The sequence below is a fragment of the Phascolarctos cinereus genome, unplaced genomic scaffold, assembly GCF_003287225.1.
Source record: "Phascolarctos cinereus isolate Bilbo 61053 unplaced genomic scaffold, phaCin_HiC Scaffold_2;HRSCAF=192, whole genome shotgun sequence".
NCBI lineage: Eukaryota > Metazoa > Chordata > Mammalia > Diprotodontia > Phascolarctidae > Phascolarctos > Phascolarctos cinereus.
This window is the reverse complement of record NW_027555625.1, coordinates 76882840-77171197: the sequence shown is the minus strand read 5'-3', so window position 1 is coordinate 77171197 and position 288358 is coordinate 76882840. Positions and strand designations below refer to the sequence as shown.

General features: G+C 40.1%; 1 protein-coding gene across 1 annotated transcript; it reads right to left on the bottom strand.

Annotated features, from left to right (window-relative positions):
* Nucleotides 1-69821: 69821 nt before the first annotated feature.
* Nucleotides 69822-264200, bottom strand: ADAMTS18 (ADAM metallopeptidase with thrombospondin type 1 motif 18). The gene is made up of 21 exons (XM_020964912.2): nucleotides 263814-264200; nucleotides 205511-205793; nucleotides 202572-202762; nucleotides 199924-200007; nucleotides 187244-187403; nucleotides 182539-182644; nucleotides 172667-172804; nucleotides 170397-170550; nucleotides 157110-157205; nucleotides 150389-150537; nucleotides 140460-140632; nucleotides 130773-130903; nucleotides 130438-130561; nucleotides 127741-127985; nucleotides 95112-95253; nucleotides 93385-93511; nucleotides 88504-88708; nucleotides 85278-85463; nucleotides 84373-84585; nucleotides 81449-81596; nucleotides 69822-73818 (listed from the first exon to the last, which is right to left on the bottom strand). The coding sequence occupies exons 1-21, from the start codon at nucleotides 264198-264200 to the stop codon at nucleotides 73700-73702; spliced, it is 3561 nt and encodes a 1186-aa protein (XP_020820571.2). The 3' UTR covers nucleotides 69822-73699.
* Between the last annotated feature and the right edge of the window lie 24158 nt (nucleotides 264201-288358).

Here is a 288358-nt window from a genome sequence, read left to right as displayed (position 1 = left end):
AATAATTTTGGAACAAGACTTCTAAAAAGAGTTTTCATAAATTGGATGTGATGTGGAAGAATGAGATTGGGGGCCTCAGTTTGAGTCCTGACTCTGCCACCAACTTTCGTGACCTTGGGCAAATCCCTTCCTCATTCTGGTCTTCACGTGGTCCTTCATGCCAAGGCTCTGTTCCCTACCTCCAGCTCAGTCTGATGAAATCCTCATTCTTCAAGACCCAGGGTAGGTGTCACTTCTTCCAAAAAGCCTTCTCTGACCACTCCATCTGAAAGCAATCACTCCTTCCTCAAATTTCCTATAGCAATTTGCTTGGACCTGAACTCTCCTGGAGATTTTTGCCACATCTAGACTGGAACCAGGCTGCTGTGTCACTTCCTGCAGTCTTCCCGCCATGCCTCTGGGAAGGTACTCTCTTCTCCTTTCACCCTGTCCAGCGCACTTTCATGTGTTATCTTCTTCTATTAGAATGTAAGCTCTTTGAGGGCCAGAATTGTCTTGTTTGTTTTAGTAGAGTGCCTGACACATGGTTAGGACCCAATAAATACTTTTTATCTATCTATCTATCTTCTATCTATGCCTCTCCCTTACACTTAAGATCATAGTTTCATAGACTTACAGATGGAAGAGATGTAAAGCCATCTAGTGTCACTCCCTCCTTTTACAGATGAAGAAATCTCACTCTCCTTTGTGTTATAATTATTTATGTACAGTTCTCTTCCCATTAATAAATGTTTATTTACTGACTGACTGTCAATGATGATGCTCATCACCAACTGGTTGGCACTCACATGATAGATTCTTTGGCCATGGCAACCCAAAATAGAAAATTCTTTCCATACTTTATTGGGAGAGGGGAAAGACAGAGAAAGGGAGGGAAGAGAACAAACACTTATGTAGCACATACCATGTGCCAGGCACTGTGCTAAGTGCTTTATACATATCTCATTTGAGATCACAACAATTCTGTGAGCTAAGTGCTGTTTTCATCCACATTTTACAGTTGGGGAAACTGAGGCAAACAGAGGCTAAGTGACTTACCCACAATCATATAGCCAAGAATTATCTGAGGCAGGATTTGAACTCAAATCTTCTTGATTCCAAGTCTGGCACTGTATTCACTATGCCACCTAGATGCCAATGATCATCCATTAGCCAACAAGTTTATTTACCAGAACTGAACCATACAAATGCTGACAGTCTCATGATAAATTAAACCAAAATAAGCAAGAACAAAATAAGAGAATTGCTTGCAAGTTCCTTGGGGAGTTTGTGGAGTTGATGTTGCCATGCTCACAAAAGCCATAAGAAGCATCATCTCATGGGAAACTTAGTTATTCAGGTTCATAATGAGCACAAACAAACAAAAAAAACTAACAGAAAGATAATTGTGGCTTATTTATTTATATAGGGTGAAGGCCCAAGTAGTTTTGGGCTATATGCACACACCTGTCTCTTAGATGGGCACTGGACATAGAAAGACAGGTGGGTAGGCACCAATATCCAGTGTAAAAAAAAAAAAAGCTAACCATCATGCAATCCCTGCATCAGCCAGCAGGTGGAACTCCAAGCTTGAGCTATCTGCTCAAACCTCTTTTCTCCCTTGTGCAAATTGTAGGTTCTCCAAATGGCTGTCTGTGCTTGTACAGGGAAGTGCTTCCAGTCCCTCGGCTCCTGCCTGGTTTCTTCTGCTTAGTCTATAGCTTAAAATGTCAAGATTATCGCACAACATTTCATAAGTTTATCAAAATTGTCTGGGTTATCCGCATCCCATTAAAATGCTTGTGTCCTTTGCAATTTGGGATCAGCGAAAGGAATACACACTCATATTATTGACTAGAACACATTTACTGAAGAGAATCAGAATTAAAAGGTTATAGCATTAAAAACTAGTCACATTCCAACGTGCCAGTAGAAGTCTGAACTCCTAGCAATAGCAGTCCTCCCATTTGGATCCGCGTTCTCAATTTTGCTTTTGACAAGGCAGCAGACATTTTCCAGAGGCTATTTATAGGGTAGAGTTATTGAGCATCCTTCCCTCTACACCTCAAATTGCAAAAGGGACAATTTCACTTACGGTGAGGGGTAACCCCGCTGTGACTCCGGGAGAGATGTCAGTCACTTTTTGGGTAATTGCTGGACAAATTCTGGAATGTAATCATCACTGGAAGGTCTCTGATAAGTCGGTCAGTCAATAAGCATTTATTAAGCACCTTTTGTGCGCCAGGCATTGTGTTAAGCAGTGGGGATACAAAAGAAAGTCAAAGGGCAGTCCCTGCTTTCAAGGGGTTCACAATCTAATGGAGAAGAGACAACGAACAGGCAAACATTAACAAACTATATACAGGATAAATAAATAATTAACAGAGAGAAAGCAGAAAATTAAGAGGGATTAGGAGAGGCTTCTGGTAGAATGGGATTTTAGTTGGGACTTGAAGGAAGGAAGATAGGAGGCAGGGATGAGGAGGGGCAGCACTCCAGGCACTTCAGGGACAGTGAAAATGTCGACAGATGAAGTGTCTTTTTCATGGATCAGCCAGGAGGGCAAAGTCACTGGAGCAGAGTATGTGGGTAGAAAAGGGTATAAGGTATAAGAAGACTGGAAAGGTGGAGTGGGGGGCTAGATTATGAAGGACTTTGAATGCCAAACAGATTTTTTTTTCAAGGCAGTCAGGGTTAAGTGACTTGCCCAGGGTCACACAGCTAGTAAGTGTCAAGCGTCTGAGGCTGGATTTGAACTCAGGTCCTCCTGACTCCAGGGCTGGTGCTCTATCCACTGCATCACCCAGCTGCTCCCAAATACAAGATTTTATATTTGATCCTGAAGGAGAAAGGAGACCACTTGAGTTTGTTCAGTATGGGGGTGTTGGTGTTGGTGACATGGTTGGACTTGCACTTTAGGACAATCACTTTGACATCTGAATGGAGGATAAACTGGAGTGGGGAGTGACTTGAGGCAGGCAGACCCACCAGCACGCTCAATAATCTGAGCACGAGGTGACAAAGAACTGCATTATAATGGTGGAAGTATTGGAGGAGAGAAGGGGGGTGTATTTGAGAGACGCAAAGGTGAAAACTGATAGGTCTTGGCAACAGATTGGAGATGGGGGGTGAGAGATAGTGAGGAGTAGAGGATGACACCTAGGTTGCAAGCCTGGAAGACTAGGAAGATGGTGGTGGGAGGGGGGAGGGTTTACAAACTCATTGTTCATGCTGCATCTCAAGCGGGTGTGTAGTGTGTCCTTACCTCACCCTCTCCTGGCATGGTTGCCATAAAGCAGCCTAATCGCTTTTCAGAATGTGCCACTGCAGTGCAATAATTAAGCAATATCTTTGGCAGCCCTATATAAGATAATGTCTCAAGGCTTCACAAGCCACAGATGCTTTCCTCCACTGCTCCAACATGTCAGTGGGTGGCAGGAAGAGAGACTAGCAACACCTGCTCCTCTTGAAGGGCGCAATATCCTTACCCCATTCTCAGTCAACTCCTGCTGACCCAATTCTCCACTCCCACCAGGTGCGAGATACCCACTGTCAGCCGGATGCTAACACCTGTTCCCTCACCCCCAGATTTTTACCTCTGTGTAGATATTAGAAAGCCAGCTTTTTTTTTCAAAATTTATTTTATTAATTTATTTTGATTTATTAACAATCACTTCCATATGCTTTTGAGTTTAAAATTTTTCTCCCCCTTCCTCCCCACCCCCCTCCCCAAGACAGCGCACAATCTCATATAGGCTATACATTTACATTCCTATTAAACATATTTTCACATTAGTAATATTGTAAGTAAAAATTAAAACCAATAGGAGGAACCATCAGAAAGAGGAAACAAAACTCAACGAAAAAGCAAAAAATAGCAATTCAACTTCCACAGTTCTTTCTTTGGATGCGGATAGCATTTTCCATCACGAGGCCTCTGGAGATGTCTTATAAGGATTCTTGTAGTGCTGGGAAGGGTTAAGTTTATCAATATTAGTCATTGCACAACGTGGCTGTTATTGTGTACAATGTTCTCTTGGTTCTGCTCACTTCACTCAGAATCAGACCATACAAGTCTTTCCAGATTTTTCTGAAGTCAGACTGTTCATCATTTCTTATAGCACAATAGTATTCCATTACATCCATATACCACAATTTGCTCAGCCATTCCCCAATTGATTGGCATCCTCTCAATTTCCAATTCTTTGCCATTGCAAAAAGAGCTGCTGTGAATATTTTTGTACATGTGGGTCCTTTTCCCAATTGCATGATCTCTTTGGGATATGGCCCCAGAAGTGTTATTGCTAGGTCAAAGGCTATGCACATTTTTATAGCCCTTTGGGCATAGTTCCAAATTGTTCTCCAGAATGGTTGGATCATTTCATGACCCCATCAACAATGTATTGGTGTTCCAATTTTCCCACATCTTCTCCAATATTTATCATTTTCCTGTTTTGTCATGTTGACCAATCTGATAAGTGTGATGTAGTACCTCAGAGTTGTTTTGATTTGCATTTCTCTAATCAATAATGATTTAGAGTATTTTTTCGTATGGCTATAGATGGCTTTAATTTCTTCATCTGAGAACTGTGTGTTACCATTTATCAATTGGGGAATGGCTTGTATTCTTACAAATTTGTCTTAATTCTCTATATATTTTAGAAATGAGGCCCTTATCAGAGAGACTGGTTGTAAAAAGTCTTTCCCAATTTTCTACCTTCCTTCTAATCTTAGTTGCATTGGCTTCGTTTGTGCAAAAACAAACGCACAGTGGATAGAGTTCCAGGCCTGGAGTCAGGAAGACCTGAGTTAAAATCTGGCATCAGGCACTTACTAACAGTGTGACCCTGGGCAAGTCATTTAATCCCATTTGCCTCATTTTCCTTATCTGTAAAATGACCTGGAGAAGAAAATGGAAAACCACTCTAGTGATCTTTTAATGGGGTTATGAAGAGTTGGACATGACTGGAAAATGACCAAAAATACTTTGATATTCAGAGACTTCAGTGCAAAGGTGGACAAGGACAGGCTAATGGAAAAAAAATGTGTTGGAATGTATGGTTCAGGATTAAGAATGAGAGAGGTCAAAGGCTTACAGTATATGTAGAAGCTTTGTGCCTGTATGTCAAAGATATTTTCTTTAAAAAGATAATCCAAAGGCAGTGAATGTGGAGAACAAGCACTATGACAAAAATGAAATTGAACACATCTTATTTCATTGAGGCAACATGTACAATAGAAAGTGTGCTGGATTTGAAGTCAAAGGCCCTCAGTTAGAATTTCAGATTTGCCACAGACAGATCTGCCCGTGATGTCAGGAAAATCATTAAATCATTAGATCTGCCTGTCAGTTTCCTCACCTGTATAAAGAGAGAGCTGGACCAGATGACCCCTAAGGTCACCTTCAGCTCTAAATCCCTGATCCTATAAAGAAGTGAGAAGGTATGGCTGAATTCATTGTCTATGAGTAATTAGACCATAGACTAGTTACAGCAGAAGTCAAAATCAACATAAATGAGAAGGAAGGAAGGAAGCGTTTATTAAGTACCTACAATGTGCTGCTATTGTGCTAAGTACTCTACCAAGATCACATTATTATCCCCATTTTACAGTCAGAGAAACTGAAACAGAGAGAAGGTCAGTTACTTGCCCAGGGTCACACATATGTCTCAGGCTGAATTTGGACTGAGGTCTTTCTGATTCCAGGTCTGGCACTCTGTTACAGCACCCAGCTGCCTAGAAAAAAAAAGATGAAGATGAGAAGATAATACTGGTGCAGTTATAATAGCTCCAATCTGAACTATTAAAATGTGACTCTTGTATCAGTGACTCTTACGGGGCATGAAAGGCTTAGTTATGCTTTGGGAGATTTCTCTCTTGTCTGGATCCTTGTTTCCTACCAGGCAATCCAGTAACTTCACTCTCTGGTGCCACCTGGTGTGTCATCACCATCTTCCCTTGCAAGTAAATCATTAACAAGGTTCAAAGAATGATCAGGTTTAAATACAGGTTAAAAACAAACAGACAAATAGGGCTCACAGAGCTCAAAAGAAATGATGACATACACCTATAAGGCACACTTTTTTGGAGGTTTGTCTAGCCTCAGGCATCTATGGCCATGCCCTGAGTTACTTCCCAGAAGCTGGTGTATATTCTCAGTGTATATTCAGTGAACAGATATGTTCATGGACACTCTTTGTTGGTATTCTACTCCAGGGGCTTTACTAGTTATCTGTGCATTGTCACTTGTCCATTAATTTAGAGTTCTCTGAAGATCTCAGAAGTATTAAAAACAAAGAACATAGTACTGATTAACAGAATTCATAGAATCCTGACTGAGAGAAACTCAAAGTTTCAATCACCAAAAAACATAGTAGTTAAACTTCACAATTTCAAAGTGAAATCAGTATTGCAAACAGCCAAGAGAAAGACCTTTAGCTATTAATGAATCAATTCTTATAGCCCCAGATTACTTGTCTGTGAGGGAGCAAAAGGGAAAGATTTAAATACACAGTAATACATACTCCAAACCAAGCATATTACATCCATGAAAACAGAAAGAACTTCAACAATAGAGAGGTATTCACAGCATTTCTCCAGAAGAATCCAGAGGCAGCTGAGCTATTCAACATGGAAACACTTCAAATGGGAGAAGCAGAAGTAGAAAAGTCTTAACAATGAAATCAGTTCTCAGGTGATTCTAGCCCTAAAAAAAGCTATTATATCCAAACGATAGTATTCAATACCCAAGAAGACAACAAAAAGCAGATCATTGAGGGGATCATAATCAGAAAGATCAGAAAGGTAGCTTGGTGCTGCGGATGATATACTAGTCCTGGAGTCAGAAAGACCTGAGTTTGAATTCTACCTCAGATGCTACTAGCTTTGTGACCCTGGGCAAGTCACAACCTCTTTGCGCCTGAGTTTTCTTACCTGTAAAATGAGGGGGATGGTCTTGACCTCTAAGATCCTTTCCTTTCTTTTTTAAAGTTAATGATTTAGAGGGATAAAGGGTCAGGAGAAGGGAAGAAGAAAGAGCTGAAGTAAAATTTTGGATGCTAAAACCCATATTATCTTATAATACTAGCTGTGTGACTCTGGGCAAGTCATTTAACCCCAATTGCTTTGCAAAAAATAAAAAATAAAAAAATCAGTCAAGTATTATTTAATTTGATAAATAGTCTTTTATAATTAAGAATTTATGAATATTCATTTTTAAAAAGTAAATGAAATTCTGAGTGCACATCCTAACAAAAGGTACTATACCTGCGTATGATGTCTGCTATTATTCCACCTTGCTTCCTTCATGAATTGAGATCTTGATGAGTACGGCTTATAGTAAAAAGGGCCCTCAAACAACAATATCATCAACAACAACAATGAACAAAAAAAATAAGAGAGGAATGGATATGATCTACTAATGAATAGAAGAATAGGAATGAAGAGATAGCAAAGTTTTCCTCATTCAAACTCTCTAGTTTGAATAAGCTACAGAGAGAAAATAAAGATTTAAGAGTATAACCTATGAAGGGGAAATTAGACCTCAAGTAGAGGTGAAATGAATAATAAGCAAAAAGAAACAAATTAATACTTAGAAAAGGGAAACACAATTCATTGAGAATGACTAAACAAAGTGTGACATAGAATGCAACGGAATATTACTATACTGTAAGAACTGGTTAACAGGAAGAATTCAGACTAGCATGGGAAGACTGATTTAACCAAAGCAAGAAGGACCAGGACAACAATAAACAACATGGCTGTGGCAATGTCTATTGGGCTAACAGATGAATAGGAAGGAGGAGATAGCAAAGCTTTTCTCACTCAAACATTCTACTTCAAATGAGCTACACAGAGAAAATAAAGAAGATTCAAGCATACAGAGAAAGATTTAAAAAAAAAAAAGAATGCTGGTAATTGTAATGACCAAGCTTTGTTTCAGAGAAAAGATAAAAAAAAAATATACCTCCCTCCCTTCTTTGCAGAGGTTCTAGGCTATGGGAACAGAACACTGTGTATTCTCTCAGTCTCGGATGATATATTGGATAGCTTTGTTGAACTGTTTATTTCTCTTTCTTTGTAGACAATTTTCTACAGCAAGACCACATCTTCATAATTGCCTGAAAGGTATAGAGAATAGAAAATCTCAGTGTAATAATTTTTTGCCAATCACAAAAAGTATTTGACTCAATAAAGCAAAATGTATCCATAAAGGGTCTTTTCCAAGAAAGGATTTCCTATGCATCTATTAAGATTTTTGCCATCCTTCCTTTTGCCCACCTTTGCATTGAAGCTGCTGTGTATCGGGTTATATGCCAACTTGGTTTGGTGGGTTTTGCCAAGTTCTTTGTAGAGTTTGAATGAGGAAAACTTTGCTATCTCTTCATTCCTATTCTTCTATTCATTAGTAGATCATATCCATTCCTCTCTTATTTTTTTTGTTCATTGTTGTTGTTGATGATATTGTTGTTTGAGGGCCCTTTTTACTATGAGCCGTACTCATCAAGATCTCAATTCATGAAGGAAGCAAGGTGGAATAATAGCAGACATCATAAGCACGTATACTACCTTTCATTAGGATGTGTACTCAGAATTTTATTTACTTTTTAAAGATGAATATTCATAAACTCTTTTTTCCTTTTAATATACATTTATTTATTTTTAGTTTCGTTACTTCTCTATGTGCAATAAAGGTTTGTGCACAGGCCACAATTGATCAGTCATCTGCCAACAACTATGGAGTCTTTGTCTAAGAGCTGATGAGTTGATGTATCACTAGAAGAACTAAACCATGTAAATATCAACGTTCTTAAAATAAATGAAACCAGAAAACAAGAAAGTTTTATCTAAATGGCTCATGGCTTCTTTCTGCAGAGATAAATATAGAGGATGGCAGAATATGTTTTACCATATGCACAAAATAACAAGAAGCATTGTTTCATGCCGATCCTGGTTAACTCTGCTCCTTTTCTTGATCTTCTCCAGTCCTATGATACCCCTCCAATTCTCCACAATTTTCCCTTACTGCCAATGGCTCCATCATCTTCTTTGCCAGTTCTTTCAGTATTCTTGAATTTAGAGCATTCAGGTCTGGTGAACTGAACTTCCCAAGTATATCAAGATGTCTCTCACTTGTCTTGGTCTTCAATTCCCTGCAAACCATTTTTGTTCTGTGTTTCCCAGTCTAGTAAGTGTTCTCCTTGATGGTGTGTAGTTTGCTTCCCCCCCCCCCCATCTAACCATGACTACATATCCTCCAAAGAGTAGACCAATCCCTACTTTGATCCTTCTTATTGCTCCCAACCTGGTACCTCTTTTGGTTGTCCTTAGCACCCACAGTCAGGCTCATTTAGGACTTTGGCAGTCCTGACAATGTTCTTATAGAACTTTGTTAACTCTTCCATAGAAGTTCCACATAACTCTTCAGCTACCTGATCTTGCTTCAGTTTTGTATACATGTTATTTAAAAATCTCAGTTGACTTATGAGTTCTTTGTTCATACAAGTGACTCTCTTTAGATGGCTCTCCTTTTCTTCTTCATTGGAAGTTCTTTTTGTATTTTCAGAATTTTGTTTTTGAAAGCAAGACATCTCTCTTAGGCGAACCTCTCCTATAAAAATTTTGGCTATGTCATTCTCCTTACCTTTTACACATCCCTTCCAGCACTAACACTATATTCACTATCCTAAGGGCACTTACAGCCCTGATTTTCAAAGATCCATGCTAAAAGGGTCTTTGAAATTCTAATACTTATGTTATGTTATGTCTTATGTTCTAAGGTCCCTTCCAGCTTTGGAACTATATGTTCTAATATGTGCTCCAACTCTGACATTCTATGGTCGGTGTTCTAAGATCACTCTCTTTTGAGACATTTTATGATGCAATAACTCATTTCTTATAGGACAGGACTATCCACTGGGAATCTGCCTCAAAGCAAAACATATATTTTGGTTTCATTGTAGGAATATTTCCAAGAGCACAGCACTTCCCACAGAGCTAAGTATGATACCAGCTCTGATGGGGAGCCAAAGTTGTAGGCTGGGTCTTTGCCCTCCAATGTCTAATTCAAGGGTACCCTGTTGACCACACTGGTGGGGAAGCATGTGGTTGAAAGTTGGCTAACATTTTGGTTGTCACAGTCAGTCACTTCACTATGCAACTGTTTTCATAGGCTACAGTAGACTAGACTCTGCTGTAGGTCCCAGAATGATGGTAGCATTATTGTCCTTTGCTTCAAAGGAATCCCTGTGGTTTTCTAGCTTCTGGGCAAGGAGGAGACTGGCAAGAAGAAGTTAGCTGGTGAGAGGAGGAAAAGGGGGCCATTTCACTGGGGATTCACTTGGCTCAGAGATAAAAAGCCAAGGGAATATGAATCTCTGCTCCCTGGGGGCAGGGAAATGCCAATGGTTAGGGGCAGGTTATAATACCTGAGAGCATCAACTTCCTGGTAAAAGAACTTGTGGTCCAACTTGGGATCCCAAGTTAGGAAGACTTGGGTTTGAATCCAGCCTCTATTATTAGTTCTTTGATCATGGGCAAATCACTTAACTTTTCTGATGAAACAGTTTTCTAATCTATAAAATGAGGATGGTAATCCCTGTGGCAAGTAACTCAAAGAATTGTTATGAGGATTAAATCCCATAATGTATATAAATTGCTTTGCAAACTTTCAAGGTCTCTATAATGCCAATTACAATTATTATAAAAATAACCAGAAATATGACTGATTATAGGTTTCACTTAGGTTTTATACAAGTTAGACAGTGGAAAAATGCAGAGTAAAATTTCCAAATATGAAAATTCTTATTCTAAAATCATAGAATCTTGGTATTAGAATATATTTGAGACATAATATTGTTCCACTCATACATGATAAGAAATCCTCTCTCTAAACTCCCTGAGAGGTATTCATCATTGTCTCTGCTTGTACACAACCAGAGACGGAGAGCTCATTACTTTTCAGTGCACCCTCATTCTACCTTTGTACTGCTCTAATTATAAGCAAAGTTCTGCTTACCTGAGGGCTAAATTTGCCCGTCTGTTCCATTTGCCCACAGTTCCCAGTTCACCCCTCTGGGAATGAATGGAATAAGTCTGATCTTTCTTCCCCTGACATCCTTTCCAATACTTGAAGACAGCTTTCATGTCCCCAATAAATCTTTTCTCCAGGGTGAATGATTCCAGTCTTTCAAATGATTCTCATATGGTGTGGCTGCCAGTCCTCTCATCGTCCTGGTTGCTTTCACTCTTGTCAATGTCTTCCTTGAAATATGGATCTCAGAATGGAACGCAAGTCTCCAGATGTGGCTGAGTAGGACTATCACCTCCCTCATTCTGGGTGCTGTTCCTCTTTTAATACAGCCCAAGAGGGGTACCATGGCCTAAAAGCAGAGACATTCAGGACCTGGATCTGCCTTTAACCCATGTTGATTGTGTGACCATAGGCAAGTCACTTCACCTCTTCCTGTCCCAGACAATGCTCTCAGATTATAAATTAGTGATGAGTTGCTGTTCTGCATGTGTAGAATTTCCACATGGGGAATTCCCCATGCTGATTAAAACCACAGGTTTAGATCCTTCCATTCCCTTCTCCCCAAAGGACCCACATTAGCCTTTTTGGCTGTCATATTACATTGTTAATTCATTTTGAGTTTGCAGTCCATTAACCAACATCATACCACTCCAACTCCCCAATCTTTTTCATAGAAATTGTTGTGTAGTTTTGTTACATCTTTTCATCCTTTACTTGTGATTTTGAATGTTTTTTAACTCAAGTGAAGGACTTTACATTTAAACCAATTGGGGTAGAGCAAAAAAAAAACAAACCCAAACCTTTCTGTCTCTATCTCTGCCCCTGTCTTTCTGTTTCTGTCTCTCTCTGTTTCTCTCTGTCTCTGTCTATCTCTCCCCTGATCTCCCAACCTTTGAAGTCCATGAGGGTCCTGAATGATAGGCTTCATCTCTAGACAGGTTCTTTCCTTCTCTTTAGCACCTTATCCTGCTCCTTTGCTAAAAATGTCCATGCTAGACACCTAGTGCTATGATGTATTCAACTGTGTTTCATTAACTCAAATACCTCCCAACCTATAACAACAGGGATGAGAACCAATCTGATTTACTAGGATGTGACTCTGGGTGAAGTCGGGGGGAAAGGAAGGGGGAAGGGAATAAGCATTTATATAGCATATATACGATGTGCCAAGGATATTTTTTAGAAATATAATTTCTTTTGATAATGATACCCCTTCCTATATAAACCCTGGCCCTTTCTAGGGTTTCTGAACAGGCCTGGTGTGGAAGACAGAACATACTAATCTCTATATTAAACCAGGAGGAGTAATGAGATCTTGGTACAACCTGGTTTTGCCAGGTCCAGAGGCAGCATCTTATAGGATCATTGATCTCCTTACTCTTCTCCTGTGAGTTGAAGATCATGTATGTGAGACCAAAAGACGTTTTGATGACAGACTTGTATATATTCTATGCTCTGAACCTCTCCCTGCTCCCTCATCCCACTGACTTAAGCTTTTCTTTGTGTGAGTTAAGATACACTCACAACAATGGCCTATTGTTTTTAGCATGTTGGCCAGTCTCTTCTGTGAAAGTCTCTAAGTCCCAAAGCAGCTACAAGAACATGAGGCACCTATTAAATGTAATCTTATTAGATTCCCTTTATTAATCTACTCTGCTGAGCTCTTTGGATCCTGATTCTGTTGTCCAAAGCAATAGTTATCCCCCCTAGTGTTGTTTCATTTGCCAATTTGATGCCATTCAGTAGAAGGCAAGTGTTGTTCAGATGTTTCAGTCCTGTCTGACTCTTTCTGACCCTATTTGGGGTTTTCTTGGCAAAGATACTGGAGTGGTTTACCATTTGCTTTTCCAGCTCATTTTACAAATGAAGAACTGAAGCTCACAAATGAAAGCTTTTACAAATGAAGAACTCATCCAAGGATAAGTCCTTGGATCTGATTCTGATCCCATGTATCTACTCATCAACATATCTCTACCTATTTCACAGGATATCATGAGATATTTGGTCAAGTGTTTTGCTGATAACTATGAATATTGTGACCATGGCGTTCTGCTGACCTACCAGTTTCAGAACTTTGTCAATAAAAGAAGTGAAGTTAAACCGGGCATAACTTGCTCATGAAGAACCCATGGTGGTTTCTAGTGCTCACCACTTCCCTTTCTTAGACAAATCTTGAAGAATTAAAGTTGCAAGAGAGGCAAAAGACAAATCTCTAGGGAAACTCAAATCTTCTAAATTCCAAAGATTCTATTTCAGAGGCAGCTAGGTGGTGCAGTGGATAGAGCACCGGCCCTGGAGTCAGGAGGACCTAAGTTCAAATCTGGCCTCAGACACATAACACTTACTAGCTATGTGACTCTGGGCAAGTCACAACCCCAACTGTCTCACAAAACAGAAAGAAAAAAAAGATTCTATTTCTACTCTCATTGGAGAAATATCTCTTAGTCATATTAGTATACTTTGACTTCCCCCAGAACTCCTGGCCCTCTAGAGATGAATCTTCTGGCTGCACAGGAGCATTGTGGACTGGTATATCATGGATTATGCCATTCGCCATGTCCATACTGACACTAAAATGACATCCTGGAGAATATCTGTTATTAATCGTACTTGGGTGGATCTTCTGTAGAGGATTAGTGGAAGGACATGAACAAAAATCATACAGGATGAGAGGGTTGTGATTATCACCAGTGGGAGCATGACCCACACCAGTGAGATCCCCGCTTCATCAAAGTATCAGAATGTCATTGTTAAGGAAAAGGAGACTTTGTAGAACTCTGGAAGAGTCATGAAATGCCACATTGATTTTGGAACATTTTAGTACTGGAGATAGCGTATACATTTTTGCTTCGGGCTTTTTTTTTTGTCTGAAGCAAAAATAGGCAAGAGCTGCTCCACAGCCTTCACTTTCTAGCACAGAGAATAGTTTGCACTAGATGAGGGTGGTGGCAACTCAGAGGACAAGGTGGGGATCTCAGAGGGTCTCAAGGTGCTGACTGTCACCCCCAAAGGCAGGGGCTAAGTTGCTTTCTGACAAAGGGTATTCCCTGAGGAGATTTTAGACATCCATACCCCTTCCCTCCACTGAACTTGAAGGATGAGGGATTCATTGGTGCAGGTTGAGAGGAAGGCTTCAACTAACCGGGCACTTTCTGGGAGGAATGAAGTTCTCGGAATGCCACATCTCCACCCACTACCTGCTTCTTGGATGAAGATATACTGGAAGAGGGCACAATCTGTCCTTCCCCTTCTTTCCTCTATCAGCCAACAGCTCTGATCATTTGACATCTCCTGAGGTCCACCTTCTCTCCAAACTCTACCCAGGCAAGGTCCAAGCTGAGACTGCATGATGACTGGGCAGTGATCTCTCTATTGCCAAGAAGAAGGGCCCTCCCTATCCTAAGAAGCATGCCCTACTTCCCAATATCTCCTGGTGCACTGATGCCCAGATCTCTATATCAGGGTCTGCTTATCTATTTATCTGTCCTTGCAACCCCAGTCTTGAAATAAGGTGCTGCTAAAACTCCCCAGAGACAGACCCCTGTGTAGTCCAGCTTGCTAGTCAACAATGTAGTAATGAAAATGGCAGGAGGAAGTGGAGTATTAGCAAATGGAGAGAGATGTGCCTTAGCTCAGAAGAAAATTTCCCTCCCTAGCCCCAAGGATTGGAAGATGGGGTCACCATACTCACCCCATTAAGACTAGAGCCTCCGAAAAACCTGAAGCAAGGTTCTTCTATCCTGACCTACAATCCAGAACAGAGCTTGACCAAGACCCTGAACACAGTCATTGCTTAATAATTATTCCTTGAATGGAAGCTTCTTCAAGATTCTTCCTTAAGATTTTCCTTCATTCTTCAATATAAGGTTGGTGAAGAGCTATAAACAGGTCTTAGATGATAACAAAGTGGTTTTTGTTTCATTTATGTCTATATAGATTTTTAAAACCATATATTTTTCTATTAGCATTCAAGGAGGAGACTAGGCTGGATTGCATTGGGGAAAAATTCCTGTCTGAACATGGAATGGCTTACCTTTAGAGGCAGTAGTTCCCCCCTCCTTGAAGTTTTCAAATAGAGACTGGACAACCGCTTTTCTTGTATGTTATAGTGGGTATTCCTTCATGTATAAGTTGGACCAGATCCAACTGAGGTCCTTTCCGGCTTTCAAATGCTTTGATTCTATATAGTGCTTTCAATTATTCCAAACTGTTCACTGCTACAAAAGCCCATCTCTTTTTAAAAATTTTAAATAAAGCTTTGTCATATCTATGTATTTTGTTTCTACATCAGATACATTTACAAAGTATACCTGTGCTCCAACCCTACCTCCACTTCCTGAGTGGTCCCTTATAAGAGAGTGAAAGCAAAATTAACAATACAGAGATCTTACCTGAAGTTCATGCAACATTCTACAGTTGTACATCCTCTCCCTCCAAATCTCACCACCTCTCTTTAATATCAATGTTATCCTAGTGATTCCATTTTGCTGCAAATCATGGAGCATTGTGGTCTTGGAAGAATCACAATTAGAAGTGATCTAAAGGACAATGGAAAGAAGGGTGGTTAGTTTGAGCAAACTGCAGCATGTTACTAACAATGACTGAGTGCACACAAGAATTCCATTCTATTCCACAAAGATTTACCAAATGATCACCATGGCAAGGGACTATATTCTAGGTATTAGGTATGCAAAGATGAAAAAAATGACATCTTCCTAGATGGGTATAATACAAGGTAGATTGTTGTGGAGCAAACAAGAGTTTTAGACAAACTTCTCTAGGAAAATGTGAAGAAAGGAAGATCACATCCTACTGGGCAGAAGATGAGGGAAGACCTCATGGAAGGTGAGTCATCCTAGCTGGGCTATGAAGGAAGAGAAACACCTGAATAAGAAGAGAGTGCATTCCAGGAATGCAGGTCAGCCTGCACGGTGACATAGAGACAGCAGAGGGCAGAAGGAGATCGGGGAAGAATGAATGATTCTGATTAGCTAGAACATAGACTGCATTAAGAAGAGTCATGTGAAATAAGGCTAGAAAAGTGAGTGGAAGTAGAGATATAATGACTGAATAAGGAGTTTGCATTTTAGCCTAGAGGCTTTTAAGCAAGGGATTGACACGGCCACACCTGGGTTTTAGGAAGATTGTTTCTGGCATCTGTGTGAAGGAAGGATGTCACAGAGGAGAGTTGGAGGCAGGGATCCCCTCTAGGAAGTGGTTACATAATATGGGTGAGAGGTTGATGAAGGGCTAGACTAGAATGGTGGCGATGTGAGAAGAGTGAAGGAAAGACATGCCAGAGTTTCTATGAAGGTGGAATGGATAGGACTGGGCAACTAGATGTGCAGGATAACTGGGAGAATGGTAATGCTGTCAATGGGAATAGCAAAACTGGGAGGAATGGTAGATTTAAGGATGGAGGTGATAAGTTCAGTGAGTAAGAGGCTTATGAAACTTGGACCTATCCAGCAGGCAGTTAGAGAGGGAGACCTGGGGGTCAGAGGAAATATTGAGACTTACATGTAGATTGGGGAGTCATGTGTATAGAGATAATAATTTAACCCTTGGAAGTAGATAAGATAACCAAAAGAGGCTTTGTAGAAAAAGAAGAGGGCATAATACAAAGTACTGATGGGGTGAGGGAGGTGGGGCACTCTGCTTTAAAGGGTAAAAAGAGGATAGTGAACAGGCAAGGAAACTGAGAAGGAACAATGAAACAGGTAAGCAGAGACCTAGGGTTGATCAGTGTTCCTTGGAAACCGAGAGAGAAAATAGTGTTTAAGAAAAGTGAATGGTTAAAAGCAGAAAGAAAGGAGAAAGCAGAAGGAGGAAGATAATTGAGAAAAAGACAGTGAACTTCTCTTTAAGAGTAGTTTCAATCTAATGGTGTAGACTACTTTCTAGGAGTTTAGCAGGATGATGACTTCAGGGGATAGTATGGTCAAGGGAAGGTAGTTCTAGGTCAAAGGAGAGCTAAGCATGTTTGCTGGCAGAGAAGAAGGATCCCATATATAGTGAGAGTTTGAAAAGAAGTGGGAGAGGGAAGAGGAGGGGAATGGAGAGAAGGAGGAGGTAATGGGATCAAGGACACATAAGAGGATTAGCCTGTACTACCTTATACTCTGAAACCAGAACAAGGGAGGAGGGAAGAGATGTAAAGAGATATTGAAATATAGAGAAAGGGAAATGGGGAGTTGATAACTTGAACTGAATCATTTCAGTCAAAGTCAGAGGTGAGGTTATGTGTTAGGGGATGGGATGGGGTATTAGTCTCTTCCAGTTCTGCGATTTTCAATATTCTGGATTCTTAGATTGCTTCCACTTCCAAAATTCTCTGTTCTAAGGTATTTTCCAGATTTAACATTCTATATGTAGAAAATTTACACAGGTGCTTTGTGTCATTTTAGGAAATTCTTTTTTACCTAACTTGCTTTCTCTTCCAAGGTGGAACTTGGGAACTTTAGCATCTGTCACTCCTCCAGTGGTTCCCAACAACTCCTCTCAAGGCCATCCAGTACAGGTCCCTCATTTGATCTACTTCATATTAATCTTGTATACACCTGTTTATGTATCTATTGTCTCCTCCATTAGAATGTGAATTCCTTGAGGGCAGGGACCTGTGTTTTTGTATGCACAGTGCATGGCCCAGAGCAAGGGTCATTTAATAAATGCTTGTGGACTTGTTGACTTGACAGATGAGGAAAATGAGCCCTATATAGGTTAAGTAACTTAGGTAATTATAGCCAGGGGTGTGCTGGAACCTGCTCGTACCAGCCTGCAAGAGGTGATTATTAAATTTTCAGTGCGAGCATTTATCTTTTTGGACAGGCGGTCGCTGTTTACCAGCACCTAACCAATGACAGCTAATATTCATGTAGCACCTTAACATCTGCAACATGCTTCCCAAACGTTAACACTTTGATCCTCTAGAAGTCTTCATCAGGAGTTTGAGGTGACCCTGGGTTATTGAAGGCCATGCTAGCAGAACACAAGCTCTGGCAGGTTCTACTATGTTGAAAAGGATTCAGGAATGGTTCTGGTAACAGATAAGAGTGTCTTCCAAGGACCAATCCAGCTAAACATGGAGAGGCACGTCCTCAATAGTCTGGCTACCTGGTGATGAAATATTTTTGGCCCTGGCAATGCATGAAATGAGGCAAATTTTAAAACAGCCCCCAGTTCAGTTTTGGTTACCACCACTTATACAGTGGTGGTAAAAGAGGAAAAGGGAAAGAAGGGAATAAACATTTAAATAGCATCTACTATGTGTCAGGCACTGCGCTAAGCACCTTTTCTTTTTTTAAACAAGAAATCGCATTTGATCCTCAACCATCCTGTAAAATAGGTGCTATTATTATTATTCCCATTTTATAATTGAGGAAACTGAAGCAAACAGAGATTAAATGACCCTATCCTGTAACCTGAAGAAGTTGGATTAGAACAGTTTTATGGTCCCTTTCATCTTTAATGTTCTCAACATTCCTTGACATATTTCAAGGAAATTCTACCTGACTGATACCCTTCACTAAAGTGCTGTGGAGCTGACCCTGATTTTTTGAAATTTATGCCTATAGAGCAGTCAGGCAATGAGGTTTTATTTCAGCACCTCCTGTAGGGCAAGCACTGTGCTAAGTACTGTGGATACAACACAAAACAACCTAAAATACAGAAAGTAGATGGGAATTCATCTCAGAGGGAAAGTGTTGGAGTAGGGTGGAGGTAGTGAAGAAAGGCCCCTTGCAGAGGACAAGAGCACAAGATTGATTGCTGGGATCTATCAAGATGGAAAATCTTTGACTTCAGGCCTGATGATGGATTATATGTCTGTTGTGCAAGGATCAGCCTAGCAAAGCTGGGGAAGGCTCATCATCGGAGGGCTGTTGAATGGGAGATTGGATCTTTTTGGCCACAGCAACTTTTGAAATCATTCCCTAAGGTGAGGAGGGGTCGCAATGGCAATCATTGGATGGACCTTTCACACCTCAGGATATTTTAAATGATTAAAGCACAAAATTCTATCACGACAGAGTTAAATTAGTTTTATGAATGACTTACCCCTCCCCCAATTTTAACTTATGCTAATGTAGGAGTGAGGAGAATAACAGGTTAAGGGAGCATTATGCAGAGATGTTCCTAAAGACATTGGCTGAAGAATCTGACCCATAAGACAAATTTCACTGATTCCTAGAAATTTTTTTTTATTTCTAAATTACTAGTCTAAGTTTCAAGTTTTAAAATTTATGAGATTATGAAATCCTTTTTCCTTCTAGCCAGGTTTCTATGAAGATGGAAATGTTTTCATAATTTTTCTCACATTTAGTCCAATGTGAAAGAGGGATAAAAGCTAGAAGGGGCCTTAGAGGTTTTCTAAATTAAATTTCTTTATTTTACAGATGGGTAAGTTGAGGTTCAGAGAGGGAAAGTGAATGTGGTGCCCAAGGGCATATAACTATGACTGGCAGAGTAGGAATTTTAATTCATTATCTGACTTCAAATTCAGCCCTCCCTTTAGACTTTTTCTGCTTAATCTTGGCCATCATAAGTAGGAGCCAGATAGGAAAGATGGCTGAAGTAAGGATGGATGAATAGGACGAAACAACAAAGAGGCAGATTTCAGTCCAGCTTAAGGAAAAGTTTCCTATGAAGTTCTTAGTGTGGATGTTATAGTACAGCATCAGTTTAAGGATAAATTGGATTAGATGCCTTTAGAGGTCCCTTCTGTCTATGAGATTCTATAATTCTGTATGGGGAAAATAGTTCTGCATGAATAACCATTATATTCCAAATCAAAATTTGCTATGATTTTTAAAAACCTTATTCATGACTTAAAATTGAAAGGCAGCATGGTTTAGTGCAACCAAGAAGATCTGGGTTCAGATCCCACCTCTTATATTCACTATGTGACCATGATCAAGTCAGTTAACCTGAGTCTCAGTTTCCTCATCTGTAAAATAGGGATTGCAATAGATATGGATTCCACCTCAGAGAATGTTGTGAGGTTTAAATGAGATAATACTTGTAAAGTGTGTTCAATGCATGTCAGTTATTATTTTTATTATTCCCATCATAGGAAATATTCCAACACTTCAAAGGAGCTGCAGATTCCTGTGTATTCCCTCCATGCTTTTATAGTCTTTGTTAGTTCTTTGGTCTAAAAAAAATTCATCTTTTGGTGGTCAACCATCTGGGAATTTTAAAGCTATTTTTTGCTAGATGCCTTGACTACCAAGCCAAGATGGCAGCCAATGGAAAATTCCTGCTGTGGGAGTAGCTGGGAGATAGAGTCTGGGTGTGCATGATGGTAAATAAGTGTAGACTACCTCATACAAATATCTGGCAAGTGTAATCCAGGGAAAATGAATGCTACTCTGCCCAGGAGAATGGAGAAGATGGATTCCTTCTGCTGTTTCTATGAGATACTATGTGGTCTGGATAAGCCATTTATCCTTCTCAAGCCTCAGTTTCTACATATGTAAAATGAGAATAATAATTTATTTGCATTATAGAAATGGGGATAATACAATTTGCACTATAGAGATAATATAAATTGCATTATAGAAATAGGAGCTATTTTTGTTTTTGTTGCTACTGCTACTCCTTTTCCTCCTTCTACTATTATTATCACTACTACTACTACTACTACTACTAGTATTACTATCACTATGACTACTGCTGTTGCTGCTATCACTCCTCCTCCTTCTCCTTTTGGATATTTCTCAGTTTAGGAGTTACTTTGTTCATGAAACCTTCCCTGATCCTTCCCCCCCCCCATGGAATCTCTCTCTCTCTCTCTCTCTCTCTCTCTCTCTCTCTCTCTCTCTCTCTCTCTCTCTCTCTCTCAGTATTCACTATCACTTTGACTCTGTAACATTTTTTTCTCACATAATGCTGATTTTGTTGTCCAGTCAGTTGAGTATTGTTGTTGTTTCCAGTGGATTAAGTCAAACGGGGGCTAAATGACTTGTCCAGGGCCACACAGCTAGTAAATGACTAAGGCTGGATTTGAATTCTGGTCTTCCTGACTCCAGGCCCAGCGCTCTACCCATTGAACCATCTAGCTGCTCCTGTATGTCTAGCACATAATAGTTGCTTATTAGTATTAATGAAGTTAGAGTGGGAAGAGCACAGGACTCTTTGGACCTGGGTTCAAATCTTGCCTCTGCTTACTCCTTGTGTGACCGTGGGCAAGTTACTTAACATTCTTGGGCCTCATTTTCCTCATCTGTAAAATAAGAGTTGGATTAGATGGTCTCCAAAGTCCCTTCCAGATCTAGATCTTGATAGAAAGAAGTGACTTGTCTGTGTTCATTACAGCTCAGTGTTAGAGGTGGACGTTGAAGCCAGGTCCTCTAGTGTCAAGTCCTGGATTCTTTCCCTGAAATATATTTCCTCTGATATAAGTTGAATTAGGTCCTTGATGCAGATTGGGATATGGAATAAAGATGCAGATAACTGGACTGAACTCTCCAGGCTTCAAATAGGCCAAGGGAAGGTTGGAAGGAAAGGTCTGCCTAGTGAGGAGAGGGTAGGATAAACAGCCCAGACTGGAGCAGGCTGAGACTGACAGTCTGTGGTGCCCATCTGAGTGAGGATAAGCTCAGCAATTACGGAGCCCCCTGCCTTGACCCTTTGTAATGTGGGCACACAGCTATGGGCACTCCTGCCCTAGAAAAGCATGTTGCCCCTTCTTCATTCCCTAACTTCCCAAGTACACTCTATATTTAAGCTATGAAATATCTCTTCACAACATGATTACAGATTTCAATGGGTGCTGTCCAAAGGGACATAAATTCTAAAACCAACATCTAAAAGTTTCCCTAATGTTGAAATTGTTATAATAAAAGATGCTTTTTAAAAAAATAGATGATAGAAAACACATGTCTTATTGAGCAAAATTGCTTGCACGTGTTCTTTAATTGGTCTACAGGATCATTTAAAACCAATCAGAGCCATCCAACACTCCTTCCTATTTCTTTCATGCATTGACCTTTTTTTTTTTTCTTAAAATATGTACTTCATGGAGACTATAGGATCTGGATCAGTTGAGGAAACTGAGGCACCAAGAAGGGAAGGGACTTGCCCAAGGTCACATAGCTAATAAGTGTCTGAGGCAGGATTCAAACTCAGGTCTTCCTGACTCCAAGCCCAGAAGCCAATCTCTCTCTCTCTTTCTCTCTTTCTAACCATCTAATTGCCTTTAACATATCCTCTCTAAGGCATAATCTTGATAATTATCATAACACAGCACTTCCCGCATGACTACTTCAAAATGTAGGAAATGCAAGCATTGTTATCCCTATCACACAGACAGTAAATGACAGAGCCAGCATTCAAACCCAGATCTCTTGACTCCAATTTCAGTGTTATTTCGACTGCACCATCCCGTCTCTTACATATACAAATACAAATAAATCATTTTATATATACACACATGTCTATATAAACATACACATTTAAATATGTATATATAATCACATAGACATAAGTATAAAATATACACATATAAATTATATACATACACACAACTCATGACAAGTTTCCATTTTTCTTTTAGATGGTCTTTTTGAAACAGATTGCAGTTTATCAGCCACCCAGAGTTCTTCCCAGAGCCTGTGCAGGGAAGCCTGAAATAACAGAAGCCAGAGTAAGCCCCTTCATTTTGCAGAAGGGATAGGACTGAACAGAGTTCCCAGATGCTGTAGCATAGTGTTAGGCCTTAAATTCACTTTCACAAAATTGTACAGAGATAATCAGATACTTACCAGGATAAAGGTGCTTCAAACTGAAAATTTTTGTGGTTAATTGAAGAAGAGTTGACGTCCTTCCCACATGTGAATCCTGGCTTTCTTTCAGTTATGGGGTGGCCTCACTCTGGCCCTTTTCCCTAATCCACATGTGGCAGCTGACCTGACAGGGATGGAGGTAACAGATCTCGCACCCTGGGCTCCCTGATGCAATCTCCTATTGGTCACTCCTAGCTCCGTGATACTCAAGGTTTATCTCAAGCCACAGATCAAAAGCTCCCCTTCCCATTGAATCTCCCAGACCAAGGCAGAATGTTGCACACAACATCACAGTAAGGCCAAATGCATTTACTTAAAGCACTAAGCAAGGTAAATATTGAAGGGTTAAATCAAGCAGGAGACATTCTCCCTACTCATTTCTCAACACTACCATCTCCTAAACCACTTGGGACTGGATGCTACAAGTTCACTCATCTCCTTTCTCTACTTCTCAACACAGTACAATCTTAGGAAACAGGAAGAAGTGTTCATCAGATCAATACTGAAGTCTCAATGTCTACGAGAGATGCCACTCCTTAGGACATGAAAACAAGCCTCTGTGCTCCCCAAAGTGCTGATTCTTGCCGAAAGAACACTGAATGCTAAAGCATTGCAGAGATCTTGCCTCTAGAAGCAGTTCTCCAGAGGTGTGTGTCAATGTGTGTTCCTTTGCAAATGTCTCCTTTTGATGCTTCTACCAATAACACCAGAAATGGTAAGAGCTAGACGCAAACACAAGAAAGTAGCTCATGTTGCTAGCACCAGCAGGACCCAGACTCAGATCCCACTCCACCCCCCTCCCCCTGCTATTTTCTCTGCAGCCTGGCTCTTGTCCACTAGCTTTTTCCATCTGAGTCCCTCCCCAGTGCTTTTAAAATTCCTGCTCTGGGACTGCTCATCACCTCACATGTTGGTGAGCTTTTCCATGTTTTGGAATCTCACACAGACTTCTAGGGAATGAAGGTCCTAAAGAGAACGCGGAATTCCTGATTCTCCCCAGAAGCACTCTGTTAAGTCCCCCTCGATGAAAAATGCGAAGTAGATGAAAATTAGATGGGGCACATTGGTACATCTTTACACCTACATCCTGCATCCATCAGTTTGCATATAGTCACAGGCAATCATTCTGATTACACAGTACTCATGCGTGCCACTAAGACATGTAATTCACATTAGAACTGCATGGATCAGACGCAGGTCACAGGGAAGAACATAACACACTATATGTAAACATACGGCACGTAAGAACATATAGCAAAATTGCATACCAGGGACCAAATACATGAGGGATATGTATTCATAATACGCAGCATCACACACAAGGAACAAATACAGAAGGCATACGGTATATGTAATATCACAAGGAAAGGTTACATTCCAAATACACATTACCGACTTCCTTAATGGAGCCTCTCTGGCTACATGTGTAACCCATAACTCTCCAAGCATCGGAAGTCAGCATAGTGACTGACTAAATAGTCTTGGGGGCAGCTAGGTGGCACTGATAGATGACTCTATTCACTGATAGAGCACCAGGTCTGGAGTTAGGAAGATCTGAGTTCAAATCCAGCCTCAGACTGTTACTAGATGTGTGATCCTGGGCAAATCACTTAACCCTGTTTGCCTCAGTTTCCTCATCTCTATGATGAGCTAGAGAAGGAAATGGCAAACCATTCCAGTCTCTCTGCCAAGAAAACTCCAAATGGGGTCACAAAGAGTCAGACACAACCGAAAGGACTGAACAACAATAACTACAACAATAGTCTTGGCACTTCTGAAATGACAGGTTCTCAGTTCTGCCATCTTGGTGCCCTCACCCCCTTTGGCCTTCAGCCTCAATCTTGAGCTCGTGTATGAGGAAAGGGATAAACATTTATAAATTCCTACTATGTGCCAGGCACTGCGCTAAGTGCATTACAAATGTTTTCTCATTTGAGCCTTACAACAACCCTGTGGGTAGGTGCTATTATTATCCTCATTTTATAGATGAAGAAATTGGGGCAAATAGAAGTTAAGTGGCTTATCCAGGGTCACTCAGCTAATATGCATCTGAGGCTGGATTAGAACTCAGGTCTTTCTGACTCCAGGCCAAGTGCTCTATCCACTGCACCACCTTGATACCCGTGACTATCACTGTATCACTATATCTCCCAATAAGTCAGACTCTACAGGGGGACTGTTCCCTTGAGGGGAGGAGTCCCTATAGCTCGATTATTAGGTAGGAAAGGGGTGTTCCTTTAGCAAGAGTTACCAACATATCCTTTCATCAAATAGCAATGTTTTGGTCTCTTGGGTCAGTCTTTGGTATTCCAACAATTTTGAAGTCATTAGCCTTTTGGTTAACACTCTTTGGAAAAGCCTTTCAGATCTGACACCAAGTTAGAAGCTTTATATCCCTTGTATTGAAAGATATTGAGGAAAGAAACATAGACTTCCTATGTATTCCTTGGGCCACAAAATTGTCCATCAAGGCTCTGCAAGCACTCAAACTCTGTGATCTTGGGATGCTTCATTTTCAAGGTGTTTATGTGGTCAAAAGTGGTCCCTTGAGGCTCTCCATTAACCCACATTTCTCCGCATCAGTTCCCTGACATTCTGGCTTGCCTTCAGTGACCAGGAGCCAAAGGATCCTGATTTGGTAGGTGGGTGCCCCGCAAAGGACCACAGCTTTTTATGTTAATTTCCATGCAGTCAGGAGGCTGACAGCTTGCTTGCCCTTTATGAGCACAATGGAAGCAGGATTCACTGCTGAGGGTGGGGCAAGAAGCACATCGCTGTTTCAGAGCTTACCGCAGTGCCCGGCAGATATTAGGCACTTAAGGAGTGTTTACTTATGGCCTGAATGGCGATGTTCCTCTGAATCACAAACTTACCGATGGTGATGTCGCTCTTAAATCACGAGCTACTGAAGACAGGGTGTTCCTTTTACCAGGAGGCCCCTGGGATGAGAGTTTGCATTTATGTTATATTTTAGGGTTTGAAAAGCACTTCATAAGTATTATCACATTTGACCCTATAAAGTAGATGCTATTATTATCCCCATTTTACAAATGAGGAAACTGATGCTGAGAGGGGTCGAGTAACTTGGCCAGGGTCACATAGTCTTTAGAGTCTGAGGTAGGATTTGAATTCATGTCTTTCTGATTCCCAAGTCCAAAACTCTATTCAAGGTACCTTTAGATGATTGACAGTACAAATGTTATTTTTTTTCTCATCAGGACAGTTTTAAACTTCCTCATTGTCTCCTAGTCCACAGCAAAGGGTTTAATAACTAGTTACCAGTCAACTCTACCTACAGTTATCATCTCAGAGATGTTGGAATGTACCTGCATTTCAGGCTCTTTACACAATTTCTCTTTCTCTTTATGCCTATATACTTTAGATAGTACTTAACATTTCCCCAAAGTAATAGCCCTGTGTAAAGTACTTTTTAAATTTTTTTTATGAATTTGAAAAACATCGACAAGCATCTCTCTCTTTATACACACACATGAAGAATAGAAGATGATAACTGTATATCAATCAATATTATATATAGCTCATTTTAAAAAGTACATGTTAAATGTAATATGGTTATAACAACACAAGAAATGGGAAATGTTTAACGCTATTAGCACCAATATAAGCTAGACTTAGCTCCCATTTTCTTCTCTCTTCTACTTTCTCTATAGCCTGGTTCTTGTCTACTAGCTTTTAGAGGCCATCCTCAGTGCCTTTGAAATTCCTACTCTGGAAGCATTTGTTGCTCAATATGTTTGTGATTACTCCATGTTGTGGAACCCCACAAAGCCTGTTGGAGAATGAAGTTCCTAATGAGAACATAGAATTCCTGACTCTGTCCAAATGTGTGCATGTCTCTCCTTCTGTCCTTCCTTCTGCTCCCTTCTGGGAATTTCTAAAGGTTTCATTGATTTTTTTTCTTTCTTTTTTTTGGGGGGCCTCACTATCACAGCCTTTCTTATTTCAGCTTCCCTTCTCCCATACACACACCCCAAATTTATTTTTTAAAAACCTCTTTTGTAACAAATAAGTACAGTAAAACCAGGACATTTCTGGGTATTATCATTCTGGGGTTTCTTTTAGGAGGCAGTGTATTCTTTTTCTTTTTCCTTATGATTGTAATCGTTATGGGCATTTTTCTTCTATGATTTCTTGAAATATGGTCTCCAGGCTTTTTCCTAGGTCACGATTTTTAGGGATTCTGATATTTTAAAAATAATCTCTTCTGGATCTGTTTTCCAGGCCAGTTGTTTAGGAGAGTTTAAAGGAGAGATCATTAGGATAGCTTTGCATGTTCTATTTTTTTTTTCAGATTTTTGACTTTGTTTTACTATTTTTTTTATTGTCTTATAGGAATCCTATTTGCTCAATTTTCAGGGCATTCACTATTTAGCTAAAGTTTTCCACCTTCTGTTCTAAGCTATTTATTCTTCCATTTTTTACCCCCTCAAGAGCTCTAATTTCACTAAAACAAAAATCTCTTGCTTCTTTTCTTCTAGCCACTCTTGGAATCTTTGTGACCAAGTCATTCTTTTTCTGAGGTTCTACTTATACTTATAGAATTACTCTATTCTTCCGGCTTAACATCTTGGACTTCTCTTAATCCAACTATTTCCTTACGATGTTTTATGTTTTCTTCTGTTTACTCATGTCTCCAAACTCAGAATATATATTGAGACTTTATGCTAAGGACAGGATCCTCCTCCTCCTGGGATGGGCAGGACTTATTTGTTTATATCACTGGATGTGGTTCCAGTAGCATTTTGGATGAGGTTGCTAATACCAGGCTCCATCCTCTGCTGCAATCCCAGATTTCAGCTTCATCTTCTGGTGGTTCAACGCAGGTGTTTGCCTTAGCCTTTACCTTTAGCCTTTAGTCTTTCTCTTTGCACAGTCCTTAACAAGGAATTGGTTCCATCCCCTGTTGTGGCCCTGGTAGGTCCTGATCATGTGTTGGAGATTGAGCTACTTTCTCACCCTCTGTAAAGATCCTCTTGTAAGTATATCTGGTTATTGGGCTGGTTCTGTCTCCTGGTATTCAGAGGCATGCACAATCCTAAGGACTGGCTCTATCCCCTGCTCTTGCTCTGTCAGTCCAGGGCCAAGATGCCCTCTGGCTTCAGGCCCCTAGTATTGGAGCTTATTCTTGCTTTTATCTCACTCGGCACCTCCTCACTCTTCAGGCCCTGTAGGATCAGGTGAGGTTCAGGTCCCACTAGAAAATCCGCACTTGGAGAGCCTGCAGGCTTCAGGCTGCTGACTAGAGCTTGGGCTGGCCTCAGTTTCATCTGTTGCAAATCCTCTTCAAGTGCCTGCAGGCTTTGGTGTCCTGGGCAATCTGAGATTGGATAGAGGAACTGGCTGTTGTTTCTCTTTGATTTTCTTGGTTTTTGATCTTTCTATTATCCTTTTAGATATTTTCTGGAGTGTATTTGGGAGATGTCACCTCTCCCATGACCTTTTCACATTGACAATTTAACCTGCACTAGAAAAGTCCTTACAATAACCTCTTCATCACTATCAAGAGAGTACTCCCATGAGTGGTAATGTTGCTTATGGTAATTCAAAAAATGTGGTATACTCTGATAGTTTCATAATGCCACCCTTAACTATCATCTATGACACTTTAACACAAATCAGGATAATATTCATTTTTAAATCAACTGCTGTGTCCCACAAAAGTCAAATCTGAAAACTTTGATATCTTTGCTTTTGATAGGGCAAAAAATAAGAAAAAATCTTAAATGAATCCCTGATAAAGGAAATCCCAAATAAGCACCAACACATATAAGCTAGGCCCTCTGAAAGCTGTACCTATAGTCCATAAGGGGACAATGGTGAATGAATGAAGAATGATTGAAAAAGCATTTAATAAGTATTTATTAAGTACTGTGCTAAGTGCTGGAGATAAAATTAATAAAAGCAAGCCAGTCTTTTTTTCTCAAACTCATCACACTCTAATTGGGGAAGCCAACACATGAAACATTGAAAAGGCCTGGAAATCCTAAAGGTTCAGGAGTAGGGATGAGGACAAAGCCTAGGTCTTAACGTTATATAAGTAGGTAAGATGTCAGGGCCAAGGGACTGTAAGGAATAAAGGTAACGCAGGTGTTAGAGTTTGGTGGCCCTACATTTAAATGGAATGATTGGAATTGTTGATTCCCATCTCATTCAAGCCTTATGAGCGGTCAAGCAGCCCAGGTGAAAGTGAAAGGATGCTCCTAATGTTGAAGGTTCCTCCTACTGACTGGTCATCTTGGATGGGTTCTAGGATGGTCTGGAGCCAGGAAAGAGGGTAAAGAGGGACATAGGGTATTTTAATCTGCTGCTCACAAACCTCCATTTCCATCAAATCTTCCCCAATTAAGCCAGAGTGAGACAAATGATATGGATGAATAAATGAGAAAACGTTTATTGAGCACTTACTATGTGCCAAAAGCAAAGACAGTTCCTGCCTTCAAGGAGTTTATATCCTAATGGGGGAACCAATACACACAGGGGATTGGCAGCCAAGATGGGTCTTTGGTAGGAAAAATAACAGGGAAGTATTGTGAGTGGGACCATAAGGGTGCAGCTTGACATCCCATTCAGGATAAGTGGCAGAGCTGATAGAATGTACATGGTTCCAGAACTGGAAAGCCAGGAGGATGGAGAGGGAGGAGAAAAACAGTTGGCAAGGCTGTGAAGAAGATGGTCGTAGAGAAGGGAAGGAAGTAAAGCACGGATGGGACGTTTCAGACAGAAAATGGTCCAGGAGAGGCAATCACCAGTCAGGACAGTGGAAGCCAAGGTGGCAGCTCTAGAAATGAAAGGGTTAAAATTCCAAGGTCTGTTCTCTGGTATAGCAGTAAGACTGGGAAGTAGAGAAGGGAGTGGACAAAGGCAAAGAACATTTGCAAAATGCAAAATAAATAACAAGGTTAAATCAAACACCAAGCTTGACATCACCCGTTTCCCAACCCTGCCACCTCCTGAACCCGCTGAGAAGTGGAGACTGCTACAGGTTCACTCTTTTCTTCTCTTTATGCTGTTTCTCCTCAGATCACACTGCAACCTAAAGGATGAGAAAGGCATTAGAAACTTCACCCTTAGATCAATGCTGGAGTCGCCATGCCTTGAAGGAACAATAAAACCTCACCTGCTTCTTACTTTCAAGATGTGGAGTGAGACGTGGGAGAAGAAATGCCTTCTTCCACTCCCTCTACAGGGAATTTTAGCAAAAACATGAGCTAGAAATAACTGAGGGGAAATGTCTTGTGCTACTAGCACTGCCATGATCTAGACAGAAATCCCATTGTCTTCTCCTTTCTGCTGTTTCTCTTTCCAGTCTGCCTATCATTCACTACCCTTACAATAACAACAACAAAAAAAAACCCATTTATATAACACTTACTTTGTGCCAGGGACTGAGCTGAGTACAATTATTATCTCAATTAACCCTTATAACTACTCTTGGAGGTAGGTGCTATTATTATACCCATTTTCAGATGAGGAAACAGAGGCAAACTGAGGTTAAGTGACTTGCCCAGGGTCATACAGCTAGTAAGCATCTGAGGTTGGATTTGAATGTGGGTTTTCCTGACTCCAGGCCTGACAGCTCTAACCACTGTGCAACCTAGCTGCTCCACAAGGTCCTTGCTCCAGATCTTTTAAATTTTCTGTGCTAGGAATATTTTATTACCTGGAGTCAGGATAATATTTCCAAGCCCAGAGCTCTCTTTACTTTACCATTTACCTGCCTCAAGTCATAGAGCTGATTAGAAGGGAGTTTGGAAAAACTGTCAGGAATGAATAGCACAAGCAATTAGCAACATGGTTTGATACTAGGGTGAGGAAAGCATTTTATTATCCTAAAAAATCCCTATAAAAACGAGCTGTTGTAAGTTTGGAAAAGCAAGGGAATGATATTTATTGAGTAAATTGTCAGATATGTGTTTTAGGAAGATTCATCCGATGCTTCTTGCAGATTGGATTTATTGGGGGGCAGGGACGGAGAATGAGGTTTGATGTGGCATCTTATAAATGTGGTACCTTAGCAATTTCTGTCCTATGAGACAACCAGGCAACCAACAGGAGTATGTGCCTAATGGCTTGAATCCTGCTAGATTAATTTATAAACTTTAAATTCTTTTTTTTGAGGCAATTGGGGTTAAGTGACTTGCCCAGGGGTCACACAGCTAGTAAGCATCAAGTGTTTGGTCTGAGATCAGATTTGAACTTGGATCCTCTTGCCTCCAGGCCCAGTGCTTTATCCACTGCACCACCAAGCTGTCCCTTAAACCTTAAATTCTTTAAGCCAAATTTCAAATAAGAACTGGATCTGGATATCTGGGTAACTGAACAGTCACAGTCCATAATCAGATTTTTTTCAATCTGTCTAGTTCTAAACAGACCATTGTATGAACTGAACTGCAATCAAATACGATATGTTATCATTTCAATGGCTATGGTTGAACTCTTGAATATAGTGATGAAAACCAAGGACAAATTGTCTATGGTCAAGGACTATATTGAGAACATGGTTAGAAATAGATTACACTAATTGAATCCAGGGTAATGTGGCACATGAAATATGTCAGTCAAGCTGCTAGTTGTATTTACAACACTCATTCAGAATGTAGTTTTTGTGCAACATGTAATAGAATGAGAATGAGATAAATTTTCTGAAGTAATGAGACAATTGACAGAAGAAAAGATCCAGAGACATTTCTGTCAATGGTGATGACAGCAGCAGATATATTCATAGGTTAATAGGATTTAGAGCTGAAAGGAACCTTAGAACATATATGTTCTAACATTGAATAGCAACCAATCAATTAGTGTCCTCTTCAGACCATCTATTACACAGCTGGCTAAGTGACATCCCCAAAGTGTAGGCCTGACTGCGTCACTCCTCTACTCAGGAAACTACATTGGTGTCTTATTTCCTCTGTGACAAGCAAGCTCCTTTGATTAGTCTTCAAATTGTGGTCTATTTACTCTTCACAACCTCGCTCCAATTTGCCTTTCTAGACTTTTTTGTTTATTACTCCTGTTACTTCTCACAAGGCCAGACAGACTTGCCTTCTTGTCTCCCTGATGGAATGTAAGTTCTTTGAGGACAAGAACTGTTTATATCTGTATCCCTAGTATCTAGGACTGTATTTGACACATAGTAGGTGCTCAATAAATTCTTCTTGATTGATTAGATTAGGATCAATGAGCAAAAGTTGTAGAGAAGCAGGGTTTTTTTTTTCTTGATACAAGGGGAGGAAAACTTCCTAATGATTAGAGCTATTCAAAACTGGAATGGACTGATTCAGTAGGTAATGAGTTTCCCATTACTGGAGGTCTTCAAGAAAGTCAGCAAGTCAAGTTAACAAACATGTGCCAGGTTCTGTGCTAAGACCTAAGCTAAGCAAGGGCTAGATGTCTAATTTATGGAAATGTTAAGGGGGACCATTCTTATTCTGGATAAGAGTAGCACTAGATTCAAATCCAAATCCAAATTCAACGAATATTTATTAAGTATGTACTGTGCATAGAGCATTATTCTAGCTAATGCATGTACTCTGGAGTTTCTTCCAAATCAGAGATTCTAAGACTGCATGATTCTGTTGCTATAAGTAACTGTGATTACAATGTTTTGTAATTAGGTTGATACTATGGAACAAAGAAGAAACTCTCGAGGGAATAGAAACACAATGGATAGGAAGAAAGATTTTCAATTTTTACCAACAAATCATGATTTTTTTGTAGACAAAGATTATTAACATCAAGCAGGACATAAAACAAGGATACATGCTTACCAGTGGTGTTGGCCATTATCTTTTAGAATGTCCCATACAAAACCCAAATGCAATGATTCCTTATGGATGACAAGGTCCTCCAGATGCTCTTGTTTTCCAATTACACTAGGCTGATCAAGATTAAGAATAAGAAAAGAGAAAAACCAAAGGCTTGTAGACTATGAAGAAGTCTCATGCTTAGGAATCACAAATAATTTCTTTAAGAAAAGAATAGGAAGGCAACGGCTAGGGCAAACACCAAAAAAATCACACACATACACAAATGAAATTGATTATATTTTAACAAACAAGAAATGATATGCTTTGGATTACATTCCTGAGGCAGCTGTTTGTTATGCCACAACCTTGGTAGCACGTAGATCAAAATCAACACAGTGGGTGAAAAAAATGACAAAAATGGGGAAAATGTGTACAATTAAAACAGTTCCATCCTCATCTATGTAAACGTGTTATTAATGGAAAAAATGGGATAAGGAAAGGAGAAAGGACAAAGACACAGACTACAGTAATTTCAGTTTTTCAAATTCAAGCTAACTTTAGGATATAAACTTGTCTGTAAAATCTTGTGGATAATTATAATGGAAAAACTATAAGCCATATAGTAAACAGAAAGATGATAGAAGACTATACAATAGACGTATTGTATATATGTATAGTAAAACACAAAGAAAGAGTGGAGTATAAAGCCAGTTTAAAGAAAAATTGGAGCAACACTCAACTAAGCAAAGTCACCCTTAAGCATTTAAAGATGAAAATGAAAGGAGCATAACAATTAGGGGGGAAGAACACAAAAGATCCGTGAAGATTTTCATAACAAAATTCTTTCACCAACATGGATGTGGAAACCTCCAATGCATGAACGATCACATTCCAGTATTGAACAGAAGATAGAGGAGACAGAATAGGCATTAAAAAGAACAAAGGTTAGGAAAACACTGGTTTCTTCTAATGAAAATTGTTCTGGGAAGTGATATAATTGTGAAGAGGTTGAAGGAGCAATTCACAAGATTATCTAAAGTCATGGGGAAAAAAAGCTCAGAAACCATATCAGTTTCAAAAAATGGTGACTGAGATAACAACGACTAACTTGTCTACTTCCCATCTACATACATTTTTAATGAGGATGGTCTTCACATGCATCGAGGGTGAAGATATTAGCAGGAAATGGGCAGGCTTTCAAACTGACATTCCACAGTTGACTTTGTCTTCACTAAAAGATTGAGAATATGAGATTCCAGTATGCTCATTTTTTGGTTGACTATAAGAAAACATTTAATTCCTTAGAGCAAACCGCTGCCTTAAAGGCTTTCTTCCTACAAAACGTCTCCCATGTATATCTTGAACATTGTTCAATGACCTTTTAAAGATCATTAATATCAGGTGAGGCATAAAACAAGAGAGATGTATGCTCACCAAAGGTGTTCACCAGTGTCATGGAGGAGAGCCAGCCAAGAGATTAGTTTGAAGAGGAATTCCATATGGATGATTAAATCCTACAGGTGTTCCTGTTTGTGAATAACACCATGCTGGCTGCATCAAATCTCATAATACTGAAGAACTTCCTGGACGAAATCCACAGTTATTCAAAAGAATTTGACCTAATCATTTGCACAAGACAAAGAAGTAAAGAATGTCTATTGTCCAGATTATGGCATGCAGTTAGACAGACAATTTATAGAGCTCATCTATAAGTATTTTGGACAGATGCTACAAATGTACAACTATTTGGGCCCAGAGTTAAGGAAAATAAGCAGAGTGGGTGGGATTGTTTTTGGGACATTATAAAGGTCCTTTAATGACTCCAAACTTCTCCCAGAAGAAAAGATCCATCTTTTTTCGTATCAATATTCTTTCTGAACTGTTGTACATCTATGAATCATGGATCACTACAATCTCAGAGGGATTTAAAAATGAGCCACTTATAGGAAGATGGAGAGGCTCATATTTAGGTGTGAGCAGGTAACAATGCATAACAAAAGAGAAGCAATGTAGAAGAATGGGAAAAAGATATCATCAAAGGAATCCATCATTAGAAATGGAGAGGAACTGCTCACAAGGTGAGAACAAAGAATAACCTGTGCTCTGCCGGTATCCTTTCAATATGATGAAGAATTAAGGAAGGCCTTTGGTTTCTTAGGCATCCTCCCCCGCCCCCCATCCCAACAGATGTATGGGAGAACATAGAAAAAACCACACAGGATGGGCAGGTATACAGAGATTGTGATCTGCATTGTTGGAGGAAATATCCACATCAATGAAATCGCAGATCTTTAAATATTGTGCTGATTAATACCAAATCCTAGAATGTTTCAGGGCTTCCTCAATGAGTCCATAAGCACTCAAAATAGTTCAGCCTAACAAACCATGCAGAAAAAATAAAATATATGAAAAACGCCCCATCTCCAGATTACAACATATAATTGCACGGTCAGTTCACTAAGTTAGAGTATCATTGCATATATCATGGACAGGAGTTGTGGTTAGACATGATCTGGTTCCAGAACTGAATATAAAGAAGAGAGCATCAGGTTAGATTGAATCTGAAAAATTGTTCAGGGCTTTAATGACCCTCAAATGCTCCTCAACTCAACTTTTTTTTTTATTGTTTTCCCCCCACTTAATATTTTATTTTTTCCAAATACATATAAAGATAGTTTTCAACATTCACTTTTATAAGATTGAGTTCCAAATTTTTCTCTCTTCTTTTCCCCTCCCCATTCCCCAAGACAACAAGCAATCTGACATAGGTTACATGCATAATTGGGTTAAACATATTTCCACATTAGTCATGTTGTGAAAGAAAAATAAGAACAAAAGAGAAAACCATGATAAAACAAAACCAAAAAGAGTGAAGATAGTCTGCTTCGACCTGCATGCAGACTCCATACTTCTTTCTCTGGACGTGGATAGCATTTTCCATCATGAGTCTTTTGGAATTGTCTTGGGTCATTGCGTTGTTAAGATGAGTTGTCTATTATAGTTGATTACAATGTTGCTGCTACTGTGTACAATGTTCTTTACTCAGAATCAGCTCATATAAGTATTTCCAGGTTTTTCTGAAATCTGTCTGTTCAATCATTTCCTTTTTTTTTCTTTTTTTAGTTAGGCAATGGGGTTAAGTGACTTGCCCAGTGTCACACAGCTAGTAAGTGTTATGTGTCTGAGGCTGGATTTGAACTCAGGTCCTCCTGAATCCAGGGCCAGTGCTTTATCCACTGCACCACTTAGCTGCCCTTCATCATTTTTTTTTAAAAAAACAGTTGGGGTTAAGTGACTTGCCCAAGGTCACACAGCTAGTAAGTGTCAAGTGTTTGGTCTGAGGCCAGATTTGAACTCAGGTCCTCCTTGACTTCAGGGCTGGTGCTCTATCCACTGCGCCACCTAGCTGCTCCCAAAATGGTGGTGGTTTTTTTTTTTTATGTTTTATTTTGTTTTTTGGTTAGGCAATGGGGTTAAGTGACTTGCCCAGGGTCACACAGCTAGTAAGTATTATGTGTCTGAGGCTGGATTTGAACTCAGGTCCTCCTGAATCCAGGGCCGGTGCTCTATCCACTGCACCACCTAGCTGCCCTCAAATTTTTGTTGATGTCTTCTATATTTTTTTTTGTTTTGTTTTTTTGGTTAGGCAATGGGGTTAAGTGACCTGCCCAGGGTCACACAGCTAGTAAGTGTCAAGTGTTTGGTCTGAGGCCAGATTTGAACTCAGGTCCTCCTGACTTCAGGTGCCCCTCATCATTTCTTATCGTACTTTCATATACCACAATTTGATCATCCATTCCTCAGTTGATGGGCTTTCCCTCAATGTCCAATTCTTTGCCACCATAAAAAGAGCTGTGAGAAATATTTTTTGACAAAATGGGTCCTTTTCCCTTTTTAATGATCTCTTTGGGATATAGACCTAGTAGTGGTATTGCTAGATTGAAGGGCATGCACAGTTTTATAGCCCTTTGGGTATGGTTCCAAATTGTTTTCCAGAATGGTTGGATCAGTTCACAACTCCACCAACAATGCATTAGTGTTTCAATTTTCCCCCATCTTCTCCAACACTTAACATTTTCCTTTTCTGTCATATTAACCAATCTGATAAGTGTGAGGTGGTACCTCAGAGTTGTTCTAATTTGCGTTTCTCTAAACAATAGTGATTTAGAGCACTTTTTCATATCACTATAGATAGCTTTAATTTCTTCATCTGAAAACTGCCTGTCCATATCCCTTGACCATTTATCAATTGGAGAATGACTTGTATTCTTATAAATTTGACTCATTTCTCTATGTATTTGAGAAATGAGGCCTTCATCATAAATACTGGCTGTAAAAATTGTTTCTCAGCTTTCTCCTTTCCTTCTAATTTTGGTTGCATTGGGTTTGCTTTCGTAAAACCTCTTTTTAATTTAATGTAATAAAAATTATCCATTTTGTAATATCTTGTTTGGTTATAAATTCTTCCCTTCTCCATAGCTCTGACAGGTGAACTATTCTTTGCTCTCCTAATTTGCTTATGGTATCTCCCTTTATGTCTAAATCATGTACCCATTTTGACCTGATCTTGGTATATGGTGTGAAATGTTGATCTATGCCTAGTTTCTGCCATACTATTTTCCACTTTTCCCAGCAGTTTTTGTCAAACAACGAGTTCTTATTTCAGAAGCTGGAGTCTTTGGTTTGTCAAACAGTAGATTACTATAGTTATTTATTACCGTGTCTTATGCACCTAACTTATTCCACTGATCCGCCACTCTATTTCTTAGCCAGTACCAAATAGTTTTGATGATTGCCACTTTATAAAATAGTTTCGATCTGGTATGGGTAGGCCACCTTCCTTTGCACTTTTTTTTTTATCAATTTCCTCTATATTCTTGACTCTTTGTTCTTCCAGATCAATTTTGTTATTTTTTTCTGACTCTATAAAAGTAATTTTTTCTGACTCTATAAAAGTAATTTTTGGTAGTTTGATTGATATTGCACTGAGTAAGTAATTAATTTAGGTAGTATTGCCATTTTTATTACATTAGCTTGGCCTACCCCTGAGCAGTTGATATTTTTTCCAATTGTTTAGGTCTGACTTTGTGTGATAAGTGTTTTCTAATTGTGTTCATATAGTTTCTGGGTTTGTCTTGGCAGGTAGACTCCTAAATATTTTACATTGTCTACAGTTATTTTAAATGGAATTTCTCTTTCTATCTCTTGCTACTGGGTTTTGTTGGTAATACATAGAAATGCTGCTGATTTATGTGGGTTTATTTTATATCCTGAAACTTTGCTAAAGTTGTTAAACTCAACTTTTTAAGGTCATTGAGGGAATAATAATGGGGGTAATCTGAGGGAGAAGATGAGATTGAATGAGGTCATTTGTGCAGGTAAAGTAGATTGTCTTGGCAAGGTGAAAGGTTCCATCTTAAAAAAGATCCATCCAAGGGGCCAGAGGCCAAATAAAGAGATTTTCAGTTATCAAAGCTAGGAGACCCTATTCAAAGAGGCAGGCATGAAGGTAAAATAAGATCGAAGGGTCATGGAAGATTTGAATGTGAAGAGACCTCAGTTTTTTTAGTATAACCCACTCATTTAGCAGATGTGGAAACTGACATCCAGGGAATTTACCTCACCTGCCCAAGGCCATGCAACTACTTAGTTGCCTTACACAAAATTACATTGGTTTAAGTATGAGTTTTGTTTGCTACCCTATAGAACCACTGGTTAGTGTGGAAGATAACAAAGGTAGCCATGACCAAGAGTTACCCAGCTGATGGGAGTTCAGGTAAAGCTGGAGGGCAGGTTCTGGGTAGGTTGAACAACTAGAAAACTCTTATACAACGACAAATATGACAAACTGGAAATCTCCTTGTCTGACTCTAATACTATACTAAGCATCCTATAGTGAATCCTTGATATCTGAACCTCCAAATCCACTGCTTGCTTGTGTCTTGCCCTCCACTAAAGGCATTGTTCCTACCTTTCTTACCCTTTCCTTCCTTATTTTGCTTTTCTGTCCTTTCCAATCTAAAGATTGGATTTCTCTTGGCAGAGAAACAGAAACTAATTAAAAGTTGAGTAATTCTGCCTTCTGTATGTCATCCATAGTCATAGATTGATTTATTAAAAATATCTCTTCTATGATCTTCCTCTTTATAATATAGATAAAAAAAATCATTCAGCCCTTTTTGTTGACTTTTATTTGGTCCAGATGGTCAAAATCCCTTCCACCTCTGACATTCTGTGATTCGATGCACCTTAGAACATGCACCATTGTTGGGACCTGACCTCAGCTGGGTGATGAAAAATAGTGCATTTTACATAGTAAATGTAATTAGAAGGAGGAGGAGGAGACCATGTATTTTGATGGTTGTCTTATAAAATATCTTTCTCACAAAATCCATGTGAGATAGATAGTACATGACTAATTTCCATTTTTACACAGAGTAAGTCTCCTTCTACATAAGGAAAGGGAGGTTCAGAGAAATTAAGGGGTCCACTTGTGGTCACATGGCTAGGAATTGTTTGAGCCTGGACGTGAGCCGAGGTCACCAGAGTCCACTTCCAGACAGACCTCTTTACTACATCAGACTGAAACTGGTAGAGCTGGAAAATGGGTCCCAATTTCAATCAGGCTTAGCTATGAAGAGGAAACTGAGCATTGTAGCAGCAAAATGATCCTGTTGCCAAGGTCAGATATTTCTCTGCCTTCGAGGCATGCAAATTGTGGAATGGAGTTTTTGAAATTGAACACATTCATAAATATTGATAGGCTCACAAAGAATTTTAATTTTTAGATGTCTGCCTCTGATTATCCTGGATTGTAAACACCTTTTAGTTCTCCCCTCAGGCCAAAGATCAAACTTCTCCTGTCATCTAGCAGATAAGGCATCTGGCTTTAGGATGTACCCTTGATTTAAAGGCATCTGTGCTCACAGAAAATAACCATTCCTCTGGCAAAGGAAGGAAAAGTCTGAGCTTTGCATAGAGGAATGTCCCTGTTTCTTTCCTTGTTTGTGTTTCATAGCTCTGGTATCTAGAGAACACTGTATTTTTCAAAGTGCATTCACATCTTTAATCTCACTCAGTCTTTATAGAGGTAGGCAAGGAAAAAATTATTAGCCTCGTTTTATATTTCTGTAGTAGAAAGAACACCAGAGTTAGAGTCAGAAGATCTCTGTTCAAGGTCTAGACTACAGCTATTATTTACTTGCTGTATAACTCTGAGAAAGGCATTTCTTCTCTCTGGGTCTAAAAGGACCACAGAAGTATGTGATGATTGATTTTTCTTTTCACTAACAATAATAGTGATAATAGCTCACATCTAAACAGCACTTTATGGTTATAAAACCCTTTGCCTCCCTTTGCTCCTTACAAGAACCTTGTGAGTAGATAATATAAATATATATTAACTCCACTTGAGAGGTAAAAATACAGGCACAAAGAAGTTGCCTGATGTCAATTACGCCTAAATCTTCTTGGCCATCAATACTCAAACCCTGTGTCATCTCTAGTTACTTCCTTTCTCGCATGTAATCAGTCAATTCATGTTGATACTGTCTCTACAATGATTCTTGCAATGGCCCCCTCCTTGTCATCCTTTGACTCTGGACTCCTATCACCTCTTGCCTGGATTGTCATGGTAGTTGACTAATAGCTTTCCCTCCCTCCATTTTCCCTAGTACACACAATGCCAGATTAATCAGAAGATCCTGAATTAAAATCTGGCCTCACTTGACACTTACTAGCTATATGACCCTGGGCAAGTCACTTAACCCCAATTGCCTCACCAAAAAAAAAAAAATCTCTTTGGAATACAGACCTAGCAGTGGTATTGCTGGGTCAAAGGATAAACACGTTTTTATAGCCCTTTGGGCATAGTTCCAAATTATTTTCCAGAATGATTAGATCAATTCACAACTCTACCAACAATGCGTTACTGTTTCAATTTTCCCACATCCCCTCCAACATTTATTATTTTCCTTTTCTGTCATATTAGCCAATCTGATGGGTATAAGTGGTACCTCAGAGTTGTTTGTATTTCTCTAATCAATAGTGATTTTGAGAATTTTTTTCATTTGACTATAGTAGTTTTCATTTCTTTGTCTGAAAACTTCCTATTCACATCCTTTGACCATTTATCAATTGGGGAATGACTGGTATTCTTATAGATTTGACTCAGTTCTCTGTATATTTGAGAAATGAGGCCTTTATCAGAGAAACTTGTAAAAATGTTTTCCCAGCTTTCCTGCATGGACATTCTTGCACTCATCTACCATGTGGTTGGGTGTAACCTCTGTCTATTAGATGTATGTGTAGCATCTTTAAAACTACCTAATGCAAACTCTCTGTTGCTGTCTCTGTCTCTCTTCCTGCAGTATCCAGGGATGAAGGGCTCAGAAACTCACAACAGATGACATCATTTGGTAAGGGGAGGGAGGAATAATAGGGCCTGATGGACACCATCCTCTCAGGTTACATTTGCCCTTAGGTACAGAGAGTACAGTCCCTGACACAGTAGCTTGCACCACAGGGATCTTGGAATCCAGGATTCTAGACCCACTAGATGTTCCCTAGCCCAGCAGGGAAGCCCTAAGAAATCAGAGTCCCAAACAGGGTTGGGGGATGCGGTGTGGTTGAATTTGAATTTGGTGAAAATAATGCTATGTAAGATCTAAATTATGACTCTAATCTCCCTCCTTTCCCAGAGACTGAGGTAAGGTAAGGAGAATTATACACCACCCCCAGTGGTGTCGGGGCAAAATTTTTGTATGTTTAATCTTGTTATATTTTTGAAGTCAATAAGATTTTTTAAAAAACCTAATCTGTTAAGTAGTTAAAGGGAATTGGGTGTTTGTACCCCTAAAAGTGAAGGAACAAAATCAGTGGGGACTCTAGCCAATGGCAAAGAAGAGAGACCCCTCCTAACTCTACTTTGGGTGTTGGAGAACCCTGGGGAAGGGATGAAATGTAACATACTTGGATGTAGTGGGAAAGGGGCAGAGAATCCATCTTACACTTAGATCACTGAGGGGTTAAGTGACTTGCCCAATGTCACATAGATAATGAGTCAGAGGTAAGACTTGAACACAGAACTTCTCTACTGAGAAGTCAGCTCTCTATCTATTACACCATTCTGCTTTGTTCATGAATAATAAGCAACATTCATGTAGCGTTATATAGTTTGCAAAGTGCTTTATAATTAATTACATTGCCTCACTTGAGCTTCACACCCATCCAGGGTGACAAATACTGCAAGTGTTATTATCCCCATTTTACAAATGAGGAAAGGAAGACTGGGAACATTTAAGTGACTCACTGTCTGAGCCAGAACCTCTACGTAGTTCCTCTGACTTCCTCTGAGCCTGCTAGTCACTCTACTACCACACCTGTGTCAGTTTACACTTAAGCATTTAGTGCCTCTGCTCGGAAATTTGCAGAACTCGGAGCCAAAGGAAGAAGTTGCAAGAAGCTATACTTCAGCTTGGTATGAGGAAAGACTTCCTACTGGTTAGAATGGTCCCCAAGTGGAATGGCCTGCCTCAGGGAGCCAATGTGTCTTCCCCTCACTTCAGGGGAAACTGGAGGGCCACTTGCCAGCAAAGTTGTAGCGAGAGCTCCTGCTGAGCCGAGAGTTAGACTGGATGACCTCTGAGCTGCCCCTTAACTCCAAGAGAATTTGATTCTGCTTTTGGAGGTGATATGGAACACTGGAAAAAAGCACTTAGGACATGGGCTCAGACCCTGGCTCTGTTCCTTATTGCTCAGGTGAGCTGGGGACGTCACACAGGCAATACTTAACCTTTCTGGGTCTCAGCTTCAACATTTGTAAATGAAAGGGTGGAATTAGATGGATTTTAAGGTCCCTTCTAGCTTTAAAGGTAAGATTGTGTGTGTATGTGTATGTGTGTAATATATATGTACACACACACACATATATGAGATATATATATATTATGCATAGGGGTCTACGGGATATTTAGGGAGGAGTAGCACCTCTGGTATGCAGCCTTTTTGAGTCCTTTCCAGAGCTACTCATCCACCTTTAGTGTCTACCTGTCACCCAACTCTCACCTGTGGCTCCAAGAAGCTGTATGTAGCATGCACCGTGGCCACACCCTGATAAAATCATCTCAGCAGATGGGCTAAACCAGGTTGAGGTGAACCATGGAACCTCAAACCTGTCAGTGAGTCAAGGGGATGTCTACCCCAAGTGTGTGAAGGCTTCCCCTGGCCAAGTGGGCAGATGAGAACAATTTGCTCCAATAGCCATGAAAGCAGATGAGGCAGGCACTGTGGAGCACTTAGAGATTGGTCAGACACCAAAGACACCCACTGCAACTTGGACCATTGCCAGTCATCCTGGCATGCTTTTGTCTTACTACTGGATTTCAGTGATTCTGGAGGAGAGAGTGAAGCTGATTACTTTGTGCAACTCTGCCTTACTTACATCTAATTCATGCGTACCCATGATGTCATTAATCCTCTTAGAAACAAAGGCTGAATTCTCTCTCTCTCTCTCTCTCTAATATATATATACACACACATATATACACGTGCACACACATATATACATATATGTATATTTATATACTATAAGATATCAGAATGAAGAGTGTTCTATTTGTGTTCTCTCTGCCCCCTCCCTCCATTAGAATATGAGTTCTTCAAGAGCAGGGACTGTCTTACTTTTCTATTTGTATCTCTAGTGCTTAGCATGCTTCTTTGCACCTAGTAAACACTTAATCAATGCTTTATTCATTCATTTATTTTATTTCTCATAGGGGACTACCCCCACCAGAATACAGAGCCAAAAAGGATTTGCTCACCCTTTGGTTTTGGGAAATTCTGCTGAGTGGGAATATCACACTGGGTGAAAGTTCCTTTCTGTTGCCACATGTAATTTAAGGCTAATTTTTTCCTTAAACAATGGGCTTTTGGAGAGTCACTAACAACAGCTCCCATTTCTATGGCCCTGTCAAGTATACAAAGCGCTTTCATCACATCTTGGTGGCGGAGGGAATGGAAGAATTATCATCCCCATTTTGCAGATGAGGAGACTCTTGCTTAGAAAGGTCAGTCCCTTTTCCCAGCTGGTCTTCATTCCACTGATTTCCCACTTCTCAAGATGCTTTCCCCCACCCTCTTAAGCTGGCCTGTGTGAGGAGAAAAACAATCAAGCCATCACCAAGAGAGTGAGTAATTAGAGGTCAGAGCTAGCAGGTTACAGCTCAGTGTGGTCTGGTTTATTATTACATTCAAGCCCCAGACTTGTTTTACTCAGGAATAAGTAGTAAGCAATGAAGTCAGATCCCATCCATTATCCTGCGAACATGGCTGGTCTTGGCCCTGAGGTCTTCTCCTTATTATTTTTACTTGAACTAGGCTAATGAGACCTCTGAAAAAAGGTCGGATAAGCATGTTTGTGGAAGGGAGAAAAATTAAGCAAACTCACTCTCTGTCTCTGTCTCTCTCTCTGTCTCTGTCTCTCTCTGTCTCTGTCTCTGTCTCTCTCTGTCTCTCTCTGTCTCTCTCTCTCTCTCTCTCTCTCTCTCTCATTTCCCTATCAAGTCAGATGCCTTCCTCATCCAAGCCTGGTTATGTGTTCTTAAAGAGAAGCTGCCAACACAGAGGGAATTTTTTTCCTTAACCTCCTGTTCTGTTGTCTTCCTTCTATGCTTGGATTTAGTCAGGGCCTCAACTGCACAGAACAGATGGGCCAAAAAGACTTTGAGTTTGGGCTGGCTGAGATTCCATTGTGTTACCACCACCCCCCGGAACAAGGCTTTCTCGTCCCTGAGGAAAGGTAGTCATGGGCTTTTCGGAGAGTAGCTGCCCGTGGCTGGCCTTATTCCATTTAGGATTTTAAAGGAAGTTGGCAACCAGGTAATGAATTTGTTTCAGCTGAACCATGAGGAAGGCAACACTAATGTAGGAAAAGGGCTGCATCTGGCATGAGAAGACCTCAATTAGAATCCACTTTCTACCATGTGTTAGCTGGGTGACACTGCCAAGAACCTGTCTTTCTTGGGGCCTTGGTTTCCTCATTGGCTAGATTAGATCACCTCTAGCTCTAATATTGTGCAATCAATTATTTGGTATTGGTTGATTATAAACTCAGAAAGACTGTCTACAGGGGTCTAGGATGTGAATTTAGGGCTTGAAGAGTCCACTTGGGCCAACTCTCTGATTTTGCAAATGAGAAATCGGAGGCCCAAGGAGGCTGTGACTTTCTTAAGGCTGCACAGGTAGGGGGTCTTGAGAGGTAGGATTTGAACTAAAAATTACTTTCATCTCTAGATGTACACCTTACAAAGCATAACTCTCCCTCCCCAATCCGAAACAGAAAGTATAAAGTAGTATTATCTTCATTTTACAGAGGATAGAATTGAGGCTCAGAGATAAGGAGATCTGACCAAGACCACATAGTTGGCAAGGATCAGCTAGCCTTGGTCCTCTTTAGGCCTTTCCAAATACTCTACTGTGCAGTGACACTGGCCTCCTTGCCGTTTCTTGAACTCAATACTCCATCTCCGAACTCCTGGCATTTTCACTGACTCACCAACAAGCTTGGAGTACTGTCCCCACCTCCTTCCACCTACTGGCTTCCTTGGCTTTCTTCAAGACTCAGTCCAGATACCACCTTCTAGAGGTGTCCTTTCCCCATCCAGCATGCCCCAGCACACACACGTCTGATGTCTTCCCTCTGCTACCTTCCATCTGCTCTGTATAATCTTGCATGTTGTTCACATGATGTTTCCCTCCATTAGACTACGAACTTCTTGAAGACAGGGACTGTGTTTTGATTTTCTTTATATCCCTGCCACTTAGCACTCTGCCTGGCACATAGGAAGTGCTTAATAAATGCTTGTTTATGAATTGAATGATAGGGGAGGTATAGTAACATAACCACATTTATCTGAAAAAGATCTAGGGATTTTAATGACCACTAAGTTCATACATCACCTGTGAGGTAATATGTCAGTTAAGAAAACACCATCTTAGGCTACATTAAAGCCAGCAGTGTCCAGGATTAAAGTGACCATAGTCCCTCTGTACCCTATCCTGCTCTGACCTCATCTGGGCCATTGTTTTCAGATATGATTCACCATACTTTAGGAAGGATTCTGATGGAGACCATCCAGAGGAAGGTAAACAGCATAGTGAAGGACCCACTCACAATGAGACCCCATTAAAGTTCTGAATCTTATATCAATTGATTCTACCTTGGGCCAATTTCTTCTCCCCTAGAAACCTTAGTAGGGCAGATAGGTGGCACAGTGGAGAGAGCATTAGGCTTGGAATCAGGGAGACTCATTTTCCTGAGTTCAAATCTGGCCTCAGACACTAGCTGTGTGACTCTGGGTAAGTCACTTGACCCTGTTTGCCTTGGTTTCCTCATATGTAAAATGAGCTGGAGAAGGAAATGGCAAACCACTTCAATATCTTTGCGAAGAAAACTCCTAATTGGGTCACGAAGTTGGACAGAACTGAACAACAACATGAACCTTACTGTCCTCTATAAAATGAGAGGCTTACACCAGAGAGTCTCTAAGGGTCTAAATCTTTTAATCTGATTTACTGATCGTGTGCTGTCAGGAAGCAGAGGAAGGAAGAGATTGGCCCAGTCAATGGACAGAAGTGGCAGACAGCTTCCTCCCATTTTGTGACTTAACCAAGAATGTCTAGGAAAGCAGTCAGAGACAGGAGGTCACTCCATATAAGGCTCAATTGAAGGAACTGGAGACAATTAGCTCAGAGGAGAAAAGAAAGGGTGACATGCTATATTGAAGTATTTGGATTGACCTTGTTCAGCTTGGCTTCAGAAGGCAGTACCAGGAATAAAGGGTGGAAATTATGAAGAGGCAAAGTGAGGCTTGATGTCAGCAAAAACTTCCTGAAAATTAGAACGATCCCAAAGCAGAATGGGCTACTTTGCGAGGCAGTGGGTTCTCCCCAGGGATGTGGGCGGGTCAATGTTTAACAAGTGGATCCCCAAAGACCACCACCCAAAAAAGTACTCACAACACATTTCTAAGTTTAATTTACATTATTAACAATTTCTCCATCACTTTCTGAAGTCTAGGCAATCAACAAAACAAAAAATCCGACTGTGATTTGTAGTATTTGCTGATTTCCAAGGTATAAATACTCACACTGAAAATTTAACAATTGCCTCTCAAAAACTTCTATGAACTGGTTCCAGCACACCACTGGTTTTCTCCCTCATTTACAGTGCTAAGCAAAGGCTGAGAGAATCCACTTACCCTACAGGTATATCAGTATTCTGCCCACAGCAGGCACTTAAGAAATGCTTACTGAGGTGCTGTACAAGCCGTTAATTGAGGGATATGGGTTGGACCAGTTAGTCTCTGAGATTCCGTCCGAAGCTGAGATGATCCAGGCCTGGATAAGGAAGGAATCCTGGGCCTTCTCTTCCCAAGACTTTTCCCCTCCCAGTGCCTCTCTTTCTGCCAATTACACTCAGGCTTTATTCTTCCCTCTCTGTCGCATACCCACATCCCATCAGTTGCAAAGTCCTTTTGGTTCTGTCTGCACGTCTCTGAAGTCAGTCCCTTGTCTCCCCCAACTGCCACCTTCATTCAGAGCCTCGTTATCTCTCCCCTTGGCTATTGTAATACCCTCCTAACTGATTTTCCTGAATCTGGTCTCTGCCATGTCTCATAAACTTGCACATTTTCCTTAATGTCCTGCTCTGATCAAGTCACTCCCTTTATTAAAACCTGAATTACAGGCTGGAATGGAGGCAGCTAGGTGGTGCAGTGGATAGAGCACTGGCCCTGGAGTCAGGAGGACCTGAGTTCAAATCCGACACATAACACTTACTAGCTGTGTGATCCTGGGCAAGTCACTTAATTTCTGTCTCCTTCAGTTTCCTCAACTGTAAAATGGAGGTAATAATAGCACCTTCTTCCCAGGGTTGTTGTGAGGATCAGACGAGATAATATTTGGAATGTGATTAGCTCAGTGCTTGGCACATAGTAGGAACTTAAATGGTTATTCCCTTCCCCTTCTCCTCCTTTCCCCTATAAATGCCTTATACTTTCCTGCCTTCTGTCCTTTGCTTGGACTATTCCCTGTGACTGGAATATCCTCTCTTCTCTTCACCTGCTGAATTCCTACCCAACCTTCACACTCCAACTCAAATCCTGCCTCTTCCAGGAAGCTTACCTGATTGACGACATCCATAAAGACCTTCCCTTTTTTCCCCAGATAGTTTGTTTGTACCAGTCTAACGTACTTAGGTAACATTCCCCATTTGAGCTCCTGAGTTTATTTCTTATTTTTCTACATGAGAACAGGGGCTATCTCTTATTTAAACTCTGTATCTCCTCTAGGGCCTAGCATAGTGCTTGGCATACCATAGACACTTGATAAATGTGGGCTGAGTTAATGCAATCGGCTATAGTGGAAGGAGCGTCAGGTCTCAAGTCAGAAGACCTGGGTTCATATCCTAGCTTTGGTGCTTACTAACCGTGGGTCCTTGGGCAAGTTGTCTCCTCTCCCTAAATCAGTTTCCCCATCTGTCAAATGATGAGATTGTTCTAGGTCATCTCTGAGGTCCCTTCCAATACTAAATACTATGACCTTTTCCCTGGAAATAGGCACTATTTCTTTCCTATGAAATTCTCTTCTAAGAGATGTGGCCATTTCATCTATGACCTATAGACCACGGATTTCTACCAACATAGGTCTTCTTCTAGCCCTATCCAGTACCGTAGAGGACCCATCCCTTGGTAGGAGGGTACAGGCAGGGCTATGCTGCAGTCATCTCTGAAGGATTCATGAGAATCAATTGTTCAATTTTCAATGTGAGCATTTATACCTTTAAAATCGGCAAATACTACAAATCAGGACTTGACTTACTGTGCTATTGATTATTTAGATTTAGGAAAGTGATGAAAAAAATATAAATAACACAGATTAAGATGAAAAATGTATCCTGAGTACATTGTTTTGGGAAGGAGAGCTGTTGTTAAATATCTACCAGCATACTCCATGGGCACAGGGCAACCCACTCTTAGTGAGGCCTCTCTAAAGTTTTGAATCTTAAATGAACTCCAGATGTGTCCAACATCATACCTGTCACCAAGGGGAAAACATTCTGGCTTTGCTTATTACTACTACTGTGTGACAACTTTGGACTAGTTTCTTCCCTTCTCTGAACCTCAGGCTCCCTCGCTAACAGAATGAGAGGGTTGGACAAGACGGTCTAGAAAAATCCCTTTCAGCTTGAACTCTCTCATCTGAGGTGATCTCAGGTACAGATCATGCACTGTCAGGAAGACAAGGAAAGGATGGATTGGCCCAGTCAATTGATGGAAGTGGCAGATGGCCTCGTCTCATTTTATAATTTACCCTGGAATGCCTGTGAAGGCAATCTCCTATGTCTGTGCATAGAAGCAGAAAATAGAATAAGAGAAAGCCCTGGGCTGGAAGTCAAGAGACCTGAGCTCTGGGTCTGGCTCTGACCCTTATGAGCATTGGGACCTCCAGCAAATTGATGAATCTTCCACTATCCCACACTGCCTCCATAGTACTAATTGACAGATGCCAACTTGATAGAAGGAAGATGTATTCTTCTAAATGCTAATTGTGTTCCATAGGCCTCAGAAACTCAGATTTTATTGACTTTTCAGGTACTGACAGAGAATAACAGTCATTCTCAGTGTTCATTAGTGAATAAGAAAACACTTTTTCATTGTTCTCAGAGACAGCATTGTTGTTTTCAAATATCTGAAGGACTGTCATGTGGAAGCAGGATCAGGCCTACTCTGCTTTGCTCCAGGGGACAGAACCAGGTTGGGGTGGGGAGAAGTTAGAGGTATCCCAATTTGAACTTGAGATTGGACCTGTCCCACAATGGAACAGGCTGGCATGAGAGAGTAAGTTCCCTGTCACTGGAGGTATCTAAGCAGGGTGTCCACTTGTCAAAATCACTGGTGTGATAGATGGTAAGTTCCCTGTCACTGGAGTTATTTAAGCAAGCTGTCTACTCATCAGAATTGCTGCAGAAGGTTTCTTGCACTGAACAAGGGTTTGATTCTCAATTATGGGATTCTATGATTAGCTTTTGAGCTCCGTCTTCATTTTCTTCTTGTCTTTCTTTAGTTGATCTGACAATTAAATTCTGAGAACAGCACAATGGTATTTCAGAGTTGGAAGGACCCTTAAAAATAATTGAGTCTAGCCCCCTAATTTTACAGGTGATTACACAAGCCCAGAGAAGGAAGGAATATGTTTGAGGTCTTATGACATTAGTAGTAGGAAGTGGACCTAAATTCAACTGTCTTGCACCTTAGTCCAGTTTGTCTCCTACCTCATCATAAATTAGAGAGACTTTTCAGGGGAGCACAAATGAGTGTTTATGACTAATTAATCATGATCAGTCCATCAAAATGTGTAGCTTCATTGGTACAGTTGCTTCCTGCATCCATGCAGGTCCTAGGCTCTTTTCACATTAGTAGAAAGTACATTTAATGTGCCATGGCCTAAAACACAGCACCCCTAGGGCCAACCTTTTGAGTGCAGAGAGAAAGAAAACCAGGGTGGCAAAGTATCTTAAATGGGCCCTTCCAGATCTGATAGGCTACCTTCTAATAGGCAACTAGGTGGGTACAGTGGAAAGAGTATTGGACCTGGAGTCTGGAAGACCTGGTTCAAATCCAGCCTCAGAAACATCCTAGCTGTGTGACCCAGGGTAAAGTCACTTAACCTCTGTTTGCCTTAGTTTCATCATCTGTAAAATAAAGATAATAATAGCACCTACCTCCCACAGTTGGGAGGATCAAATGAATTAGTCATTGTAAAGCATTAGTACATTGCCACGCACATAGTAAAATTCTATATAAATGTTAGCTCTTATTATTATTATTATTTTCAGCATCACTCCTGGTCACAAGACTTTCCATACTTAGCTAGGCTTGTTTTTAGATGACAGACACAGAATATATTGAAGCCTTTCCAGATTGGAAGGACATGCCAAAAAAAAAAAAGTGTTTTGGCAGTGCCAGTGGCATACCTATGCTATCCGACACCTGGTTATTTTTTAACAGCCCCCCCATTATTTCCAGTAAAACTCATGAAATAAATAATAATAATGACCTAAAAACACAATAAACCTTTTCCTTTATTAAACTTCATAATGTAATTGTACCAGTAATAATTTAAATAAAATAAATATTATAACACAAAAGAAAAAACAATGGATTAAAGAATATTTTAATTTCAAAGTTTCTTTCACATGAAGCAACAGACATACTAATAGGAAAAATCTTAAACATAAAGATGTTTGACAGAGATTCATAAAAATTCTATTTCACAAGTGAATTTTAATAAACTTGAAATGTCGGCAAAAAGTACAATTTAGGTAACTATAAATTATTTCACTTAGGTAATCTTTTGTTTTATTGGGCTGTTCTTTCATTTTAAAACAATAATTAACAAAATAAATTTCACTTTAAGGATACCCACATTGAGTGAAGTATTTCATGTATGAATTCAAATTTGTGCTTACCAAATAAAAGTATTACACCTCCTAGTTCACATTGTTTCACTATTTTAAATTGCAAATACAATTAAAAACTCCTAGTGGTTGGTTACATAAAATGACAGAATTGAAGCAACCCAAGTTCTCATTTCCAATCATTGTGCTATCATTGTTTATTTTGAATCTACTTTTTAAACCTCAGAGTACATAGTACCACAGAGGTTAGAGACATCGAACTGTGTTCTAAGTGAGCTCGAACAGGCCTGATGGTGTTGCATTCACTCTTGAAACAAGACATGTAGCTGTGTCTGCAAACCTGAGGGCTGGCTGTATAACTAGGAGTTCTCTAAATTAGCTTCACATAGAATACAATGTTTATTAAAGGATGAGTAATAAAAAATGTGCTAATTTGAAGCTTACATATATGTTATCAAAACTCAACAGTGAATGCAGAAATTGTTTAGAACTTAGTCCAGCAAAAAATTCTTTCAGGGAGGAGTATTTTATCACTAACATTGTTTAGAATTGCCGGTGCATGGTGATAATAAAAAGCAGACCAACTTTATTATTGTTGTTAAATTCTCTATAGACAATGTACCTCCTTATTTCCTGTGTGGAGACAGACCATCCGCCCCACCCCTGGTACAACCGAGGCACAGCCTTCACACCAGAATGAAGAGCAGCATCCTCCATCTTTGGGCTTCCCATGCCCTTTCCTCCTCAGCTTTTGGAATCCCCAGCTCCTTTCATAACTCCGTTCAAGGGCCATTTCCTGTATAAGTCCTTTCTTGATCCGTACTCCCCCCCCCATTATTCATGTTCTTCCCCTGAAATTACTTTGGATTCATTTTGTACTAATTTCTGTGAATATTGTTAGCCCAGTGCCTGGAACATAACAGGAACTTATTAAATGACCTTTGAATTGAATTGAATAATGCATTGGAGGAGTACTTTAGTGATGGTATAATTAAAAAGAAAAAAATATGTATTTCAATTTTCAGTATGAATAAGAACAACTTGTAATAGGATCACAGATTGAGATCTGAAAGGGAACTTAGTCATCTGGTCCAAACTGCGCCTGTCCCTCCCCCACCCCCCTACTCCTGCCCAGTTTTATAGATTAAGGAAACTGAGTCCAAGTGATTTCCCTAAGGTCACATAGATAATAAGAAGCAAAGCTGGGAATTGAACCAGGTCATCTGACTTTAAATCCAGTTTTGTTGCTGTTGTTATTTTCTATTACACCAGACAGCTGCTGACAACGATAGAATCATTCTTTCTGTTGGCAATGCTTGGCCATCGATCATGGAAGCCATAAAAGATTTTTTTTTTGGTGAGGTTAAGCGACTTACCCAGAGTCAAACAGCTAGTAAGTGTTATGTGTCTGAGGCCGAATTTGAACTCAGGTCCTCCTGAATCCAGGGCCAGTGCTCTATCCACTGCACCACCTAGCTGCCCCTAAAAGATTTTCTTAAAATTGTTTCCAACAGTGTGCCAGGACCAATGGCAAATAGTAGTTTTATATATGGGGTCAGACAATTCACATGATGAAGAACACAATGGGAACGTTCTACCTGTTGGTTCTTATAGAGGATGGAAGCTTTGAAAAATAGCAGGGCCAATAACCTAGGGGTAGGTTATCACCTCAAGAGAAGTGGCAGGTCAAATAGCCAGGACAATAGATGGTAGATGGATAAGCCTGATATGGACCAGAACCCTGGTCTTGGATTCAGAAGACCTGGAATCCAACCCTGGCATGGTGGTGTATTACCTGGGTGATCTCAGTCGATCACCTAATCTCACTGGGCCTCAGTTTTTTCAGTAAAATGAAGAGATTGTGTCAAAAGTTCCTTCCAGCTCTGACACTGTGTGATTCTGTGCTTTCCTCAGCCGATTCCAATTAGAACGAGAAGCTGCCAATGTTTATTTATTTGTACAAATCCAATGTAGGAAAACCTATTAATTCTGCACTATGTTGGTCAGGCTGATGAAATGATAAAAGCAACCTTGCCTCTGGACTACTCTTAGGCTCATACTCAACCATGTGTGTGACAGTGTAAGTGCAAATGGGATTTTTCTCTAACCTCTCTATTTATAATTTAAACCAAATATGGGCCCTCTTCCCAATCCCCGCCTTCCCCCAGATGAGTTTGGCTCAAGTAGTCACACCCTTTACAATTGAGCAAAGAAGTTAATATGAATAACATATATTTCCAGAGCACTTGAAGGCTTACAAAGCACTTTCCTCTAATTATCTCTGTAGGTTGCACAAGTATCATTATCACTATTTTTTCAGGGGGAAAATGTGATTCAGGGAAGGGATGTTGCTTTCATTAGTCACACAGCCACTGTTAGGAGCCAGTCCTTGAGCCCTGGTCTTTTGACTCCAAGACATGCATTTATTGACTCCCACTGCTCTGCTGTGCATTTCCTCTGCATCCCTGTGAGATCATCTTGGGGATGATGAGAGTCACAAGCTGAGGAATGACCCTTCTGAACCCCAAGAACCAATGGGGCATGCTGGTGAGATTACAGAGGTGCTGGAGGGAGTTTTTCTTCCCTTCTGTTAAAGGAGCTCAAAGCTCCTAACTCTGTTCAGCTGGTTAATGATTTCTTCATTCATTCCTTTCCAAGATGTTCTCTTGACCCTCATGACTTTCTTTAGCATGCCACAGAAACCTCTTCATCCTGGACGTTCACCCTATCTCTGGACTTTTCACCCTGGAAGTACCCTCTGTCCTTTTGGCCTCTTCCTGTGATTGATTGGTTCTCTCCAGAACCTCCATTTTAAGGAGGGGTGACCAGGCCAGATTTCTCTCCAGGCTGTGCATTTGACTTCCAGACTCCCACCTTCCTTGTATCTAGAGTCTTCCCTCGGTAGAATGTAAGTTCCACTAGTATGTTTGTATTTGTATTTCTAGTGCTTAGCACAGTGCTTGACACAATATTAAGCACTTAATACATGTTTGTTGACTCAGCTTGATTTCTTGGACCCTCCTTGCCACCAGAGAGGTCAAAGCTGAGGGAAAGAAATGGAGTCTATACCCTCTTAAAGGCAATTATTTCCTTACAAATTATTTGTTCTTCAATAGTTTATCATTATTATTACTTATGAGTTTGCCTCCTCTCCCCATTTACAAAATCAATGAAAAAAATCTAGTAATTGCTAAATCCTTGCTGGATATGATGGGCAGAGATTCAAGAAGAGGTTTTCATCTCTATAGAGAAACTGTAGATACCTCCCAGATTCTGAGACATGAGGAAGGAGAAGGAACAGATGTTGATCCCATAAGGAAATTCCACAAGCAAAGGAGGTGTATTAATGTTATATCCTTAAGAAAGTGTGGGTTTTCCTAAGCAAGAACACCTATAGAGAAAATTTTATCCATATATATATATATATATATATATATATATATATATATATGTATGTATGTATATATACACACACACACATATACATACCTACATGTGTGTGTCTGTGTGTGTGTGATCAGTTCCCCAACAGAGATACAAACAAACTGAGGGCTAGAGTAGGAGGAAATGCTTAGAAAAACACAAAGGACTTCTCTTTTTAAAAGTTTTTACAACTCTGTCATTATCAGAGAACAGATAATAACAGTAGCTGGGGTTTCCATGGTACCCTAGGGTAGATTTACAATCTTAGATTTCCTCATCTTAGTATATATTCTTTTATTGTATAGTCCCTTTAAAAATTATTGATATAATTTTTTCCATATCTCCTAAATTCCTTCCTTGTATTTTTATGTAGTCTTTTTAAAAATAAATTTTTATTGATTTGTTTTGTATTTATATCATGTTTTATATTCTTAATATACAATGCTACTCAGCTCCACCTTAATATATTCTACTTCTTTCAAATAAGGCATATCCTTTTCCACGTGATATTCATCATGAGCTCCATCCCACCAAGTCTCAATTTTACCCATAAGGCCTAACTTTCCTCCTTGTATCCATATTTCTAATTCACCCTGCTTATTATCTGTATTTTGTGTATTTGTCAGGTAGCATCTGAGATCATGAGTTTTATTGCTGATTCCCTTCTCAGATCTTTTCTCCCTTGAATTACTGGTCCTTTCAATGAAATCATGGATCTTTGAAGTACTAAGGTTTATGTATTATTACTTTTTACTCTGTTAGCAGTTATTATCAAACTCAGATTGAACTCACGTTTATTACTGAACTAGAAAAAATTGAGGGTCGAGAGGCGGAGTTCTGGTGGAGGAAAATCCATCTTTGTTTAATTTGTGACTCAATCTAATCCCCTTTACATTAGACAAAAGTTGAAAAGTAGAGAAAAGTTTCAAAAGCAGTCCTTGAACTGCCTCCTTAGGGTTATTTTAAAAATATTTTTTGTTCTGAATTTAACATAAAAAACTATGACCTAAGTGTTCTTATGTAGAGAGTGGAACACACACGAAAAAGATTGTATACGAAACTATGAATCTCTATTGCATACTGCTTGCTTTTTATCTTTTTTTTTTGGCTAGGCAATGGGATTAAGTGACTTGCCCAGGGTCACACAGCTAGTAAGTGTTATGTGTCTGAGGTCAGATTTGAACTCAGGTCCTGCTGAATCTAGGGCCGGTGCTCTATCCACTGTACCACCTAGCTGCCCCAAACTGCTTGCTTTTTAAAACGCATATAATAAATTCAACCTGTTACTTTCAAAAGTGACATGCTTATCTATGATTCCTTCTGAACTAACCCTTAAATTATTTTATATTTATATATCTGTATGTGCCATGTATCCCTCCCAGATCACTGCCTTGTCATGGCAGAGGAGCTTGTGAAGCTCAATGCAACTATGAGCTATGTCTTGCAGGGTTACCCAAGACAAACAACAGAATCTCGACAAAAGATGATCCGCTGGAGAAGGAAATGGCAAACCACTACAGTATCTTTGTCAAGAAAACCCCCATGGACAGCATTCTATGGACAACAACACACCATGTATCCCTCAATAGAACGTCTTAGCTCTAATCCTACCTTCTGCATAAAGCCTTTCCTGGTCTCTGCCTTCTGACTCCCCTCTACTCCACTTCCCTCTCCAAAATATTCCCATTCCACTTACTCTTACAGTTATCTTCATGCCATCTTCCACATTAGAATGGACTGATTTTGTACCTTTATATCTCCCCCAGTTCTTAGCACAGTACCTTGTACATAGTAAATGCTTAATAAATGCTTGTTTATTTGACTTCTTGACTTGAGAGTAGGAACCGTTTTTCACGGTGCTTATCACAATGCCTTTGCTCATAGTAAGCACTTAATAAATGTGTTTTTAAATTAAATTAAATGTTTTATTGGCCCTTGTTCATTGTACTCTATTGCTTGCCAGGTGCCTATTATTCATACATTTAAAGCTGTGATTCAGAAATCCAAATGCCATTCTTTAAGACCATCTTCTTAGTCGGCTGTATGCTTTCCAAATCTACTTTTCTCTTCTAAATCTCCTATATTCAGTTGTAGCAATAATGAAAATTACACCTGTGCCCCTACAGCTGTGCTATTGCTCTGTTTTGTTTTGGTTTTTTTGGTCAGGATTTAGTAATTTTAGGTTAATTTGTCAGGTAGTATCTGAGATCATGAGTTTTATTGCTGACTTCCTTCTTAGTAATTTAGACTTTTTAGGTTCCATATGTTAGCATTGTCTGTCATCAACTTGTATCACCAGAAGTAGGTAGTGGTTGTCAGGTGTGAGAATTTTTGGGAAGTTCTTCATCATATCTCAGATATGTACTTTGCAACTCAATGATATTTTGAGTTATCCATGATTTCCTAGATATGGGTCCATCTTCTGATAAGATAATAAACATCTACTAAGTGTTTACTAAGTGCTAGTCACTATTCTAAGTGCTGGGGATACAAAGAAAAGCAAAGCACAGTCCCTGTACTTGAGATGTTCACAATCTAATGGGGGAGACAATATGAAAAAAAAATGTACAAATAGAACACATACAGGATAAATAGGAAATAATCAACAAAGGGAGGACACTAGAATACCATCCTCACAATTCAAAATCCCTCCCTCTTATCTTGTGGGGCTTTCATCCATATTTTCTCATAAATCCTCCATAGAGGATCCACCCCAAATTCTAATCTCCCTAAGACTTTGTGGCTTAAAAAAGCTTCTTATAATCCTGTAAGGTAAATAGTGCAGGCATTAATTCTTCATTTTGCAGATGAAGGAACTGAAACTCAGTTACTTGGTTTGGATTTCATGGCTAGTAAGGATGAGACCTATGACTCAGACATGCCACCTAGGTTTTTCCTTACACTCTATTTCCACTATTCCATACTTTTTGATCGTAGCTTACTTTGTCTACCCGATGATGAAAAAAAAAGTTTGCTAATGAAGAAGCTAGACAAATTGCTATTCATCCATGGATGTAGTGTTGTTATTCTATTAGATCTGGGAGTCAGTAACTTAATTGGCTAGGGAGCCCCCATGCTTCTCAGGCCAAGCTTTGTTTAGATGGGTTCTGGTGAGAGGTAGCATGATATAGCAGAAAAAACATGAGATCTGAGTCAGACAATTTGGGTTCAAATCCCTTTGTAGTGTTAGATGGGTACCACACATCTTAATTTTCCTCAACTGTTGAATGAAAAAAAATGAAACACATGAGTTAATCTTCACGTTAGCCTTCTGAATCTCCATTTAGGGGTTTGGTCCCAAACTTCATGTGCATCCTATCTAGCCATCCATTGAGACAACAGTGCCAAGACAGTGTAGGCATCTTGCCATCTGCCCTGCATTTCTTCCTATGGCTTCAAACCTAGACCAAAGCTTCCTTTCCTAGTTCTTACTCTCATATTTACCTTATATTCCCCATGAAGAATGTAAACTCCTCAAGGGCAGGTACTATCTCACTTTTGTATTACATCCCCAGCACCTAGTATAGTGCCTAGAATGCAGTAGATGTTTACTAAATGCTTGTTGGTTGGCTGATAGACTGAAGGCCTATAAATCCCTCCTAGCTCTAAATCCTCTGATTCTTTTTCAAGTTACCGCTTGTGAATTGTGATTCTTTGTATACTTGTGTGTTTCCTATTTTTCTCGCAGAAATTAGCCAGTAGGCATATTTATGCTCAGGAGGATCATGGGATCACCAGATTTAGAGCAGTAAAGATCATACAATCATGGATTTAGGCATGGAAAGGAATCTAGAGGTTCTATGTACCACTCCCTAATTTTACAGATGAAAAAACTGAGGCCCAGGCAAGGGATTTGCCCAATGTCCCATGAGTAGTAAAGAACTGAGCTGGGATCACAGCTCAAGACTTCAGACTCTAAATCCAGTGCCTATTCCATGTTGCCACAGTAGAAGCAGAAGAGGTGAGATAGTTACCGAGGGCTAGGCATGTGCTGGGGCTAGCTCCTACCAGATGATTGTTAAAAATTTCGATGTGAGCGCTTATACCTTGGAAACTGGCAAACATTACAAGTCAGAGTTTGATTTGTTGTTTTGATAATTATTTAGAATTAAGAAAGTGATATAAGATATTAATAATGCAGATTTAAATAAAAGTGTGACGAACACCTACAAACATACATGTGAACATACATGCAAACATGTATGTGGATAGATATTTTATATAAACACATATACACACATGCATATACTGTTTTTTCATCCAGTTAAACATTTACCAGCACATGCCTGCCTGGGGCCCCATCAACCTTTTGAGAAAGATGAAATAAAGGTGTTGCCAAAGAGTAACTGGACAACAAAATTATCTCTCAGCCCCTTGTCCTCAGCTGTGGGCAGGGACAAAGGCTCTTTCAAAATTAAAGTGTTATCACTCTGCCGAGTAAATCCTGTTGATTGGACTCCAGTTGGCAGTCATCCTGCATGTGAGCTTTGTCCTTTGAAATTTTCTACAAGAGCAAGAAGCAACATGTCTGAGAGGTAGTAACAGGCATAGGACAAACCCCTTCCATTTACTCAGGGTTTCCTTTGTCTCTTTCACCCAAACAAAGCCAAATAGTGCCATTGCCGGAAATGCTTGGGGGAAGTTGAGTACATGGCCACGTGATGGGACGCTATCAGTCAAAAACCTGCCTAACTGGTCTCCCGCTGCCTTCTGAACTTGCTACAAGATGAATCCTCCTGGAGAGGCAGCACAGATAGTGGGAAAAACACTGGGTCTGGAGTTAGGGGACCTGAATGAAGTCCAGTTCCAATACTGATACTTATCAACAGGCCTTTCAGAAGTCCAGTTCTTCAATTGTAAAATGGAGATGATGGCATTTGCACTACTTATCTCCTCGACTGTTAGAAAGAAAATGTGTTTTAAATCTTCCATGCTTCATGGGAATGAGAGGCATTATTGTTATTACTGTTCCTAATTATTGCTCCGGTCAAATTCGAAGAAAGGCAAAAATTAGGTCCCTGGTCTCTAGGAGCTCACATTCAAGTTGGAGGTGAGGAGCAACATGCAAAGAATTGTACATGCAAGATATATACAGCATGGGTGGAAGGTAATCTCGGAGGGAAGGTTCTAGAAGGGGGAGGGTACCAGTAAAGGCCTTCTGCAAGAAGGTGGGATTTGAGCTCAGTCTTTAAGGAAGCTAGGTAGCTGAGGTGAAGGAGATAGCTCATTCCAGGCATGGGAGTGGTGGTGGATGTGGGAGGGGTGCAGCTCCTAAAAAAACAGAGGAGACATCATCACTTCACTCAGAATCCTTCAGTGACTCCCTATTACCAAATGAATAAAAGTCCAAACACAAAATCATAGAATCTGAGTTGTAAGAGATCTCTGAGGTTATCTAGTCCAAAATAAACCTAAATTCTTCTCTACCTTTTCCTAACAAAGGGGGGGCATTCAGCCTTTTCCTGGAGATCTCTAGTGAGGATCACTTAGTAAATGTTTATTGATTGTGATGAATTCACTACCTCTTGAGGCTTGTCGTTACATCAAGCCTAAATCTGTCTTCCTAAAGCTTTAAGCTAAGCAGAACCACTCTAATCTGCCTCCCTCATGACAGCCCTTCAAGTAACTACTTGAAAGGAGCTAAGTCTTCTCTTCTTGTGTATTATTATGTTATTATAAGTATTATATTATGTATTAACCACCCCCAGTTCCTTCTAGTCTTTCTTGTATGGCATGGTCTTAAGGCCTCTCCCTATCCTGATTGCTCTCCGGATTCTCTCCACCTCTCATGTTCTACTGTTAAGTTATACTGGACTTTGAGGTCACTAAACCCTTCCAGATCATTTTCCAGAGGAGCCATTGTTTACCCTTACCTTTCCTGTTTTGGGGTTCATTCATTTTTTGAATCTATTCCAATTATAATATCATTTTATTTATCCCAATTATATTTATCCCAATTATAATTTTTATTTACCTCAATTACAATTTCATCCTATTATAAGGCCCTCTGCTATCTGGCGGCAGCCTGCCTTTCCAGCCCCATCTCACATCTACATCCCCTTCGGTACTCTACGCTACAACTAGACTGGACAATTCATCCTGCTCCGTTCTCGTCTCCATTTCTTCATTCACAGAGTGTCCACTATCACTTGGATGGTCTAATTCCTACTATCTTTGTGTGTTGGATTCTTACCCATCCTTTCAGGTAACAGCAATGCCACCTGTTCTGGGAAGCCTTCCCTGATCAGGTCAGAGTTATAATATATGAACGTTATGTTACTGCAATGTAAGAAATAGTGAACTGGAACACCTGGAAGACTTGTGTGAACTGATTCATAGAGAAGCAAGTAGAACCAGCAAAACAATTTATACAGTAGCAATAACACTGTAAAGAAAAATAACTTTGAAAGACTTGAAAACTCTGATAAGTGCAATGACCAATCATAATTCCAGAGGACTGATGATGAAGCATGTAGCCCACATCTCAACAGAGAGGTGATGGACTCAAACAATAAATATCTAGTAAGCACCTACTATGTGCCAGGCACTGTGCTAAGTGGAATTAGATATTTTCCCCACACAGCCAGTGTGGAAATTCATTTTGCTTGACTATGTATATATCTGTTACAATGGCTTTGGGTCTTTTCTTTTTCAGTGGTGAGGGATGAGGGTAAGGATAGATGGGGAAAAGTGGTAAAAATAAAAAAGGAAAGGAAAAGAAAAGAAAAGAAAAGAAAAGATAAAAAGAGAGGATCATTGAGACATTTTTAAATGAAGATGAAAGAACAGAAGGAAGACCAGAAAAGAAGGACAGCTTTGAAAGCTGCAGGTTGATCTTATGATGTACTGTAAAAGAAAAGCAAGTTGTATATAATAGAGAACCAGGGTTTCTTTTCTACTATGTATAAGCAAGTGCTCATTCTACTTGATGTTTGATAAAATCAGAATAAAAATTAAATTGATTTTACAAATAAAATGCAGGGCAGGCTTTCAGAATAAGTGAAAGGGATAGGGTTTGTGTGGTTCCTCCCCATCAGCCACCTATCCAAGTACAGTCCCCCTTTCTTCTCTTTATACCCTCCCTTTCATGATAGCATCAACCTCTTGTCCAACCTGTCCAATCCCTACCTGAACAGATATCTCCTCTAAATATCCCAGACAAAACCTCAGTAATCCAGCTTCTGCCCAAAGATCTCCAGGAATGGGGTGCTCAGGGAACATGCAGGAAGCTAATTCTACTTTTGGATAACTTTAATTATTGGGAAGTTCTTCCTTGTGCTAAGCTAAAATCTGCTTCCTACAACTTCTCTCCATCAGCCCATCTCTAAGCATTTTTAAGGAGAGGATTTGAGAGACATAATTCTCCCCTGGGTGGGAACATCTACTCTTGGCACACACTCCCTGACAGATTTGCACTGAAATCCCATTTCTCCTTATTTGCCCCCAGCCTAGGATTTCAGGTATCATTAAGCAGTTTATGATATTATATAATTATGGAAGGGGTAGGGGGCAAAGCCTACGTGAAGATTGCATTTGAAGGTTGGTCCCAGCACAATGGATACACATAGAAGTAACAATAACGACAATAATTCCTATTTTCCTTGAAGGTTGACAAGACAAAGCATTTTCTCAAAACAGTCATGTTTGGTATTGTAGGGTACTGCAAGTTATCCCCATTTTATACAGGAGTAAATTGACATAAACATATTGTAAGAAAATAAAAATGACATAGAAAATGGGTTTCACAACAGTCCTAAGCACCGGAGGCTGCTCTGAATGTGGGAAATTCATCCTTTTCTCTAGATTTACTGCAATAAGGTGGGAAGGGCATTAAGAAACCTGAATTCTTGTCCTGGCTCTGCCACTAAATGGTTATGAGACCCTCTCTGAGCCTCAGTTTTCTCATCTGCAAAATGGGATAGTAATTCTTTCCATTATCTACCATATAGAGTTACTGTGAAGATCACATGAGGTGGCCACCCCTCTGGTGATGAGCCTCCCCACCTAGCTTGGCACCTAGCCTGGCCCTTGGGCAAATCACATTATCTCTATATTCAAAGCCTTTCCAGCTCTGCAGGACCTGTGACAGCTGATGATCCACAGATTTAGCTTTCAAGCTTTCAGCGTCACCTCCACGCCAAGAGGAAGCATCAGAAGGGAGTAACAGCAGAAGGTGAGGCTAGATGGCACAGTGCATAGAATGCTGGGCCTGGAGTCAGGAAGACCTGAATTCAAATCTCACCTCAGGCACTTACTAGCTATGTGACCCTGGACAAGTCACTTAACCCTATTTGCCTCAGTTTCCTCATGTATAAAATGAGAAGGAAATTGCAAACCACTCCACTATCTTTGCCAAGAAAACCTCAAATGAGGCCACAAAAAGTTGGACATGACTGAACAACAACAGTGGAATATTTCAAAAGCAAACTATTATAGTCATTATTATTGCTGTTTTATTGACCAGCTATTAAGTAATTGATAAAAAACATTCTGAGGAGAACAGAGCCCAGAACACTAGAAGTAGCTTTCCTGTTTGACACTGAGTCATTCATCAGAGCTCTCTGATTCCTATTATTTAAGAGACCAATTGCAAACTCAGGCAACTCTAAGATCTTCCAGCTCACATCTTGTTCACAAGGCTTTATGAAAGATTCTGGCAAATACTTTGCTGAGATCTAGTCCTACTAGACCAGAAAAACGCTGTCAAAAGAGGAGACGATGTTAGTTTGTCCTGACTGATTCTTTATAAATTGAACCAGGCTTATAGTGATCGTCACTGCCACTTCTAAATGCTCACAACCCACATTTTTAGTAATTCATTATAAAGTTTTTCCATCAGTATTTTTTCCATTGCACATCAAGTCCATTAGCTAACTGTGAAATTAGCCTCATTTCTTCTCTTAAAAAAACAGAAATAGTCTCCTCTCTCCAGGCTTGTGGCACCACTCCTACTCCCCGTGATTACTCAGAGTTTACCTACCATGCTTCAGCAATAACCCTGTCAAGTATTTTTTTCCCTTCAGTATTCTGGATAGCAAGGTTGCACAGTGGTTAGAGTGCTGGGCCTGGAGCCAGGAAGACTCATCTTCCTGAGTTCAACTGTGGCCTCAGCCACTTACAGGCTGTGTGACCCTGGACAAGTAACTTCGACAGACAGACAGACAGAGCCTTTATTAAGATAATACTACCTGCTCTATCTCAGAGGGTTGTTAGGAAGAAAACACGCTGTAAACTTTAAGGCGTTATAGACATTTTTGTTGTTCAGTCATTTCAGTTGTGTCCTAATCTTTGTGACCCCATTTGGGGTTTTCTTGGTAAAGATACTGGAGTGGTTTTGCCATTTCCTTCTCCAGCTCACTTTATAAATAAGACAATGAGGCAAACAAAGGTAAGTGACTTGTTCAGGATCATACAGCTCATACATGTCCGAGGCCAGACTGGAACTCAAATCTTCCTGACTCCAGGCCTGGCACTCTAGCAACTGCACCACCTAGCTGCCCCCTTGTTATGTTATAGACATGCAAGTTATTAACATTAGGATCATAGGATTTTGAGCCTTGCAGATGATCTAATCCAATCCTATCATTTTATTATTGAGAAAACTAAGGCCAAAAAGAGGAAGTTACTTTTCCAAGGTTACCCAGGCAAGCAACAGAGCTGGATTACTGTTAGTTATCATTAACACCAGAAGGACCAAGCACATCAATTGGTTATAACTTTGAAATAAAATATATCTACTTTCTTCTTTATGGATAAAAATACATACTGCATTAATTGACTCAGGTTGGTCCTTCAGGGTATTCTTCAACTCCCGTCTTTCTATGAACAAGAGCGGTGTTAATAAAGAACTCTGTGAGCCAAGTGTGGTTTGCTGGGGACCCCAAGGCTCTGGTGAATTTGTGCTTAATCCCCGGCCCCTACACAAAGGAGTGCTGGCAATGCCAACATCATAGCCAAAGGCATCAGCCTCTGTTAATTCCTGAGAAGCCAGACTCAAACAGAGAGTTGCCTTTCTACAAATCTTCATTCCGGAAGGGGCAAAAAAGCAACAACCCACAATCTTCCTAGCTATTTGCTTGTCCCAACTCGTATTTAAGGAACATTTTTCTCTGAGAGGCCAAAAGCCCTTTTGCAGGCCCCAATGTCAATTTTTTTTGGAAGCTGTTGGAGTGTGGATGAGACAGCAGGAAAAAAGCCAAGCCCAAACTGACTTTTCTCCTCTTGGGACAGAGTCAGGGATACTAGAATCTTGGAGCTAAAAGGGACTTTGGGGGACATTTGGTGGTCTTGGAGGCTACTTGTCTGAGAAGGAATAATGTGATTTCCTATTCAGAAAAGAGTTGAACTTATAGTCTCTGAGGTCCCTTCCCACTCTAACATTCTGTGATTCTGAACCTACACCTAATTCATGAAATCTTTTTTTTTTTGCAGTATCACCAACAAATGGTCATTCATTTGCATCTTTTCCTCCATAAATTTCCTTTTTAAAATAATTTCAGTAATGGGAAACTCCCTAGTACCAGTAATAGTAAAAAATAATAATAGTTTACAAAAATGATGTAGTGATTTAAGGTTTGCAGAATGCTTTAGCTAATCTCATTTGGTCCTTACAACCTCCCTGTGAGGTAGGTTGTACAGGCATTATAATCCTCATTTTACAAAGGAAGAAAATGAGGGTCAGAGATGTTAAATGGTTTGTCCACATTTAAATAGCTAATAAGTTTCATAGACAGGATTCACACTCAGGTCTCTCCTGAATCCCCTTTCCAGTAGGGCATTCTGACTCCTCAGGTATCCTGTTCCACATTGGGACAGCTTTAATTAGGATGTCCTTCCTTTATTGACCCTGGAACAGAACTAGTCTTTCATCAGTCTGTTAACTTTTTTTTGGGGGGGGGGCAATTGGGGTTAAGTGACTTGCCCAGGGTCACATAGCTAGTAAGTGTCAAGTGTTTGGTCTGAGGCTGGATTTGAACTCAGGTCCTCCTAACTTCAGGGCCGGTGCTCTATCCATTGCACCACCTAGCTGCCCCAGTCTGTTAACTTTTATGTCCTACAACATCAAACTTTCTTAGCAAACTCTGTCTCCTTGTTTAAGGTCTTGACAACAAACTTGGTAATCATATAATTGTTTGTTTCTGTCAGTATTCTCCTGAGCTGGAGTTGTAGCTAAGTGGTAAGCCCCTCTCCACTTTTCACTCAGCCACAAGACTTACTGTTAGTGAGTGCCTGTGTTCTCTTCATTCTCAGAGTCTCCAAAACACAAGTCAGCACTTAGGGACGGTTCTCATCCAAACACTGACTGGCATGGCAGGAAGCCTGAGCGTTTTTCCTGGTGAAGTTGTATACCTGTCCTAGAAACAGCACATGTTCACACCACTGAGATATCTCTAATGTATTAGGCAGTATGCACTGGAGTCACTTGGACTGTGGGTCAGATAAGGATCACAGATCTAGAGATGGAAGAACCTCAGAGGCCATGTAGTCTGAAACTCTCTTTTTACAGATGAAAACACTAAGGCCAGGGGGATTTAAATGACTTGCCTGAAGTCACACAAAGAGAGAAAGCATCAGAGGTGGAATCTGAACCATGATCCTCTGACTCCAGAGACAGTGTAGCCTGCTACCTGTTCCCCCCTCTTTGAAAGTGGTAAGATGACATTCTAAGCTTTCTGGATGTCAGCCTAAGCTAAGACCTCTTTGAGTCTTGTGTTTTCAACGTTTCTGCCTGGGCCTGACTAATATAGACTCAGAACTGGTCGAATGCCTAGTGGTTGGAGGTCACCTTGGAAGGAGGTCTGCAGTAGATTACACAAAAGGTTTGTCTTGTACCTGTCTCGTATTTGGTCTCGTACTACTTAACATTTTTATCGTTCGGTCTTTTTTCAGTCATGCCCAACTCTTTGTGACCTCATTTGGGGTTTTCTTGGCAAAGATCCAGGAGTAATTTGCCATGTCCTTCTCCAGTTCATTTTACAGATGAGGAACTGAGGCAAACAGGTTAAGTAAAGACCACAGTGCTTCTCCCACAATACTTCAGCAACTGTTGAAGCTTTCTGGTTTGGGGTTAGGTGTTCCTGTACAATCATGTGAAATGGAAAATCACTGCCAAGATATGGTTTATATTCTTACTCACTCCTTCCAGAGATAGAAAGTCGATGCAGACAAGTTCTATAGGGTTGTTAGCTCTTATATTCTCTCATTATGTGGCATGAGTTGGCAGTGCGTTTATTTGTCCATAAACGGAAGTCTTCTTAGTGATGTCTACAGCCTTTCTGGCTTTTCTTACTAGCTCTAGGGTTCTCTCTTGACCCATATATCCAGTCATCATTATGTAAGGCTTGGCTCTTCCAGAGCATTTCTGGGTAGCACCAGCTTCTGTATGTGGAATCAGTGAAAGTCTGGTATGTATTCTGTCCCACAGCTCCAACTTCTGCCATTATCTTAATGATAGCGTACCTTTAAGGGGCGGGGATTTGAGTATCCTAACATGATCACCCTGTTTCTTGGCTTTTTTTTATTTCTTGCTGTCCTTCATCAGCCACCCACCAGGCAACTAAGGGAAAGACAGTTAGGTCAATGAGACAACATTAAGAGCTGCAGCTGATAAACTGTCTGGTAGTGAGCTATACTGTAGGGACGCAGGCTGGCTTCTGGGCGGGAGGACACTGACTCTGCCATACATATTCCTCTCAATTTTGTCATCTACTAATTTGATAAGCATGCCATCTAAGACTTTATTTAATTCAAAGATAAAAACGTTAAGTAAAAAAAGTCTTTAATTCAAAGGTAAAACGTATGGGCAGCTATGTGGCACAAGTGGATACAGTGCTGGGTCTTCATCAGTTTGAATCTGGCTTCAGACACTTACTAGCTGTATGACCCTAGGCAAGTCACTTAACCTGTTTGCCTCAGTTCCTCATCTGTAAAATGAACTGGAGAAGGACATGGCAAATTACTCCTGGATCTTTGCCAAGAAAACCCCAAATGAGGTCACAAAGAGTTGGGCATGACTGAAAAAAGACCGAACGATAAAAATGTTAAGTAGTACGAGACCAAATACGAGACAGGTACAAGACAAACCTTTTGTGCACTCTACTGCAGACCTCCTTCCAAGGTGACCTCCAACCACTGGCATTCGACCAGTTCTGAGTCTATATTACCATTATTTAGCCTTTATCTCTCCATCTCGTCCACAAGAATAACTTGATTGACTCTGTCAAATATGTTGCTAAAATCTAGGTAAATTCTATCTATGTCATCAGTCTAGTAACCCTGTTAAAAAAGGAAATGCCTATCCTTGAAGCTATGCTGGCTCTTTGTGTTCCCGGCATCATTTTTTTAGGTGCTCACTAACCATCTATTTGATAACATACTCAGGTTCAGAATAGATATTCCTCTTGTTGGTTCCTCCATTTTAAGGATGAAATTATCACTGGGGCAAGTCAAGAAAGTATTAACTGCTCTGCTATTGGCAGAGAGAGAACTCCAGCAGATAAGTCAGTGATTAGTTTCCCCACACACTCTTATAATGTGTTTCAATGTCAGGCTTATGATCTTTTTTTAAGTTATTCATCCACTTACTTTCTGTCTCATGGTCTTTAGTAGAGTCAAAACAACAAATATTTATTAAGTACTTACTATGCGTCAGGTACTGTGCTAAACACTGGGAATACAAATACAAGTAGAAAGACAGTCCCTGCTCTCAAGTAGCTTACATTCTAATAGGTGAAAAACAATACAGTAAGTTGAAAAGGGGGAGGAAAGAGATGAAGGTACTATTGCTGGGGCTTTGTAGAGAAAGTTTGAGAATGTATCCCAGAAAAGAATGAAGACAGGGCTAGCCTGGGCCTCCTCCTTAAAGGGGAGGTCCTGGGAAAAACCCAGTCAACCAGAGAGAGAGAGGTGGCAAGGATGGAGAGTACTTCCAATGAGGAACAGAGTGAGCTTCCAGGGTGAAGAGCTTTCTGGGTAATTGTAGACAAAATATGGGAGAGTCAGGAAGTCAGCCTAGAGTTATGATGTTGGATGACAATATAATTTCTATTTCTGACTCAGTTAATCTAATAAGCTCAATTCTCATGTCTACTCAGATGACTCCTATCCAAACCTAATCTCACTCCTGAACATCTCTAACCCCGTGATAGACATTTCCTCATGGATGTACTATTGATTGGCATCTCAAATTCAACATTTCCAAAACAGAATGGATCCTATTCCTGCTTAAACGTGTTTCTCTTCCTAATTTTCTTGTTTTGGTTGAGATCATCTTCCTCCCTGTTGCCCAGTTTTGTAACTTCTGAGTATTTCTCCTCTTCCTTCTCCTTTCCCTCCATATCCAATGAGCTGCCAACTCCTGTCAGTTCTACCTCCATATTGTCTCTGCTATCTTTCCCTTTCTCTCTGTTCACATGCCCATCACCTAATTCAGATTCTCAGAATGTCTTGCCTGGATTTTCATAATGATACATAATCGGTTGACAATTTATAATCCCTGGCTGGCTATATCTAGGTTAGTTTAGACAGGACTCAAATCCTTCTGCTCTCCCGTCCCCTTTCCCCCAATCTACTTGGTTGATAGGATGGTCCACATACTTTCCTTCATCCTTTCCACATGACCCACATCTTCCAAATCTGTCCCCCAAGACCACGTGATGCCCATTCAACACTGTAGTATGGTATAGTGGAAAAAAACTTTAAATTTGAGAGTCAGAAGAGCTGGATCCCAGGTGTGGCACTGTTACTATGACCTGGGACAAATACTGGGACAAATGACTTTCTCTCTTTGGACTCATTTCTTTCTTTGTAAAATGAAGGCGTTTGATTCAATACACTTTAAGAGTCCTTCTGATCCCGATGCTCAGACTTCCAAGGTATATCATACTCTGAAATTCCATATGGTGCCTTGAAATCTTAATATCCCACGTTCTAAAGTTCCTTTTAGTCCTGACATCCATTTTATTCCTCAATATAGGGACCATTACCCCCTTTCTTACAAGCAAACCACTTATATGCAACTAGGATTATAGGATCTAGAAATATAAGAAAACTCAGAGATCCTCTATTCTAACCCCCTCAATTAATAGAGGAAGAAACTAAGGCTAAGATAGACTCAAGATCACACTTCCAGTTAATAGAATCTCTCAGACTTACATCAGATGTCTTCACCGGTAGTCTAGAGCACTCTTCACATGGCTGCCTCTATGAACCTGTCAAACTTGTAGCCAGTACTGACATGTTTCCTTTATCCTTGATGTGGGTGTATCCTCGATTATTTAAATAACTTAAACAAGATTCAAATATAAGGAGACAGAGTCCTTTATTGTTAAACTTACAGAAGAATTAAATACCATGCCTATATGTTGGTTTTTTTTTCATTCCATAACATAGTTTTATTCAACATTTCTCTTTCTAATTAACATCACTCACTTTAGGAAGCAAGTGCAAACATAGGACAGGTAATGAGTTAATAAATTATTTTTTACATCAAGTAATAAAATAGTAATTATGAAAACAATTTTACTGGGGATAGGGGAGAAATACAACATATGTTGCTTTCGTTTTTAAATAATACAACCATTTGTACTTCAAATCAAGTCAAGGAGATAATTATCATTTCTTGGATAATATGAAAAAAAAAACCCAAACCCAGCTTCCATTTGGAGAGTTACAAAGGGAACTGTTCATTTTAAGTGACCACTGTCTAGCTGGCTATGCTGAACTAGCCAGTCTTTATTTGAATTGGTGCCTTCGAGGCAGAGAACTGGGGCAACATTCATTTGAAAAAAAAGTTGTGGGATGAAGTGGAATAACATAAACATACATCCTTTGAACAAAACCTCCAAAAATTACAGATGGACACAGGCCTGTCTGCTTTATTGGTTTGGGCAAATAGGTTGCTGTGCTTCCAACTGAAAACTATTTTAAGAATAGCCTTTCCACCAAAGTTTCCTCCACCATGGATATCTCTTCCTGGCGAGGAGATGACACCTCCCTTGCCAACTTGCCAATTTGGATTGGCCCTGAAAGGTGCTGCAAGACAGGAGAGGCATCAGGCAGTAGCAAATGACAGACTGTCTAGCTCAGTTCTGAAGGACTTATTAGCAGTGGGTTTGGCCACCAAGGAATGGATTTCTTGGCCACAGAGACACATGAAACCACTCACAAAGGTGTGCGGGGGTTGGGACCTCTGATGGTAGAGAAGCACCCAATGGCAAAACAAACAGACAAATAAACAAAAACATATATCTAAAGTTTGTATCATCTTAAGCACCAAACCCAGTCCTCTGGGGAAAAGAGATTACTCACTAAATGTTTGCTAAATTAATCTGAAATTGAATTCAGCCCTAGATGGGCTCCTCTGAAGATAACCCTGGACCTGTGGAAGCCTGGGTATAGGTGGTACAGTCTTGTGAGGGGAATGTTACAGAATTGGAATATTTTCTCTGTAGACATTCATTTATTTAAATGTAAGTATTTTCAGAGTAAGTATACTGTTAAATAAACTGAATTCAACTCAAACTAGGGGGACTTAAGACTATAGCACATGAACATCATAGGAACTGGAAATATTTAAGCTGGAGGAGAAAAGACTAGGTAGGACAGAGTAGCTACCTTCAAGTATCTGGTATTGAAGGACTGTTAAGTGGAAGAGACATTAGATTCATTCCGGTTGGTCACAAAGACAGAACCAAGAGAAATGGGTGGAAGTTACAGTGAGGCAGATTTAGGCTGGATTTAAGAAAAGAAAAACTGAACAAGAGCTATTCAAAGGTGGGGTGGGCTGCTTCAGGCAAGAGCTGAAGGGGATTCATGTATTAATTACTAACTGGCTCTGAGGACCCTTTCAGCTCTGATATTCTAGGATTCTGAATTGAATATGTCCTATAGCCCTCCTAGACCATAATCTCCATGAGGGCTGGTATTCTTGTATTTAAAATTTCTCTATCTCCCATTGCTCAGAACATTAGTCTACATGAAGGAAAAGTTTACTATTATACTGTAAGCTTCTTAAGGATGGAGACTGTGTGGTGTGTTTATGGTGGACACATAAGTACAGTGAAAAGGGTGCTGGACTTTTACTTGAAACACCTGAGTCTGAATCCCAGCCCTGCTACTGATTAACTATTTGACCTTGGTCAAATTGCTTGACTTCATGGGCCTCATTTGATCCTTTGTAAAATGACAGAGTTGAACTAGATGATCACTAACATCCCTTCCAGGAATAAATAGTATAATCTTATTTAAAGAATAATCCTGTGTAGCAAGGATTAGATTTTTTTCTGCGTTGCTCTAAAGTCTAAAAGGCTTGAGAGGGGTCAGGAATAGCTGGTATCCATAGATGGAAGTTACAGGGAGGCAGATTTTGGCCCATTATATAAACAAAAATTTCCTAACAATAAGAGCTATGCAAAAATGGGAATGTACTGCCTTGTGAGATAATGAGTTACCCGTCACTTGAAGCGACCAAAGAGAGACCCTGCTGGGGAGGCTGCCAAGGGGAGTCATGTGTGGTGCAGAAAGTTGTCCTAGATGGTCTCTAAGGTCCCTTCTAACTAATCATGATATGATTCCATGACTTAGCTTGCTGTCTTCCTCAGTATAGAGCCAGGGTTCTCATGTAGAAGGTGCTTAATACATGTCGAATTTAATTGTTTAGAATGTGGAACGATCTTGAGATGACATGCGGCTGGGGGGGGAGCAGTGAAGACTTGCAATTTATAAGTTATTCAAAGTGCAAAGTTCAATAGACCGATTGTCCTAAATGGTCTACATACCCTGTTTCCAGAATGTTTTTAGAAAATGCTTCCCAGGTTATTGTTAGTATGTTTGAGCCTTGAAAGAGGCAGAATATATGCTCCAAAACCACCCAGACAGTCCAACAGGAAGCCTCAAGAGAAGTAATAGGTTCCTTATGCAGTTCTGTGATTGGGATATTCTCCTGGACCCAGTCAGTAGAAGTCTTATATCCAGGGCCCATAAAGCCCTGACCAAGTGTCAGGCTGAGGAATCAAAAGGTTCTTATTCCAGCAGAAGGCTGTCATGGCTCTGCCACTCACTTGTGTGATCTCGAACAAGCTCCTTCATGTGTATATGCCTGGGTTTTCTCAGCTGTAAAACAAAGGGCTTGGAGTCCGCCTTGATCCAACAACATCTGGAATGGTGTGTTCAGCCCTGGGTACCACATTTTAGGGACGATAGTGACAAGCCAGAGCACAAAGCACTCTCCAACGATGGAGAGGGGACTGGAGACCAAGCTATCCAAAGATCACCTGAAGGAACCAAGAAGGAAGAAAAGACCACTCCTGATTGCTGTTTTCAAGTGTCTGAAGGATAGTCATGTGGAAGAGGGGTTGGGCTTGTTCTCCTTGGCCTCAGAGGGTAGAACTGAGAGCAGTTAGTGTAAGATGCATTAAGGCAGATTTAAGCTTGATGGAAGGAAAAACTTTCTGACAATTTAGAACTGTCCCATAGTGAAAGAGGCTGTCTTAGGAGGTAGTGAGCTCCCCACCAGTGGGGGTTTTCCAAGCAGAGGTTGGATGTGGGGAAAACTGTAGTGTGAATTTCTGCTCAGGTAGCGGTTGGACTACATGAGCTTCTGTGGCTCAATGATCCTTTTCAGCTCTGTCTATGACTTGGTGAAGAAGTTTTTTAGTTGAGTCAATGTGTTCTTTTGACAGATGTAGAAATGGTTCTGGTCAGTAACTCGGCACATCTTGGTCTGCTAGATCTGTATATTCCAAAAGACAGTTCAGGCTGAAGGGATTTCATGAGAGGGGATCCATCATGGCATCTCACATCCAAGGGCTCTGAAGTAGGCATGGTTTATCAACACGAAGAATCCTTTGTCCCTTAAGTACTTCACTGTAGCCACACTCCTATAGCCCAATTCTACACTTGCTTGGTGAATACTGTGAGTGACCCAGGACAGAGGTGTTCACTGTGGGTAAAAGGAGAGACCAATCCCACCCCAATCTCCAAGAGGCATTTTAAAAAATTGATAGGTAGAACAGAGTAGTAGTAAGAATAATGGATCTGGAGCCAGATGACCTGGGTTTGAGTCTGGTAGTCTTGTGACTTTGGTCAAGTCATCTCTCTTCTTCTCCAGGCCATAGATTCTTCTTCTCTGAACTAGGGATAAAAATTCTTGCACTACCTACCCCACAGGGCAGTTTTGGGGAAAGCATTTGTAAACCTTAAAGCACTAGAGAAATATGAGTTGTTATCATCGCCATCATCACCGATTCTTCCTCGAGCATGACTTGCAGCACTGTTTGCCATAAAACTTGTGGTTGCAGACACCATGTTGTGGAACGAGATGGCACCAGCTGAAGAAATCCACACAAGGTGGCTCATCTAAAAAGAGAAAGTCCCAGTAAAACCACTGCCAGGAGTCTCTGGTTATTTCTCTTAGAGCCAAACTTGTACCTGTAATCATTGGGAGCTAGTTTTGATTGTGGTCCACAATATCTCCATCTCTCTAGAGATGCAACTGTGTTTCAGTGGAAATATTTCTATACTGAGAATCAGAAATATTGGATTACAATCTCAGCTCTGCCACAAACTTGCTGTGTGGGCTTGAGATACATGATGACTAAGGTCCTTTCCATTCTATGTTCTAAGTTTGCTCTCAGCTGTGACATTCAAGGTTCCTCCTACTTGGGATATTGTAAGTGTCATCTATCCTATCAGATCACTTTATTTCTGACCTTCTCTGGTCTAAGGTTCCTTTCAGCTGTGACATTCTATGTCCTAAAGTCTCTCTCAGCTGTGACATTCAAGGTCCCTTGTACCTCTGATGTTGTAAGTTCCACGATGTGTTGTCTCTCCTATCAGAACACTTTATATCATCTTCCAGCTGTGATGTTCTAAGTTCTGAGGGCTCTGAGAGCTTTTCAAGCCCTTCATAACCTGACCCCTTCTTACCTTTCCTGTCTTCTTATGCACTATATGATGCAGCAACACTGGCCTTTGCACTGAGCTCACTCCTTAGGATAATATAGGTATTTGGATATTTGTGGTACTATGAAATGTAAGTTGTGATTATTATCATTCCACTAAAGTCTTCATTTTGTGCCACTTCATGGTAGGGAAGGCACTTTGAGTTCTCCAAGGCTAAGCCAGATAAAATGAGGGGTTTTTAAGGGAGGAGAAAACATGGGCGTGTTCATAGACAACAGGGAAGCAGCCAGTTGAGAGGGAGAAATTGAAAATTAGTGAGGGAGTAGGGATGATAGAAGGGGCAGCCTACTGGAGAAAGTAGAATGGAATGGGATCAAGGAAACATGTAAAATGGTTTGCCTTGGCAAGGAGAAGGGCAACTTCATTATGTAAGACAGGAGTGAAGGAGGAGATAATGAGAGAATGCATCTCAGTGATGTGAAATGAGGAGAGAAGAGGAAACTCTAAGTGAGTGACCTCAGTTTTTTTCCCATGAACTATAAGGTAAGATACTCAGTTGAGAGGGAGGGGAAAAGGGATGCTTGAGGGGGAATGAAAAAGTTTTAATAGCCACTAGGTAGAATAGTGAATTGATTAGAGGGGTGTGAAAGTATTCCCTTTCTTCAATGAAGGCCCAGTTGAGAGTATGTAACATAAATTTGTAATGGACTCAGTCAGCATGGTTTCCATGATTTTCTCTAACTCCATACAGGAATAAGTCAATAAAAGCAAAAGTGGTGTTTGGTAGGAAGAATTCAAGGTTTGGTCTTCATGGGCTAAGATCTTCCATAGGATAAGGGGGCAAAAGACTTGAGAGCTGAGAACAGTGTAGAGTTGAACTAGTTCATGAAGGGGTTGAAATGGGAAAGGGAGGAGACTGTAGCTATTGCAGGGGTGATGTCCTGGGAAAGAACTAAGGGGCTGAGGGAATGGAGGGTATAGTTAGCACAAAGAACAAGTTTAGGTGTTTTAAGGCAGAGGGAAAGAATAGAATTATAAAAGACTATGATGTGACAAGGATTTTTTATGAATATGAAAGTAAAATCTTGTGGGTGGTGACAAGATTAAGGGTTTAGCCATCTCTATGTTCAGCTGAGGCAGAGTAGAGGAATAGGTTATGGAAACTAAGTAGATTTAGGAGATGGGAAGTTAGTGTGTTTGTGGAAGAATCAACATGTTTATTGAAATTCTTTATGAGGATAGCAGTTGACGTAGAGAAAAAGATTGCAAGCCAGGCATTGAATTCATTGAGGAAGAAAGGAGAATGTCCTGGGAGTTGGTAGATAAAAGCTACTTGAACCTTGATTAGGTGATAAATTTGGATTGAATGAATATCAAAAGAAAAAAGATTTCTGAGTGATGTAAAAGCTGGAAACTCTTGTAGTAGCAATAAGGAACAAGGAGCATTCTACTCCAGTGGTGCACCCACCATGACCAGTGAGGTGGGAGTATGGGTGAAAGTGCAATCAGCATTCGAAACATATGCAGTGTCATCAGAAGGAAGCCGGGTCTCAGTGAGAGCCAGAAAATGGAAGAAGTGGCAACACAAAATGTTTTAAGATAAAAGCAAGTTTGTTAACTATGGACCAGGCATTCCAAAAAGCACAGTAGAAGGAGTAAGTAGATCTGGATTTGGGTCTAATATTGCTATCTAACTCATATATTTTGCTTTCTTTTTTCATGTTTTATGTCCTCTTCTCCATTTGATGGCCTAGAAGCTCCTTGAGAACAGAGGCCATATCTTATACACCTTTATATCCCCTATAATACAAGACATATAATAGAACCTGTCCTATTCTGATTTCAAAGTCAACATGTCTAAAATTGACCTCCCTCATCATCTTCCCCATCCCCCAATACTGGCACCTCCTCCTAATTTCCTTGTCTTCTTGATCAATGATAGCACCACATCACCATCTTCCCAGTCACACATGCTTGAAATCTCCGAGTTGTCATTGGTCCTCCCCTCTCTCTCACCAATCCCACTTCCCAACATCCCACCAGTTGCCTATTCCTCTAAATTCTACCCCCACATTATTCCTTACAGCCTTTCTACCCCCCAGTGACACCATCCTATTTCAGATTACCATCACCTCTTGCCTGGACTATCATTACAGCTTTTTCATGGTCTTCCTGACTCCAGTTTCTCCCCCTTCCATCTCTCCTTCACATACCCAGCAGGACCCATCACATTTACACATAGGTCAGTTCAAAACCTTCAAAGGCTTCCTATTAACCTCAAAGGGCTAGTTACCGTGAGAAAAGCAATCTGTACATTTTAAAGCACTTATGAGAATGGGAATTATTAGGGCAGAGCTGAGATGGCAGAGTGAAAGCAGTGACTTACTTGAGCTCTCCCCCAAACCCCTCCAAATACCTATAAAAAATGGCTCGAAACAAATTCTAAAGCAGCTGAACCCACAAAAAAGACAGAGTGAAGCAAATTTCCAGCCCAAGACAACATGGATGGTTGATCTAAAAGGTATATCGCACATGGTGGAGAGAGGAAAGCAGTGCAGCGTGGGCACGCAGGCCTCAGCAAACCTGGAGCAGGCCTCAGAGGGCTGAATCGTGGGCAGCTGTGGTGGTATCTGGACTCCTCAACCCAGGAACGCCAAAGACAAGTTAGAGGTCAGTGGGAAAAGTCTGTTTCTGCAGTGCTGGGGGTGGGGGGTGGGGATGGGGCCAATGACTCCAGTTCCCCAAGAGCGCAGAATGGTTGCTCCCTGAGCTTCCAGCCCACAGACTGAGGGGGAATTGAGTAGCTGATCAGAGGGGGATTGCAGGGATCTCTTTGCCAGTGCTGAGGCAGGAATCACTTGCTTTGCCCATTCTTGGATCTGGGTCACAGTTCTGGATGTTGGTCCTGGGGCAAGGAGGAGTGCTGGCGCGGTAGAGCTTGTAGTGACTGTGAAGAAGAAACCTTCCTCACAGTTCCATGACAGAAAGGAGTGCTTGTGGTCACTAACAGACCAGAGCACAGACCAGGAAAGGAGTAAACACCTTGCCCCTTATCATACCACCTTGGAAGAACCTACAAGCATCTCTGAAAACAGCTGTACAAACCCCTGAAGCTTGGGACAGTACATTCTCCACATTGGAAGCAGACCTTTACCTTAACAAAGAGTTTAAAACTTAAGTAATTGGCCAGGATCATGAGAAAGCAGCACAAAAAGAGTCAGACTATATTATCTTACTTTGGTGACAAAGAAGATCAAAATATACAACCAGAAGAAGACAACAAAGTCAAAGCCCTACATGCAAAACCTTCAAGAAAAATATGAATCAGTCCCAGGCCTTGGAAGTGCTCAAAAGAGATTTTGAGAGGCAAGTAAGAGAAGTAGAGAAAAAAACAGAAAGAGAAATGAGAGTGATGCACGAAAATCATGAAAAATAAGTCAACAGCTTGCTAAAGGAGACCCAAAGATACTGGAGAAAATAACATCTTAAAAAATAGCCTAACCGAAATGGCAAAAGAGGTCCAAAAAGCCAATGAGGAGAAGAATGCCCTAAAAAAAAAATTGGCCAAATGGAAAAGGAAGTCCAAAAGATTACTGAAGAAAATACTTCCTTAAAAATTAGAATAGAGCAATTGGAAGGCTTTATGAGAAATCAAGACACTGTAAAACAAATCCAAAAGAACTAAAAATTAGAAAACAATGTGAAATATCTCATTGGAAAAACAACTGACCTGGAAAATAGATCCAGGAGAGAGAATTTAAAAATTATTGGACTATCTGAAAGCCATGATCAAAAAAAGAGCCTAGACATCATCTTTCAAGAAATTATCAAGGAAAACTGCCCTGATATTTTAGAACCAGAGGGCAAAATAGAAATTGAAAGAATCCATAGATCTCCTCCTGAAAGAGATCCCTAAAGGAAAACTCCTAGGAATATTGTAGCCAAATTCCAGAGTTCCCAGGTCAAGGAGAAAATATTACAAGCTGCCAGAAAGAAACAATTCAAGTATTGTGGAAACACAATCAGGATAACACAAGATTTAGCAGCTTCTACATTAAAGACTGCAGGGCATGGAATATAATATTCTGGAGGGCAAAGGAGATAGGATTACAACCAAGAATCACCTACCCAGCAAAACTGAGTATAATCCTTCAGGGGAAAAAATGGTCATTCAGTGAAATAGAGGACTTTCAAGCATCTTGATGAAAAGACCAGAGCTGAATAGAAAATTTGACTTTCAAATACAAGACTCAAGTGGAACATGAAGAGGTAAACAGGAAAGAGAAATCATAAGAGACTTATTAAGGTTGAACTGTTTACATTCCTGCATGGAAAGACGATATTTAAAACTCATGAGACCTTTGTTAGTATTAGGGTAGTTGGAGGAAAAAAATTATATGTATGTAGATAGATAGATAGATAGATAGATAGATAGATAGATAGATAGATAGATAGACAGAGGGCACAGGGTGAGTTGAAGATGAAGGGGTCATATCTGGGGAATAAAATTAAGGGATGAGAGAGGATTATACTAGGTGAAGAAGAAAGGGAGAGGTAGAATGGGGTAAATTATCTCACAAAAAAAACAGAAAAGAAAAGTCTCTTACAGTGGAGAGGAAGCAGGGGAAGGTGAGAGGGAATGAGTGAATCTTATTCTCATAGGATTCAACTTATGGAGGGAATAACATACACATTCAATTGGGTATGGAAATCTGTCTTACCCTACAAGAAAATAGGGGGAGAAGGGGACAAAAGAGCAGGGGGATGATAGAGAGGAGGGAAGACTGGGAAAGGGGGTAATCTGAGGAGGGACAGGGTGAAAAGAAAGAATAGAATAAATGGGAGGGCAGGATAGGATTAAGGGAAATAGAGTTAGCTTTTCACAACATGTCTACTATGGAAGTGTTTTGCATAACTACACATGTATAATCAGGGTGGGTGGGGAGGTAGGAAGGGAGAAAATTTGGAACCCAAAGTTTAAAAACATGTTAAAAAAATGTTTTCACATGCAACTGGGAAATAAGAAATACAGGAAATGGGGTACAGAAGTCTATCCTGCCCTACAGGAAAATAAAAGGGGAAGGGGATAAGAGAAGGTGGAGAGAGATAGAAGAGAGGGCGGACTAGGGGAAGGGATATTCAGAATGCGTGCCATCTTGGGGTGGGGGGAGGGACGAGATGGGGAGAAAATTTGGAACTCAAAATCTTGTGGAAGTAAATGTTGAAAACTAAAAACAAATAAATTTATATTTAAAAAAATAAAAAAGAGAATGGGAATTATTATTGTTCAAAATCTAAATCTGGCATTCAAAGTCCTTTATAACTTTGTACCTTCTGACTTTTCAGTCTTATCTCACCTTGGCTCACTGCCTTGTATTCTCTGCTCCAATCAAATTGGACTACTAGCCACTGTTACCTGTTCTTGCTCTGCCCTTTCCCTTTCTCAACTATCCCCCTTGCCTGGAATCCCCATCCCTCTTCCTTTCCACGTATTAACCTCACACCTGTTCTTCCAGCCCAGCTCAGGTGCCACCACAGAGGAGGGGACTCAAGGCTCCCAGAAACTTTGTCTGATCCTCATAGATACAAATGACATCTCCTTTCTCATCTCTCAGACTGTTCTGATTGTGCTTCTCTGCATTGGGAGAACTGAAGATATGGCATAAAATGACAGAGAGATAAAAACTGGGAAAGTTTATTTAGTCTGGAGAAGAGAAGATGTGCAGGGGCACATGACAGCTGCCTTCAAATATTGCAAGGCAGCCCCAATGCAGAACAAGGACTAGCCTGGTTTGGTTTGACCTTAGTGGAAAGAATAGCAGCAATGAATGGAAGTCGGGGAAAGACAGATTCTGGTTCCAGAATCTATCCAGAACTGTCCAGGACTCTGCGTTGTGCTGGTGTCATAGCAGATAGGGAGCTGGGTCTGAGGTCAGGGAGACCCAAGTTCAAATCCCATCTCAATCACTTACTAGCTGTGTGACCTTGGGAGAGTTACTTCACCTCTTTTTCTCTCAATTTCCTGAACTGTAAAATGGGGATAAAAATAGCACCCACATCCCAGGGTTGGTATGAGGATGAAATGAGATTTCTGTAAAGCATAACACTATGTACTATGTAGCGTAGCACTAGTACACTGTAGGTGCTATCATTATTGTTATCATCATTATCACTATGATTATCATCATTGGACTAGGCGGCCTGCATGGATAGTGAGCACCTCAGCATTGGAAGTTTTTAAGCAGAACTTTAAGAGCCACTCGTTTGATATGTCACAAATAGGGTGTATATGCAGATACAGATTGGCCCAGATGACACCAAAAGTACTTCCCAAACCTGAGGTCTGTGATTATCATAACTTATTTATTCATTCATTAAACAAGGACTTTAAGTGCCTACTACATGGCAGGTGCTATGGTAGGTACCTGGAGTACAAAGACATTACTGAGCTTAATAAAAGCTTGTTAGGTGAGTGACAAAACAGTAGTCTCTGTGCTCAGGGAGCTTACATTCAATCATAACTCTATAATTTATGTTCTATTTCTTTTTGCTGTTTGTCCTTTGTTTTTGAAAAGGACTATGACATCAGGGACATGATGCCATGACATGCAAGTGAAGTGGATTTAAGTAAGGGAGGGCTGTACAAAGTCATCTGCCTCACTTTCTCCTCCAGAGCCAACTAGGTCTAGTGGCCAGGTATGGATCAGCACAATTGGAGATGGCCCAGAATGCAGTGGGGGACTTGGCCTTTACAAGTTTTAGTTTTCATACTAGAATATGTGAATAGTAGAATACTAGAATATTTTAAACCCTCAGTTTTCATACTAGAATAGTTACTTCTGTGTTGTTGTATTTATAAGATCTGTAAAGGCAGAGTTGAGGTCTACTTTATTTTTATACCCCCTAGACTGCCTACCACAGGGCTCCACACGTACAATATGTGCTTAATGTCTGATGAATGAAGAAGGGGAAAAGTTTAAATAGGTTAACGAAGTTCTACTACATGTTTATACTAATCAAATTATCCTGAGAAATATTTTCTTCTAAAATGAACAAGACTCAATTCAAATGCAGGGTTTGTTACCTCTTTTCATAGGCAAAGGGCAAAAATTTGTGTTACAGGCTCTGACTGCTGATGGCTTTTGGTGAATTAGACAACTAGCCGTAGGCCGACCTTGCTGGAGACACTGCACTGTTCGGGTCTGTAGGCCACCTCCACATGTCACTGTGCACTGCAGGGGGGAAAACCACAGAGTCAGAAGAAGTTAAATCATGGTCTCTTGGATGATTATCAAGAGGAGAATGATAAGGAAAAGGAGATGAAGAAGAGGAGGAGAAGGAGGAGGAGAAGAAAAAAAGAAGGATGAGGAGGAAGAGAAAGAAGAGAAAGTGGAAAAAAGGAGGAGAAGCAGTAGAAGGAAGAGTAGGAGAAGAAATTTCTGGAATGCTGAAAACATTGAAGCTGAAAAGGTCCGCAGAAGATACAATGTTAGAGCTGAAAGGGCACTGCTGTGGGCCATCATGCTGGTAGAAACAAGGAGACTTGAGTTAACTTCCCCAACTCCTTCAACACTAGCCAGGACTGTTGCAGGCAAAGAAGTTATGGCACAAACTCAGGGCAGTTTGAATTAACTTTGTCCTCAGATGAGTTGATTTGGGACCTAGCGGTGTTGGCCCTTTGGGCAAGTAGGATATGAAGGCTCTAAGATTTGGGCAATGAGCTCTGGAGACTCCAGAGAATTTCCTTGTTCTTTGCTCTTAACCTTCTAGCCAGGGCTTTTATCTACTTTTATCTTCTTGTGACCTGCTTTTTAATTGCCTAGGAAATTGCTTTTACCTGAGGGCAGTTGAATTTGTTTTTTTATTAAATAGACTGTTTATTTAAACCCTAAGGCTCTGATCTAGCCATCATTTGAGACATTAAACCAAGAGCAGGACAGGTCCTTAGAACATGGAGTGTTAGTAACGGTAGGACCTTTAGAACACAAAACATAACGTTTTAGAGCTGGAAAGAGAGTTCTCAAAACAAACTGTTAGAGCGTTAAGGGCTTTTAGAATAGAAATTTATAATCTAGAATATAAATAGGTAGGACCTTAGGGATCATCCTGTCCAACCCCTTCATTTTATAGAGAAGCTGGGGTGCCAAGAGGGGAAGTTACTTGCCTAATGTCAGGTCTTACTTATTTTTGTACCCCCCAGAGTGGCCTAGTACATTGCTTTTCCCATCATATCATTAGGCTATAGTCCTGCTCAAAAGACGGTCTCTTGAAGGACTAAGAGGTGAAGAGGAAGGAGAAAGAGGAGGAGGAGGATAAATAAGGATATATTTATATGACAAGTTTTATAATAGCTATGCATATCTGTCCCATTACTCTTGTTTCAAATAGAGAATGTTTTTCAAAGATTTATGATCAATTACACAAGTAGCATAGCATAACAAAAGAACACTGGATTTGGATTCAGAAAAACTGGATTAAAATCCTAGTCCTGTTCCTTATCAATTATATAACCCCAGGCAAGTCATTTTTCTCTGAGTTGCAATTTCTCCATCAGTAAGATGAGGCGATTGGACTAGACCGCTTCCGTCTATTCTAACCCTAAATGAAAGGCTCAAATGTTAAATGTCTTGGCCAAATGCAATGTGTTTGCTGTCTAGAGGGATATAACTTATAGATGCTAAGCAGCACCAAAGTTGTTTTCAGGAATGTAGACAGAACTGCAGGCCACAACTAGTAATTAATCACATGGGATTAAAAAATTCCAGGTAATCTGTGCACATGCAACAGCCTGACTCCTCACTGAGAAAATAACAGGGGTCCCCTGAAGCTGAGTAGGTGATGAGATGCCCAGACCATGAGCTATCATTTTCAACCACAGCAGCACCTTCTACCAAGAGCCACAGGCATCCCTGAGAAGGCCTTCCACAAATGTCTATGGCTGGAGGCCTCAGTGTCCAACTAGAGGCCTTACTTTATGCCTGGACAACAGGAGGTAGCTCTAAGTCTGTCTCCTCTTTATTCCAATGCAGGGGTTAAACCAGGTGTTCTCTGACCTTCTTTTCTTCTAGCAACCCATTAGCCCTGGCCTGGGAATCAAGAGAACTGGTGCTGAAGACTGGATTTGCTACTCACCACCTGTGTGACCATGAGCAAGTCAATTCCACTGTTTAGGTCTCAGGGTCCCATTTATAAAATGAGGCAGATGGGTTAGAGCAGGGGTCCTTAGCCCTTTTTGGACCATAGACTGCTTTGGCAGTCTGATGAAGTCTATGGCCGCTTCTCAGAAGAATGTTTTTAAATAATTGAAAGAAATGTTAAAGGCTAGTGAAAATAAGGATGTATTTTTCCCCATCCAAGTTTACAGACCACCTGAAACCTAGCAGTAGACTACTCATGGATTAAGAACCGCTGGATTAGATCATCTCTAAGAGCCCTTCTAATGGTGTATGAGAACCTCATCACAGCTCTACTTGGTGTGCTTTGCACACTATAGACCCTTAATAAATGTTTGTTATATTGAATTGAATAGCTCTTTCTGATATAGGCCTCTCTCCCAGCTGTCCCCAGTCCATGGCTATATAGCCTGCCCCATCAAGCTGCTCTATGGTCAGTGTAACCATTTCTGAGAGAGGAATTCTGATCATTCTGAGATAGAAGGAAGGAATCCTTTGACAGGCTTCTAATAGTCCTTTGCTCTAAGCTGAAGGACTAGTTTAACTGAGACAGCCTGAAGAGGTGAAAAATCTCTAGACTGGCAGTTAAGAGAAGAGGCTTTGAGTCCTAGTTCTGTCATTAATTTACTATATTACCTTCTAGGAGTCTCATCCTCTCTCTGGGCTTCATCCATAAAATGGGAATAGCAATACTTATTGATTCAAAGCTGGGATTCAGTCCTACATCTATCTTTTAACATGAAATTCCTTACCCTTCCTGTTCCACCATGCTGCCCCTCCAACCAGCATATATGCAAGCATAATGTACCATTAGACATGGAAAAAGGTGACCTACCTGTTGCCAAGGGGAAGAATACCATCGGGCTACCAGTGTGGGCCTAAGGGCCAGAGGGCAAGCTCCTTGGTGACAGGCCTCCTCCAGGTCTACCTCTGGTTTCTTGATGTGACGACATCTGCGCTCTGGAAAAGTCATCAGTTTTCCCGGCAGGTCTTTCTCGCTGCACTGGACCATCCTCTTCTTTATGCCTGGACCACAAGATGTTGAGCACTAGAAGACAAGAGTAGGTGGTGAGAAAATGACACTCCTGTTCAATGCTACTGATTTCCCCAACAAATTGGGATGATTTGGTTTCATCAGGTGTTTGCACAACTCAAAGAGGGGAGATTTAGAGAACATTCTGCATGAAGCCTTTCCTGACTCCCCCCCCCCACTACCAGCTACTAGTATCCTGCCCTCCAAACTACCTTGCATTTATCTAATCACATTGTATATATTGATCTTTGAGTACGTTACATGTATGTTGTGTACGCTTATTTTTACATAAAATGAATGAATCATAGAAGATGGAATGTCTGAGCTAGATAGCATTCTAGAAAAAAGGTAAGCCAACCTTGTCATTTTTCAGATAAGGAAACAGGTTTTAAGAAAGGAGGTAACTTGTTCAGTCAAATGGCATTAGCAAGTAGCATATCTGCGGCTAAAACCCAGGTCTCCTAAATTCCAGCCCAGTTTACTTCTCACTTTAACTTTACTCTATGACATGAGGTACAGTAGAATATATAAGCAGATATTGTAATAGCAAATGTAGGATTAGCATGACCCCAATCACTGTTAGATAAGATAGAACAGCTGCCTGTCACTTATTGGGCCAGGAAAGAAGGGAGTTGGCATGGAGACGTCTAGCCCATGGGATGTTTGTAAGTCTTCCCTGGAAATCAAAAGCAAGCCCAAGATCCTACCTCACTCCAAGAGGAAACCACCCACTGAAGCCGGTCATTCCTGGGGCAGCGGCCTAATACACAGCCCTCATGAGCTTCTGGCTTGGGGGATGAGTCACACATGTTATCTGGTAGGACATCACCTCTGGCAGGGCTTTGACAATAGATTTCCCGCTTCTTCACCCCTCGCCCACAGGTCTTGGAACACTTGGGAGAGAGAGAAATGCACCTCAGACTGAGGCTTTAGTGTGGATGTCACAGTATACGTGCCCCCCTCAAACCCCAAATAAATTAAGAACTCCACCCCCAACAAAAGTCTCTTATTCAACAAATTCAATGCTTCTAACAGAATCATTGGGCGGGGGGGGGGAGGAGAATGTAACTCATTTTCTCTTGACTGAGATTTAATATCAACATTTCCAAGGATTCGTGATCTCAAGACAATAGGAAAGCCAGCCCTAGAATCTAGTTCTTCTGCTCTCAGTCCAGAGCTTTGGCCTTTATATCATGCAGTCACTAGATTCAGTGTCCATGGGAAATGGCTGGGAAACACTTCTGAGACCTTGTGATTTAAAAAAAAAATTGACCATTTTGAGACTAAAACAGGGATATCCTTAACAAGGCCAAATCATCAGACATCAGTGAGTGTGGATAAGAGGGCATGGGGAGGATTTCTCAGCCCACTCTGAGAGCTCCTGCAGCTTTGTCTCCTGACTTTCCCCCATGGGAATGAGAAGAATTCAAATCAAGGGATTCCTTAGGGCAGGGACAGTCCATGTTGGTATCTGCTTGCTGGCAAGAGGCCAACAGAAAGTTTTTCCAATTTTAGGTTTTCTTTCCTGGAGCACAAACCATAGTCCTGTCAGTGAATGGACCCTTGGCTAAGGAGTTAGGATACCTAGTCTCCAGAACTAACTCTGCCATTTATCAGCTGTGTGACCTTGGCTAAATCCCTTGCCTGCTTTGAGGCCTCAGCATCCTCCTCTATAAATTGAGATCTACGGACTAAATGATATCTAAGGTCCTTCCCAGTTCTTCATAATCTATATTCTGTCATGCTGTGTTTTGTAATTAATGACTGGCATTTCTACAGCTCATAAGTGGTAAAGTGTTCAAAGCACTTGCCATCCATCACAGCTTGACCCTTCCTTCTCCTGTATTGGTGGCCTTTTCAGGGACCGTCCGGCATGCCTAGAATGCTGTCTCTCCTCATTTCTTCCTCCTACCTCTCCCAACTTCCTTTAAGACTCAGCTCAAATCCCGCCTTCTGTAAGATACCTTTCCAGTCACTTCATCTCCCTCCTCACCTACAACTAGAGCCTTCTCTCTAGGACTCTGAGATTATCTTCCATTGACACTGTATATATTTCTTTATGCACAATTTTTTGCACATCACTTCCCCCTTTAGAATGTGAGTCACTTGAAAGTAAGGGTTTCCTTTGCCTTTTGTTGTATACCCAGGCCTTGACACAGTGCTTTCCACACAGTAAGCTCTTAATAAATGCTTGTTGACTGGATTTGACTATGCTCTATTTCTTAAGGTTTCTTCCTACTCTGACAGTCTATGAGATTTAATAAGTCAAGAAGGAATAGGTCAATAATAATTCTCTGATTTCCTGGACTTTCAAAAGAATGCCTTCATTTCCAATACTATAACCTGATGCTGCATCAAAACATAACATGTACGTAGTTTAATTTTATTGAAATATTCACAGGCCCTATAGAGTTTGGCTTAATGCCAACCATCATGTAGCAGAATTGGCCCACTTTATACTATATACCACTGTGGGACCCTAGATACACCTGAGGTGAGCTGGTATAATGAAAGGTGTTCTAGACTGTTAGGCAATCTGTGTTCTGTTCACGGCCCTGTCACTGATACACTGTCTGACCTCAAGAAAGCTCTTACCTTCTCTGGGCCTCAGCTTTCTCCTGTGTAAAGGGAGCAGGACTAAGGATTCATTGTGGTACAGCAGAAAGAACACTGGTTCTGGGGTCAGCGGACATGGGTTCAAATACTGCCTCTCATACTTATTACCTTTGTTTCCTTGGGGAAGTCACTTAACTTCCCTGGGCCTCTATTTCCCTCATCTCTACAATGAGAGGGTTGGACTACATGGTCTGTGAAGTCCCTTTTAGATCTATGATTTTATGACCAGAAGATCTCCAAGGTCCTTTCCAGATCAAACAGTATATGCTTTAAGAAGCAGACGTGGGAAGTTCCTTCCCTCCTCTCACTGACTGCGGGTGATCAGAAAGGACTGTCGATCCCTGATGTAGCTCCTCTTTGAATTGGGGGCTGGGGCGTCATCCATACTGCCTGCTCGGGGTTAGTGAGCCCCCTGTTCCTGACCTTTTCCCCCCTGAGTCCTCAGAAACATCAAAAAGCCTCATAAACTGGCTGCTGAGTCCAGACTAGATACCTCCTCTTGCCTCCGACAAGCAGCAACCTGATATACCACCAGCCCCCGCCTCACCTTCCCCAAGGTCACCTTCCATGGAACTTCCTGTATAAGCTGAAGGACTCTCACTGAATCACAGAATTTAGCACTAGAAAGACCGTATAGGCTATCTTGTTCAACTCTTTCATTTCACAAATGAAGAACTTGATCCTCAGAGAGAAGATACGATTTACTCAAGAGCCAATCATCATTAGTGAGTAACGGAGCTGAGATCCAAAGCCTGATCCCTCCACTCATCCCAAATCCACTTCTCTGTCAATACGATGGTGCCTTGCCATAGAATGTAAGAGCTGGGAGGAATATTAGAACATAGGCTAGCACAGCCGGAAGAGACCCCAAACTCTCCCTTACTTGGAGGAATAAAAGATCCCTAACAGGTGGCCTTCTAGTCAATCAATCAATTTCAGTTTTGTCTTTGTATATAGAGCTTGGTGCTTATTACATGATAATGATGATGATGGTGATGATGATGATGATGATGATGACAATGAGGACCACTCTCTTCTCCAGTCAAGTCAGTCAGTCAGTCAGTCAACTAGCATTAAGTACCTACTATGTTTCAGGCACCGCATTACACACTAGAGATACAAAGAAAGGCCAAAAATAGGTCAAATATCCTTCAACTGTTTATCATATGTACTAATTTTGAGCCCTCATCATGCTCCTATTCTCCTTTGGATATGTCGATTCCTTCCCAAAAAGAGGTACCCAAAGCTGGACACAATTCTTTCTTCCCTCTTTCCTTACAGTCTCCTTTTGGAGGCAACAAATGCTTTATTTCTTACCTGAGACCAGGGCCCAGGGCTCCATTCTGGGGGACAGGCATGGTTATTGCAGGCTTGGATCTGGGATGGCGTGCTCACTGGGCATCGAGAATGTACTACAATCTCTTCCTTTTGGAAACTTCTTTTTTGGACACACTGAACAAGCCGGCTTTGCTGGCCTCCCCCACAGGACTGGCTGCAGGAACTCCATTCACCTGGGGCCCAACTTTCAATCAAAAAAGGCATTTGGGTATTACGAAATGGAATCTATGAGAATTCCAACAAAACTCCCTTAATACAAAAACTTAATTAATTCAACAAATACCTATGACCAGAAAAGGAAGTGATCCAGGCATGTAGCAATAGCAAGTATGAACAAAGTGTTACAATGGCACCCAACAAATATTGCAAGATCCAGGGGAAGACCACTAAAAGACTGAGTGGATTCTCTACAGCAGTAATTCTTAACTTGTAGCTGGTGAACTTCTTATGAAAATGTACTTCTATTCTGTATACCTGTATATAATATCTTGTCTAATAGAATGTAAATTCCTTGAGGTCAGTGACTGTCTTATTTTCGTCTTTGTATGTCAAGGCGCAGCACAGTGTCTGACCTACAGTAAGTGCTTAACAAATCCTTGCTGGTTGACTGAACAAATCTAGGGACTCCTCCATGACATTTATCAGCCCAGAAAAAGGAACAAGGAAGGCAGATGTTGGAGGCCTTGCTAGCAAGGCCTAAAGGAAAAGGGAGCAAGGGATTGGGAGACATGGGTTCAAATTCCATCTCTGTCACTTTTAGGTATGTGTGTGACCTTGGACAAGGCACTTAGGCAGAGCTATGTCTTTTCAGTATTCCCGATGAATCGCAGAGCTGGAGGGATTGCAGAGGTCATCTTAGACTAACCAAGTATACTCTCAAATACGTAAAGACCCTGGAGGAGGTCTGGCTGATGTTGTGTTCCCAAAGTGCACACTGTTCTCAAAGTAAACAACTTTTATCACCCTAATATAAAGAACCTCTACTCAAGTCCTCCTCTGTTGCCTTGCCATGATTGTGACCCTGGTTCTCAAAAGCTATGTCAGTGGATCCTCTGTTTCCTCATCTGTAAGATAAGGTGGTTGGACTACATGACCTTTAAGGTCACTTCAAAATCCATGAGCCTGCAGTTCAAAGGTCAATTTACAGTCACACCTGAATTGTGGGATCAAAACTCAAAAAGGGGAGAAGGTGAGGACATCGCCATGGTGATGGATTGGGATAATGATGAGACTGAAGTCATGGAGAGGATGAAAAATGGGCTCAGGAAGCATACTACAGAAAGAGAGATGGCAGGGAGAGTTTAATCAGGGAAATTTCAAACTAAGATCGTGAAGGTGTCACAATTATGAATGATGGTGAGACTAAGGTGTGGCTACTCCTGTGTATGACTGAGGTAGAGAAATGAGTTCATTGAGAGAGAGAGAGAGAGAGAGAGAGAGAGAGAGAGAGAGAGAGAGAGAATGAGAGAGAGAGAGAGAAAGGAGGGAGAGGAGCAGCAGCAGTGGGGAGGTGAAGTTGAGCCTTGAAGGAAGATTAGGGTAGAAACAGTGCTACTAAGACCTGGAGTCAGAAGACCTGGGATTGAATGTGTGATCTCAGACATGTCACTTCAGTTTCTTCCTCTATAAAATTCGGGGTTTGGACTTGCTGCTCTTTAAAAAAAAAACAAAGCAACAAAAACCCAACCTTATGAAGTCACCCAGCTATAGGAATTTTTAAATGACAGTCCATTACAGACCATGAAGCCCAAACTGCAAATTACACAGTAGTAGGATACTCAGACTCCCCAGAAACAGACAAGGCCTAGAGGTGGTGCTTGGCTCAAGGAATAGGACCACATGCCTCTTTCAGCAGTTTTTCTGAACTGTCCTTAGCCACACTATTGTTGGAGAACTCAGTGGGATTAATCTTTCTGGCCAAGCCTCTGCTTTTCTATGTGATTTTTTCAGCCAATTGTATTTTGATAGAGTTGACAAAGATTCTTGTAAGGCAGTGCTGTGTCCTTCAGTGCTCCAAATGAATCTCAGAGCTCAGGAGGAACTGTGAAGATCTCTTCAGCCTAACCTAAACCTGGGCAGGAAATCCCTCACTATGCAAGTAGCTTATAAGATGTTGGGTTGACTGGTATTCTCATGGTGCATGGTATTAGTTCTAATGTTATTACATTCTGAGGAAGAATCTATGCTCCAGTCCTCATGGTATGGAGGTGACCATGGGTTCTCCAAAGACTCTGCCTGGATTGCCTTAGCACACTGGAAGTGCTTCAGAGTACCAGCCTGGCAACTAGCACTAGCCTAGTGAAACAGGCAGAAGAGGGTTGGCCACTAGGGAATGAAATGTTTTGGCCATAGCAACTCATGAAACCATTTGCCAAGTCATAAAGGGGCTGCAGTTTACACCAGTGGTGGGATAAGGGAGTAACCACACTGATGAAATGGATTCAGTGGTGTCCTGAGCTGGCTTGTATTGGCTTGAAGAGCTGATTGCTAAATATTCAGTATGAGCATTTACACCTCAGAAATCAAAAGACACTACAAACCAAGGCTTCATTTATTTGTTCATTGTCTAGAGACTTCTAGACATAAGAAAGTGATGGAGAAATGTTAATAATGAGGGTAGGTCATGTGTATAGTTCTTTCTTTTTTTCTTCCTTTCTCTCTTTCTTTCTCTCTCTTTCTTCCTCCCTCCTTTCCTCTCCTCCTTCCTCCCTGCACTGATTTGGATCTTGAACATTTAGCAATTCCGTATTCCCAACTTCCCTATCTCAGTTTTCCCCTGGGCACAGAGGAGAAAGAGGTGGAGAGGCTTAGGGGAAAGAAGTGATGGGTTTCAAATCAGGAGACCTAGGCTCAGATTCCTTTGCTGATAGTTACTTCCTCTCTCTGAGCTTTAGTTTCCTAATTTTTAAGATGGAGGAAAAAAAAATTTGTTTTATTACTTACCTCAAAAGGATATGAGGCAGCTAGTGGCACATCGGATAGAGTGATAGGCCTGCAGTCAGGAAGACTTGAGTTCAAATATGGCCTCAGAATACTTACTAGTTGTGTGATGCTGGGCATATCATTTAACCTCTGTCTGCCTCAGTTTCCTCAACTGTGAACTAGGGCTAACAACACCTACCTCTTTGGGTTTTTGTGAGGATCAAATGAGATAATATTTGTAAAGTGCTTAGCACAGTGCCTGGTACACAGTAGGTCCATAATTTCCTTCCCTTCCAAGCCCAGCACTTTTTTTACTCTGCTATAGTCTTTTTGGACCAGACTTGTGATGTCATTACTATTGGGAGCTTCCTGTGAGGAACTTCCTCTTCCCAAAGTAGACTGTGACCTTCTCTACAACTTATGGTCCTAAAGAGTTTCCATGGGGCCCTGAAAGGTTGAGTGATTTGCCCAGAGAAATGTAGCCAGTGTGTAGATGAGATGGGACTTAAATCCAGGTTTTCCTGAGATTGAGGGCAGCTCTCTAACCACTACTACATTCAGCTTCTCACAATACTCTATCCATACATACTATATTATCTATACCCACTACATTATACAGGGTGTCCCGAAAGTCTTAGTGCAGGTACAAGTTATAAAGGTTTAACCTCCCATTAATGGTACCTCCCCAGTTGCCAGCTCTTTGCTACCATAAAAAGAATTTCTATATTGAACATATGGTTCATTTTTCTCTTTTCTTTGACTACTTTGGGACATAAACTCACACCCACGAATTTTAAGAGGAAGAGCTTTCACACATTGGGTGGATCCGCCACAGAAAATTCATGGCAGGATCTTGATGAGAATCACCAAGAATGAGAATACATGGATGGGTTGGGATCCACACTGTAGGAAGGAGTAAGTACATTGATGAGATCACAGATTCAATGAGTTAGTGAAATATTTTTTCAAAATATCCTTAGTTGGAGCAGCCCAGGGTATGTCTGTCCAGAAAATAAAATAAAAAGATAATTCACTACTTACTTCTGAAGAAGAAAAAGTTCATCGTTTTGGGGTAGAGTAATTTATCTGTAAGCACCAATGCTATTTGGGTTCTGAACTACATCCTAACTTATTTCATTGGCTTCCAGCTTCTCATTTGCAGAAATAGAATGGCATCTAGCCCTAAAATCCTGGAGCTGACTGTTTTACTTAAGAATGTTTTGGTTCTTTTTCTATGAGTATGAGTTGAAGAGTACCCAATGCCACATCTTTGAGGTACTTTGCCTCAAAAACCTTTGTGAGAAATCTCTTTCATCCCTGTCTAAAGACAGCTCATAGAAATTAAGCTGGAAGAGCCCTGAGAATCTAACATATAACACGGCATCGAAGGTAGAAGCGTATGGAAGGAACAATATTCTAACCCCTCCTCTCTGTGCAAGTTAGGCTCATTTTTCCTTAAAAGGCATGAAAACAATCTTTAAGGCTCAGATTGCTGACATCACCTCCTTATCATCTGAATAAAAAGCAGCCATGAGGAGCGCCATGGGTGCTATAAAGCGTGGTTGACGGAACACAATGGGCAGTTTGAGCATTACTCAAATGAATCAACTTGAGGTTTCCTTAATACCTAATCTTGTTGAATAGCCTCCTCCTTCTAGGGACAAGTAGATCTTTTTTTTGTTAACTATTGAAAGACCTATGAATGTCTTATTCTATTCTGGTATCAAACCTAAACTGTCAAGGTTCTGATCTGAGTCAGTACCGGCCCAGAATAGGCCCTTGGAGACGATCTAGATGATGTTCTGAGGATGGAAGGGATTTGTCCAAGATCACACAGAAAATCACTGGCAAACTTGGGTTGGAATCCAGATCCTGACTCCAGATCCAGGGGCTCTTTCCCTTCCACCATGTAACAGTGACAGTTCTGGTAACACTTACTATGCAGGGCAGGAAAAGGCATTACACATTTGGGGTTCAGTCACAGGTTTGGTCTTCGTGCTACAGAAAGATGAATTCACTTGCTTCAGATGGTCTTGTAAACAAATGGTCTTTACTATAATGTGACCTAGAGAAATATTGAAAGTTAAAAAAGAAACATCAACAGTTTTCTAGCATAGGACATAGAACTGGAAGAGAACACTGGGATCGTTTTGTTCTAATCCCTCATTTCACAGATGAGGAAAGTGAGGCACAGAGGTGACTCAGTGGATAGAATCCTTCCTAGCCAGGAAGACTTGAGTTCAAAACAGTCCTCAGACACGTACTAGCTGTGTCACCCTAAGCAAATCACTTAAGCTCTGATTACCTCTGTTGCTTCAACTCTTGAATGGGGATAATAACAGCACCTACCTGGCAGGGTTGTTGAGAAAATATTTATAAAGCACTTAGCAGAGTGCTAAGGCCCTATAGCACAGAGTAGGTGCTATATATACGTTTATTTCCTTTCCCCTCACCCCACAGAAAGAAGAAAGGAATTTATGACTGAGGTTTCACAGGTAGTCAACACCTGCATGTTCCAGCCTTAAATTTATCATAGTGTTTTGTTTTGTTTTGTTTTGTTAATGCACTGGCAGCATTCTTTAAAATTGGAAACTCTGAACTAATAGGGAAATACCTCCCATGGGGAAAACTGAAACTAATCTAAGACATTTTTCCTCTCAGAGAATATTTTCATATTTGTCATATTTGTCTAGTTTCAATTTTCAGTCTGCAGGCCTGATTTGAAGACTGGTCAAAATTTCCCACTGGGGGAAGGTAATGAAATAAAGCAAATATGTTGTGTAACAGATGACTTTGCTGGGGAAAATGGGTTGCCAATCTCTTGAGGTACTAAATAGTCTTCTGAAAATGGAGGCCAACAGTGTAGGAAAACTGCCAACTTTGACTCATGTTATGCTCAATTTGACAGAAATGTTCCTCAAATCTAAATCCTATTGATTTCATAGAATCTCAGAGCAGTAATGGGGCTCCAGGGATCATTTAAAGCAACATATGACTATACAGGAACACTGTCTATATCACCCTCAACAAGAACTCATCCAGATTCCAGAGATGGGAAACTCACTACTCCCTAGTGCAGCCCGTTCCACTTTAATATAGCTCTAATTGTGAGAAAGAGCTTCCTTATATTAATCCAACATCTGATTCTCTGCAACTTCTCCCCATTATTTCCAGTTCTACCTTTTGGGGCCAAGCATAACAATTATCACGGCTTATGCCCCTTCCCTTCTCCAATCTTCATGCCCTTCATCCATTCTTTTGTCGAATTGGTGTCAATCCCTCACCCTCATCTAAATTGGCTTCAGTTTAGCAAAGGCATTCTTAAAAAGAGGCACCCTGAATACAATACCACAGCAGTGGTCTTTCCAGGGCAGCTAGCTATGCAACCATCTATACTCAAAGGCTTTCCATCTTGGTAAGACTTAACATAGTTTGTGCTCCAGTATCAGAGCCTTTCAAGATCTCAGAGTCACCGCCATATCAAAAAGGGGCAAAAGAGAAGGGCCTAAAATTCCTGAAGTTTATATTGGCTTTCTATAGCAATAGGATTCCTGTGAAAGACCAGTCTTAACATTGGCTTATTTCACTCTTGCCCAGATGAAGACTGCCAGAAAAATGGGGTTTTAAGAAGACCCAGAAGAAGAAGAATAAGGCAAGTTGTCTACCTCCACCACATGAGACTGAACAGTCCGACTGTACTGTCTTCCATGTATAGGTGTGTCCTCCTGGCATTGTCTGCGTCGTGCTCTTGACTTTGGGCAGGGTATATTTCCATGACACCCCTGGATTTTTGCCTTGCATCAGAATCTGCACAGGGGTAGATGAAAGGAGAGGAATGGAGGACAAACATTAAATCTTGGCCTTAAGTCTCCTTCGACATTTTAGAGGGGGCCACACAGCCCTGTCAACTTCAAAGGTGTTTTACACTCTGTCAAACAGAGCACAAACTTATGAGATTTAGGATTCCAAGTTTGAGACTCAGATCTACCATCTCCCAGTGACTCTTTGAGACACACATGACAAAGATGTGACTTCAACAGAGATGTCATTATGAAGCATTACATGATATTCCCCCAAAGCTTCTCATTCTCATATAATAATAATAATAATAATAATAATAATAATAATAATAATGACAATAACAAAGAGAAGACAGTATGATGTCATGGAAAGAGTACTGCATTGAAAGTCACGTGGTCTGTCTTTAACCTGGGCTTTGCTACTATCTTTTAATTTGGGGCAAACTTCTACCTTTTCTGAGCCTTAGTTTCCTTTGTTATAACATGAGGGGTTTGGTCCTCTAATCCCAATAGTTCACACTGTCATAGCACTCTAAGATTTCCAGAGTGGTCAGGGAAAAGAACTCCAGATAGAAAAACTTGGAAGAGGCTGGTTTCAGCTCCAGCTTTGCCAGTAACTACTAGGAGTGAAACCTGCATAAAATGACTTCCCCTCTGAGCCTCAGTTTCTTCAGATGCAAAATGATGTCATTAGACTAGAATTGATGACCTTTAAGATCATTTCCAGCTCTTAATACCATGGCCCTATTTGAGGCAGCTGGTGGTACAGAACATAGAGCACTGGGCCTAGAGTTAAGAAGTCCTGATTAGCTGTGTGACCCTGGACAAGTCACTACCTCTTTTTGCCTCAGTTTCCTCACCTGTAAAATGAAGATAATTATAGCACCTACCTCCCAGGGTTGTTTTGAAGATCAAAAGGGATATTATTTGTAACAAAGTGCTTAGCACAATGGCTGGCACTGTAGTAAGTACTACAGAAATGCTTAGTTCCCTCCCTCCCCTTATCTTATTATCCCATTTAATCCTTCCTCTTGTACATATGAGTAAAACAAGGCTTACAGGAAGAAAGATTATTGCCCAATATCACTTGACCAATGAATGGCAGAGCTAAGTTTTTACTCTAGGGCTTTTGACTTTAAGTCTGATCCTTCCACCACACTAGAAGAAGGCTGTTTACACAGTATACAGAGTATGAGGTTGCAGTATCCTGCCTATGCTCTGCAAGCATTGCCTTGGGTCTTAGCAGAGACTGTTCCTTTAGCAGGTCATGAATAAATATTTGCTTGCTACTCCAATCAATCAATCAACAAACATTTATGAAGTGCCTGTTAGGTGCCAGGCACTGGTTAATTAGCTCAATAACTGCAATCCAAAGGCAAGTGTCTGAGCAGTAAGCTTTAGAATCCTTAAGTATTAAACAATATATCTTTTCTAATAATCTGTGTCCTAGATCCTAGGACATGAGGGGTTGATGGGGAAAAAAAAGATGGTAGGGGACAGAGCAATGGGTAAAACATTTGGTTCACCTCAGAGACTGAGCCTCGAAAAGATGGAAAGAACCAAGGCAAACCTAACTTATGTTACTTATACAAAGGCATCCTCAACATCTCTCCTTTTCCTCTTCTGTTACTCCAACATTATTCAGGTTCAAACCCTGAACAGAACCAGCTGTTCTCTCCTTTCAGGAGTTTTTGAAGGGTCAGGAAACTTTTTCGAGGACTGATCACCAGAGTTGAGGATGAATGTGTGCCAAGTAGATAAGGATGGTTTTGATTACAAATAGAAATCATAGACTTCCTGAGTTGTTAGGGGCCTGAGAGGTCATCCAGTCCTCCTGCCTGATGCATGAATCATCTCTATGACATTTCTGACAAGAGTTCTTGTCTAGTCTCTACCTGAACAACCCCAGCAATGGGAAATTGCTAGCTCCTGAGGCAGCCCTTTCAGTTATTGCACAACTCTGATTCTTATGGAGCTCTCGCTCATAATTGTGTAAAAATCACCTTTCTGCAATTCCCTGGAGGCATTAATTTATACCTCTACTTTCTGGGGGCCAAGAAGAGCAAGTCTAATCCCATTTCCCCATAACAGTCCTTTAAATGCTCAAATACCACAACTATGGCCCTTCCCCCCCCCCACAAAAAAAAACCCTTCTCTTTTCCAGGCTAGATACCTCCAGTTCCATCAACTGATTCTTACATGGAATAGCACTAGCACCCTCACCATGTTGGCTACCCTCTTCTGGGTAATGGTCTAACTTGTCAATGTCCTTCTAAAAACAGGGTGCCCAGAGTTGAACACAGTGTATTAGATGAGATCTAACTAGGCAAAGGAGAGCAGGATTATGATTGATTAATTGGACTCTGAGCTAGAAAGGGACCTCACTGAGGACCTTAGCCTGACCTCTTAATTTAAATATAAGACCACACCAAAGGTCATGCAGGTATTAGGTAGCAGAGCTGGCATTGGAACCAAGGTCCTCCACAAATTTAGGATTCTTGTCACCATTTTTAGCTTCTTCTATGTACCTTCCTTCCTTCCTTTAGAAGTTCTAGTCTAAGTCCTACAGCATCTGTCCCCCATTAAAGACAGTTGTATGGTACCTATTTCAAGAGTATAGCTCTAAGATCTCCATTATTCTTTCAGCTACTATAAACACACCTTGAAGTTTCCCACCTCTATACCCTTCTTTATCTGTTGAAATTTTAACTGGCCTCTGAAACTCAATTCAAAGGACTCTTCTTCCTGGTGTCTCCCAACCTCATCAATCCCCCCCACACTTCTTTGTTTACACCTTACTAATGCACTCACATGGTAGTCAGAGAAAGAGATACAAGGACACTCTCAAAGTCTCTCTTAAGAACTCCAGAATTAATTGCATGACATGGGAGATACTAGCACAGGGCCACCCAGCATGGTATGTCCTCATCAGAGAAGGTGCTGTGTTTTATGAGCAAAGCAGAATTGAAGTAGCTCAAAAGAAACACAAGATGTGTAGATTTCGAGAATCTACCCTAAATGTTCACATGGACTATTTGTGCCTGACCTGTAGTAGAGCATTCCAAGCTTGTAATAGTCTGATCAGTCATAGTCAGACACATTGTAACTTGACTCTAATATAGTGATGTCATTTTGGTCCTCTTTAAGAACAAAGGACAACATCTAACCAACTAATATACTAATCATGTTATAACTCTTCTATATGATATTTATGTGTGTTTGTGCCATATTCTCCTATTACTAGACTGTGAACCCTATGAAGAGATTACTTATTTAAACTTGTATTCAATAAAGGCTTATTGAGAGTGAGTGTGTACAGGACAGAGAGCACTAGGATTGGAATCCAAGGACTAAGGATCCACTACCAGCCTTTTTCTTTACCAGTTGCATGACTTTGAGGAAATCATTTCACCTCATTCAAACTGGGACTTGGTTTTCTCATCTATAAAAGATTTGACTAAGTGATCTCTAAGTTTCCATCTAGCTTGAGTCTTATAATCTTATGATGCTCAAGGACATAAGAACAGGAAGGGAAGTGCTGGTCATACAGGTCCCATATTGAGTAAGGGACAATAGATGGCAGTCATTACTAGAAGTTTTTATACCCGATAGAAGTAACAGAAAACATAACCTCAAATGCTATTGGGAAGTGGAGTAGGGAGACACAAGGCCAGGAAGGAGCCCCCTGTAGGGAAGAATCACATGTCAGCTAGTGGCTTCCTATTTTCTTTAAATATTCTTGCTAAATAATAGGTGCCAAATGCAATTGTTTCTAGTTTGCCAGAAGAATGAAAGTGATGTCAGTACCTTCTCAATCCTGAACCAAGGGGCAATGCTCCAGTCATCCCATGGGCCACCTGAGTACTATATTCAAAGAATGTCAAAAATAAGCAGAGAAAGGCCTCCAGCATGGTGAGTACAGGATCTTGATGTTCTTGGTGGGTTTATGGAAAGACAAAGATAAGAATAGCGCAGGATGAGAAAGCCTAGGTAGCTTGTGATCTGGACCCACTGAAGGGAACCCAACACCAAGGGAGAACAAAGAACCATCAGTGAGGATAAAATTAGACGATATTTGTAAAGAATTTTGCAAACTTTAAAGTACTAACTACATAAGCGCTAGCTATTATAATTATCATCATCAAAGTAAAGATGGAGTGGCAACATAGTAGAGCAGAAACAGAACTGTCCTTGGCATAAAAAAAACCAGTGTTCAGGTCCCAGCTCTGTTACTACTTAAGGGATTTGAGGAAAATCACTTCCCATCTCTGGATCTCAGTTTCCTTTTATGTAAAGGGGCAGGGGTTGGGATGGAGTTGGGTTTGATGACCTCTTAAGATCCACTTTAGTTCTAAATCTAATGACCCCCAACTTTTTACTATCTCAGAGAAATAGCCTTTTCTCTAATAGCAGTGCACCTAGAACACAGCAAGAATTTCATAAATGCTTTTTCATTCATTCATTCAACAGATGAAGGTATGTTTTCCATGGATGGCTCTACTAAAACCCCAAAATACCAGGGCCTCCATGGTCAGAAATGGAAACCTTTTCAATCAGAGCTCTAATGTCTCAGCTAACTATCTATGGCCCTTTTCAGAGATTTTCTTTCTTTCTTTTTTTTTTTTTCCCGGAGCCCGTTACTGCAACCAAGTCATGCAGACATCCTAACCAAGCCATCTGTTTGGGTTAAGATAACATTTCATACATTTTGAATAAATATTATACTTTCCATATTTAGGATTTTCGCCATGTTTTGGTAAATGTTTTAATGCTCTATTAAGTAAAAACAGACACTTCAGAGACTTTATATATAATTGAACATGAATTTCCACAGAAGTATTACATTCACAGCATATTCGTTATGGGAGTTAACATGTCACTTCATTTCCCTTATAAATTGAAGAGGTATGACAAATGCAGCTGTAGACAAGCCCAGGGTGAGCCTCAACCCTTTCCTCCTCCCTTTCCAACCAACTGGGCTGACTTAGAGGGACTTCAATCAAGCTGGGGGTGGGGGTGGGGAGGGGAAACAAGCCTGAGAAATATTACAGAAACACAGCCCTACCTTCCCCTGTCTGATTTGAACCATTCCACCCACTGACAAAGGAAGAGGAATTAAGAAAGCACTGGGGTGACTTGTGAGACACTAGACCCTTAGGGACTCAACGTTAACATGGAGAAACCAAAAGAGTGACAAGATAAACTACAACAACAAAAATCTAAAATGGCTTTAGGTTATATTATCAGAAGCACCTGGAGTAGGGAGGCAACAGTCCAATATTCAATCAGTTGCCAAATCTTCTCAGTCCAGCCTCCTAAACATCTATCATACCCATCTTTTTATTTCCACTCACTGCCACCAAGCTAGTTAATCACCTGAGCTATTGTAACATCTTAGCTGGTATCTTTGCCTTCAGTCCCTTCTTACTTTAGTCTAACATTAACACCAGCGGAAGCTTTCCCATACAAGAGTCTGCCATGCAAATTTACTGCTCAAAAATCTTCTGTGGCTCCCTATTGTCTACAGAATAAAATGCAAATTCCTGAGCCTAGCATTTTAACTATTGTCTTACTATCAGGTTCTAACCTACCTTTTATATTATTACCCTTCATTCCTTCTACATTCTATCTAAAATGTTCTAATAAATATTCTCCAAACTTGTCTTATACTCTCCTATATCTGTGTTCCTTTTCAGACTCTATCCCATACATGGAATACATTCCCTCTTCATCTACACTTAAAGGGATTCTTCCCTTCCTTCAAGTCCTAGCTTAGGTGGCAAGGGGCCATCTCCACTCATCCTGAACCCAGGTGGCTCTGGAGCAGAAAGTGAGGCTGGTGACCTTGCACAGCCTTTCTTCACTTAAATCAATTCAATTGAAAGTCATGGCATAATCTTTCTAATGTCATGGTCCTCTATGAGGACCAAGGACAAAAAAATAGCTTGGGTGACACCTCCTCATGAAGCCTTCTCTAATTTCCCCAAGACAATCCCACCCACCTAAAATTGTATTGGGATAATTTGTCTGGATTGTTTCTTTGTTTCTATTGCACACTCTTTTACTGGGGTACAAGCTGTATTCCCTATTACACTACAAGCCAACAGAGAATGTATCATTTTTTATCCAAATCATAAATCATAAAGGCTTATGCATCTATTCAATTAGTCTTTCAATAAACATTTATTAAATGCCTGTTCTTTGCAGAGCACTATGATAGAGCTGGGGAAGATAGTGAGTCTAGAAAACCATGCCTTGTGCCATGAAGTAGGATCTTAATAAATGCTTTTGAATGCATTGAACTGGATCCCCCCAATCATTCAATGAGGAGTGGAGGAGCCACCAGAAGGGGACAGTAGAAGATTATCAGTATCAACAGGTATAAGGCAGCAGGTCTACAGCCCCTCCCCCCCAAGGGCTCATGGGGAGCCACAGTGTCAAGGAGCCCTCATGGTGGGACCATGACCTTAGTGGATGCTCTGTGAGGGCCCTTGTGCATCTTGGGCTCACTAGAATGTATTTGTAGAGCACCCATCTAATATTTTTTCTTTTAATTAAAACATGTTTTCTACATCCTGTCCTCCAAGTTTCAGTTGCTGACTTGGATTCAAATCCCCCCTCTGATTTTTACTACTTATACCTTTGGCAAGAATAACCTCCCTGGGCCTTAATTGCTTTGGTTTCCTCTTTGGTCAAACAAAAGGATTAAACTAAATGTCCTCTGAGGTCCTTTCTAGCACCACTCTATGATTCTCAGCTATCTAAGAGAGAGATTTCTCCAGGCTTTGTAAATTATGTCTGTCATCTATGGATCAAGCATGGAGAGACTCATCACCAGAGGGCTAGCCGTAGAGGATTTTTTAAGGTGGGAGTCTGTTAAGAGCAATGATTTGTATCGGTGGAGAGAGGCCCCTTGCAATGAGGAAATCATAGATCTTTGAAGTACTGGCATATTGTAACTCCAAGAACTTGGTCAAATTCTTCCCTCACGTCTTGCACTGTGGCCTCTCAAAGGTTGTTGGGGCACTTTGGCACATCATATTGATCTGGGAAGGCTCCCAGCAACCAAAAGGACATCATTTGTAATTTGAGTAACCTCCTAGCTAAGCATTGAGAAAGATTCTTGTTAATAGAAGGTTGGAAATCAGAGCTAGACCTCTTTTTAGCCACAGTACCTTATAAAGACCATCTACTAGGGCATGGAAGTCATAGAGCTGCATAGGTAGAATCTTGAAGTTGCAACATGTAAACATTAGTATAAGCACAAGCTTCATCATCAATCTGGGCATCAGCTAATCTAACTTTAGAGGAGAAAACTGAGACCCATTATTATCACTGAACCAATTTAAAAAAACATCGCCTACTATGTGCATGGTTCTATGAGCTAGGCATAGGAGATGTGATAAAACTAAAAGTCCTTTCCCCTCAAGGAGCATATATTCTCTTAATTAAAAAAAAACCTGAACTTAAATATACATACACACATACAAAAGAGTATTTCCATACATAGAACTGAAGGAACTCTTGTTCCAACAAATTATCAATGAAGTAGCTATCTAACCATCAACTACAATTTAAAAATACTATACCTAGCTGCATTTTTCATGACTGGCATCAGGAGAATAAAGTAGAAAATACCAAAAGAAAATGATATTTAAATAATAGCCACTCATGCTTCTAGAGCACTTTTCATTTTATAAAGTAAACTATACAAGAGTGCCAAAAGTAACTCTACAACTCCTTGGTCTAATGATTGTAGTCTTTTTCTTTTCTTTTTTATTAATTTAGATTTATCAACAATCACTTCTACAAGCTTTTGAGTTTTAAATTTTTCTCCCCCTCCCTCTCCACTTCCTCCCCAAGATGGCACACAATCTGATATAGACTACACATATACATTCCTGTTAAATATATTTTCACATTAGTGATGTTGTAAGGAAGACTTACAACCAGTAGAGGGAACTACAAGAAAGAAGAAACAAAACAAAACAGAAGAAAAAAAGAGCAAATAGTATGCTTTGATCTGCATTCAAATTCCATAGTTCTTTCTTTGGATGTGGATAACATTTCCATCATGAGACTTTTGGAGATGTCTTAGATCCTTGCATTGCTGAAAAGGGCTAAGACTATCAATGTTAGTCATTGCACAACGTGGCAAAGGTGATGGAGATGTCTTAGATCCTTGCATTGCTGAGAAGGGCTAAGTCTTTCAATGTTAGTCATTGCACAATGTGGCTGTTACTGTGTACAGCATTCTCCTGGTTCTGCTCACTTCATTCAGCATCAGTCCATACAAGTCTTTGCAGGTTTTTCTGAAGTCTACCTGCTCATCATCTCTTATAGCACAACAGTATCCCATTACATTCATATACCACTTGTTCAGCCATTCCCCAGTTGATGGGCATCCTCTCAATTACCAATTCTTTGCCACCACAAAAAGAACTGCTATAAATATTTTTGTACATGTGGGTCCTTTTCCAATTTTTATGATCTCTTTGGGATACAGCCCTAGAAGTGCTATTGCTGGGTCACAGGGTATGCACATTTTTATAGCCTTTTGAGCATAGTTCCAAATTGCTCTCCAAAATGGTTGGATTGTTTCACAATGCATTAGTGTTCCAATTTTCCCACATCTTCTCCAACATTTATCATTTTCCTGTTTTATCATGTTGGCCAATCTGATAGGTGTGATGTGGTACCTCAGAATTGTTTTGATTTGCATTTCTCTAATAACAATTATAGTCTTAAGACAGCCAATGGGACCATCATCCACTGAAATTTTCCTCCCAAGTTATACTAAAGCTGCTTAGTCATTTCAGTCGTGTCTGACTCTCTGTGACCCCATGTGGGGTTTTCTTGGCAAAGATAGTGGAGTGCTTTGTCATTTCCTTCCCCAGCTCATTATACAGATAAGGAACTGAGGCAAACAGAGTTAAGTGACTTGCCTAGGGTCACGCAGCCAGTAAGTATCTGAGACCAGATTTGAACTCAGGAAGATTAGTCTTCCTGATTCCAGGCCCAGCGCTCCATCCATTGTACCACCTACTAAAATAAGAGTTTAAATCAGGCTGTGCGGCATTCTTTAAGTCCTGAACTAACTCACGGGCTTTCTTCTGAAAACAACTCAATATCTCCTTTTGTTTTATGGGCTTTCCCAATTCTTTGCCCTACTCAGCTGTCTCTGGCATAATAATAAAAGCTAGCATTTATATGGTGCTTAGGCATTATTGTTCCCATTTTATAGATAAGGAAACTGAAGTTCAGGGTTTAAGTAAACCTAGTTAATATCAGAGTCTGCATCTAAACTTATATCTTGTTGATTCTAAGTTCAGCAATCTTTTCACACAAACCCTTCTAATGAATGGATGAAAAAGCATTTAGTAAATGCTTACTATGAAGCAGCTAGATGGCTCAGTGAATAGAGCTCTGGGCCAGGAGACAGGAAGGCCTGAATTCAAATCTGGCCTCAGACACTCACTAGCTGTGTGACTTGGCAAGTCACTTAACTTTTGTTTGCCTTAATCCACTGGAGAAGGAGATGGCAAACCACTCCAGTGTCTTTGCCAAGAAAATCCCATACCAGGTCCGAGAAGAGAATCGGAAATGACTGAGATGACTGAACAAGAAGTGCTCATGATATGCTCAACACTGTCTTAAATCCTGGGGACAGAAACCGAAAAACAGACATAGCCTTTGGTCTAAAGGAGCACATACTCTGACTGAAGGAGAACACGGCTAAAATAAAGTTTTATTCTTAATCATTCTAACTTACAAAATGACAAACACACAGCAAGAGTTAACCCCCATCTGCCACCCAAATGTAAGTGGTCTGCCTCAATTGTTTTTGATCCAACAATTATTCTCTTTCTTTTAATTCTTTCCCCAACTTGTCCCACTTTCTGCGTGTCTATCCCCTTTATGGTTTTCTTTCATGGGTTTCAACCCTCCCTCCCTCTTCTCCTTTGTTTCCTTCCTTTGCAAATCCCTCAGATAGAATTCATGGATCCAAGGATTGAGCAATATGTTTAACTGGCCTCTTAAGCTTACCAAGAACACCATGACAGGTCATTTCCTAATGTGCAGTCAATGGGTGACTGTGTTTATTCACTAATATTTGCTCCCAAATTTCTGATACACTGTTAAATCCACAGAACCACTCAACAGTCTTTTCCCTAAGACTTGAGAGTTGGCATAGTAAAGGGACAAGACTACCATTGTGCATCAGTGAGAGTATTGGCCCTAGAGTAGATGACCTAGGTTCAAATGCTACTTCTGCTACTTTGGAAGGTCACCTCCCCCTCTGGGTCACAGTTTTCTTCTCTGGGGAGAGCGGATCCCAAAGTTCCCACAAGCTCTAAATTCTATAATCTGCCTATGCACATACATGTGTGTAAATCTATTTTAACATGCATGTAGAAATAGAACCAAATCAGCAGAGAGAAAATAATAACTCACAGCTACTATATTTGCTCAGATATTAGCCACCCACAAATATAGGCTGCACTCCCAAAATAAGTTATCAGTGAAAAAATCTATAAGTACACACTGAAAAATAACACTCATAACACACTGCATTCAGTTTTTACATGTCAGACTTGGGGAGAAAATGCTACCTGTATTCCGCACAGTAAGGTATATGGAGTTTTATGGCTTACAAATTACTTTTCTCACAACAGCTGTGTGTTAGAGGAAGTAGAATTATTATTCATCCCATTTTGCATAAATAAAACTGAGGCCCAAAAGAGTGTGGTTGTCCAGGTTCTTCCATAAATCCTCTATAGAAGATGTAACAAACATTCTGGAAGTCTTTCTCTAAGTCCCTTTAAGACAGCCAGTACAGCACTGAAAGCAGTCGTTTGTTCTCTCTCTTGCTGGCAACATGACCAGGCTATCCCCTTTTCCAATCATACAATTCCTCAATAATTTCTCTGAGTTGTCTTATGCATAGGTTGTCATAGGAAACACTGTAAACTGCTGACGCCCACCATGCATCTCTCCATTGTTTGCTGGATCCCTCATAGTTCTTGATTCCTAACAGATTGTGGAGTTCCTAGATTCAAAACCAAACTATCACCTGGTATACACTGGTAAATGTATGTACATATGTATGTATGTGTGTGTGTGTGTGTGTGTGTGTGTGTGTGTGTGTGTGTGCATAAATATAATGAACTGGTTATCCGACTCCATGTCATAGTCTGGACAACAGGAATTTTTCATACCTTTCATTTTGCTCATGTGTTGTTAGGTCATCTATCATGAATCCTTCTTCCATTTGGACCCTGCCTCTTTTTCTCCTATCCTTGGGCTAAGACAGTTTCCGGACTCCTTTGGCCTTCCATAAACTGCTTTATATCAGTTCAACTTTTGTTGGAAACACCAATGATAATAACAATAATAATTAATGATTCTGTGTCACTCTAAGATTGGAAAAGGGCTTTCCTCACAGCAACTCTGTAAAGTAGATGGTATAAACATGATTCTCCACTTTGCAGGCAAAGAAACCAAAGCCCTTAGAAGTTAAAGGATTTGCTCATGATCACATAGCTAGTATATGTCTGAAGTGGCATTTAGATCTTGGTTGGCTGACTCCAAATAAAAATAATATCTAACATTTATGTAGCATTTACTACGTGCCAGGCACTGTGCTAAATGCTTTACAATCATTATCTTATTTAATTCTCACAACAACCCTGGATATAGATGTTATTATTATCCCCATTTTATAGATGAGGAAACTGAGGCAAATAGAAGGTAAGGGTCTGAAGCTGAATTTGAACTCAGATTTTCCTAACTCCAAGCCAATACTCTATCCACTGTTCCATTTTGCTGCCTCCACCCCACCCCACCCATCCACCCCAAGCTCCTCAATATAGTCGCCTTTTTCCATTTCTTATTTTTGGCATGGATGGTTCGCTTGGATGGACCAGATGAAAGCTGTTGTATTCCTATCCTTATCTTTCCTTCTAACTTGATGCTGATTTTGGCATCATAGGAAACACTGTAATCCCATGATCCTCAGATTTGTTTGCAATATGTACATGATCTGACAATTGAGTCTGATAATGACTCCCACATCAATGACCAACTAGTCAACTCTTGTCCATGAAGACACAGTCAAATTTCATTTCACATGATCTTCTTTAGTGATTGTCATATCTAGAACCTCCCAACTTTCTTCTGGAGGACAGTTCTTGTGCTATGGAAAGGTAAGTCTTCTGAGTAGTTTTCAAATCCTTGGTCTCTTCCTTTCCTCAAATTGAACTTCATTTTCCAATATGGGTTCGCCATTCTCCCTTGTGCCCATCTTCACACTGAACATCAAAGCAGATGTTGACTTGGGCTGAAGATTTTGTCAGATTCTTTCCACAATCTCTTTTCATCCTGGGCTTTTAAAAGATCGATACCCACACTGCAACTGTCTTCGTATTAGTCCTTCTGTTGATGCTCATTACGAGCAATGCTAGATGAGACGACAAAGCTTTCTGGGAAATCATGTTTCTTATTGTCTTTGGAGACACAATGAAACCAAGCTCACCAATCCTTCTGTTGCACAAAATGTGTCAAAGTTGAGAGGAAACAACTGAATGCGGGAGCATTTAAAACTACATGTGAGAGTATGTTAGAACATTTAAAACAACATAAGCAGACTGGTACAATGGAAAGAGCAACGGAGTACGTGTCAGAAGTCCAGGGTTTAAATCCTAGCTTCCAGACTTGTGAGCTGTGTCACTGTGGACAAATCAGTTAACTTCTCCAAACCTCCACTTCTTCATCTGTCAAATGGGATACTACAGCCTACCTAAAGGGGTTATCATCAGCAAAGTGCTGTTTAAACCAAAAATATTATGAAAATATGAGCTGTTATAATGACCAGACAATTCTGAGAATAGGAACCAGCCCTACTGGCCTTCTTACTCTTCTTCATATATAGTACTCTCTCTCCTATCTCCGTGCCTTTGCCTCCAGTGCCCGGAATATCCTGCCTCCTTGCCTCCGCCCCTGAGAATTCCTAATTTCCTTCAAGGCTCATCTCAACTGCCATCTTCTGCATAAAGCTTTTCATTATCTCTCCCCCAAAGGCTGTCCTCCCCCTAAATCCCATTGTACATATGTCATATATATTTTATATACACATATATATATATATACGTCTATGTATGTACATATGCTATATACACAAGTATGTAACTATGTGTGCATATATGTGTTAACCTATGTGTATATTTATGTGTGTATGCATGCAATGTGTGTACCTGTGTATCTACATACACATATACATACACATACACATATACATACACATACACAGTAGATAGAGCACTGGGCTTGGAGTCAGAAAGACCTGAGTTCAAGTCTAGCTTTAGATACTCATTAGCTGTGTGATCCTGAGCAGGTCATTTAATCTCTGTTTGCCCTTAATCCACTAGAAAAGGAAATGGCAAAACCACTCCAGTATCTTTATCAAGAAAACCCCACACACAGTATGGTCTGTGGGGTCACAAACAGTTGGACATGGCTGAACAACAACAAAGTGTATATATACAGACATACACATATGTGTATACACACACACACACACACACACACACACACACACACACACACACACAATTTTCTTCCCTAACAAGCTTGTAAGAATGCAAGTGACTTTATCTTTGTATCTTTATCTTTGTATCCACAGCATGTTACCCAGTGCTCAGCCCACAGTAGGTGCTGAAAAAATGTTGATTGATTGATGCAGGATACAACATTTGGATATCTATGGGGATGATTTTCATGAGCCTTGTAATGATTGGCTCATGGCCACTTGGCATAGTTTGAAGAGCACTGGATTTTGAAGTTGGAACATCATTTGTATCTGGTCACCTGTGTGACCCTGGCCAGGCGACTTCACTTTTCTGAGCCTCAGTTTCCTCATCTGTATAATGATGGAGTTGGATACTAGACCCTTCCAGATCTAAATCCCATGATCCTAAGATTTGTTTGCAATATTAATTCAAGAAAATCCATCTTCCCCAAGCAAGAAGAACTGCATGTAAGAACAGAACTTCCTAATAATACATTTTGAAACATAGCCCAACAAAACCATTTCTGAACAGCCTCACACTGAATGTGGAATATTGCAACTGAGTTATTCAGCAGACACATCCAGAAAGAGCTCCAGGGACTCTGTCTACTTAACTGGATGCAAGCCAGAGAATGTCCAGCCCACTGGCATTTGCTCCCAAGTCTACAGCTGGCAGACAGCCCTGTAAATGTTTCCAGGCCCTCAGGAGAGCTGGTTAATGTCTCTCTTTCACACACGAGCCACCTGACTTCAGACACAACCCTCAGCTGCTCTGACCGCAGGGCACAGAATTATAAAATTTACAGCTTCTTTAGGCTGAAAACCACAGGCGGGGCTGGAATCTCCCAACCTCATTCGGCAGGGAGGGAGCCTAGGCCTGGCCCTGGTCCCACAGAGTTAAAACAATGGATAAGCAGAATCCTCTGGAGGAAATCACTCCTATTCTTCTGCTGCTCATTTTAATGTGAATGTTAAAACAATATATTTCTGAGACTCAGAGCTAGATTAAGATACTCTGGGGAGTCTTGGCACTACGATTGCGGGTGTTTTTCCTCATCGTTTATAATGTTTGGGAGGGGGAGAGAAACAAAAACTCTGGTATCAGACTGAAGAACTTTTTTTGAGAGTTACAACACTTTTTTAATGAAAAACAGGCTCATCATTCTATTACTTTATTTATATTTTATAATAAACATTTGGTTTTACTTTTAAAGAGGCAGCCTGGTGTAGAGCAGTGGCTTTGGAGTTAGAGGACCTGGATTCAAATCCTATTTAATTTTTTTTGCAATCATTCATTCATTCACAAAACTTTAAATGTTTATGGTGTACAGAGGAAGCACTATGCTTTAACTGAGACAGATATAGAGCTTAGACAATTCAATCAATTCAACAAACATTAGATGATTACCATGTGCAAAGCACATAGGTGGTACAGTGGATAGAGTGCCAGGCCTGAGTTCAAATTAGGGTTCAGATGCATACTAGCTGAATTCTCAGGGGCAGAGTTATTTAACCCTGTTTGCCTCAGTTCCTCATCTGTAAAATGATCTGGAGAAAGAAATCACAAACCACTTGAGTATCCTTGCCAAGAAAACCCTTAAGAGGGTCATGAAGAGATGGACATGACTGAAAACAACTAAACACATCTGCAAGGCACTGTAATAGGACTATAACAGGCTCTGGGACACACACACACATACAGGTACACGCACACATACACACAAAACAACTTAAAATAAGACCTCATACTCAAGGATGTGATATTCTATGAAGTGGATATAACCCGTACAAGGATAAGATACTGTCCCTGACCCCATGTAACTCACAGTGTAGTAAGGGAATACGATTAAAGTACAGATAATTATGATATGTTAAGGACCTGTGATTTCATTGGTTTGCAGCTCATCTGTAACTTTCACCCTTAGAAAGCAGTCTGAAGATAAAGGAGCTTGTAAGTAGCTTGTCCATGCACATATAGGTAATAAGTATGAGAGGTGGGATTTGAACCCAGGTCATCTAGACTGTAAAAAAGGCACACCAATCCATTATTCCACAACACCAATCAGATAGCTATGACATACAATAATAATAATAATTAATAATATCTAACATCATTAAGGTTTTCAAGGTGCTTTACAAATATTTCATTTTATCCTCACAATAACCCTAGGAAAGAGATGTTACTATTATCTCCATTTTACAGATGAGCAAACTGAGGTAGGCAGTGGTTAAATGACTGGGTCAGGGTCACATAGTTAATAAATGTATAAGGCTGGAGTTAAACTCAGATCTTCCTAACTATAGGTCCAGAACTTTAGCCATTGCACTACTAAATGCCAAATAAGGGAATGATAAATGAAAAAAAAATGTCATGTGAAATCCATGAGAGAGAGTCATTACCAGCCTTTGGTCATTCAACCTCAAAGAATGCCAGTTTAAATCCTGGTTCTGCTACTTACCATCAATCTGGCCTTGGACAAGTCTGTTCCCTATTCTGGACCTATTTCATCATCTGCAAAAATCAGTGGAATGAAGTGGATAATCTCTAAGACCTCTGTTACCATATAAGCCCATGGCATCATAATTTAAAAGAATGGTTAATTAACGGCTTTAAAAAGTATAGCAGAGGATGAATAGTATGTGCTAATAATGCTCCCTTAAATTTACAGGAATTAAAGTGGAAGGGGCAGATCCAAGATGGGGCAGCCAAGCCAGGAAGTTGCCTGACCTCTCCTCAGTTTCCCTCAGAAACAATGTTAAATCAAGCCTCTAAATGGATTCTGGAAGCTACAAAAATATGGAGTGAAACAATTTTCCAGCTTGAGATAGCTTAGAAGAACTTCATGAAAGGTCTATCTCATTTGGGTAAAACGGGAGTACAGCTCAGTGCAGACAGTGTCTGGGCAAGCGAACAGGAGGCTCTTAGCCACAGCACAGATCAGCAACTGAGGCACTTCTATCCTAGCTCAGCAGATCAGTGGCACAGCAGGCCAGCTATGAGGTCTCCAACCCCAGCACAGAAGGCAAATTGCCAGCACCAGAACCCAGGGCACAACAGGGACGCCTAGGTCAGGCAACCGCAGCACAGTGGGCAAGTCATCATCACTTGAGGTCCCAGTGCAGAAAGCCAATGACCAGGCCTCTGGCTCCCAGAAGAAGAAGCTTGGGACAGTGCCCCCTGTGCCTCAGGAGCACAGCTCAACTTTAAAAGCCATGAAATAGACTTAAAAATGAACAAAAAACAGAAAAGAGCCCTGAACATAGAAAGCTACAATGGTGACAAGGAAGATCAAAACACTAACTTACAAGAGGACAACAATGTCAAAATGCCAACATATGAAACCTCAAAGGGGAATATGATTTGGTTTCAAGACCAAAAAGCCTTCTTGGAAGAGCTCAGAAAGGATTTTAAAAATCAAATAAGAGAAGAAGAAGAAATATTGGGAAAAGAAATGAGAGGTATGCAAGGAAGAATCAACAGCTTGGAAAAGGAAGGATGAAAACTGGCTGAAGAAAACAATTCTTTAAAAAATACAACTGGGGGCAGCTAGGTGGTGCAGTGGATAGAGCACTAGCCCTGGATTCAAATCCGGCCTCAGACACATAACACTTACTAGCTGTGTGACCTTGGGCAAGTCACTTAATCCCATTGCCCAGCCAAAAAAATAAAAATTAAAAAAAAATACAACTGGCCAAATGGTGGACAAAATCCACTGAAGAAAACAACTCCTTAAAAAGTAGCATTGGCTAAATGGAAAAGGAGGTGCAAAAGCTCACTGAAGAAAATAATTCCTTAAAAACGAAATTTGGTAAGTGGAAGCTAATGACTCTATGAGACATTAAGAAACAAACAAAATTAAAGGAATGAAAAATTAGTAGAAAATGTAAAATACCTCATTAGGAAAACAACTCTGACCTGGTACAGAACTAGGAGAGAGAATTTAAGAATTATTGGACGACTTAAAAGCCATGATCCAAAAATAAATAAATAAACAAACAAACAAACAAACAAACAAACAAATAAATAAATAATGACCTAGACAATATCTTTTAGGAAATTATCAGAGATCCCAAAATGAAAACTCCAGGGAACAGTGTGGCCAAATTCCAGAATTATCAGGTCAAGGAAAAAACATTGCAAGCAGCCAGAAAGAAACAATTCAAATATTATGGAGCCACAGTATGAGCACTTAGACTTAGAAACTTCTACATTAAAGGATGAGAGGGCTTGGAATATGATATTCTGGAAAGCAGAGCTTGGATTACAATCAAGAATCAACTATCCGAAAAAATGAGAATAATCTTTCAGAGGAAAAGATAGACATTCAATGGAATAGGGGACTTTCAAACTTTCCTGATGAAAAGAGCAGACCTGAACAGAAAATTTGATCTTCAAATATAAGACTCAAGAGAAGCATAAAAGGGAAACAGAAAAAAAAAACCATGTTATTCAATAAGGTTGAACTATTTACATTCCTACATGGGAAGATGATATTTGTAACTCTTGAGAATTATATCTCTATTAGGGAAGTTATGAGTATAAGAGGGTGTGAGTATAAGTTGACTTTGATGTGATGATATAAAAAAAATTAAGGGGTGAAAGAAAGGATTGTATTGAGAGAAAAGGAAAGGGGAAGGCAGAATAGAATAAATTACATGACATGAAGAGGTGCAATTACAGTAGAGGAAAAGAAGGAAGGGGGCGACCATTGTTTGAACCTTACTCTCATTGGATTTGATTAAAAGAGGGAATAACATATACACTCAATTAGATATAGAAATTTATGTTAACCTACAGGAAAGTAGGAGGGGAAAGAAAAGGGAAGGAGGAGCTCACAGAAGGGAGGGAAGATGAGAGAGATGGTAGTCAGGAGCAAACATCAATGAGGAGGGACAGGGTGAAAGAAAAGAGAGAAAAGTGTAAAGAAGGGGAAAATAGGATGGAGGGAAATACACAGTTAGTAATCATAACTGTGAATGAAAATGGGATGAACTCCCCCATAAAATGGAAGCAGATAGCAGAGTGTATTAAAAACTAGAATCCTACAATATGTTGTTTATAAGAAACACATCTGAAGCAGAGGGATACACACAGAGTAAAGGTAAAAAGCTGGAGCAGAATATATTATACTTCAGCTGAAGTAAAAAAAAAAGCAGGAGTAGCAATTCTGATCTCAGACAAAGCAAAAGCAAAAATAAATCTAATTAAAAGAGATAAGGAAGGAAATTACCATCCTGCTAAAAGGTACCATAGACAATGAAATAATATCAATACTAAACATATATGGACCAAATGGTACAGCACCCAAATTCTTAGAGGAGAAGTTAAGTGAGTCATAGGAAGAAATAGACAGCAAACTTATACTAGTGGGGGTGCTCAAACCCCTCCTCTCAGAACCACTAAATAAACAAGACAGAAGTGAAGGAGGTGAATAGAATTTTAGAAAAGTTAGATATGATAGACCTCTGGAGAAAACTGAATGGGGAAAGAAAGGAATATACCTTTTTCTCAGTGGTACATGGCACCTACACAAAAACTGACCATGTATTAGGCCATAGAAACCTCTTGATCAAATGCAGAAAGGCAGAAATATTAAATGTATCCTTTTCAGATCAAGATATAATAAAAATTACATGTGAAAAAGGGTCATGGAAAGATAGATTAAAAATTGGTTGGAAATTAAATAATCTAATCCTAAAGAATGAGTGTGTCAAAGAACAAATCATAGAAACATCAATAATTTCATTAAAGAGAATGACAATAATGAGACTACCTACCAAAACTCATCTCTAAATGCTTACATGAATGAAACAGAGAAAGAATAGAACATTGAATTGGGCAAACAACTAAAAAAGCTAGAAAAAGAACAAATTAAAGATCCCCAATTAAATACCAAATTAGAAATTCTGAAAATCAAAGGAGAGATTAATAACATTGAAATTAAGAAAACTGTTGAACTAATAAATAAAACTAAGAGCTGATTTTATGAAAAAAAAAACAGATAAACCTTTGGTTAATTTGATTTACAAAAAGAAAGATGTAAACCAAATTACCCCCATCAAAAACGAAAAGGGTGAATTCACCACCAATGAAGAGGAAATCAAAGCAATAATTAGGAGCTATTTTGCTCAACTGTATGCCAATGTCTGTTAATCTAAGTGAAGTGAATATTTACAAAAACACAAATTGCTCAGGTTAACAGAAGAGGAAATAAACTACTTAAATAACTCCATTTTAGAAAAAGAAATTGAACAAGCCATCAATGAACTCCCTAAGAAAAAATCTCCAGGGCCAAATGGATTTACAAGTGAATTCTACCAAACATTTAAAAAACAATTAATTCCAATACTATACAAACTATTTGGAAAAACAGGTGGAGTCCTACCAAATTCTTTTTATGACACAAATATGGTACTGATCCCTAAACCAGGAAGAGCCAAAACAGAGAAAGAAAGTTATAGACCAATTTCCCTAATGAATATTGATGCAAAATTTTAAAATAAAACATTACCAAAGAAATTACAGCAATTTATCACAAGGATAATACACTATTACCAGGTGGGATTTATACCCGGAATGCAGGGTTAGTTCAATATTTGTAAAACTATCAGTGTAACTGGCCATACCAATAACAAAACAAACAGAAATCATATGATTATCTCAATAGATGCAGAAAAAGCTTCTGATGAAACGCAGCACCCACTCTTATTAAAAAGACTAGAAAGCATAGAAATAAACGGAGTTTTCTTTAAAATGATAAGTAGTACGTATCTAAAACCATTGGCAAGCATTATATGTAATGGGGACAAGCTAAAACTTTTCCCAATAAGATCAAGGGTTAAACAAGGCTGCCCATTATCACCACTATTATTCAATATTGTACTAGAAATGTTAGCTTTGCAATAAGAGAAAAAGAAATTGAAGGAATTAGAGTAGACAGAGAAGAAACAAAACTATCACTTTTTGCAGACGATATAATGGTATAGTTGAGAATCAACTAAAAAAACTACTTGAAATAATTAACACCTTTAGCAGAGTTGCATGATATAAAATAAATCCATATAAATCATTAGCATTTCTATATATCACCAACAAAGCCCAGAAGCAAGAGATAGAGAAATTCCATTTGAAATAATTGTAGACAATATAAAATATTTGGGAGACTACCTGCCAAGACAAACCTAGGAACTATATGAAAACAATTATAAAACAATTTTCACACAAATAGAATCAGATCTAAACAACTGGAAAATATCAATTGCTCATGGATAGGGTGATATATAATAAAATAATAACAGGCCAATAATATAATAAAAAAGATAATTCTCCCTAAATGAATTTATTTATTCAGTGCCATACCAATCAAACTACCAAAAATTATTTTATAGAGCTAGAAAAAAAAATAAAATTCATCTGGAAGAACAAAAGGTCAAGAATATCAGGGGAATTAATGAAAAAAATGCAAAGGAAGGTAGCCTAGCCATAACAGGTCTAAAACTATATTACAAAGCAGCTATCATCAAAACTATTTGGAACTGGCTAAGGAACAGAGTGATGTATCAGTGGAATAGGTTAGGCACACAAGACACAGTAGTCAATGACTACCATAATCTATTGTTTGATAAACCAAAAGACCCCAGCTTCTGGGATAAGAACTCATTATTGGACAAAAACTGCTGCGAAAACTGGAAAATAGTATGGCAGAAACTAGGCACGGACCAACATCTTACATCGTATACCAAGATAGAGTCAAAATGGTACATGATTTAGACATAAAGGATGATACCATAAGCAAATTAGGAGAACAAGGAATAGTTTATTTGTCAGATCTACAGAGAAGGGAAAAAATTTATGACTAAATAACAGAGAACATGATGAAATGCAAAATGGATCATTTTTATTACATTAAATTTAAAAAGTTTTTCACAAACAAAACCAATACAACCAAGATTAGAAGGAAAACAGAAAGCTGGAAAACAATTTTTATAGCCAATATTTTTGATAAAGGCCTCATTTCTAAAATATATAGAGAACTGAGTCAAATTTATAAGAACATAAGTCATTCCCCAATTGATAAGTGGTCAAAGGATATGGACAGGCAGTTTTCAGGCAAAGAAATTAACACTATCTATAGTCATATGAAAAAATGCTCTAAATCACTATTGATTAGAGAAATGCAAATTAAAATAACTGCGGTACCACCTCACACTTATCAGATTACCTAAAACAATAGAAAAGAAAATGATAAATGTTCGAGAAGATATAGGAAAACTGGAACACTAATGCATTGTTGGTGGAATTGTAAACTGAGCCAACCATTCTGGAGAACAACTTGCAACTATGCCCAAAGGGCTACAAAACTGTGCAAACTCTTTGATCCAGTTATACCACTACTAGGTCTGTATCCCAAAGAGATCATTAAAAAGGAAAAGGACCCACACGTACAAAAATATTTATAGCAGCTCTTTTTGTGGTGGCAAAGAATTGGAAACTGAAGGGATGCCCATCAGTTGGGGAATGGCTGAACCAGTTGTGGTATATGAATGTAATGGGATACTATAGTACTATAAGAAATGATGAGCAGGCAGATTTCAGAAAACTGGAAAGACTTACATGAACTGATGCTGAGTGAAGTGAACAGAACCAGGAGAACACTGTATAGAGTAACAGTAACATTGTGTGATGATCAGCTATGATAAACTTAGCTCTTCTCAGCAATACAATGATCTAAGACAATTCCAAAAGATTCACGATGGAAAATGCTATCCATATTCAGAGAAAGAACTATGGAGTCTGAATGCAAATGGAAACATACTATTTTCACTTTTTTTGTTTTTTGTTTTTTCTTTCTCATGATTTCTCCTTTTTGTTCTGATTCTTCTTTCACAACATGACTAATGTGGAAATACATTTAACCTGATTGTACATGTATAACCTATATCAGATTGTTTGCTGTCTTGGGGAGAGGGGGGGGAGGGAAGGAGGGAGAAAAACTTGGACTCCAAATCTTATAAAAGTGAATGGTTAAAACTATATTTAAATATAATTAGAAAAATACTATCAAGTAGAAAATAAAATTAAAATAAATTTTTAAAAAAGGAATTAAAAGGGGAAATATATTTTATAAAAAATGACCAAAGATGACATGGCTTTAAGCTTACTTGTTCATGATCATACAGATATGGCTTTAGCCTTCTTGGGTGGCTACTACAGGTTGGCATAAGGAAAGGAGTACTGAAGTAGTAATAAGAAGGGCTGAACAGAAGTCTTAACTTTACCACTAATCAAATGTATGATCTGCAGTATGTCTCTTAACCTCATTAGGCCTATTGTTTCCTTTTCTGGAAAATGAGGAAATTGGATTTTTCTTGCTTTAAGGATCTGTGACTCTAAAACGTATTTTATATGCTGGTCCTTCCATCCTTGGGTCCATGGGCTCATTAGCAATGGCACTAATTCCATTGCTATCCCACCCAAGCCTTCTCCTCCTAAGCGATTCATCTCCACGTCTTTCTATAAATCCTCCAGACATGAGACTGGAGACCTTGCTCTGAAGCTCTTCATATTTTCTGGAATCTGGTGCCACATTCAAAGTATCCATCTGCAATCCATTCTCCCACTCTATCACAGGAACGTCCTCTTCTAGTTCTCCATGCCCATGATAATGTCTCTTCATTTACTGCCCAGCTGTCCCCCTTTGGGCTTCTCCATCATTCTCTCAGAAACCTCATCTGGAATCTTATCACCCCACAAGATGGCATCAGCCTTGGTACTCACACTTCATCAGTTCCCTCTGCATCTCTGATTGGAAGAAAGAGCAATAATCTCCTCCCCAAACCTCCATTTAAGGAGAGCACCCAGGCCAGTCAAATCCTTATTTCCTCCCTGGCTACACTCCTTTGAATTAACCTCCTTCTTCTCACCCCAAACCTCCTCCCCACTACCACCTTTTCTTTTTGGGGTTTGCCTTCCCTCATTAGATTGTTGTTGAGGGTGGGGTCTGTCTTTTTTTTTTTTCATATTTCCATCCTCAATGCGTAGCACAATACCCAGCACATAGTAGGCACTTAATAAATGTTTATTGACTGAATAATTTTGTGCCACTTTTTGTATGGAAGTCATCCCTGGAAATAGTTACTATAAACCTTTATAAATTATATTATATAGCTCCTCTCAAATTCTCCTATGAAGCCTTGTAATGTAGAGGTGACCCTGGGTTCTTAAAGGTTATCGGTTCCAGGAAATGGGAAAGCCTTACTACAGAAAAAAGCTACTACATTTCTATTCATCCATACCTCAAGACCCCTCTACATCTTCACCCATTTTCTCTTCTTTTGCACCAGATTCAAAGGACAAAGCAGTCCTTTTCTTTTACTTATGTTCTATCCACCTTAGAAATCAGTCTCCAACAGGAACACTGTTAGGTCAGTGTGTGAGTATGTATTTAAACTCTTGTGTGCCCAGTGCAAATCATTTAACCTCTCTGTGCCTCAGTTTACTCATAGGTAAAATGTAGGGGATGGATTAGCTGGCCTTTGAGGCCCCTTCCAGCTCTAAATATATAATCCTACGATCCTTCAAAAAAAACCAGGAATATCCACAAAACTACATAAAAGTCACAAAATATTTGAGCTAGAAAAGACCTTGGAAATTACATCATCCAACTAATTACAAACAATAATTTTATGGATGGTGAAACTGAGGCTCAGGGAGATGAAGCAGTCACGTGGCTAGTTAGCAGTTGATCCTGGATTATCAGCTCAGTCTTTTAACCCCCAATGCTATTTCCTCCAAGGACTAGCTTAAACATTAGTGGAGAAGTTCAGCAGCAGATGGTTGGGGAACAGGGTACGAACAGTTTTTGGCCAAAGCTACTAATGAACCTATCTACTAAGGTGTGGAGGGCTGAGGTCTGTAAACAGAGCCCCACCTGATGAAATCAGAATCTCTGAAGTATATTGTGAATTATTAATTCATAATTGCTCAGGGAACCAATGCATGTAAAATGTCCATGGCTGAGATTTACCTTATGGGTACTTGCATATGCTATATAAAGTAATTTGGGGGGGCACTAGTAGTTTGGGGAAATCAGTAAAGGCCTCACATAGGAGTAAAAAAATCACATTTGTGGTCTTGTCCTGTATCAAAGCTTTAGTTACATTTGCATCCTGTAAATAGTTTATGTAATCAGACTCAAAGAATGCCCGAGCTAAGGGGACCTGTGGTACATGGAACACAACACTAGCCCCCTTGGCTGTTCCTTACACACAACATTCCATCTCCTGACTCCCATGTCAAAGCTGAGAGGACCCCTAGGATATAGAACATAAAACGTCATCCTTAGAAGTGGCCTTAGAATATAGATCACAGAGTGTCAAAGCTGGAAGGGTTCTTGGATATCATCTATTCCAACCCTCTTGCTTTTCACAGGAAGCAAATGAAGGCTAGAGAAGATAAGTGACTTCCCTGGGGTCAGAAAAAACTAGTGACAGAATCTAGGGCTTAAATCCAGGTCTCTGGTCTCATAGCCAAGGGTTCTTTCCACTTCGCTGTACTCCCAGACATTCCATCTTACCACTGACTTATTCCACAATGCTACTTCTTAAATTTCAGAATTCCCCTTAGCTATTCATTAGTGAATAGGAACAAGTTTTTAAGGAGTTAAACATTTTTTGACTCAACCTAAGGTGGAAAAGGATCTTAACATATGAGATGTAGTGGAGCAGGAAGAGAGAGGCAAGAGAGCAACACCAACTAATAAATACGCGAGATTGAATTTCAGTAACAGAACAACAAGCCACGCTATCATGACATCATTCACGCTGTTTATCAGACAGGCATCCAGTTACTTTATAATGGAACACTCACAGTGAATTTTCCGGCCATCAGCTCACACCTGGAGACAGTCTTGATAAAGAACTTGGCACTCATAAGATCGTTTATCATGGCCCTTACAAGAAACCACATATTTTGGGGCCACAGAAGGATGCCCCCCTTCCCAAATGAACCCTCTGGCTAAACTTAAAACCAGTTGGGATCTCTGCATGACCAATCTTGATCCTACACAGTGGGCTGCATGTCGCTTGCACAAAGAACAAAGTCAACGACCTCAAATTACCTCCAAGTTTCTAGAGGGGAAGGCATTAAGCTCTCAGATGGACTCAGATTCCTTATATGTCTCCACTTAAGATGACATGAGAGTCTTACCACAGCCATACGTAAAATTAAATCCTGATACTAGGTTATCATGTTTCCACCACTTTGAAATTTATCTCTGGGCCTCCTCTCAGCCATCTGGGTGTGGGGCTTACACAAATCTGAGGCTCAACCAACAAAAATAGATAATGATAAGTGACCTTCTGTTGTTGTCATTATTGCTGTAGGCTGGCGCATAAATTTTAGACTCTTTTAGCCTGACATTCAAGGCCCTCCAAAACCAAATGTTACCCCAGCTTTCCACACATCTCAAATCGCCCTTCCTTGCACACCTCAACAAAACCTGTCTACACATAGACCCCTGGAAACATGTCTAGATGGTAGAATCCTGAGGCTGAGAATTAGAAGAGAATCTAACAGATCACCTAATTCAATCCCTTCACTTTTCAATAGAAGAAAATTAAGACTTAGAGAGGTTAGTTGACTAGATCAAGGACGCAGCAAATAAGAGGCAGAGTAGAGATTTAAACCCAGGCCTCTGGACTCCAAATTCCATGTTCTTTTCACTCTCTCATGTTACCCATTCCACTCTCCCATCCACAAGAATCACAAAATCTTAGTGCTGGCTTCAGTGCCTACTGAGTCCAACCTGTACATGAGAAGAATCTTTTAAACACCTTGACAGGTGGTCATCCAGCCTTCACTTGAGAGTGCCAGGGGAAGATCATTCATTACCACCCAAAGCATCAGTCAGCAAGTATTTATTAAACACTTACTATGTGCCAGGGGCAGCTAGGTGGTACAGTGGATAGAGCTCCAGGCCTGGAGCCAGGACGACCTGAGTTCAGATCTGGCTTCAGACACCTATTGGCTGTGTGACCCTGGGCAAGTCACTTAACCCTGCCTGCCCTTGTTCCTCATCTGTAAAATGAGCTGGAGAAGGAGATGGCAAACCACTCCAGTATCTTTACCAAGAAAACCTCAACTGGGGCCATGAAGAATCAGACATGGCTGAAATGACTGAACAACAATGAAGTTTCCTGGACAGGTAGGTGGTTCAGTGGATAAGAGTGCCAGGCCTTCCTGAGCTCAAATCTGGCCCCAGACATTTACTAGCTGAGTGACCCTAAGTGGTACATAGGATAGAGCTCTGGGCCTCTGGGTCAGGAAGACTCATTTTCCTGAGTTCAAATCTGTCCTCATACACTTACTAGCTGGGCAATCTGCGGCAAGACCATGTTTACCTCAGCTTCCTCATCTGTAAAATGATCTGGACAAGGAAATGACAAACCACTCCAGTATCTGCCAAGAAAACCCCAAAAGGGGTCATAGAGAGTCAGACACGACTGAAATGACACAACCACACATGCTAGGCACTATGCTAAGTGCTATGGAAAAGAGAGGCAAAAACACAATCCCTACCCTCAGAGAGCTCACATTCTCATGTAAAAAACTGTGTGTATAAGATACAGACAGTGTAAATGAAAGGTAATGCCATAGAGAGGGAACTATCAGGAGGCAGATCAGGAGGGGATTAGGGAAAGGCCTCCTGCAGAAATCAGACTCGCCTTTGAGACAACTTTTATTTATTAGAGTTTTTCATAATACATCAGGAAAGCTGAATCCGAGAGATGTTTGATCAGGTAGCACAGGTAGGAATAGAGCCTGGCATATAGTTGGTGCTTAATAAATGATTGATGATTGACTAATCGATATATCCAGTTGAAATTTGCCTCTCCACAGCTTCTCCTCAGTACTCCTGCTTGTGTCATCTGGGGCTAAGCAGGACAAGCCTAATCTCTCTTTCAGTATTTGAAGGCAGCTGTCACTCAACAACTGTATGAGTTTGGTAACGAGAATTATGATGCCCATATTACAAACAGGGAAACTTTAAGCTTCAGCTCAGAAAATAATAGCGACTTCTCCATGGCCACCCAGCTAGTTAAGGAACAGAGCCAGTCATAAACCCAGCTCTTTTAACTCTATGTCTATCATTCTGGCTACAGTTGGCAAGAGATTGAAAGGATCTGAAACACAGAACACAGAACATAGAATGTCCATACTGAGAGTGACCTTAGAAAGTACCTTTAGAATATGAAATATCTGATCTAGACGGGACCTTAGAGTTACAAGTTACAGAATATAAGCAAGTTACAGGATTGTAGGATGTCAGAGCTGGAAGGGACCTTAGTGGCCATCTATAAGTGTCTAAGATAGAATTCAGATTCAAGTCTTCCTTACTCCAAGTCCAGAACACTATAAGCTGCATCACCTAGCCTCTACACTAAAGGAATATCCACTCTAACTCAACCAGCAAGTGATCATCTGACTTCATTTTACAATTAAGGACACTGAGGGTCAGAGAGGTTTCCTATGGTAAAACAGTTAGTAGTTTAAACTCTCAGTCTAGTTACCTTTGGACCTGGGCACAATAAGCTGATCAGGCTAGGAATCAAATCTAGGTCAACAGCTTAGAAGGTGTCTATGTTCACCACCATTCCACCAAAAAAACAAAGCAAGGAGCAGCTGAGACCACTGGTGGACTCTGACTTGATGTGTAAGAACAAGAGAAACTTTCCTTATGGTGCCATATTGCTGTTTTGGCAAATGAGCATTTTTTTCTAAATATGATACCATAATAAGTAGTCACTGAATGTCTGGTCATTTCACTTCCAGAATCTGTGGTTTCATCACATGGGCCAACACAGATCACAGCCTCTCCCTACATTAGTATATAGTTTTCATGAAAGATATAAAAGAATTCATCTCTCAGTGGCCAATCTGATGATGACTGTGTCTGCCCTTAGCAGAGCTGGTCCTTGGGTAATAGCCACATGACTCAATATGGGAGCCAGTCTTTAAAACTCTCAGGCGTAATAGGATTTATAGGATTATGAATTTTGATAACTTTGGGCCACTGACATGTCATTGAGATATCAGAGAAGAATATAAGAAAGTCATACAGGTTGAAGCATCATTTATAAATGGGCAAACAGTACAAATTACTATTCCCAAAGCTACAACACTTTTAGATTTGCAAATCACTTTCCTCATAAAATCTGTGCTATGTTAGCTGTTGCAAGTCTTATTATCCTCTTTTTATAGATGAAGACATTGAGGCCAGAAGAGGGAAGGTGACTTGCCTAAGGCCACAAAGCTAGTAAAGGGCAGGGACTGGATTTGAACCCTTGTCCCATGGTTTCTGGTCCCTTGCTTTCCATCATATACTTCTCCCCTTATAGAAACAGCAGAGTATACATATATACATATATACACATATATGTGTATATATAATATATGTACGTGAAAGTACAATTAACAATTAACAATTAATTTGGCAGCTAATTGGATGAGGAAGTGGTGGTGGAGGAGACGGAAGCATCAGAGAATTCAGATTACAAACTTGCATGATTAGACGATGGTAAATATCTTCAAAAGAAATAGATAAGTTTGAAGGAAGAATTGGTTTAGATGGAAAGCTAATTTGTCTCATCTCAATAGTAGTGCATTTCTATACACACAGGCACACATGCATGCACACAGACACCTGTGCACAGACAGACACACACACACACACACACACAGAAATGAACTACTGATGAGATGGGACCAATCATCTTTCCCCCTAAACCAGCTCTTTCTCCAAACTTACCAGCTGTATACAATGCATAAACAGACACACACAAGACAGACACAAGACAGGGAGAAGTTGTGAATAGAGCACCTTCATGTCTCATCTCAGCTTGTTTCCAACACTGCTATCAACATCCTTCTAGATACAAATTAAACACTTCTATATTACAGAGAAGGGTGTTGGCTCACAAAGCTTTCATTTTGGTGTCATCCGTATTTCTGGTACAGAAAGTCATTTGAGCTTTATTTAGATTGGAAGCCATGGATTCCATAGACACTGACATACTGTGGTTGGGAAAAAAGTAGGTTTCTGTTTAAAGTCATTTTGACTTTCCCCAAACCTCTCAGACCAAGGATCCTGGGGTGATGTGGGCACTTTAAGGAATTTGTCAACTCCCCCAGAAACAATAATGTGTAATTTAAATATTAAAGTGATCAACCAAAGTGATTCCATGGGATAAAAATAGCCAGACCACTAGACTCCCAAATGCTAGGTCTTCCTGCCCTTCCCAACTGCACCCGCCTGTCTTTATTAATCATCCTTATGCACATAAATGATCTTATCATTCCTGTGCTCAAAAACCTTCAGTAATTCCTTACTGTCTGTGGGATAAAATCCAAGATTCCCATCTCAGCATTCAAGGTTCTCCACAATCCCACTCTTCTAGAACTTTTCAGTCTCAAACCACCCTACTGCTTTCCAAGTACACAACTCTAGCCAAACTGAAATGCTCTTTGTTGCCTGTGTACCACAAAACACTTTTCAATCTCTGTGCCACTCATGTTCCCTCTGCTTCAAATGCCATTCTCTCTTTTCTATTCATTCTTCAGGGTCTAGCTTCAATTTTCCTTCTTCCATGAAGCCTTTCCATATCCCAAATCAGGAGTATAAGTTATCTTTCAGGTCTATTCAATTAACCTTCAATCAAGGTAACCAGTGGGAACTGAATTAGCCAGTCTCCATTAAGTTATCTGATGAGGCTTTTCTACAGGCTAAACATACCAGTTCTTTACGATCCTCATATGGCCCTAGTTTCCAATCCATTTAACATTGTAATTATTCTTTGGATTCAGAAAAAAAACAAAGAGGTGGGTCAGGGATGCAGGCCCTTCTGATAACATTTTCTTCGGGCTCTCACTCCAAACAATCAACATGTTTTGGAATCTGATGCTACCAATTCCCTTCCCAGCTCTCTGTCCACAACATTACTCTGCTCACTAGCAGAAGGTAGGATCTCCATTTCACAGCAGAATAACACAGGTGATATACACAAACTTCTAACAAAGAATCCGTCTCTTGTACATAGTTGTCTTCATGTTTTCTCTCTCATTTGCGTGCTCTTTGAGAAAATGGATTGACTTTTACCTTTATATCCCCAGTGCTTAGCAGTTAGTCAATAACCATTTGCTAAACCCTTACTATGTGCTAGACAGTGTGTTAAGCACTAGGGATACAAAAAAGAGGCAAAAGATAGCCCCCACAATCAAGATGACAAACTGAAGGAGCAGCCAAGCAAACACGCACAAACATGTTATATACAGAATTAATAGGAAATCATTAAAAGAGGGAAAGCACTAGAATTAAGAAGGCTTAGGAAAGGCTTCTCGTAGGAGAAGGGATTTTAGTTGAGATTTCAAGGAGCCAGGGAAACCAGCAGGAGGGAGAGCTCTCCAAGCATGATGGACAACCAGAGAAAATGCCCACAGCTGACAGGTGGTGTGCCTTCCTTTTTCTTAGGACAGGCAGGAGGCCAATGTTAGCGGATGGAAGAGTACATGTTAGGGAGTAAGAAAGGTGTAGTTAGAGTATAAGAAGACTGGAAAGATAGGAGAGGGTGGGTTATGAGGGCTTTGAACAGCAAACAAAGAATTTGTATTCGATCCTGGGGGTGATGGGGAGCCAGGACAGCTTACTGAGTAGAATTCAGGGGTGTGTGTATGTGTGTGTGTGTGTGTGTGTGTGTGTGTGTGTGTGTGTGTGTGATATGATCAAACCTGTGCTTTAGGAAAATCACCTGATGTAACTGAATGGAGGATGGATTAGAGTGGCGAGAGACTTGAGACAGAGAGACCTCCCCCCAGGCTACTGTAATAGTCCAAGAGTGAGGTGAGGATCTGCACCGGAGTGGTAGCTGTCTCAGGGGAAAGAAATGAATATATTCAAGAGATGTTGCAAAGGTAAAATCAACAGATTGGATATGGGGGTAAGAGATAGTGAGGAGGTGAGGATGACTCCCAGATTATGAGCTTAACTGACTGGAAGGATGGTGTTGCCCTCTACAATAATAAGGAAGTTAGGAGCGAGGAGGATTTAGGGAGAAAGATAATGAGTTCTATTTTGGATTTATTGAGTATAAAATGACTACTGGATATCTGGGCAGTTAAAGGCACAAGATTAGAGGTCAGCAAAGAGGTTAGGATATGATAGGTAGGTTTGAGAATCATTTGCAAAGAGATAGTAATTCATGGGACCTGATGAGATCACCAAGTAGTATCTAAAAATGAGGAGTTGGACTAGGTCACCTCTAAGTTCCCCCCAAGCTTAAATCCATGATCTCTGTAATTCTACACTCATCTTTATCAAGAGCCAGAACTTTGGATTTCTAGTTCAATGCTCTTTCCCCTGGGGGTATCACATGGTGCCTTCTGCCACACTGACCACTGCCTAAGGAGAATGTATAATTGAGACCCCATCTAAGGGGTAACTATCCACCAAACAGAGACTTTCTGAAGAGTGGCCCAAGGATATTTGATGCTGCTCTCATCAGTGAGGTATGATGAGGAAAAATTTATATAACTGTATGAAAGTCACAGAGAACTTTGTGAGGTCCACTCATTAACTAAGGCACTGGATTATTATTGTCTGTCTTCTAAACAATGGAACCCTTGCCAACAAATGGTGGCATCTATTTGACCCATCTATTATCATTGACAGAACATGAGCTCATATAAGGTAATCTGAACTCCAGATGGAATGATGGGAAGCTTTATCAATCCTGAATAGAATCATAGCCCAGTGGGGTGGCTTTTTTTTTAATCCAGTCTTTAATCCATCTGAGAACCATAGTGCAGAATGATAGGTGTCCAGGCTGATTTTGTAACAAACATGAATGTCAGAATCAATAGAAGAAGCTTACTTCAAAGACCAGTGTCTCATTTGTGGGTCCTGCTGCATACAGACGTTCAGGGTGATTCTGAGGACGCTGGTAATCAAACACAGTCCCAGCAAATTGGAACTCCCCTGGCCAATCAATAGTCCAATCTCCTGTGAGATAATACTTTTTATTCAGGTTGCAAATTGCAAGATAACTTGTAGATATCTGTAACTCCTGTATTTCAATACTGCGTGCTCCCACTGGAATGGTTACAACTGGATAATATTCTAAAAGAAAGAAATTAAACATTTTTTGTTGTTTTCTGCTGTCATGGTAAAATAAAATGATTCATTCTCCGTTTCTACTTAGTATTTTAAAGATGAATGTCCAGTGATAGCAATAAAAACTATGCTTTGTTGTTTAAGAAGTACTTTACATAAATTATGTCACTTGATCCTCACGACAACGCTGTGAGACAGGACAGGTGTCATTATTCCTATAGTACAGATGAGGAAACTGAAGCTCAGAAGGATGAAGTGACTTGACTAAGACCACACTATTAAAGGACCACAGAATCACAGAATTCAGAGAGACCTCAAAGAGCATCTAGTTGATTCACTCTACATCCCTAATAAGTGGTCATTTAGCCTTTAATTGAAGTCCTTGTCCTCGGATGAGGAACCCAGTTCCTACAGAGGCAAACCATGCTACCTTTGGAAATCTCTGTTAATATGTTTTTCTTCATATTGAACTTAAATCTACTTCTTAAATTTAACTTGAACTTGAATTTAAATCTATTACTTGAAACTTTCATCAATGGCTCATAACTCTTCCTTTTGCCACCAATTCCATTACATTCCATGTAACATTCATGAAGTGCCTCCTAGGTACAAGGCACTGTGCCAGGCTCTACTGATACAAAAACAGAAACGAAACAGTTCTTGTTCTGAAGGAGTTTACATTCTTATGGGATAAATGTCAAGCAGAGCAACCTAATCCCTCTTTCATATGAGAGCCCTTCATATGCTTTAAGACAGACACTATGTGCTTCACTCCCCCCCCCCTTCTTCACATCTCAAGCTAAATACCACCACTTTTGTAAATCAATCATCACATGGCAAAGCTTCCATTCCTCTTCCTCATCCTACTTTCTGTTCCACCTCGTCAATATCCTTTTAAAATATGGAGCTCAGAAATAATCACAATTCCTGAGGAACAATTAGGAGAGAGAGAAGTAGAGTGAAAGTTTCACCTCTTTCACTCTTTAATTAACGCAGCCTACTATTAAATTAGCTTTTTTTGGCTTCTATGTCACACTATTGACTAAGCCCACATCTGTTGCAGAAGAACTGTTATCTAGCCATGCCTATCTTATACTTGAAGCTAGACACAACAGAGAGAACTTGTATTCAAATCCTACCTTGGTCTCATACCACCCATGTGACCTTGGGCAAGTCATTTTACTTCTCTTGGCATGGTTTCCTCATCTGTAAAATGAGGAATTGGACTAGGGGTAGCTTCTAAGGTTTCTTCTAGCCCTAAATCTATGATCCCTGTGCCTCCACACTTATGTCTATTAAATTCCATCTCATTAGATTCTAGACTGTCATTCCCTACAAGCATTTATTTGTTGCCTACTATATGCCAGGTACTCTGTCAGGTGCTAGCATTACAAAGAAAGGCAAAAAACAGTCCTGCTCTCCGGGAGCTCACATTCTAAAGGGGGAGACAAATGCAAACAACTCTGCACAAACCAGACACATATGGGATAATCAATAGGAGGAAAGTGCTAGCATTGAGAAGGTTTGGGAAGGGTTTCCTGCAGAAGATGAGATTTTAGCTGAGACTCGAAGGAAGCCAGGGAAGTTGGGAGGCAGAGATGAGGAGAAAGAGAGTTCCAGGCATGGGACCCAGCCAGGGAACATGCCTTTAGTCAGCGGATGGAGTGTCTTGTGTGAGGAACACCAGGGAAGCCCGTGTCACCGGATCCCAGAATACACAGAGAGGGACTAAAGTGTAAGAAGATTGAAAAGGCAGAAAGGAGCCAGGTTGTGAAGGGCTTTGAGTGCCAAAGAGAGGCTTTTATGTTTGATCCTGAGGACTATGGGAAGCTAATAGAGTATGGGGTTAACACGGACAGACCTTTGCTTTAGGAAGAACAGTTTGACAGCTGAGTGGAGACCTGAAAGAGAGACTGACTCAACAGCAGGCTATTACAACAGTTCAGGTGAGAAGAGATGAGGGCCTGCCCCAGGGTGGTAGCCTGTTGGCCTGACCTATCAAGATCTTTTTAAGATCCCGACACTGTCATCCAACGAGTTTACTATTCCTCCCATCTGCCACCTGCAAATTTAAATTCTAGTGCTTCCATCACCTGTCTACTACTCTCTTCATAACATACCAAATAAATCAATAGTCAACAGGTTCACTTTCTGAAGTGATGGTTACCAGTTCTCTTCTAAGAAAGCAGTAAAACAAATAAAAATGCATTTTACTTAGATAATGCTGTCATTTCTAGCTTCCAGATTTCCTTTAAGCACGGAAAAGCAATAGTCTATGGGTTCATTTTCTAAGGTTCCCTCCAACTCTGACATTCTGTAAGGCTCTGTTATTCTCTCTACGGCACAAGTCACCAAATCCCAACTCATCAATTTGCTCCATAGGCTAGCAAAAATCCCAATTTGTTTCCCAAAAGAAAACTAGATACATGGCCACTTACTGATTGAAATCATATCTTACCATTTGCTTTATGCTGGTCAAGGTACAGGCCTTTATAAAACTTGCAGGTTGAATTATCTCCTTTGCAAACACCACAAGCGTCCAAAGTTGTTTGGGAGCCCAGTTTGTGATCACATCCTACTGGCTATAATGAAAAACAAAACAAGACAAAACTTTATGCGTCCCTTATCTTATCTGTTCCTCACGTAAACAAGCATTATTATCTGCATTCTAAACATTAGGAAACTGAGGCCCAGAGAGGGAAGCCATTCAAACACAGGTTTCCTTAACTCTGAATTGGAGGAACAGATATACACATACTCCTGTGCACCTCAAACAAGTAAATGGTCTCTCACCTCACATACGCCATCAATGCAAACATCATTTTTCTTTGGGGAACAAGGAGTGCCATCTTTCACCTTGGAAGACATCGCAAAAAAAAATTCAAAATTTTCAGCCTTGCAGTAAAGCTTGCATCTATCCTTCTCTGAAAACAAACAGACGGAGAGAGAACAGAGTCAAGAACAAACACCATGAGCTTAACCTGTAAGTTATCAAATTACCTGATCCATGCAGAATTATCAAGACCAAGCTCATGCATGCTTGTCTGGAAGTTTTGGGGAGTCTCACAGTTAGTTATCCAGAATGCACACAGCACTTTAAAGTTTGTAAAGCACTTTACACAGGTTATTCACTTGATCCTCACAACTCTGTGAGGCAGGTGCTATTATTATCTTTATTTTATAGATGAGGAAACTGAGGCTGAGAGAGAGGTCAATTGACTTGCCCAGGATTGCACATAGGAAGTGTCTGAGGCAGAATTTGAACTCAAGTCTTCCTGACTCCACGTTCAAGATATTCTATCCACTGTACTTCCTAGCTGTTTATATAAAATGTCAGGATACAAAGAGTAACTCAAAAATAAAAATCTACGCATAGCATAGGTGGAGAGTGTACCGTGGGGAAACTGACCCTCCCAGGGCTATGCACAGATACCCTGCTTATTTCCAATCCAGTCTCATGGAAATCTTGGGGAGCTATTTTCTGGTCACAAAATAAATCTGAGGTTTGTACTGTGTGATGAGGAAAAGGTCTTCTAATCGGCTATTGAGTCAGAACTATTCTGGAAGTTCCTGGTTTGGAACTGAATGTACATACAAAAGGTATAATCCTCTAATCTCTCACGCCTTCATCTGTGGTTTCAAGGAGGCAAGATTATTTTAAGCTTCTGAGGTAATGTAAGGAAGGGTAGCTGTCATGTTTATTGTCTCTATTGTTTGCTCTTTCCTGATTTTAGCTAAATGACTATTCCAAGGTGGATATGTCCAGACATCAACATTATGAATTCAGGAGATCTGGAGGTCTCATCAGAAGTCCAACTAACGATCCAAAATGATAAATCGTGGCTACTAGAAGAGTAGTGGCCAAGAGACACGGAAATGGCTGTAGCAAAGGGGAGAGACAGGCACCTGAGGGAAATGGTAGCTTCAGGGAATGACACTCTCCCATCCCCAAACTGGAGAGAAGTGGCAACTAGGAACTCTTGAAAGACATCAATCCCCATTTGCTGAGGCCTCCGTAAAAAAGAAAAAGGATTCCAAGGCCAGGAGTCAGGACATACTCCTTTGTTACACACACACACACACACACACACACATAGAGGTATGTATGTATGACTACTACTATATTCTCCCCAGGAACTTTGTATGTACAAAGAAAGAGGATGACCCTAATTTGGAATGAATCTTGTACCAAATGTTCCTGATATACTTTCTTAGTAAATATATTTTCTGAAAGCTAATTGATGTCTATTGAATAACTAATGGGAAGCACACTGGTAGGGGCTTCTGAGTGATAATACCAGAAACCTCCAGGACTACACAAAAAACCCTGAGAGGGGTAGTCAACTATCTTCTAGGGACCTAGCCCACCACTGTAAGTGGGATTTGGGGAAATGACCCTGCAACGAGTCTACATAAATGCAAATTAAATAATTTATATAGAGAGAGCCTTGCGTGAGGAGTCTGAAGTCTTAGGTTCCAGTCTTGCTTCTGTCAGAAGCAAAATTTTTGACCCTGGGCAAGCCTTGTCTTTTCACTGGCCCTCAGTTTTCTCCTCTGTAAAAGGTGAAGATTGGATTATATTATTTCTGAAGTTCCTTCCAACCCCAACATTCCCAGCTCAGTGTTCTAAGATAACATTTTAGGTTCTTGGTTCTAAGATCTCTTCTGGCTCCAACATTTTAGCTCCTCTCTCCTTCTCCAGGTACATAGTGATAGGATTTGTCCAAGCAAGCTCTTCTTTTGAGTGAGTGATGATTGCTGGCTAACTGCATGAAGAAAACTTCAATCACACATTCCATTTTAGGAGAAACTTTCAACACCTTCATAGAAAACTGTTTCCACACTAGTGTGAATATAATACAAGGGAGTTTGAACTACACGATTTCTAAGGTCTGTCTGGCTCTAAGTTTCATGATCCCCTTCTAAGCTTCACAACATCCCCAGCAAGTGGTCATCCTTTCCCCGCTTGGACACACCTCTGGCAACAGAGAATTTATTGCCTCATGCACCCATTCCATTGTTGGACAGCTCTGTTAGGAAGCTTCTCCTTCAACTGAGCCAAAAATGGTGTCAGTCATTATTTCGACCACTTGTTCCTAGTTTTTGTCCTCTGGGGTTAAGCAGAATAAATTTAATCCCTCCTTTAGGGAATGAAAATAATGCAATTCCCCTTAAGTCTTGCCTTCTCCAGGTTAAAAAAAAAAAAACAAACCCAATCCTTTCAATATATTCCCCATATTATATGTTTTTACTGCCATCTCCAAGGATTGAAAGATAGCCTCATTTATATGTCTTCTTCCCCCATTAAAGTCTGATTCTAATACCTTAGCGCAAGGTGCTGGGGTTGTTTTTTAGACCTGCTTACACTTCACTGACTTTAAAAATAATGATAGCATAAATTTCTGTAGTAATTTGAGGTTGATGAAATTGTAATAATTTGAGGTTGATTCACAATAGCTCTATAAAGTAGTTACTGTAGTTCTTATTTTACAGATGAGGAAACTGAGTCTTTGAGCAATTGAATAACTTGCTCATGGTCACAGATGATAAAACATTTGATCCAGAATAAAAACCCATGTTTCTTCTGATTCCACTGTATCATGCTATACCCATCATTATCTCCCTGTTAGGAGAAGGCATCAAGAGGGCTTTAATGAAAGATGATATTCACTGGTACAGTAATCACCTGTGCAGAAACTGAGGGTATAAACATGATGGGAAACATTTGAGGAAGGTTTAAAAAGAGACAAAAGACATCTTATCCATCCAGGAAGTCATTTCTGTGAGCATCTGTGAGGTTTAAGGGAAACCTTGCCTTCAAAGAGCTTAGTGCATCATCGGGCTCTTCAGCCACCTTCATGCCTTTCCTCCTCACCTCTCACCTGACTCTCCAGCTCCTGCTTTGGATTCCTTGCTCCTGATTGGGTGAAGAGAGTTTTAAATAAGTTCTCTGACCTAAACCCACCATGCCACTGCTGTTCTCTAACCATCTCCATACCATGCCACTATGTGAGTACTCTTCTCCTTCCTTTGCCTTCTAGGCTTTCCCCCTCTAGCTCTGGGAATATTCATCAAAGCAACACTACCATTCCTGGAAAGGACATGCCTACTAATTGCTCTACAGCTCTGTTCACCACCCTTGTGACTTTCTAATCCTAACACTCTTCTCCCTGGCCACTGCTCCCTTATTCTTGCTGTCTTCTCCTATTAGAATGTAAACTCCTTTAGGGGAGGAACTATTTTTCTTTTTGTCTTTGTACTCCCAGAGCTGAACACAGAAGACAGTAAGGCTTAATAAACACTTTTTCATTCATTCTTTCAAGACATCAACATATCTGATGGCAAAAGTTCAGAGAAGTTGCAAAATTTGGTACCAACAGGAGAAGCAAAGATGATTAGTCTTTAGAAGACTTCAGCAAAGAAACAATCAAGTTTTTTTTAAAAAAGATGTTTTATTAATGATTTTAATATATATGTATATATATCACTGTCATTTCTCAATGATTTCATAACCCCCAATATAATGTTCCCTTATAAAAAAATAGAGTTAAGCAAAACAAACAAAAAAAACCCTATTAGTTATGTCTAACAATGCATGCCTTTGTTGGCATCTAGAGCTCATAATATTCTGTTCCTAGTTCCAGTCTCACGTTTTTGTTTCCCTTCACATTGCAATGAACTTTGCCCTAACTATTCCCTTATTTCTGCTTACTTTGCTCTACATGAGTTCATGTAAATCTTCCCAAATTTCTCAGAATTCTCTTTTTTTGTCATTTTGTGATCAGCCAATAAATATTTTTAAGTGTCTACTACATGCCAGGGACTATACTGAAACAGTATTCCTGTGCCTGAGTGCAAATGTGACCTCAGATACTTACTAGCTGTGTGACCTTGGGCAAGTCTGTTTTCTCTCTGTTTGCTTCAGTTTCCTCAACTATAAAATGAGGACCTCATTTAGATATTACTTGTAAAGCACTTAGTACAGTGTCTGGGACATAGCAGGTGTCATATAAATGCTAACTACTATTATTATCATCATTATTATTACCTCAGTTAGTTCAGCCATTCTCCAATTGATGAGCAACTCTAGTTTCCAGTATTTTTTGCTACCACAAAAACTCCTGCTACAAACATTTTGTATGTTTGAGACCCATCCCTCTCCTGTCTTTGACCTTGTTGGTAGGTATATTAGCTACCTGGTTGGGACTAGACTTTACAAAACTGTTGTTGAAAGATGTCCTCAGGAAACTGAATGCCATGCACTTAAAATGACTGAAGTTTTGCCCCAAAGAAGACATGAGAAAATATCCCTCCCTCCTTTCTTTGCTGAGTCAAAGGAACTACAGGTATGAAACATGGAATCCATTGTCAAACTGGGTTGATGTACTGATTAGTTTTGCTAAGCTGCTTCTTCTCTTTCTCTTTTCATTCTTCCTTTTAGTAGATAGCTTGCCAGGTAGAAGAGAAGAATGAGATACAGTGGAAAATAAAAATGATGAAAAATAAAAGAGGGCAATAAAATAAAAAGAAATGTAAAGAAGGAAATATGGCCTCAATAAAAGTCTGGATATTCTTCCTTAACTCTGGGCTCAGGTAGTAACCCAAGATTCTTCCAAAACAATGGCAAGCCTGCTCCAGGCTCCCAAACTCTGCTTTTTAAATACGTCATGTGTTCATTATTGCTTCCTTAGAAGTTTGATTCCACATTCAGCAGATGGGGAGAAACTTTGCATTCATTTACTGTTGTTATTTTGGTTTATTATTGTTGCTGGAGAGGGTTCCATCCCTTGGGGCTTTGGTGTTTCTTTCAGTGGTTTTTTTTCATTGTTTTGACTTTTACTCCAAAATAGTTTTTTGTCATGTTCTTTTCCCACAGGGTCTTAGCTGCTAGTGGGTCACCTCAATATTTTATTATCTTTTTATTATTATAATTTATTGGAAAAATTTTTGTTCCCCTGAATAAATCTGTGTTGTGTACACACACACACACACACACACACACACACACGGAGTCCAGCTACGTGGCACAGAGTCTAGTCATAACTATATTAGTCAACTCAGGTTGTATTTCTTTGGCATTTTGCTGGATATTTATCCTTTCCAGAAGAAAAAGAAAATATCATGCAGGATTTCTTCCAGTGGTGGTTTAAGAAATTAGGAAGAAGGAGATAATTAACATAGGACTGGAGATGGGCAGCTTTTGGATGCCATGTTTTAGGAAGGATATTGACAAGGTAGAGAATGTATATAAGAGCATGATCAGGAAAAGGAGACTTGAAACCATGCTATATATAGACTAGTTGAAGGAAATGGTGGTGGCAGGCTATAGCCTAAAGAAAAGGGGACTTAAGGGAGTTCTCAATCAATCAACAAAAATTTATCAAGTACCTAATATATTTCAGGAACTATGCTAAATACTGGGCATACAAAGACAAAAATGAGTCTTACCTTCAAAGAAGGTGGAGACAACATGGATACATCTAAGTATACATAAAATTTATACTGTGTCTCCAGGCAATGATAGTACTAACATGCAGCAGTTAGATGATGCAGAGAGTGGATAGAATGCTAGACCCAGAGTCAGGAACTGCCTCAGTCACTTATTGGCTATGTGATCCTGGGCAGGTCTCTTCACCTGTATGCCTCAGTTTCTTTACTATAAAATGGGGATTTAAAAAACCCAAACACCTCCCAGGTTGTTGTGCTGATCAAATGAGACAGCATATATAAAGTACTTTCTTTGCAAGCCTTGAATTGCTATATAAATGCTAGTTTTTTATTATTATTATTAATTATTTAATGAAGATTATACTTGTTCTGCTTAGCCCTCAAGAGCAAAATTAGCAGCCCTTTCTATCAGCTCTTTTTCTTTAAAACAAGGTTAACTTTTCCACTGTATTCCAGTCATGGGTCCTCTCACTTCAAGTCTTGATAACAAGATCATACTTATGTCTTGGAATTAAAACTCTTAAGCTTAACTTGTCTGTAACTCGTATTCTTGGTGTTTAGGCATCTGAGAATTACACCCAATCTTCTACCCAATGAAAGCTGAAACTAGGCCAGTGTGGCTTATGCATTGTCCTAGGCTGTTTAATTCTGAGGGTACTGAAAACCTGTGCAGGCTCCACTCTGCTTCTTCACCTCCCGGTGCCTCCTAACCCAGGGTCTTTACCACAGAGAGAAAAACAGAGGAAAGGAATATGACATGCCATATAGCTTCAACCCGAGGGTGAGCACAAATTGGTGAGGCCAGAGGGTGGTGGGAAATAACCAGACCCCAGGATGCCAGGGATGGCAGACATGATGAAAGAGAAGGCTAACACTATTCTCTACCCATCCATCTCTCTCAGCTCTCCAGGACACATTTATACAGATGTCTATCTCTCCCTGTCCATGCTCATGGTGAACAAACTTAGCCCCATAAAAAGTCTAGCAAAGAGCCAAGCCCCTCCGCCAAACTGTGGAGGTGCTGGGAGAGTTGGCTTAAGGTGATACCACTGAACTGGGCCAAGTAGACAACCCACCCTGACGACACCACTGGGACACACACATACATATACACATACATACCCATTTCTCCTCACACCCATCCCTGACAGAGGGAGAAGGAACCACTAAAAGAGTACCTGGTCTCACCTCCACCAGGTTCCTGGGAAGGGGGAGGATAACACTGTCCTGCTCCCCCTTTCCTCCCCACTCTAAAAAGATGATTTGAAAACATGTTTCATGCCATTCTTCCTGGGCAGCTTGTGTTGCCCCGAGTGCAAATATTGATAGTTACTGCTCTGTCTTAGGTCCTTCCTCCTGTGATTTACTCAAGTCCTCCACTTTGTTTCCTTTTAATAATCATACTTTATGTGATGTCATAGCTACTTTCTTTCATAGCTCTTTGAACCTCTTGGGTTTTTTGTTTTGTTTTGTTTTGTTTTGTTTTTGTCTTTTGGCTAGGCAATGGGATTAAATGACTTGCCCAGGGTCACACGGCTAGTAAGTGTCAAGTGTCTGAGGCCAGATTTGAACTCAGGTCCTCCTGACTCCAGGGCCGTGCTCTATTCACTGTGCCACCTAGCTGCCCCAAACCTCCTGGTTTTAAAACATAAGATTCTATAATCAGGGCACAGCAAATCCCAAAGTAAACAGCATCATCTGACAGTTCCACAGCTAGGGAAAGAGGATGAACTGATAGGCTGGTCTACCTAATCATGTCAAACCTCTCTTTAAAGTTCAAACTCCTCTGCCTGTCATTCAATGCTTTGTACATTCTGGCACCAGCTTACTCTTCTAGCCTTATCTCCTATTACTTCACTCCACATACTATATATACTCCAGCTAAACTGGATAACTCTGTCCTATGAAAAGCCCCCTCACACCTTTGCCTTAGTTCGCATTGTTCTGTGATTCTAGGATATCCTTCTTTCCTTTCTTTTTACCTCCTGAGTTGATGCCCATTTTTTAATGTTCAAACTCACACAAAACATCTTTAAGAAAGCCTTCTCTGATCCCCTGGAGAGTAAGAACCGTCTTCCTCAGACTTGACACGACACTCTGTTTGCACCTCTAATGCACTTGTCACATAAATGTAAATCACAGTTATCTGTGTTTGTGATTTATCTTCCTAGTAGACTGTGAAATACAAGTTTCCCTAGAAACTACAACCCCTCAAGTGCCAAGCATAGTGTTCTGTACACAGTAATCACTTAATAAATGTTTAATTGAATTAAAAACAGTAACTTTTGACAATCTCTATTACTATTCCCATTACTGTAACTGTTTCCTCACCTGTAAAATGGGGGTGAGGGTGGTGAGGGAGACTTGATGAACTAAGATCTAAATCTAAGTTTATTTTGAGTCATATTGTTTATATAAATTCCTTATACAACTTATATAAAGCTGATTATAAGTCTAGAGCTTTAGACTTTAGAGGTCACCTAGTCCAACCCCTTCATTTTATAGACGAGGAAACTGAGGCAGAAATAAAGTAACTTGCTTAATATCACACCAGTCCAGTCATATTTCTACTATATCATGCTGCCTCATGGGTATCCATAGAGATGAAATAATGACTCTGTTGAAGCCTTGAAGAATGAGTAATCCACTGACATGTACTTTGTTGAACATGCTGCAGTCACTAGGCATATAGAATTTCATGAGATATTTTGGTTGGACAAGTCATATCAATTTATAATTAACATTCTCAGGAGACTGGTCAGCAGAAATGTCAGCAATAAGTTTAGACACAAGGATGTTCCAAAGGAAATTGTGGTTTACTGCTGTAGGACTTGAGAGGCATCTTATCAAAAAGAAGTGTAGAAAAGCAAATAAAATCTCATGGAATGAAGGGGGGGGGGCCACAAAGTCCAAGGGAATAAGAGGTAACTCTGAATGCAGTTACCAAGCCAAATACAGTAATTTCTTCTGCTTGCTAACCATAGCTACTCTTCATACAGTCCTTTACATGCCATGTGTAGATTTCATGATAGCCCCCCCCCTGACAAAAGAACTTTGAATAATGTTTGTTTATATGTGTCCACAATTGGCAGTGCCAAGAGACAGACATGTCCCAGCATGGTGCACAACAGAAGGAAAGGTGACATCTATGGGGAATTCCATTTAGTGGGAGGTGGGAATGAGATACCAGAAGAGTTCTAGCAACCAGGAGGTTCCTGGTGGTTTCAAAACTGTCCATTCTTAATATTCTAGAGTCCAATCTGGTTGGAATTAAGAGTGAGAAATGGTCTCTGACAGTATGCTGAGGACGCTAGCCCTCATGCAAAAGTTCCTGTTACTCTCTGGGGAGTCAGCTGGCTCACTTGGACCCCCAAAGCTGTCTATGGAATCAGAGAAGTTAGAGATGAAAGAGACCTTAGAAATTACCAAATACCAGAGTCCTGACCCCTTTGGGTGTCTGTGGGATAGATTTCAGGCGGTCTGTGAACTTAGGCGAGGAAAAAAATTACAACCTTGTTTTCAGTAACTTCCAACAGAAATTTGCCTTTAATTATGAATGTAGGCACCAAATCATTGTTCTGATAAATGGCCCACAGGCTTCAGTAGACTTCCAAAGGGGTCCATGACACACAAAAAAGTTAAGAATCTGTGATTTAGTGCAACTTTCTCATTCAACAGATGAGGAAACTGAAGAACAAAATGGGAAATTGAACTGCCTGTCCTAGCAAAGAGAAGAAACTTGCTTAAGGCCACACAGGTATTATTATTTAAGCCACAGAATCCAGATTCAAACCTAGACCTTTTGCCTTCACATTCAGTGTTCTTTCCATCAAGTAGGCACCGGGAGGACCCGTCAGGAGTACCAACTTACAAACTGGGGAATCGTCTCCCTTGGGAAAAGAAATAAAATAACTGTCCATAAGGCTTAGTTATCCCCTGCATGCCAGAAGCACCCTTACTGAGGCATTCACATTTCCAAATAGAAGTAACCAAAGTAAAGGAGTTCAGTTTCTGCTATGAAAATCCAATTACCTTCCACTTTAGTATAAGGTTTCCACTGGTAGTACCATCCTCGGAAAGGCTTACTGTTATACTCAGCACACTGCTGGGCACGGAAGTCCACACTACTGGCTGGACAAGGGTGAACACTGCACAGTTGATACAGGCGACTAGACCCTGAACAGAACTTGCCACCATGTTGTGGTCTAGAAATAAAAGAAAAAACATTAACACTAATAAACCAGATTAAACTGATAAATAAATGGTTTTATCTATAGATGCTCAAATGTAGATGGATCACACTTGTCTACTCTCCATCCTTTTCTCTGCTCAGGGCGGATGGAGGCCAGATTTGTGGTCCATCCAGCTCAGAAGGGAGTGTCTGACAGTAGCACTATGAGTCAATACACCACATATTTAATCTCCCTGCCATTCCTTCAAAAGGTCAGGGATGTCCACAAAACTCCTAACCATCACTGGATTACTGAATGGTAGAGCAGGAAGGGAATTCAGAGATTATCTAATCTGATGCCTTCATTTTCCAGGCTTTAAAACTGAGGCTCGGGGAGGAAAAGGAATTTGCCTAAGACCACGCTAAGTAACAGAACCAGGATTCAAACTCAGATCCTTTGACTCCACATCCAGAGTAGGTCTTGCCCATGAACCAGCTTCTCCAGTTCAATTTTTTACTCAGCTATTGAGACTTCCAACAGACTCCTTCCCATTGGCTTGATCTTCTGAACTTCACTCCTGGGGACAGCTCTTTTTATTGCTCTCATTCCATCAGTTCCCCTGCCCAGTTTGACCTCTATTCTCCTCTTACTCAGGATACTCAGAACTCTGGCCTTAACTTCTAACTTACACTTCGCAGGAGCTCTTTCAGAAGGTATTTCCCTTTAGATGTCATTTTAAATCTACCATGAGCACTAGCCAATATTCTCCCATTCCTCCATCCCTAAGGAAATCACTTCACCCACGAACTGCACTTTGTCCAGGATGAGGGTTTGTTCTTTGGCTTTTGTTCAAACCCTTGCCCATGTGCTGACCTCGCCCTCCACTTGATCTCTGGCTACATGAATTCTTACCCATCCTTCATGTGCCAAATCAATACTCGTTCCTCCATGAAACTCTCCCAGATTCCCCTAGTCACCAACAATTCTTCTTCTATCCTCCTTTCTACCTTAGACCTTGAACAGCATTGTACCTACATTTACCTTTCTTGTAAAATTATGACTTATTTTGTATTCAAGTCATTGGATTATCTGCTTCCTATGGTTGTTGTGAAGTAAGCACTTCACAGATCCAAAGTACTATAAAAAAGGAGTAAATATGGAGGCTAGAGATGTGGAATATATACACTGCCAGCTGTGGTTCTTGGGTTAGTTTTTTTTATTGTTATAAGAAATGACTGAATGATATGGGACATGGATTAAAGAATATTAACTATGGTGTAAAAATGAAAGGTAAAAATCAAACTTTTTTTTTAAAGAGAAAAAAAGAGGGAGTAGTATTATTCCTTCCACATACTTCATATTCCATCTGAACAGGAAAACTGTCCTTTGGGATAGCCCTGTGGTTGTGTCTTTGGTCTCACTTTTCTCTATGCCTGGAATGCCCTGCTTCTGCCTTCACCAGCTGAATTTCTACCATCTTTAAGGCCCAGCTCAAATGATCAGGATGCCTTCCCTTCTACTTGGAATGTCCCCCCTCAGACTTTGTATAGTGCTTTGCTTCTACTCTCTAGTGTGCTCAACACATTTAATAATAGTATTTATATAGCACTTTAAGGTTTGCAAAGCATTTTACAAATATGATCTCATTTTATCCCCACAATAACTCTAAGAGGTAGATGCTATATTATCATCCTCAATTTTACAGATAAGGAAACTGAGGCAGGCAGCGGTTAAGTGATTTGCCCATGGTCATACAGTTAGCAAATGTTTGAGATTGAATTTGAACTTAGGCTTTTCTTACTCTAGGTCTGGGGCTTTATCCACTGCACTAACTAGCTGCCTGTATTATTACATACTACAGTTCTCTATGTCATAGTCTTCTCCTTAAACATGAGATCGAGAACCCTGTCTTAACCAAACCTTGTATCTTCCCAATGCTAAGCATAGCACTCTTTACACAATAGGTATTGAATAAAGAAGGAGCACAGTAAATAGAGTGCTGGACCTGGAGTTAGGAAGACCTGAATTCAAATATGACCTCAGATACTTACTAGTTGTATTACCCTGGACAAATCATTTAATCTCTGTCTGCTTGAGTTTCCCCATCTATAAAATGGATTGTTGTGAGGATCAAATGAGATAATATTTGTAAAACGCATTGTGTTTTGCATTAGAGTAATATATAAATGCCAGTTCTTATTAAAGGTTTTATTTTTTGTTTTTTTTTAATTGAACTTTGGCAAAGCAAATATCAGAACTCCAGAAACCCAAGCTGAAAACAATCAATCACACCACCCTTGATTACAGAGAGGCCCATATTCTTGGAAGGGCATGCCATCTGTTCTTAGCATCCCGGTGCTCATTAAAGGGAGCTAACAAACATGGAGGGCCTGCCTTCCAAGAAAGGATGCATTGCTAGGGAAATGCACCTGGATTCCCCAACCTAACTCTACTTGCAAGCAGAGTCAGCAGGACAGCCCAGAACTATCTTGCTTTGTCAGGACTGTGTTTTTAAGACACGCTGGAGCAAAGATTTAAATGCACAGCTTCCATTGAGTCAGAGAGGATGCCTAAACATTTGTGAAAATATTGCTTTTAGTGTACATAGGAAAACCTTTAGGCATTAGAGGAAACATGGACAAAACACTATTGAGTGCTTCTTACATTCAAGGCCCTGTGCTATGTGTTGTAGCTATAAAGATGAAATACAATAGTCCTTGCTCTAAAAAAGCAGGTAGATTAATAGCTAATACCTAAGTGACTAGGAATGTCCCTTTCTATTTACTCTGTATGTATCTTAGATATAAGATATATGTTGTCTCCTCAATTAGAATGTGAGCTCCTTGAGGGTAGGGGCTGTGTTTTTACATTTTCCTTGGATTTCCAGTGTTTAGCATAGAACCTAGCACATAGTAAGTTCTTAACAAATGCTTGTTGATTGCGAATAGCAAAGGAAAGGCCTAGACAAAATACCATAAGGAGATAGAGGACACTTTTACCTGGGGAATATCAAGAAGGATTTCATGGAGGAGAAGGACTTCATTGTATTTGATTGGGATCTTCAAAGAAGAGTTTAAAGCAGGAGGTCAGTGAGTTGGGAAGATACCATTCCAGGCATGATGGGATGGCAGAAGCAAAGGCAAAGAGATACAAGAAGGCAAGAAAAAGATGGTGGATGGGATTAGGACAGCTGGACTAAAACATAAGAGTAAGTAGAAGGGAATCAAAAGAGATAATGCTTAATAGGCTGAAGTAAGATGATAGAGGCTTTGAATGTAACAATCTGGAGCTTATATTTTATTCATTAGGCAATGGGGAGTCATTGAATGTTTTATTTTTTATTTTTATTATTATTATTTTGGCTAGGCAATGGGGTTATGTAAGTGTCACGTGTCTGAGGCTAGATTTGAACTCAGATCCTCCTGACTCCAGGGCTGGTGCTCTATCCACTGCACCACCTAGCTGCCCCCATCACTGAATGCTTTTGAGAGCCATATGATAAGAGCATTACTTTGGCAATGACTTTTCCAACAGTCTGGAGAAGGCATAGACTTATAGAAGAGAAACATTAGGAAACTACTCTCCAGGAAAGAGCCAATGAGGGCTTGACTTCAGGCAATGACAGTATGAATGGAGAGGAATACATGGAGTAAAAGCTGTTGCAGAGGTGAGACATAACCCAATCCTCCCAATCAAAAGTTGTCTTTCGCCTAACATTCTCCTTCAGAGAAAAGGAAAATGAAGCTCAGAGAGATTAAGTGATCTCATTTGCCTCAAATGTTCTTTGAGCCTTCTGGAGCTCCCCTTTGGCTCTATCATACTGTACCTTGCATCATAAGAATTTCTGCCCTCACAGCTCCAAATAACCCTTAATCTCCTTGAGGACAGGAATTATATCAGTTTTTATCTTTGCACACCGAAAACTTGGTACAAAATAGGTACTTAATAAATGGTGGTTAAATTTAATTGAATTGGCCACTGATCACGTGTTGGCTTACAGAGAATCTCAAGTTTTGAACCTATTGGAATGGGAGGATGGTAGTGCCCCCAGTAAATGTGGAGATATTAGGGAGAGGGGCAGGCTTGGAGGAAAGAGGGTTCTATTTTAAACATATTGGATTTGGTTTAAGATGTTTGCTAAATAGGTGGAGATGTCTAGCAGGGAAATGGAATTTTGAAGCTCAGAGTAGAAGCTGAGGGTAGAAATAGGGGTTTTGGAGTTACCTACCTAGATTAACCATCAAAGCTATAGAAACAAATCAGATCACTAAGCGAGAGGGTGTTCCTGACATTCATAATGAACTATGATTTTAAACAAATTCCCAGTGAAATAATTTCTGTCTGGAGAAATCTTGAAGAATTAAACCATTGCCTTCAGGAAAATAAAGGAAAATCATGAGTGATGAAAATACCTCCCCGGAGGATAGCCTTTTCATTCCCAACAACAATTCTGTGAGGTAGAGAGGGCACTGCATTCCAAACAGGAGAAATGACTTGTCCAAAGTCATATGGCCCAGAAGAGGCAGATTGGGACTATAATCCTAGTCTCAACTCCAAATCTAGAGTTCTTTCTACCACATTTTTCTTAGATAGTATGGATCAACTCAGAGAGCTTCATTAATGATGAATGTGAGTCAGTAATGCAGTGACCACCCATAAAATACACAAAGAAAATAAAAGACAGAATGGCTGGATAAACTAAAGTATATGAATGTAATTATTCTATGAAAAATGACAATTACGAGGAATTCAGAGAAACCTGCAAAGATTGTTTAAAGGGATACAGAACAAAGTAGAACCAAGGTAACAATAACACACAATGACCTGAATAAAATAAATACAAAAAAAAAAGAATCCCACTATAAAACATCAGAATTAAGTTCAATGAAAACATGATAATGACACATATACTTTTCTCATCTTCCTAGAGAAGTGGTGGAATACAGGTAAAAAATGAGGCCTACATTGTTAGAGATGGTTAATGTGTCCGTTTGTTTTGCTTAATTGCACTTTGTTTCAAGGAAGGATTATTTTGGGATATAGGGTTGTTATTGGGGCACAAAAGCAATGTAAAAAACATGCATTAAGTAAAACATTGAAAGGGGCTAAAATGATGCATTGACCTGGAAAAACCACCGAGATGTGAAAAAGGAAACTCCCAAACATCCTTGTGTGGGAAAAGGAAAATGTTTATGTTGAGTGAAGTGGACACAACCACATGCTTCAAATTTAGTAAGAAGCCAACCAGCAACTTGACAGGGGAAAAAACATTTTGTTGGAACAGAGCCAAACGAGATATAGAGAAGGATTAAGGCAATCACCTTGGGACTGTCAGCCAAAAACACTACTTTTATTTGGGCTCATATGTAAGTTAAAATAAACAATGTCTTGATTAGTTTTCATTCTGTGGGAAAAGATAAGGAATGCCTTTGGTGATTATTTCTGTGATTGAGCCTTTCTCAAACTACACTATGTTATTTCTCTGAACAATGCCCCATTAGAAGGGAGTGGCTCTCAATCCCCAGATAGGAATTAGGCATGAATTTAAATCTCTCTGGTGTCATTCCCTGCTTCTTACCAGATGAGTTATTAAATTAGGTCATCTATTTCTTTCTGGGGAAAATATTGAGATTGCAAAATGCTGGGGTAGATGCAGCCAGATCCATGAAATGAGCTGCAAAACTGTCAAGAAACATAGTAGGACGGTATTATGGAAGGGTAGAAAGAGTACAGGATTTGGAGGTAAGAGACCTTAATTTGAATTCTGCCAGGGCTACTTGCTACCTGTAAAAGCCAGTCCCTTTCTTCAGGACTCAGCCTCTCTCCTTTGTAAAATGTGGGACCGGATCTTCCACATCCCTTCTAGCTCTAAACATTATGATTTCAGGACCTATATTTAAATCCAGGTCTGCCATTTACTACCCATGAGACTTTTGCAGGAGTTCTTTACCTAGGATCCATAAACTTCTTTTGTTATTTTAAAAAATACTTTTATGACCAAATTCTTTTTTTTTTTTTTGCTTTTAGGCAATTTGGATTCAGTGACTTGCCCAGGGTCACACAGCTAGTAAGTGTTACGTGTTTGGTCTGAGGTCACATTTGAACTCAGGTCCTCCTGACTTCAGGGCCGGTGCTCTATCCACTGCACCATCTAGCTGCCCCCCAATTCTATCCATAAGGAGGCTTGCCTGTGGAAACCTAAACCATTTAACATGGAGGCACCCTGTTTCCCTGCATTTCTCTTTCACATGGGCAGCTGCCTTTGATTGGCTGGATAAATGAAACAAAGCAAAGCAAGGTCCCAGGCCCATTTCTCAGAGCCAAGGTAAAAGGGAAGAGAGGAGTTTAGTTCATGGATTCTGAGCCTTGGGCAAATTGTGATCTTAGTCCTCTGGATACAACAGCAAAGAACTGCGGGAAAGAAAAGCACTCTTTCAGGCTGGCCAGTTTTAAAGATGCAACCTGGTCTGGCCATGCAGCCAATCATGGAATAGAAGGGAGAGGGTACTTCCATGGTAAGTGATCTAGGTATACATAGAGCAAGCCCTCTTAATCCTATGTATTTTATTTTATGTGTATTAAAAATTATTCTGAGAAGAGGTCCAAAGGCATCACCAGACTGCCAAAGATGCCTGTGGTTCAAAAAAGGTTAAGAACCCCTGCCTAAGAGGAATCATTTAATTGAATTTGACAAATGTTTACTAAATGCCTAATACTCAAAAGGCTGGGGTATACAAAGGTGAAAAAAAGCACAGACCTTGCTATCTATGAGCTTATACTCTTAACAGAGGAGATGAGTTCACACTTAAGTAGGATATGGATGAGTATATGATAGAGACAAAGGAGAGTAATACAGAATGCTCTAGGAAAATTTGAGGACAGACGAATAATTTAACTTCTTAAAACATCAGTTTTCTCATCTGTAAAAAAAAGAGACTGATAATATTTGTATTATTCACACTAGATTGTTGTGAGCAAAGTGCTTTGTAATCCCTAAAACTCTAATGAGACATGGATTGCTCATATTTTAATAAACTGAACCAAGTCTCAGATTCAAAGGAGCAAATAGGATAATTCAACAATTATTTCATTCAGTGTGTACTTAAGTTCCAGATTTTCCAACACTCCTCACAATCATCCTGAGAAGTAAGTAATACAAATGTCACTGTCCTCAGATTACAAATGTGGAAACAGATTCAGAGAGGTTCAGCTAGTAAGTTGAGCTTATCTAAATTTGACTCCCATTCCAATACTCTTCTTACTATATATTACTTCAATACTAGCAAAGAATAATAACACTGATAGCTGACATTTATGTAGGGGTAGGAGAGTTTCCTCCTAGCTCAATTTATAAATCACAGGAGACAGATAACAAAGAGATGAAGTGTTAATGTATTAAATGGAGTGCAAAGACCATCTATGCCTTCTTATGAAGAAGTTTTCCTTGATGGCATTAGAGGGATGGCTTGCCATTAGTGGGTCAAAGATTGTCCACATCTCTGGCCCTTAAAAAAAAGTTCACCAGCCCTGAGAGATGACCAAGACTGGAAACAATTCTGTGAAATATGATATTCACGCCTCTAGCAGACACCAACAGGAGGATCTTTGCATCTTGCAAAAGAGCTACCCACCCAGGAAACCCCATAAACAGCAGGGAGAGTAAGACAGAGAGAAAGAGTTGGGACAGGAAGCAGCTTCAAGAAGACTGACTCCTGGAAGTAAAGGAGAAAGCCAACAATGAATTCAAGAGAAAATAATTCCTAACATTTGAGTTGAGCTGCTGGAATGAGCAAGGCAAGGGAGGGCATTTGTGGGATGCTTCTAGCAAAATATACTATGCCCAGGGAGGAAAACAGTGAGCACCTTATAAGAAAAGAAAGGATATCAAAGCCCTGCAGTACCAGAAGCATGAATTACCTTGACCGTATGTATTTCCCTATCAGTGTGCTACAGTGTGCTACCATGTATTCTGAACTTCTTCCCATTCTTCCCACTTATACCTTGTGTATTTGTGGGAAAGTAGGCCCCAGGTTTATAAGGAGGGGGGAATGTTGCATAACAACTATTTTTATTATGCCAGCTTAGTAAATGCTTTTGCTTTGAGCTTGTTATACCTATTGGTTGACTATTAAAGGTAAGCACACTGATGGGGACTCTTGAGCTACAGTTTTAGGAGTGGATTTAGAGAACCCTTGAATCTGGGAGCAGTGAATCCCTTAGAAACCCAATCTGAAAACCTGTAAGTAGCAAGTTGGAGAGGTAGTCCAAACAGGGTAGGTTTATAAAGTGCTTCTGAAACATGATTTTATTTGATTCTCAAAAACAACCTTGGGAGGTGAGAGGTACAAGTATTATCATTTCCATTTTAGTTTTGAGGAAACTAAGGCTAAGAGAGGTGAAGTCACTTACCCAAGGTCACATAGCTAGTAAGTTTCCACCGCAAGATTTCAATTCACGTTTGCAATCCAGTGAGATACCCATTATACTATGCTTCCCAGAGATCCATGATTTCATCAGTGTCTATGCTACCTATACCAATGCAGATCCCAATCCCTACAACTATAGTCAACTGTTTCATAAACTTCTGTGGGCAAAAAACTTTCTCTCTTAACTATTAGTCCTTTAGTAATGAGCCTCTTCATACTTAGTTAAGTTTACCTTTGCTTGAGAGATAAAAACAATCCATTGTTTGGCCTGTGTTTGAAACTTTTAAAGCTTCATAAGACTTGTCAGAGCTTAAGCTCCACTGTTACCACCTTCAAGAGCTCAGGGCTTCCTCTACAACAAGAATGAGGGAAGAAATTCCTCAAGAACTAACCCTAGGATGCTCTAATCACACCTTTCTTCTCCACAGAAAGAAAGCTCTCCAAAAACTGTTCATGTTGTTGTGCAAGCCCTCTGTCATTTTGAAGCTCAGGTAAAGACTTCATACATGATGGCAAAACAGAAACATGCGAGGGGAGGCAGTATGGTATAGTAGAGAAAGTGTTGGCTCTCAATTCAGAGCAATGGGCTCATACCTAGTCTCTGGTGCTTATGACATTCCCTTTGGCAAATCACTTCATCTCCCTTGAACTCTGTTTCCCCAAATGTACCAGTATGAAGTGGTTGGACCAGATGGTCTCTAAGTACTCTTCCAGATACAGATCTCTGATCTTCTGTCTTTCCCCCATCTCTTCAGTTCCATGAAGTCTAAATTCCAGTTTAGGCCATCATCCCTTCACACCATCATGGAGCTATGGAGAACCTCGGAAGACACTGAGTCCAAACCCTGTATGAGCAGAAACCCCATTGATGGTGTCCTTGACAAATGGCCATGTAGCCACCACTTAGGTATTCTTTCCTCTTCTTGTAAATTGTCCAAGGATTGGGACTCAATGCCTTTATGGTGAGGTTCACCAAGACTACACTGGGGTTTGACTGAAATGAACTAGTGATATTATTGTAAAACAGCCTAAACTGGGTCAGAGTTATACGGGGGGCCTTTAGGCACGCATTTAGGTAAAATGCAGATAATTAAGCATGTTATTAAGTATTCACATTTCTATGGCACTATAAAATTCAGAATGCCTTTTCTTCCCCAAAACCCTGTGAGGTGGCTAGAGTAACGGTATTATCCCCATTTTATAGAGGGGAAACTGAATCTCAGAGAGAAGTGACTTTCCTGAAGTCACACAGCCAGTGAGTGACAGAAGCGTGACTCCAGCCCAGATCCCCTGACTCTAAGGCCAGCACGCTTCCTACAACGCCATCCTGCCTCTGCCTCATGCTTTCCCTTGGCTGTCTTACTTGGGGTTAGTGCAGTGCCTCTCTCGCTGAGTGACTCCTCCCCCGCAGGTCCTTGTACACTTCGACCACGCTGACCACTCCGACCAATGGCCGTGTATGGGCCGGGGTCCGTGCTCACCAAACTTGACACACTGACCTCGCCGACACCACTGTCAAAAGAATAGGGACATGTTTCCCATCAGAACCTGGCAGGGAAAGAATTATGGAGGAAAAGCAGGCAGATGCCTGCATGGTAGCTAGAAGCACAACTGTAACTAGGGAGAAACAGCCAAGGTGATTTCCCAGGAGCCAATATACAGAGAGGATCATTTCCTCTCCTTCACGGTCCCCAATCTTTGTGCCTTGCTGTCCTCCCCTGGCCTAAAATTTAAGGGGGAAGGCAGACCATGGAAGGTAAAGAATACACACCAGTGGAGATCAGCTTGTTGGAACGCTCTCTGAACTGCCCCTGCTAACCTCACCACCACCCCTCCCCTCAAACATGCTCTATTATTTTCCTCATCTCTCTCTCTCTCTCTCTCTCTCTCTCTCTCTCTCTCTCTCTCTCTCACACACACACACACACACACACACACACACACACATATATATATACCCCTTAACTATGTTTACCCCAGGTGAAAGTCAGAAAAGGGTCCACTTCCCCAAAGAGAAGATTCTCCCTACATTTTGGTTTTAAAAAAAAAGCCTCAATGATTGGGGGAAGGAGGTAAACACACAGAGGGACTCAGAATTCATACTGTGCATTCTGAAAGTCTGACATCTAGAGAGGGCTTCTCTCATCAATGGGATCAGGATTACATATGTGGGAAACTGTCAGGGCAAGATGTTCAGATAGAGACCCAGAAGGCGGCAAATGCTGTCAGAGCGTAGCCAAACTGACAATCTGTCCCGTACTGATGAATGAAAAATGAAACCACACTCTTACTTTTTTTTGAAAGTCTCAGCTAGGAAAGGTCATGAATTTTTCCAAGCTTGGCCACCACTTGGGAGGGAATAGATACAGTAAAAGCACTGTAGGCTGGGAGGCAAAACTTTTTCAATTGTTAATTTCCTGCTGGGGGAAAGGATTAAACCATGAATGGTTCTACTGAAAATATGTCTTTGGCTCTTGCTTGTTTTTACACAAAAGGGGAAGCAGATTGATTACCCAAGGTCATATACCAAATTAGTGGCAGAGCTCAGACTTAGGCATAGATCTTTGGGCCCTTGGTATAGACTACTTTTTTCAACTCTTACTGTATTGTCTTCCAGAAGGTATTCGACTCTACAATTCTCCAAATCAGGACACCTGTGCTCAAATCCCAGTTCTGACACCATCTCAATGGGGGATCATAGGCAAGGCATTTCTACTCTCTCAGCCTCAGTTTCCTTGTCTGCAAATGGGAATAATAATCCTTGCATTGCCTCACTCACAGAGTAGCTGTGAGGAAAGCACTTTGCAAGCCTAAGGCAATATAAAAACATGTATTATTAATGTTATAGTTATTATTCTTTTCTCCCCCCAAACTCCACCCCCAGAGTTCCATTATGATTAGGGAGCACTGTCTTAGGCATTTTTATTATGTGAGATTTCTGCATGACTTAGCACAACCCCATTCTCTTAAATCCTTGGTGATCAGATTCAGCAGGCTGGGGTTTGGGATAGGCCAGCTCTTGATGAGTTAGAGTGGAGGGTTCAATTACAGAATTATGGGGAGTAGGTTAGGCTTTCAAATCCTTGTTTTTCCCCTGGGATAACTTTGGCTTTACCACTATTTAGCATGGAGTTGGTTGCCAATACATATTGTCAACACCAAGATCCTTCTCTTCCAATTCTTGCCATATGTTAATTAATTTTTAGGCTTTTAATTTTCCCTCCCCAAAATACATTTGCCATTTCAATCTTCACAAAATCATGAAACAGAATCACAAGATCTCAGAGCTAGATGGGATTTCAGAAGTCATTTATTTAGTCAAATCTATCCCTGAGTAAAGATCTCTACAGCATTCCTGACAATACGTCATATCCAATCTTCACTTGAAGATCTCCAGTAATGGGGAGCCTGCTACCAGTGGAGGCAGTGTATTCCATTTCTGGAATGTTCAGGAAGTTTTCTCTACATCAAACTGATATGTGCCTCTCTGGAACTTCAAAGATCTAGAGCTGGAAGGACTTTGGAGGCCATCTAGTTTCTGAGGTCTGCCTTAAAGCTCAGTGCTTTCCCTCTGAGATTACCTCTAATTTACCCTGTATATATCTCTATATCTATATTCATATCTACATATAGATAGATAGATAGCTACATATCTATATCTATCTATCATCTATCTATCTATCTATCTATCTATCTATCTATCTATCTATCTATCTATCTATCTATCTATCATCTATCTATCTCTTGTATATATGTAGTTGTTTACAGGTTGTCTCCCCATAAGAACATGAGCTTCTTGAGAGCAGAGGACATGTTTTTGCCTTTGTCTGCTCAGCGTTTGGCACAATGTCTGGCACAAAACAAATGCTTAATAAATGCTTCTTGCTGTTGTTAGCATTATTGAAGTTGTTGCCAAGCAAAAGACCATGAATCCCTCTTTCATGAACCTCCCCTCCAAAGAACTGAAGGCAGCAACCTTGACCCTACAAGTCTCTCTTCCCCAGGATAGGCATCCTTGATCTATCTTTGTGATTCTCTTCTTTATTCACTGTAGCATATCAATGACTCTCCCCCAATTTGACACCAAGAACCAAATACAAGAATCCAGATGGGATCTGACCAGGGTGGAGAAAAATGGAACTATTCCTAGTCCTTTAGACACTAGCTGCTGCTTGGCTGTAATTCTGTGTCTGGCTATCACTGGAGCAAGGGGTGACCATATGAATGGAAAAATGGGAAAAAGGGGAGAAGAGGGCAAGTAAGAGTGGTCTGTTTGCATTAGGGTCATCAAGTAAACTAGTCATTGGCTAGCAATATAATGATGGTAATAGTAATAATAGTTCTCACTTCAGGCATCCATAGTTTTTTAGGGAGCCTACTCCCTAACCAAAACTGACCCTAGCTTGTCCATGCCCTAGTAGATGTTCTTTATGAGTGGTAATACTCCACTTCGCTAGGAACTCCACAGGCAACCCTCTTCCATGTGACAATGCAAGACAATTATCACATCTTACCTAAGTCTTCTCTCGTCTAAGCTAAACAACCCCAGTTGCTTCCACTGATCTTCACAAGGCCTCTCACCATGTCAGTTACCCACCCTCCCCTAGAAAATCTCCAGCCTATTTATGTCCTATGTAAAATATGACACACAGAACTCTAAGTACAGTGTGACTAGGACAGAGTAAACCATGACTGTCATCACCCTAAGCTGACACACAATGCCTTTCAATGTAGCTTAAGGTTACATTGGCATTCTTGGCTGCCACATTATACTACTTAGCTTGTATCTCCCCCAAACTCCCAAATCTTTTTTTCAGAGGAACCACTATCTAGCCATACTTCCTTCATCATGTATTCATGAAGTTGATTTTCTGAACCCAAGCATAAGGCTTTACATTTATCCCTACTACATTTCATTTTCTTTGATTCAGTTCGACATCCTAACCTACCAAAATCATTTAAAATTTCTGATTGCCCAGTGTAATAGCTATTTCTTCAAGTTGTCTGTTATCCATAAATCTGATAAACATTCCAATCATTCCTTTTTCCAGGCCATTGATAAAATGTTAAACAGCATAAGGGAATGCTCTTGGAAATCTGCTTCCAATATCAGACCATTAAATAACTATTCCTTGGGTCCAAACATTCAAAGGGTTTATGATTTTTATATATTTATACTATTGTATATTTATATTTAAACTATGGCCTGTCCCATATCTCTCTATCTATTCTAAAAGAATAGCATGAAAAACTTTTAAAATTTACTAAACATTTTTATAAAATCTAGGTATACTATTTTGTCTGCAATATTATTTTAGTATTAGTATCTAAAGTATTATTTATAGTATTATTTTATCTACCAGTCGACCATGATTTGCATTCTCTTCTAAGAATGAAGTTTAAGAGAAGAGAAATCTTAACTTCATAGGGGAGAGTTTCAGACTCCTAATATGACATCAGGGATGTTACAGAGAGAATTTATACCTCATATAGGGGTTGGCCTAGACAACACCTGAGTAGCTTTCAGCTCTGAGATTCTATCGTCTTAATTTGTATAGGAATTCGGAGAAAAAGGGGATGGAAATCCAGAATCTTAGTCAGACTTGGAGCAGGAATATCATCTACAAAATCAATCACCAAGAAGTGGACATTTAGCTTCCACATGAATAGCTACAGTGAGAGAAATCTCACTACCACACACAACCTTCCAATGTAGCAATTCAAATGGAAGCTAAATGCCCATTTTCAGGAGATTGATTTTGCAGAGGAGATTCCTATAAGGCACTATTATTATTATTATTCCTATCTTACAAAGGAAAAAAAATGGGCTGAGGAAGGCAAATCATTTGCCCAAAGTAAAATAGCTAACAAGTGACAGTCAGTTCTCAAAATCAGAGCTTCCAACTCCATGGGGATTCTGGGCCTTAGTTTCCTAGTAAAATACACACTTTTGAAACACTCTATCTTGGTACTTGACCCCTAGTAAAGTCTTCCACTGATACCTTCTTGCTCTGCTACTAGACTATCCAAAAGCCATGGCAGAAGAACGAAAGTATGGTAGATATTATACCAAGATGGAAAGGATTATAGCATTGGCCCAGTTAAAGCCTGTATATCTGCCAACCAATGACCATCTTCATTAAGGGAGGGGAGGTTCATCACAGAGTAACTGTGATAGCTCATCAGATAGCTCATATTTAGGGAAAATTCACAACAAAGACCATCTAGTAAGAAAAAGAAACATGGTGGCCTGTGTCAGTGGAAGCAGTATTTATAATGATGAAATCACAGATCTATAAGTTTGATGTAGATCTTGGCATAAAGGCCAATTACTAATTACTTTACTCAGTAATCCATAGTAAAGTTTAAGATGCAATTATTTTAATTTCCTTCTCCTAGGAAGAAGGCTTGTTAGGCAAATCTCATCTTCACGGGGTATTCCAATAATTCAAGAATCTATAATTTCTTCATTGTGGATTCATGTAGGACCCAACAGCTCCACCTCCTAGTCAAAGGTTTATTGATTCATTATAGCGAGAAACAGTCAACCCTTGGTGGTCAACAAGAATAATCACAGCTCACATTTGACAGTTATACATATTAAATTTACAAGATGCTTCCTTCACCACAGCCCTATGAAGTAGTCATTCAGGTAATCAATCAAGTATTTATCATATTAATTACTTACTATGTGTTAGCCACACTGCTGAACACCGTCCCTTACCTCAAGAAGCTCACATTCTAATGAGGACAGACAATATTTCAGTGACTATGTATAAATAAGATATATAAAGAGTCAATGAGAAGTTGTTGTTGTTTGTCTTTCGTTCTCAAAGAGGACCACAACATCAGGGAGCTGTTGTCCTGACATGCACGTAAATTGGATTTAAGTGAGGGAGGGTTGTGCAGAGTCACCAGCCTCACTTTCTCCTCCAGAGCCATCTGGGTTCAGTGGCAAGATATAGAACAGAACAACTAGAGATGACCCTGAATGCAATGGGAGACCTTGGTCTTTTTTAAGCTAAGGTCTTTAGTAGGTCTCAGTTTGACTGAGACAATGCCCATTCAAAGACTAAAGCTAGGTAAGAAATGAGGCAGTGAATGGCCTCTTTCACCTAGTCAAAAAAAAAAATCAATCTGGAAGGGAAAGACTCTGACCAAAACAGAAACAATTGCTATTTATGTTCATTCTGAGCCAATCAGGGCCCAAACAATGACCAAGTAGGGCTTGGCCTGGGACCAACTGCTGGCCAATCAATGAGAATCAGAGTGATCTGAGTTTAAGGCATGGTCCTTAAGAAAAAAATCTAGCCTGTAAACCCCCAGATATCTTGCAAGGTTTCAATGATGAAAAGTAATCTCAGAGGAAAGGCACTAGCAGTAGAGAGAGCAGGAAAATACTATTACAGGTTACATTTGAGTTCAGTCATGAAAGAAGCTAAGGGAATCAGAAGGCAGGAATAAAGACAGAAAACATTTCAAGCATTGGGATAGCCAACGGAAATCCAGGGGGTCTTCAAAGTCACATAGTTAAGTATTATCCCTATTTTATGGTTGAGGAAACTGAGGCTCACAGAGATTAAGTAACTTGACTAGAGTCACACACTAGTAAATATTGGTGCTCAAACTGGAACCCACACCTCCCATTTTAAGCCAATGTTTTTTCTACTGCACCAATAATAATATTAATAATAGCTAGCCTTTATATAGCAGTTACTTTATGCTAAGTTCTGTGCTAAGTACTTTAAAATTTTATCTCATTTCTCACACCAAAACAGGGAGGTAGGTGCTATTATTATCCCCATTCTACAGTTGAGAAAACTGAGGCAAACAGAGGGTAAGTGACTTGCCCAAGGTAATACTGCTCGTAAGTGTTTGAGGCCAGATCTGAATTCAGGACTTCCTGAGCCCAGAGCTCAATCCACTATACCACACCAGGCTGCTTATCTTTTTAAGTCAGCCCTCTGTTGAATGAATCAATCAACAAGCATTTATTAAGCAGCCATGATGTATCAGACACTGTGCCAGGCACTGGGAATACAGAGACGCAAAAGAAATACAAGACTGAAGATCATGCTGTTTACCTTACTCAGTCCACAGATGGTGCCTTCTGCTGCTGGCATGAATTTTGTCTCACACCTATGGCCTGTTCGATGGCACCAAAGTGATTTGCAAATATCCTGAAAGGTAAAGCAAAGAACCATTATAGAAGTAAGGCATTCCGTATACTATATACACCAGCAGTTCTCAAAGGATGGCTCCAGGAAACCTGGGAGTTTCCAAGACCCTTTAAAGGGGTCCACAAGGTCAAAATTATTTTCACAACAATACTAAGAAATTTTAATTTCTAAGGTGGCAGATATTGATGGGACAGGTAGGTGGTGCAGTGGATAGAGCGCCGGGCCTGGAGTCAGAAAGACTCATCTTCCTGAGTTCAAATCTGACCTCAGGCACTTACTAGCTATGTGACCCTGGGTAAGTCACTTACCCCTGTTTGCCTCAGTTTCCTCATCTGAGCTGGAGAAGGAAACAGCAAACCACTCCGGTATCTTTGCTAAGAAAACCTCAAATCCCCGGGGTCATGAAGAGTCAGACATGACAACAACAAATGAGCCACACAAACAAAAGTACTTTATGGATCCTTAACAATTTCTAAGAATGTAAAGGAATCCTGAAACTAAAATATTTGAGAACTACTGCCTCATTTCCCAGAGGTACTTTTGACAAAGGAAAACCAGAGAGCAGAGCCAGCAGGTATCCTAATACCTGCGTGGAAAAAAAAAAAACTTGGAAAAGCAACGAACACTTGTTGTTAACAACAACTATTTATTAAGCACTCACTATGTGTCAGGCCCTGTGCTAAGCACTGGGGATACAAAGAAAGGCAAAAAAAATGGTCCTTGTCCTGAAGGAGAAAAACAACTATATACACACAAGATATAGATAGTGTAATGAGGAGGAAATCTCAAAGCACTAGGCACGGCAGGGGAGTGGAGGAGGGTGAAGTGGGGGAAAAGGACACACCAGGGAAGACCTCTTTCAGAAGATGGGATGTGAGATCTTGAAGAAGCCACAAGGCAAAGGGGAGGAGGAAAGACATTGCAGGCATGGGGACAGCCAGTGAAAAGCCTCGGAATACCACCCAGATAGAACAAGCAGAACAATGCCCCTGGGCTGTAGAAGTGTAAAAAGGCTGGAAGGATCGGAAGGTTGTGAAGGGCCTGAAAAGCCAGACGGAAGATTTCATGCTGGACCCTGGAGGTAGTGAGAAATTGAGCCATGTTTTCAAAAGCCACGAAACTGCTCCTTGACACAAAGTCACCTCTATGACAATTAGCGTTTCAGTGACGCTGCCTGGTTTTGAATCAAGGCATGTCATGATTTCAGAAGAACGAAAAATGTGGATGACCCAAAAGACGAAGAAAAGGCACATAGTGAGTAAATGGGATGCCTCATATGCGCAAGAAATGGTGTCAAATATATCGCTGAAGGCCCTTACAATTAGAAAGGAAATGGGCTGGTCATGTAACAACAGTGAAGTATAACGGAGGAATAAGCCAAATATTAAACCGATTTTTGTTTAGTCCAGATCTATTATTTCATCAAGGTAGTGAATATATGTGAAATTCCCTCTACCTGTATAGGCAGATGAACAATCTGTCTATAATTGATAGTACTGCAGAGGTGTCCAGGGGTGCTGAGAAGTGAAAGACTTGCCTATGATTACAAAGCTAAGTGGGTTAGAAATAGGACCTCAGTTGCCCTGATCCCAAGGCCAGACTTCTTTCTGCTCTGCAAAGGGGACTGTACTATACTGATATTCATGAAATACTGAAAGAACTAGAAAAGGTCTCCAAAGTTTGAGGCAAATACTCTGTGGAGAATTTATGCTAGCACATGGATTAGGATCCTATAGGATGAGAGAACATGTATGGGTTATGATCTACATTGGTGGAGAGAGTCTAAATATATGGTACTTAAAGGTTTGAAAAGTGCTTAACACATATCTCATTTGAGCTTCAAAACTACCCCATGAGGTACATATTATTATCATCCCCATTTTACGGAAGAGGAAACAAAGGGTGGAAGAGGTTAAATGACTTGCCCAGGGTCACACAATTAGCAAGTGCCTAAGGTAGGATTCAAACTCAAGTCTTCCTAACACCAAGCACATTCCAGCACTCCATCCAGTATACCACATAACTGCTGATGAGATCATGAATCTATCAAAATACTAAGAAGTAATTTTAATTCTTAATTTCAAAAAATTCAATTGCTACAAAAACAACAAATATCACATATGTCATCTTTAGGGAAGATATGAAGATCCAAGGACATAAATTTGAAAGGCTCTTAGAACATAGAATGTTCTGGAAAGATCCTTTGATTTTTATTTATTCCAAACTCTCACTTTACAGATGAGGAAATTGAGGCCATGGTCGGGAAGTGACTTGCCTAAAGTTACATATCCGGTTAGAAACAGTGTTTCTCAACTCTCGTGTCCATGCCCTGGTTCTGCAACTCTGCTTGTTTTTGTTTGTTTGTTTTGTTGTGTGCTTTTTTTATTACTGAAATTTAAATATACAATAAGAAAAGAAAAATAAACACAGTATAAACTTCAATACTGAAACTTGATACAAAAAAAATCATGTCATGTGCACAGCAGAATGTAAGACAGGACTCAAAATACCTAGCAATAAAGCTCCATTTCAAGAAAGCCTCTATAATAAATACTACACATTGTATTGAGAACCATCCATCTTTTCTTTGCTTCCTTGTCAGTTTTCTTTTGTTCTCTACTGCACACTTTTTACTTTGTTCTTTTCCCCCCATCACCTGAAGGCTACAATTAAGTGTGCATATGTTTTATATAGAGACGCATATACAGACATACATATACATAAATACAAACACATATGTATATATAGACATATACTTTCCGTAACAAGTTCTACTTCTGATCCTTGTTTTTATGTTTGTGCATTTCTCTTATTTTCTATCCCTCCTAACTCCTCTACTTTACTTCTACCTGCTACCTTGTCCTCCTATTACTTAACTTATCCCAACCCCCAAGGATCTCTCTCTTGTCCTCCCATTCCCATAAATCTAAACACCTTTCTATACCTCCCCCCTTTAATCTATTCCTTCGTCTTCATCTCTAGAGATCCTTCCCTTATCCTCTCCCCCCCTCCCTATGCCTTTACCATTTTACTTCTTTCTAAATTTAAAAGACTTTTATAGTCTTTTAGACATATATGTATTGTTCCCTCTGGAACCCACTCCCAATGAAAGCAGGTTTCCAGAACAGCCCTCCTCCCCCATCTAATTCCTCTGTGTCAGTTCTTCCTCTAGTACTTCATTTGTATAAAATAATTAATCTTTTTAGCTGTTCCTAAACAGTTTTACTTTTTAAAGTCACATCACACTCAGGTCTACCTCAGTCTTTCTTATGAACTACCCAATTACTAATAACAATCTTAGACATATGTTTTACATATATAAAAGGTAAATAGTCTGTCCATACTGAGTCCTTTGTAATTAGTCTTTGGTATGTACCTTATATTTCTCTTGGCTCCTGTATATCAAATCTTCTATTAAATTTTGGTTATTGTTGGTTTTTTTTTTAAACAAAGTCCTGAAAGTCTGACAGTTCACTGAATATCCTTTTTCTTTTTCATTCAGCATTATGCTTAGCTTTGCTGGGAATATTTTCAGCCAGAAGCCCACTTCTTTTGCTCTTCAAAAGTTCCAAGACCTATGGTCTTTTAGTGTCCCTGCTGCTAGGTCTTGCATGATTCTAATTCTGGTACTGCCATGTTTGAATTGTTTTTTTCTTGTTGCTTGTACTATTTTATCCTTGAGCTTGGGCTTTCAGAATTTGGCTATAATATTCCTATGGGTTTTCCTCACAGGATCTCTTTCAGGTGGTGATCAGTGAATTTTTTTCTATTTCTACTTTCCCATCTTGTTCCAATGCTTTAGGACAGCTTTCTTTAATTATTTCCTGTATTATTGAATCAAGATTCTTTTTTTGATCATAGCTTTCAGGTAGTCTGATTGTTCTTGTGTTTTCTCTTCTTTATCTGTTGTTCAGATCAGTAATTTTTCTTACGAGATATTTCACATTCTCTTCTATTTTTTCATTTTTTATATTTTGTTTTATTATTGCTTGATCTCTTATAACTTCACTGGCTTCCTTCCCCTTGCCTAATTCTAATTTTCAAGGAATCATTTTCTTCCTTAAGATTCTGGATCTCCTTTCCTAACTGATTGACTTTCTTTTCATAATTTCGTTTTTCTTGGATTTTTTTTAGTTTTTTCTTAGTCTCTAATTTGATTTTTAAAGTCTTTTTTAAGTTTTTCTTGGAATTCTTTTTGAGCAGGTGACCATTTGATGTTACTCCTTGGGGTAGAAGACGGTTTCTTTGCTTCAGTATCCTCCTCTGAAGATGAACCCCAGCCTTCTCTATTCCTATAGTAACTCTCTGTGGTTGTATTATTTGTCCTTTGCCTATGCATTTTTTTTAATTTGTAGTAACTTGGTTTTTATAATCACCTCTAGTCCCGGGGTACAGGGGATGACGCCTCTGGCCTCAGATCCTCCTGTAGTTCTCCCCTCTGGCCTGGAACTAGAACCAAGACCTCCAGCCTCCTGTAAGTGCCCACAGCCAGCATCATCCCTGCCCCACTGCTTCTGCACTCACCAGGCACGTGCTGGTTCCTTCTCGCCCAGCCATGTCTCTATAGCACAGTTGAGTCTGGCATTCCTTGTCAGCAGAGGCTCTCTTGATCTTCCCCAGCCAAGATGCCCAACACCCCTCACGGTCCTGGGGATAAAAGTTCCTGGGCTGGGGCCAAGGCAGCCTCCCAACCCAGATAACCCCAGGGTTTGCTGCTTGTTGTTTAAGTGGACCTAGGACCTAACCTAGAAGTGTGTACTCTTCACAGGGACCAAACCTCTTCCTGGGACTTTTCTTCAGATGCTCTCTGATTGTCCCAGGAAGATCTCTATTCTGCTCCTACTCTTGTTTGTTTTTACTGTTCAGTATTTGCCCTGAGGCACTATTTCATCTCTTTTGTGGGGGAAAATCTTGAGAGCTTAGAATTTTCTGACCTATTCTGCCATCTTCCCAGAATTCTCTCCTTTGTTGTATTTTAACAATTAATCAAGGTTGCAATTCTGGGAGAACTTTGATGATGCTTTCAAAGAGTTCATATTGTTAAAAAAAAAAAACCAAACAAACATCAGGGATAGAAAACAGGAAAGCACTTGCAGAGTTATTAAGTTGTAATCTGAAGTTTTTGCCTTATTCATGTCATAAAACTAAGGCTTTACTAAATATTTTAAAAATCATCCAGGTCCAGTTCCCCTCGTCCCTATCCCAAGGTGAAACTGATGGCATAGTGCCAAAGCAGCCCAGACCAGATGGGGCGGGACCATCCGGAACAATGCTTTCTGAGCTAGTGAAAGATCAGGGTCAGGGAAGGCAGGTTGAACTAAGAGGCAAAGGTTGATTACCAGCTTATTTGTGAAAGAGGGACACGGCCAAGAAGTCCATCTATAGGGAGCTGCGAGATACAAGAGAGGAGGAAGAAGAAATAATCTGAGACCAAGCAAAGGTTACAAAAGTCAGACACCAGACAGATCAAGGAAACAGATCCAAGCTGGCATAAAAGGTTTCTCACAACGCTTCCCCCATGGGAGTGAAAGTACCCCCTATGAGTTTTTTAAATGGAGTGTGGAAGGCTAGTCAAACCTGGCCACATATTTCCTATTGAGCAACAGCCGTGGCTACCACTCACTTCTACTGTGAAGGTAACTGCTGTAAGTAGATGGGATGGATGAGGAAACTGCCCGTTATTTCATGGTACAGAACCAGGGCAACAGTGAAGGAAATAACTTAATGTGGACTGTCTGGTAAGAGTTATTGGTATGAATGAAGGAGTGTGATTCATAGAGGCTGGGAAATAAGCTTCAGTGGCACTCATTTTATTGATCTGGGTCTCCTCTTCCTTTTGTGTATCTGGTGTGCGTATGTGGGTGTCCAGAGGTCTCTATGTTGACCTAGGTCATATCTCATATTTCCACTGTGCCCACTCATAGCATGACCCAGGAGAATCAAGTGATGATGAAGTTATGAAATAAAATCTTAATGCTGCCTACCTAAATGGTGCCACCTAATGGTATTCGTTTTCTCATGGCTTATATACCTGGAGCATAGTAGGTGTTCAGAGAGATCAAGCCACCCAAGAGTCATGATATATTAGTGGTTGAGAACCCTGGTATATGAATATTTCATAAATCTTAGATTATTAGAGCTGGAAGGGAATTCATTGATCATTTTACAGATAGAGAAACTGAGACTGAGAGAAATCACATAACATATGCAGTGTTACACAGCTAATAAGTAGTGATATCAAGATTCAAATCCAGGTCTTCTGATTCCATGTTCCAGGCTTTCTATTACACCAGCACGTTCATATTTGAAGGTTTATAAGATGTGGTTTAAGTGTTCGGTTTATCTTAAAAGCACTGTATAAATGTAAGATTATTATTGTTATTGTTCAATCATGGAGAGGAGAAAGGAGGAAGATCACCAGGATTATCAACTCACAAAAAAGCAGTAAGAGGAAAAATATCCTTCAGGAAGCTGAACATAATCATATCATACCAAGAACCTAAGAAAGATTATCCCAAGACCACCTATAAATTAAACTGGAAGGACAACAATGAAATGTAACAGAAAAATGTAGCATTGCTATAACAAACTATTTTTATCCTTGATAAAAAGTAGAACCACCACGTTTGGACTTCTCCACGTGCTAAATAAGAATGTAGAAATGACACTAAAGAATAAAAAGCCAGAAAGGGCAACAGATCAAGTGTGTACTGAAGAAATGTGTGATGGAGGTGACGCAATTTTGAAAGCACCGAGAAACCAATTTTTGAGATACCTGAAAGAGGTAAAGATATTAAACAAACAGAAAAAAATCACAGGAAGTATTACTCTCCCTGCCCCCAAGCTACTGAACAAATTTATCATGGATCAATAACTACGGACCCACATGAGTACTTTCTAGTTTCTATAACAGCTCTATGAGAAGGACCAATACACATATTGAGTATCCTTGATGAAAATATAAGATGAAGCAGGTTTTTACAATCTATAGCAAAATACCTCTTCAGTCAGTGAAACAAGTGAAAGGTTTGAAGAATAAGCACTCCAAATGTGCCTTTATTTTGTTTACCACAAAAATACTTGACTTAGTAGAGCCAAGGATCTCTTCCAACCACAACCTCCCACACATATGTCGAGATCACACAAAATTCCTTGATCAAGACAAAGTGATAACTTTATTCAGTGATACTCTGGTTATCCATATGAAACAAAGCATAAAAATTAATCAATCAGGAAGGATTTATTAAGTGCCTACTAAGTAACAGAAAGTATGGTAGGTGCTAGGCACAGAAAGACAAAGATGAAATAGTCCCTACTCTTAAGCCCACATTCTATCAGGAGAGATAACATGCACATAAATAATCATATACAGAATATATAAAAATAAGGTCTTTTATGGAGGAATGGCACAAGGAGTCATGAAGGATCAAGAAAGGCTTCATGTAGGTCATGCTCAAGCTGTGGCTTGAAGAAAGTAAAGGAATCTAGGAAGTGGAGGTGAGAAAGAGGTGCGTGAAATGAGAAATGACTAGTGTAAAGGCATGGAGACAAGAGACTAGAGGGGAGTCACGTGAAGAACCACAAGAAATCCAGTTTTTACATAGTTTCAGGAATTGGAGTAAAGTATAATGAGGTGGGATAGGTAGATTAGAGCCAGGTTTTGAAGGACTTTAAAAGCCAAATGGAAAAATTTATATTTTGTCCTAGAAACAATAGTGTATTCAGTAGGGAGCTACAAGGTCAGACCTAGCCCTTAGGGAAAATCAATGGCAGCTATATGGAAGATGGATTAGAGGGGATAGAGGCAAAGAAACCAATTAGTAGGTAATTGCAATAGTCTTAGCTGAGAGGTTAGAGACTATACAAGAGTGGTGACTGCTTGAATAGATGTGACAGATGGTTAGAAGTAGAAACACGACTTGTCAACTGACCGGATATGTGGGATGAGGGAGAGTGAGGAACTAAGGATGCCTGAAATAGAAGGATGATGACTTGGGCTCATAATGGAACAAGAAAAAAGAAGGGACTGCGTTCTATGCGAAGAACAGTATAGTGCTTTTAATTATCCCAAGTAGCTACTTAAGACAAAAACCCAGGTTTTTATTACCAAAAATTTTCCAGTGATGTGGTATGACTGTGAGTTATGGAATACCATAGTATGCTAAGAATTGACCCAGAGGGCAATGAGGAGATGCATGGTGGCCATAAGTATTTTGGAACATATCACAATGATTTGCATGAAAGAATTGTCATAAAGGATATCATCTAGTAAATGTATCTGAAAAGATGCACTGTTCAGGTAGCATCATTGAGCAATCACACTGATAACTGTCCAAGTCCTACACTGACGTTCAAAGAAAAAGGAAGATGTCCAGTGCACCCTGGGGACTTTATACAAGAGAATGTCGACAAGATGTATATTGGTTGAAGTGACAAATAGGTGGGTTTTTATTTGTAGCACTGGAAGTAGTACCCACATTAGCATGGTCAAAGATTCAGTTGAAATATAGAAATATCATTACTATCGTTACCATTATCACTCATTAGTTTCCCTTATAGTCCAGGGTTTATTCCTCAAAGAGAAAAAGTCATGCCCATAGTCAGTAAGTCAGTCAATCAACATTTATTAGACTTCACTGTTAGCACTGTTAGAGAAATAATCAGCACCATGGCCAATGATTGTGGTAACTGTGAGAGTAGCCACCTAGTTCAGTACTAAGTAAAAAATGTCAAAGCCCTAGGGGTCCTGGACTGGATTCTGATACTGATGTAGGTGGTAGTTGAAGTGGCTTCACAGAGAATACTTAAAATAGAGTGCAGATGACAGGTACTAAGGTACCTGACTTCGGTGCCTTTAGGTAGGTGGTTTTGATTGCTCAAAGAATGGAGGACCTGGTTGAACACCCAAGAATACACAAATAGTCTGGATTTTCTGGGGAGAATTGTTTTTGATGTGGGGATGTCTTTGGGTCACTTCCCTGATGTGCTGACAAGTAAGGATGCCACCAGGGTAGGGGTAGGGAACCTGCAGCCTCGAGGCCACATGTGGCCCTCTACATCCTCAATGGGGGCCCTTTGACTGGATTCAAACTTCACAGGACAAATCCCCTTAATAAAAGGATTTGTTCTGTAAAAGTTAGACCCAGTCAAAAGGCCGCACCCAAGGCCACATGTGGCCTCAAGGTCACAGGTTCCCCTTTCTACTGTGTTTCTATTGTGGTACCCTGACCACCTAGTCATTTAACCACCTTGAGTCTCAGCTTCCTAATACGTAAAATGAAGATAATTGTGCCTGGAGTTTTTACTTCATTTAGGTTTTTAATGAGGATCAAATGAGGGGATCTATTTAAATTATATGTAAATTTTAGTAACTAGATAATAGATGCTTAGTATTTGTTAACTGAACTTAATACACTTATTGGAAAGAAAAACAAGTTCTTTCTAAACACAACTGCTGAGGATTTTGCATTTGTCCAGATATTTGTTTTAATGTACCCAATCAAAGAACTGACTGAGTTTGACTAATAGGAGCAAAATTTAATTTCAATTCAATTCAGCAACCATTTACTAAACACCTATCAGGTACAGAGCACTATGCATGATGCTGGTAGAACATACTGGTAATGATGTTCTATAGGCAATTTGAGATGCAGGTCTGGAACTCAGAAGAAAAGTCAAAACTATCGACACAAATTTGGGAGTCATCTCTTGTTGGGGGAGGGGAACAGCTGAAATTATTGGAATGAGTGAGACAGCCAAGGGAAAGCGTGGAAAGAAAGAAAAGACCAGGGTTCCCCAAAAAACAGACTCTTGGGGAATACTGACCTAAATGGGTCATGAAGTGGATAAAGAGCCAGGAGGGTTCTTTGGAGAGGCTGTGGAATGGTAGTGTTGTTAGTGGAGCTATGAACCAGTACAAACCATTTTGCAAAGTGATATGAAATTGTGCAAATGCCCGTATCAGAAATTCTGCAACTAAGTTTACACACCAAAAAGGTAATTGATAAGAAGTCCCTGTATACAACAAAATAATTATGGCAGCACTTTTTGTGGTACCAAAGATTTAGAAGCAAAGTAGATGTCCATTGACTGGGGAATGACTAAACAAATTGTAGTACATGAATGTAATAGATGTAATAGAATATCCCTGTGCTATAAAAAATTATGAATATGATGAATACAAAGAAGAATGGAAAGATTTACAATAATCTGATGCAAAGTGAAGTAAGAAGACCCTAGAAAACAATATACACAAAGATTATAATAAGCAAATGAAAAGACAACCACAAAATAATAAAAAAAAAATGAATGCTGCAAAATTACAAGCATGACTCCAAAAAAGAGAAATGAACAAACATCCCCAACCCACTCCTTTGCAGAGCTAGGCACCACAAATGTGGTACACTGCATATGTGTTCAGACTTTTTCAGTGCATTGATTAGTTTTTCTGCTTTTTGCTTTTTCCTCTTCTTTTTTTTTTCTTCAAAAAATGGTATCTGTTAGGAGAGCTAGCTCTTTAAGAGGGAGGGGAGGCATGGATACTCAAAAAAATTCTGGTAATATAAAAACAAAAGATATCAATAAAAGTTTATTTTCTTAAAAACTAGGATCATAGCACTAAAACTAGAAAGGACTTTAAGGGTCATCTAGTCCAACTCCCTCAATTTATAGATACGGAAACTGAGGCATAGAGACATTAAATGGCTTGCCCAATGTTACACAAGTAATGTGTTAAGAGCTGAGATTCAAAGTCTTTTGACTCCAAATCCAGTGTTCTTTTTTACTTCACCAAGGTGAAGACTCAGAAAAAGTATTTAAAAAGGTAGGAGAGCAACCAGGAGAGTATGGCATCTCTGAAGTCAATGGAAGAGATAGGACATAGAAATGCTAAAATATTTGAAAAGGTCAAAGAGAATGAAGTCTGAAAAAAAGACTGTCAGATTTGATGAGAAGGACATTGTGACCTAAAGAGAAAATACTTTCTACAGAGCATCGGATGACTAAAATTCAATTGCAAGAGAGTGGGGAGTGAGTAGATGGTGAGGAAATGGAGACTTTGGGTACAGACAATTTTTCAAGAGACTTAGTAGTGAAGAGAAAGTCAGATATTGGACAATAGCTGGATGGAGTAGAAGAATCAAGGGAAGTTTTTTGTTTTTGTTTTTGTTATATATATATATATATATAGTAAATGAAGAGTGAAGAGTATATCTATAGGTATATGGGAAGGATTCAAGATGCACAAGGGGGAAAGGAGATACTACTACCTCATGTTCCAATTGGTACAGTTTATCAAACTGAAAGCAATTAACAACTGGTACAATTTTGTATTGCAACTTTGTTGTGGCGAAGAGTACTAGATTTAGAGTCTGAACACGCGGGTTTGAATCCCAGCTCTTCCACTGATCTCAGCGGAATGACTTAGGACAAGTTATTTAACCCAGAGCTGCCACTGAGTAGGCAAAGGAGGAAACCACCTAGAGCTTGATACCTAAGAGGGAGCAACACAGAAAACCTTTCAATATGACTTGTATCTTCAAATCTTCTTACTGTCAGATAATTCTGCTCTTCCTAGTACGTGGGTATTTATTTGGTGATGCCAAGTTGTATGTCTTAAAGTGAAAGCTCAATGACCTAATTTCTTCTATTTGCACTAAAATTCATATGACCTCCCCACTCCCTTTAGCTCAGGACTATTAGATAATCTTGGAACCAGCATTGATGGGCTCCAACAATATATCTCAAGCCCTAAGTGTTCCCTGATTAAATGAGTTTGGTAAATGCTACTCTAGATGTCTTAAGAGCAGGCTATAGCTGCTTGCTGAGGGCTGCCTGCCTACAGGACCCAGTGGTATAATGAGAATACTGGATCTGGAATCAAAAGAATTAGGTTCAAGTCTTTTCAATCCTTTGTACATGCTATATGACCTTAAGCAAGTCACTTTCTCTGAAACCTACTGCCCTCATGGGAATAATAATATATCACACACATGGTTTGAATGTAACCTCTAGTTGCACATTATTTCAGAAGATGTAGTTTCTTTATGACAGAATAACAAATGAATGAAAGAAAAAAGCATTTGTTAAACATGTGCTATGTGCTCAGGTTCCTCACATTTGTAAAACACACAATCTTTAAAGAGTTTATCATCCCTTTTATGCTCACAATTGCCCTGTGAGTTAGAGAGGGCAGGTGCTGTTAGTACCATTTTACTGAGGAAGAAACAGATGTAGAGATGTTATCAAGCCTAGGAAAAGGCATTTATGCATCCCAGAGTTTGGAAGCAATTCATACCCACCCTCTGAATCATGTAGTGTGCCTCTCTGAGAAGCCCACACTGCTGAAGCACACAACCCACAGTTCCCATTTCTAAAGTGCCTTATGGTTTACAAAGTGCTTTCCTCACTCTACTGTTTAAAACTTGCAATACAAACATCATTATCCCCATTTTAGAAGGAGAAACTAGGGCTTGGACAGGGGAATTGAGCTGCCTGATATACGTTCTTTGTCAAGTGTCAGACCCATTCACTTTTCACTAGAAATGGAAAATGAGGTTAAGAATCATAAATTGGCTGGGCATGCCTACCCCATGGCTCCCTTCCACCAGGGAAGCTGAGACCGTTGTTTCTCTGGAGCTCAGTAGTTCTGAGTGGACTAATTCGATCAGTGTATATACTAAGTCTGGCATCCATACGGTCAACCTTTAGGAGTTAGGGGTTGAGGATGGGGCTACCAGGTTACATAAGGACAGGAAAACTAGAACAGGCAAGAAACCAACACCAGTCATGGGTGGGATCATGCCCATGAGTGGGCCCTGAACTTTCAGCTTGGGCAAGATAGGAAGACCAAGCTTGAAGCTAACAAACAAACAAACGAATTGTGGAGCCAGTTGCCTAAGAACACACAGCTAGTCACTGACAGGTTCAGGATACAAGTTTATGCTCTCTGGCTCCAAATCCAAGCACTGTTCCTACTTCACCTTTTTGCCAAAGCCTTTCCCTAAGGAAAGATCACGATGGTCTATTAGGCCAACTTATTCTATGGACAGTGACTCAGGCACAAGTTGCTGACTCCTGATTTCAGCACACCTAATCTCTGTCAGTCTGTAATAGTCACATGATGGACAAGCCCCTTCAGAATCATAATGTAAGACTGAAAAGGCACCCTCCCTCTACTCCCTCTTCACCTACCTTCACAAAACTGAGGCTGCAAAGTTTGGCTTTTGCTCCAAATTGCCACTTGCACTGAACATCTGCATCATAGATCTGCCCTGGGAGTGTGTCTGGGTATTTATACTGTCCTGTTTGCTTTGGTTCATCAACCAGGCAAGAGGCCTGGGCTGTGCTGGAGGAAAAACAGATGTGCATTAGTTATTGCTACTACTTTGGGATTTTTACATTTAAAATAAAAAGCCCACACACACTCTATTCATACTTTTGTGCAACAGTTACTTCAATATTTCAGAGCATGTGAGATCTCATCTATGTGGATACACCTTCCAAAGATACATATTGTAAATTACCCACTTTGCTCCTTATCATGAGTGTCCCTTATCCCATGTCTTTCTATAAATCCTTCATTGAGAATTCACTCCATGTGCTTGGGGACTTCCCTTAGATCCCTTGACACTCTGTGGATACCCAATGGAAAATGCAGCCTGTCCATCTGTTATCTCATATGAGTTCCTGCTATATGACTGTACTGCCTTCTTTCTCAGCCATCCATCTCTCCGTACCAAGAGGGTGGGAAACACTGAAGCCACAGTGGGTGGGCAGGTAACAAAAAATAGACCATGCTCTGTAGAACTTTGGTGTTCCTGTTAAAATGAATGGAGAATCTGAAAGGGAACATTTCAATGCTAACAATATTCTTCACACTACAAAATTAAATGTTAAATTATCCAGGCATGGAATCTAATTCACAAGATTTAGGATTGGAAGGGACCTTAAGGACTGTCTAGTAGATAGCTGTCAAACTCCTAGTGGAAGGCTGAAAGAACTCTCAAGTGAAACCCAAACCAGCTTAAAATGTAAGATCCATTTCTATTTGAGTTTGAGACCACTGGTCTAGTGCAAGAAACTAAAGCCCAGAGACGAAGTGACTTGCCCATGGTCACAAAGGTAAGCAACAGCAGAACACTTGAATGAACAGACTGTAGGCTGATATAGTGGAGACAAGTCTTACTCAGACTCCCTATAACTAACTGTGTTTATATTTTCCAAAGAGCCTTTATCTGTACCAATTCCTTGTACAAATACAACATAATGGTTGAACTGGAATGTCCCCATAGGTTACTGAAGCTGAAAGTTCTTCCCCCCGCCCCAAACATAAGATTTTTGAGCAAAGATAAGCATGTTTAGAAGCTTCAATAATTGACCTGTATTCCAATGTGTTTCATGTGATTAGGCTCTTCCCCATTTTTAATTATGATTCTAGGGTTTGACTTCAGCTCAATGAGCTCAATTCAGCTTAATGATTTGAGGTCTCATCCTTGCTGATGAAGCAGCATTTTATAGTGTTTAGAGTGCTGGGCTTGGCATGAGAAAACTAAGGTTCATATCTGACCTCTGGTATTATCTGTGTGACTCTGGGGTGTCATTTAATGTCTATGTGCTTCAGACAATTTCCCAAGGATTATCTACTAAATCACAATTGGGTTTAGTCTGCATTGGTAGAAGGAATTTCCATACCAGGAAATGTCAAAATCACAGATCCTGAACTCTTTATATATTAAGTCTCTATCTATTTTTATGTTCAGAGAATCCTCCAAGGCAAAGCTAGGCAGGGTTAAAAAAAATCAGCTTTTATCCTTTACATAATATGTCTCTCCCCACTTTTGTATGCAGAGAATCCTCCAAGGCAAAATGTGGGCAGGTTTAGATGCCTATCTTGATTGAAATGATGACCAAAACAAGACAGACGACCCATTTAGTTAAATGATCAGTTGGATTCTTGCCTTCTACTTTTTTCTTACTCTGACAGAATTGACCCAATTAATGCTGTTTGTTGTTGGGAGCAGCTAGTGGTGCTAAGGGTGGAACCAGATGGTAACAACCAAGAAGTGAACAGGAGAATGTCTATCCAAGAGGCACCATACTATATGGGGATGAGAGGTAGGTCTCAGAGTTAGATCTAGGTTTACATACTGGCTTTGCCGTTCACTCATTGTGTAGCTAATCACTTAAACTCTTCTGAGCCTCAGTTCGCTCATCTATATACTGGAGATAATATCTGACAAGTCACTGAACCCAAAGCTGACACTTAGAATTGGCACCTACTCACCTATATCAGAAGGCTGAGGAAGTCACTGAGCTACTGTCACTGTCACTGGCTCACCATTCAACAAGGCAGTTGGGGCCATCTTTTGTGCATATTGGCCTCCACCCTATTTGTCATTGCTTGCAACACTACCCAGAGAAGAATTCTATTAGACAGTCTCCTTGGTTTCTTCTGGCCATACCTGAGGAACTTGGTGAGATATTGCCTACTGCAAGAGGACCAAGAGAACACCCCATTGTTTCCAGTTAGAGTGGGGGACATGATGTTGCCTTCAGCCTTTCTGCATGGATTCCCTTCTCCATCATGAATCATGCCAAAGCTGAAAAATAAGGATTGTAATGATAAAAATTGTTGTTCAATCTCCCTACTTCCCAGCTATGAATAATAATAGGCATCTATATAGAATATCAAGAGTAAGACAAATTATCATTTAATAGAAACATATTAGATAGGCATAGGCAGGTGCCACTTATTCTCTTTATAACTTTGGCCAAATTTCTTGCTCTTTCTGAACCTGTTTCGCAATCTTCTACATAAGGGTTTTAGACCAGATCAGGGGTTCTTAAGGTGGGGTCCACAGACCAATGGACATGTGAAGAGATTTCAGGGAGTCCATGAACTTAGATGGGAAAAATTACATCTTTATTTCAATATAATTGGTTTCCTTTATAATCCTATGTCGTTTATGCATTTAAAAATATTATTCTGAGAAGAGGTCTACTGGCTTCACTAGATTGCCAAATGGATCTGTGATGCCAAAAAAAAAAAAAACCCAACAGGTTAAGAATCGCTCAGACTAAATGATTTGTGTCAAAGGTCCCTTTCATTTCTAACATTCTATGTTCTACAGGTTAAGGTCTCTTCTTGATCTAATATTCTAAACCTCTGTTCTAAGGTCACTTACAACCAATCAATCACTCAATCAAGGATTTGAAAGCATACAAACATAATGAATGGAACAATTCATCCACCACTTAATGTATTACGTTCTGATGGCCCTGGCAAATCTAGCATACTAGGTCCCATATTCTAAGGGTCCTTCTAGCTTGGACATACTATGTTCCATGTTCTAATAATTTATGTACTGAGCTTCCTTTTAGTTTCAAGAGTCTCTGAACCTGTGAAGGTTTTTTACATTATATTGGAACAGTAAAAGAAATGAAATATTTTTTCCTACCATATTCAACTTAATTCAATAAACTCATATTAAATGCATAATGCTTGAAAACCACTCTAGTTGGTACTGGGCAGAGGTGGAGGGGGTGTGGCACAAATATGAAATGCATGAGAAGTTTATATTCTATCAAAGGGGATAGACATGTACTTATAAACTCCAATGCTTAGAAGAAAGCTATGATTTCATCCATGTGAGCACCCCCTTCATGGATGCAAATGATATCCATACCTTTCTTCATTAGTTACTGTGGCCAAAATAATCTTGAAGCAGTGGGTCAAGCTCAAGGTGATGAAATTTAGCTAAGTTGGTCCTTGGATGATAGACACGTATCTCCAGGGCCACCATTTGAAGCCTTTCCAGCTTGGAAAAGCCAAGAGCTTGCATTCCCTTCGCATAGCCTTGGAGAGCCTAGGGTCCTCTTTATACCACTATAAGGCCTCAGAGAAGGACAGGGATGGAGGCACACCAACCACCATAATAAAAACTGAAATGTGGTACAGTGTGGCTCAGCAATGAGGTATGGTCCTAAAAGGGGGCTTTGAAAGATGTAAGCAGGGAGAAAGAGATCAATAAATCTGAATAATTACTACACAGAACTCTCAGGTCCATACAGCTAAAACTAAATAAAAGGGGAAGATAAATTTTATCCGAGTGGGAAAACACGGTCTGCATATTATACTGGGGCTTGTTAAGGTTATTCAAGATTATGTTGCTAACAACAACAACTAATCCCTTCTGCTTCCTGTTTCCTATTGGGAAGGAGTAGTGGATGGGTATAGAAAGCTTTTCCTAAATAATAATAATAATAATAATAAATCACATTTATATGACATTAAATATATTCAGTCCCCTAAATGGTAGTCAGTGAATCCATAAAAATTCATGGGCAAATATTGTCCAAAACTGGAAATAGTTGCCTCTGCACATAATTAATTCCTTCACTATCCAAAAGGTCTTGAAGTAGAAGCTAGATAACCCTTTGTCAGGGATATTTTAAGTGAGATTCATGACTTGGATTGGAGCCAGAGTAGATGGTGTCTGTGAGTCCCTTCTAGTTCTTTTGAATCATTCCACAATTTTAATATTATCTTGTTTATTTTCACTATCACTTTGCAATATATCCCCAGTTTTACCAATTAAGAAACTGGGCATAACGAAGGTTAAGAGACAGATAATCATAAAATATTGGAGTTGGAAGGTGTCAGAAATATCAACATGTCCAACCTTCTCCTTTCACAGATGAAGAAACTGGGGCCCAGAAAAGGAAAGTAACTTTCCCAACATGACACAGTCATCAGAGATTCAAAGCCAAGTAAAAGGATAATAGCATTATAAAATATTGAAAGACCTTGGAGATTATCAAATCCAGCCCCCAAATTTTATAGGCAAGGAAACTGAAACCAAAGGAAGGTTCATGACTTGGCCAAGGTCATGAAAGCATCAAGTAGCAGACGTGGCACTCAAATTCAGTTCATCTGCCTGAAAATCCAGGACTCTTTCTACTATATTACACCTTCTCACCCATGAAATGCTGCCCATCACAGATCCTGGAGAGATTGGGCAACATCTACCACCCCACCCCCACCCCATGACTCATACACTCGATTGCTAAGACATAAGATCAGCCCGACCCTGGCCCTGTTTGATGTGCATCCTCTGAAAATCAGATGGGGAAAACAATGGACCACAACTAAGGAATTATAGACACTGCAGGAAATCGATCAAAAGGAAGTTGAGGATGACATTCCATATTGAGGAAAGGGGATAACTGATGATTAATCTAACACATTCAGATTAGGTAGTTAGTCATTAGTATTTATTTCTTTTTGCCCAAAAAACAGTCTAGCTGATAATTCATTAATCTATCTCAATAAATAATAATAGCTGGCATTTGTATAGTGTTTTTAAGGTATGCAAATAGGCACACATAAATTATCTCATTCAGTCCTGACAAGAACACTGTGAGGGAGGTACTACAGGCATTACGAACGTATTAAATTCATATATCTATGACAAAATTACAAAATTTCCAACCTGAGAGGATCTCATAGGTCATCTAATCAAACCCTACCTAACCAGGAATCCCCAAATCTACTCCTCCTCCAAACTTCTGTTTATATTTACGCTGTCACTATCCTCCCAGTCATCAAGGTTCATGACTTTGGAACCATCCTGTATGTCCAGTACATCTTCCCTTTCTCCTGATATCTAATCAACTGCCTTCTACAACATTCTTACCACCATCCTTTTCTCTCCAGTAACATGACCACTACCCTAGTATTCAGGTCATTATTATATTTTGCCACTAGTATGGCTCTAGCCTCCTAAATGATCTCTTAGCTTCTAAATCCTCCCCTTTCCAATCTATCTTCCATATAGCTGCCAAAATAATCTTCCTAACACCAAGTGACAGTATCACTCATCTACTCTAAAACTATCCATGACTGTCTCTTGCCTCTAGGATTAAAATAGAATTTCTTTAACTTGACATTTAAGATCCACCAGTCTTGTTCATACCTGCCCTTAAAGCCTATTTCGCACCATGTTTCAGGAAAAAAATTGACTAATTGTTGCCTGTATTCAATAATCTATATCTTACTTCCATGCAGGGGCACAAATCATTTTCCACACCTAGGATGTTCTTACTTCTATCTTTCAGAATCTGTCACCTTCTGTAGGAAATTTTGTCTGACCTTTACCACACATAGATTTTAACATTTCCCTCATCAACTTACTTTGATATTTATTTGTATAATGTATGCAGTATTTGTATAGCAGATGTTATAACACACACACACACACACACACACACACACACACACACACACACACACACACATATATCCTGGCTGAATATAAGCTCCTTAAAGATAAGGACTTTCATTTTTGTTCTCACATCTGTAGTACCCAGAACAAAGCCTTATACATTAGTAGGCACCCAATAAATGTTTGCTGAATTGAATCCCTGATAAGGAATCATCTAGTGGCATCTTGTATGTGCAATGGTTAGAGCACTGTACTTGGAATAAGGAAGAATTGGGTTCTAATCCTACCTTAGATATTTGCTAACTGTGTGGACCTAGGCAAGTCATTGGACCTCTCTGAGACTCAGTATTCTTACCTATAAAATAGGAGCAATAATAGCAACTCTCTCAAAGGATTACAGCAATGATCAAATGAGATAACATGTAAAGTGCTTTGAAAATCTCAAAGTGCTATATAAATGCTAACTGTTGTTATTAGAATCTGCTAGGAGCCTTCCAACGATAGAGAACTTCTCAGGAACTCATTGGAGGAAGGCAATTCCATTCTATGGAATGAAGGATTTCATTCCTGGTTCTATTCCAAAGGCTTGGGGCCACACCAGGCACTTTGGACAGATAACTGTTAAGCAGTTTTTCCTTACATCAAACTGAATTCTGCATCTCCAACTTCCAAATTTTTCCATCTAGGGCGAAGCAGAACCAGCTGAATCCCTATTCCACAGCCCAGCCACCTATTTAATTTTATTTAAGTTGCCAATTCCTTCAAAATGTAGTATGCTGGAAGGCAGAATAGTGTCATGGAAAGAGCCTTGGACTTAATGTCAGGAGACCTGGATTCAAGACCTGACTCTTTCTTCCTGTGTGATCCATGACAAGTGATTTTTTCCTCTCTAAGCTTCAGTTTCTTTATTAATAAAGATGGGGATAGTAATGCTTACACCCTGTACATCACAGGATGTTGAAAGTATTTTATACTCTACAAAGTGACAAAGAATTGGAGATATTATTATTCAAAAGTAAGAATTTAAAAAGGATGCCTTCTCAGATTCCTCAAAAAGAAGAAACTCTGGATAATTGGTGGGGAGGGGTCTTTTCTACTACCTTTATGATTCCATCACAAAGGGTGTTCCTCACGTCCTACTCCATTACTGAGCCTCTCCTCACCTCCAATCCATCCTGTACTCACCTTCCAAGGTGATTTTTCTAAAATGCAGATCTAACCATATCAACCTATTACTCAAGTAAACTCTAGAACTTCCCTATTGCCTCCGGGATAAAATATGAAACCCTGTTTGGCTTTGAAAGTCCTTCATAATCTGGTCCTTTCCCGATCCTTTTTCAGTATGACCCTCTCATTCTTCTCCAGGCTCTGTTCCTTGCTCTCTGGACTTCTTTCTCTACTATACCAGAACAGTGTTCTTGCTCTAGAACTCCACTCCACCCTTATGGCCATCTCGCCCTCGAAGATCACTCTGCCCTCTGATCCCTTCCTCTGATTGGTCCGTTGCTCCTGGGACCTACATTTTATGGAAAGTGCCCAGACCAGCTATGTTCACTCCTTCATTCCTCTCTGGACTCTGGGCGGTCTGGACTTCTTCCTTCTCCATTGCCTGATTGAGGTTCTTTCTCTCCCCTCCCCAGCCTACCCCAGCCCACCCCAGCCCAGAGCCTCTTACATAATAAGCACTTAATAAATGCTTGTTGACTTGATTTCTTATACTTAACTCCTTTACACCTATTCTATGATATCGTCACACTGGCCTTCTTGCTCTTCCTTGTACAAAATGTTCCCTCTCTTGGCTCTGAGCATTTTCACTGGCCATCTTTCATACCTGAAATGCTGCCTCACAATCCTCACCTCTGCCTCCTGGCTTCCCTGGTTTCAGTCAAGATAATTCAAACCCCATCTTCTGCATGAAGTCTTTCCTGTTCCTCTTTAATCCTAGTGCCTTGCCTCTGAGATCATCTCCAATTTCTCCTGTCTATATCTTGTTTGTACATAGTTGTTTGCATGTTGTCTCCCTCTTTGGAATATGAGCTCCTTGAGAGCAGGACCATACTACTGCTTGTATCTCCAGTGCTTAGCATGGCCCACAGTAACCACCTAATAATTGTTTGTTGACTGACTAATTGAGTGACCCAGATCACAGTTCCTCCACACTTTTGAATCCAGCCTTTGTGAGCTGGTATGGTTGAAATAATTTATCCTATGATGGCCAATCCTCCAATGAGCCATTCTACATTTAGGTAACCAGGGCTGGTTATCAGATGCATTGTCCAAAGCCAGGCCCATACTTGACAGTACGTGTCAGAGTATGTGCCACACTCACAAAGCCTTCCAGATCCCAGGGTCACATTCCCCATCAAGGAGACTATAGGAAAGGATGACAGCAGACTGAATTCACAATAGGCAAAATTCCCAAGCTGGGATCATGCTGTTCTCTCTCCTAACTAGTGACTTCAGGGATGGACTTTCTCTCATCTGACTAAAGTTAGGTAGAGGTATTTTACACACAATGTCTTGGTCCTCTCATTCATGACTCTACACAAAGGGCACTGGGGTCACGTGGGGCACTTCAATACTTCTTTAAGTGGGTAGAGTCCTACAGAGGGTAGGTAAAGTACAACGGGTTTGGAGTCATGGGACCTGTGCTTAAATCCTATTTCTATCACTTTCTATCTATATGATCCTAGACAGATCTCTTTTCTGGGCTTCGGTTTGTAAATTAGAGGATTGGACTGGATAATCTCTAAGGCTCCTTCCAGCTCTGGATACTATGATCCTCTACCTTGGTAGAGTGAGGAGGCAGATGTACAGACAAAATAGATTATATTTAAAGAGTGCTGGGAGATCCCTGGATAAAAGACTAGAAAAATGCAAAATATTCTTTCGAGTATGAGAAAGGTCATGATTTGGATTTCCTGCAGAGAGATGTGTCAGTGCTGTGGTCTCTAAGCAAATTTTACCATGGAAGTAGGATTTGTGGTTTATGAAAAAATGAATGTTTTTTTTGCTAGAAATTAAACTGATGCTTTTTTTTTTAAATCTGGTTAAAAGTCTCTGGGGCTTAGTTTCCACTTTGGTACAATAATGAGACTGGATCCCACGGTCTCTAAGGAACATCCCAACTCTGATTTCCTATGTTCTAAGGTCTCTTTCAACTCTAACAGTTTATGAATCTTGTTTTTATTCAGACATGTGATTTCATCTGGGTAGGGAGCTCCAGGTGAGAAATTTACTCTACCAATGAAGCACTTTCTTTGTAATTTATAGCCTTGGAGTTGCCTGGGGGCCGTAAGAAGTTAAGTAACCTGCCCAGGGTCATATAGACCATACACGCACAAAGCAAGAGCAGAACCTAGGCTTCTCTGACTCCAAGGCCTGCTCTCTATCCCCTACAATACACTGCTTTTCTTATGAGTCTAAGCAGACCTTACTCTCAAGTATTCCTCTCCCCCTCCTTACAAAATCCCTAACACAATTTGAAAACATATTTTACATGTCCAAGTATCCATGATATCAGAGCTATATTTTTTCTTTTGTCATAATTCCAACAATGTTAAAGGAGACCTTGAAAGACATCTGGTTCAACTACTACCTAAATCATGAATGATAATAAGTGAAATTTATATGCAGTTTTACAATTTACAAAGCACTTTACAAACACTATCTCATTTGGCCTTCAAAACAACCTCATGAGGCATGTGCTATGGTATTTTTATCCCTATTTTGCAGATGAGAAAGATCATAGAGATTGAGTGATCTGCCCAAGCTCCCAGAGTAAATAAGCATTAGAAGTAGGATTCATACTCCCTGACTCTGATGTTCTCTCTGCTAAAACTATATTGCCTCTTCACCCCCTCTGATATTCCCATGAAGTGCTCACTCATCTAGCCTGTACCAGAAGAGCTCCAGTACAGAGAATTCATCAGCTCCCGAGGTAGCCCATCCCACTGTGGGACACAGATTTATATGGACTCATTGGCTGTTATTTGGGGGCTTGAAGATGAAAATCTGTTGACTGGAATTGACCAGCAGTTTTGGAAGAAAGGGCATCTTTGGTAAAAACCCACTCCATTATCCATTCCAAAATGTTATCACCATGGTAACTATATGCACATTCCCTAAGAGAATGAGAAATGATAGGTGGATGGCCCAAATGCAAACCTAGGGTCCCCTGGATGCTACTAGGAGAACCATAAAAAAATGACTTCAAAAACTTTGGAATCTTGGATTTATGTTTTGGAAAGAGCACAGCATCTGAATTCAAGAGATCTGGTTTCAAATCCTAATTCTGATACTTTCTAGCTCAGTGACCACAGGCAAATTCTTCAAATTTAATTCAATTCCATTCGACAAGAATTTATAAAATGCCTCCTAAGTGTAAGGCACTATGCTGGGCACTAGGGATATGCATGCAAAATTGAAATATGAGTCCCTGTTTCAAGGAGGGTGAATTCTATTTTACCTTTCTGAGCTTGTTTACCCATCTATAAAATGTGCATAACAATAATTAGGCTACCTATGTCAAAAGGGCCATTGTGGGGAATCATAAAATTGAAGAATTTAGGGTCAGAAAAGACTTCAGTGGCTATCTATTCCAACCCTTAGCTGAAACATATTCTCACTATAGCATGGCCAGCAAATGGTCATCCATTACCTGCTTGAGAAATTCCTCCAGTGAGGAATAATCCACTTCATTCTAAGATAGCCATTCCATTTTTGAGACAACTCTAAATGTTGGGAAGGTTTTTCCCCCTGACATCCTGTCTAAAATGTCTTTGCTCCTTCCATCCATTTTTCCCATTTTTTCCTTTGGGGCCAGACAAAATGAGTCTAAATTCTGTTCCACTTGACAGCCTTTCCAATAACTGAGCATAGTCATCATGTTTTGAAGACCTTAATATGCTAACAAATATAACTGTTATTACTATAACCATAAATCTCAGGACAGAAGGGACCTCAGAGCGCAACCTCAGGTCTAACCCTGAACTGAACAGGAATCCCTAACAACCGAGCATTCAAAATCCAAATGTTGACTTTTACAGATAGGGAACTCACCTTTCTGGGTCTGAGTTTCTTCTTTCTCTCTATAATATTATTCCAGTCCAATATATAACAAGTATTTATTAAACATCTGCTATGTGCAAAGCGCATAGGTGCAAGGGATGTAAAGACAAAATGTTAAGAGCCTGACTTCTAAGAGTTTACGTTCTACTGGGAAGATACAATATGTAAACAAATAAGCTGCTGTAATAGGAGGAAGACTGGATTTGGAGTCAGAGGACCTGGGTTCAAATCCCAGCTCTGTCACTTATTAGCTGTGTAACCCTGATCAAATCACTTAACCACTCTGGGCCTCAGTTTCCTCATTTATAAAATGAGGGTGTTTGACTAGATGTCTGCTAACAGAAATGTGGAATGGAAAAGGATTTGTAAACTTTTAGAAGAACCTAGAAGTTAGAGTGATTATTGTTACCCATTGCTTTCAAAGCAATATGTACCAATGTGCCAGGAGATCATTGAGGGAAGCTTCATACCTAATAATGACTGTGAAAAATACAGGTCTTAACCATGTGCTCTCTTACTCAAGACATTCCAGTGACTCCCTCTTACCTTTAGTAAAAAAATACAACATTCCCTCCATCCTGCCTCTTTTTGGCTTTTAAATCCCTTCACAGCCTGGCTCCGGCCTCATTTCACAATAGTTTCCTTGGCTTGCTACACATTTTAGACAAACTTTCTAGTTTGCTATCCCCACATACGATATTCCAAATATTCATTCCTATCCCTCTGCACCGTCTGCTCCCATGCACTCATCCCTTACCTCTGCTTCACAGAATGCTCAGCTGTCAGCTCCTGCTCTGGTCCTCCCAGTTTTTAATGCCCTCCCCTAGACATTTTCTTATGCTTATTTTACATTTAATTTTCTGTATACAAGTAGTTTCCCCAAAATAGAATATGAGCCCTTGGAGGGCAGTAATGTTCATGTTTGTCTCTGTACACCCAGCATATTATATGTATAGAACCTGGCATATAGGATGCACTTAAATGCTTGTTGAATAAATGAATAAACAAATGAATGAATGACCACTCAAAGCATCACTTACTTGTGGCCTGACTCATGAGCTATGGTGAATGCCAGACCAAGCCCTGTGTCTTCATTAATGGTGCAACTTCGATACTTGCTGCACATTCCACTGATGGGAGCAAAACCTACAGGAAACACCAAAGCCAGATGTTATTCCAATTTGCTACGTATCATCTAAGCATAAGTTCTTTTTGTACACCCTAAGGCAGGGGTGAGGAGCCTGCGGCTTCAAAGTTACATGTGGCCTGGAGGCCGCAGATTCCCCACCCCTGCAAAAGGAGTTGGCTGTGTATACAACTACATTTAGCTCCCCTATCTAGAACTAATATCAAATTTAAACAGTATGAAACCTGAACTCTTCCATTCAAGTCACCCTCTGCTTCCTCAGAGCATGGAGAGTTTCCTTTGGTCGGTTCTTGAAGGCCGTGCCATCAGAGCACATACTTCTAGCAGGTCTTAACTATCTGGAAAGGCTCCAAATAGAGCCTCTGGTGCTACTGATTCAATTCAATCCAACAAGCATTTAGTAGACATCTACCATAAGCCAGCAGTGTACTGGGGATACAGAGCCAAAAACGAAAACAGTCCCTGTTTTCAAAGAGCTTATATTCTATCAGAAGGATACAATACATACATTTAAATAAATAAATAAATAAATAAATATGTGATACATATGAAGAAAACATCATATGTCCATTTGGGAGAATTAGCTCCAAATGAATTTGTTAAAGAAATTCTAACAAATGGATTTCTTCAGATCCAACCTCTTCTCTGAGCTGTGGTCTCTTATTTCCATCTGTCTGCATGACATCTCCACCTGGATGTCCCCCTAGCCTCTCTAACTCAATATATCTAATCTTCTCTCTAAAATGTGCCTCTGCTCTAAACTTACTTATTTCTGTTTAAGTGAACATTATCCTCCCAGTCACCTAGGCATTAAACCTGAATCATCTTTGAATCCTCTATCTTCCCTATGATGCTCCACATCTAATCAATTGCCAAGTCCTTGCTGTCATTGCTACCTCCACAAAATCTCTCCCATCACTCCCTTCTATATTCTGGCACTTACACTACCCTAGCTCAGGTTTCTATCACCTTTCACCTGCATTATTGTACCAGCCCCACTAAATGGTCACTCTGCCTGCAGTATCTCTCCTCTCTAATTCATTCTTTACAAAGCTGTCAAAATAATCTTCCCAAGGCACATGCCTACCCATGTCACACCCATGCTCAAAAACTTTCAGTGGTTCCCTATTGACTCTAGGATAAACTCCAAACAATCTGGTCTGGTATTTAAAGCCCTTTACAACTTACTTATCTAGTTTTATGTAATATGTCTCCACCTCGGGTACTCTGAACTTCAACCAAACTGGATTCTGAGTTGTTCCTGTCTTTTTCTACTCCTGCAGATACCCCATACCTGGAACAAAATCCCTCCTCTCTCCTTCTTTCAAAACCTTTCTCTTCTTTTGAGGTTCAGCTCAGGTGCCACCCTCCCCATGTGGCTTTCCCTGATCCTTCAGCTTAAAGTGATCTCTCCCTCCTCATACCTTCCTAGAGTAAGTTGTCTGGATCTCCCCTTTGCCCACCTCCCTCAACTCCATCACCCTTCATATCATATGTATCTATGTATATGTCATAACATGCTACTCCTATTCAAACGTTTATAAGCTTCTCAAGGGCAGATGATGAGAGATGGATAGCTAAGTACATACAAAAATGGATAGACAGATGATTGATAAACAGAAAGATAGATGAATGGATGGATAGAGAGATCAATGATATATAAATAGAAAAATAGAGAATTTATTAAGAGATTGTTGGAGATGTTGTAGAAGGAATTCACGGGATGGGCAAGTTGACCTCAGAAATCTCTTCTAACTCTGGAATTATATGATTCGGTGGTTCACTCCTCAGAAGAGGATTAATCAGTTAAAATAGCAGTTTTCAAATTCCAACTTCAGGATAATTATTAGTCCTCATATGGTCACCATTTCTCTAACTCCTCCTGTCCATTGGGACTGGAAAGGCTCAGTCTAGTCCTCTCACCTCCATTTATGACCAATGGCAGTACATGGAAACCCCTGCTCTTTTAGAGATGCTAAGTGATTGGGTAGGAAAACTATTTTAACTTCATATAACAATTCAGCTTAAGCAATCTCAAAGCACCTTAAATTGATAGCAATTCATATTTCTATGGCACTTTACAGCTAACTGAGAACTTTCCTCTTAAATCTGTTATGTAATGAAAGTATTAGTATTCCATTTTACAGATGAAGAAACTGAGGCTTAAGAAGTAAAGTGACCTGGCAAAGGACATACAGCATCAGAGTCGGGACTTAGACTCAGATCTCTTGGTATGCCTTACAGGCATTATAGGAGACAGATTAACATTTTTTAAAATTCTCTATATCTAATATATTGATAGGGACTGTTACATAATAATTAAGAAATAGTTGCTGAATACCTAAAAAGAATGTGCAGCTAGCTAGGTGTAACAGTGGATAGATTGCTGGACCTGGAGTTATGAAGTCTCATTTTCCTGAATTCAAATCTAGCCTCAGACACTTACTAGCTATGTGACCCTGGGCAAGTCATTACTATTATTATGATAGAAGTATAAGTTAAAGTGTTTACCTTTCTCGTCATTGACAGACCAAGTGAATCACAGTGCTTAGCTAACTTGCCAATGACGGCTTTGACAGCTAGATAAGAATCTTGATGCCAGCTGAGTCAAGTTCTTCTACTAGACCGCACTTCTTTTCATTATGTCAATGGCCAAACTCTGGTTCAGTGGAAAGAGCCTTGAACTTGAAATGAAAAGATCTGGGTTCAAGTGAGGCTCCAATTGTCACATCTCTGCACAACCCTAGGCAAAATATTTAATGTGTCTAAATCTCAGTTTCCTCATTTATGGAAAAGGGATAAATCTTGCAATTCATAACATGTATATTATACATCTACTATGTGCAACAGACCTGAAGGAGTTACTAAGTTTAGAAAAGATTGACCCTTTTTTAATGACCCTCAGAGTCCAGCAGATGTTGAGTCTGGTAGATGGAAAGAGTGTGCTACAGTAACTGAGCCCTGCATTTAGGCTTGAATCCTGACGACCTGATTTCAAGTCTGGCCTCAGACACTTACTAGCTGTGTGATCCTGGGAAAGACACTTAACCTCTGCCTGCCTCAGTTTCCCCATTGGTAAAATGGGGACAATAATAGCTCCTATGTCCCAGGGTTGTTTTGAGGAACAAATGAGATAACTGTAAAGTGCTTAGCACAGAGCTGGGCACATAGTAAATTCTATATAAATGATGGCAGTTGTTATTGTTAGCTATTATTATTTACATACCTCTCGGAGCCTAACAAAGTTACTTAATCACTTTTCACACCATCCCACTCTTCTGACCCCTACCCCAATTCCCTCATCAGTGAAAGGTAGAGGTTGGCATAAATGGTCTTGGTGGTCCTTTGGAGGTCTAGGTTCTATTTGCTTCTAGCAACTACATAACACTCTAAGGACAATAAAAAATCAGTGTGGTAGAATGTTCAAAGAATGTAGTAACAAGACCTGGGTCTGAGTCCCAGCTTTGACATTTAGTGATGTTGGGCAAATCATTTGCTCTGAGCTTCAATTATCTCATCTTGAAATAACCTTTAAGAAAATTTGAGAATTTGAGAAAATCTGTGCTACCTACCTCACAAAGGCTGTTGTGAGGACAGCAATTTTTAACTAGAAAATTTACAATGCAATAAATGCTTAATGAAGATTTGCTGACATGAACTGAAACTATAAATTTGATCACCTTTCAACTTAGAGCACATTTATTCCAATCACTTCATTTTCTTATAAGGAAGCTAAGACTGAATGCAAATGGTTTTCCCAAAGTCACACAAGTGCTGCTGCTGCTACTACCACTGCTGCTGCTGCCGCCTTCCCTGCTGCTGCTGCTACCTTCACTACTGCTTCTGCTGCTGCTGTTGCCTTCACTGTTGCTGCTGCTGCTTCTGCCTTCACCTTCTGCTATTGCTGCTGCTACTGCTACTTTTACTGCTACTACTGCTGCTTTCACTGCTACTGCTGCTGCTGCCTTCACTCTTGCTACTGCTGCCTTTACTTGCTGTTGCTGCTGCTGCTACTGCTACTATTACTACTACTATTACTCTTACTATTGTTACTAGTACTACTACTAATAGCTAGCATCTATATAACACTCTATGGTTTGCAAAGCACTATTATATCCTTTGATCTTCTCAAAAATTCTATGCGGAAGGTATTATTATTACCTCCATTTGACAGATGAAGAAACTGAGGCTAAGAGGTTAAATGATTTTCATAGGATCACACCGCTAGTAAGTGTCTGAGGCAGAATTAGCATTCAGGTCTTTCTGACCCAGGTCCAACATTCTATCCACTATGCCACTATAAGTGACATGGCATTTTAAGGTTTCCTAATCACTTTCTTCACAATAACCCAGTTAGAAAAACAATGCAAGTTTTTATTATTCCCAATTTACAGGTGACGTAATTGAGGTTTGGAGAAGTCACTTGCCGAAAGCCACACCTCTACCAAGGGGCACCACCTCTACTTAAATCCAACTCCTCTGGCTCTTAGTACAGGGTGCTTTCCATTGTATCACACTCCTATTGATCACTGGTTGTTACTGAAAAGAAAAAGGTCTAACCAACACTGAAATTTTGTGAAGCATTTTTGAAACTGTACCTAGAGTGTCACATGGCTCATTCTTCCAGGAACAGATATCCAGTCCTGTTAGTAAAATAGCGTGATCGTGTCGCTTGTTGTTTTTCCCGATGAGAGCAGACTGCCATTGACAGAAACTATTCAGAGACTGATCTGCATGGTGATTGATCAGTAATCCACCCTGCAGGGAACCCCAAAAAAAGATTAATAAGCAACAAATGATTGTAATCAACAGAAACTTGAACTATATCAATCTAGAAAAAGAAAAGTAAACAAAGTGATCAATGTCACTCTCCTGCTCAAAAACCCTCCATATCTCCCTACTGATGGCAAGATCTAATACAAACTTCCTAACAGAGCTATCCCAAGGCCATTTCTGTTCATTCATCTGATAACTATGTGTAAAGTACCTACTACACACAGAACACTGTACTCAGCATTTACTAAGATGTGGTCTCAGCCCTCATGGAGTTTACAGCATATCGGAGGAAATAAGATGTGCACAGAGACATAGAATTCAAATTAGAATATGATGTGTACATAAGAGGACCATAGAACTTAGAGCCAGGAGGAGTGTCAGAAGTCCAGTTCAAAGACCTCCACTGACAGAAGAGGAGGCCAAAGACACAAGAGGATGAGTGACATGTCCCTGGTTACTCAGGTAGTAAGTATCAGAAATGGGACTCAAACCAATAGCTCTTTCTAGTATAGAGGAGGTATAAGGACAGATGAAGAAGGATTACTTCCAGCAAGATGCATTAGTGAAGCCATCATCAAAGAGGTGGTATATGAGCCATGTCTTGAAGCAAGATAATAATACTTAATATTTATGTAGTGCTTGAAAGTTTACAAAATACTTTAATTACAAAACCCTGTGAGAATGGGTAGTGGAATGATCAGGATCTCCACTTTGTTCATGAGGATGCTAAGGCTCAGAGAGAGGAATATACTTGACCACACTCACAATCGGTAAGGATTGGAGGAGGGACATAGGAAGAGGTGAAAAAGCACTTAATTGCTCTTGATAATTTCAAGACACTAGTTGCAAAGAGACACCATAAAAATAATCATGATGATAATAAAGCATCATTTACTTATTCCACTATCCTCTGTGCCAAGCCAATCATCATGACAATTTAGAATAGAGCCAGATTGTACCTTTATGCTGCCCTTTGACTCTTAGAAACAGTTGTCACTTACTTCCCATCCTCCCCTCCCCATGGATAATGGGTTGGACTTCAGGGGGCAAGAGGGTAATAATAAGAATAACAATAAAATATCTATCAATACCACTTGCATTAATTTAGCCAATAATGTATCAATAAGGAAATATCAAACAAATGGCTGAGTCAAGGGGATTTGTTTGCAGAAATTTTATAATGGATATTCAGAACCACGTCATTGCCACCAGTAATTATAGAAGAATTATTCTCAAGGAGTAGTGCTCAATGTAGATTGTGGAAGGAAAGGGTAGAAATTGTGTAACACATCACTTTTCACTGTGAAAAGTACAATCTACCAAATGCCTAGCAAGATACAACTTAGTAGCTAGAATTATGCATTAGAAGTTAGCTATCTTTCATAGACTCACAGATGACAAATCACCATACTATAAATACAGACCTCAAAAAATCCTGAAGAACTCAACCAATAGACTATATTAATAGCAGACCATTATCACAGAACAAATAGTTGCCCACAACCATCCAAACATAAAAACTTAAGGACAATAGTTTAATGGGTGTTGCCACAACAAATACTCATTCAAATACTTATATTATTACCATAAGAAATACTCTAAGAAAATTGAATGGGGATAAAAAGGAATATACCTTTTTCTCAGCAGTACATGGCACCTACAAAAACTGACTGTGTATTAGAGCATAAAAACCTCACAATCCAATGCAGGAAAGCAGAAATATTAAATGCATTCTTTTCAGATCATGATGCAATAAAAATTACATGTAATAAAGGGCCATGGAAAGATAGACTAAAAATTATTGGAAACTAAATAATCTAATCCTAAAGAATGGGTGGGTCAAACAACAAATCATAGAAATAATCAATAACTTCATCCAAGAGAATAACAATAATGAGACAACCTACCAAAACTTATGGGATGCAGAAAAAGCAGTTCTTAGGGGAAGTTTTATATCTCTCAATGCTTACATGAATAAAATAGAGAAAGAAAATCAATGAATTTGGCATGCAGCTAAAAAAGCTAGAAAAAGAACAAATTAAAAATCCCCAATTAAATACCAAATTAGAAATTCTGAAAACCAAAGGAGAGATTAATAAAATTGAAATTAAGAAAACTATTGAACTAATAAATATAATTAAGAGCTGGTTTTATGAAAAAAACAATAAAATAGATAAAACTTGGGTTAATTTGATTTAAAAAAAGAAAGAAGAAAATCAAATTACTAATATCAACAACAAAAAGGGTGAATCCACCACCAATAAGGAGGAAATTAAAACAATAATTACCTATTTTGCCCAACTGTATACCAATAAATTTGACAATCTTAGTGAAATAGATGACTATTTACAAAAATATAAATTGCCCAGATTAACAGAAGAGGAAATAAAATACTTAAATAATCCCATTTCAGAAAAAGAAATAGAACAAGTCATCAATGAACTCCATAAGAGAAAACCCTCCAGGGACAAACGGACTTACAAGTGAATTCTACCAAACATTCAAAGAACAATAAATTCCAAATACTATATAAACTATTCAGGAAAATAGGCAAAAAAGGAGTCTTACCAAATTCTTTTTATGATACAAATATGGTGTTGATCCCTAAACCAGGAAGAGCCAAAATAGAGAAAGAAAAATATAGACCAATTTCCTTAATGAATATAGATGGAAAAATTTTAAATAAAATATTAGCAAAGAGATTACAGCAACTTATCTTGAGGATAATACACTATGACCAGGTAGGAGTTATGTGAGGAATGCAGGGATGGTTCAATATTAGGAAAACTATCAGCATAATTCACTATATCAACAGCAAAACTAACAGAAACCATATGATTATCTCAATAGATGCAGAAAAAGCTTTTGACAAAATACAACACCCATTCCTAATTTAAAAAAAAACACTAGAGAGCATAGGAATAAATGGAATCTTCCTTAAAATTATAAGTAGCATCTATTGAAAACCATCAGCAAGCATTATATGTAATGGGGGATAAGCTAGAAGCATTTCCAATAACATCTGGGGTGAAACAAGGATGTCCATTATCCACTACTATTATTCAATATTGTACTAGAAGTGTTAACTTTAGCAGTAAGAAAAGAAAAAGAAATTGAAGGAATTAGAACAGGCAAAGAAAAAACAAAGCTATCACTCTTTGCAGATGACATGACAGTATACTTAGAGAATCTTAGAGAATCAAGTAAAAGACTACTTGAAACAATAAACAAATTTAGCAAAGTTGTAGGATATAAAATAAATGCAAACAAATCATTGGCATTTCTATATATTACTAACAAAGCCCAACAGCAAGAGATAGAAAGAGAAATTCCATTTAAAGTTAATGTAGACATTATAAAATATTTGGGAGTCAGCCTGCCAAAACAAAACCAGGAACTACATGAACACAATTACAAAATACTTTTCACACAAATAAAGTCAGATCTAAACAATTGGAAAAATATCAGTTGCTCATGGGTAGGCCAAGCTAATATAATAAAAATGACAATTCTACCTAAATTAATTTACTTATTCAGTGCCATACCAATCAAACTACCAAAAAATTATTTTATAGAGCTAGAAAAAATAATAACAAAGTTCATCTGGAAGAACAAAAGATCCAGAATATCAAGAGAATTAATGGAAAGAAATGCAAGGGAAGGGGGCCTAGCCATACCAGATCTTAAATTGTATTATAAAGCAGCAATCATCAAAACTACTTGGTACTGGCTAAGAAACAGAGTAGTGGATCAGCAGAATAGGTTAGCTACACAAGACACAATAGTCAGTGACTATAGTAATCTACTTTTTGATAAACCCAAAGATTCCGGCTTCTGGGATAAGAACTCACTACTTAACAAAACTGCTGGGAAAACTGGAAAATGGTATGGCAGAAACTAGGCTTGGACCAACCTCTTATACTATATACCAAGATAAAGTCAAAATGGGTACACAATTTTGATATAAAGGCTGATACAATACCCAAATGAGGAGAGCAAGAAATAGTTTACCTGTCAGATTTATGGAGAAAGGAAGGATTTATGAACAAACAAGAGATAGAGAACATTATGAAATGCAAAATGGATGATTTTGATTACATTAAGTGGAAAAGTTTTTGCACAAAGCCAACACAACCAAGATTAGAAGGGAAACAGAAAGCTGGAAAACAATTTTTATAGCCATTGTCTCTGATAAAGGCCTCATTTCTAAAATATATAGAGAACTGAGTCAAATTTATAAAAATACAAGTCATTCCCCAATTGATAAAGGATCAAAGGATATGAACAGGAAGTTTTCAGATAAAGAAACTAAAGCTATCTATAGTCATATAAAAATGCTCTAAATCACTACTGATTAGAGAAATGCAAATCAAAGCTACTCTGAGGTATCACATCATACCTATCAGATTGGCTAATGTGACAAAACAGGAAAATGATAAATATTGGAGAAGATGTGGGAAAACTGAACACTAATTAATGCATCATTGGTGAAGTTTTGAACTGATCCAACCATTCTGGAGAGCAATTTGGAATTATGCCCAAAGGGCTATAAAACTGTGCATAACCTTTGGACCCAACAATACCACTTGTAGGTCTGTGTCCCAAAGAGATCATACAAATGGGAAAAGGACCTACATGTACAAAAATATTTACAGCAGTTCTTTTTGTGGTGGCAAAGAATTGGAAATTGAGAGGATGCCCATCAACTGGGGAATGGCTGAACAAGTTGTGGTATATGAATGTAACAGAATACTATTGTGCTATAAGAAACGAGAAGGCAAACTTCAGAAAAACCTGGAAAGAGCTATATGAATTGATGCTGAGTAAAGTGAGCAGAAATAGGAGAACATTGTACACAATGATAGCAGCATTGTGCGATTATTAACTTTGATAGACTTAGTTCTTCTCAGCAATGCGAGGATCTAACACAACTCCAAAAGACTCATGATGGAAAATGCTATCCATACACAGAGAAAGAACTTTGGAGTCCAAATGCAGATGGAAGCATACTATTTACTCTGTTATTTTGTTGTTTTATTTTGTTTCTTCTTTCTCGTGATTCCTCGCACTGATTCTAATTCTTCTTTAGAATTCTTCTTGACTAATGTGAACACTAGAAAAAAAAAAGAGTGCCTGACATAAAGATAAAAAATATATACTCCAAGCTATCTGGAATGAAAAACTTTCAAAATATAGAGACAGGTTAGCAGATACGATCAATATCACGGTGGAATGGTATGAGGCACATCTCATCCTTCTTGCCCTGTCTACTACTGGAGTTGTACTGAGGATGTTTTTAGTGAGCCTACAGAAAATTATCTTCCATCCTAATATTTTCATTCAGCTACAAAGAAAAAGATGAATGATGATGATGATGTGGCAGGACTGGAGGACTGGAAAAGAGCTAATGTTTCATTTACCAAAAGGCAGAAGGAAAAGGGGTGTGTAAACTACAGGCTAGCAAACTTGACTTTGATTTCTGGCAAAATTCTAGAAACGAAGATTCTAGTTGGCAAACCACAGCCTGAGGACCCAATCTTGCCTGCTGCCTGCTTTTATATAGCCAACCAGCTAAGAATTAGTTTTTATATTTAAATTTACGAAAGCCATTTTTTAGTTTACTGGCCACACAAAAGCAGGCAATGAGATGGATTTGGCTCTTGGGCCATAGTTTGCCAATCTCTGTTCTAAAATATACTATAAAGAGACAGGGAAAATTTAGAAAGGAAATGGTGATAACAAAGATTTAGTTCAGCTTCATTAAGATCAGGTCATTCCAGACCAACCTCATTTCCATTTTGGAGAGACAGATCTGAAAAATCTCCTGCATTGGTACATCATCTATATCCCACTTTCTAACTCTGGTTGTATCCCAAGGCTCTGTCCTAGGCCATTACTCTTTTCTAGCTATGCTTTCTCACCTAATGATCTCATCAGCTCCTATGAGTTTAACTATCTTTTCTGGGCAGATGATTCTCAAATTGTATACCTCCAATTGCCTTTTAGACATTTCAAATTGGACATCCCAAGTCAAGTCAACAAGCATTTATTAAGTTTGTACTAGGTGCCAGGCATGACGTTAAGCACTAGGGATATAAAGAAAGCCCACTCCACCCCCCCCACCCCCGCCAAAGTTCCTTGCTCTCAAGGAGCTCACAGTCTAATAGTGGAAGACAACATGTAAGCAACTATGTACATAAAGGTATACACAGGATAAATTGGGGATAGTCTCAGAGAGAAGACATTAGCATGAAGTGGACTGGGAAAGTCTTCTTGCAAAAGGTGGGATTTGAGATGAGACTTGACAGAAGCCAAGGAAGTAAGGAGACAAAAGTGAGGATTGCAAGCCTTCCAGGCATGTGGGACAGCCAGTGAAAATACCTAGAGTCAGGAGATTGAGAGTCTTGCACAAGGAAGAATAAGGAGGTCAGTATTACGGGATTGTAGATCATAGACAACATAGGGGAGAGTAGGGTAGTAATGATGGGGTGTGGCCCAAGCTGAGGTCTTTGCCCCTTGCCCCAAAGGGAATCTGACTCCCCTTTTGTCTACAGGCCCCAGCCCCTCCTCTCCCTTTGAAAGCCTTAGCCTACCTTTTAATCTCATTCAGATACCTTTCAGTTCCTTCATTATCTATTCGCCATTGTCTGTTCAATCTCTTAGACATTCCAATCTCTGGGAATTCTCACCCAGACCCTTTTCCCAGACCCTTCCCTGGTCACCTAAAGTATATAAGATCTACCCTGGCCCTCATTTGGGGCAGAGAATCTCACGCTCAAAAGGCTGAGAACCTCTCATGCCTGCGGGCGTCACCCGGCTGAGAATCTCAGGCCTGCAAGGCTGAGACTTTCTCATGCCTGCCTGTCCTCACGGGCATCACCTGGCCTATATGTTTTATCACTAATAAATTTTTCCTCTGGCTGAAGAAGATTTGAGTTGAATTCTTTCAGGCAGGGCCCGGTACTGCAATCTTGGGGTTCCAGCAGCACCCCAAAAGTCCTAGACCTCTTCAGTAAGCGGCTGGGTTATAAAGTGTTTTAAAAGCAAAATAAAAGATTTTATATTTTTTTTTCCTGAGGCAATAGGGAACCATTACAGTTTACCAAATAGGTGAGTGATCCAACCTGTACTTCATTTTTTTATTTTTTTTTAAGCAATTGGGATTAAATGACTTGCCCAGTGTCACACAGCTAGTAAGTGTCTGAGGCTGGATTTGAACTCAGATCCTCCTGACTCTAGGGCTAGTGCTCTATCCACTGCACCACCTCACTGCCCCACAACCTATACTTCAGAAAGATCACTTTAATAGCTGAGTAAAGGGTAGACTGGAGTGAGCAGAGATTTTAGGCAAGGAAACTAACTAGCGGCTATTTTAATAGTCTAGGCATTAAATGATAAGGCATCAAGGCATCAAGATGGTGGCAGTACCAGAGGATAGAAAGAGTCATACAGAAGAAATATTCTGAAGGACAAATTGACAGGGCCTTGGCAACAGACTGGCCATGAGAGGAGAAACTAAGAAGTCAAGGATGACACCTAGACTGAGAGTTTAGGTGACTGGGCCAAACCTGACAATAACAAGCAAGTTAGAAAGAAGGAAGGATTTGGAGGAAAAAAGATAATGGGTTCAATTTGGACCTGTTGCTTCATATGTCTGCATGACATCCAGATATCAGATAAGCAGTTGGAGATGAGAGATTAGAGGTCAGTTGTAGGGTGGGATCAGTATACATGAGCATCATCATTATAGAGATGATAATTGGATCCATTAGAGTTAATGATGGGAAAACAGAATAAAGCCCAGGATAGAGCTTTGCAGGATATCCACCATAGTGGGCATGACTTTGATAAGGATCCAACAAAGGAGACTTAAAGTCAGGAGGAGAACCATGAGAGAATAGTATCACAAAAACCTAGAGAAGAGAGAATCAAGGAGAGGAGGGTAACCAACTGTGTGCAGGTCTGCAGGGAGATCAAGAAGGATGAGGACTGAGAAAAGGCCATTAGATTTGTGGATGAAGAGATTATTAGTAACTCTGGAAGAAGTAGTTTCAGTTGAAGGTCAAAAGGCAGACAGTAGAGAGTTAAGACCTCTGTATTTTCTTCCTCTTCTTTTTCTTTTTTTCCTTAAAAAAAAACCCAACAACTTTGTTATATGGTTTGGCTCTTTGAGAGGAGAAAGGGGAGGAGTATAGAAAGAAATTTAGGAAAAGCAAAAAACAAAAGATATAAATAAAAGGAATTCCAAAGACTGTCATGTGGGGAAGGATAACTAAGAACACACGAGTTCTGTTTGGCTTCAGAAAGCTGAACACTAGGACAATGGGTACAAGTCGCATTAAAGGCAGATTTAAAGCTGATAACAAGGAGAAAGGGAACCAATATTTATTAATCAACTATTGTGGCAGGCACTGTGCTAAGACCTTAAAATATGTACACAAGGAAATACATATATTCAATATATGTGACAGATATATATCAAATGTAAAATACATATCAGGAAAATCTTCCTAATAGTTAAAACTGTCCAAAAGTAGAATGAGTTGCCTCAGGGAGAATGAGTTCTTCCTCATCAGAAGTCTATACAAGACCACTTTCTAGCTACCTGGTAGAGAAGACAGACTAGTTTTACCCTGAAGCTACAGTGAAAGATATCTCTAGGACCGGCCCTCATTGACTTCATTGATATGCCCAAGCTCATGGCCAAAACAGTTCAGGAAATGCCATGTGAGGCTATTTGGCCTAACTAGACTACAGGAATCTCATGTCTACACATCACAAATATTTTCTTCAAAAAAAAAAGAATTAGAAATATTGGACATGGAAGACAATTTATATCATCACATAAACTGAAATTAACTTTACTTTAGCAATAAATGAAGTTATACCTAAATCAACTATCTGGGTATGCGAAATGAGGTGGTACAATGGAATGAGGTGATACAATGGATACAGCTGCTGAGCCTGGATTCAGGACGGCCTGAGTACAAATCTGGCCTCCGACACTTACTAGCTGGATCATCCTGGGCAACTCATTTAACCTCTATCTACCTTGGTTTCCTGTTCTGTAAAATGGGGATAATAATAGGACCTACCTCCCAGGGTTGTTGTGAGGCTCAAAAGAGATAACATCTGTAAAGTACCTGGCACATACTAGGCACTATATAAATGCTAATATTATTATGATGATGGTATTCATGGCATCAACTTCTTAGAGCAAATACCAAAATTAAAGTAAGACTATAGGAAAGAATAAAAATGAAGAAGCCCTGTGTAATTTTAAAAAATATATCTCCAACATGAGCTACTCAAACTGAAGCATAAAGAGACTGAGACTCATACAGGGCAACACAGGTGGAAAGCAATCAGAGGCATGAACTGAACCCAGATCCTTTGGCTCCAAAGCTAGGGATCTTTCCACCGTACTCTCTTGCATCTTGTACCAATGGAGAGCACATCCACACCGAAGAGACCATGTAGGGCCTTATGCATAGTAGGTGCTTAATAAATGTGGGTTGCATTGAATTCAACTAAATTCAAAGACATACTCAACTGAGACTATAAAATGTATTTTTATATAGCTTCCAGAAGAAATATGTCAAATTTAGTAGGCCACATTTTGATGTTGCTGACATCTGTTTAGCCAAATGCTATTTCCTAGTTTTACAGCACACATGAAAGCCAGAGTGGGTTCTTTGTGACTTCAAAACTTTTGCTGTTTCCATTACTCCATGCTGCTCGCTGATGCCATAAGGCAGAACCACATCCTTTCCCACTCCCCAAACACACATACCCATGATTTCAAAACAACATGTTAAACTTTATATGAGGTTAGTAGTTTGACATCTTTTCTGTCCAAAAGTGGAACGTGAGGCAGGAGTGAATTCTGCCACTTTGGGGATCTTTAAGAAGAAAATGGACAGACATTTGCTGGGGCTGTCTCCTCGCTACTCCACAAACAAGACGCTGCATCTCTTGGCTCTGGGCATTTTCTCTGCCTGTATCCCATACCTGGAATGTTCACCCTCCTTGACTACACCTCTGGACTTCCCTGGCTTCCTTTTTGTCCAACTATAATACCGTCTTCTACAAAAAGGTTTTTTAACCCCCCTTAATTCAAGTATCTTCCCTCTCTTAATTATTTCCTATTAATCCCATATCTAATCTAACTTGTTTTGCTATTTGTCTCCTCTGTTTGATTGTGAGCTCCTTCAGGACTAGGACTGTCTTTTACTTTTTTGAGTAACCTCAGCACTTAGCATAGTGTCAGGCACATACTAGGCACTTAATAAATGTTACTGACTGAAAGAGGAAATTCCTATTGAGTACAAGTTTGATCTAGTGCAGAGTTTCTTTACTTTTTTGTGTCAAGGCCCCCACTGTCAGTCTGGTGAAGCCTATGGACCCCCTTCTAAAAGTAATGTTTTGAAATAATTTAAAAAATTGCTAAATTGCAGATAGAGGGTAATAGGAAGAAAAAGATGTATATTATTTCCCTTCCAGGATCATAAACCCCCTGAAATCTAAGCACAGACCCCTTAGGGATCCAGGGACTCTCAAATTAAGAACTCTTGATCTAAATGATCTCTAAAATTCCATCTAATGTTGAGATTCAGTATTTCTATCATTTTTATTTGATTTTATGAATATAAATCTTAGAGTTTAAAGAAGCCAGAGCAATTAACTTATTTTAGCCCATTGTCTGAAGCCATCAGCCCTGCTGTGGGCAAATTTCCTGCTAAAATGTTTCTTTGCTATGAGAAAGAACATCTGAAAATCCATAAATTGTAATCTACTTCCCCCAACCACCCAGTGGTTTAGGGATTTAAGAATTACGGGCAGGAAGTTTCTATCCCTCCAACTGTTTGGTTGAGGGACTCAAATTCAGTAAATATTTGTAAGGTCCTTCCTATAAAACGCAAAACCCCTGTGCCAACGCAGCGGATGAGACACAGAATTTAAATAAGATATGGTATCTGTCGTCATGGAGCTCATGGTCTAGTACTGAGATATAACTTTTTTTAAAAAAAAATTCCTTAATAGGTAACTATAATACATAATATTCTATGATAAGTGAGAAAGAAAGCTTCAGCAAACTGCTTTGTGAAATCCAAGGTGGGACACACTGTTGTTGGTTGAATTGCTATACAGACACATATATACACAAATATACAAACACAAACATAAATGTATATATATTGAATTGGGGTATGTACGTGTATATGCGTGTATGTGTGTGTATATATATATATTTCATTTAGAGGGTAATGGAGCATCTTTCTCTCACATACACACACACACACACACACACACACACACACACACAAACACACACACACATGCACGCACACAACATGCCTATCCCTGAATCCCAATTCAGTTGTAAAACAGACTATGGCAAATTGACAGCAGGATGAACAACCTTTCAAAAAAACATTCTCTATTGTGTGAGGGTCCCATGACCAGGAACACAGACATTCCTAAGAAATAGGGAAGATTCAGAAAAGAGTCTCCAAGATGTAGCTATCACTTACTGACTTTGTGACTTAAAACCACTTTCCTGTAATGTATGTAACACAAAGAAACACAAACAGACACACAGAAAAGCCATTCAGGTGACCGGATTCCTAAGATCCACAATGCTCTTTCCATTTGGCTCTCTTACCCTCCTGACAACCAAGTCAGCTGCATAGCCACAGTATAAGGATCAATTTAGGGAAGAATTTCTCAGACACCTGGATTCTCCCTGATTTTATTCACTTCCCAAACGCAACCTGCAAGTAGGAGGACAAGGTGGTGCCATCCTTAGTGGTACTGGCAACAGCCAATGCTCCCACCAGTCAATTTTTCCATCTCCATGGCTGTGCAAACATATGGCACCTACAATAGTTCAGGGCAAACAGTAAATACTCAGCAAACTTTAGTCTCTTAGTTATTTTCATCAAATAACCATTTAGTAAGCAGCTACTATTACTACTTGGGGGCCATCTCCAGTCATCCTGATCTCTATGTTGCCACCAGACCCAGATGACTCCAGAGGAGAAAATGAGGCTGGTGACTGTGCACAGCCCTCCCTCAATTAGATTAATTCGCTTGCATATCATGGCATCACCTCCCTGATGTCAGGTCCTCTTCAAGAACGGAGGACATACTACTATTACTTAGTGATAGTAATAACCTTCCCTATTTCATGAGAATGTCTGTGTTAATGCTCATGGGACCTCACACAATGGAGGATTTTTTTAAAGGCTATTCATCCTGCCATCAAATTATACTATAATCTATTTTACAATTGAATTAAAATTCAGGGATGGGATTAGGGTGTGTGTATGAGTGTGTGTGTGTGTGTGTGTGTGTGTGTGTGTGTGTGTGTGTGTGTGTGTGTGTGCAGAGCACTAGGCTATGGAGAGCAGAAGAGAACACAGAAATACATGACACAGTCTCTATCCTCAGGGAGCCTACAATCTAGCAGAATGAGATAAGATTGTATTCTGCCACTTACAGGTTCTTGTTCCAGGAGAAGGAGGCTCACCACAACAATGTTTATGTCACTTCCAATGGTCCCATCTTTAAAAAGACTGGAAACCTGATCGAATAATAAAAAAGACAACAAAACCCAGTAAGAAAAAAATAACTTTTCTCAAAGTGAAAAGAAAAAAATCACCTACTTTATATCAAACTATAATGAGAATAAATTTTACTGCTGAAAATCAGAACTCAAAATGCTTGTTGCATTCATTCATTCACTCAACATTTATTAAGCACCTGTGCTAAGCTATATGTTAAAGGGTGAGGAATATATAAAGATGGAGATAGATAGATAGATAGATAGATGGATAGATAGGTAGATGGATAGACGGATGGATGATAGATGGACAGACAGACAGAGAGAAGACACAATTGTTTTCATCAAGTATCTTAGAGTTAATACATATGCACAAATAATAGCTAGCATTTATACAGCACTTTAAAGTTTACAAAGCATTTTGCAAACATTTTAAACTCACTACAACCTTGAGAGATAGGTGCTATTATTATCTCCACTTTGCAGATAGGAAAACTGCAGCAGACAGAGATTAAGTGACTTGCCCAGGGTCACATAGCCAGTAAGTATCTGGGGCAAGATTTGAACTTAGGTCCAGGTCCAGTGCTCTATTTATTGTGCTACCTAGATACCTATAATGATTTTTAGCTAGAGTCAGGGCAAGAATTAGCATCTGAATTAAGCCTTAAAGGAAAGAAAGGCTTTCATAAGGTGGAGGCCATTCAGAGCCCAGTGAGAGGTGAAAGTGCATTTTAAGTAAGGTACAGATATGGGACAAGGTAGAATAATAGCAAATGGCAAGTAGGTCTTTTTGGCTGGACTATAAAATGGGTGATGGGAAAGAAATATAAGAGAAAAATCTGAGAAGGTAGATTAAAGCCAGATTCATGGAAGGCCTTGAAAGCAAAATTCTGTAGTTTGCACCTTTATTGAAATAGTCATAAAATGTCAGAACTAGATTATCCACAGAGGTTATCTAGTCCAATCTGAACAGGAATCTCTTCTACAACATTCCCGACAAACAAACACTTATTGGGCAAGGTGGTAAAACAGGTCCAGAGAGATTAAGGAATCCTGTTCAAAGAACTTCTCTGACTTATTGACCATGCCCAAGGGAGCTCATTACTGTGAAAAAAAAGAAACCAAACTCAACATCCTACAAGATTTCATCAGCCTTGGGATTCCACCTGATCATTACTCTCTGCCCCTCTGACTGGAGGGTGGAGCCATAAATCCCAAACCCACACAGAAGGACACCTCATTTCTCACGGCTGTGCTACTTTGGGACTTGGCTAACTTCACCACACCCTAGCACGGGGTACCCTTTCCCTTCCTACCTTCCCTTGTCAGCTTTCTTTTGTGTGTTGTCTTCCGCCATTGTCTAACAGGGCAAGCTCTTTGAGAGCAGGAAGTGCCTCTCTCTTTCTCTCTCTTTTTTTTAATTAGCATCCCCAGTGCCTGGCACATAGGTTCTTAATAAATTTGCACTGACTATTGGAGGGGAATGGGGGAACTAAGTCAGTTTAGATACTCTCTCTCTAAGCCAGAAATGATTTGGATATTTGGTTAATGTTAAATTAATTTAAATTCTCTGGCAGATTTGTGTTTAAAGCCAGAGTATAATATTAATATTTTTATCTTCAATGGCACCTATGTCTTCATCATCTATGACTAGGAAGGGACACAGGCCAGTCATGAAGCAAGAATGAGGAATAACTATTAGACAGTCCAAGTGCTATACAGGTATACTATCATGTATGAAAAACCAAAGGAAGGCCTTCAGCATCTTGGGTTCATCATGTACAGAGGAGTCATGGAAAGACAGAGAATCAAAAACCATGGGGCTACTCTGATTTGCATTCATATAGATGGGTTGTAAGCTCTTGAGAATAGAGATTGTTTTGTTGACTTGGTGATGTAAGGCCTCCATAGTGCCTGGCACATAGCAGGTCTATGTAAATGCTTGTTGATTCATTGATTGATTAATGTAGGAAGCACCTACACCAATGAGACTATGGATTTATAATATTTTTTGTAAATATAGTCCCATCAAGATATATTTTCTACTGTCATCATGATTAAGAATCTTCTACGAAAGTTCAAACTCTCTCCTTCTTAGAGGGAGGAAGGGAAGGAGGAAAAGTGGAAGGAAGGAAAGAAGGAATGAGGAAGAAAAGAAGGAAGGAGAAGCAGGGGAAAGAGGGCAGAGAAATGGAGGGGAGGGAAGGGAAGGGATGGGGGAAGAGGGAAGGAGGTAAGAAGGAGAGAGGGAGAAAACAAGTATTTATTAAGTACCTACTCTTCAAGAATGAAGGACAAACAACAATAACAAAAAATGTACAAGGCACAGTGCTAAGCACAAATATTATCCCATTTGATCCTCACAATGACTTTGGGAGGTTGGCGCTATTATTATCCCCATTTTACAGCTGTGGAAACTGAAGCAGATAGTGGTTAAATGACTTGCCCAGAGTTAACAGAGCTAGTAAGTGTCTGAGGCTAGATTTGAACTCATATCTTCCTGATTCCAGGCCCAATGCTTGATCCACTGCATCACTGAGCAGCCAGAGGTTGAAGGTTTGGTGTCAGTCCATGCTGGGACTTACCATATTCATTACAGTTAGGATGTATGTGGTCACATTTTCTTTGCCGTGCTTTTCCACCATTTTCTTATCAGCCACAAGAGTCTCCACATTGAGGCCTCGCTGGGATTTCCCCGCAGACCTTCTAAGCCGTCCAGTGCTAATGTATTCATCTACCCTTACATAGGTATCGTCTGTGGGGGGCTTGGGAGCATCTGTAAAGAGACAAAGCCACTTTGGCAGAGGGTCTGGAAGAAGCACATCTCCAAAGGACAGAGACTGCTGCAGAAAGACTCAAGCCTGATGGTCACCACCACATGCTGCAGAATGGCAACTATAAAAATCCTTCCTACTTCAGAAAGAAAAAAAAAAGATGATGGAGACAACTTGAGACAGCAGAATAAGTCAATAATCAGGTTTTTAAATGCATAAAGTAAAATGTAGAATTACAAAAGAAACTAATTATACTGAAATACAATTATCAAAAAAAAAATTTTAAGCCAAGTTCAGGGACCCCAGGTTAAGAACCAGTAGTCCCCAAGGATCTCTTCTTGATCTTCTTCTCTTCTTTCTTGACACTCGCCCTTGGTGATCTTCACTACTACAGCATCAATCACAACCTCAATGAGGCAGTATTGTAGGGTGCAAAGAGAGGAGACTCAGGTATCAGAGGAATTGGCTTCAGAATCTGCCTCTGATGCTTCCACCAGTGTGATCTTGAGCAAGTCTCTTAACCATTCTGAGTCTCAGTTTCTTCATATGTAAAATGAGGGGTCTAGATGGGATGGCTTCTGAGATCACTTCCAGCCTAAGATCTATGACCCTATGACCTCATGCAGATAATTCCTAAATCTGTCTCTGGCCTTTACCTCTCTCTTCGGAGCTCTACAATCATGTCTCTAGTGGCCTGTAGGGTATCTCCATCTGGATTTCCTACAAACACCTCAAACTCAGTGTAAGCAAAAGCAAGCTATTTTTACTCTGAAACCTGCTCCTCCTTCTGACTTCACTATTTTTGTGTGTGGTGCCAACAGGCAGCATCTAGTCTCCCATGTTCAGGACTTTGGCATTAATCATGACTCTTTCTTCTTCCTTGACTCTCATATGCAGTCATTTACTAAGTCCAGTCAATTCCATCTCTACAATATCTTTTTTCCCCGCTGTCCATTCCATATCTGCCTAGACTACTATAACAGCCTCTTCACATGATTTCTCACTTTTCTTTCCTCCAATCCATCCTTCAGATTGATATCTGAATACTTTTTCCTATATAGATAGATAGATAGATAGATAGATAGATAGATAGATAGATAGATTTAGATTTGGTCATGTCACTCCTTGTGCTCAAAAATCTTCAGAATAAAATTGAAACTCCTTTGTCTAGCATTCAAGTCCTTCCACAACCTGACACCACTTAGCCTTTTCGGCTTTATCTCATATTATACCCCTCTATGATCTCTAAGCTCCAGGCAAACTGGACCCATAATCATACCCTAAACTTTGTAAGGCATCCATGTCTGTACCCATACTGTTCCTAATGCCTAGGATACCCTCCCCTGTCTCCTTTTTCTCCTCTTGAATTACTTCCCATTCATTAAAGCCCAACTCAAACATAATCTCCTCTAGAAAGACTTTTCTCATTCCAGTGACCAGGAGCAGTCCGGCCCCTCTGATTTCAAATTTGTCTTGTACCACTATGATGATCCTTATCATACAATGTAAACTACAGTTATTTGGGTTTGTATTGTATTCCAATAGTAGACTGTAAGTTCCATGAGGTTGGAGGCCATGTTTTATCTGAACTATATCTGTCCCTCAGCTACCAGCACAAGACCCTACACAGTAGATACTCAATAAGTTGGCTACTATTGTAAATACAAAATCTTCTCTTTGCCATTCAAAGACCTTCATAACCTAGCCCCCTCTTACCTTTCAATCTTCTTACACCTTACTCCCTGCCAGGTACTCTTCAACCCAATGACACTAGCCTCCTGGCTGTTCCACGAACAAGCCTCTCCATCTCTCAGCTCCAGGAATTTTCTCTCACTTTCCCCCATGCCTAGAATGTTCTTCCTCCTTAACTCTACCTACTAGTTTTCTTTAAGTCCCAACTAAAATCTCATTTTTCACAGGAATCCTTTCCCAATCCCTCTTAATTCTAATGGCTTCCCTTTTTAATTATTTCCATTTGATTCTACATCTGTACATATCTCTTTGCTTCTTGTCTCCCTCATACATTCTTTTAAAGAAGGTACTATCTTTTGCCTCTTTTTGTATTCCCTAGTGCTTAACACAGTGCCTGGCACACAGTAGGCATTTATTGACTGATCAACTTCAAACATTTGAAGATAATGAACATGGCTTCACTAAGTTTTCTCATAATTTCGTCCAACACACTCATTTTACAAATTGGGAAACTGAAGTGCAGAGGAGAAACAATTTGTCCAAGGTCATATTTGTTCCAAAGTAAAAATAAATAAATAATCACCCAGATTTGGCCCAAGAGGGCCAGGTCTGTACTTTTGGCCTTAAGCCTTCACTTTCAGTAATAGCCTTTCCCCTCAGACCACTGAAAGCACTTTGTTTTGAATTTCTCTAATTAGGCTAATTATATAACATTTTATATTATCATATCTGTGTTTGTATCTTATTTTCTTATTAGATCATGAGTTTAATTAATACAAGGGCTGTGGATTGGTCTTATTTAAACTTTCTATCTGCCTCAGGAAAGGCCCAGTGCTTTTTACACAGTAGATAATTGATAAATGTTTATTATGCTGTTGCATTGGTTGCATTTCCTTCCCTATTTCTAATGGATCCCCTAGAGTGGGATTAGCCCCATTTTAAACAAGCAGCCCCACTCCCAGCCATGTCAGCACTGCTGTCTGCCCTTAAGCAAACACAGACACGTCTGCACAGGGTCCACATTTAAAACGAGAACAAGAGAATGTGCCCTTACATACATTTCTTGCGCCTTCCACAAAAATGCTGCCTTTGAAGCCTTCCATGCTGAGAAGGCTTCTCCAGGCTTGGAGAGTCCTGAGGGCTGTGACTTCGGGGATGAGCAGACAAAGGTGGACTGGATCCAGGGAAGACCTGATACCGCTGGATTTTCTCCTCCGCTGTTCTTTTGTACAGTACATGAGGATGGTGGCCTGCAGGGGAGGTATAGTTGTGTTCCTGGGCTAGCAGTATTGGCAATGGAGATATGAGGAACTCATTTTCCTGTGTCCTGATTAAACCTGACTAAAAAAAAAAAAGATAATTCTTTACCATGTGTCTTATATATAAATGTATCATTTTCTCTATCTGTACTTGTCACAGTCAGCTTCAATCTAATCCAAACAAATCTTTTTTGTTTATATGTCCTTCTGATATATAGAAACTCACATAAATCATTCATTCAACAAATATTTAAGCATTTTCCATGTTCTGTTTTGCATTTTCTCTCTGTGGGGTCAGTTGCAATAATTATACACACACATACACACTTTTTTTTTTTACTAAACCTGTGATTTCATTGGCATAGGAAACTTGGTGGGTAAACTCCCTTTTCCCATTCAGATCATCAATTAATAGTCTTATCTATACACTTGCCTGGAGCACTGAGAGGTTAGGTCACTTGCCCAGGGTTACAATGCAAATAGATATCAGAAGAAGAACTTGAGCCCAAGTCCTCTTGACCCTGGGGCCTGTTCTCTATTAGAAGGTCTTGAGTTCCAGTGTGACCTCAGACACTTACTTGCTATGTGATGTTAGGCAAGTCATTTAAAAAAACCAAGTCACTCTCTGTGCCTCAGTTTCCCCATCTGTCAAATGGAGATGATAATAACACCTTTCTTCCAGGATTGTTTTAAGGATCGAATGAGATAATATTGGAGAAGTGCTTTGCAAACCTTAAAGCTCTCTATAAATGCTAGCTATTATTGTCAAGTGCCTACTATGTTCCAGGCACTATGCTAAGCCATAAGACTATACTACTTCTGATAACAATACTAATAGTGATAACGATAAAAGCTTACATTTATATGGTGCTTTGTTTCATACATACAAATGTCTGCAACAGAGGAAAGCCTCCGTCTCTACTTGCTATGCCTCCTCCCCATTGTAGCAAGATAAAGAGAGAACAGATGGACAGTTTGCACACTGGACAGGTGGACTAGGATACATACTTTGGGAAGTGATTTACATTGATTCACTGAAGCATTAAGATATTAACAATTCACCGTTCGTTGCACTTTTCAGTAATTCACAAGCTACTTTTCTCACTCACTACAGCTCTATGGCGTAAGAATAGTATAAGGATTCTCACTCCCATATTAGAGAGAAGAAAACTAAGAGACTCAGAGAGGGGCAGTGATTTCCCTGAGGTCACACAGCTAGGAAGTGTCAGAGCCAGGTCTTAAACCCACATCTTCTGAGTTCAGATCCAATGGTCTTCCTCCCCCACCAGGAAGTATAGAGATGATGGAGTTGATCAACAACAAATATCTGTTTGTTTGTTTATTACTGTTGATCAATAAACTACTATGTGCCAGTCAATGTTCTAAGCCCTGGGGATACAGGCACAAAGAACGAAGTCATCCCTACTTGTAATGATGATCACAATGCCAGTTATATGGTGCCTTAAAGGTCTGAAAATGCCACATCCAGGGTATGGAAGACATGGGGTGATTATAGAGTGAAAACTGGGTGCATTGATTTCATTTAAAAATGCCCAACTGGGTAATCTCAGAGCATGCTGAGACTGTGAAGTCTTGCCACAGAAACATAGAATTATACAATGTGCAGTTTAAAGGGACTTGGGACATCATAGACTATAGCCCTCACAACACAACTAGGTTCAGAAACTGAAGCCCAGAAAGAAGTTATTGGCTTCAGGTCACATGATAAATTGATAGCAAAGCTGGGATTCAAACCCAGGTCTTCTTTACTTCAAGCCCAGAGTTCTTTCCATTACATCACACTGCCTCGATCTACCCATTTTCTACTGACCGTTTGTATTCAAGCTGGGCTACAAGCAAGGTGTGCTAATAACTATCAAAGTACCCGTGACACACTTTTAAGGTTAATCTACATTGTTAATACTTTCTTAAGTCTAGACAAAAATCAATCAATCAATCAAGCCCCAGTTGGTAACATTTGCAAATCGTTAAGTGCTCACACTCAAAATTTAACGGCCTGCGCAAGCTGGCTCCAGCAGGGCCCTGAATTCAGGAGAGGCAGCAACAAAGATAGGAAAGACCAGGAGTCTGGAAATTTGAGTCTAGACACTAACCACCTGTGTGTCCATGAGCAAGTGCCTTCCTCCTTTCTGGGCTCCAACTTCCTCTTCTGTGAAGTGAAGGAGATCGAACTCAATAATGCCTTGCTTTTCTATGAGTGATTCCTCCGAGGTCACTGGATAGACTTTTATAGAGGCAATACTGGAAACTAGTTTCACCTCTGTTTTTCCGATGAGGACGCTGTTTTTGCTCTTCTTTGTATCCCCAGTGCTTAGCACAGTGCCTGGCATATTATCATAAATGCTTCTTGACCTGACTTGAGAAAACTGAGACCCATAGAAAGGAAGTGACTTGTCTAAGATTATAAGGTTATTAAGGGTCAGCACATGAATTCAGATCCAGGTCCTCTGCCTTCTAATCTAGTGCACCTTAAGGTTCCTTCTAGCTCATATTCTAGGACATTTCAGAACATGCAATCATGGGAGTTTATTGGGTTTTGAAGTTCATTGAGAAAAACCTTATACACTATGTGCTTATATTCCAGACCTGAAAAGTAACACATTAATGAAATCACTCCCAAATGTCTGAGTCCCTAGTTAAAACAGAGGGGTGATCACTAATTCTTTCCACACTGGATGGTCTCACTTAAACCAGAGCTTCTCAGCTCCTCTCCAGGGTAAGGGCTATACCTCTCTAAGTGGCTTCCACTCTTCAATATACTGCCCCTTCCCCCGCATGATCTCCCCACCCCACCCCACCCCAGGCCCTTGTAACTTCAATTCCATAATCATTTGCAGGGCTTAAAAGTTAAATGGAGGAGTAAAACCCAGAAAGAAGTCCTACTGGTGTACTCTTTCTCAGTGAAATCTAAGCATGATTTTTAGATTGGGGGGAGTGGATGAAGACTGGGGAGGGAGGAAAGGGAGAAGAGAGACAATGTAGAGCAGGAGTGGCCTTTTAGGTCCTTGGGTGTGGCCTTGTGACTGAGTCCAAATTTTACAGAAAAATACAGAAAAAAAAATATCCTTTTATTAAGGGGATTTGTCCTGTTAAGTTTGGACTTTAGTCAAAGGGCCACACGTGGCCTAGAGGCTACAGGTTCCCCACCCCTGGTGTAGCATCTCTCTGACTACCCACTGCTGGTCAAAGGATTAAAAAAAAAATACTTGAGGGCAGCTAGGTGGCGCAGTGAATAAAGCACCAACCCTGGAGTCAGGAGTACCTGAGTTCAAATCAGGCCTCAGACACTTGACCCTTACTAGCTGTGTGGCCCTGGCAACTCATTTAACCCCACTGCCTAGCAAAAAAAAAAAAAAAACTTCCAAAGCTGAGGAAGGTCATTTAGTATCACTTGATAGAATCTAGAGCTTAAGGGGCCTTATAGATAATTTTATCCAGTTCTCTCATTTTACAGAGGAGGAAACTGAGGCCGAGAGAATGGAAGGTATTTGCTCAATATCACACGGCCAGCAGATAACTGAACTGAGATCTGTTCTAAAACTAATGAGCTCAGCAGAGAACAATGTGAGGACCTGCCTGAATACAGAGTACAAGAAGATGCCACTGGAATTCATATCGACAAACAATTTAGTGCCTATGAGATGCAGTACATTTCACAGTGAAAAAGATCTGAAGGTCTTAGTGGGCTGCAAAGTCAATATGAGTTAATGGCGTGCCATAACGGACAAAAAAGTAAATGTGATCTTCGGCTACATTCAAACAAAAAAAAAAAGGTGTCCAGAAGAAGATGTGTTTCTACTGTCCTGTCTTGTTTAGACCAGAAATTTGTCCATTTCTGGGCTCCACATTTTAAGAAAGGCATTAACAAGATGAGAGGATGAAGAAACTAGAAACTAGACCTTCTGAGTATCACTTAAAATAACTGGAGATGTTTAGCCTGGAAAAAGGAAAACTTAGGAGGTATATGATAGCTACCGTCAAGAATTTGAAGGGCTGAATAGACAAAACATGTTATTAAGCTCTGTCCCAAGCACTGTCCTAAGTATTAACATACAAATGCAGATACAAGGCAGTGCCTGCCCTCAAGAAATTTACATTATCACAGAGGAAAACAAAACACAGAAGGGACCTGGAAAGCGGGGAAGATGCACAGGAGAAAGAAAGCTGATTCGGGAAGCGGCAGCAGACCAGAGAGTGAGTGGAGCCAGGACTGATGTGAGTTGCATGGCACCTCAAGAAATGCAGACACTAGACAGGCACTCCCCAGTTAGGGAAGGTGCTTCAAGGTGAAGTCATCCATATTTGAGGTGATACTGTAGTGAGAATGGATTAGTTTTGTACTATTTCATCCCCGAGAGCAGAACTAGGAGCAACTGGTAGAAGTCATTCAGACAAAGTATGTAATAATAATATTTACATAATGTTTTTTATGTGCCAGGCACTCTATGTGCTAAGCACTTCACAATTATTATTTCATTTGATACAGCAACCCGTGAAGATAAGTGCTATTATTAATCCTCATTTTACAGTTGAGGAAACTGAGACAGACAGATGTTAAGTGATTGCCCAGGGTCACATAACTAGAAAGTATATGAGGCTGGATTTGAACTCAGGTCTTCCTGACTCCAGGCCTAGTGGTTTATCCATTGCCACCACCAAGCTGCCCCTTATATATATTTAAAAATTAGGTAGGAAAAATATAAGAAAAAACTTAACAATGAGAACCGTCCAAAAGTATAATGGAATGTTTTGAGAAATAGTAAGATCCCTGTTACTTAAGGTCTTCAAATATGTTTCAGAGGCCATTACTATTCAAGGATGGATTAGTTTAGGTACACTCTGAGGTCCACCTCCAATTCTATATGATTCTATGATTTTGAAGGGTGAGGGGGCCAAGGGACAGAGGGCCCCTAGAGGAAAAAATTTCTTTGGTTCCAATTCAATTCAGAGTATTGATTCAATTCACTTCAATTGAACAAACATTTACTAAGCCCCTCTAGTCTTCACGAATTACTCTATGAAACTGGAAGTACAAAGATAAAAATAAAAGATTCCTTGCCCTCAAGGGACTTAAATTCTACACAGTCTTGTCTACAGGCAGTTAAATATGGTTTTCAGCTTCTATCATAGACAAGCCTCAGCACATTTCCTGCCTAGGCTTTGTAACTATTGTTTGCCTGACCTGGAATATCTACTCATCCTGTCTACCTCTCTATACCTCAACTATTAGTTATCTGACCTGCAGTCCTTACCTAGGACCAGCCTTCCTCCTGGCCCCATTGGGCCAAACTTGTCCTGCAGCTACCAGGTTGCCCCAAAATGCCAACAGGCTCCTAAAAGACTTATGAATACTTCAAGGAGCCATGATTTCATCAATCAATAAGTAATTAAATGCCTAAAATATGATGACTGCTATACTAAGTGCTAAGGATACAAAACCAAAAGCAATATGACTATTCTTTCTACTACCAAAGACTCCAGACCTTCCATATTTCCCTAGAAAATAGTTCTGGCCACAACCAGAAAATATTTCTATTACAATGGTCACACCTCTGGCAATGAGACTCCCTTCATTTAGCTAGGCTAGTACAGGTGGCAGACACAGAGTCTGTTGCTAGGCCCACACTCCAGGCCTTCTCAGCTTGGTAGGACCTGCCAAAACCTGTACTTCATTGACCAAGCCTTAGTACACCCAGAGTCACCTCCATATCCTAAGGAGACAACAGGGAAGAATGTAAGTGGAGGGGACATAACACATAAAGCAGAAATAAGTACCCAGGTGCCGTAGAATGTGGACGGACTTCCATGGCATTCAGAACATACTCACTGTCAAAGCTTGTGTTGTTCTTTGCACACAGAACATTCCAGTTCCTGACTCAATGCATTTTCCCTGGAGAATTCCCTGGAATTCTCTCTGCTCACCTCCACCACCTTCAAGACTCAGCCTAAATCCCACCTTCAGCAGGAGGCCTTTTCCAGTTACTATGGTCATCCCTGGCAGAGGTGTTAGCTCAGGAATAGGACATTAATGGAGAGTGTTAATGTGGAAATTTCTATTTACCTAAAATAAGCACAACATGAGGGACTAGAACAGGTCATAAACCTGCGGGCTATATAACTAATGAAAGCAGTATCTGGGTCATGGGGATTCCAGAAAGATACAAGCCAAGATTAGAAGCTAACAGATAGCTGAGCAATTCAGCTATAAGCAGCTGAGCTACTTATTCAATCCAACAAGCATTAATTAAGCATTTACTACTTTCTACAGGCAAAGTGGTACAGTGGATAGAGTACTGAGCCTAGAGTTAGGAAGACTTATCTTCATGAGTTCAAATCTGGCCTCAGACACTAACTAGCTGTGTGACTCTGGGCAATCACTTCATCTGGTTTGCCTCAGTTTCCTCATCTGTAAAATAAGCTGAAGAAGGAAATGGCAAACCACTCCAGTATCTTTGCCAAGAAAACCCCGAACAGGGGACATGAAGAGTTCAACACAACTGACAATTACTAAACAACAGTTCACTAGGCACTGTACCAGATGCTGGGAAAACTAAGAGAAACAAACATTTGTCTTCCTCAAGGAGTTTATAGTCTACCAGAAATATACAAAAGGTATACAGGTAAGTAAATAAAAAATAGGCACAAAGCAAAAATGAAGTAATGGCAGGCAGGAAGAGAACCATTAACAAATGATTAGAAAATGGCTCAGGAAAGGACTGTCCCATGCAACACACAACAGGAAGTACATCTCCTCCTTTTCTCACACTACAGCCACCATTCATCCACCGCTCCAGATCTGGCAGCAAGGAGACTGAGAACTGAACAGAACAATGAAACTCCTTCCACCCCAACACCTACATAGCCTCAGAGACTGAGGGTTGGAAGAGGCTTTAGAAGTCATCTAAGCCAAACCTCCTCACCCCCCTATTTTACAGAAGAGGAAAACGAGGCCCACACAGGTAAGATGTAGCAGAGCCTCATAATAGGTTCTTCCTTAACATGCCTCACCACCATGTGAAGAGCCTGGGAATACTACAGGGTCATGCAATAGAGAGTAAGCACTGGGGTCAGTCAACCCAGGCCATGCATGATAGGCCTCCCTTCACCACTCTCCTCACTGTAGGAAGCAGGTGATGCGAGGTAATTCATTGCATTGTACCCCCACAGTGGTACAGCAGGGTGTCAGAGAGTAGGAAAGGGGCTAGTGTATAAGACACAGAAACCAGCCATTATTTTTGAGGTGTTTAGTGGATGTGGTATGTTACCTTGTATGAGAGAAGTATGAGATGAGAGTTAATGAGGTGAGGGCATGGGACATTTGAGAAAGACCAGAAAAGGTTGGGAAGCATAAAGGTAGCATGGTCTGTCTTTGATCCTGGGTCTTCAGCCCTTGTGTCATTGTTGTGGTGGTGGCTGGAGGGAGGTGAGTATTCACCATTGGTGTGTGAAGGTACAAGGTCTCACATCTGGTGACAACTAAGCACATACACCCTGAGTGCCGGAACAGCGAGCAAGCACCCCACAAAGCTGTGAAATCAGATTCTGTTCAGCCCTGTGTATCCAAATGAAGTCATTGGAGCCTTTTTAAGATGTGCATTGCTACAGCAGGGAGCTCAGGAGCATCCAGCATTCTTACCTCAAGCAAGCTAATGCATATACCCCACCTAAGACCAGAAGCCACAGACTTGTGGAAGAATCAACAGGTGCCAGTTTGGTCAAGAAAACAACCCTCACCTAAGTTCCAATCTGTCACTACTTCCTTCCATAATGTTCCCTTTGTGGGAAAATGTGTATCTCCAAATTCTTTCATCATTAAAAGAGAAAGAGCCAGTCAATGAATTGGCATGCAATTAACAACAACAACAATAACAACAACAACTGGAAAAGCAACAAATCAAAAAAAGAATATATTAAATTAGAAATTCTGAAAATCAAAAAAGAAACTAACAAAATTAAAAACAAAAAATGGAAGTGGTAAAACTAGAAGCTTTTTAAAAAAACTAATAAAAAGTTATTTAATGTGATTTTAAAAAGAGAAAGAAGAAATTAAATAGCATGAAAAATGAAAAGGAGCATTAATAACAATTGAAGATGAAACAAATGAAATTGTCAGAAGTTATTTCATCCAGTTATATGTCAATAAAATTGATAACTTAGATGAAATGGGCAAGTAGTTATAAAAGTATAAGACATGTTAATAGAATAAGAAATAGACAATTTAAATAAACCAATTCATAAAAAGAAATTGAATAACCCATAAAAGAGCTCCAAAGGGGGGGGGGGAAACTTGTAGTGCTAGAAAGATTTACAAATGAATTCTATCAAATATTCAAACAATTAATTCCAGTATAACATAAATTACTTGCAAAAATAAGAATGAAAGGGATCCTACCAAACTAATTCTATAACACAAATATGGTCTTAATACCTAAACCAGGAAGAGACAACACAGAGAAAGAAAACTACAGACCAATATTCCTAATGAATATCAATACTAAAACGTTAAATAAAATATTACCATAATTTCCTCTTTTCCTACTTCTCTCATTCTGCCATAACCTGAGGATGGCCTTTGAGACACATTGAGTTAAAAGAAACTCCTAAATTAGCTACTGAAAATTTCAATAGAATGTAAGTTCCTTGAGGACAGAAATTGTTTTGTTTTGTCTTTGCAGCTAGTGCCTAGCACAGTTCATGGCATATAAAAGACATGAATGCCTCCTGAATTAATGAACGAATGAATAAGAAAATTTTAAAATATATGTAATTATTTGTTTCTCCTTCCATTTAGGTGACCCCAAGGGTCTCCTCTCTCCCTCTTTTCTCTAGGCCTTTCAGATTTTTATGATTTCAAAGGAAACTGTAGAATGTCATTTGGGATAAAGGTGAGAGTCATGATTAGCTAAAGGTTAATATGTGCCTAGCGGCACTGTCAATTGCTAATCACAAGTAACAAATTGGGGGATGCCAGAATTTAATGAAAACCAGCCTTTCAATAAACTTCAGCTGGGAGCATATAAACAGCCTTCCTCCCTGGATTACTACAGTCTGTAGGGATGGGCTCAGCTATTAACAGTCCTTTCCACATGTTGGCATGCACGGGATGAAGGGACCCAAAGTGCCCCAGAGAATCACAGGCCATAAAACATCAGAGCTGGAAAGCCTCTTCGAATACAGAAAATAGAATGTAAGAGCTGGGAGAGACATTAAAAAATAGGCATGGAATGCCAGACCTGGAAGGGACCCCAGAAATAATCTAATGATCTAACCAAGTTCATTTTATAAATGAGGAATCTGAGGGCTAGAGGAAGGGAAGTGACTTGCCCAAGTTCACACAGTCAATCAGCAGCAGACTTAGGTAGGATTCCTGGTTCTATATTCCTTTCATTTGACCACAAATATTTGGAATACTAACAATCAGCCACTTAATAATAGATCAATCAACAATTATAGGAATAATACTGATGAGTCACATTACTTTGATATTTTAACCCTTATGAAATCCAATTCAATAAATGTTAATTAAGCTGCTACTGATTGTACAGTGCACAGTGCTTGGGCTAAGGAAGATTCAATTTAGATAAAACAAGGTCCCTGCCCTCATAGAGCTCAAGGTCTCCTAGGGGATAAGAGAAAATCCATTAATACACATTACATGATTTAGAGAGGCACAAAAAAAAAATGACATCTCTGTGATGTCTGAAGGTGTTAGGGAAAGATTTCTTCAGGGAGATGACATTTGAGTTCAGCTTTATAGAATGAGGGACACAGAGTGTTCGGTTTGGTTGGAGCACAGTGTTTTGAGGGGAATATATGATAAAGCTGAAAAAGCAAGTCAGCATCAGACTGTGAAAGACTCTGAATGCCAGGCAAAGAAGTTGAACTTTATTGAGAGTAATAATAATAATAACAGAAGAAGAGGAAAAATGGTACTGGGGATGGTAGTATAGGAATAGAATAGAGGGAATAGATGACAGAAATGTTGAGAACATCTAAGAGTTGACAGAACCCTTGACTAGACATCTAAGATGAGAGAGAAGGAAGAGGCAAAGATAAACCCAAGGTTTAACATGGAAGGACTGAGTCAATAGTGTCATCACAAAAGAAGGGGGAGAAGAAAGTGCAGCTCTGTCAGAATTCATTCTAATTCCCAGCATTTGTCTGAATAGCTTCATTTTTTCCCCTTATGATCTTATCAAACAGGTACTCTACCTACTTAACTCTGATCTTAGAACCATCATACCCAAGTCTTGGACCCTGTCCCATTTCCTCCTTTCTGCCTCCTCAAACCCATGCTCTACTCCCTCTTCATTATACCTGAATCTCTGACTCTGACTTTCTCTCTCTTTCTCCACATCCCTCTTCCTTTCCCACTTCCTTCTCTTACTCATCTTTTCCAACTGCTCCCAAGCCCCATGATTAGCCATACCATTGGAAAGGCAATAGAAAGATGCATGATAGGTGTAAGCAAGATGCCATATGTTATCAGAGACATGTGTATGGATAGGTCATGTAGCAAGAGTGAAAGATAAGAAATGGACAGTCTGAGTACATCATTGGTACTCTACAGATACTGGATATAGAATTGAAAGGGACTTCAGAGAGCATCTGGTCCAGTGTCCTTCCTCTACAAATGTAGAAACTGAGGTATAGAAAGAAGTGATTTACCCAGTGTCATATAGAAAATAAGCTGCAGAGCCAGGTACTGAACTCAGATTCTGTCTCCAAATTCTCTTCTACCTATACCAGGGTACTTTACTTGATACTTCCTCAATGAAGACTTTCCTGGTCATCACAACTAAAAGTTATCTCTAGAGACAGCTGGTGGACACAGTGAATAAAATGCTGGACCTAGCGTCAGGAAGAACTGAGTTCAAATTTGACCTCAGTCACTTGCTGGCTGGGTGACCCTGGGCAAATCACTTACCCTCTGTTGCCTCAGTTTCCTTAACTGCAAAATGAGGATAATAATAGCGCCTACCTCCTAGGGTTGTTGTAAGGATCAAATGCATTTTGCACAATGCCTGGCACATAGTAGATGCTATATAAATACTTCTTTCTTCTCCTCCTCTAGGTTTTTTAGAGCATTCTTTCTGGATCTCCTTTTCTCCTATCAGTTCCTTTTCTGTATCATACTAAATTGTATGGTTTGTATAATATTTACCGCCCCCCCAACATATTGCAAGCTCCTTGAGGACAAGACCTGCTGTTTTCCCTTTTTGCATTCCTAGCATCTTGCAGGTGGCCTGAAGCCCACTGGAAACATGCAAGATGGTTGGAAGCAGATGAGCTGCTGTGTTATCACCTAATAGCCTGTATACAAGAAGTGACCTAAAAGAACTCACTGAGGGACATGTGTGACTGGGAAAGAAGGCAGGCCTTTCACATAATCCGTGGGATGCACAGACAGTCTGAGGGATGCGCTGGTATTCACGAAATGCTCAGAGAACCCAAAGGAGGCCTTCACCATGTTGGGCAGATTCTCTAGAGGACAGGGGTTCTTCACCTTCCTGTGTGTCATGGATTCCTCTGTCAGTCTGGTGATGCCTATGGACCCCTTCTCTGAATAATGATTTTAAGTTCATAAAATAAAATACATACGATTACAAAGGAAATCAACTATGTTGAAATACATTTATCAAAAAAAAATTTTTTTAAGTTCACAGACCTAGGGTTAAGAATCCTAGCCATGGAGAATATATAAAAAGACATAGACAAGAATTAGACTGGATAGGAAGATATGGAAAGTCTGCAATCTACGTCTGTGGAGAGAGTGCCCACACAGATGAGATAATGGATTTATTAAAACACTATCCCCAGTTAATAAGTATCTGAGGCTGGATTTGAACCTAGGTCTTCCTGACTCCAAATCCAGCGCTTTATATACTGCACCACCTAGCTAAAGAACATAGAATATTCCAAGAACAGCCATTTCACTCTGGATAGCTCTGATTGTGAGAAAACTTCTCCTTACAGCAAACCTCAGTCTACATCCCTACAACTTCTAACATTGTTGAGTTTCTCGTTCTGCCTTATGGGAACAAGCAGTATAAGATCCACATTTCCTTAATATATTAGCCCTTCAAATACTTGAAGAAATCCTCTCCATCACCACCCCAAGTCCTTCCTTACTAGGCTAAATATCCCCAGTTACTTCAACTGCTCATATGGCATAATCTCTAGACTCTCCACCATTCTGGCCACCCTCTTCTACACACACTCCAGCGAGCAATGCTCAAGATATGGTTGAACCAGGGTTAAGTATAGGCCTTGAACCCAGTAAGTACCTACCAAACATTGGTTGAATTGAATTGAATTCAGAGAGTAAACAAGACAAATTAAACGAGAAATATCACAGCAGCCAGGGAAACATGCAAATTTGGTAGAAGAGCATTAACTCCCAATGACATCCATTCACCCCACTGTGTTCTGTTGAGTGGACTGGGTAGACCTCTCATGGAAGTTTTATGGAAAGCCAAAAACAATAATCACACAAGATGAAAAGGTATCAATGAGTTGTACTTTGTGACAATGGAAGGACACAAAGGAGATCACAGATTTACCAAAGTCCTGATATCAATCACCCCAGAAAGATTCATCTCTATGGTCTCATCAGGGAAATGGACACTCGATAAATAGTTACTGATAAGGCTGAGAATTATGGGACCACTACCTTGTAACCATAATTATGGCCTTGCCATTTTGAGAATTCTGTACCATTCTCACCATCAAAAAGACACAGGTCGGGAAAAAACTGGAAACAAAATAGATACCTATCAATGGGAGAAAGGCTAAATAAATTGTGGTACATGAATGCAATGGAATATTAGTTGGCCATAAAGAACTATGCATATGATGAATACAGATCTGCTCAGGAAGGTTTCAATGAACTGATGACAAGTAAGTAGAACCAGGAAAATATATATAATATGTAATATATGTGTACGTATATATGTGTGTACATACATGTATATTTATACATATGTCATTTTAATATTATATGTATATAAAATCAGACTTTTTCCAACATGTTGGTTAGTTTGGCTGTACTAATTTTTTCCCCTCTTTTTTGTTCTGTTTTATAGCTCTCTGGGAGGGGAAGGGACATGTTTGGAAGTACAGGTGATAGAAAAAAAATACATTAATAAAATCTTATTTTCAAAAAGAAATGTGCTTTGGGTCGTTTTTGAAGTGGTGCTAGGTTTTATCAGGCTACTTCCTCTTTCCTGCCCAGACCCTGAGCCTGTTAGCATGCATTTGTTAGACAGCTGTCTGGAGTTCGAGCAAGAGCCGCATAACCAGCTGTTACAGATGTGATGAGGTAAGCCACCACAAGATTCTACTCATTCTGTAATCACACTGAGGGACAGAAAGGTAGACTGTATTTCATTAAAAAATCTCCCAGTGTGGCCAAGACAGAGATGAACAGAAGGTCTCCAGCACCCTCTCCATTATAAGTTCATCTAATCTAATCAACCATCCAAGGTAAATCAGAAGACCTTAGAGTTAGAAAGGACCACAGAAAATCATAGGATCTAGCTCTGAAAAACACTTTTAAGACAGAGATCATCCAGTCTGTCCTCCTCATTTTATAGATGAAGAAACTGAGGGCCAGAGACATGAAGTGACTTGACCCAAGTCACCCAGATAATAAGTTGACAAAATCAAGATTTGGAACCAGATCCTCTTATTCTTCATTCACAACATATTGCCTGCTACCTAAAAGTTTGTATAACTCCAATTCAATTCAACAAGCTTTATTAAGCATCCACTATGTGCAAGTCCACAAGTATTTACTGTGAATCAATTACATGGGAGGGGGCAAGGTTCTCTTCTGAATGAAAAGGAGCATGTGCATGTAACATCTTGAAGCACTGTCTAGATAGGCCTTAAAACGAGGCAGAGAAAGTTATTTGTGAGGGCTTAGAGGGGACAGATGGAGACTAATAACTCCCATTTCTCTATGGCTTTAAGATCTGTCTGTCAGTCTGTCTATCTATCTATCTATCTATCTATCTATCTATCTATCTATCTATATTATTATTATTATTATGTTATTATCTTCTGTTTTTCTAGGCAGGCATATCTCCTAGAATTTCCTTTTCAAAAATAGCTGTGTTGATTGTGTTAAAACAAATAAACCAACTGCTACTCTCACAGGTTCCAGCCTCTGAATGTCATTAATATGGCAAGGAGCTGTGGAGGAAATGACAAAGTACAAATCTAAATGTCTTTTTGTGTTATAAGAAATGGCCCTAGTGGTGGTGGTGGTGGGCCCTAGTGTCCAGAATGAGCAGGTTGACAATCCATTGCTGTGACTGATGTCATCTGGAGTCCTGTTCTGGGTGCCACATTGTAGGAAAGTTGTTGACAAAGCCAGAAGATGGCCATGAAGGGAAGAAGACTGAAGGTCATGGTACATAAAGTTCTATCAATCTATGTTCTTCTTGGGTCCAGAAGACCAATATAGGAGTAAATGGATGGATATAGCAGGGAGGATCATTTCTGCCCAATATACAGAAAAGCTTTCTAACAATTAGACCTTTCTAAAAATAGAATTAGGGGCAGCTGGGTGGCAGAGTGGAGAGTATTTACTTTGAATCAATTACATGGGAGACACAAAGACAGACAGACAGACAGATAGATAGCTTAATGTTTGCTAAATCTTTTCTTCAAAACAACTCTGTAAAGTATTATCGCAGTTTTACAGATGAGTAAACTGAAGGTCAGAGAGGTGACCTTGGCAGACGAGGAATACTCAGATGTTCTCCCCCATAATTATCTAGATGATTACTTAATTGCCTAGATCATCTCAGTTTTCCAATCCACTTTTCTTCTACAAAGAGAAAAACAGCCTGGGCTGTATTCACAGGCTGACCCTGAAGGAGCTATGGTGCCTCCTGCTTTAGGAATCCCCTCTGTGTTCATAGACTGGACAAAAAGCTCACAACTTTAATGATGATCATAACAGAATCTAGCACTGCTAGAGCACTTTAAGGTTTGCAAAGTGCTTTACACATATTATCTTATTTGAGACTCACAAGAACCCAATGAAGTAGCTGCATTTACTATCCCCATTTTACAGTTGAGTAAACTGAGGCAGGCAGAGATGAAGAGACTTACCCAGGATCACACAGATATTAAGTGTCTGAGACAAGGTTTGAACTCAGTTCCTCCAGACTCTAAGTTCAATGCTCTTGCCCCAGCATCCAAGGGTCAAGTGGAGCCAGCAGGGGTCTAAAAGGAAAACAACTGGCTCTGGAGTCTGAGTACCCAAGTCTGAATTCTAGCTCTGCCCTTTACAAGCCATGTGACTGAAGGTCTAGCTCTGACAATTACTTTCTGTTTGATCTTGGATAAGTCACCTACCTCCTTGACTTTGACATTTCCTTATCTATAAAATGGGCATGAAAATACTGGCACTGACTACTGAAAAGGATCATGTGTGAGGAAAATTTGCTGTAAACCTTGAAGCCACAGAGAAATAATTATGATTGATTGTCCAGACTGTCACCCCCAAGCTAGACAGTGGAAAAGAAAGTGGATTATTTGTATTCAATTAAATAATTTCCTGTCTGACTCAACTGGGGGAAAACAAACAGAATAAGGCTTTTAGGCAAATATATATTCTCTTAACTTGCTAATGTGGAACTCAGGGGTTGAGGGAACATGGGACCTTTATTTCCAAGCCCTTTTGCATCTTTCTGAACTTCGGCTACAGGAGCAGCCTTGCTAGTTCTCCTAGAATATAAGAGAGGCAAGAAAATGAGAGAGAGTAGGGACTTTCTCACCAGATTTTGGGCTTTAGCCATCTAGTGTTAATGATTATATCTGAGTCTGCCGTAGACCACCGATCAAGCCCAAATTGTTTAAAAAGTTGTCAAAACAGAAGGTGGCCCAGGCCACCCTCGTTCTATGAGAAACTGTATTGCAAAATCCTAAATTAGGCCAAGATTTCTGACTGCCAATAAGAGCTAGTCGGAGCTATATAGGATCTCAGCACATAGAGCAAAGAATGTAAGACCTAGAGGGGGCTTAGAAAACGGAAAATAGAATATCAAAGCTAGAAGGGATTTTAGCACCCAGAACATAGAATGTTAAACCTGGAAAGGACCTTAGAACACAGAATATAAAAAAGAAATGCACACTACCAGAAGAAGAAGGAACTTTAGAGCTCATCCAATCTAGCCCCTTCACTTTATAGGGGGTAAACTTGTAGCCCAGAGACTTTTAACTATTAGCCCCAAAGTCACATAGGATTCTAGGGTTTTAAAAATATCATTCTACTTGAAAATACAACCTTGCCAAAAATTAGGGGGTAGTTTCTCTCGCTATAGATGGATTCTCCACTTAATATAAGTATTCCTTTAAATGGAAGTTTCCTTATACAGTTAAGTGTTGTTTGTTCATAAGTGAATAGCTATTGGACAGGGAGTGAGGCAGAGTGGAAGCAGGGGGAAAAGTAAAGAAGTCTATGGTTGTGGTATGCTTATTCAACCAATTGTTAAATTTTCAATGGCAGCATTTACTCCTAACAAATCAGAAAATGCTACAAATCAGTGTTGCATTTGTTTCATTAATTACCTATTATGTACTTTAATGATACACTTTAAAAAGTGATAGAGAAAATGTTAATCTTGCAGTTTAAGCTTAAAAGTATGTTGGGAATTTTCAGAAAGCTGGTTGTTAAATATTTAGCAGCATATCCTTGGTGATTAGGATCAGACCTGAAATTATGACAATATATATTTGTATGTATGTGTGTGTGTGTGTGGTGTGTGTGTGTGTGTATATCTCAAAGTAGGTTAGAAACAGTTTGTGAAGGGATTTAAATGAAAAGCAAAGGAGTTTGTTTTGAGAGGTAATAATAATAATAATTTTATTATTATTATTTATATAGCACTTACTATGTTACACACATTGTACTAAGCACTTTACAATGATCGTCTCATTTTATCCTTACAACAACTCTAAGTGGTAGTTGCTATTATTATTCCCATTTTACAGAGGAAGAAACTGATAGGGAGCAGTAGTGAGCCACCAGTGTTTATTGAGCAGGGGAGTAACAGTCTGACTTATGACAAATTATGCAAAGTAGTTAAATATAAGGTAGTTTGAGAAGGAGGGCATCAGCCATTGGGGAAATCTAGAAAGGTCTCATGCAGAAGAGGGTATTTGATTGAGTTGTGTGCCTCCAGACAGGCATGTGTTAACCAATGTCTTTCCCACTGTACAGGGCTTGATATGGAGAAAAAACATCTGAAGGTGCAGCCTTGTGAAGGATGGAGACCTTGTTCTGTAGATCACCATAACAGAGAAAGAAAGTATGCTAGCAGCAGCTACACTGAGGAGGCATGGCTATGGGCAGCCCAACCTTTCAGAAGACTGTGTGTTCTGGATGGTGACAAGCACATTGAGAGGGGCAGACACTAAGGGGAAGGATGTAAGCAGGAAAAGACAGAGATAGAACCTGCAACAAGACTTGCAATTTCATTCACGAAGCAGGACTTCTAACTGTGGTGCTGTAAGTATGCATGAATGGTGTGCTTATTTTCTGGGAAGGAAATGGAACTCACCATGTGCAGTTGCTTTCCTAAAGGCTCAGATATAAGATCTTTCTGCATTTGTCATTCCCTTTGATTGTAAAACTGCTCCATGTTTAATGCCTTTGTTAGCCTTACAGAAGAGCTAAAAACCCTTTGTTAGACAGCAAAATGGAAACTTCAGCCTGTCAGTGAAAATTAAACTTACAGGAAAGATGGTGAGAAAATGGAAATGGCTTATTGAGAAAAAAAAATCAGGGTTATAGAGATCCAGAGATTTTAAGGGCAATGTTACCCTGGGAGAGCCTCAGACTAAAAGATATCCCAGACTTCATATACTGATGGGTAAACCCTGGATGCAAGCATGAACCATAGAGATTACTACTGGGAGGTCCTTAAGATTGTACCTAGCAGAGTGTCTTAACACACAGGTTACAGCAAAATAGTAGTAAAATCACTTGATTTTGAATCAGAGGACCTGGGTTTGAATCTCAGCCCTCTACTCATGTAACTTTGGGCAAGTCACTCTGCCCTCATTGGGCCTCAGTTTCCTCATCTGTAAAATGAAGGGGTTGTACTAGGTGATCTCTAAGGCACCTTCTAGTTCTAACTCCTATACTATTGGGATTTATGGAAAGACATAGATACAAATTACACCCTAACAGAAGGTGTGTGTGGAAGGACTTTGCTCTATACCAGTGGGGGTGTGCCCAAGCCCACAACCTCATAGAGCCATCAGGATTTAACTACCATTCCCCTCAGCTTCACCTCACCCACGTCCTACCTAAAGTCAGAAAATTCTGGTCTGGCAACATTCCAGTCAAGGCAATACTATCATTTCTATATGACGTGTGGAGAAGCTGAATGGTTAAGTGAGGGTCTGAATTTGTCATGAAAGAAAATTTTAAATATCAGCAAAAAAAAAACTGCATGGCTTCCAACTGCTCAGATTAAAACCAGATCACAGACTTTCTCCCCCCACCTCCCAAAAAAATGATCAGACTTCAGCAGAAAATCATTTGACAATAACTATTTCCAGACAGGCTCACGGGTTATATGCCAGATTCACATGATCAGGATAATTTTTGTAGGAAGTTGTTATCAGAGCCAGACAGTCAAAATCATTCTACATTATAACCACAGGAAACGTTCAAAGGTAAAATCATAATGTAAAAACAGGTGCATGGGGGTGGTGAGTTCCCTATCATTAGTAGTCTGAGTAGAGACTGGGTGAACATTTGTTTGGGTTGTTACAATGAGGGGTCAAGATTTATGCAGTGGCCAGTCTAGTTGGCCTCTGAGATCTGGTGGTTCTATTATTTCAATTGTCAGACAAAAGACTGAGAAGGGAAAAAATGGAGACTTCAGCCTGTCAGTGGAAATTAAACTTATGGGAAACATGGTGAGAAAATGAAAATGGCTTATTGAGAAAAAAAAATCAGGTTATAGAGATCCAGAGATTTAAGAGCAATGTTACTCCGAGAGAGCCTCCGTCTAAAAGATATCCCAGACTTCAAGCCAATTTCTACACCACTACATAGCACCATTTAACCATATTCTCTAAGGCTCAATTTCCTCATCTATAAAATAAGGATAATAACTTCCTGTGTGGTTGTGAGGAAAGAACTCTGTAAGTCACAAAGACCAAACATAAATGTGAGCTGCTGCTAGAATTATTATGATTACTACTACCTATGGTATTAATTTTACTTTCACCCTATGACAGTGCCTGGCACATAGTAATCTTTCGAGTGTGTTATCTAATTCACCCTGAACCCCTCACCATAACCAGGCAGTCCATTCCCAAAACAGAAATGAAGAAACAAGGGGATCGGATACAGTATATAAAACAGGCTCTGATCATGTAGCCCTTTTATTTTGCACAGTTCATTCTTGTTGCTGTTGTTGGTGAGTTGCTTCAGTTGTGTCTGACTCTTCATTGTCCCATTTGGGGTTTTCTTGCCAAAGATCCTGGAGTCGTTCACCAGTTTCTTCTCCAGCTCATTTTACACACGTAGAACTGAGGCAAACTGGGTTAAATGACTTGCCCAGGGTCACACAGCTAGTGCATATCTGAGGCCAGATTTGAACTCAGGACACTGAGTCTTCTTGAATTCAGGCCCAGCACTCTACCCACTGCACCAGTTACTCATTTTCCACCACAAATAGCTGAAATCACCTCTTATGAACCCATTTCCCCAAAGCACTGACCTCTTGCTCTCTAATCTCAATGCAACATACAATCAGAAAATACTCTACCCATAGTCAGTCAATTCTTCCACATTTCCTCAATGACTGCACCTAAGTCAGTCTCTTAGCTTCCAAGGGAATCAACATCAGTCCTGAGGCAATGTCCTGATATTTCAAAATATCCAGAGATCTAATGATGTTCCACTTCATCCATGCCTTCCCATGAAGCATCTACCTAACAGGACGAAGGCCTGATCCCAGGCCTTCTAACATTCCATGGGTACCTCCAGTACTACATTCCAATCGGCCTTTGCTTTTGCTGTGTGAGTAGGTGACCTCCCTTCCTGATCATACATTTCCTGGGTGAGATCTTTCATATAACCTCTTATGCATGAGGAGGATAGAGAGAAGGAGAGAGAAAGAGAAAGAGACAAAGACATAGAAACAGATAGAAAGAGACAGAGAAAGAGAGAGCTAATTCAATAAATCATCCATCCAGCTGCATGTCATAAGTAATAGACATTCTTTATCCATTTGGTTTTTCCTGTATTGATAGTTAACCTAATGTGTTTTGAGTGATCATGGATCTAACTAATTAGATTCTCTAGTATTGTAGAGCACAATGTCATTGGCAAACAGAAGCATCAGATGTTTATCATTATAGCCCTTTCCCAAACTTTTGCTATTGCTCTTCCAAATTGCCCTTCTCACAGAGGAGCTCCTATCCCACAGGGGTCTTCCTCCTCCTTACTTGGGAGTGCTACCTATATCAACAGATTAATTGTCCCCTAACTCTACAATACAAGTATAGGCATGAGCAAATCTAGTATGGATATCCTCAGGGAACTAAAGACCTTTGTCTGACTCAAGTGATTGATTCTCCCCTTTCTTCCAAATCTCCATTATCCTGAGTGCAGAATCTTGGGCAAAAGTGGTGGCCTCAATGACAAACGGCTTCACATGGAAAGTACAGTCTCTGGCTTGCCTCTAGCGTGGCTGCCAATGCTATGACACCTGATTGTTTCTGGTGGCTGCCAGTTATAAGGACTAAGACTCAGTTATTTGTCCCTGGATCCTTCCATTCCCCATTCCTTGGACCATGGACTCCGATCTTATGAGCTTTCATCTTATCCTGCCCAGGGCCAAGCCACAGCAACACTTCCTAGACATTTCCAAATCATGTATTATTCGCTCCTTCGACACTTCTTCCATTCCCTTTCTAACTCTAGCTCCCCTTTATTTTTTTTCTTCTATTAGAATATATGCTCCTTGAAGACAGACACTGTCTTGTTTACTTGTATTTATATCCCTTTCCCTTAGCAAAGTGCCTAACATATAGTAAGCCTTTAATGATTCTTTTTTTCATTCATTTACACTTATCCCTTCTTTTGATATTGTAATCTATCTCCCCTGGGCCATCATATAGACCAGGTTGTCAAGGATAACCTCCTAGATCGTCTTGAAGTTTGATGCTCTTCCCTTCCTTAAAAGTCTCTCCTCAAACTGCCTCCTCCCGGCACAAAATGGCACCTAAATGGAAGAATCCATTCCTATGCTCCAGGAGGAGTCTCACACCCTGTGTGCTGCTTAGCACTGATGCTACAGCATCCTGCATACTGTGAGGGTGACCAAATCCTTCCCAGAACTCTGTTTTTATGTGCTGATAGCAATGGTACTCTTTGCACTATGCCATGATTCAGTCAACATAATGTCATCTACAAAATGAAGCATCTGGAAGAGCTCATTATCTATATGGAGTCCTTCTCTGCCATGTGTCCTAATTTCCTCCCACCCCCACAGAGGCTGCCTAGTAATAAATGAACATAAAGGTTGGTGAGTACTCTGTGTATGTACAAAAGCACATACGTATAGGAAAGTACCCTTTCCTCTCCTGTCCTATACCCTTTCGCTGCTGTTTGTCTCTCTCTGTTACTCCCCAAAGATAACCAAAGTGCAAATGGACACCACACACACACACACACACACACACACACACCCCTTCAAAGGTAAAAATAACACATTTCTGCAGTAGTTCACAGCTTAAAAAGTACTTTTATTACAGTAACTCTGTGATGGTAAATAGTGCAAATTTAATCCCAAGGTGGCACTGGCAGCCATTAACGTGATCATAATCAAACAGAAAAATCAGGAGAAAGAAGCATGATGCTCACTCTGGAAGTTATGTCTCTCTGAGTGGACATGTGGACAGTATTAAGCTCTCTGGGATTCCAAGACAGTAAACAGACTTCTCTCCTCTGGCTCTTTATCTGCCATCTCTGGCCTGCCATACAACTAGGTGAGTCTGAACCAGATTAATTTAACTGGAAATATTTAACAAAATAATTTTTTAAAATATAATAAAACATAGATAATGTTAATGTGTGGGTTTTTAAGTCAATATGTGGCCCATAGAGAATCTTATGTATGGAGTTTGACATCACATGGATGGTGTGCATTTACTTAATCAGGTTAGCTCTGAGTCTCCCACACACTAGTCCTGCCTTATTTCTTCCCTGAGTTGCTCTATTTCACTGAGTCCTGGTTAGATGACCTTGACATAATGGTGCTGTTCACCACAGGAACAAACAGAACATGATTGGATAGTGTTTTATTCTTTCTGAAGAAACAATAGCAAAAATGATACATACTAAAATAGTTACTTCATAGCTGAACACCTGTCAGTTGGCTAATAAACATTTATTAAGTGTCTATTATGTGTGTCAGGCTCTATGTTAAGTTCCGGAGATACAAATAATGGCAAAAGATAGTCCCTGCTCTTAAGGAGCTCAGTCTAAAGTGGAAGACAACATGCCAACAGCTATGTACAAACGAGATACAGGCAAGATAAATTGGAAATAATCATAATAATAAGTTAGAGGAAGAGGAAAAATGCTAGAATTAAGAGGGATGGGGAAAGACTTCCTGTAGAAGGTAGGATTTTAGCTGGGACTTGAAGGAAGAGAGGGAAGCCAGCAAATAGAAGTGGTGGTGGCGGGGGGGACATTACAGGCATGGGGAACAGCTAGTGAAATCTGAATAGCCCTTAGATCATGGAGAGATAGGCTACTCCGAGCTAAAGAGTTCTAGGGAAGATACATTTTGGGTTATTTTTTAGTTCCCCTGGGCCACTCCTGTTATGATTGATCCAAGAAGCGTAGAAAATAGAACAAGATTTACAAATGATGTTTGACTCCCCCATTCAATGCCCTATGTCAGGAACCCCTGTTTGCTTCTTGCCTTGACTTAATCATGCTTATGAAACAATGCTGTAGGTAAGGACAGACCAGATGAGAAAAGAAACTTCTTTTGCTCTAATCATCTTGCCTCCTACAGCCACATCCCAATCTCTGATCTCAAACCTTCAATTCAAGTTTTTAGTGTCTAAGAGATACGTGTCACCCCTTCTAGGTCTCCAAGTCCTTGACCTTGTCCAAAAACTCTCTCTTCATGGCTGTCATGTCTTGTCATGTTTACTTGTGTACTTCTCTCACTATTCAACGGCCACCAAATCCTCACCATTATTCCAAGCAGTAGGGAAAGGATAGAGAGAGAAAAAGAGTTGTCACACAAGTCCCAACATGTACACTTGATGAGAAGGAAGCAAACTGAGTCTCAGTGAAAACCCATGGCTTTCCTAGAATTATATAGCTAGTAAGTATCAGAGTAAGGATTCAAGGTTTCTTTTCATTGTATCATGCTGCATCTCTGCTGTATTAGGAAGAGTTAGAATCAGAATCTTCAACGTGGACTCAATCCTTCCCCATTTAGTTCTAGGGAGGAAAGATCTAGAAGGGTATTAATCTGTGAGACTGAGATCCCCAGCAATAGAGTTTTAACTGACAATCAATGAGCATTTATTAAGCATCTACTATGTACTAGGCCTTGTGCTAATATAACGAAAGGCAAATAAAAAGCAGTCTGTTCTCTCAAGGAATTCACAAACTAATGGAGAAGACAACATGAAAGCTATTTATAAATAAAATTTAGAAGGATAAATCAGAGATAATCAACAGAAAGAATACACAAACATTAAGAGGGATTAGGAAAAGGCTTCTTACATAAGTGGGATTTTAGCTGGAACTTGAAGAAAGCTAGAGAATCCAGGACATGGAGATGATGAGAGAGAATATTACAGGCATGAGGCAGCCAGAGAAAATGCCCAGACTGTCTTGTCTGAGGAACAACAAAGAGGCCCGTGTCACTGGACTGCATAGCATATGGAGGGGAGTAAAGTATAAGAAGAATGGAAAGGTAGGAAGCGGGCAAGTTTATGAAGGACTTTAAATTATTTTCTATTTGATCCTGGAAGCAAAATAGGAAACCACCGGAGTTAATTGAATAGGTAGTGACATGGTCACTTTGAAAAGATCAATAGTGATAGCTGGCTGAGTGCAGAGTAGACTAGAGGCAGGCAGACCAACCAGCAGGTTATTGCAGTAGTCTAGGCACGAGGTGATGAGGGCCTGCACTAGAGTGACGGCAGCATCAGAGGAGAGAAGGGAGCATATCTGAGAAATGTGGCAAAGGCAGAATCGATGAAACTTGACAATTAACCGCATATGGGGGCAAGGGAGAGTGTGAAGACTTGTGGATATCATGACTGTTGTAAGCTTGGGTGACTGGGAGGATGGTAGTATCTTTGACTGTAATTAGGACTGTAGTAAAATGCAGATTCTGTTTAGATTGAGTTAGATGACTTCCGAGCTCCCAACTCAAAGAGGACAAAGCCCTAATTCCAGTGTAGTCCCCACAACCACTGTCTAGGAGAGTGATACCTGTGGAGAAAGGATCTGCCATCCCCTCCACTATCAGCACCTGCTGCTGACCAACTGTTATCAATAGGGCATGTAACCAGCATAGCTGAAGCCACAAGGAACTCTGAGTTAGATACAGGAGGCAGTAGGTGCCAGGTGAGTCAAAACACTCCAACCACCTTCCCTCAGACTCTGACAAAGACAGGCCAGGACCCTGAGCCCAAGGGTCCCAGGAATAGTGATACCTAGCAAACCACCAATACCACTCCCATCCTAGCTTCTGTAGCTACCATTAATGGGAGCAATGCTTACGGAAATAAGGGCTGTTGTCCCTACCACCACCAAAGCAAACTGCCAACCAATGGCCACTGATAGGCAGATGAGCACAAAAGCCACCCTCCAGACCACTGGCCTTGTTTTTAGCCTGACCACCACAGCCAACACTCAGGGAATCATGGAGACCAAACTGACAGCTGCTTCTTCATCTGCTTAAGCCTCTACCCCCTAAGAAGTCACAGCTACTGAAGACCCAGAAAAAAAATTCTCACCAACAAAGACCTTAGCACTGCCAAACATCTTAGTGCCAGAAACAAATGGAAACAACAGTAAAGAAGATGCATTACTATTAGCTTTGTTGTTGTAGCCTAAGGAGCCCTGGAACTTTCCATCTGCCCTGGAGCTGAACCCTCATATATGTATCATCTCCCTCTATTAAAATGTGAGTTTATTGGGAGCAAGAACTATTTTGTTTTTCTATTTGTATCTCCAGTGCTTTGCACATAGTAAACCCTTAAAAAATACTTTTTCATTCACTCAGGGTATCTTGAGCCACACAGATTAAAGATTCTTAAACTGGGGCCCATTAATTTGGGATTTTTTAATTTTATAATAACTGTATTTCAATAAAATTGGTTTCCTTTGTCATGCTATGTATTTTATTTTGTTCATTTAAAAACAGTATTCTGAGAAGGGGTCTTTAGGCTTGATCAGACTGCCAGAGGGGTCCATGAAACAAAAAAGGTTAAAAATTCTTAAAATAGATTAAAGAATATAGTATCTAGACAGATTGGACAGTAGCAATACAAAGAAGGAGGCCAAGGAAAGATATGAACTCGAAAGAGATAATTCTCTCTCCCTTTCTCTCTCTGTCTCTGTCTCTATCTCTCTGTCTGTCTGTCTCTGTCTCTCTGTCTCTCTCTCTCTCTCTCTCTCTCTCTCTCTCTCTCTCTCTCTCTCTCTCTCTCTCCATTTCTGAGTTCCATGGAAACTTATGTTTCCTACTAACAGCAGGCAGTGAGCTGAATGACCCTTTCTATGCCCAGCCATTCTCCTCTAGGAATTCAGGAAGCCATGATTTCATCAGTGTATTTCCCCCCACCAAGGCAGATCACAGCTGCTTCATGCCTTAATAGATTGTTTCATCAGCTACTGTGGTCAAAATACTTCATCCTCTGGTGATGAGCCTCTCCACCCTTAGCTAGGATGGTCCTGTGACAACAGACACTGTCTGTTGCCCAGTCCCATAAATCAAAGCTTTTCAAGATGCCCAGAATTTGTGCTCCTTTGGCATGGCTTTCAAGAACCCAAGGCAATACGTGCCATGATGAGGCATCCAAAGGGGGTCTTAGAGAGACAGCGTTTTCAATGTGTAGATAATCTACACAGACAAACACTGACACACCATGGGTGGGCCTAGAGGTGGGAACAATTCGACAAGAGCATCATGTGTGGCCCTTAAAGTAACTGTGTGTGTGTTGGGGGGATGGGAAGGCGCCTGGGAAAGGGAGGGAAAGGGGGTGGGGAGGGCAGAACTGCCAACAAAGTTGAAAAACAAAACTTAGCAAACCATTTCACCAACTTACTGAAGAAATAGATGAATAACAAAGACATTCACTGTTATTTAGTCATCATAATAAGTAAATCAGTTATTAACACTAACTTGGAATATGAAAGAGGATGGCCTTTTGTTGAGAACAATCATGAATTTTAATATTTATAAGGAATAGTTTTAATCTCCCACAGTAGAATATAAGCTCCTTAAGGTCAGGGACTATTTCATTTTTGTGTTTGTACCCCTGTAACCTAATAGGGTGCTCTTAACATATGTCTGCTGAATTGAATCTCACTGCCTTGGTCTATTGGAAGGGCAAGTTATCCCAGAAGGAAAAGAGAAACAGAAAGCTTTGTGGGAGGAACACCATAGAGAAGGAAGATGGGGAAAGTGCATTACCAGAAAGCACTTAAGCAGTTAATTATCGGAGTCAACAAGCATTTATTAAGTGCTTCCTATTTGCTAGGTTCTATGCTTAACACTGGGGATATAAAGAAAGGCAAACACACTATCTCTGTCCTCGAGGAGCGTATATTCTAATAAGACACGCAAGAACTGTACACAAAAGATATATCAATAATAATAGCAGCTAGCATTTCTGTAAAGCCTACTATGTGCCAGGCACTGTGCTGAGTGCTTTACAAATATTTCATTTGATCCTTACAACAATGCTGGGAAGTAGGTGCTATTGTTATTGCCATTTTACAGTTGAGGAAACTAAGGCAGCAGAGGTTAAATGAGATTTGCCTAGGGTCACACAGCTAGTGAGCATCAGAGGCCAGATCTGAACTCAAGTCTTCTTGATTCCAGGCCTAGCACTCTATCCATGGTGTCACCTGGCTGTTCTGTATGGTATAAGTAGAAGGCAGTCTCAAAGGGAAATGGGGTGGAGACACAGAAGGAACAGGGGGAAGGAAGCACAGGAAAGGCTTTGTCTACTTAGTCCAGCAGTTTTGTGGCAGTTCTTTCTCTGTGATTAGAGAAGCAAATTTTCCCTGCCTCAGGCCAAGGGAAATTGGGGAAAAATGAACCCTAGAGGCAATAATGGCATATGTTGAAAATGCCATGGGCCTTCAGGGCAAAACAGAAGTACATCCAAGGTTATAGGGGCATACAACTGTTAGCTGTTCCCTAGACGTGTCAAAGGGCAATAAAACCCAGTCCCAGGGATGGAGTTTGTCATTAGCCATTAGAAGCCAGTCAGGGTGGTAAAGGAAAAAGTATGGGCTAAGAGCATTTGCAGTCAGTGAGATTTCGTGTTTGGAACAGGGGCACAAGAGCATGAGTAAGAGTTGGTTTGCCATGAGAAGGATTCATTCGGAATACAGGACAGAGCAGTGGAACAGTGATAATTGGAACCTAGAAGAGTAAGAAGAGGGTGGGTATAAAGTGAGAAGATGGAATATATATTGTGGGGGGGAGAGAGACTGGGGACAGGGATTGATAGTGAAAGTGCATGTCTCCTGAGAGCCAGAGCAGGTGCTGAGCTCTCAAATGCTAGCTGCACACTCTGCCCTGATCTGAAGGAGATATGTGGGGATGGCGGAGAAATGAAGGCAGAAGACTGAAGATTGGGAGATTAGAATATAGCGTGATGAGTTAAGTCCTGGCATCCTACCTTCCTCCATGAAGAAATTATAGTAGAAAAAACGGTAATGAGAAGTTGTCTCTCCAATATTCTCTTGTGCAGTATATCTAAATTTAGGGGGTTTTTTTCTGAGCTTTTAGCTCCTTTTGGGAAAAAAGAATTTCTGGGGGGCACTGGTAATCTAGGCCAAGGGGTAAATATGACTAAATGACAATGGTGTAACACATAAGGCTTGTCAAATTTACAACTAAACTCTCCGCAGAGGATAGGGATCAAGGGATCATAGTATTCAGAGCTAAGATGGGCCTGGGGGGGGTCATCTTGTCAGACCCCACCCCTCTCCCACTTTACAAAGAAGAAAAATGATGCCCAAAAAGATTAAGCAATATGTCCAGTCTTACAGCTGGGATGTGATCGTGGGCTAACTCTAGATTTAGTATTCTTTTCACTACAGATGGACAAACATTTTTTTAGCTCTGATTTCTTGCAGATTATATACATTTTTGTACAGCTCTGATTGAATTCTACTAATTCTTGGAACACAGAGAGAACATTACCATCCAAGAAAAAACAGTTCTGATGAAGAAGAAAGGGGAAAGATGTCTAAAAGAATTGCATGTGGATGCATAGGCAACTCATTGATCAACTTGAATTTCTAAAAGATACATCAAAAATATGCAAGCCTGTAATACAGGAAGAATATAAAAAGTGTGGTGTGGAGTACATAAGATGACCAGATCCCTAAAGCTTAAAATGATCTGTACCTGGTGAGGAAAGCTAAGAACAAATAAAAGTGTTGTTATCTGGGTGTGTTTGTTTTAAAGCTACAGTGTGAGAGAGGAGCATTTTGCTTTGGCTCAAAGAGATGGCGATGACCGACAACAGAGGGAAGAGAGAGCTCCTCATCTTTTCTTTCACTCCTATTCCTTCTGATGAAGAGAATGATCTTTGGTTTTAACAAAACAACCAAGTTGGTTAAGAGGGAGCTGAAGTTTCAGGTAAATGCAGAACTAGTTGAATGGTCAGACCCAAAGACCATTAGTCATTAAATAGTTTAATGTCAGCTTGGAAGGTTGGCTATATTCCCAGCTAAAATCCCTGCTTCTACATGGAAGCCTTTCCCGATATCCCTTTATTCTAATGCCTTCCATCTGTTGATTATTTCCAATTTATCCTGTAGTATCCTGTATGTAACTTGTTTGTACATAGCTGTTTACATGTTGTTTCCTCCATTAGACTGTGAGCTCCTTGAGAGCAGGGACTGTCTTTTGCCTTTCTTTGTATTTCCATTGCTTAGCACGGTGCCTGGCACATAGTGGGAGCTTCATAAATGTTTACTGACCGACTGATGGTACTCTCTCCTGATGAGTCATCTGAAATATTGTATTCAGTACTGGGGCACCACATTTTAAGAAGGGTACTGATAAGCTGTAGCTTATCTACCAAAATGTGACCAGGATAGTGATGGGTCCTGAGATCATACCATATGAAGATCAGTCAAAGAAACTGAAGATGTTTAGCCTGGAGAAGAGAAAGCTTGGGGAAGACATGATTCTCTCTTCAAGTATTTGAAGCATTATCAGGTAGAAGACAAATTATACTTGACCCTCTGCTTGACCCCAAGAGACAGATGAAAGAGGCTGATTTAGGGCTGACATAAGGAAAAACTTCCCAACCAGTAGAGCCATCTACAAGTGAAAATGGATTCAGGTCACAGTGGACTCCCCTTCACTAGAAGTCATCCTAGGAAGGCTGGATGCTGGACCAACCATCCAATGTGTTCTAAAAAAACATTCTCGCTTACATAAGGATTGGAGATGGTTTTTAAGGTCCTTTCCAACTTGGAGATGCTGTGAGTACTTTGAGGCCATGGCCATTCTTTCTTTATTAGCAGAGCTCTTAACTGGCTTCCCATTCAAGACATGGCCTGTTTTGCAAATCAAACCTGTCATGGAGCCACATAGTAAATGCTATACAATGTTGATTTAAGGCTTTTGGTCATCAAGTCTCAAAATGAGCACATGGTTTTTGATCAACCCAGCATTCAGCTCTCCATTGTCAGTCTGTCAGATGCTGCTGGTGAGTCAGCTACTGAAAGCCAAATGTCTGCAATGCTGCTCATCCTGTCAAAGAGGCTTAAGGGAAAGGGGTATCCTTTGTTGCTGTGTCTGACTAAGCCAGACTATTGTTAAATGCTACATTTTACTCTCATGCATTTTTTTAAATGCCCATTTCCTTCCTAGGGTATTTTAATGGCATTGGGGCCCCAGTGAGTATCACAAAATTCTAGAGATGGAAGGGACTTTATAGGCTATCTATTCCAATCCATATTCAAAAAAGGAATCCTTACTATATCTGATAGGAAGCCTTCCAGCCTCTACTGGAGTGCCTTCAGTGAGAAGGATCTCACCATCTCTAGAAGCAGCCTATTCCACTTTTGGACAACTCTAATTGTTAGAAAGTCTTTCCTGACATCAGGCCAAAAGCAGCCTCTTTGCAGCTCCCATCCACGGCTCTGGGTTCTGACCTACAAGGTCAAACAGAACAAGTCTAATCCCTGATTCTACTCAAGTTCCACCTTCTGTAGGAGGCATTAATTGGTCCTCCCAGATGCTAGGGCCTCCCCCTCCCAAATTACCTTCCATCTTCTCTGTGTATGTCTGTACCTAGTTATTTACATGTTGTTGCCCTCCGTTAAAGTATATGCTCCTTGGGGGCAAGGACTATTTTTTTTCCCTTTATTTATATCCTCAGCAGTTAGTACTGTTCCTGGTTAAGTTCTTAAGAGTAAATTCTTAATAAATGCTTGTTGACCAACTGATGGATTCCAGGTGAAAATCCCTCCAAATCCTTGAAGACAATTATCATGATGTTCTCTTCTCCAGGCTAAACCCCAGTTACTTCTATTGCTCTTCTTACATCATGGACTCAAGGTCCTTCCACGGGCCAGTTGGCCTACCCTAAACATTCTCTAATTTATCAAAGTCTCACCTAAATTGCAGTCCAATATTTCAGCTGTTGTCTAACCAGGGCAAGGTATGAAGCAAAACTATGATTCCTAGTTCTTGAAGATTTTTGTCTGTCTTATAGATTTATAGAGCTAGAGGAAGCCCTCAAAGGCACACCAGGGTAGAATAAAGGACCCAGATCAGAGAGGTAATAAGCATCAAAGGCAGGATATGAACCCAGATCCTTTAACTCCAGAAGCAAGTGTTCTTTTTAGTATGCCACAGTGCTTCCTTCAAGGCAGTCTTAATCCATCCCAAGAGCACACTAGGTGTTTTTGGTTTCCATATTACCCTACTGACTTGTTGAGCTTGCAATCCACCAAAACCCCTAGATCTTTTAAAAAAAAAATTGTGTCTGACCGTGGCTTTCCCATCCTGTATTTGTAAAGTTATCTTTGTCTTTTCTTTCCAGCCTTAGCCCATTCTAAGTTTTAGCAATCCTGATTGCTGTTTTAACAAGATAGTGGCATGCTCATATAATTCCTCCTCTGTTACCTGCCCTCACTTCTATCTTCCAAATATGTATTTTTTAAAAAACTGAAGTTGGTAGGTTAGTTCTCTGTACATCAACCCTGATTTCTTCAGACAAGTATTTTTTTTTTCCTCTTGATGGAGGTGTTTTCCTTTTGTGTCTTCAGAATTTCCTCCTGAAGAGGTTCCTATGCCTCTTGGGCTGAATTCCCTCAGAGAATTTTAGTTTATGGATCCTACCTTTCCTTCTTCTGAACCCTTTGAAATCTGGTTTCCCAAAATCTAGGGCACATGTCAGACTGTGCTCAGCCTATCTCTACTTTTCTAATACAAATCTGAGTAGATATGAGAAAATGAAATTAAGACTGTTCATTGTCTTCATCATGACAGAAACAGTTTCAGTTACAGTTAATTCTCTGGGTGACAGCAACCTTACATTTACAGTCAGCTGATACAGAATACCAAAGCTGCCCTCAATGGCTTTATATATATATATAAAATATACTTAGGTTTCAGAAAAATATTTGACAGTCTTTCACACTATTGTTGCTAGGTAGATTCAGAAACAGTTTCACTGCCAAGACCCAAAAAGTAATGCTTGTCAACCTGGAAGGAGATGTCTAATTAAGGACCATAATTCTTGGACTCATTGATTCATCCTTTCTATAAAGAGCTTGGATGAAGAATTGGGGCCTTCAACCTCTCAACCTTTAGTTGCCATTTTATGACACCAAGAACTTACAAACATGAGTTTAACGTGCTCTAGTGGCAAAAGCAATAGATTCAGAGTCAAGAAGTTGGGGGTTGAAAACCCAGGTCTGTTGATTATTATTTATGTGAACTTTGCTTCTCTAAAAGTATCTTCAGCTCTAAAATGAAGGTGTTAGACTAGCAGACCTCTAATATTCCTTTCCAGCTCTGAATTTATGATCCTGTGGCATCCTGTGTCCTTCAAGCATGGACATTTGATGGCTCTCTGATAACTAATAAATTCTGTTAGTTACGGTTTGTGTAACAAGTCCTTCAGAGTAGATCTCATTTACTAAGGTTGCTATTTGGTTTCCCAATGTTTCCATCAATTCCCTTTTTTTAGCCTTCAAGTTTAATTTTTACTTAGGCATCAATCTTTTTTAGAGGCAAAATGTAGTATAGGCTAGAATGCTAGGCTTGGATTCAGGAAGATCTAGTTACAAATTCTACCTCTAATGTTATCTAAGTGACCCTAAGCAAATCCCTCAAACATTATATTCCTCAGACAACTCCTAGATCCTTGTCTAATAAGTCATAGATGGGTTTAGATCTGGTGGAAGGAGTCCCACAGAAAGAGTTCCCCACTATGATAGCATCAGAGCCTCCAAATATACTCAGAATGATCTTTCAATGCTTTTCCCCCATAAATTCCCAAAAGCACAAGTCTACTGCTGTTGTGTAAAAATCATGTGTTCCCAACCAATCTGTAGGATGCTTCAAAAGAATTCCAGAGCTAACTCACAGAAACAAGTCTATGTTTTAGACACTTGGGGAAGCCTAAGAATATTTATAAATATCAATTTTTAGAATATCAATTAAGGGAACAAATTTCTATTTAAGGTCCAGTCATTGTCTGAGACAGGCCTCAAAGGAAGGAGAGGTCTAGAGGGAAGGGCTCCCCAAAGAAAGAGAAGGATTTCATAGAAGGAAAAAAGAAAAAAAGGGTTTGTTGTCATTTTAAAATAAAAATCCATTGCGCACTAAAATTAGATACTTTAAAATAAACTCTTTCAAAGACACAAAATGAAATGCATATGAACAATGAGCAATAAAACCCATCAAAAAGCATTTTTGTTATGCAACATTACCCCCAAATGTCATCACCCAAAACAATCAAAGGAAACAAATTCAACAAAAAGTGGTGATAGAATGTGAAGTCACCATAGGAGCCAACCATGTCAATTTCAGCCCCGCTCTGATCACTCAGTGACAACCACATAATGTGGTTGCTGGTGTTTTACCCTTGCAAATCAACTTGCATTATTGTTGACAGGCATCGAGAGGTGTGTAACAACAATGCAAGTGACAGGCAGAATTGTAAAATGACAAGATCAATAACATGTGTTGTTAGATCTGTGGTTCAGCAAACCAACACAGACAGTTGAGAATCTATGATTCTGAGCATAGCCTCTACATCTCAGAAGAGTAATCCAACGCAACAAGCAATTACTAAGTGCTCATTTGTTAAATGTGCTAGGCATTGGCTGTACAAAAAAATGAAAATCTACCCTCAAGGAGCTTTTATTCTGATAGTCTTTTATTCATTCATTCATTCATTTTTCCAACATTAATTGAGCACCTAATATGGGAGAGGCAGCATGATAGAGTGAAGAGTGCTAGACTTGGGAGTCAGGAAGACCTGCATGCAAATCCTAGCTCAAATACTTAATAGCTGTGTGATCCTGGACAAGTTCCTTAACTTCTTAGTGTTTTAAGCAACTCTCTACTGAGACCATAAGTTACAAAGATAATATTGGTAAAGAGAGTTACCAGGAATTTTCTGTAGCAATGTCCCAATCTCTTTCTTACTTCAGATACCCAAGATAGAAGTTACATCTTCATTAGATTGTGAGCTCCTTGAGGGCAAGGACTGTCTTTTGACTTTCTTGGTATCTCACTTAATAAACACTTATTGACTGACTGATCTCATATCTTACCATCACTAAAAACCTTTCTTTTTCTTTCTCCAAGATTCTGCATTTTGAAATCTCTCTCTCTCTCTCTCTCTCTCTCTCTCTCTCTCTCTCTCTCTCTCTCTCTCTCTCTCTCTCTCTCTCTCTGCCTCTCCCCCCATCCCATCTCTCCGTCCTCTCAACACCATCTCCTGCCTTTATACTTCATTCCCCTGCAAAATTGTTCCTTACCCTCATTGGAATCCTGGTCTCCCATTCTATCAACCCTTATTCTAACTTCACTTCTATCCCTTCACAGTCCTGATCCTAGATTTACCCAGTTCAACAAGGCACTGTCCATTATCCTCAAATTTCTTGCCCTGGGTCTCCTGCTCTCCTATTGTGTAATGGCTTGTTAGTACAGTGATCTGCCTTCTCTACTCTGCAACCTATTGCTTTCTTTTTTATTGATTTTTTTCAATTAAAAATATATTTTATCTCTCCCACTCCTAAACCCACCATTGAAAAAAAAGATGAAGAAAATCCTTGTAACAAACATGCATAATCAAACAAATCCGACTTCCACAATGCTCATGTCCAAAAAAAGGTACATCTTATCCTATACTTTGAGAGCATTGTCTCTCTGTCAGAACGTGGTTAGCAGGCTTCATCATTATTCCTCTAGAATCATAGTGGGTCACTGTATTGATCAGAGTTCTTATGGTTTTGAAAGCATTCGTTTGTTACATAGTTGCTGTTATTTTATAAATTATCTTAGTTCTGCTCACTTTGCTCTATATCCCTTCATGTAAGTCTTCCCAGGTTTCTCTGAAATCATTCCCTTCATCATTACTTATTAAACAATAGTAAGATATGATAAAAGATTTGAAATACATTTGTTACATTCATATATCATAATTTGTTCAGCTGCTCTCCAACTGAAGGATACCCCTTTAGTTTAAATTCCTTTATAACCACAAAAAAAGCTACTCTGAATATCTTTGTATATAAGTCCTTCTCTTTCTTTTTTCTCTTTAGAGTCAACCAATTGTTTTACAACTCCTACTTTTTCCTCAACACCCAGAAATCTCACTTCTATTTATCCACACTTCTTTACTGACATAATTCTCTCTAATGACCTTTTAACTGCTGGATCCAGTGGCATTTTCTTTATCCTCAACACTTTTGATTTCCACAGAGATTCTTGACTAATACTCTTATTCAGTTTCTATGACACTGCTTTCTCTTGGCTGTAGTCCTACCAGACTTGATCCTTCTCAGTTGATTTCAATGTTACATCCTCCTCCTTCTCCTCCCCCTCTCCCTCTTCTCATCCCCAAAATGTGGGTAATCTCTCAAGGTTTTAACCTTGTTCCTCTTCAGTTCTACACTCTTTCTCTCAGTGATCATGTCTACTCACATGATCTCTATTATCAATACAATTACATATATTACTATCTAACCTCTCTCTCTACTTAGATCCCATCTTCAACCCCTGATCTCATGTGTTCAACTGCCTATTGAACATCTTCACATAATTATTATTTCACTTACACTTCAAATTCAAGGCATTCAAAACTAAACTTAACATTTTCCCACAAAAACCTATTCTTCCTCCCAACTTACACCACCATTCTCCCATTCTCCCAAGCTTGAAACCTCGCAGTCACCTTTGTTTGTTCTGTCTCATTTGCCTTCTAAACCTAATCATCTGCCAAGTTTTGTCAGTTCTAATACTACAATATCTCTGACAAATGTCCCTTGAGGTCATTAGATGACTTCTAAATTCTCTTGCTTCTCTAAATCTATAATAGATCCTATCATTCTGTGATTTTTTCTCTCCATTAAATGTAACCACCCCACTAATTCAGACCTTCCTCCCTTCTTACTAGAACCTACTGTGAATAACGTCCTAACTTGCATCTCTGCCTCCAGTTTCTCCATCCATTCCATCCTTAAACAGGTGCCAAAATAATCTTCCTAAGCCACAGGTCTCACCATATTGTTCACCTGCTCAAAAATTTTCAGTGGCTCCCTATTGGTTAAAGGATGAAATACAAAGCTACTCACCTGGCATTTAGGCTCTTCCATAATCTGGCTCCAATTTATCCTTCTATGTGTAATTCACATTATTTCTCTTCACATGCCAAATCAAGTTACTTGCTATTCCCCAAACTCAGTATGTCATTGCCCACTTCTGTGTATTTGCATAGGTCATCCCCCATGTTTGGTATGTATTCTTCTATTTCTCTCCCTACTGTTCTTTCTTTCCTTCAGCCTAGGCACCACCTCCTCCTTGAAACCTTCCTTGATCATCTCCTTCTCCACTATCATATAGTGATTTCTCCCTTCTCAATACTTCTTACAATATTTTCCTGGATCTCTTCTTTACCTGAAGCACAACGTATCTTACATATCTGTGCTAATGTCATATATTCCCTAATAGATTGTAAACTCTTTTATAGTGAAACCAAGTCTTGTTTAATCTTTTTGTCCCTAATACTAAGCAGAGTTACTTTGTACAAAGTAGATACTTAAAAATGCTTACTGAATTGAATTTATGGGTATCTAATAGCTATGTATTTCCATCAATGGAAGCATAAATAACAATGTTGTATAAATCTTTACATTATTTTGCCTAGCACTGAAATTTGAATGCTACTACCATGGTAGCACACAAAATTAATATGGAAATTCTGCCCAGGAAACTGTTTATGGGAGATATAGTACATTAGAGTGTAAAAAACATTGGAATAGGAGTCAGGAAACTTCAGCTCTGGTCACAACTCTGAAACATTAATTTCACTGTGTTACTGTGCCAAGCCCATTAACGTCCCTGGGCCTTTATTTCCTCATATGTAAAATGAAGGCATTGGTCAAAATCAAGGGTCCTTAACGTGAGGACCACAGAGCTCCAAAGAGTTCATGAATAAATCTCAGGGAGTCCCTGAACTTAGGTAGGAAAAAAATTACATCATTATTTTCACTGACCTTTGGTTTCTTTTGTAATCCTAAGTATTTTGTACTAGGCATTTTACAGGCAACCAGGTGGTATGATGGCTAGAATACTAGAATTAGAGTCAAGAAGACCTCAGTTCAAATCCTGCCTTGGATATTTACTGTGTGACTAAAGGCAAGTAATTTCATCTTGGTCAGCCTCAGTTATGTTATTTGTAATATGGAAGTAATGATAGCACCTACCTTTCAGGGTTATTGTAAGACAGAATGAGATAATTTGTAAAGTGCTTTGCAAACTCTAAAGTAAATGCTAGCTATTATTATTATTCTATCTCACGAATTAAAAAATATTACGAGAAAGGATTTGTAGGCTTCTCAGTTGGTTATAGGGAAGGAAGGAGGGAAGGAAGAAAAGAAGGAAAGGGGGAAGGAAGCAAGAAAATATGCATTAAACTCCTACTATGTGCCAGACATTGTGTTAAACACTTTACAAATATTATCTCATTTAATCTTCACAGCAACCTGAGAGGTAGGTGCTATTATTATTCTCATTTTACAGTTGAGGAAATTGAGGCAAACAGAGGTTAAGTGACTTGCCCAGGGTCAAATGTTAAGAAGTGTCTAAGCCTGAATTTGAATTAGGTTCTTTTTTACTCTAGGCCCAGAGCTCTATCAATTCTGCCACTTAGCTACCTATGAACCAAACAAACAAAGTTAGGAACTCCTGATCTAGCTTCTAGAACATCTCTGAGATCTTTTCCAGCTCTGGGATTTGATGTTCTAAAGCCCCTTTACTCTCTGACGTTCTATGTTCTAAGGCTCTTTCAAGCTCTAATGACTTAGGACCACCAACCAGTTCAGTGCTTCATTGCTCCTTGAAATGCGCTGGAAATTGTTTCCTTTGCCCTCTTTCTTATAGCTTAAGAAAATAGAAAAAAGCTAAAGGTCTTTAATAAGATCAATGGTCAAACTAGGAACGGAAGGAATGCACAGCTCCAAGGAAGTAGTCCCTTCTGTGTCCCCAGACAATGCCACTTCCTTGTTAGAATTCCAGTGCATTTTCTCATAAATATAGCCTTTTTTTTTTTCTAGAAACCCAATTATTTTCAGCAACTTCAGCTGGTATGCTATGGAATTCAAAAGCAAACACATATGTCTTCCAAAATATTTCCAGATGGCCACACACACACACACACACACACACACACACACACACACACACACACACACACACTCTCTCTCTCTCTCTCTCTCTCTCTCACACACACACACACACACACTCTCTCTCTCTCTCTCACACACACACACACACACACACACACACTCTCTCTCTCTCTCTCTCTCTCTCTCTCTCTCTCTCTCTCTCTCACACACACACACACACACACACACACACACACACACACAGAGTACTTCTGCATAAGCATTCCAATAATCTCACCAGATCAGCTCCTCAGGGTTAGTGACAAATACCTGAGGCATTGTCCAGAGTTCAATTCCAGAGGCATTCAGAATGATAATTCCCCCATTTTCCAAAGCGAAACATAAAAACCTCGTATAACAATTCTCCAAACTGAAAGCCAGTGTATGGCTACTTTGAAAATAAATATCATTTGGAAATATTAAGGAGACAACTATGCTAGATAAGGACTAAATACCTGCAATACCTTTTAAAAATCCATGCAATCATAAATGTGGGTCCTCCCTCCCTCCACTGAACCAGACTGAAATTTACTAAGTTTCAGGAGTTGTTCCAGGAAAAAAAAAAATGCATCCCCTGGTGGCCAGCCCTATGGTAATGAGCTTCTGTTCAGTAAGCAAGGCTGATCTTCAAACAATAGACATCGAGTCTGTCCATCACAGGGCCCCTTTTCAAATTCAACAAATATTTATCGTCTTTGTTGTTTTGTTGTTCAGTCTTTTCTAATTCTTCATGACCCCATTTGGGGTTTCTTGGCAAAGATACTGGAGTGGTTTGCCATTCCTTTTCCAAATCATTTTACAGATGAGGATCTGAGTTAAAAAGAGTTGTGACTTGCCCACGGTCACAAAGCTAGTAAGCATCTGAAGCCAGGTTTGAACTCAGCCAATTCCATGCTGGACATTCTATTCACTGTGCCACCTAGCTGCCTAGTGTCTATTCTGTAGATAACTTCTATATACTTAGTTATTTACATTGTCTCATTCATTGAAATGTGAGCTCTTTGAAGGCAGGAACTGTCTTGTTTTTCTTTGTAACTACAGAGCTTAGGACAGGGCCTGACACACAGTAAATAGTTAACAAATACTTGTTGACTTACTGACAAAATGATTATAATACAAAGCAGGATGCGATGAGGAAAATGGAAAATTCCAAACAAAATGCCCCAGGAAATTCTGAAAAATAGAAATCATTTTTTTCAATGGTAAGTCTACATAAAGTAGAAATTGAAATAAGCTTTGAAGTCAGAGTTTTCTGAAAGATAAGAGATGAGAAGGGAACTAGATTCTAGGCACTGGCAACAAGATGCATGAATGTACCATGGCAAGAAATAGTGGGACAAATCAGTTGTCCAACATAAGTGTATAAATGGAAAGTGATGTGAAATTTGTCTGAATAGATAAATTGAAGCTAGATTGTAGAGGGGCTTAAATGTAAATGCTGAGAGAAATAGTTACTAATAACCATTATCTTGGGGAGATTCAGAGCTCTCCCCTTTTTCCAAATTCCTTATTTTAAAAAAGTTCAGTCACTTGAAGGACATTACTGATAATGAGACTGAATTAAGTCTCCTCATCTTGGTCAGACCCCACCCAACCTTTCAAGGAATTTAATCTAAGGTGAGGAAACCCATTGTGTTCCACTCAAACTGGAGTGGAGACAGATCATTTTGTCTGGATAGCCCAAGGCTGGGGGTAGTCTGAGTACAGAGATATTTTCTTTGTCCAACGATGACATGAGGTCAGTCACAGCCCCTCATTGAACTTCTACTCTTCGAAGGGTATATAAACTGTGAGCCTCACCACCATGATTGTCTTTGGTCTGTGAGAGATGGCCAAATGAGCATCCTTTTATTAATAACCCATTGGCCTTATTAATAAAATTATTGAATTACACAGAAACTATGTCTTTCAAACCTTTTTAATCACCACAGTGCCAGATTAAGGAGTTTGTATTTAATCCTGTAAGAAATATGGAACCACTGAGCCTAGGAATGACATAGTCAGCCCTATTCCTTAACACTGATTATTTTGGTATCTGTGTGAAGGCTAGATTGGAGAGGAGAGTGATTAGAAACAGGGAGCTCAATTAGGATGCTACTACACCACTAACACATGGGGTGAGAGGTGTGAAGGCCCTGAACTAAGGCAGAGACCTTACAAAGGAAGAGGAGATGAACATAAGAGATGGTGTGAGCAACCACACCTGGAAGGTATGTGAGATAGAAGTCAAGGTTTTAGACCTAGGAGACTAAAAGGTTGGGGGTGTTCTTACCAGAAGCAGGGAAGCTTGAAGGATAGGTGGGTTTGATAGGAGGAAAATGAGTCCCATATCAGACATGTAGATTTTGAGATGCCTTTAAGACATTCAGGTCAAAAAGTTTAATAGGTGGTTAGACATATAGGTAGGAGTTCAAAAGAAAGATTAAGGCTGAACAAGTAGATTTTAAAGTTACTGTCTGAAGATGACAGTTACAAGCATGAGAGCAGATGAGATCTGCTCTAAAGAAAGAATTTAGAGAGAAAATAGGGCCTAGGATAGAGCCATGGTGGACACTCATTCCTAGGAGATGGAAGAGGGATTATGACCAGAGATATTTGCCTTAATACTCTGAAATCTGAACAGGTTTCATACCTTGAAATTTCTTTGAAACTTAACTTTAGAGTTTTCTAATTTGTTGCTTTTATTTTCCTAAGCAGTGAGCTAGGATGCTTATAATAAAACTGACCAACTACACTATGAATCAAGACTTAAGAAGTTTTGCTTGAATATAATGACAAGAAGACTGAAAAGGAGCATGTGGAAAGGTATGAGTGAGGAGAACTAGCATAGCAAAGCATCCCAAGGCACAAGCAAAGAGAGTTTCTGAAAGGAGCAAGGAGTTTCAGAAAGTTGCAAAAAAGATCAAATAAAATCAGACCTAAAAGAAAACTGTCATATTTCACAGTAAAGAGAACTGACAACCTTGGAGCACTTAGCACAGTGCATAGCACACAGAAGGCACTTCAAAAATGCTGGCTGACTGACCGACCAACTAGCGAGAGCAATTTCAGAACAGTGCTAGGGTCAGAAGCTAGATTTTAAGGGATTGAGATGTAGCAGAAGTTAAGGAAATGACAGCAACAAACGCTGCCTTTTTCTAGGAGTTTGGCAGTGATAGGAAGAGATATAACTAGGGAAAAAGGAAAAGAACCCATATGTTCGAAAATATTTATAGCAGTTCTCTTTTTGGTAGCAAAGAACTAGAAATTGTGGGGATACCCATCAATTGGGGAATGGCTGTACAAGTCATGGCATCCGATAGTGAAGGATTACTACTGTGCTGTAAGAAATGATGAGTTTGTTGATTATAGAAAAGCATGGACAGACAGACATGTACCAAATAATGTAGAGTGAAATGAGCAGAACCAAGAGAACATTGTATACAGTAACAGCAATATTGTTTTAAAAACAATTTTGTGCAACTAAGTCATTATGACTATTACAAATTCCCAAATTAACTACAAAGGACCTATGAAGGAAGATGCTACCTGCATTCAGAGAAAGAACTTATAAGTAGAAGTATGTATAGAATGATTTTTACATACACATATACATATATATGTATATATGTGTGTATATACATATATATGTGTGTGTACACACACACACACACACACACATATTTGCATCTAACAGTAGCCATCTCTCGGGTGGGGTAGGGGGAAGAAAAAAAGTTACATGATAACTATATCATATATTTAAAAGGAATAGCAAGTGGTACACAATAGATTTGCAGTTTCATGTACAGTTATCTTTTTTTTATTTCTACTATGTTATGGAAATGCTTGTGTTGTTTCATAAATTAAAAATAAAAATATATTTAAAAAAAACAAGATATAACAACAGTTTAAGGGAAGAGTAGGATCAAAGGAAGAATTTTTTTTAAGATAGGGAGAGTTCTGGAGATAGTTTCAGCAAAGAAGGAGATAAAGAGAAACTGAAGATGAAAGGAAGAGAGGTAATTATTGAAGAGTCAAGCTCATGAGGGAAATTGAAGGGCATGGAAGGGAACAAAGAGGAGGACTGGCCTTGGCAAGAAGAGCCACCTTTCCCTGAGAGCTGGACCAACAGAGTGAAAACAAGGAACAGTATAGTTAAATAAGGAGTCTCGTGACCAAATGGTTGGCTACAAAGGTGAATTTTTTTGGCCACAGAAACTCCCCAACCTCATCTACTAATATGTGGGGGAGGTTGGAATCTGCATTAGTAGGTGAGGCACCTACACTCATAAAATCATGGGTCTTTGGGAATATGTATCCTTTAACTTACTTGCACAAGTAAGTTTAAAGCAGTTAGGTGGTACAGGGGGTACAGTGTTGGACTTGAAGTCAGGAAAACCTGAGCTACCTGTGAGACCCTGGACAAGTCAACTAATCTCTCTCAACTTCCACTTCCTTATCTATAAAATGGGGATTAAAAATTGTTGAGTCATTTTCAGTCCCCTCATTTTCGTGATCCCATTTGGGGTTTTCTTGGCAAAGATACAGGAGTAATTTGCCATTTCTTTCTTCAGTTCATTTTACAGATGAGGAAATTGAGATAAATAGGGTTAACTGACTTATCCAAGGTCATGCGGCTAGTGTCTAAGGCCACATTTGAACTCGTCTTCCTGACTGCAAGCCTGGTGTTCTTATCCACTGAGCCACCTGCGCCACCTAGCAGTCCATGAGGGTAAAAAATAGCACCTAGCAAACTTCAAAATGCGATGTAGATGCTAGTTCTTATTATATATGAAGACAGATACATTTCTTTTTTTTTTGTTAGTTCAGAGATACATTTCTACAGAGATATATCTATATACATTTGTTTGACATAATATATATAGCACACATGTGTATATAATATATATAGTTTATTTATATACTATACTATTTATAATATATAGCATCTATATTTAGTGTATATATAATACATAATATGTAAACATTTATGAATATAGACCTAAAAATAATTATGTGATTCTCAGTACCATCTGCCCTCTTTTCTACCACTCTGCCACCATCCCTGAGGATGCAGAAGAGGATTGAAAGCCATTCTGTATTTTTCTTTGTGTCTTCCCCTAATGGCCAAGATACTAATGCTGAGCCTCTCTATAATTAGCTCCTCACAAAGCAAACACAGCCTGTTGCCAGGAGTACATTGGAAGCCTTTCTAGCACATTAGAATGTGATAGAACACGTTGGAGCTTGTACTATCTTGGTTACCTCTGTGCCATGAGAAGTATCATTCAGACTTTCTAGCATGCTGGATGGATCCCCTGTGGTGAGCTTCCAGGTGATACCAGACAGGCAGGCATGGATAAAGTGAAGTCTGCATCCTCAGAGAGACAGTACTGCAGATGTCACGTGTTATAAAAAGTGAATACTGTCTGAAATCAATGTTTTATTTTTTTAACTGGGATGTTAGCACAAAAGGTTCCAAAATTCTAGGGAATTACTAGTGAGTAAAAATGTTTTCTATGTTACCAATTTTATTTTGTGTACTGCACTTTATGGGTTATTTTGTGGTTACTATGTTAGAAAAAGTGCATATTATCAGAACTGATGGTTTATTATAAAGAATTGTGTACAGAAAGGTATATTTTCAGCAATCTCTAGCAAAAGATATTAGTTTTTGGTGCTCACAGGAATTTAACTCCCTATTTTCCATAGATTCAATGTATCAACATTTGTGTCTTTGACTTTTGCACTATTTTTTAGGAACATTACCCCTATCAAAATTGAGGACTGACTGTATGTATGCATGTTCTATCTATCATGTATCTATACAATTCTGTTTGCCTACCAGTCTATCACCAGTCTTTCTACTATGTACTTTTTTCTAACACAGTAACCATGAAATAACCTATAAAATGCAGTACACAAAATAAAATTGGTAACATACAAAACATTTTCCTCATTAGTAATTCCTTAGAATTGTGTGACCTTTTGTGCTAACATCTCAGTTTTAAAAAATCATTTCAAACAATATTCACTTTTCATAACTCATGAAATCCATAGTACCATAAATACCATACAACAAATAAAATTCTTAAAACAAAAAAAAATTAACCTGAATCTTACTTTCTACTGTGTCAGACAGCAGTGTGAGGGTGCTGTAGTATATATTATATTGAGGCAAACGTTTCTATTTGGGCTGGCCTCTGAAAGCCAAAGGAGAGGTTGCTGGACTTTAGTTGCTGCTCTAAGGAGATGCCAAGATTGGCAATGTCTTGACATGACCTCTAACACTCTATCCTTCACAGCTGATGGATGATGTTGGAAAACATGAAGGATGTACCAGTTTGAAATAATATATCCTAATAGGATTCCAGCCGCTCTGCAAACTTGTACACATAACGCCTTTCATTCTTTTTTCTACTGCTCATAGCCACAAATGTGCATGTTGCCAATGTGAAAGTGAAAACGAGGTTGCTAATAAAATAATGTGAATGCTTGATGTCACAAAAGTTAAATTCATAAATGTTGAAGATTGACTGTACATAGGCATATAGAGATGGATAAATGATAGGTAGATAAATCGAGATAGATATAGATAGATGTGAGATAGAAATCAATAGAGAGATAGATACAGAAGTGAGATAGAGATAGAAAGATTGATAGACAGATAGATAGACAGACAGACAGAGGTAGATAGGCAGATGTATGAGAAATACCCCACATGTAGTGCAAAGTGCACTTAAGTCAGAGTCGGGGTTTTAGCTCTGCCGTGTGAATGGGAACAAATCACTTCTCTCTAAACCTTGGTTTCCTTTTTTCTCTATAACAGGGTTTGAGTTAAGGTTCCCTATATATAGTGACATTCTATGATCTTTAGAAGTAAAAAAATAAAAAGTTTCCCGAAGTAAAGGGAAAAATGTGAAATTTCGAACCAAAAGATCATAAAGATGCAAAGAATTGCTGCAGAAAAACCCTGGAAGTCACAGTTGGTTTTCCATGTTCTCTTTCAAATGCACACTCTTCCCAATATATGACTGTCTTCTTTTAAGGTAAAAGGTGTGTACTATACAACCTTTAAAAGAAACATTTCTTTTAAAAACTGTTTTCTCAATAATAAAAGTAAAAAAAAATTCCTAAGGCTCAGCAACTATGGATTTTTTTTAAAAGTCTCAAAAGAACTCAAGGGAAAACCAAGATTTATTTACATCAAAGGCATCTCCTCACAAGAGGTCAGCTCTCTGTCCAGACAGATCTCTCTTCCCAGGCTCCTAGTCTGGTATTTGAGTATAATCTCCCCTATAATTGGATAGAAAAACTGTGGGAACAGACTTTCATGGGAAGTACTGGATATAATAAAGAAGAACCAAGTGATGTTGCAGATACTCAGATACAGATAAAGCCCAGAAAAATGTTCTTGGTACTTTTCAGATCCATCAGTAGATATGATATGCTGAGACTTCAACAGGTGGTTACTTGTGAATATGAAGAATTCAGAGAAACATGGGAGACTTGTATGAAATGGTACAGTATAAGTAGAGTCAAAAGAAACTCTACCTGACCACAACAGTGCCAAAGAAGACAATACCAAAAGGTCAAATGCAATAAACAATGTTAGTATCAAAAACTTGAAGCTTATGCTCATGACCTTCCTGGTAACAAGTACTAAATGACCAGAGTGGAAAGTGGCATCTACCACTAGTTACAACCACTCTGACTGGGTGTTTTTTGCTTAACTGTTTTTTGAGGAATGTACTTTGAGGAGGGGCAGGGTGTTTGGATGACTGTTGGATGCACCTGATGGTTTTGTTTTCCAAAAAGTTATCAGTTCTATCTTCTTCAAACCTGCTTATTACCAGAAGTGGAAAACTACATCATTTTTATCTACGTAATGATAGAAGTGGTGGTTCTGAAGAAAAGGTCCTAAGAATCAGGAATTCAGGGCTAAGAATCAAGAGAACTGGTTTCAGTTCCCAATTCTGCTACTGAGTCACAGTGGGACCGAAGGCAAGTTATTTTTCTCTGGGAATCAGGTGCTTAACCTGTAAAATGAGGGAGTTGGCCTAAAGGAGCCTTCTAGGGTCACACTGAGTTCTAACATGCTTTGTTCTAAAATCTAAGGTCCCTTCTACATCTGACATCCTATTGTCTAAGGTACATTTTTGTGCTAACATCCTATAGTCCAAGTTTCCTTCTGCTTCTTGCGTTCTATGTTTTAAGGTCCCTTGAGCTTTTGCATCCCATGTTCAAAAGTCTCTTCAAGCTCCAAGTCCGTATTTTCTAATTCTAATTCACAGTAAATCTGGCCCTTTACTATGGAACTGGCTCCTAGAGATTGGCTATCAAACAGATAATCTAATAACTGTTTCAAGGTTGAGAAGATTTAAGTTGTGCCTCTTTAGTGACTCTTGTCCCCACTATGGTCATCCCCAATGTATTAGACTGAGCTGGGTCCCATTCCTGGAATATCTCCCTGTTTCCTTCTAGCCACCTAATCTGGATCCTACTCATCCTTCAGGGCCCAGTTCAAGGCAGCTATAGTATAGTAGAAAGAGCAATAGGTTTAGGATTAGAAAACCTAGGCTCAAATTCCAATGTTGCTACTTACAACCTAGGTGGGACCTTGGATAATAATAATAGCTAGCATTTACATAGTGTTTTAAGGCTTGTAAAGTGCTTTACGTATACTATGCCCTCTGACCCTTACAACAATATTGTGAGGTGGGTGATGTTATTACCCCTATTTTACAATTGAGGAAATTGAGGCTAAGAAGTTAAGTGATGTGCCCAGGATCAGTAACTGACTGAAAAGATTACTCCCTGATTCTAACTCTAATGCTCCACCTACTATACCACTGACTGCCCTGTGTACTTGGACTGCTCCAGTGGCTATGTCTGACTTTATTTTCTAGGGTTCTATTTTCACTTCCTGTTATGTATTAGAGTCCAAATGTGGTTTATTCTACTCTGATTCTGAATCTCCTGCCTCCTCAGCAGCCCCAGCTACAAAAAAACTTGAAAATAAAAAGTCTTTGCCACCAAAGTCCTTGATGGTTCAACATTGGGCGTGGATATGGTTTTAAACAGTGGAAATCAGAGGAGAAGATGCAGGACCATCTACTCTGCCACTGAGCTCTAAAGATGAAGGAACCTTTCCATTTTTCCTATTGCTGATGCTTCCTATATATGTTGTCTCTTACATTAGTGCATCTTGAGAATTGAGAGAGTCTTGCTTTTCTCCTTAGAGTCTCAATGCTTAGCAAAGAACTTTCCACATAGTAAACACTTAATAAGTGCTTTTTGTCATTCATTCATTCATCCATCGGTTAGAAAATATTTCTATAGGAAGCCCAGCAAATTTGTCACATTTTTTATCCATGTGCAGTCCTGCCTCCAACTGAAGAAGGTAGACTAGACTTTATTTGGGAACCTGCCCAAACTATTGATTCCAAACTATTGCATAACATAAAAAGCCACCTTTTCAACACTAATATTCTCTCAGTGATGCCATTATTCTATGAATCCTGGAACTCCAGAGTTTCTGAAGAATCAAAATTGTAGGTGATACCTATTCTATTCTATTCCATTCCATCCCATCCTACTCTATCCCATCTCATCCTACTCTGTTGCATCCCATCTCACCCCATCCCATCCCACCCCACCCCATCCTATTCCATTACATTCCATCCCATTTCCTTCTATTCCATTCTATTCTACATCCATTTATTAAGTACCTCCTCTATGCACTGTGCTAAGTTCTTGAGATGCAAAAACAAAAATGACACTGTCCCTGCCCTTCAAGAGTTTACATTCTACTGGGCCTAGCACACAGTGGGTGCTTAGTAGATGTTTCTTGAATTAATTAACCCATAAACTATTGGAAAACAGGGCCCCCATTTCATGAGTTTGTATTTCCCCATAGCACAGGCCACAAGGAAGTAAAGTAAAGGCTCTTAATAAAAATAGTTTGAAGAAGCTTCAGTAAGAAATAGGTAGTAATCTTAGATTTTTCTAGAATATTTTTCTAGAATACTTCCACCAGCCCACTAATTCTTTTAAGGGATTAAAGTCAATTCAGTAAGTGTGTGTATATATACATATATACATATATATATATATATATATATATATATATATATATATATATATATATATATATATATATATGTATATATATATATATATATATATATGTATATATACACACACTTATTATATGTCAGGAACTTTGCTAAGTATTGAGAATAAAAAGAAAGGCAAATGCAGTCCCTGCCCTCAGGGAGTTTACAATCCAGTGTGGGAGATACCATGTAGGCAACTGTGTACAAACAAGATACATACAGGATAAGTTGGAGATAATCACAGGTGGGAAAACACCAAAATTACAGGGGGTCTAGGAAAGGCTTCTTGCAAGAGGAATTTTAGCTGAGATCTGAAGGAAGCCAGAGAACCTTGCAGGCAGAAATAAGGAAAGAGAGCATTCCAGGCATGGAGGCAGCCAGGGAAATGCAGTCATAGAGAGTGTCTTGTGCAAGGAACGACAAGGAAGCCAGTGTCACTGGAGAAGAATAAGGTGTGAAAAGACGACTCAGATATTGTAGAAATGAGAACTGTTTGTTTATGATTGAAAGAAAATGATGGTAGCCTAATTTCTAGGGTATTATAATAGAAAAACTATTTTCCTTACAAGAGCCCTGTGAGATAAGTAGTACAAAAATTACCTCCATTTTTATAGATTAGGAAACTGAAAGGGATAAAGTAATTTGCCTACAGTCATTCATCTAGGAAAAGTCCAAGTCAAGATTGGAATAAAGACCTTCTAACTCCAAATGAAGCCTTCTTCCCATGAGAATGGACACTTGTGCAATGTGGCAATCACAGAGAATCCTGGGTAATTAATTTGGAACTATAAAAACAGAATATCACATCGGGAAGGATCCTTCAACTCCAGCTCTGTCATTATACAAATGGGGAAACTGAGGCCCAGAGAATTGGGGGAAAAACTAGAACTCAAAGTCATAATGTCTGGGCTCAAGTCTAGGCCCTGCCACTGGCTTGGTTGGTGACCCGCACGGAGCCTCAGTTTCCGCACCTATAAAATCTGAACTCAGTCTTTACTGATGCCAGGTCCAGCACTTTTTCCACTGTGCCACCCAGCTGCCTCTGTAACAAGGAACCCTGGGCAATGAAAGTCAAACAATGAAAATACAGAATGAATCAGATCCACCACCTCTCCAATTATACATCTGGGGAAACTGAAGGCCAGAGAGTTAGTGGAAAAGGGTGACTCAAGGTCATGAAACCTGAGATTAATACCAGGTCCTGCCACTAATTTATTCTGTGACCCTGGGCAAGCTACTTTTCTTCTCTCTGATGATAAAAATCCCCACAGGGTTGCTGTGCGGAAAACATTTCATAAATCCTAAAGCAACATATAAATAAGAGTTGCTTTTGATATAATCTGTAAAATGGAAACAATGATATTTGTGCAGTCTACCTTTCAGGGTTATTGTGAGAAAAAAAAAAACTCCTTTGGAGAGAGACAGTGTAGTTTAGTGGGAAAAGCACTACCACTGAGTCAGGAAAAACTTTAGTTGGAATCCCAGCTCCAGTATTTCGTGAAGAGCAGCAACTGGCTTAACCTTTCATAGCCTCAGTTGACTTAAGTACAAGAAAGGAATAATGATGCTTGAGCTATCTATATCCCAGGTTTGTGAGGAAAGTGCTTTGTGAGCCTCGGCGCAGTTCTTTCCCCCAGGGTCCAGCACAAAGCTAATTGCACATGCACCAGGTAGAGGGTTTTAGGGACCACTGCTAAAGACAGGACCTCCCTGGCCCTGCAGCCAACCTTGAAAAGAGCCTCTTTGAATTTAGCTCAGCTGGTCCTCAAACGACAGATCTTCAAATGCCTCTGCCACACTCAATGCCTGCTCAACTTGGTAGAACCTTCCTGAGTTTGTTGGCATAGCCTTGCATCCTTACCACCCCTCTGTACCTCCACATCACAATGAGACACTTCAGTGAAGCATTTGATGTGTTCTGATCATAGTAGGCACTAAATAAATAAGGAACAAATGAATGAATGAATGTGGTTCAGTGTCAGCTGCTCACAGCTTCCCAACAAAGCCACGAACCCCTGCTCCTTTCTGCTATACACTAATGCCTTTCGGTTCAGTAGCCCTTCACAAACGGACTTTTCTCTCCAAGCTCCGCTATGGTCAACAACAGAGAACTCAGTGATTGAATCCTCTGAGGCGTGAAAAAGACAACCCAGCCCAGATCAAAGAGTGTCTGGTGCCTACGGAAATACAAGTGCTTCACAATTTCGCTGCCCTTTCCTCATTCCTGGCTTGGCAGAATGAGTCCTTGCCCTTAGAACACAGAGTGGTCCCTGCTAATGAACAGTCCAACCAAAGGAGGAGTGAGGCCAACCACGGAGGAGAAGGACAGCTTAGGACTTAATTGCTGGAGAGCAAATCCAGTGATGAAGAGGGGGAGGCCAAACCACAAAATGAGGTCTAGCAGGGAATATACTGACTACAATCTGGGCATGAGATAGTTGCATCTGAGTAGATTCCACACAGGATCTCTGATAACAGGGATTGACTGGGTCATAATCCAAGATTATCCCACTGTCAGTACAACCAGGATGAGTCACCAGTGAAGCGCTCTGGACCTGGAGCCAAGAATCCCTAGTTCAAATCCCAGCTTTGATGCTTCCTGGCTGTGTGACTGTGGGCAAATCACTTCAGCTATCTAGGCCTCAGTTTCCTTCTCCGTAAAATGCAGATAGCAATATTTTTCCTTGCTGCCTTATGGGGTGGTTGTGCTTTGTAAAGCTTAAGGGGCTGCCACAGCTCAATGGGAATTGCTATAGTCATTAATCAACTAAGATTATTAACTAGTAAGTACCTCTATATATTAATTCTAGCCAAAAGTTTGTAATCAGACATAATAATTAAAAGAGCTCACATTTTGTGGCACTTTGCAGCTGATATGGAACTTTTCTCCACTATAGCCCTGTGGGGTAGGTAGAAAAAGGATTAGTACCCCCATTTAAAGATGAGGCACCAGGCGAACACAGAGACGCTGGCTCTTATCCATGGACACACAGCTAGTAAATGCAGAGTGAGAAGTCAAACACAGGGATTCTGTGAACTTGTTCTGGTCTAGTTTGCTTGGATTTTTTAAGTAGATAATCAATTCATTATTACTATCCTTTCCTAATTTGTTAGCGTGTCTTATCAGAGATGCCATTTTTCCTCTGAGGACTGCTTTAGCTGCATCCTCAAAAATTCTACTGTCTTGTTTCAACAATGACCCTGAGACATCATACCACAAGCTATTAATTGTTTCTGTGATGTGTTCTTCCATGGGCTCATTATTTGGAGTGTCATCCTTAGTCTCCACTTAGACCTGTATCTTTGCAGTCTTCTGCCTCCCCAGTCAAGGGCTCCTTCTATCCCCTATACTGCCTCTCAAGGAAATTCTGATTCACTGGCTCCCAAATGCTCTTTCCCCTGCTTTGTTTAATAGCAGAATGTGCAAAGACTATTCAGTTGTAGTGGAGGGAGACTGGATCTGAAGAACTGAGTTCAGATCCCAGCTCTGACATGTACTAGCTATGTGACTCCATCTCTCAGGTTATTTTCCTGAAAAAAAAAAGTTAATAATAATATGTACACTACCTACCTGAAAGGCATGTTGGGAGGGAAGCACTTCATAAACCACAGAGCACTAGAGAAATGGGAGCAATTTTTTTTTTTACTAGCTTTAAACCCTAAATTAGACTTTTTCCTGTTCTCCTTCCATCTGGCCATGATGTTCTGGCCAACACATTTAGCACCTGTATTTCAACACACATTAAAGTGTTCTGCTGGTGTGTAAAACAGTTCAGTGACACTTCAGACTCAAGCCAACCTCAAGAAATGTTTACAGTCTCCTATAGTCAATCAAATCCCACAAGTGCTATCCCTCACCCCAACACTACCCACCTGGGCCCCCAGCAGGATTTATTGCAGAGAGGAAATCTCACTTATTTCAAATGCTTTCAGGTGTACTGACTCTCTCTGGCTGCTGTACTGAATGACAGCATCACATTATGACAGTTGCCAGGCATTGGAAATAGGCCTTGATCTTTTATCATAAGACCTAGGTTCAAGTTCAGGTTCCATTACTTAATAGATGTATGAACCTAGGCAAGTCTAAATGTTCTTCTCAGAAAAGCAGAGATAATCATTGTACCAACCTCACACTATTGCTAGGAGGACCAAATAAAGTTATATATTTAAAGCACTATGCAAACTTAAAGTGTTATGTAAATATCTATTACTACCAATATAATCATTATCTTATGCTTTTCTATTAGGGTTCATATAGAAATGGTCCTGGGACAAGTTGCTATCCTGTTGTGATTCTTTTATATTTCTTGTTCTGCAGTCAGTTAGTTGCACAGGTGGATAATATAGCTGCTTTTTATAAGAGAATAAAAGTATTAGGATGTAAGCTCATCTTCTGTAGGTGCACTGAAAGCATCCTTGGCACAACTCCAACAGCAGTTAGTATGAGAAGGGGTAATACACACGTCATCGTAGTCCCATGTGATTTTGACTTGCTAGGTTTCTATATTTTGAAATTTTTTTATTCTATATTTAGAATGGACTCTATTCTTGGAAGTTTTATAAACTCCATTTGAAGATAACTCTCTTCTGGTTACATTTTAGAAATCCAATGATGGGACTTTGTTATCAGTCTTTACAATTGTTCAGAAAGTGATGTCTGCTTGTTCCAAAAGTTTCTCTGCAGGTTTTTTTTAAACTGATTATCATGTGTTCTAAGAATTTGTGTCAATCTTATAATCATTATTATTATAAGGGAAGGAGAAAGGGAATAAGCATTTATGAACTGCCTACTATGTGCCAAGCAGTCAGCTAGGTAAGTACCAAGTGGGTAGAGAGCCAGGCCTGGAGTCAGGAAGACCTGAGTTTAAATCCTGCCTCATATACTTACTAGCTGTGTGACTCTGGGCAAGTCACTTAACCCTGTTTGCCTCAGTTTCCTTATCTGTTAAATGAGCTAGAGAAGGAAATGGCAAACCACTCTAGTATCTTTTTCAAGATAACCCCAGATAGGATCATGAAGAGTCAGACAGGACTGAAATGACTGAACAAGAACAAAAATATAAGCCAGGCAGTGTGCTAAGTGTTTAACAGATATCATCTCATGTGATCCCCAAAACAATCCTTTTACACCCTTCAGGGCTATTATTATCCTCATGTTACAACTGAGGAAACTGAGGCAAACAGAGCTTAAGTGACTTATCCAGGGTCACATAGCTAGTATCTGAGGCTGGCTTTGAACTCAAATCTTCCTGACTCCAGGACCAGAGCTTTATCCAATATGCCACTTAGGTACCTGATTATTATTTCATTCTCTTTTTTTTTTTTTATGGAAGCCATCCTGGAATAAGTTATAACCTTATAGTCATCATCACCATCTGTAAAATAGGCATAATATTACCGAAGCATCTCCTTCCCAGGGTGGTGGTTGTTGTTTTGTTAGTGTGTGTGTGTGCATATACATAGACAGAGAGAGAGAAAGAAAGAGAGAGAGAAAGAGAAAGAAAAAGAGAGAGAGAGAGAGAGAAAGAGAGAGAGACAGAGAGAGAAAGAGAGAGAGACAGAGAGAGAGAGAGAGAGAGAGAGAGAGAGAGAGAGAGAGAGAGAGAGAGAGAGAGAGAGAGAACGTGTACTTTAAGGGTCACAAAGCATCTGATCCTTACAACAACCTCAGGAGGTAGGTGCTGTTATTATCCTCATTTTTCAGATGAGGAAACTGAGGCTGTGACTTGCCCAGGGTCATATAGCTAAGAAATGTCTGAGGCAGGATTTGAACTCTGGATTTCCTGACTTCATGTCTTATACTCTTTGCACTGCACCACTTAGCTGCTGCTGGGAGGAAAATGCTTCAAAAACTTTAAACACCATAAAAATGGGAATTGTTAGTATCATTTAGCTGACAGTAGTAGTCAGAATAATTTAATAAAGTTCTATACTTGGAGTCAGAAAGACCTGGATTCAAATTTCACCCCTGATATTTGGTTGCTGTGTGACCAGGGACAAGGCTCTTAACTTTTCTGAACCTCAGACAACTTTTTAAGATCATTAAGTTATAAATGGACTACAATATGTAATGGTGAAGAGATTTAGAACACCCCAAAATCACAACTCTTTGTTGTTTGTTATACTGATGAAGGAAATCAGGGATTCTTAGAGGTTTGGGTAAAGGAGTGTATTTTAGAAATGCAAAAAAGCATAGAGATGGGGGGGAAGAGAATGTCAAGTTCTGAAAACAGCAAGGAGGGTTGTTTGGCTAGAAGATAAAATAAGGGAAGGGGAGGAATGTCAATCAATAAGTCAGTCAATAAACATTTATTAAGCACCTACTAAGTGCCTGGTCCTGTGCTAAGTGCTGAGAATTACAAAGAAAGGCAAAAGAGTCCCAGCCCTTGAGAAGCTCACAGTTTAACTGGGTGTGGGGAGGTGGAGGAAAGAGCTGGAGAGATTACATTTAAATTATGGACCAACAGGTTTTGTACACGATAAATGGTGAATAATCAACAGAGAAAAGGCACTAGAATTAAGAGAGAATGGGAAAGGTTTCCTGTAGAAGCTTGAAGCATACTGTGAAGGACTTTCAATATCAAGCTAAAGAATTTGTATTTGATCCTAGAGGCAATGGAGACCATTTAAGACTCTTGAGCAGGTGAGTGACATTCAGACTTGTCCTTTAGGAAAATGATTTTAGCAGACATGTAGAGGATGGACTAGAATTGGGAGTGACTAGAAATCAGGATTCCAATTAGGAAGCCATTGCAACACTCCAGGAGAAAGGGGATGAGGACCTAAACTCCAGTGCTGGCCATTTTTAGTGAAGAGAAGGGAGATAAATACAAGATATGTCGTAGAAGAGAACAAAACTTATCAACTGAATCAGAAGATCTGAGTTCAAGTCCTGACACTGAATCTAATTAGTTGAATGAGCTTAGGTAAGTCACATAACCTCTTTCAGTCTTGGTTTTCTTAATCTGTAAAATGGGCACAAGACTCCTTGTATTACCCTTTTCAAAGGGTTGTTGTGAGGAAAGCATTTTGTTCACCTTAAAACACTATAGAAATGGGAGTTATCATAATTAGTAGAGAGGCAGCATGGTGTGCTACATACAACATTAGACAAGTAAGCTGGAAAACCTGGGTTCAAATTGTACCAGCAACGTTTACTAGCTATGTGACCTTAGGCAAGTCACAACCTCTCTGAGTCTTAGGCAACTCTCTGAGACTATAAGCTATAGACAGGTCACAGTCTGTGTTGGGAGAAAGGTATTCCCATCATGGATGCTCCCCATTCCACTGAAATCACAGGTCCTTGCCATACTGATAGATACATCATTGTCACTGACTGTAGCAGTATCACAGATATCTGGATACATTACAAGCATCCCAAATACCTGATCTGGCAGGATGACATTTGATTCAATAATAATTATTAAGTGCCAACTTTGTGCTAGGTGGTATGCTTGGCCATGGGAATCCCAGAGTGAAAAGTGACAAGATCCCTGACCTTGAGGAGGATTACAACACAAACCTAAATAAGTATAAGACACAGAAGGAAGATGGAGGCAAAGGACATATGCAGACAAAGTACTCCAGGGGGGAAAATGAGAAAAGAGAGAATACTTTCAACGGCAAAGAATCCAAAAACAGCTATGCGGAGGACGTGGCGCCTGAGCTCAGCCAGGAAGAGGAGGATCCCCATTGAAATATTAAAGTTAGACTTGGCATATTTCTGAACACAATTAATGTTTTCCCTGCCTCTGGCCATGCTGTTTCTTCTGCCTTGAGTGGCCTACCTGGCTTCTCCCCCATCTCTGCCTGCTGAAATCCTAGCCATTCTTCACCAGCTCCAATGCCATACCGCTGGGGAAACCTCTCCTGAACCACTACCACCACTGTTATCCCCCAACTGGCGGATTCTTCCCTCCAACTTCACATAATGCTATACTAGAGCCTTCCCCTTTCAGATGACCTTCATCTACTCTGCACATGTCTTCTGTGCCTCTTCCATTAGCTTGTGAGCTCTTTGAGGGGCAGGAACCATGCTCCTGGCTTTCTTTGTATCCTCAGCGGTCAGCACAGCTCCTAGTGCATACTAAGTGTTTATAAATGCTTATGGATAGGCATCTCTCTCAAGCTCTTTTGTTCTGGTCTTCATTATAATTATTAGATAACTGAAAGGTAGTTTAGTGTGGTAAAAAGAGCCTTCTTTTGGAGTCTATGAACAATAGAAGATAATAGAAATCCTTAGGATTCAGGAGTGGAAAGAACCTTAGAGATCATCTCTTGTCGAATCCCCTGATCTCACAGATGAGAAAACAGAGCCCAGAGATGTCAAGTGACTTACCCACCCCAAGTATCCAGGCTTCATGCCTGCCACCCTCCTCACGGTTCTAGAAAGGGTTTGAGCTCCCAGATTCCCCTAGTCCCTCCTCCAGGAAGCCTTCCCTGAAGGTGTTGGGCCTATTAGAGTAAAGAAGAGATGGACAGCCTGTTTTGTTTGTTGGTTTTTCAGAGTGATGGAGGAGGAAGGGAAAGAGCTTGGTCCAGATCTGTGATTTCCCTGATAAAGGGGACTTACTCCCAGTGAGGGAAGCAACTTGGCATAATAGTGGATAAGGCACTGGATTTAGTGTCAGGAAGACCTGAGTTCATCCTGATCCTGCCTCAGACATTTAACAATTGTATGACCCTGGGCAAATCACTTGATCTCTTTCACTTCAGCTTCCTCATCTATAAAATGGGGGTAATAACAGCACCTACCTCACAGGGTTGCTGCAAAATTGAACCATAGAGTACATTGTGTCCCAAAAGTTTTAGGGCAGTTTTAAACTGTAATAAGGACATCCTTAGACCTATTATATAGCTATCTAAATGCCAGCTATTACTGCCAGTGAAGATCAGCAACTGTTCTAAAACTTACAGTCTAGGAGAGTTACCTGAGGTACTAAATGAAGTAACTTAACAAGGGTCACTGAGGCCTGGGGGTCTTCTTCCTGACTCCAAGGCAGAACTTTCTAGCCATGATGTCAAGGCACCTCTCCCTACCCTGATACCCACTAAATTTTACAAGAATCAGAAGACAGTGTCTAAGAGAGTGGGCAGGATCTTCCATTCAGAAGGACAGGGACAAAAATCACAAAGGATGAAAATGAAATGACAGGATCTGGAACTGGAAGCCTCCTTAGAGATCATCTGGTCCAAACCTCTCAACCAACAGATGAGGACACTGAGCCCCAGAGAAGAGAACAGGACACTACTAGTCACACAAATAGCAAAAACAAGATTTGAATACAGTTCTGACTCCAAATAGGGGCGATCATACATCCTCAGTTGAAGTAGCAACTCAAGTGCCTTTCACAGGGCATTCCAACCAAGCACATAGTAGGTCCTTACTAATTGTTGAACTGAATTTGCTGAGAGGTAATTTCTGTTGTGAAGAGTATTGGACCTGGAGTAGAAGTTCTGAGTTCAAATCCCACCTCAGACACTTAGTGAATTGTGTAATGCTGGCCACATCACCTACCTCTGTGGGCCTCAGTTTCCTCGTCTACAAAATGAAGAGACTGGACTCAACAACCCCCACCGTCACTTCTAATTCTAAATCTATAACCTTTTGAATTGTAATGAGAAAACGAAAGAGACAAGTACAACTGAGAATGAGATGTATCAAAGCTGCTGAAGAAATGTGCCATATTTAGCAGGAGAATGTTTATATTACCCCCATCTGTTCACCCAGTTGCATTTCCCAGTTCCACAAAACACATGAAAGCTGGAGCATGATTCCTCCAGCAGCCACACTTACCAGTCCCATGCACGTCGACAGTGCCACTGAGGAGGTGCTGTCGTTCCAGATGAACCCCTGATAGAAACACTGCTCAACTGCCAGCGTCCCAGACTCCAGGACTCCACCTTTTCCTAGCACCTGGACGACAAGGTCTTGGCCAAGGATGGCCGAAGGTTCAAGTTCTAAGTGCAGTTCTTGCCCAAATGCTGCAAATCTGTAGTGCAAGGAGCCCCTGGGTCTCTGGGGTGACCGCTTCTGTCGTCTGCTGTGCAAAATGTCATGTGAAATGTAGGCCCCTCCAGGATCCACTTCAATAGGGGTCACAAAGACATAATCTGCAGTGGGAGAAAAAGTGGCCATCAATACCTCCTGGCCAAAGCGGAATTGCGTTTGGTTCATAATCATTCCCATAGGGCACAGAGGCAGAAAGAATCACCGGAGATGATTATTTGTACCTATCTGTCTCTCTTTTTTTGGTCACTATCTTTCTTTCCCTCGCTATCTCAGACTCACTCTTTCTTTCTCTCTGTCTCACAATGTCTTCCTCTGTCCCTATCACTCTTTTTCTGTCTCTGTCTCTTTCTCTGTCCCTGTCTGGGTCTCTGGGTCTATTTGTTCATCTGTTTGTCTATCTCCCAATCTCCTTCTGTGTCCCTGTCTCTGTGTGTCTCTCTCTGTCTCTGTCTCTGTGTGTGTCTCTATGTCTCTGTCTCTCTGTGTGTCTCTCACTATCTCTGTTTCTCTATCTCTCTGTATGTCTTTCTGTCTCTCTGTCTCTCTGTGTCTCTATCTCTCTGTCTATATCTGTCTCTCTGTGTCTCTATCTCTCTGTGTCTCTACATCTCTCTGTGTGTCTCTCTGTCTCTCTGTCTCTCTCTCTGTCTCTCTCTCTCTCTGTGTCTCTGTTTCTCTGTGTCTTTCTCTCTCTCTTGAACGTACCATGTAGTATCATGGACTATAATTATCTGTATTGGTATCTTACCCCATGTAACTTCCCTGAGAGTAGGAAGTATGCCTTATCTACACTTGGTATCTTCCCCAGCACTTATCACCATCTCTCACATGTGGAATAGGTATTTAATAAATGCTTGTTGTCGTACAGTATTGTGTCTAGTCCAATGCCTAGGAAATCATAAATAATTATGACAATAACTGGCATCATATAGTTCTTTAGGTTTACAATGCACTTTTTTTATAGTATGTCATCTGATCCTCATAACAACCCTGAGAGGTAGGTATTATTAATATGCCCATTTTACAGATGAGGAAACTGAGTGAGGCACAGAAAGGTTAATTGACTTGCTTATAGTCACACAAATATAGTTAGTATCCAATGAAGAAGTAGAACTCAGATCTTTCTGACTCCAAGTCAGAAAGTCACTCCAAGTTCTATGTTCTAATCACTAAGCCACATGGCTTATTTATACTATCCAGCTACCTCAATTAAGGGGAAAAGCTAGTTATGTATCAAGGTCAACAAATGAACCCAGGCCTTCTAATTGCAGATAATCTGTCTCCAAAATGCTAATCAGCACATTTCAGCTCATCATAAGGACCCTCCTCCAGACAAAAATAGTCCAATAAGAGCTGCTTCAGGATGTCCCAGTCAGTAGAAATATCCAAGAAGAGGCTGGAGGGCCATCTACCAAGGATATTGCAGAGAGGACCCAAGGTCCAGGTGGGAGTTGGGCTAGATGCCCTCTGAGATCTCTTTCAGTTCTGAGAATCTATGAATGATAAAGGTCATGAAATTACTGATTTAAAATCAAAGACTGTCAGAGCTAGATGGGTCATAGAACATAGAATATCAGCAAAATGGGCCTTGTACTACAGAAGAACTGAGCTGAGTGGGGAGATATTAGTCCAACTCCCTTATTGTTTTATAGATGAGAAAAGGAAAGTCAAGAGAAGATGAGTGACTTTCCCAAGGTTGCACAGCAAGTAAAGGAAGGAAAGAAGGAAACAAGCATTTATTAAGCACCTACTATTGTGCCAAAAACTACGCCAATTACTTTACAGGTATTATCTCATTTGATCTTCACAACAACCCTGGGAGGTAAGTGCAAATATTACCCATTTTACAGTTAATAAAACTGAGGCAGACTGAGGGAAGTGACTTGCTCGGCTAGTAAGCATCTGAAGCCAGATTTGAACTCAAGTCTTCCTGATCTCAGGCCCAGTCTTCTATCCACTGCGCCACCTCTAGTAAAAAGCAGAAGCATGATGTGATCTATGTATAAAATATTTCCTACAAATAAAATACCTCCTATTTGGAGCCATAGAGACCTCATGGAAAGGCAGACAGATGTATGAAACTGCTCTAAGATATCAATGGGGAAGCATCTGGAGAAGGTGATACCTAGTACTATCTGTCTCAAAATGCCCTCAACCTTGTCCTCTAAAGAAGTACTAATTGTTTCTTCCTAGCAAGGACCTCTGGAAAAAAGGAAGAAAAGAAGGAAGAAAGAAGGAAGAAAAGGAAGGAAGGAAGGAAGGAAGGAAGGAAGGAAGGAAGGAAGGAAGGAAGGAAGGAAGGAAGGAAGGAAGGAAGGAAGGAAGAGGAAGGAAGGAAGGAAGGAAGGAAGGAAGGAAGGAAGGAAGAAACAAAGAAAGCTCTAGTCAGGTGAACTAGGTACAAATTCTGGCTCTGCAACCTACTACAAAGGTGACCTAGAGCAAGTCATTTGTTCTTTCTTTGGGCAAATAATTTCACCTTCGTGGGTCTCAGTTATCTCTTCTCTAAGGCTAGATAAACATTCTTTAAGGTCTCCTTTGACCTTTGAACCCTATTTTCTTATGAGTGTAATTAGTCACATACAAATACTATTACCTTCATTTTACGGATGGAGAAACTGTGTGGGCAAGGGTAAGTGATTTGATTATGATGGCATAGCTAGAAAGCAAGGTGTCTGGGAATGGATTCCAAGACTTCCTAAGACCTAAGTTCATTTCATTATATAATGGAGTTTTATAATACATACATTTAGCATAAATTCACTCATGTGCCTCCCTATCAACTCCCTCCTCCCCCCAAATAAAAGGAGAAAAAAAGAAACAATTTAAATAGTGCAGTCCATCATTCCACTAAATCAGAAGGTTTTAATTTTTTTGTGTGTCAGGGGTTCTTTGGCTGTATGGGCAACTTAAGGAATTTTCAAGGGTAATTTTACATATACATTTCTAACCTTACAGACTGATTAAAGCCTAGCCAGGCCCCTGCCCTACCATAGGATTCCCATAAGATAATGACTACACTCGACATTGGTCAGACACAGGACAGCAGTACTACTATATAACACTATATTTACCTGAGTATATAGGTCACTCCAAAATACTAGCTACAATCCTTAAATAATATTTCTTTGAAAGGAAAGGAATACATAATAATATAATGAAAAGTAACTCCTATTATAGACTATACTCATGTTTTATACAAGTCAAAATGGGAGGAAAAATATATGGCCTATACCTGAACTAATTTAGGAAAACCTCAACTGTATACAGTAACTTGGTGCTCTCAAAGCCCTTTCACATGTATTATCTCATTTTAATCACAGCACATGTAGGGCAAATATCTTGATATTCATTTTATAGATCAGCAATCCCTCTTTCCTTTAGTAGTCAAAAATGGAAGCCTTTAATATATTTTACCTGCATGTTTTTGGGTTTTTTTTTTTGGCAATCTGGGTTGTGACTTGCCCAGGGTTACACAACTAGCTAGTGACAAGTGTTTGGTCTGAGGCCGGATTTGAATTCAGGTCCTCCTGACTTCAGGGCTGGCGCTCTACCCACTGCACCACCTAGCTCCCCCACCTGTATGTTTTTTTAATTGATTAGTTTCATACTCCCTATTCAGATGACTGAACCATATTATATATCTCTTTTAAAATAACACTAAATTAAGTAACTTTTTACTTAGACGGCTCTTGGTTAATTTTTTTTGGCTCTTAGTAGGAAAAGGGTTCCTATCTCCAATATAAAAAAGATCTGATTGACTGAAAAATTTTCCTTGGACTATAGAATCAGAGATTGTTAGAGAATTCCAGAATTCCAGAAGCAATCTTAGAAATAAGAAATGAGAATGCAGAGCACAGCATTAAAGGAAAAGAAAATGTTGGAACACAGAAAGTTAGGATAGAATATAGGATGTTAAAGCAGAATGGTGTTTTAGAATAGATAGCCCACTGGAGCATCTAGGAAGGTGGTGCAGTAGATAGTGCACCAGCTTTGAAGTCAGGAGAACCTGAGCTCCAATTTGGCCTCAGACACTTACTAGCTGTATGACCCTGGACAAGTCACTTAACCCTGATTGCATATGTGTGTGTGTGTGTGTGTATACACACTCACATGCATATACATACTCACATACATATGCACCTCCTCCCCACTGCCTCCAAATATGTGCACTCTATGCAGAGGTATGCTGGAGCTGATTCATCTCTGATTTTTAAATTTTCAGTGTGAGCTTCAGAAATCAGCAAATACTACAAATCAGTGCTTAATTTGTTGTTTTGTTTGCTGTCTAGACTTAAGAAAATGAGAGACAAAGTGTTAATAAGGTAGATTAAATTTTAAAATGTGTTAAGCCTACAGTTTTTTTTTTCAGGGAGCTGGTTATTAAACATTTACCAGCACACCTCTGACTCTATCCCAAAGGAGTAGAGGGTAAGACTTTAAGGATGGAAATTCTAGACTTTCCAAGGTCTCCAGATTTGGCTCTCTCTCTCTCACTAGGTACACAGAGACAGAGCTATGTTGTTCTCTCCAAACTGCCTGAAACAATGCATCAAAGGTTTTCCTTCTTCCCCAGGGGGGTTAATAAATGACAGAAGTGAAGGATGCTTAAAAAGCTGGTGGTCAGGGCAGCAAATCTCTGAGCTCAGACAAAGAATCTATGCTTATGGCAGAATCTCAGAAAGCCAAAGCCAGAACCTTCCATAAAGAGAAGGTTTTCTTCAAGATATAGAATCACAGAATTTTAGAATTAGAAGGGTCTTTAGTACATGGAATGTCAGTGAGGGACTGGATCTTAAACCATGGAACACAGTATGCCAAAGCAGAGTTTAGAGAACATTAAGTTATCCCCCAATATCTTACATTCATTATATCATGCTGCCTTAATAAAAGAGACTGGAAATACTATCTCCAAGATCCTTTCAATTTTTGATTCCTATGATATAGTCAGATGCCTTCTACATAACTAACCACACTGGAAAATCCAAGTAGATGAAGAATACATATTACAGATTACAATATTCAATTGAGTTAATTGCCCAGTACATACCTACCGGTGGGCAGCTAGGTGAATCAATGGATAGAGTGCTAGGCCTACAGTCTGGAAGACCTGAGTTCAAATTCAGCTTCACATACTTGTTAGCTATGTGACCCTGGGTAAGTCACTTAACCCTGTTTGCCTCAGTTTCCTCATTTGTCAAATGAACTAGAGAAGGAAATGGTAAACCACCCTACTATCTCTGCCAAGAAAATCCCAAAAGGGGCATGAAGAGTTGGACACCAACTAAAAGTGACTAAATAGATATACACTAGAAAGCCACCTTACAAATGGATTGGACACAGAATTTAGTAAGAAGAAGGACTCAGACAATAGCCTGATTACATTCAGGAAATTATACAACTTTTCAATATCCCAAACACCTCCCTCCTGTCCATCTCTTTTAACAACCACATTCTTCCAGTCTTTCAAAATTGTAGTGTTTTAAGGAATGCTATAATCTCAAGAGAATCTGAATTACAAGCAACCCAAAGAGCAATTGAAAGAGTTTGAGTAGGCATAAGCAATTGACAAAGAAGACTTGAGCTCTAGAAGTGTCATGGTATGGACAAGCATACAAATACTGGGTAAAGGCTATTCATGTATCAGGACAGCCCTCCTGGTTCACTGATGCACTGGAGATACTAAAAGAACCAACGTATAGCCTCATTGCATGGTTTTTCTAAAGCATAGGTCTGGCCATGTCACCCCTCTGTCTACTCAATAAACTTCAGGGGCTATTCTGCTACCTCCAGGATCAAATATAAAGTTCTCTGTTAGGCATTTAAAAAAAAAAAGCGACCCCTTCCTACCTTTGCAGTCTCTTTCACTTTACTTCCCTTCACTGTACCACAATTTCTCAAACAGGACACTCTACCTCTAGTCTAAGGCGTGGGCAGACTGTCCCCATGCCTGGAATGCTCTCCCTCTTCACCTTCCTTTCTTAATTTCCCCTTCTTCCCTCAGGTCTCAGCTCAAATCCCACCTTCTGCGGGCTTCCTGCCATCTACTCTGCCATTGCTCTTGTATGTACCTAGTCATTTACTAGACTGTAAGGACTAAGTTATTTTACTCCATTAGAAGGGAGGAAGCGGGTTTGTGTTGTTGTTGTTTTGTTTTGTGTTTTAACTTTTCTTTGTATCTCCAGCACTAAGCACTGCGCTTGATTCACGCTAAATTCTTAAACGATTTCCGATTTGAGATATGAACAGGAATCACACAGCCTGGGAAGGCAGGGGTAGGTTGTAGTGTGCACCAGTGGAGAGCGCATCCACAATGCTGAAATATTACTTTTTTTACAGGTTGTGATACCCCTACGCAGCAGTAGCTCACGTTTCTATGGTGTTTCTCAGGTTATAAAGACTCATTGGCTTCACAGCGGTCGGGGCTTACATAGAACGTTACAACTGAAACGGACCTTAGAGATCACCTAGTCAAGCTCACCCCACGCTTCCCCTCAGAGGAGCGAAGAAATTAAGATTGCATTCACACACATTGGTAGTGCGTAGCAAAGTCCTAGTTCCATCCAAGTATCAAGTGAGTGGAAAAGCCCCTTAGAGGGAAGGCTGAACACCAACCTTGATTCAAACCGCTGCCGCTGCCGCTGCCACTGGTCCACGCGGCTGCCCAAGCCACGGAGCAGAGGCTGCACATCTGGAGCGTCTGAAAGAGAAATCGGACAATCGGCGCTGAAATTGTTTGGGAGGGACAGGGGGACTCCTTGCAGCCCTCACCCTCCGGCCCGGACCGCCAAACGAATGAACCTGCCTTAGCTCCACTTCCGAGCCCCCAAAGGCTCCACAGCTGCCCGGGGCCGCCGCCGCCGCCGCCGCGCCGCCGCCGCCCAAGGTCACCGCCGCCACTGCCTCGGAAACCGTCCGGAGGAGGAAGAGGAGGAGGAGGAAGAGGAGGTGGGGGTGGGGGTGATCCATTGTGGCCCTGCAGTGGGGGGAGGGGAGAAGGGGGGGTTACCTGCCCCTCTTGGGATTCGGGCGTGGCGCCAGCATTCTTCCCCTGGGGTGGGGGGGACAGCTCCAGGGGCGGGCAGCCAGGCCAGGTGTGTCAGGTAAGCCCCCTCCCCTTCACTCCCCCCGCTCCCCACTCAGCTGCAGCCTCTGGGTCTACTGCAGTCTGGGGGAGACTGACAGCAGCCCCGCCCCGCGCAGGGACAGACCCTCTCCCCAGACGCGTGGGGAGGGTGAGAGGCGAGCAGCCAATCAGGAGGCTGCGCGGCGGGCGGGCGCTCCCTCTCCAAAGCGCTACCCCCAAGAAGTAGGTCTTGTAGCTAGTGGGACAAAGTCCTGCTTGCCTGTTTGGTGACTGAACAGATCTGAACCCCAGCACCCCTCCTTCCCCCAGCCAAGGAAGAAATGCCAGCTGGATCACACACACACACCCCCTCCCCCAGCTCTCAGGGGCCACGCCGCTGCCTATTGGCTGCCGATGGGTGGGATTCCCGTTTTGAGCTCTAGGGGAGGAGAAAGGGGGAGCAGACACTGAGAGAGGTGGGGAGGATTCACCGGATGGTTGGGTTTAAATAGCCTGAAGAGTTCGTAGCGACCATCGGAAAACTGATGCGAGAGGTCCTGAGAGGTGAAGGTTGCACAGGTAGACATCGACAGAACTGGGATTCAAACACAGGCCAACTCCAAATACAGTGAGGACAAAGCAAACCTTGGATTTGGCCTGGGAAAGTGGGAAGGTGGCAGGACAGGGAGAGGAGGAATAAATTTCAGAATCTCTTAGAACTGGGACAATCTTTACCCTCATTTTATTAGGAAAGAAACTGAGTTTCAGAGAGGTGAAGCAACATGCCTGGGGTCAAACTCCTTACAGGTAGTGCAGCCAGAACTCAAAGCCAGGTTGCCAGATTCCCAGCCTTGGGCTCTTTCCACCACAACACAAGGAGAGTGTGGGGTAGTGGAAAGAGCCCTGTCCCTGGGGTCAGAGAACTTGGGTTCAGAGCCTACCTAGAATCTTACCCTGTGTGAACTTGACAATTAGGTCACTTGACATCCCTGGGCCTCAGTTTCCTCTTCTGTAAAATGAGGAGGTTGAACTAGATGGCATTCAAAGTCCTTTGCATTTCTAGATCTCTGATCCTATGAACTCTCTCAGCTCAGAATGAATAGTTGGGGGGAAGGGAGGAAAACAGGAAGATCACTGACAGGTGGATCCTAAAATGCAGAGTGTGACTTCAATGACAGAACTTCCTACTGTCTGCCCTTAGCATTGCCAGGTGAACTCGGTAGGACTCAGAGACTTAGGGCAAAAGGCACAGTATAATAGGTGATTCCCTGCTGGTCACTGTTACTAAAGCACTTTCACACACCCACTTCTTACGTGCTCTCCCAGTTTGTCCTCAGAACAATTCTGTATCAGCTTGTTTAGTACAGTATCTGGCACATCGTAGGTGCTTAATAAATGATTGCTGGTTGATCCATTGCCTTTTCCTCTCCCTCAGATGCTAGTTCAGTCTAAGGATAAGAAAGCTCTCCTACTCTCTGCCTACCCAAACTCCCTTCCCTGAAAGGAGAGAAGTTTTATGGACTAGAGGCAGGATTAAGAGACCTGTATTTGCACTTACCTGCTTAATGGGAACATAAATTTAGACCCTGGAGAGAACTTTGAGGTGATCTAGTCAAAACTCCTCCTTTTAAAGAAGCTAGCTTGAGATCCAGAGTGGCCAAAGGTCAAGGTCACACAGATACTAAGTAGCAGAACTAGAATTTGAACCCAGGTACTCTAATTACAAATGCTGTACTCTTTCTACCTTGCGTATCCACCTTCAATCTAGCATTTTAATAATCACCTACTCATTCACACCACTTGATGGAGATACAAAGAAGTGTAAGATGTATCCTCCAAAAATTTATTGGAGTTGGGGAGACAAGACATAAATACATGATTTTTTTTTTTAGACTGAGTCTCTCTATGTCACCCAGACTAGAAATACAGCACCTACTGTCTGGCCTGATCTCTGTACCGATCTTCTTGGGACCTTTGACCTGATCCATTTTCCAACCCCTTCTTAGGTCAATCTGCCCCTTCTTAGGAATACAGGTGTCCCTCAGCTACAGGAAGGACTTACCATATCGATCTGGGACTTAGCATGGATACCCAATGGGTGTCTGAACTCAAGAGATGTTCCAGCTTGAGCCTCCTCCATAACAGGTATTACAGACATTTGCTAACAGATCTGGTGGTATCTATATGATTTTTTTTAAAATCTCAGTTGATGTCACAAAGTAGTACATAAATAATTGCCAGATTTGCAGGGATGGGGGGGGCAGAGTTCCTTTCTGAGTTCAGGAGTTCTATCTGAGCTGCAGTGGGCTAAGCCCAGGTGTCCACACTAAGTTCAGTTCAAGTCAGTGAACATTTATGAAAGGGTTAGACAAGATGATGTCTGAAGTTCCTTCTACCACTATAGTCTGTGAATCATGAATTCATTTAAAAGACGTGTTTACTGAGAAAATATTGTAAAGGGGTCTTCTAGTCCAGGTACAGTATGGACTAATTATTTTTCTCAGGTCTCTCCTATCTCTGAGATTATGAAATGCAATACCATCCCCAATTTGGGGGGTGGTCACAGTCTACAGGGTGGATTTGATACCTGTGCAGACACATGATAAGTGCAAAGTGCTAAATGAGGTCTAAAGTGGGGAAGGTTATTAAATTGCAGCAGGAAATGGCCCACTTGGCCCCAATCAACAAGGTATCTTGAAGCATCAGTTATATCAAATCCTTTAAAATTCTTTTTGGAACAGTTTTACGAAGCAGAGAGAATTCTTAAAGTAGAATCTTGGATTTATAACAGCACAAAGTAGGTGTTAACTTATTTGATTACAACAAAGATAAACTGATTTGAATTCCTGAAGACTTGAGGTTGTCTCTTTTCTGTCAGGAAAAACAGTTAGTCAATGAAAAAAATTACACTTCTGTTTTTAAGGTGTATTGATTTATTTTTAGTAAGCTTTTTATTAAATGCCTTCATTAGAGGCATCTACCCTTCACGGAGTCAGGAAAGGTTCTTCTAACCTTCCATGAAGGATACCCTAGTCCTAGGATCACCTATAATCTTACTCTATAGGAGCTCAGGGATGGGAAATAACTCTCCCAACATCACACAGCTGATAGTAAGAAGAGCTGGAGACTCGAACACAAGTTTTTTGACTCCAAGCCTAATGATTACTCCACTATGCCACCTCAAAAGGTTATTTCAGTTCAGCCTCCTGGCTTAAAGCTCAAGACTGAAGTTCAAACATGAAAGGCCAAACTTTCTCTTTTGTTAATAGCTCTGATGCATGACTCTGTCATCCATTATAAAAAGACACACATGTGTACACAAAAGGAAGTGGCGGACATGTGGTGAGACTAAGACAACAGATGTACTTAGACAAGTGATCCCTTGGTACGCTCAGATAATGAAAGAAGAAGGTAGGTATTTCATATACTGGGTAAATTTCCTCTGGATGATTTCTGGAAGAGCATGGATAAGAATCCCAAAGGATGAAAAGGAATGAAGACGATGTGCTCTATACTGGCAAAAGGTGGACCCACACCAAGGAGAGCAACAATCATTCTGAGTGTTGTAAGAAAATGTCTACAAGGGAAGTATGATTTGTTAGGGTAAAAACAGTGAAATAGTATGTCAAACAAACATCATGCTAAATATTTCCAATTGCTGTTCACTAGCTTACACCTTGCTTAATACCCTGGTTTTCAGCCCAGTATATCAACTCCTTAATTCAATTCAATAAACATTTATTAAGTGCTAACTATATACCAGGCACTGAGTTAAGTGCTATAACTATTGATTGTAATTGAACAAACCTCAAAAGGCATGTGGTCCAACCCCCTCTATAATATTTGTTCCTGACTAATGGTTATCTAGACTCCACTCACATATTGTCTCTATTTAGCTTTTATCACTGTGACCAAACAAGCATCACACGGAGATAGGGAACTTAATACTTCCTAAGGTAACCCATGTCATTTTTGTACAGCTCTGACTAAAAGAAGGGTGTTTTTTTCCCCCGATATCAAGCCTAAATCTGTCTCCTTGCAATTTCTTCCTTTTACAGCTGGTTCTGCCCTCCAGGATCAAAGAAAATAAGTTAATTCTTCCTCCATAGGGCGGCCTTTAGAATATTTGAAGACTGCTATCATCTCCCCTCCACCTCCCCCCACCCCCACCTCCAACAAGGCTTCTCTTCTCAAGGCAAAACACCATCATTTCTTTAACTGATAGTTCTATGTCATGGTCTCCAGTACTTCTGCCCTCCTATTTGTGCTCTCTTGTATTCAGTTCTTGTCTTTCAAAGTCCTTCACGACATACAATGCCCAAAACTGAGTAGAATAATAGTTCCTTTTATTGGGATACTTTAAGGTTTGTAAAATGTTTTACCTGCATTCTCTCTTTTGACTCTCACAACAGTACTTTCAGGTAGGTGCAAATAAGTATTATCCCCATTTTAAGATGATCAAGAAGAGGTTAAGTGATGGTTCCACAGCTAGTAAAGTGTTACAGGCAAGATTCTAACTCCCATCATTGCTGGTACTAGGTCTAGTGCCCTTTTCTCTAGGCCATGCTGCTGCTTAAACATGATCTTCCTGATCTGTGATGTCTGGGCTCCATTGGGCAGAGGGCAAAGGAACTCTCTTTCCCCTTCTGCCCACTGTGGCCTTCTAATGCAGCCTAGGATGGTCTTACCTTTTTACTTGCCATGTCACCATGGTGACAGTTTGCAGTTTAAGGCTGTGCTCCATCCTACACTTGCAGAGTTGAGTTTTTGAACCTGATTGAAGAACTTTACATTTGTCCCTCTAAAATTTTATCTTATGAGGCAACTAGGTGGTACAGTAGATAGAATACTAGGCCCAGAGTAAAGAAGACCTGAGTTCAAATTCAGCCTCAGACAGTTACCAGCTGCATGACCTGACTCTCTGCCTCAGTTTCCTCAACTGGGGATAATAATAGCATTTTTTCCCAAGGTGGTTGTGCCAATCAAATAAGATAATATTTGTAAAACACTTAGTGCAATGCCTGACACATAGTAAGTGTTTAATAGATGCTTATCCTCTTCCTTTATTTGATTTAGCCCATCCTTGCCTACAGATATCTTTTTTAATCTGGACTTTACCACCAGGGTTACCTAGCCCCTCAGAGCTCAGTTTCATCTACACATTTGATAAACATGCTTTCTATGTCTTTCCCTTCCTCTCTGCCATCCGTGCAATGGCTTACAGTTTTAAAACATTAATTTCAGTCTTCCTCCATTTATCCGACTTTTTGGACTGGTTTCATGTATTTGCTTTATTTTACTTTCTTTGGCCAAGCTATTTATAGCCCTTTCCCAAGGCCTACTATTATATGGGGCATTTTGCCTAAGAAGTGGTATTAGTATTGTACTGTAATTATTTCAACAAATGAACTCAAGGCTGAAATTTTGGTTTATTCTCTCTCTACATTGGAAAAGTCAACTGTATTCTTTCCAAAAGCTCTTAAAAATATCCTGCTTTCTACAGAGGGAGCTTTGGTTATTTTTTTCAAGAGGAAGTTCTTCCTCATTTTTCTACTTTTCTGGTATCTGGAAGGAAAAACCAATTACTATGCTATGGATATGGAGAGAGGCAGGGAATCCAGAACAAGAAAGGTGATAGCTTGATTAAACTCTGCCTTTACATCATAGCTGGAGAATTGTTTTTAGTTCTAGGTGTCACATTTTAGGAAGGACCTTGAAAAATTGAAAATGTAGAAAGGATGGCCCGGATCGAGCTTACGCCATCCTAACAGGCTCAGTCTAAGGCACTGGGATTGTTTAGCTTGAAAAGAAGTCTCATGCCTGAAGAACTCTCATATAAAAGAAGAACACATCCCCTTATTTTGGGCACTACAAGAAAACTAGGGGCAACAGGGATGAGTGGGAGGGGATTGCAGGAAGCCAGACTTGGACTCAATATACAGAAATACTTTTAAACAATTAGCATTGTTCAAATGTAAGATGAGCTGCTCCGAGAAGGTAGCGAAACTCCTTGTGACTGGAGGGGTTCAAACAGAAGCTACTGACCACGTGTCAGTCACATCATAAAGGAGAGTCACATCATGCTCAGATATACATAATAGATAACAATAATTCACATTTCTATAAATTTCGATGAAGTGGGTAACTGGTCAGGAAGACTTTAGTTCAAATCCAGCTACAGACACTAAGTTTGAGCAAATTACTTAACCTCTGTCTGCCTCAGTTTCCTCAACTGTAAAATGGGAAATAATAACGGCACTTACACAATAAGCCATGCTTTTTGTGAGGCTCAAATGAGAAAATATTTGTAAAGCACTTAGCACAGTGCCTGGCACATAGTAAGTGCTTAATAAGTGGTTGTTTCCTTCTTTGTTTTTTTCCTTCCTTTTTCACTTCTTCTCTCCTTTCCTCCCTCCCTCCCTTCCTTCCTTCCTTCCTTCTTTTCTATAGCACTTCAGGATTTACAAAGGACTTTCCTCACAGTATCTCCACAAGGTAGGTAAAGCAAGCAACGCAGATGGGGAAACAGACCTAGAGAGTGGATGTAACTTGAAAAAGTGAAAAGGGTTGCTCTTCAGTCATGCCCTACTCTTCATGACCCCATTTGGGGTCTTCTTGGCAAAGACACTGGAGTGGTTTGCCATTTCTGTCTCCAGCTTATTTTACAGAGGAGGAAACCAGAGCAAACAGGGTTAAGTGACTTGCCCAGGGTCGCACAACTAGTAAGTAACTGAGGCTGAGTTTGAACTCAGGTCTTCCTGACCGCAGGTCCAGAGCTCTATCCACTGTGCCAAATGACTATCCTAGTGAGTATCAATATGGGGATTCACCCAGACACTCTGACTCTAAATTCAGAGCCCCTCCTACCATACTGCGCTAACTTACACTGACAGTCTGTGACGTTCTCTTCCCCAGGGATCTCGTCTTATACCTTGAACTACCAACTCTATGAAGGCCACTGATTCTCAAATCCCTATGTCCAACCCCACTGTCAGCGCATGGCATTATAACTTCTGATACAGACAGCTGTCAATTTGATAGACTGTGAATGCAACCTCATTGATGCCCTTGAAGATGCCAAGGAGAGCTCAGGAAGGTAGCTATCAAACAGCAAGATGAAGAAAGCGAAAACAAATAGCGATAAGGGCAAGCGAAGGGAAACAGTGGTAATATTAGCTGTCATCCTTTTTTCTCAAAGAGGACCAAAATGACATTACTATTTTGGGGTGTGTCTGACTGTGGCTAATCAGACCAATATAAGCTTGGATGGGTCTACCAAGGACTGGGCACAATTAATCTATATGAACACTTGGAATGGAGAGACTCTAAATTTTCACATCTCACATTTCCTTTGAGCTACAGCGATTCTGCTTGGCTCACAGAGCACAGCAGGCACGGCATGCTGGACGGTCCTGTGCCAGTGTCTCCCGTGGCTCACAACTGATTCCGGAGTTCTTCTGAGAGACCTTAAGAGTGTCCTTGACTCACTTCTTCTGACCTTCATGTAAGCACTTGCCTTATGTGAGTTCTCTATAAAATAATCTTTTAGACAACAGTGCTTTTGGCCTTCAAACGTGGCCAGCCAATCGGAGTTTCACTCTCTGCAGTTGAGTTTAAATTCTTGGCAGTTCAGCTCAAGAAAGAACCTCAGTGCCCAGTACCTTATCTTGCCAAGTGATCTTCAGGATCTTCCTAAGACAGTTCAAGTGGAAGTGATTCAGTTTCCTGGTACAGTGCTGGTAGACTGTCCAGGTTTCATAGGCATACAACAATGACATCAGCACAATGGCTCTGTAGGCAGCCTAATACCTCTTCTCTTCCACACTTTCCTTCAGAGCTTCCCAAACACTGAGCTAGCTCTTGCAATGTGTGTGTCAACCTCATCAACTGTGTGCACATCTCTGGAAAGGATACTGCCAAGGTAAGCGAACTTATCCACAGCATTCAAAATTTCTCCATTTGCTATAACCATCAGTTCCATGTATGGATGGTATGATGCTGGCTGGCGAAGAACCTCTGTTTTCTTGGTGTTAATTGTTAGGCCAAAATTAGCACAAGCAGCAGAGAATTGATCCATACTCTGTGGCATCTTGGCCTCAGAGGCTGCATTGAGTACACAATCATCTGTAACCAAAAAGTCATGTACCAACTCTCCCTCCACTTTAGTCTTGGCTTATAGCCTTTTCAAGTTAAATAACATTCTGTGTGTGGTAGCTGACCTTGATGCCATTTTCATCCTCATTGAAGGTGTCCAGTAACATCTCTGAAAACATCATTCTAAAAAACATGGGAGCGGGGCAGCTAGGTGGCACAGTACATAGCGTACTAGCCCTGAAGTCAGGAGGACCTGAGTTCAAATCCAGCCTCAGACCAAACACTTGACACTTACTAGCTGTGTGACCCTGGGCAAGTCACTTAACCCCAATTGCCAAAAAAAAAAAAAACCCAAACAAACAAACAACCAAAAACAACATGGGAGCAAACACATAGCCCTGCTTCACTCCACTGGTGACTGGGAAAGCATAAGAGCACTGTCCATTTTCCAGAGCTCATGTAAGCATGCCATCATGAAACTGATGCACATTACTGATGAACTTGTCCAGGCAACCAAATTTTGCCACGATCTTCCATAAGCAATTGACAGTGTCTAAGGCCTTGGTCATGTCAACAAACACTGCATACAGACTTTGTTCTGCTCCTTACATTTCTCCTGGAGTTGTCAGGCAGCAAACAAAGTGAAGCTTAGAGAGTTGCAGGATTCTTGGCTCAGTAAGAAGGCAGATAAAATTCAGTTTTAAGCTGATAGTAACAATCCAAAACAGGTTTATGTTGCCCTGGAGGCCATTTATAGGCCAAATGCCCATGGTCTATCTCAACTACTCAGTGTTGATGGAGCCACGTTGTTTAGGGATAAGGACAAGATCCTGGAGAGATGAGTTGAATGCTTCCATAGTGTTCTCAACAGACCATCATCAACCAATGTTGAAGTCGCTGACCATACACCTCAGGTTAAAGTCAACACCTCTCTAGCCAAACCTCCAATTGAAGAAGAGGTTTTGAATGTCATTAGGCTCCTCTCATGTGGCAAAGCACCTGGTGTTGATTCTATTCCAGCTGAGATCTATAAAGCACAGGGTCCACTACTCATACAAAAGCTGACTGAAATTTTTCAGTTCTTATGGCAAGAGAAGATTATCCCCCATGAGTTCAAGGATGTGTCTACTATCCATCCTATAAAGAGAAAATAAAAAGGTTGTCCTATGACAATCAAAGGGAGGTTTCTCAATCACTGCTGTCAAGATTCTTGCCAGAGCCCTCCTTAATGGGCTGATATTTCACCTGGAAGATGGTCATCTACCCAAGAGCCAGTGTGCTTCAGAAAGAGCTAAGAAACAATTGATATAGTTATGTATTTGAAACTTATTCTTACCAGTTGGCATTTGTCCCTCCCTACATAAAGACAATAGCTTAAGAAAATCAGGGGCTAGCATTATATGATGCTGAACATCTCATTTGGGTGCTTTTCATTTCTCCATCTAAGCAGATCCTTCTTGAATCGAACATTGGTGTGTACCCAGAGTTGTGCTGGTAAATGGTTAACAACCAGTACTCTCTGTCTCTGTCTCTGTCTCCTCTCCTCTTCTCTTCATTTCATTTCTCTCTCTCTCCCCTCTCTCCTCTTTCCTTTCCTCTCCTCTCTTCTGTCTTCTTCTCCCTCTCCCTCTTCCCACACACATATGTATATAAAATACAAGTATAACAGTTTTAACTTTAATCTGCATTATTAACATTTTCTCTATCACTTTATTAAGTCTAAACAATCAACAAAACAATAAATCAAGTCCTGATTTTTTAGCATTTGCCAATTTCCAAGGCATAGATACTCACTGTCAAAATTTAACAATTGGCACTTGAGCCGATTGGAACTGACTCCAGTATACCTTCTGTAAAAATGGATTCCAGGACTGTAGAAATCAAGGCATTCATCCTTTGCAGGATTGGAATATCCTACCACCCCCACCCCACAGGAAGTCAGAATGGCTCCCTCAGAACTTGTTCATTCAAGTGTGTTCCCGGGGTACTTTGTCTTGACTTCATATTCTTAGAATAATTAGGATCCCTTGGAAAGAAAATCATTCATTTCTGTCTATTAATGGGCAATATAAGGGATCCAGGAGCCATCCTGAGATTATTCAATCACAAAGGTTAACGGTCACTGATGAAACTTCATTTTAGGATAGTCCTTCTCAACTTAGTCTGAAAGAGTAGTTGTGAGATACCCCCTTCCCACTACCACCACTTTCTCTCCTCCTTTCTTACGATATACAAGACAGGAGGAAAAAGTCTCAAACTTGGCCTTTCACTCAAGCTCTACTCTCCTATCTCCAATGCCTATAGAATCTTGTCACTTGAATATGCAATCATCATTTCAAACTCAACACATAACAAACCAAATTCACCCTCTACTCTTCCAAACCAGATCTGCCTTCTAATTCTCCTTTCCCCTCAATTGGCATCTAAAAATTAATTAGGCTTAGAACCTGAGTCATCTTTGACTCTTGCCTCTTCTTCATGACTATCCCTATCAATTCTTCATTCACACATTTAATAATCATTTATAAAGTACCTGCTGTATGCAGAGCATCGTGCCAGGTTCTGAGGGAGACACAAAGTTTAGGCAAGACAAAATGTTGGAGGGGCTGTGGGAAAAATCTCATTGATGGACTGTTGGCTGGTTACTGTGAAACAGTCAAACCATTCTGGAAAGCAATTGTGAGCTATGCCCCCAAAATTATCAAACTGTGCATACCTTTTGGCCCATTAATACACTATTAGGTCTATATTCCCAAGGAGATGAAAGAGAAGAAAGGTCCTAAATGCACCAAAAATATTTATAGTAACTCTTTTTGTGGTGATAAAGAACTAGAAACTCAGATTGCCCACATGGGGTGCCCCATCAAATGGGTAATGAATAAACAAATTATAACAGAATAACATTGTGAGGTAATGATGACAGTTTCAAAGAAACCAGGAAAGACTCATACAATCTGATGCAGAGTGAAATGAGCAGAAATAAAGGAACAATTTATTCTATGACATCAACGTCGTAAAAATGAACAATTTTGAAAGACAAGAACTTTGAATGCAGTGATCAATCATGATGAAAAACACTATTCACCTCCTGACAGAAGCATTAGACTAATATGTGCAGAACGACATATGCTTTTTTGGACATGGCCAATAGGGAAGTTTGTTTTGCTTCATTATGCTTATTTGTTACGAGGGTTTTGGTTTGTTTTTTTCCAGCAGGAGGCAGAAAAAAAATAAATGTTTGATTATTGGGGGAAAATTTTAATTTAAAAAATAAATCCAATGTTTAGGTAAGACAGAGACATGAGTTGCCCTGGACATGCATGTGCCCCAAGTTCACGGATTCCCACGTAGGTACTCTCTGTACTTTTGCCCTGAACATATGAGTTCCTGATATGTTTGCCATCTCCAATTGTGCCCTGGCCATACAGATTCCTGGCACATGTTCCCTCACACATGTTGCCCAGCCCTATATGTTCATGCGTTTGTCTTTCCTGTGTGCTTCCTGGCTACTAGGGTCCTCTGTACCCCCTAACCAGCTCATTCCAAGCTTTAGGAGAGCATACTCCTTTTGTGAACAAGGGGCATCGTTTCTTGTTTTATTGATTATGTTGTTTGGTATGTTGCTTTTTGTTTTGCTCTTGCCCAAATGGTGCTTCAGTCTAGTCCATGAAGGTGAGAGCTATATGAATAGTGTCCCAAAAGTACTAGTGCAGTTTTAAGATATTCTTTAATAGTTTAAAACCACACTAAGACTTTTGGGACCTGCTGTTCCTACAATAAACACACCAATACATGAAAAGCGCATTTGAGAGATGCCAATCAAAGTGCTATGAGGCTAGGGGGAATGAGGGAAAGGTTGTTATCAATAGCAGAGATTGAGGAAGGCTTCCCAAAGAAATGATGGGAATTCAACAGGTGAGGATGCAAAAGACCAGGATTCTGGATAGAGGAAACAACAAAATCACAGAGGCAGGAGAGGGCAAAGGATTTTGAAGAGACAGAGAATAGAATTGTAGGACTTAGAACTAGAAGAGATCTCGACGGTCATTAATCCAATCTTTTAGTTTTACAGGTAGGAAAACTAAGGTTGAAAGGAAGCAACAAGAGATTTGCCAAAGGTCCACCACTCAGTATGTAGCAGCACCAGAATTTGAATCCAAGGTTTCTAACTTTAAATCTAAAATTCTTTCTCCTATGCCAGACTGCTTATAGTTTGGCTGAAGTGTATTGTCCATGGAGGGCAATAATATATGATGGGACTGGCAAGGCAGGGTGAGAACAGATTGTGGAAAGCCTTGAATGCCAAGAAAAGGAAGTTGAACCTCAGTAGGAAACAATAGTAAGTGACTGAAATCTTTTGAGCAGAGGGATGGACATCCCCAAATCTCTAAGTAAGAAAGGTTATTCTGGGGGTGTTATGAAGTATGAATTCAAGATTCTTCCTTAGAAATAAATGTGTCTCACAGCTAGTTTCTCTTCTCCAATCCTATTGCAACTATCCTATTATTGTAATAACCTCTTCACAGGTCTCTCTGGCTTGGTCACTCCCCTCTCCAGTCCATCCTATCCATCAGCACTAGATTATTCTTTCTAAAAACACTTCTACCATGTCACACTCCTGCTTAGAAACCTCCCCTGAAGCCTCACTACCCATCAAATTAAGTCCATGTTCACCCTGTCTTTCAAGCCTATCCATAATCTGGCCCCTCCTTACCTATCCAAACTTTTCCCCATGGCAAAAACATTGCCAGGTAGGGGAGTTGCCTCAGTCTCTCATAAACACATTGTGCTTATGCTTTTCCCTCAGTGTGGAGGTTCTGTTTGGCCTATCTCCTATTCAAACCCTACCCATCCTTCAGAGTCTAGATGAAATCCTGCCTCCTCCATGAAACCTCCCTGACAGTCTAATTCACAATGCTCTCTCTTCTCTGAGCTAGTGAGTGTGTGATGTCTGTCTCATTCTATCTGACACTTAGTTATATGTCGTGTGACCTCGTGTGACCTGAAACATCTGGGAGGATGTATGCCCAGATTCATGTGGCATGATTATTCTTTTCCCTTTCCTTGATGAAAAAGGTTTCTTGATTTCCATGGCTCCTACATTCTTTGAAAGGCAGTATGGTACTGTATACTATGAATGCAAATTGGGAATAAGGCCATCTGGATCCTTGTCTCAGGTCTCTCATTTAGGAATGGTGTGGTCTTGGGCAATTCATTTAACTATTCTGAGTCTTAGTTTTCTAATCCATAAAATTAGAAGAATTATAATAGCATTTATATAGTGCCTTAAGGTTTACAAAATACAGATATCTCACTTTATCCTCACAACAACTCTGGGAAGTAGGTGCTATTACTATTTCCATTTTTATATATGAGGAAACTGAGGCAGATAAAGGTTCAAGGACTTGCTCATAGTCACACAGTATCTGAGGCTGGATTCAAACTCAGGTCTTCCTGACTCCAGGCCCAGTGCTCTATCCACTGTGCCACCTTGTTGTCTCTACGAATACTCATACTGGTCCTACCCACCTCACAGGGGTGCCATAAGGAAAGTGCTTTACAAACCTTAGAGTGCTCTAGAAAGGGGAAGAATTGTTCAGTATTTAAGGAGGAGCCATGGAATCATTTCATACTGCTGCAGGTAAAAAGAACTATACACTGACTGACTCAAAAGAGAACCTAAATAGGCAATGAAAGAAAGACGAAGAAAAGAGCAGTAAAAGGATGCAAAAAACAGAGGTTCTAAAGAATGTATAATAGAAAAGGAACATGACTATGAGAGAGAAGAGACCCAGGGTGCAGTCCAAGGTTTATTACTAATTTACTGTGTTACATTACCAAGATGCTTTTCCTCTCTGGAACTCTGTTTCCTCACATGTATAATGACATGTTGAATTTGGTGATTTCTATGGGTCCTTCTAGCTGTAGTGTGGAAAGAGAGTATTCTCTCTGTTCTGAACAGAGAACAGCAAAAAAGGATGGAGGTCAGGGTGGTGCTGCTGACATAATACACATACTATATACATAATACATATAATATGCATAATAAAGGAAGGAATGTGGCCCAGGCGCTCCATCTGACATTTTTATTTTTGCTTTAAATTCATTCACAGCCCAATCAAAGAGGATCTTAGGAATAAGGCTCCTCCTGTGGAGGTTTTTTGGCAGAGACCTAGATATGGGTTTTCACTACATGACATTCCAGTCAGGGATGTACAAGTTAAAAGGAACCTCCTAACCCTGAGTTAGTCAGTTGTCTGGGAGTGTGGCCTTTCAATCAACAGAGTCAGTGAGAGACTGTAATAGACAGCCTTAGCCTGAGGGTCTTCTGCTGGCTTTCATTAGCTAATGTCTGGCTGTGTTTCATGATTCACAGGCCTCAGATATATATATTAAAAGAGGGATATCACTGCTTGTCGAGGAAGACTTTCTAACTATTGCAACCCCAGCAGACGGTAGTAGTGAGCAACAGTTGATGTCTAGCAGAATGGAGATTACAAGACTAGCAGAAATACCCAGGAGAAATGATATGATGGAGGGCAGATATTCAATGTTCAGAAAAAAATACCTTATATATCAGAGAACAGAGATATAGTTTGCCCTTCATTTTAGAAAAAGACCAGTGACATCATGTCTTGAGACATGACGTCTTGACTTGTGCATGGAACAGATTTAAGTGAGGCAGAGTTGCTCAAAGTTGTTAGCCTCCCTCTCTCTTTCTGAGTCATCACAGTCCAGTGGCAAGACAAAAGGTCAGGGCAACTGGCAATGGTCCAGGCTGCAACGGATGACCTTGGTGTCTACAATGCCCTCCTTTCTTCCTGATTTCTATGTTATGTTCATAATAACAGCTAACATTATACAGCAGTTACTATGTGCCAGGCACTGTGCTAAACATTTTACAATTATTATCTCATTTTCTCCTCACAACAACCCTGGGAGGCAAGTACTGTTATCATCCCCATTTTGCAGATGAGGAAACTGAGACAAAGCAGGGTTAAGTGACTTGCTTAAGGTCACACAGCTAGTGAGTGTCTGAAGCTATATTTGAACTCCAGTCTTCCCACTCCAGACCTGGCACTCTATCCACTTCACCATCTAGCTGACCCTGATGTCAAGCACATCACCACCCTCAGTCACCCAGGCTCTCAACCTAGATGTCATCCTCTACTCCTAACTCTCTCTTGCTTCCTGTTCCCACACCCCCATATCCAAACTGTTTCTAAGTCCTGTCAACTCAACCTTTTTTTTGGGGGGTGGAATTGGGGTTAAGTGACTTGCCCAGGGTCACACAACTAGTAAGTGTCAAGTGTTTGGTCTGAGTCCAGATTTGAACTCAGGTCCTCCGGTGCTCTATCCACTATGCCACCTAGCTGACCCAACTTTACCTTTAAAACATCTCTAGGATAAGCCTCCTTCTGTCTTCTGACATTGCCACCACCCAGCTGAAGGCCGTTTTCACCTTGCAGCAGGACTATTGCAATAGCCTCCTAATACATCTCCCAGTCTCAAGACTTTCCCAACTCCAATCCATCCTCTACTCATTGGTCAAAGCGTTCCTCCTAAATTATAGGTCTGACCATGTCACCTCCTATTCAATTAACTCTAGTGGTTCACTATTACCTCCAAGATCAAATATAAATTCTTTTGGTTATTAAAGCACTTTGTGAACTGGCCTCTGCATACACCTTACTTTTTCCACATATCTTACAATTCAGTGACTGGCTTCCTTGCTATTTCTTGCACACACTCCACTTCCCTAGTCTAGGCATTTTCACTGTCAAGTTGCCCATGCCTGGAATTCTCTCCCTCCTTTGTCTCTTGACTCCTGGCTGCCTTACCTCCTTCAAGTCTCAGCTAAAATCCTACCTTCTGCAAGTAGACTTTTACAATCTTCTTTAACATTTTATGTCTTCCCTCTGAGATTATTTCCAACTTAGAGCTCTCCATATCTTGCTTGGGTATTTTTTTTTTGCATGTTGTGTTCCCCACCCCCTTAGATTCTAAGCCCCTTGAGGACACGGATTTTTGTGTTTGTATGCTGAGCACTTAGCACTGTGTCCTGCACATAGTAGGTGATTTATAAATGCTTCTTGACTTGATTTGATATATGTCTATTAACCAGTGTGGCAGAGACAGCCGGAAATCCCTTTCCCAGCTAATGAGAATTCATGCCAAGCAGGAGAGCAGAGCTCTGTCACACAGGGTTAATTTTAAAGCTTTAAGACTAATTGAGATGATGCTATCCAAGGTTGTACCAGATCCAGCTGGTAAAAGTCAATTGTTAAATCTTTCAGAGTGAGCATTTTGTAAATCAGCAAGCACTACAAATCAGGGCTTGATTTATTATTTTTTTCTAGATTTCAAAAAGTGAAAGAGAAAATGTTAATAATGCAGAGTTTACTTAAAAGTGTGCCATGGGTACATTTTTTTCCAGAGAGCTGGTTGTTAAACATTTACTAACACATCTATCAACACTATCTAACAAGATAGTTCGTGCGACTTTCCCAGGACCAAACCTGTAGCAGAACGTCAGATTCCACATCTTGCTAGAGTCGTAACTAGGAATGGTTGAGCCTGGGATAAGCACTACAAATGACTCAGTCTGATCATATCAGGAGAAAGACCTAAAAAGCTCAATCAGTTAAATGGGGACAGGTGATGAGAGATTCCAGGTGCGCAAGGCAAGGCTGCTACAGTGGAATTGCTCTGGGGTATACAGAAGAAGAGGAAGATAGGGAAGGAGAAGTGCTTGCTCCAGCCTACACTGGTTGCTATTTAAACTTACTAACAGCTAAGCTCTGTTGTTTCTATGCTGCTAACGGACTGGTCAAAAACCTGGAGTAAAGCCCACCAACATTACAGCCCTGACTCTCCCTTAAACCCTTTTAAAATCTTGTTACAAATCTGATTTTGGTCTTGTTTCCAATGGTGGCCACTCATCTGTGGTCCTTCAAACTTCACATCTTGTTTGCCTTGTTCTTAGTCTTAGCCCATTTGCATTGCATTTCTGAACATCCTTCACACACACACATACACACACACACACACACACACACACCCCACACACACACTTCCCAGCTGCCCCATTCTGGGTTTAAATAGTCCCATGGAGCTGTCTCAATTATAATCCTGCCTGTGCCAAGACCCTGCTAAAAGAAAAAGCAAA

What these genes read in the sequence shown, in the direction of transcription:
- ADAMTS18 (XM_020964912.2), bottom strand. Translation starts at nt 264,200, where the DNA reads ATGATTATGAACCAAACGCAATTCCGCTTTGGCCAGGAGGTATTGATG. An exon ending in TTCTCCTGGAACAAGAACCT is followed by an intron (nt 187,404 to 199,923) that starts GTAAGTGGCAGA and finishes GGTTCCCTGCAG; the next exon opens with GGTGGATTACTGATCAATCA. An exon ending in GCAGCCTCAGTTTTGTGAAG is followed by an intron (nt 157,206 to 170,396) that starts GTAGGTGAAGAG and finishes TTTACCTTTCAG; the next exon opens with GATATTTGCAAATCACTTTG.